Source organism: Zootermopsis nevadensis, unplaced genomic scaffold (genome assembly GCF_977971745.1).
Source record: "Zootermopsis nevadensis isolate Lab colony 2312 unplaced genomic scaffold, Znev_1.0 Znev_ptg000031l, whole genome shotgun sequence".
NCBI classification, from domain to species: Eukaryota; Metazoa; Arthropoda; class Insecta; order Blattodea; family Termopsidae; genus Zootermopsis; species Zootermopsis nevadensis.
The window spans coordinates 6,162,140-6,440,534 of record NW_028259163.1 but is presented as its reverse complement, the minus strand read 5'-3'; the positions used below and the strand labels follow the sequence as shown (position 1 = coordinate 6,440,534).

Here is a 278,395-nt window from a genome sequence, read left to right as displayed (position 1 = left end):
GAAAGGAGAAAATCATCATTTCAAATTGTGGTGTAATGACAATGTGGTAATTGTAGAGTATTATGGAGCCCTTCCCAAAAAGGAAATTATTGATAAGAAAAATCAAAAGGGTATATTAAATTTTTACAAAAATTTTCACTAAATTAACCTTTCATGGATAAGCTAAAAGTGAAGGACACCGATACTTTTACGTTTACTGACAATGCAATCTATTTACTTACATAATCTAACCACTGTAGTTTCTGTTAACACTGTTTAACTCAGTTGCAAGCACAGTACAGTACAACCCCTCTATAACGCGGTTCCAGATATAACGCGGGTACCTCATGTTCCCCATAGTGCAGCAAAAAAGAAAAAAAGTTCATCAATTATCCTCACACAGAACTCAAAATTATATTAAAATGCAAGCCAAATTAATTATTTATTACTTTTTCCGTAAAAATCAATCGTAGCATAGTCAAACAAGTATGTATATTCTTAAATGGCGATAGTCTATCAATACCGTACAGTACGTCCAGTACTTGTACCGATTTTTCTGATGCACTCCCGTAATAACGCGGGTTTACCCCTGTCCCTCACTACCCGCGTTACAGTGGGGTTGTACTGTACTGACAAAGTTAAAACTGTACCATCAATACGTACTGTAGTCCAGTGAAGGTTTCAATGAAAGAATAACTATACACTTTCACTGGATTCCAATGATGGGTTCGAAGTCTCACACCCTCAAGTAGAAGGTAATCCTGAGGTAGAAGGCATTCATCAGTCAGAAATTCAAAACAACAAAATACTAACTGTAAACATTTCCCATAAAAGCATTGAAGCTAAGTACATGCATGCACCTGTCCAACCTATAACAAAAGGGGTGACCAAGTTCCAGGACAAAGGGGTGTCCAAGATATAGGGTGTTGTGGACATGTAAAATTATAGGATGTCCGCCGGTTCCAATTAAAAGTGTCCAATATAGAGGGGTTTAACTGTATTACCACAAGTACACAAAACTAAGACCCTTAATTTATTTTTAATACAGGGTAATTTTAAAAGGACTTTACATCTTTGAAAGTGTATAGAAATTTAATCAGAAAGCTTACAGAATCGGTCGAGGTGTCATTTTGTAGCAAACCAAATCAAGTTTGACTCACGTTGTGCCATCTTGCAAACAATTAGGCCGATCTTGACCTTGACCAATATATGTCTTCATTTTGACATGAGTATGGTTAACCAGTTATTTACCGTTTGCAGATACAAGCATTATAATATATGACCTTGAGAATTTTCAAGACCCGTATCTGGCAAACTATTGGGTCGATCTTGTCGTGAACTTGACATGACGTTACACACGAAAATACCAAACCTAATCCAACACATACTGATCTGACTTGACATAAACTAAAGTAATCTAAATTAATCTAACTTAACTCAAAGCACCCTATTATAACGTAACTTAACCCTACCTAACCAAACCAAACCTAACCTAGACCAACTTATCCTAACCTAACCTAACCCCAAAATAACTCAAACTAACCAAACCTAATCGAAACCAAACTAACCTAACGTAATATATCCCAACACAATTTAGGCCTTGAGTATACATTGTGACCTATACATGACCTTGACATATCCATGACCTCTAAATGATGCGTGCAATGTCACTCAGATCCATACAGTTCTCTATGCACGAGGGTCGCTCATTAAATAATTTCTCACATTCTTTTCTCAGCCAATAATGAAGATAGGAAAGTGTACTTTTACATGCTTAAAATTTTATGTTTCCCGCGTTCGTGTACGGAGTTTCAAATGATTCCAACCGATGGCGGAGGTGTAATGAATTGTTAAAATGGCGTCTGTGAACGACTCTCGTTACAAGCAACGAGCTGTAATTGAATTCTTTGTTGCTGAAAAAGAAACGGTGGTGAACATTCATAAACGTTTGTGTGCTGTGTATGGAAGCTGTGCAGTCGATAGGAGCACCGTTGGTCGCTGGGCTAAGAGAGTTAAAGCTTCAGGAAGTGAAGAAACCGAGCTCCGTCATCTGCGGCGCTCTGGACGTCCTGCCACAGCCACCACTCCAGACATGTTGAACCGCGCGGATGCCACTATTCGTGAGGATCGGCGCATCACAACTCGACAATTGGCCCAACAGCTTTCAGTCAGCAATGGAAGTGTGATTGCAATTATCAGGGCTCTCGCATATTCGAAGGTGTGCGCAAGATGGGTTCCACGAAGTCTCACAGCAGACCACAGGATTCAAAGGAAAACGATTTCTTCTGAATTGTTGGAGCGTTTTGATGCTGAGGGATCATTACAGGTGACGAAACCTGGATACACCACTTTGAGAAGGAGACAAAATGGCAGTCAATGGAGTGGCATCACCCTCAATCACCGAGAAAGAAGAAATTCAAGACAACTCCCTCCGCCGGAAAAGTCATGATGACTGTCTTTTGGGACAGTGATGGGGTCATTCTTGTGGATGTGATACCAAGAGGTGCGACGCGTATATCAGGAGCCTGAAAACTCTCGAGAAGCGTTTCCGACGAGTTCGGCCTCACAAGCATCCGGCAGAAATTTTGCTCCTGCACGACAATGCACGCCCTCACACAAGTCTGAGAACCCAGGAAGAAATCTCCAAATTTGGTTGGACGGTGCTGCCCCATACACCCTCCGACTTCCATCTCTTTGGACCACTTAAAGATGCTGTCCGCGGAACAAGGTTTGAACATGACGAGAGCGTGATTCAAGCAGTGAGGACATGGCAACGTGCACAGGACAAGAGCTGGTACCGGCAAGGCATGCATGCACTTGTTCCACGCTCGCGTAAAACCGTACAAGTTGATGGGGACTATGTGGAAAAATAGTATGTGTAAAGGAAACATTGATTTATATTGTCACTAAATTTCAGCCATCTTGAATAAATATATTCTGAGAAAAAAATGTGGGGCGTTATTTAATGAACGATACATCTGTTAACTGCAAGCATCGTCTGTTCCTTCATGGCATTTGAAAAGGTTGGTACTTCCCGAGAGACATGGCACAATTACCCGGTAAATTGGGCAACTCAGCCAAACGTACTTTTGCAATTTCTTTAAAATATCACACGCAGATCAGAAATCAATACAAAATTCTCAGCGTGTTGTCTTCGTAATGACGTTTTTCTAAACGATGCTCATGAAGTAAGAACATTTAATCTTCCCCTGATGCCGTGAAGACGGTTTCGTAACTCGAAACATGTCGCCACAAGTGGATTTATGTAATACAAGACGCAAGGTGAAACTGCTCTGTGTTAATGGGGAGTAATAAAATTAAACGCCTGTAAAATAACTAATTTTAAGAAGACTTCTTGAGCAGAAAATAACGATATGAAATAATTTTTCCTTCTTTGCTGCAAACAATATTTCTTTATGTAGCTCCTACATCAATTCCTAGTTTTCTACATTATTTTCGTAAGGAAAGTAATTAAAATTTACGTGTTCGTCGTGGTTGTAATCAACTGCAAACTATTGATTTTCTAAATCCAACATTCTTTTACGTTTCGCCTCCCTCTTTTAGCGTTTCTCCTTCTCCTTCTTTTACGTTTCTCCTCCTTTATCTGCATTGCTTCTCCATCAGTTTGTCACTGTGTTTGTAGGCGTAATCTCTTGCATTCGGTAGGTTCCTGACGACACAAGTCGAAATCCCGTCTCTAAGAACATTCATGTCTGCCGCCTTTTGCCTGCAATTTGAAATATTGAAAGTGAAAACAAATTCTCTTTCATCGTCCATTAGTATTATCTACACTCAAGACAATTTTTATCACATTTCACTGACACAATTACAGAAAATATGTAGCTCTACATGCGATGATGTAACTCACGAAGGAATGCCTCTCCTACCATAAATAATTCATTTCATATAAACTTAATAGAAATCTAACTTGAATGTCAGTGCATTTATGTAAAGAAATTATTCATTTTTTAAAAGTATATATACTTTTATTTCTGGGGTTCTAAAATATCAGAGATTTCGGTGTCGAATAAGCATAAAAGAATTATCTTTGGGAGTCGTAAAATGTTTTGCCTAAAAATATCCATGTCTGATGGACTGGCTCTGTCTTTGGGTAGAATGGAAAACTGCTTGAAGCTAAGGGCACAGCTTCCACCGAAATGTCGTTGCTTGTATTTTGTTTCCTGGCAACCTTAAAAAAAATTCCCCCAATCGGAATTCGATATACGATTCCCTCACCATATTTCAGAACAGTTCCCACGTGATCTTTCTTTCAGTCCTGAACAAAGAAACAAAGAAACAAACAAACAAAGAAGCAAACCATCGACTTTCGTTGACATTGAAATATGCGACGTGGGGGAAGAAGTAGTTCATCTTAGAAGATCTATTGATGACGAAGATCGTGTCGTCGATCACTTCTGCTTTGAAGAAATATAAGGAGACGCTCATGTCGTGGACCACGGTCCACGTGTCTTCTGCAGGGTCATACTTTTCGGTCCACAGCTCGTCTGATGTCTTGTTGTGCCCTCCTGCACACACACATTCAGTAACAGGTCACAGAATATAAAAAAGCTGCCAAACGAAACTTATCTTAACCCATTCAGCGGGGACCTTCTTGATATTTATTACTATATCACCTGGTCTTGAAATGTCTAAAATTTATGGAACCACAAGATTCATGGCCTTATTTGCAAAAGTCGGCAGTTGAACCCTTTCTACATACTCTAGGTCCATAAAACATTTTAATATTATCCTTCCTTTTACGCCTATGTATCACAAGTGGTATCTTATCTTCAACATTACCAATTATAACTTTCTACATGTTTGTATTTCTCGTAACTTCAATGCTTCAGGCTCCGTCCGTCTTACCCAACTAAGCAACTAGGCAACATCAGTGCTGTGGGCCTGCACTAAAAGTGGTTAGGTGAATTTAATTGTGTACTTGTGTACCATGAAAGTGTGTGCGAAAGTAGCCTTAAATATCAACAATACAAGATGCACTGTTCAAAACGGCGTTACACAAACAAGTGACGAATATCAAAGACTGCGAAGGGGCTGCTTTAAACCATCGGCTTTTTGGGGGATAACATCAAGGCATACTGAAATCTCCTTGCTACAACAACAAAATATTTACCTTTCAAATTGGGACTGTGTAAAAAATGGGGCTTACGTTAGTTGAGATACCACAAGAGATTATGCGTTGTTTGTTAGTTAGTTAGTTAGTTAGTTAAGTGTTCTTTGTGGAGAATGTAATCTAAACCACGAATCGGGGTTGAAATCACAGACAAATTAACTCTGTATTGACAGAAAAAAAATGCTGTTGATAAATCTCAGTCACTCAAAGAAAACCAGGAAAACATTTCACAACAGCGATTTCTGTAAAAATGTCCAGAGTTCTCACCCAGGGCGTACAGACAGCCGTGGAACGCGACGCAAGAAAAAAAACGACGTCCAGAAAGCATTGGTGCAACGAACGTCCACTGGTCGGTGTCCGGGTCATAAACTTCCAACGAGTTTAGGACTGTATCAGCATCAAATCCACCAGCGACGTATATTTTGTCTGTAAAAACAAATTAGCTATATGACACGAACTGTACACGTATTTGGTGTAGGCAGAGGCGTTAAAACTGCTCCGTGCAGAGCACAGACATGGACAATCGCTACGTCACAGAAACTGCACAGACACGGCCGTCTCTGTTCATCTGTTTCTTTGTTTCGAATGCAGACAGTCAGCGTGTCAAAGGAAACGAGTTTAACTGATAAAATTTAACATAAACAGCATAAAGTGCTTACATTAATGCGTAATGGAAATCTTCTGTGAAAGGAATTTTATTAAATTTGGTACCGGAGATGTACGGTACGAGCTGCCAAAATTTGCTCTACATTTATAATATTATGCGCTATTAACACGAGATTATTAACTGTCTCAAAAACATATTAAATCTATATTATTTGAGAGCCAGTTTGATAGTTTGGTGGTTGTTTACACTTAATCCTAGTTTACACTAAAAAGGCAGAAGACCATGTCGAGGGACAGCTTACGAGAGCAGAAGAAACCATCACGCACTCGGAACTTCAAGCCGTTGCAGTCTGTGAAATAACGAAGTCCGTAGCACGGATAAAAGAAAGAGATAATAGAAGAATATTGGGCAATGGAGTGGGGGAAACTAAGATCAAGTTTAAGAGGAATGCCTTGATGATGAAGGCGTAAAGTTCGTCCGAAACGTCGGCTGAAGCGAAACGACAGCCATCTTTATACTCCCCGCCGTGAGAACCTCAAATCCCGCGATTCTTTCAACCGTCCTTGCGTTCTCACACACGGACAGACAGACAGACGCCTCGCCTTCTGCACTAAGTCACACGTTTCTGTTTCACAGCATTTACGTACCATTCAGTACAGCCGCACTTGCATCGCTTCGCCCTGTGTTCATGGGAGCGATCCACGACCACTGGTTTGTCTTGCAGTCGTATCTTTCCACCGTACTGGAATACTGGCTATAAGTATCACCGCCTATGGCGTACACTGCACCTCGCAGAACTGCCACCATTAAGTTGAATCTGAAACGAAAAAAAGTATACTCTCTGCTATGCTCATTTACTGCTGATGGAGATGCATTTCCTCTCGCAGAACGCAATTGTTCGTTCGTCATTGTTGAATCTTAACTCAAATGAATTAACAAGCAAATCGCATTCTTAAAACCAACATTGACGCAGAAGTCCTCCTACCTACTCACACTTTGCACGATGCTCCTGTATGTGAGTGGTACAATTTTACAGCCCCTGCCCAGATTTACATCTTGACTAAGACAGCGACTATCAGCTTTTTAAACAGACTCTGCTCCAAGGATTCCCTTAGTTAAAAAGCTGCATCTTACCTGCGTTCATACATAGGCGCCACTTCGCGGAATGTCTTCGTAGCAGCGTTGAAGCAGATACATGTGTTTAAGGATGCCATGTCTTCGAAACCACCGATGACGTAAATGTCGAAACCGACCACTGCCGTGCCATGGTTCCTTCGAGGACCGATCGAGTCGAACCCCTCCACCTGCACAGGAAGAACAGGTTATGGCTTTATGTTTCTTTGGGTCATTCGGTCTACTGAAGTGAAGTCCTTACATTAGAGTCGAAGCGACAAACCACCGGAGCAGAGGTGCAACCCCCAACAGTGGACCGAAATTGCTACACCGTGGAGGGAGGCACTCGACAAAGACCGTGAGAAATTACCTTGGAGCAATTGAGGAATTATAAGAGAGACGGAGGATCCAGGAAGACCCGAAGAGAAGCTCTCGTCAAGTTCGACAGACAAACGTAGAATTAATTTCTGATCAACAGCTGACATTTCAGGTTCGTAAGATAGTAAAGACAGATGTTGGTGTTTTGGGTTTTATCGACGCAGAGATGGAGGCAGTACGTCCCCCACCCCACCCCAAAGCCTTCTAATTCACGAGGCGTTACCACGCAGATGACCGACATCGACACTGATCAGTGCTTCATTTATTACGTTGAAATCCACTGACGATTAACGATGTCTAAAATCAGCAGACAGGTTGCCATGACAGTTGAAGTAGGCCTCTTATTATTGTTATTATTATTCAGTGTTCTGTCTAACGACAGGTTCATTGTTCTGCCCAAAAAGAGCTCTCCAGTTGTCCCTATTCTCGGCTTCTCGCTTTAATTCCTGGAACGTCATCTTCTTTCCTTGTTTAAGGTCGTCGGTTAGCTGTATCCGTCTTCTTCCCAGTCCTCGCTTTCCTTCAACCTGGCCTTCGATGATATCACTCATAATATGTCCCAGCCAGTTAGCTTTCCTTCGTGTAATCGCCTGCAGAATGTGTCTTTGCGCGTTGACTCTCCTCAATACTTCTTCGTTGTCACTCGATCCGTCCACCTGATCTTAACTATTCTTCTCCAACACCACATTTCAAAACTCTCCTTCTTTCTTTCTGAGTGTCCAAGTCTCTGCTCCATACGTAACACTTCAAAGGCTAAGAGGTCCTTGTGATTAAGATTAAATAAACAATTACTTAGTAGAAATAAGCAACAAACGAAAAGTTAGTTTTTCTCGGAGGCGTCATTTAACAAGGCGCGGTAAGAGTAGAAATGCGTGCAACTCACCACACTCCACCGATCTGCTCGTACGTCGTAGGCTTCGATCACATCTGACGTCCTACCGTCGCGATACCGGCCAACAGAAAACAGAATGTCATGTGGGATTCGCGGGCGAGCAATCCTTGGTGTCACGTGGTCCATGTCGTAATTCGACAACCTTTTCAGGAATTTGAGCGTCTCCGAGATCACGGGTCTGCACGCCTCGTTTTCCGACACGTACGGGTGCTTTGACACCTGTTGAACAGTTCAATGTGGACCTTATGAACTTTTAGGAAGGGATTCCATGTTCCATTGCAGAGGAGACAAGAAATTCACACATGCGAGATGCACATTCTTTTTGATTCGATAACTTTAATTAGTCGCCAAAATTACGTAACATCGAAAGAAAATTATGACAATTAGTTGCTTCGAGTGTCAAGGGAGGCAACCTTCTGCATGTTGATGGTTGGGTGGAAGGCCCATCAACACAACAGCGTATGGTTATGGGCTCGATGTCTATTAAGAGGCATTGCATGTTTCGACCTTAATTGGACATCTTCAGGTGGTTCTCTTTAAGTATTCGAAACTAGTAGATACGAATGATAAGTTGTAAAGACATTTGAAGCAGATAACATTTTCATGAATCCGTGCGATTGTTTCACAAATATTCGTGAGAGGTGAGTGTCTGAAATCACAGGGAATTTGACCTAGAGTAGAAACGTTTTTTCTCTGGGGTTAAAGCTCGTTATGAAATGGAAGAAAGAATACCATAAGTTGTAAGGTTGGTTCGTAAGATGACGTTTAAAATATTAGAATGTTCAAGCTGTCTATGAGTTTGAAGCCCCTCGGGTATTTTCCTCTTGGATGTAGAACGAGGCTATCTTGCTGAACATTTAGGATAACTGTTGTCCCTATGTGGTCAATCAGCTGAGGCTTATCGCGCTAAAGTGATCTCTGGTTGGCTATGCATATCGTCGGAGATGCGTGAAATTGTTAAGCAGCTAAGACACGCTTCTTATGGCAGTAGGATCTTTGGTTAAGTCGAACGCTGAGCCAGAAGACGTGATTATCTGTTGGGGGATTTTCCTATTCAAGCTGAGTGGACGATTGAATGTAGTTAACGGCGGAATGTTGTAGTTGAACTGAAACACGTAATGGATCTCAATGAACGCTGAGAATGCAAACAAATTTTGTAGCACAGACGGACTTTAAAAACTTACAAACGATGAATAAAAGGCGATTATTAACTCGAACTACTTTTCCGCATCAAAGGACGAATCGAATATTTGTTTTGCACATACACAGGCGTATGGGAGCGTGTTACCAGCGGCATTCCATAAGTAGTTACTGTAACCATGGAAACTAAGGGAATCTGGGGATTTCTTACGCAGGAAATTTTGCACAGAAGGAGGCATTAAAATCATTGTGTGGTTTTACAAGTTGTTATTGTAAGATTTTAAACAGAATTGGAATGTGTCAACAGATTCTGTTAAAGCTCATCAGTATTAAATCTAACGAACATCTGTTCAGACGTTCTCGAGCTGGAAATGTGGACGGACGGATAGACAGACAGACGGCCTTACACGTGACGATGAAAAAGGCTCACGATTTGCATTAATTAGTTAAGAACACGTGCGAATATGAAATTGAAAATGCGGGATTTACTTCCAATCAACATCCACGATTACAGGGGCATACTGACCGTCTCATTGAAAAACTTTGCGTCAAGTCGTCCCAGTCTGACGCCCTTCAAAAGGCCCGCGATGTGACCTTTCCTGTTGTCCGGGTCGTGGTTGATCCACCGGAGAATGCACTCCCACACAACTCTCTCGTCCTTCACGTTCAGTTCCTCGGCCTCGATTACCGCTTGCAGCTCCTCTGGAGGCAGTTCCGAAAGTTCTTCGCTCTGCTGAGACAATTCCACGAAGTGGCGCAGAACGAAGCGACGAGCGTGAGTCTCGAGGTCGGCGATGCAGTGTAACCTACGACAGCGAAGGTAAGAGCCGACTCAGATCCTAAGTCTGACACATTGAAATATTACAGCAACAACTGAATTCTGAAGTGTTACCACACCACAGTATTTCGCCTGCAGTTTTTGCCTTAGCCGTTTGAAGCCCAAATGAGCGAGACTGAGAGCAGACACGTGGAGAGGCTACGACGATGGATGCTTCGTTTAACCGGAGCAAAATAGAAAGTTTTCGACTCTGAAGTGTCCCAGGCAATGCCCGCTTGTCCTCGCGATAAGGTTATAGGTTGAAACAAGAGTACGCAAGTGAAGAAGGCAGTGAGATGAGGAGTGTAGAATTTTGAATTCTGGCATTAACCTTGGGGAAACGACGTTGTGTTAACTGTGTATCTTAATTTAGTGAAACCTCGTGTAACCGGACTAAATGGGGGAAACCACGGGTCGGATAAGCCGATAAGTCGGACGACCGTGGGAAAGGGGGACGTGGTCATGGAACTGAACAAATAAGTAGAGACTCAATACAGATTTTGCTCGACTGCGGTTCATGCGGGCGTGTCGCACGCACAAGCCGACGGCGATTGTCACTCGTGAGCGCTGTTCGAGGAAGTCCCTGTACTAAAATTATGAACTTATCAGTCATTCTGTCCATCGCATGAACTGGAGGTTCTGATGTGATTCTGTCGATGTCAGTTGATTTGCTTGCTGTGTTGTCCTCAACAAGAAGGAGTAAGGGTTCATCTTCTACGGGAACCAGCGGGTTGGTATTTGTCTTTGCCCTTAATAATAACCATTTCTCTAAATGTCTTGAAGTGTTCATAATAATCAGCAAAATCTGGGGTGAGGTTAGATCAATGAACTGTACCGCGTGGACATCGCTTTAAACACTTTCGCCGGTGGAATCCAATCTCAAACGATCTGGTTGAAATTCGGTCGCTTAATGCGGGAATCGAGTAATCGAGGCTCGGTTAACAGAGGTTTTGGTGGATACAGAAAGATGTCGGGCTGAATGTTGATTTTGATATTTGGGAGAATTATGTAATCAGCAAGGAATGTCGCAGAGAAAGAAAGAATGATTGAAATTAATTCGAGAAGAAGACAGATTTAATTATGACCTTGCAATAGGTCGTGATTAATGTTCTACATGGTGAAATTAGTCATCTGCTGGTCATAATGACGATCAAAACATAATTCAGAATATTTAAATTACATGGACGTTAATAATAACCCGCCAAACAGACCTGACCTACAACGCTTTTTAATTTGCCCATTCCTCAGTCAGAGGCTTTAATCTCCGACCCGGCTGCTCTCTTGAGTAAAGCTGATTCCCTCCAGCGACGAAGGCTGGCGTCACAGCAAATGACAAATGAACATCAATTACCTTGCGAACTGCAGGATGAATATACAGTTGACGACGTCCATTGCGTCCTTGAGGAAGTCGCAGCAGAGTTCAGTAGCTCCTGGTACACACAAGTACTCAGCCGTCTCGAGCAGCCGTAACGCGTTGTCGGAGCGGATGTCCACCTCGCGAAAATAAACATAATCCAGTATCTGGGTCATCATGTCCGAGCTGACTCCGCGGAGGAGAATATCTGTCTCCTCACTGGTGTGCAGTTTTGTCGTGAAGAGTGTCCTGAAACGTCGATTTTGAGAAACGGCGAGCAGAGAATTACAAGTCATGCGCATAAACTCTAAGTTTTTATGACTCACTTAGCCAAATAAAAGTATCATTTTGTCAATGTGGTGGATGAAATTTTGCTACCTTAATACTTAAAAGACTCCCAGAATAAGTACAAATGGGACCAGATTAACTGGGAGTGGGTGAAGAGCGGGCGAAGGCTTAACAAAATTTAACTTAAAAATCGGAAAGCAAGCAGCGAACATTTGTATTATAGAATGGCCACCTCGTTTCTTAAGTACCCTTGACTCCTTCAAGAGAAATCTCAGGTCATAACAACTACTACAGAAATTTTAAAGCCAACGCAAATATTTCAACATTTATCGCGGGCTGTACATTCCACTGATTGATTAGTTCGAAATATGAAATCTATTTGTTCTCTCAAAACATTTTCCCGACAGTAAACAACTTAAAAGAAAAGCCGATGATTCTACGCGGCCTTTAAGATGTGATCACCGACCAGCAAACATTTTCCCATTATAATTTAAGGGCTTTGCAATGCAAGACAAACAGAAAAATTTGATTGCCTTTAAACTGAAAAAGAGGCACAGCTCGCAAAAAGACGTGAGACACGTCTGTTGGAAGCAATGGTTTACGGTTAAAATTCATTTCTCATTTCAAGAACGCACCGCGATTTTATTTGAAACACAAACAAATTAACGTATGCACAAATTCTCCAACGATTCTCTCGTAATAATGAAACATTTCTCGCGAGGTTCTTGTTACATTTTGTTATATTTCAGACAGAGCAACACACAGCAGCTTTCAATGTTCCGGGCATTACCAACTTTCTTCTGGACTTTGTCGGTCGTCTTTAGGTATTAAAAGGAAGACGTTTTGGCAGGGGATTGATTATATTTCTCCCTCCAGATCGATTGAATGTCACCTTGGTACAACAGCTCTTAAAAATTAGTACAAAAACCACGTACGTCTTCTGGGATGTTGTCTCGTAGAAATTATCACGTGTTAATCAACCACGTCAATAAACAACTAACTTACTAACTAATTAAATGGCTTATAGAACCCGGAGGTTCATCACCGAATTAACCAAAGACCTCCACCAGACCCTGTCCTGGACCAACAAAATCCAGTCTCCTTCAACTCCTATCTCCCGTAGATCCCGCCTGAGATTATCCTCCCATCTAAGTATAGGTCTCCCCAGCGGTCTCTTCCCTTCAGGCTTCCCAACCAATAACCGGTGCACACTTCTTGTCTTATCCTTGCGCGCTACATGTCCCGCCAATCTCATTCTTCTCGACTTAATTTCCCTGACAATATTGGGGGAGGAGTACAGATTTTTCAAGATCGCCATTACGTAGTTTTCTCCACGCCTCATCGTCTTCTCTCCTAGGCCCAAATATCCTCCTCAACACCCTATTCTCAAACACCTGCAATCTGTGTTCCTCCCTCTGAGTGAGAGACCATGTTTCGAACCCATACAAAGCAACAGGCAGAATTATTGTTTTGCATACTTTAATTTTCAGTAAATAAACAAACCTGAAATATTCGCTGCGCATTGACAGAATCAATCTGTGGACTGGAAAGACGCCGCCGTCCTCCGACCTCAACACCGCGTCACAAAAGAGGTTCCTCTCTCTCAGCTCGTTCAGAGGGACCAATGTTTCGGTGCACTTGCACCTGCCGCCGACTTGAAAACAACTGCGACTTTGGTTTGACTCCATCTCCTGAAAAGACAGTCCATGGCTGTTACAGATTTTTCTTCATACTGAGAGTGACTGGGAGGGAACACGATACTGAGAAGAATATCTGGTTCCGCGAGAGAGTTACTGACAACGGAATGGCGAAAATTGCGTAACATGGAGCTTTATAGATCTCTTCACTAATTAATAAATTGTAGGCTGTCAGATCAAGGGTGATGAGATGGGCGGGGCATGTAGAACACATGGCAGAGACAAGAAGTGCAACTTTTTAATCGGAAGACCTGAAAAGAAAATGTCACTTTAAAGTCCTATACGTTGCTGGGATAATATTAAAATGTGCAATGTGCAGGATATTCTATGAAAAGACGATTGGAGCTCGGCTCGTCAAAGAATAGCCCACCTCCTTTACTGAACCAGAAGGTTCATCATCGTGTTCAGAAAGACCGCCACCAGGGTCTATCCTGAGTCAGTTCGCTACATCGAGTCCCATCTTCCTAAGATCCATCTTAATGTTATGCTCCCACTGACGCCGAGGTATTCCCAGAGGTCTCCTCCCTTCAGGCCTTGTAAACACTCAACTCACCCTAAAAACATCGGGTGAGGAGCTCGTCAAGCATTTTTCTCTATTATCTGTCCCACTGCCGTTTTGGGTCCAAACATCTTCCTCAACACTCTGCTCTGAGAGACCCTCAGTCTATGTTCCTCCCTCAAAGAGACAGACCACGTTTTGCACCCATAAATTCTTTGCACTGAATAATAGCAAACATTCCCCGGATTTAATCTGCTGTTGCAGGGAGATAATGAGATGGAGATTCGTCGATATTTATTCTTCTAAATCCGAAATAAAAATTCTTCACAGTTCCCCAAAACGCTTTAAAATTTCGATGTATCAAGAGATGTAAAGTTTTAGAATTATTGTTCAGAATACAAACCCCACTTCTTAAGATCCACATATTTTTATTAAGATTCTGAGCTACGAAACACATTTTATTCCTTTAAAATTGTAAAATGTTAATTGCCTACTGGAATATTATTTTACTATCGATGACGCCGTGAACAAACAGAAGTCAATCGAATGTTACTTGAAATTGTGTTAAAAAGAAGACAAGTCTAATTCTTTTACACGAGTTCACAAATGCAGACGAAAACATTAAATGTGATGAACAACAATAATAATAAATAGGAATCCCTTACCTCAAACTTCGTTCAAGTGTACGAGACCACGACGTCCACCGACAATGATCGATCTAATCTAAAATATAATGGAGAAAGTGGAGGGCGGTTTCACAGATTTCTCAATAATTCTTTTATAAGAAAAGTACTTCTGATATTCTAAAATGATTTAACACCACAAAATTATCTAATCTACGACGAACTTCTTCTACAAGCGATTCACAGCTAAGCTCTTTCAGCAATGACGAGAGCGGATTGTTGACGGCAATAATGAAACACAACAAATGCCGAGTTAACAGATGACGTAATAATTAGTTTCTTAGGTAAAGGAAACGAGTGCAATACGGTTCATTCGGGATATTATACTGCATGTATATTAAACGAGAAAAGAGACTTACGGCATGCTCAGCCAAGATTGTTGCAGGCGTGGGTTAGAAATTCCAATGATTTTTCTTGCATTGTTATGCACGCAGGAGTTCACGTAAAGGCTGACCATTGTCGGTCCATGTCTACACATTGTTGGCAGTTGAAAAAAATACAAAGAGAATCACTCTAACTTATAATTTGGTTACATTCAGTCATAAAGTTAAAGAGTCAATAATTAATATTGAATGTGTTCCTTATCAGAAGGAAATAAATTTAAAAATAATGGGAAGGTACATAAGGAGGAATTGCAATTTAATTGGTTTTATTTTACTTGATTAATTTTAAAAATAATTTTTCAAGGGCCCGAGGCTGTTGACCCCGTCACCTCTGCGCCAGGGAAAATGTTTCAGGGGGCCGCTCGCATTTTGCGGGACCCATGTTTCACAGTCATCGCCTGTGAAGTTGGCAGATCCCTCTATTCAAGGAGACTGAGATGGAAATCATAATTGTTATCTCTTTCTGGGTATAATCCATGTCACAATGGAGACTTATATCGCTCATCAACTGAACACGTGATTTCGTTCTGACTTGTTAGGTTCCTGTTTGATTCACTTACATTTCCATAAGACACACATTTTTAATATACAAGAAAGTGTTTCAAATTTTTGAAATTAAACTGAATAATTGTGAGCAGTGTAACTTTTTATTTTGCTGATAAATAATGCAGTAACTTAAAATGGATCTGGATCTCTGGAGTCCAGCGCACAGACGTGGAGACATGGCGGGCCGACGGATCTCCGCGTTGGTACTGGAGATGCTCTGCATATGTAGCAGCCTCGCGTCGGAGGAGCAGACCTCAAGAAAACCAATACTTAGAGTGCAACAAAGTTTTCTGAAAGGAAATGTTTTAGCATTTATCGGGAACAAGAAATATTAAGTGGCGTTTCTTGGAATTCCGTAGGCCAAACTTCCTGTCGGCGACCTCAAGTTCAAGGTAACGAGAAGATGATAAGTAACAACGCAAGTTTTACATTGCGGTCTGCATTTTGTGAAAAGTGCATAAGTCATTCGGAGCGTCGTATTCGCAAAATATCGCCGTGTCCAGAGGAAAAATTACGAAAAAACCTTAGAACCTAAAATGTCACATTGCGTGGGAGACGAATTGAATGATAAATATCGACGTTTTGCTTTTTACAAAACTTTCAATAAATTTGTTAAAGCCGGTCAAAACGGGAAATGTACCCGCGGTAAATTACGTAAATTGAATCCAACGTCTCTTGCTCAAAGAGTGCGAGGATGGGGAATCCATTTGTACGGGTTCAGATGACCACGGGCGATTTACTTCAAGCAGGATAGAATTCAAAAATAGACATTTACTAAGCGAAAGTACGCAATTATTTCTGATACCCTTTTAATGACCATTGCATGAATTCGAACGAGGTTATTAATTGGTGTCGCAGGTAGTCGATAGGCCAACCCGAGGGGATGCATTGCTGGATGTTTACCTGGTCCGGCCTGAAAGTTCGCTCACCTCTTGCAGCATTGTACAGGGGATCAGTGACCACAGTGGGGTATTATTAGAAGTGGAATGGGAAGAAAAAAGCTGTGAACCGCAGGTAGAAAGATTAGTCCCCATGTTCCATAAAACAAATGTTTTAGGATTACAAAACTTTCTTCGGGAAAAGTTTAAATTATGGGCTGGAAATGGTAGTAGCGTGGAAGAGATATGGGAAAGTTATAAGGATATAGTCTTCGAGGGTATCGATCGTTTTGTTCCTCAAAAAATCCTGAGTAAAAATCCGGATCCGGAATACTATACCAAGGTGAGGAGGGTGTATAATAAGAGAAAATCTGGAGGGCAGTACCAAGCGGAGCTGAAACGGTTATCCAAGGAGTTACTGATAGTAAAAAATAAGGCTCAGGAGACATTCTTAACTTTGGTCTTGCAAAGCGAAGGTAGAAGCTGGACAGAGTTTTACAAATATGTTAAAAGACGTAAGGGTAATAGAGAAACTATTCCTGCAATCAAGGGCGTTAAAGGAAACCTCATCACAGATCAAACAGAAAAGGCCAACTCCCTAAACGCTTATTATGCGTCGGTATTCAGTTGCGAACGGATAAATAACCAGCTAATCCAATCAACAGATTCAGATAAAACGTTTACCATTGGTATCAATATCATAAGGAAACGGATAGCAGCAATCGGGAGAAATAAATCCGTCGGACCAGATGGCATCCCCGGGGAAATTTTAAAGTTAGGTGGGGAAGCAATGATTCCATACCTTGCGCGTCTGCTGGAGGTAACGATGAACAACAATTCTATCCCAGGGGACTGGAAGAAGGCTATAGTGGTCCCTATTTATAAAGGGGGAGATCGATCGGTAGTTGGGAACTATAGACCGGTCAGTTTAACCTCGGTGGTTTGCAAGCAAATGGAGCACGTTATAGCAGGGTATCTAAGGCAAGTCTGGGAAAGGAGTGAGTGGTTATATGAGGGGCAACATGGGTTTAGACCAGGGCACTCATGCGAAAGTCAAGTAGTCACGGTTTGTCAAGATGTTGCTGATTTATTGGACGAGGGAATCAGGACTGATGCGGTTATAATAGATTTCTCAAAGGCATTCGATTTAGTCCCACACGATAGGCTGATTACAAAAATTGCTGCAACCGGTGTGGACTTGAGGGTAGTGGTATGGGTAAAGGAATTTCACTTAGGACGTTCGGAAAGAGTGAGAGTGGACGGGCAACTATCTCATGAAGTCAGGGTAACGTCAGGAGTGCCGCAAGGGAGCGTATTAGGTCCCTTGCTATTCCTAGCTTATGTTAATGATATTTGGAAAAACATTGATTCAAATATACGGCTTTTCGCTGATGATTGTATAATATACAGGAAAATAATGGACAGTAGTGACATTGATAAGTTACAGACAGATTTGAATAGCTTATGGGAAAATGAAATGAAGATAAATCCAGGTAAAAGTAAAGCAGTCAGCTTCAATAGAGCTAGGGTGAAGGATAGGCTGAGGTACTTTTTTGGGGATCAATTAATTCCAGAGGAAAATAACTTTAAGCACTTAGGAAAACTTATACGCGGCGATCTGAGCTGGGCAGATCATGTAAATTATACACTAATTAAAGCATGGAAGGCTCTCCATTTCGTAATTCGTATGCTAAAAAAGGGAAATAACAATACGAAACGTTTAGCTTATACGTCGCTAGTGAGACCGATACTTGAATATGGATCTGTGTGTTGGGACCCTTACAGGGAAGGGCAGGTAAGAGCCCTAAATCGGGTGCAGAAGAGAGTGGCTAAATTTGCAAATTTCACGAACGAAACTGGTTGGGAAACATTGGCACAGCGTAGATTGATAGCCCGAATGTGCGCCCTTTTCAAAGCATACACGGGGGGCCGGGCTTGGAAAACGATAGAGGATAGATTACTAAAGCCATGTTACCTGGGCAGGGACGATCATACTCGGAAAATTAGGACTAGGAAACAAAGAACGGATGTAGGCAAATATTCCTTTGTAAATAGGACCATAAGAAGCTGGAACCAATTACCTCCAGGCGTGTTAGAGTCTTTCCCCTGTAAATTAGGCACCTTTAGAAAGAGGGTCAGAAAAGTAGTTACAAGCTAAGGGTTATTAAGTTGGGAATAAATGGTGATAAGGGAAGTGAAGTGTCTTAGTCTCCAAGTGATGAAGGGCTGTAGTTCTTTGGGATAAAATTTTCATGTACTCTAAGTATTGTGATTAATTAGTGGATGTGTGTTTTGTATTGTGTGTCAGATGTTTTATTTTGAGTGTGGTATGTTGTATTGTTGTGTCTCATTGTATTGTTGTGTGAGTGCATCAGTTCATGACGTTTGTAATACATTACAGTTATTGTCTTATGTCTAGGTGATATTAATTTTTTTTTAAGTTAAGTACTTTAGGTTGGATGGTTTTGTAATTTATGAGTTGGTTGATTTTGAGTGGGATGTGTTGTTTTGTTGTGTCTTATTGTTTTTGTTGTGTCCTATTGTTTATTGTTTTGTTCTGTCTCATTGTGGTGATGTATCTCATTGTTTTGTTGTGTCTTATAGTTTTCTTTTCTTGTTGTGTTTTTTTATTGTTTTTGTTCTGTCTCATTGTGTTGATGTATCTCATTGTTCTGTTGTGTCTCATTGTTTTGTATCTTATTGTAGGTCACTGCCACCGGGTATAAACCCATTTGCAGTCAATAATAAATAATAATAAAACCCGGACGGAGTTCACGGACGGGATCTCCTACAACTTCAGTACCCTGAGGATGAAGATGGTTCTCAAAACGCTGGTAGTTTCTCCATTAAACCATCTTACACGGCTGGTAGCCCGAGAAGAATTCATTCTATGACAGACGATATTCCGACTGAACGAATACAGCATTTAAAATACGTTGGCTGTGATGTGAAATGAAAAGGATCAAGATATAACTCAGAGGGTTAAAAAATGTCTGGTCATTTGAGGCACATTTCGAAGAACACTAAAGGGTGGAGACAAAATAGACAGATAAGATTTTATTACGTTATAGTCTTCCCTGCCTTAATGCAAATTACAAGCAAAGAAATAAACATATTTCAAACAGCAGAAATGCGTTTTCTAAGGTCAATCTAAGGACGTACAAGACAAAAACGTTTCACAAATGATGAAGAATGTTCCAAATTAATAGATCGAAAGAAGCAAACAAAATTTCAATGTTTGCAGGACCCAAACAAAACAAATGCGGATAATCTATGTAACGTGAGACGTGAAGCTATTAGAACATTTAGGAATAAGAAAAGGGAATATCTGAAGGGCAAAATTGCTGAACTTGAGACAAATAATAAGGAGAAAAATATCAGAGACCTGTACAGAGGCATTAATAACTTTAAGAAAGGATACCAACCCCAGACCAATTTGGTAAAGGACGATAAAGGCAATTTGCTTGCAGATCCAATAAAAATTGAGAATAGGTGGAAACATTTCTTCAACCAGCTCTTAAATGTTCACGGGACTGCTGATGTAAGACAGATTAAAATACATACAGCTGAACTGTTAGTGCCAGAACCTAGTTTAGATGAAGCTGAACTAGCCATTACAGAAGTCTTAAGAGGCTAGTAGACAGGTAAAAGTAAATTCATAAAAAACTAAGTACATGTTAGTATCTCGTCATCAGAAGACAGGCGGGCAGAGTTGTGTCAGGGTGGCTAACAAATCCTTTAAAAGTGTGACAAAGTTCAAATATTTGGGAACAACAATAACAAATCAAAATGACACTAATGAGGAAGTTAGGAGGAGATTAAATTCTGGAAATGCTTGCTACTTCTCAGTTCAAAATATTTTGTCTTCCCGTCTAATTTCTAAGAACTTGGGGATTAAAATATACAAAACAATAATCTTGCCTGTTGTTTTTGTTTTGTATGGGTGCGAAACATGGTCTCTCACTCAGAGGGAGGAACACAGATTGCAGGTGTTTGAGGAGGATATTTGGGCCTAGGAGAGAAGACGATGGGACATGGAGGAAACTGCATAATGATGAGCTTAAAAATCTGTACTCCTCCCCTAATATTGTCAGGGTGATTAAGTCATGAAGAATGAGATCGACAGGGCATGTGGTAAGCCTTAAACCACTGGAAAAAATTAATCAGATTTCATTTAAGATATAGAATAACAATACGACGTCCTAAAAATAATTAAATTTGTAATATAAAGCCGATGACACATTGACCTGTTCTCTGTTTAAACATTTCAGTCTACAGGAACAGAGACTAAAAAGTTTTAAAAGCAGTAGAAATATTTTGTCACTTGTCTTAAAGGTTAATGCTTCTTCATATATAAAATCATCAGAACCAGTATTTAGAGAATGGGCTATTTTGATTAGAAATAAGATTCTTACTCATTCATTTCGAAAATTAGAGATAAAGTAAAGAAATAACGTTAAAACATGTAATTAAACTGTTGTGTGCGCCAGATATAACGTCACTCTTGCTAATATGTATACAAAACCACAATAGATTTATGTCTCGATATTGTGACTGAAATTTGCAGATAAATTACTCGTTACCCAAATAAATTACAAGATATATTACAATAGACCACGATAGATCAACTTTCCTTTCGTTTTATTCGTCACGACTATTATCATACTGACTCCATGATGAAGAGTCGTTATGAAGCTAAAGATTTCGCCCAGCTTGTCAAAAAGTTCCCCCGCTTTTTATGGAACTCGAAGGTTTGTTTCCGTGTCCAAAAGAGCCCGCCACCGGTCCCTCTACAGAGCCAAATCCAATCCACATCCCCCATTCTTAATTCCCAAAGACCTACTTTAATGTCATTTTCTCATCTAAGCCGATGTCCTTCGAGTGGTCTCTTTCTTTCAGGTTAACCAACCAAAATTCTGCATCTCCCCATGCGTGCTTCATGCCCCGCTCACCTCATTCTTTCCTGATTTGATAATTCTAATCATATTTGTTGAAGAGCAGATACAGATTAAGAAGCTCCTCACTTTGGAATCTCTTATAGCCTTCTGTCGCTTCATTCCTTTTAGAGCCCATTATTCTCCTCAATATCTTGCTAAATCCCAATATTTCCTTGTTGTCTTGGATTCCTGATTCGATATTCTAAAGCAAATTCCAAACAGCCAAATCTATAGAGATACCTGAATTTCCGAGTTTGTCATCTGATGTCCACTCACAACCTCCAAGCTGGAAGACCTCCCCTTGTCAGCTGCCCGCTAGTGCTTATTTAACGTATTTGTAACTACTCTCAATATTCTGGAGGGCTTCTCCACCATTTGGAACCTGAGGACGCGCCATAATATTCTCAAAGTTCCGTGATAAAAACTATGAAATATCTTTTCATTTTCTGGGTAAAAATAACGGCAATTTTAATTCCTGGTATAAATTCAAGGAACCAAGAAACATTTTCTCTTGTTTCAAGCTGCAAATTGTAATTAGGACTATAATTTCTCTTTCTGCATATTACAATACAATTTTTCGTTACCGAAAAGATTGTCGTTTTGGAATATAGTTCAACAGAAACATGTCGTAGGCGTGCTGATGCAGTAATCATAGCTCTTCCTTCATAGTCGAAAGGACCAAAAGTCGATTTTAAAACCAACTGCCCTTTCGTCGACTTAACTTCACAGTCGCTGTCTTACACATCGATATCAGTTATCTCGATGTCACTCATCAAAGTTACTGGTGCCTGCAGTACGATAAGTTTGACGTTTTTAAAACAAACTAAAGTTGGAGTAGAACTAATACTGTGTTAAAAGATGGTGATAGAGGTAGCTAACACCTCTGAAACGTCGGCATTTTATTTTATTTGTCACAACAATTGAAAAGAGCAATTTACTCCGGGGCCTGAGGGAGGTAACCACATGTATACTGATTTTAGTGATATAATCTTTAACAAGATACGAAACAGCTTAAAACTGTAAAAGCAGTAACAGATTGCACAGAAAATTTATAATATTAATACCATGACGTCACAAAATCGATCACACAAACAAAGCTCAAGGCCATTGGAAGGATATTCACTTTTATCCGGACTTGTTCTCGAGCATTCTACACGTGTTCATTACAGTGGATATTAGAATACTTCCCTCAGTTTTGTTACATTTATCACAGATATGCACACACCGCCTCGGTTATCAGTGTGTTCATGTCCGTCTGTACGTTACAGAAGATCTACATGAAAACAGATTCAGGATCGGTTTGTAGTTAAACATCTATGTAAATGTTTATATCTCGCTAACAAAGGAAATACCAGAATTCGCATAACTCAATCTTTTTGAAACTCATTTATTTATTTTTGTTTAAGGAACAGGAATAAATCCTAACAGCATAATGCGCAAAGACGCGAATTTAGCTGTTACGTATATTTTCTTGTTTTTGAACTGAAGGACGTACTTTCGATAATTTAAAATAATTCACTAACTTTCATGGCCCTTTCTTTGTATCAGTGAGAAATAGCTGGAATTTCGTTGCGGATTTAGCCAAGATGATGTTCTTTTCTTTGATCATTATTCTCCTTTGTACATAATCGAGTGTTCATTACGAAAAATCGTACATCTTTTGTCATCAGTTCTGCTTTTCTGCTTTGAGTTGGCTGTAAAAGCAATGGAAACAAGATTTCGAATTCTGTCTGCAGCCTTTTCCTTTACTTTCAAGTCCGGTGCAAGTAGATGTTTTGCAATGCGCAAAAATATCCTCTGTCCAACGATTTGTACGAAATTTAGTCGGTTTCAATGTTACAGAATGAATTCTGAATCTTGACTGTCAGAAGAAGGAAAAGTGTAATAAGAGGTCGTAATTGTTTTTTATACACATTAAAACTATTTTCACTCTCGATACAAATGAAATGATGAGCAGTTTGCCGTTCAGACACTTGGCTCATTCTGGTTCATCCGTGCGTTTTCTCTGCATCCTTTCCCGTCAAACTTCGACTCTTCCCACAATCACATCTGTGCCTGGGAAGCACATGTTAAGGTCCTATGGGGAATGCAGGAGATCGGATAGCGTGCTGTTGGTTCATGAATAACCTTCAGTGTGGCCACCTGCAGGCAGGTAGATACGTAGACAGGCTACCTCGTCTCACCTCCCGCATCCACGCTGTGTGACGCAAGAACCTCCAAAGCTAGACCTCGAAGAATACAAGGGTTGGGAGGGAGGGGCCTCGGTTTCTGTCTGAGCAAACTCATACACTAACCTCCCTATCGCCGGCTACATCCAGATGTCCGTACAGTTCATAATGCCATTCAAAATTCTTACAGACACGTGCAATTCTTCAGCAGTCGAACACAAAATACTGTTCGCTTGTTTTTTGTTTTGTCATAAACTGAAGACAAGTGCACTGGTGTTGAAAGTGTTGACCAATGGAACACTCAGATCAGTGGTAGTGCTGCAAAGAGATTTCATGTCACAGGAGAAAGTGTTAAAGTGTAACCATCACACATTCTGTATTATTCTGTTCTGGTCTTGTCACACCGTAAAGCGAGATGCTCGTACAACCAGATGTGTTCAAACGTCACTTAATGTGAGGTTGCCAAGAAATGTAGACACCGGAACGCTGATATCTGCAGGTTGGGAATCAATGAAGTGAACTATGAACTCGATATCCAATACAACGCCTCCCTAGAGCAGTGCCTCGGACTCCACATTTATGTACACAAAAAATATGCTCCCTTTATAGATGTTTCTTATTCAAGAGCCGAAGATGCAGAAGATATACAAGCTATCGCCACTACACACACACGCGAAGGCTTATTTGAACATATTTTTCTCGGCCTGGTGAAAATATTCGTTTGTCTGTCAAAGCGACGTCAGTTCGCAAGCCCTCACTGCGGTGCGAGAAACATGTTTCAGTTCATGTTTCTGATCATCCCCATCACAGCAGGGGTCCCACTGGTGCCAACAGCAAGCAGTGGCAGTGTCAGTGAAAATACAAACAATTTTGTCTTTGTGAGGAGTAGTGTTATGAGTGCAGTAAACATTACAGAACATGACCGTTTATGCTGGACTGACGTCAACTGCGCGGTTCTGTATCCGGTCTGCAACAGTCAGCCGACATCTTGCCGCTGCACGCCTCCAGGTATCTGCGTTACCCTCCGAAGATATGGCGACAGATGCAGCAGCCACGATGACTGCATAGGCGCCATGCAATGCGTTTTAAACCGAAACGAGTTCGTCAATGAAGGGAGAACAACAGCGACTGGAATCTGCCGCTGTGTGTCCCGTGGTTTCTATAACCCTTTCCTCAAACGATGCGTCAAACGTTCGGGAGAGGTCTCTAAACATCCTAATGTAGTTGCTGAAGATAATGGTGTCGCACAAGGCATGGTGACGAAAGAGACCTTCCTGTCGTTCCGGATTTTCCTGAACCAGGAATCGAAGATGTTGATGCTCCAGAAGATATTCCCGCTACTTACCACGGCGCACTTCTGGTTGGATTCCTCAGTCTTGGTTTAGTGATCGGATGCCTTGGGTTGGCAATGTCGTATCACTGCACAGATTCACGACTGAGAACACAGTTCCATCATCGACTGCCTTACTCGAACAAGTGTCTGAACTCTACGTCTACATCTCGTCGCCGTGCACCCGGATGTCCACCTAATCTACCTCCAGACGACAAACACGCCGAAATTATCCCATTAGATATATGCATACCTCCTCCTCAAATGTATCAAACGTCGGGAATTCAAAACTATTTGACTATCAATAATAGTGTCAGGAGAGCTTCTGGTACATAGGTCTCTCTTAACATGTTTTGATCCGGACTGTTTCACCTTGAGGTGAAATTTTGAACAAGGCCCGAAAACAGTTTCAGTTAAAGGTGTTTATTAGTGTAAGCCTTACACTAAGCACAATGGAAATTGTAACGATGATAATGCACCTATGAATCATTGCTGTTTCAATATATCTTATTGAATTTTATTTTTTATTTAACACGTTTGATTATAGTGTGAGTGACACAAGAGTTTCAGTCATCAAAACATATGTTTATACTTAAAGTTGAGACGTTAGTTATTACTCTTTTATATAATTAGCACAACTGCAGTAAATCAACATCTCAGCGTCACGAGGAACCCGAATAATTAAGTTCGGCGTAGTTCTTGCACGTGCCCTGATTTTATCTCAGGCTACAGCTGATATTATTAAAAAGTGAGTACATTCTGTAACAACAGCAGCAAGTGTGTTTGCAGTTAAATGTGAATCATGTTCAATGAGTGATACTTTACATATAACACTAAGAGGCAATGTTTATGAAGAATATCGTTGTTAAGTTCCGCAGAGAAAGTTCTTCTGATGTGATGTACCTGACAATACTCGTACGTAAAAGTTTTGGTTGGAAAACCTGAAAGGAATATACCACGTGGGAAATCTAGGTATGGATAGGAGGATAATATTAAAACGATTCATAAATAAACAGAGCGTGGAAACGATTCAACTACAGTCCAGGACTGTAATCTTGAGACTTGCAAGTCTCAATATTACAGTCGTGGACTGTAGCTGAGTATAGGGACCGGTGGTGCGGAGTTCTGAACACGGTCACAGATGTTAAATTTCCATAAAAGACTTGAAGTATCTTGAATAGCTGAGTGACTATGAACTTCTGAAGAACAACCCTGCTCGATCGTGAATGTGCTCGGAGATAATTTAAAAAATATGAAGAATTAGACCTCCATTTTATCACTTTTAATGTAACTGTTTTCACTTCAGTTTTGTATGAATATAAAGAAGGTAAAATGTAGGTTAATGAATTTTTTACTTAACATTTCCACTTTTCCTGCGACACGCGGTGTGTAACTTTTTGAACAAGTTTGTGTGTGTTTGAGGATACAGAAAAAGAAGAACTGTCATTTTACTATTTATTTCTGTGACTCGCCATTTAGGACAAACATGTCATTGCATATTTTTCGACACCTCTGTGACTAAGTTTAGAAGTAAAAAACCTGTAATTATTCCAGCGTCGTCTCTCCCGGAGGAACATCTTTTGTACTGACATTTATTCTATGAAGAGACGTATGGGAATATAATGAAATACAACTATTTAGACTATTTACCCTAATTTTCCAAAATATACGAAAGTTTATGATTTTCCCGCGGTTGCTTCTTTTTAAGGGAACATTTTCTTTGCCTGTTTTCTTTTCGCATGAATCACACCGATCAATAAGTTCTTTTATTCATCTGTGACAAAGTTTAAAGTTAGGAAGAAGACAATAATTTTGTCGGTCTTGTGTGTCCAAGAGGAACTATTTAGTCTGCCATTTCATTATTTTAGGAAGATGCGGTTTACGTAGACTCCTAGCGGTTAATTTTCAAAACTGTGAGAAGCGTGTAATTATCCGAAGGTTATCCCACCGAAGGAAACGGACAGTCAGATGGACCGACTATTGCCTGTTATATATTAATAGGTAATTTTTAAAACCGCTTGATTAAACGTCTTGAGATAACTGAGCAGTTGTATCATGCCAGTCGCCAGGGGTAAATGCAATATTCGCTGTACCAGTAAATGTCCATAATGCGCGCTCGCAGCCTTATTTATAATATATTTTTCAACAAAACGATGTGTCCTGAACTCTTGTTATTTTATTAGTGGCTTTTTGATCAGATTTTGACCACTAAGAAACCACTGAAAACCACGGAGACTTAAATAGTTTACCCCAAAAGTGAAAAGAGAAGAATAACCACACGAGTAAATATTATATGGGTACTTACAGAAACAACACAAGTCCAAAAAAAGTAACTTCAGCTATAAGAACAGATACAAAAGATGTTAGCGAATTATAGCCGTGTCAAAAACTGACTTTCTAGCCATTCTTGGGGCCAATAACAATTATTATTTGCCAAAAATGAAACAAGGGTGAAATAAAATATTTTCTGGCCTGATTCTTTTTCTACCTTAGGTTTCATGAAAGTGAATTTTGTGTCATAATTTGGCTTTGAAAATGGCCGATTCATATATGTAGATGCTTTATGTAATATCATTATTACACAACAATCCTGTTATAAACTCTGTGTAAGAACAATCCTATTTAAATCCCATTTTTCATAAGATCTTTCTGTAGTTGCTTTTATAGCTCTCTGTTACACAAGTCATAAAACAAAGAAAGGACGGAGAAATAATAAGAGCTACTAACATTCACATTCTAAATCTTCTACCAGATCTGAATCCAATGATAGGACCTGTAGCCCGTTAAATATGATTGACAGTTGGTCTGTGATGTGTTAAAATTATCAGAAGAAAAATATTTTATGATGCAGTCAATTAAGAGCAGTATGTGAATATTATTTCACAATCCTTCCATCAGAAATTAAATGAAGGTACATCCAGCAGACCTACTTGTGAGTAATAACACCTTTTCACTTGTCTCATATTCTGACTCCTCGCACATTTGACATTGTCATTACTTTGTGATTGATGAGAGTGTGATGTGTTGATGTGTTGCAAGGTCTGATCTAACATGTAAACGATCTGTTTTCATTTAAGATGTCAGCATCTTAGTGTAGAATACATTCACAAAGACGCCAGAGCTCGGATATTGTTAAAAACTTTTATGAAGTTAGGATGAGAGAAGCAGAAAGGGAAATTTTATTCAAAATCAAAACCCAAAGGAGAGGGAAATGTCCCTCTACCACTCATTTAATTATGAGAATAAAACAATATGGTGATGAAAACCAGCAAAGAAATGTACCCTATGCAAATTATATGATTATAATACCTATGGCATGCATTAGTTTTTGCTTTGATGTAGTGTGTCATAGACCACATCCATCTACCGGCATCTCTATGTCTTTGAGTTATTTGGAGATGGAAGGTCTAATAGCATTAACTGAATGAATGTGTACCTCGAGGATAATGACTAAAGAAGAACGATTTGAATTCAGCGCGCTCTGTTCGCACTGACATCTCTGGTGAGAGCATACAAACCGTCCAGAGCTATTATGGCGGTCTGTATGGAGTCGTTTGTGTATTGTGAAGGAAAATTTCGTTGTAGGCGCATGTCTTCTAAGTTTTAAAGTTAGAAGATTGCACGGTAAGTGTAACTGAGTGTTCGTTATTCAAAATACAAGTGATTAGATTTAAAAGTACAAATATATATGTCTATCGTGAATCTGCTGTCTTGTAACATATATTTTGTGGTTATGTTTTGTAATTACACATTAAAATACTTAAAATTAACATACAAAATACGGTGAATAAGTAAATTCACCAGTTAAGTAAAAGCGTTAACTTTATCTTGGGTTTTGTATAAGGTGGTGTTACCCCAGGCACATGGCAGAATTACTCTGTATGCCGGGGGAATTCCGTCAAATGTGTTTTCGCAAAATTCTGTCAAATAATCAAACGTATAGCAGAAATGATGCTGTCATATGCTGACCACTCACCCCCGTCTATTGCCGAGGTTAAGAATGAGTAGGAGTTATACCAACTCTCCTCCTCCTCCTCCTCCCCCCCCAAGCGCCTACATAGTGCATAGTGGGACTGCTTTAATTCTACATTTTAGAGCAGAAATTATTACAAAATTCTCTATGTGTTGTCTTCATGATGAATTACTCTCTAAGATTCAGCATTTAGCTATTGTAAACAATGTTCATAAAGAAAGTAAATTAAATTTTCCTTTAAGGTGATGTGATTCCCCCACTCTGACTAACCTTCTGCATGTAGGTGGTAAGTACAATTAGCATTTCCAGCTTATAAAACACCTGATTTCTGATCCGTTAAGCAGTGGCTGTTACTGAAGCAAGATGATAGCAGCCCAACACGAGTTCACTATCATTTTCTTTTTATTCTAATTCTTAACTGTGTACAAACCTTAATAATTATGAATAGCTGAATCTAACTATAAATTCATAAACCCAGCCAAGTCTTTGTTGAAGTTGCATAAGATTCTTTTATCAGAATTATTGGAGATCTTTTCTTTTTTTCAAGAATTCATAACAAGAAGAAGAAGAAAATTGTAAAAGGTACAGATTTTGTTATCCCTAAACTAAGGCAATCAAAAATGTTTTTTCCAACAGTATCGATCTTTCTGTGATGGTTCACTGCTTTCTTAAACGCCTTCTCAGAACAGTGGTCTGGCAAAAGCAAAGTGTTTCCGATGCTTAATCATTACCCTGTTGTTTTATCACAAATCCTGTGCATAACGTTATGAATGATTCATGACTAATTACAGGGGGCGTAGATCAAGATCCTGAGTGACACTCTTCAGCATCATGGATGTTTTCAAGGACATAATCACTAAGACCAAGAAGAAGACAGGAATACACATTAAGCTGGATGTTAGAGAAAGAGGTTGTGAGGGTAGGTGATGGACTGAACTGGCTCTGTGCTGCTTCCGTTGACAATCTTGAGTGCTAGCAATCCTCAGTGTTCTGCTTCTAGTACCACAGCTAGTGAGTAGCATCTCTGTGTCTCAAGCCCTGTCACACGTAACTCATGTAAAATGTTTTGTCAGCAGGATAAACTAACATATGTTGTATCTCGAAGGATGGTGATGGGATACGGGAGCGTAGACCGAGCGGAAGTCTGTTGATTGGGTGCGTTGGACACTTAAGAATTGAAATTCAAGCTTATTTGTAGCAACTCAGTAGATATATGTATATCTTGTTGTTTATTGAAACAAAGTTACACCAGTTTATAGCTCGGGTCAGTAAACTATTAGGCATGATGCAGAGTAGAACGCAACGTTCGGTGGTGAATTCCGGTGTAGTCCGCGTGGTGCTTACAGACAGTGGTTTATAAAGGGGATTAAAAGTGTGTCCTGTGCCGGAGGGGCAAATACTCATCAACAGGTGCGTGGGTTTACCGTAGGGTGACACACTTACTTAGAGACGCGTGGGGTATTAGTATAATCGGATTTTTGTATAGCAATCTTCTTATCATTTTTATGGTTCATTATCTCCACAGTCTGGCTTGTAGCATCTGTAGCTTACTGACCCTTACAATATGTTGACGATTACAGGTATCTATTAATAATAACTAGAAATAACAAACACTACATACAGTCATACCTAATTACATGTATGAAGGGTTGATATATGGCAAGAGGGTCCATATGCGACACATACTCCATCTGCGGTTTTCCACAGTACTTGGCCCCTGAAGCAATGAGGGGACAGGGCACAGCATGGTAATTATTTCATTCCATGAGGATGTAAAAATAATGATACAGTTTAATTTAACTGAACCACTAGTGGTTTCTGAATCTGGTGCAGTCGCCTGTTTGGTATCTGGTGGATTGGCTAATGCATATTTGTCTGTCCGTCCAGATTGAAGAACCTGAGCGGATTATCATTATATGTGTTAATAATGTGGACTCATTTGCTGAGGACATCAATGTCAAATGTAAATACAGAATGATTTTGTAATATCAATAGAAGAGTAAAGTTAGGAAAGTGACTTTTAACGTACGAATAAGAAATATACAAGAAAAACCAAGGAAAACTCAGCGTAGTTTATGTCTGGCTACAATTACTATGTCATCTTGATTTACAAAGAAAGCAACTGTTTGCTCTTAGAAATGTTCAAGGTAACATCGGATGCAAGAAATAAACAACTCTGCTTGATTTTATTCTTGATTTTTCTGTTTCCGGAGGTCGTTGTGAGCGACTGTGATGGAAGGTGTGAAGAAATGAAACTGGCTCATTTCAGCCGTTGTCCTAATTTGGATTAGTTTGCCCCGAACGAAGACCAGTTAATATACGAGGTGCGATCGGAAAGTATCAAGACTGTGTCAATAGAGGACGAACCGGATGTAGTACGAGCTTCTGCCGCTAGGGGGTGCGGCCTACATTCATAGTGAATTATTGTGCCAGCCGGCATCATCGAATTAGCATTTGTTTCTTAGTTACGGGCGTTTTGGTAGTGCATTACACCGACCCTCCTGCGATTTCGGAATGGCGTGTGCACAAAATTTTGCCAAAGACTCGCCAAAACGGCTACGGAAACCTATGAAATGCTAAAGCAAGCATTTGGGGAGTCCGCAATGGGTCGTGCTCAAATTTTTGTGTGGCATTCACGTTTTAAAAATGGCCGAACCTCTGTCGATGATGACGAGCGTTCTGGACGACCATCTTCGAGCACAACGCCCGAAAATGTTACGAAGATTCGGCAGGCCATTCACGAAGATCGACGTCGTACCATCAACGACTTGTGCGACATTGTTGGGATAGGCTATGGGACCTGTCAGCTGATTCTAAAGGAAGAACTCCACATGCGACGCATCACAGCCAAGTTTGTGCCAAGGCTCCTGTCTGAGGACCAGAAGCAGAATTGACTTCTCGTTTGTCAGGAGCTCAAAGATCTTGCCGGATCGCCGGATTTAGCTCCGTGTGACTTCTTCCTCTTCCCAAAGATGAAAATTCAGCTAAAGGGAAGGAGATTTGAGACGATAGAAGAGATTCAGGCAGAATCGCAGATGGTGCTTGACAGGCTGACAAAGAAAGATTTCCAGGCTTGGCAGCGGCGCTGGGATCGTTGTGTTCACTCCCAGGGGAACTACTTCGAGGGTGATGAATGAATTTAATACCTGAGATAAGTGTACAGGTTTTTATAGGCGCAGTCTTGAAACTTTCCGATCGCACCTCGTATGTTTTCTGTTTTAATGCCAGTGAAGTAGGTGCATTTACATGTGGAGAGTTAACTTTAGGAAAGAAAACAAAATGCAGGCAGAAAACTACCTGATAGCCAACAGGAAATAAGTAATTATGGTTATACAGGGAATAAACAATGTGTGGGACAGGGAAGGAAATGGTTCCCAAAGCGAAAAACACTAAAAACTGGAAACCTAAATTAATATAGCCAATTATCATGAAAGTGAGAAAACTGAGAAACACTCTTTGGAATGTAATTTGAGATGAGTCTTTCTAATGGGAGAGAAATGAATTAAGTCTTCTTTTGCAGTTGAAATCTGAAAACAGTTGTGATAATGCTCAAACACTTCCTACCAGGAGTGGCAAATCTCGTAGTGAGTGACACCAAATTATGTTCAGTCGAGGGAAGAACGAGTGCTGAGGAAAATGAAGAGGCATCCATTCTATGCTGTAAGTTTTTTTTCACACATCTGTTACCATAAAATATAGATGTTTCAGTTGTAAACTGCCTTCTTCATGGATCTAATACATTAGAGTCCTGATTATCAAATCTAAACAGGATGTAAGGATGATTATATAATTAAAAATGTCAAATAATCCAGAAGCCTGAAGAAAGAGACGAGGGTAGCGCTGCTAACGCCTATTCTTTTCAAATCCAATAATGAAGGCACTCTGAAGAAACTGATTTCACAAAATGTAGAACGGGCTTGGCCAGGAAGTGTGATTTATTCTGCTACGTACTGAGTTGGCAGCTGGTAAAATGAAACATTCTGAGATGGCACTTGGATAAAATGGAATGTCAGATAATTGGGACTCTACTGTATTAATAAGAAAACCCAGTGTGCAGTTTTAAGGCTTTTAGTAATGTTTCTACATATTATTTTTTTGAACTTCAGTAAATAAATAAAAAGTGTGGTTTGTGTTCCCAGCGGCGGACTATCCGTGTGGTGGGGTGAGTGATCAGAACCCCACATTTTGACATGAAGCATGATGTATTTCATGCTGAACTAATTAAGTACCCTGTAGATACAAAATAAACACAGGGCATATTAGTTTAATTGTAGTTATAGGATAGAGACAAGAGTACATGTACCGTTTAAGTTAAGCAAAATTTGCAGATGCCGATCCTATGGAATGGACCAACATAGACTGCTTTACCCATGCCCCCTTGCCCCTCTGGGAATGGCTCCTCCTAATGAAACATCTCATGTGCAATAATTCTGGAAATACTGGCATTAGTTACACAATAGAATTACATTAACAGGCTTAGGAAGAAACTGCAGTACTTGCTGGGAGGTCAGAGTTTCAGAAGAAACCTCTCAGTATGTGACCAGACAACTGTAAACTTCCATCCCACTAAATGTGACATTGCAAAGCACAGTTTATATTTACACAGAAGATTTCACTTCATGATCTTTGTACGAACTCTCTTGACAATTGAAGGGTGTTTTAAACTGAGGTGTTCTCATTTCTGCTTTGCCAGGCTTCAGTCTGCATTAAGCGCTCTGTTCCATACTATTAATGCTTGTGATTTTTACTACAGGACACCACGTGGGATAACATCAGGGCAAAGACGGTACTTCTGCCGTACTTCCTGCTTCTCGATGACAACATTGTCGATGATGATGAAGACCAGTTTGGCGTGGATCCTCACCCTCGGTTACCAGGCGCTCAGTCTCACTTTCAGGGTCAGCACAAGTATTTTGCAACATTTTAGTTTGTGTTGCATGAGAATAAAGTTTATTTCTGGTCCTTCTATTACTTTTAGAAAAGTTGCTGAACCTGAGGGCCATTTTGCCTTCAAGTTACGTAATAATATAAATGTTGCTGTTCTGCTTAGGCCTTGGCTGATATTTGTGCACTGTAACTCTGGTATGATTCAACATTCACACTGCCTTATTTATTAACTTGCTTAATGCATATAAATGGCAAGTATTAGAAAAATAATGGTCATGACTGTGAACTGTAGAGTGATATCAGTAATATAATGGGTTGTTAACACCTTGAAGTACAGTCTTTTCTAGAAGCTCAGAATTTACTCAAGTAGTCCAGACATTAGCCACGTCTAACATTTTGTAACATACCCGAACTTTTCCAGTGAGACGCTTCTAGCACCCCACCTGCCCTCCAATATATCTGGGCATCATCTCATTCCGCAGTGATGGACCACTTAACGTGTTGAAAATGTTTAAACGTACCTTTTAAGAAGGTAGCTGTCCTGTGGGTTTTAATGCTGTCATATGGTAGAAGATTACAGACGTTTCAGAGGTGAATGCTACTTCCAGGTTCCTTATACAAATCCCAAACACCAATCTCTTCAGCTTGGCTTGCAACCATTGCTACTCCCAGAGCTTCGATGCTGACGTATGCAGGTGTTTGTTCTAAGCAGAAGTCGTAACAAAATGAGGTAGGATTTGAGGTTTTCATGATGGTGAGTCTGAAGAAGACAGCCATCTTAATAACAAAACTAATTCTTTTTTATAACCTTTCTGAATTCAGTGTCACTTGAAAACCCATCAAAATATAAATCAGTTATTATTATTTACTAAATATTTCATAGCATGGTATGTTAGTTTTGGATTCATACATTTTAGTTAACTATTTTCTTTCATTAATGTTAAGCGTTTTACAATTTGTGTAGTTGTTTAAGCGGAAGGATTTGTCTTCATTAGGCAATATAACTTTGTGGCATTCTAAGTGATAATGGTATGGCATTCAATATCAATGATATAATAGCTGATCTAGCCCAACCCCCCCCCCACCTATACTTAGTTATATTTTGATGATTTTTCAAGTAACATTGTGTCTGAGTCAATGGTATTGCATCCAATATCAAATCTGATGATGTTATTATGGACTGTGACACCATGTACTCACATACAAATACCAACATTTCAGCGATATCACCATTACTGCCATATGTAGGGTACACTCTCTGTATTAACGTCTCTACTGGCCTATATCTGGTACGCACATTCTTGAACTGTGGGGATGAAACACCAATAACATGATTCCAAATACTTATCCCTTTACAGACATAAAGCACAATACTTACCAACAGGAATTCTGCAGAGTTCTGCCTGCAGTTGCATCAACAACTTATTTTCAGTCATCTTGCCATCCACTTGCAGTTTGGTCAAATGATGACCACAGTCCCTGGCAATTGCTTCTAGAATGTCTCTCGTTTGAAAGCATACTGCCTCCAGCGCAGCATGAATAATGTGATTCCCCGTTGTAAACTGGCTCAGACCACAGATAATGCTACAAACATAAAACGGTTATAAATTAAAAACATTGAAAAGTTTAAATTCTTCAGTTCATGAAGATGATCTTGATGCACACCAAATGAATACATAAAACTGCCGCTCCAAAATATAATACAAAATTAAGATTAAATTACTTGTCTGATACTAAACATGGGGTTCAATATGAATAACTTAAAGAAATTATAATATTATTTATCTCAACAAAATTAACAAGAAACGTATAAAACTTTGTTTTGTATCTAAAATTTCTGTTTTGAATGGATGAACACTTGTCTCTCTAAAAGGAAGCAAGGATAATGGAATTTAAGAACACAGTGCTGAGAAACATATTTGGAGCTAATAAGCTGAAAACAAAAGTTACGTAATAAGAAGCAGCAAATATTATCAGGATAATCAAAGAGAATCAGATTCAAAAGATATGTAGCATGAACAGAATTTTAGAATATCTTACTGGAAGAGACCATATAGAAGGCTAGGCAAAGGTCAGAGAATGGAGTGTGAGGGTGTGGCCTGAACGCAACTGGTTCAGAACACAATACTGTGACATGTTCCATGAACAGTTGGTTATTTGTTCACCAGCTGAGCAAAAAGACCCTTTTCTATGAATTCCTTCATATCATTTCTTCACAACAATCTTTCATTCTATGTATTCTTACGCTCGTGCATCCTTACGCCAGTATGGGGCATAGAGGCCAGAAAATGCTGGAACAAAATACACACCTCCTGTAGATGGCACGTCAGCTGCTGCACTTTCTGAATCACCGACTTCCCTCAAAATATTCACGTTCTTATGATTTTGTCTATTATATTTGAATATTTTATTTCAATACAATTCTGTTCGACACTGGTAACTTCTTTTCTTACCATTATATATTATGAGTAGGGCAAATAACTTGTACAGGGAAGATGTAAAATTCATATAAAATTTTATTCAGAAACTTGAAGAGAAGACTTTGTAGACCTAATTATAATAATCTGGCTTGACTTCAGGTCCACAAATGGGCTCTTGTGGTTCAGTTTCCAAAACAGGAACAGAAGTTCTTGAACAGCTGGGGGATTACTAGGTCCTCACAAAGGACACTACTCTGCAAGTTAGTTAACTGCACCTGAAATGGGAATGGGCGGATGAGGAAAAACCCTTCTTCCTCAGAACCTTCATAGAATCAGGCATTTAGGAAACCACATTAACTACAGTACATTTCCAGCATCCATCTTGGACTTGTTACCCTTGGTTTTGCACCTACCATGTTCTTTTCACAAGTACGGCCAATGCAAATTGAACAGGGCAAAAGAGAAAATGTCTTTACTTCAAATAAACACTCAATTATTTCTCACCAATCACAAAAAATTGTAAAACTCAAAAAAAAAATATTTATGTTCACAAACCTCAGTTCACTCCATTGATTCCTTTCTTCAGGGCTCCCACAAATGCCTTACATTTCTTACCACCAACTTGCGAGGCATTCATCGCCCAGATGATGGAGGCAGTATGACCTCTGAAACGTCGGTTAAAAACCCAGAAGACAGAAGTCTTCATACTCACCGCTGTGGAAACCTCAAATCTTACAATTTGTTCTGTTGAGAAATGTAACATTTACCGCAAGCCATTTCAGCAACGTCGGTGCGAGTAACTGAAGTTTAATATGGGAGTAACTTTGAGGGTGATGGCTCCTAAATCCTTTTTGACGTAAATACGTCTATACGGAAAGGAAGTTTATATATTGACTTTATTCTAAATATTTCCTTTATACTTTATTCCTACCAGATACGTAGATTGAATCAAGTTTCTCTTTATATGGACGTTGAAACTGTAATCATCGTCCAATTCTCTAGGTAGTAGCGTTGCCATATTATTAACATCTACTGGAACATTGATAACTTGTCCCAGTATCGAAAAATGCACCCAATTGATGTCTTAACCTCCCAATTTGCATAAATGGAAGTAATGTAATGTAATGTTATCTTCAATGTCATCCATCTTGTTACGAAAGAGGATTGCTGACGGCAATAATGTAACACAACAATGCCGAGTAAACTGACCATTGTTGTCGGTCCATGTTTACACATTGTTGATATGGATTGACAACAATGGTTATGTTAGCTAAGAAACTAATTGTTACGTCATCTGTTTACTCGGCATTGTTGCATTAGTATATATTGCCGTCAACCCCGCCACGACGAAACCCCGTTAGCGTTAGCAAAATTTCCGTTCTTATATTACGACCGTTTACCATTTCCAGCAATGCGTCTTGTGCGCAGGAATGGTTTCACCTAGGTAGGGACGATGCTTGCGCTTGCGCAGGCCTCTGCCCTCAGTTAGCTTCTTTGGTTGGTTTGGTTTTAGCGTTAGCAAAATTTCCGTTCTTATATTACGACCGTTTACCATTTCCAGCAATGCGTCTTGTGCGCAGGAATGGTTTCACCTAGGTAGGGACGATGCTTGCGCTTGCGCAGGCCTCTGCCCTCAGTTAGCTTCTTTGGTTGGTTGGCTTTCGTCATTGCGGAAAGAGTTGAGCTGTGAATCGCTTGTAGAAAAAGTGCGTTGTAGACTAAATAATTTTGACATTGTATTTCATTACATTACATTTCATTTCATTATATTACATTACATTTCATTGTATTACATTACATTCAGCTACCTTCTTTTCATTGTCTAAAACATCAGAACTATTTAAGAAATGAAGAAAGGTGAAAGAAAACGTTATCAAGTACTTGAAGTACCAACAGCAACAAGGTAAAGTGATACTAATAATACTACTCATTCGATATATTACGTTTACGATAACTCTTATGAAAACTGACTTTATGATCGATTTTAAGACGAAGATTAGCAAGGGTGGGGTTGAACGTAGAAAGTTGACTGACCAAGAACAGTTGGCCTCTGAACAGCGAAGTAAAGAACTAAAACATCAGACCTATTTAACAAATAAGACTTACATTGATAAACGAAATATTAAATATCAATAGAAACCGATAGACGAAAAACGCGAAATTATCGAGAAAGGAAGACTAGGACTCTAGAGAAAGTGCTCCAAAAAGAGCGCTTTGCTCTAATCTCTTATATAAAAGTCTGATTTCTAAGAACCTGAAAATTAAAGTACACAAAATAATAATTTTCCCCGTTGTCTTGTATGGGTGCGAAACATGATCTCTCACTCAGAGGGAGGAGCACAGATTGCAGGTGTTTGAGAATCGGGTGTTGAGGAGGATATTTGGGCCTAGGAGAGAAGACGATGGGACATGGCGGAAACTGCATAATGATGAGCTTAAAAATCTGTACTCCTCCCCTAATATTGTCGGGGTGATTAAGTCGAGAAGAATGAGATTGGCGGGGCATGTAGCGTGCATGGATGGGACAAGAGGTTTGCACCGGTTATTGGTTGGGAAGCCTGAGGGGAAGAGACCGCTGGGGAGACCTAGACGTAGATGGGAGGATAATGTCAGGCGGGATCTATGGGAGATAGGAGTTGAAGGAGACTGGATTTTGTTGGCCCAGGTCAGGGTCTGGTGGAGGGCTTTGGTTAATTCGGTGATGCACCTTCTTGTTCGGTAAGCAATCTAGTTAGTCATATATAAATATTTCAGATTTGAAATTGCTAATTTTGATAGTATCTAGCATGGGCTTATTAGTTGCCCATTTTTAAATACAATAAACACTTGCAGGTAAATTATATTTTACAACTCACTAATATTTCCAATTTTTAGAAGATTTATGTATGACTAACCTACCATTTGCTGAAGGCGCTGAGGAAACCCACAAAAGATGTTATAACAGTTAACCTGGTAAAAAAGTTGTCAGTGGAACCACGGTTCCTGAGATTTTGAAGTAAATACGTCTATACTGTAAGGAAGTTAATATATTGGCTTTATTCTAAATATTTCCTTTATTCTTTATTCCTACCAGATACGTAGATTTGTGAATCAAGTTTCTATTTATATGGACGTTGCTGTACGAACTCCTATGGGCATTGTTGTTTCATTACTGCCGTCAACAATCGGCTTTCGAGACCATTGGCATTGTTGTGTTACCTAAGAAACAGTTTAGTTATCTGTTTATTGACATTGTTGTGTTTGTTTACTGCCATGAACAATCGGCTTTCGAGTGAGTCTGAAAAGAGCTGAGCTGTGTATCACATGTAGGAGCAGAGAGAGTGGAGTGAGTGGAGCCAACGAGAGGTCTGGTCGGCTGCGTGTGAGAGCACCGGGTTCGTGTACCGTGGCGGCTGAGGGGTCAGCGTGTCCATTTGGGTGCTACGGGCCGATTTGTTTGCGTATGTGAAGAGCTCCCAGCTCGGGGGAACAGATGTGTGTGTGCGCGTTGAGACCAGAGAACAAAGACTCAGATACTGTTGTTCTAGTAGAGAGTTGACTGTAAGTGCAGACCCCTGTAACTGATTTAATTTAACGTGTTTAAAACAAGGGTTGACAATCAAGGTCGCAATACCAACCCACGTTTCTTTGGGAACTTTAGGTTCATTATTTGATAATAATTGCTTCTTGCGTTTTCTGTATTATCTTATACGTTCAGCAGAAGTTTTTGGTATTTCCTCGGGAACTTTAGGTTCATTATTTGATAATAATTGCTTCTTGCGATTTCTGTATTATCTTATACGTTGAGCAGTAGTTTTTGGTATTTCTTTGGGAACTTTAGGTTCATTATTTGATAATAATTGCTTCTTGCGATTTCTGTATTATCTTATACGTTCAGCAGTATTTTTTGGTATTTCCTTGGGAACTTTAGGTTCATTATTTGATAATAATTGCTTCTTGCGATTTCTGTATTATCTTATACGTTCAGCAGTATTTTTTGGTATTTTCTTGGGAACTTTAGGTTCTTTAATTGATAATAATTGCTTCTTGCGATTTCTTTATTCCCTTATACGTTCAGCAGTTGTTTTCGGTATTTTTTTGGAAACTTTAGGTTCGTTATTTAATTCTTCTATTTTTTTAATTTTTTCTGTACTGTCTCATTTATTCTGCGTTGTGGAGTCTTTTAGCTTCAATGTCATCCATCTTGTACAATGTATGACGCAACTTACTATCACAACGATAAATTTGTTAATAATTCTTATATAAGATAAGTACTTGTGATATTGTAAAACGTTTTTACCAGCACAAAATTACCTAGTCCACGACGGACTTCTACAAACAATTCGCAGCTCAGCTATTTCCGCAATAACGAAAGTAATGTAACACAGTGCCAAGTAACGTTTCCTAGGTAACACAATAATGCCGAGTAAACATGACGTTCCCTAGGTAACCATTGTTATCGTATCTTACACATTTTCCTGTCACTTTTTCGTTTTTCGTTACATTTCTTTTCCGAATGACCCTTCCTTATAGACGTGTTTACGTCAAAATTTGAACCAGAAACTTAAAATATAAAGGCGGGATGATAAGGACTTCGCCACATTTGGTTGGTGAATGGATTGAATGTTGTTGTTTTCTGGGTTCTGGTGCTGGCATTACGCTTGAGGGGCACAGTTGACATCTTTGTGGCAAGAGTATCAAATATCAATCGGTCTGTACTCACTTCCTGGTTAAGTGGTATTTTATTAATATTGTTGAAAGGTTTCCACATTAACATATTTATTTTTAGCAATGTAAAATTTGCTGCAGAGAATTGTGAAAAAAGTTAAATCTAAAAGCCATTTTATTGAGAAATCATTTTATTCTTGGCACTTAATAGTACGCAGTTGAGTAGGAACCTTAAGTCTAACCTACATAAAAGCATTTAAATTCAGATTTGTGAAATCCAGTAATCTTGCCTGCTCAGAAAGTAAGATCACTGAAGAAATGGTTTTGGGTGAAATTGTAAAATTTATGTCACAACCATTATTTGCTTGTGATTAATAATCTCTTTCATGATAAAAATTGACGTTTGAAACAATTTTAGAGTTAATTAATAAATATTTATGTTTTAATTTTTTATATTTTGTTGTAGATATTCTGATTCTGACATGGTGAGGAAGAAAGGTAAGCTGTGGCCACTTTGTGTCTTGTTTGATATAATATTAAGGAGACCCAGTTCTCTGTGATCTTTTACTTTTTGAGAACTTTCACAAGTAGCTGTATATCTTGTTACAGCCTATCCATTAGTTGGTAGAAAACAGTTTCTGTTCTTAATATATTTAGTTTAATTACACTGCCTACCGTTGCAATAGTGAAGGTGGCCATTTCTGAGATATGGCCCTATGAGGTGGACTGCTACCTCAGATTGTAGGTTAAAGAAACTAATTTTAAAGTTTCTGTTTTCATTAGTGCTGCAACTGCCCTTATAGCAAAACATGCCGAGCTCAGTTTAAGGATGATGTATTGCATATGTGTTTTCCAGTCTAAATTGTTATTAATTTGTAGGCCAAGAAATTTTATTTGAATCAATTTCCTCCATTATTTTATCTACTCGTCATACCATATATTTAGATTTACACAAGTTCTGCTGTTAGTACAAAATTTCATGAAATTTGTTTTGTCACAATTTAATGTGAGTTTACTGGCTTCAATTTATTTGTTTAATCTAGCAAGGACATCATTTATGTAATTTTGAAAACAGGCAATTTCTGGATGTGAAATAATAATATTAGTATCATCAGCAAAGAGTATAGGTTTAGACTGAGAGTTTATGGTTGGGGCTGATCATTGATAAATACAAGAAAAATCAGAGGATCAAATATTGAACTTTGAGGCACTTCATGTTTTACAACACCCCAATTTGTGTAGGCGCTATCATTTGAATCTGATGATTTTATTTCTACTTGTTGCTTTCTGTCATGAAGGTATGATTTAAACCACTGACCAGCTTTATATTTAATTCCGTAAAAATTTAGTTTTGATAGTAATAATTCATGATTTACACAATTGAATGCTTTAGGAAGATCACAAGGTATTCCACCAACATGCACTTTATTATTTAGTGCTCTTAAAATTTATTCTGTATGTTGAACAGGGCTTTATCAGTTGAGAGATTTTTTTTCAAAATCCAAATTCTTCACCTGCAAGGATGTTGTTCGAGTTTAAGAAATCACTTACTCTCTTATACATAACTTTTTTCAAATATTTTAGAGAATGTGCATGATGTTAATGATGATAGGCAAAATGAGATGCATACAGCTGAGTTATAACTTAGGAATAGTTTGTGAGAGGTTGGGATTTTTATTTAAAAGTTTAAAAGGCTTAACTCACCATCTACTGATCAGATTCTGGCACAGTTGATTCATGCAGTAGTTACAGCTGCAGTTGATATGTTTTGAGATCTGCAGACTTATTAGTTTTATTCTGAAGCAGAAAGAATTATCAGAGCAGTGGGAGGAATATGTTATTGTAGGTCGTGAAAATGTTTGTTTGTATTAGGAGCTAGCCCAGAAATTTTGGAGGAAGACATTAACTTTTCAGGAGCATGCAATCCAATGAAGCACCTATTAAAATCATGCTTGTCTGCCTGCCTGTCCATATGCGTTCATCTATTTTAATCTTTATTAGTTCAGACTGTTTTACCATTTACTTCTTTAAACTTGTTTTGTTAATTGAGAGATATATTCATAAGTAACATGGTGTTTAATTTTGCCATTGGCATCCTGTCAACCATTGTTGTAACATAAATATTTTAATTGTTTTAGTTTTTCCTGAATTATTAGACCCAGGGCATGGACTAGTACAGGCTCTTGTGAACATAACCTTGAGGTTTCGTAAATGGCATTGAATTCCTTGATAGGTCGAGTGACATAAAATTCTCAAGAAGGACTGTGTTCCATGGATTTAGTTAAGCAAAATCTTATTTTAATGTAAAATTTTTATTTAGGGAAGAAATCTAGTGGACAGAGAGAGGAGCAGGCAGTAGGAGGTCAGCCTCTGATGAGAACTGTTAGGCAGCAAGTGGGATCATCACAACATAAGGAGCTTCAAAAGCAACACGAGGCACCCCCAGTGTTGTCAGGTGGTTGCGTAGCTGGACCATCACAGCAGTCACAGGGACAAAGTTTTCAAGGTCCACAATATTGTTCACAACCTCAAAATCAACAGCCATTGAAACCTCCTACTTACGATGCTGGCAGAGGAAGAGCAGGTACTTGAAACAAGGTCTTGGGTTAATACATTCTGTATTTGGCTGATGGAGAATGCCTTCTGAATATGTAATGTTTGTCTGCATTTTTTATTGAATCCTATATTAATGCTGCAGATAAATTCTTGTCAACAGTATCACCCCATCACATCTTCCTGTGTTCTGCCTTTCATAAGTCATACAAAACCACTTCAAAATTGTTACTGAAATGTAAACAATTTTTTCTTAATTGTTATTAACTCAGATATTTGCCATATTTTCATACCGTTCTCAATTATCTTCTTCTATGATGGCCCACAATTTGTCAAAGATTGTGCAGTATTTGATGATACAGCTGTGTTTATTTAACAACACTTTTTCAGTTGCTCATATTCAGACTATATAGCATCAAATGAGAGGATGATGGTAAATAATGAATTGGAAAGGATGTGGAAAGAAGTGGTCATGGCCTAATTCTTGCATATTGTATGTTCTATCAATGCAAATAATTAATAAGTGTTTAACTATTATTAGAATGAAGAATTTTTCTAGTGAGGCTCTTCTGCCTCTGGAGTGTGAGTAAAAATAATTGTTTACCCACACTCTAAGACACTTCTTATTACAAAGTCTAAAAATATCAGTGCACATTTCTATTTTCATTACAAAAATGCTCATATTGTGCTGAGGAAGGTGTTTGATTGATAAGTTTAAAATTAAAGTTTTGTGTTGGAAATTTAATTTTAAAATAATTTTTAACTTAACAACATTAGGGCATAAACAAAAAGTTATGTGGTAGGAGCAACACTAGTATCACTTTTTGGAGATTCCTGAAATACATCTATGGATATTCTGTATAGAATGTGAAACAACGTAGTGAGTGTGTGAACATTTTATTTTGGCTTTCAGTTTTGCAGTGATAGCAGCTGAAGCATTGGGACTAGGAATAATAGTATTAGTGTGAAAGTACCTACAAATTTGTGCAAAATGTTTGCATATCAACACGTGCAAATGTAGTAATAGTATTAATCTTCAAGGTTATATTTGACGAACGTAACATTAGTCTCGTTCTTTTATAATGCTGACAGAAGCATAGACTGATCTTTATTAATTCTGTAAACTACTAAAATAACCTTTATGAGTTCAGCCTGGAACTCCATCCTTGTGTTGAACTGATCTCAGTTTTATATTCTTGAATAAAGAATATTTATAAATTTTAAATATATTTTGTTGTTCATTGATGAACTTGCAGGCACTGTAAAGCAACAGACTGGAGATGCTGATGTTGCAGCTATAACTAAAAGAATTCAGACATTAACGATCCCAAATAGGACAGGTTGTGGGACTAAAGGAAGAAAAACTGTTGTAGAAACCAACTATTTATCACTGGACTTGTCAAAGCTTCGGAACAAAATTGCAATTCATTATGATGTGGAATTTAAACCGTCACCATTTCCAAAAAGACTTTTGAGGTATGTAAAGCCCCATTATATTTTGCATATGATATGTACAGGTAAACTTTGTATGATTTTTATGAGATAATGAATAATAATTATGTTAACATTAGCTTCAAAATGGTTATATTTAGTTTTACAATAATTCACTCTGATTTGCATTATTTGGTAACTGGTAAGATTTTAATTGTACATTTTTCAATGCATTGTTGTTTTTTAAATTATTTTACCCACAAATCTAGGAACTAAATCAGTTTTTATGATGTTTTGAAGATATGTTGCATGTGAAAATGTGTTTGCTATAGTACCAATACATTTAAATCTAACAAATACTGAACTTTTCTGCCTTCAAAGACTTTGGACATCCATGGATATTTGTGTAGCTAGCAGCAAAAATGAATTTCTTACCTGTTGTCTATCTTGTTTAGGTCAGTTTGAACAATATTAAAACTTTTAATGACTTGCATGTAATAAAGACCTTTTGCTTCTCTGATAACTCAGAATACTATGATGTTAATTTTCTCACAGTAATTTGTGTGTTGTTGTTAATAAGTAGGAGGCTAAATGTAATGTTTTGTATTTATACAATTTGGTAGAATCAATGCATTGCTTATATACTTACAGTTTGTTATTGTCAACATTGTCAGTGTTGGTAAAATTCATTACAAGTTTAGGAGCTAGCCAAAACTTTAGGGACCAAACGTAATGTGGTTTGCCAGTTGTTGCTTCATTTAACAGTACATTGCAAGCAGGTCCTTTCTCATTGTGATTTTGAATTAATGACTGCTGCCTCCATTATAGCATTATTTGTAGATGCATGTTAACTTCGAGGATGTATTGATTTGTACAGCTCTTCTCTGGTTGAAGAGTATTACTGTATGTAATTGCACATTATGTATGAAGCTTAAAGAATATTGCCTTCGGTGTTTAGGTTTCAAAATCCTAAATTTTTGTTTTTGTAACAATACATGCTCTGGTCCAGTGGTTTTGAACTTGTGGGTCAGAATGAATTGTGAGGGTGCCTTGAAAGGGTGACAAGCTTAACCTTTTCCTCACTGATTGTTGCATTTGTAACCACACTTGGAGGATACAATGAGGATCTTTGGTTAGTTTATGAACTGTAGTGATCTGATAAGAACAGTTCCATTATTTAATAAAACTATTAATGATAAACTGTTTGCACAGCTTTATTCAGTCAGACTTTCATGAAATTTTTCTGTTTTAACATGTTTCTACTATACCAGGTGATCTTAGGGCAGTAAATACTAAATGTATAATACAGTGAAACCTCGATGCATCGTTTTCGGCGGGGGTGGGAAATAAAAACGATGAATGCGGGAAAACGATAGATGCGGGAAAGCATTAAATTTTTTAAAAAAAACAATGTTTCTCTTTCAAAGTTACTTCTTTTTACCAAAAAAGTCTTTAATGGACAACTGGTTTGTCGAAACTTTACGTTTTAGGCCAAACAGGGCCCTTTCCACGTTCAAAATGTTTTCCTCGTCACGTTCACTAATATTAAGCGCATAAAAGAACGACTTCACTTTTGCCAATGCAGCGTGTGCTTCGGCAAAACTCGGCAAAGTTCGGGCTCGCATTCGTCGTTTCTCCCTCTTCCTCACCGCTCCCTCAACCATCGCGGACTATAACAGGAAAAATGGAAGTACTATTACTGCCGAACTCAACGAAACGTAGCTGTAGAAGACACGATATGAACCAGAAGAATGAAAAAGTTTCGCTCGCCTTTCCTTTGTACTTATAATAAAAGCATTTGTGAAGAAATTCACACTGCACATGCCATCTGGCATCGCTGGAAAGAAATATGAGTGCACCCAAATTAAAATCGTAAAATTTCTGACAATGGGCACCGCCATTCACTCCAACTATCACCCCTGCACCGCTGACCCCTCATTCCAAAAGAATCTGTGCTGGTTGGGCGACATAACAGGTTACCGCTACTGTGTATTCCAAAAACATTGTGCGTCTTTCGGTATTAATTTATCTCAAAAATCAGCATTTTAATTTCTCAGAAACGATCATTGCGGGAAAATTGTGGGACGGGACTAAGATTTTTGAACGATCGATGCGATAAAACGATAGTTCGAGGAACGATAGAAGCGGGAAAACGTAACATTATTTTATATGGGATGTATTCGGGACCGAACAAAACGGACGATGCATCCGGGAAAACGATAGTTCCGGGAACGATGGATAGAGGTTTCACTGTAATTGTTACAAAAAAGATAGGATTGACCGGTTATGGGTATATATTAATTCATTTACAGGTGTGGGTCCATTGCATGCGCTTTATATAAACTATGTTTATTTGTCATAAGAGATATTTTGATTTGAGGTTATGTACATTGTTTTGTATAACAATAAAGATTCAAATTATATAAGTTGATATATAAACTTATAGTATGTAGCATGTAGTTTTCTTGAAGTTAATGACACTTCCAGGTACTAGCATTGTTAAGACCAAAGTAGTTAGGTCTGTAATGTAAAAAAATCTTGCTGTTTTATTATGCCTCAGTAGAAACTTGGTAGATTAAAGGTCTTAAAATGTTATTGCACAGTGTAGAAGACTAGGTTGCTTCTATTATAAACATGTATGTTATGCAGATTGTGTATGTTGTATTGAATTTTTATGCTTATAAATATATCATGTTTCTGTATGTTTCTAGTTTTGTTAGAATTACTGTTGAAACTGTATAACATTTTGTGTAATTATACATAATCTCTTATTTCAGACGTGCAATGGAAGAATTCAGGCGGAGAAACTTTCCTGATCGATATCCAGCTTTTGATGGGAGGAAAAACTTGTACAGTACTCGAGAGCTGCCAGAGGTATGTTTGGTTTAATTTAACAACAGTAAGCTGTTGCTGCTGGTAATGTTGATGTGGATGAAAAGACATAAACCTTATAATGGAGGCAGTACGGCCCTTTGAAACATTGATCATTTTTCTACCAGACTACACAGTGCGACATCCCAGATGACAGCCTTCTTCATACTTATCATTATGAAAGTCTCAAATTTTGCCATATCAGAGTTAATTAAAAAAGTTGGTTTTTCCTTTGTACCACTGTAAATTTGTTTTCCTGTGAATTTGTTGTAAGATTTATAAGTCTTCAGTTCTGAACATTGTGGTACATACAACTATTGAAATAGGTACTGTGATACTCTGTAGCAAAGTACTGAAGTGTTTTTTTTGTTTTTCAGATAACTGATCATTTCATGGTGCAAGATGATGAATCTGTTAGGGTTAAAGAGTGTGAGATTACCATCAAATACACATCTCAAGTTAATTTGGAATCCCTCTCTACATATATGAGCAGTGACCGTACACTGGAAATCCCACAGAAAGCTATTCAGGCTGTGGATGTTGTGCTGCGCAATGCACCATCTTTGCATGGGTAAGTAGTTAATTAGCTGTTTTGTGACTCTTGGTGTACCAGAAACATCTGATTGGTCTGTAAGGTATTCATCAATACTGTGTCAGTTACAGAGATTGTGTAGTGTCAAATGAAGTGAATGAAAGTATGTAAACACTTGAAAGATGTCTACTTCAAGATACTCACTGGTATTGCCTGCAGGGCCAAGGAAGAGCTAGAAAGCACTGAATCATGGTAACCAGAAAACCTGGCTGAGATTTGATCATGATCTTGAGGAGGATTGTGACATGATAATTGTTCGTTAATTTTAAAACTTGCAAAATAATTATGAATGTTGATTAAAATGGATATGAGTATTGTAAAAACTCTGCATGTATTTAGTTATTATTCGTAGAGAGATTTCTTGGTTTAACGGTCAATCTGCAGGATGATAAAACTGGAATTTTTCATCCCAAATTTTTATGACATTTTAGATAATAGTCTGTGATATAAAATTCCAATTGATTCTGTTCAAAGTATTTTTTTCTGTAATCAGTACATATTTATCAATCAGCGTTGAGTTGTCAATGATTTAACTTACAACAGTGCTGTTTGTGCAGGGCCGGATGGGTCTTTGGTAGGTATGTTTGGGTCTGTGTGGGTGAAAGGGGTTACTGGTGAGATCTCTTTCCTGTCAGGGTTAACATGGGGAATAAGGATGATCACCAGCTGGATTGTAGAAAATTGCTGTGAAGTGGTGAGGTTGCAGGAGTGTCAAGTTTTGCCACAGTTGTTAACACTGGTATATACTACATAGTATATGGTTTATTAATGTTGATGAAGATGATTCTCATACGTACAACACAATGTTTATCAGAAAGAACACAGGCAGCTTTACAAAGAGGATGAATCCACTCTAATTTCTCGGATTGCTGCCAACTAGGCCACTTTGCAACTCCGTTATTCTCAAGTGTTTGGGACTGTTTCTACCAGTTGCCACTTCCCTACCCTCTTTTTACTGAAAGATTCCTGGAAAATAACTGCTCAGTACTTAGGTTTTTCAAAGGAGTAGCAGGTATATGGTGTACAGAGTGCATGTGGATACCTGCGTTTTACAGCCTAGTTGTGTGTGCTTGCGCCCTGGGCTTGAACTCAGGGGTCCATGGCAGACTCATTGGCTAGACCAGTTATAAACTGTGTTTTATCTCTCCAAACCTTTTATGACTATACATTATTAGAATTCTGAAAGGATTTTCCCTTTTTGAAGTGTATTTACAAACTGCTAAATTTTCTGTTTATTTGTTCCTTGCTTCAGCTTTATGTCAGTTTTATCTTGGAGTATAATTTTGTTTGATTTTAGTTTTACCTTAAAACACTGTATCAGTAAATAAATTGACGTTCTAAAATTTAGCTCTGCTTTTTCAGATGTTAAACGAGAAACACGAATTGTATGAAGTACCAGAAATCAGCTCATTATTGGCATGTCATTCATATTTTTCTCCCATTTTCTCAACAAGATACTTAAAAATATGGCTTTGCTGCTTCCTATATATCAACTAGAATTCATGATGTAATCGCAGTATAATTCTGTAAATTGTGCAGTAGACATGAAGTGCTGAAACATGAGAAATAAATTAATCCATTAGAGTTTGACGTGAGTTCATAATGAGTCTTTAGCCTGGTTTCTGACTAAGTAATTTGTGGTTTTCCTGAGTTTCTCCACCAAAATTCTGATATAATGCATTAAAATATGTCAGAACTACTACTTCTCAATTTCATTAATTCTTTCACTGAACGCTGTATAACATGTGCAGTTCATGAGGCATTTAACAAGAAGATAATTCTGTGTTCTTCTTTGACAGTCGGATGCTATCTTTTCGCTATGGAGGCTTGGTCTGCACGGGATTTATGGTGGATAAAGTGTTACTGGAGTGGGTTTTTTCTGAGTTCTTTTGTTGTATCCTGTCAGTTATTGATTAAACAGTGTTCCATACTGTCAATGCAGTGTGTGACTATGCAGGACATTAACAGTCTCATACCTGTTGAGACTTCAACCCTGAAGTTCGCTTTAGTGATGATTGTATTTCATGTCGCTGTTTTGTTGAGGTGCATGAAGACTTTAATGTGAAACTGTTTGTCTGTGTTTAATAAGATAATGGTATTAATGTTTATCTTGTTAGGTTTGTGCAAGTTGGACGTTCATTCTATACTCCTCCAAGCGGTACAATTTTGAAACTCGGTGATGGACTAGAAATGTGGTATGGAGTGTTCCAAAGTGCCACTTTGGGCTGGAAGCCATTTGTGAACATTGATGGTCAGTATATTTAATGGTTGGTAATACTTGGTACTTGATACAGGGGCTTGTCTTAGTGTTAGCATTACCCTCTATGTTTTTAGGTACCTTGTTTAGTTGGACAACATTCCTCAACCCCCTGAAAAATTTATTGCAGATATTGTCAGTAGGCATATTTGCAAGTTAAATGTCAACTCTAAACAGAATCACATGTGCACCAAAATACATAACCAGGTACTGAAAAAGACAGTTTTCTGTTTGCCTAAGATGAGGTGTTTTTCTGAGCTGGTGTGCCAAGATTTATCGTAATGTTTATTATTAATGGGTCATGTGTACTACAGGCTGCTGAACATGTTCTGGGAAACAAAATACATCAGGCAATGACAACATAGAATACATATGAGCTTTTTATGAAAAACAAGCAATATTTTTTCCATTGTTATCAATTTTTGGTATTTGTTACCTTTTTCATTTTTGTTTGTTATTGTGAATAACATTTTATTTTATAAAGGTTAGTTGTGAAAAAGGTCTATCACTTCTTTTTTAAATAATGCAGGCCATAAAATTGTTTCCAATGAAATTCATTATCCAGAAGACAGAAATCTTCATACTCATCACTGTGAAAACCTCAAATCATTCTCATTATCATTAGTTTGTACAACTGCTTTAAAATAATTTGGCACCAAAGGGATTAAGCACATAAGTGGTGATAAATAAGGCATTTTTTTATCGAAAGCTTTGGGTTGGTGGTCCAGTTTTTAGCTCTGAATACAAAACTTGGCATGATTTTTTAATGACTTTACAGGTTTTCTGCATAAAGTTGTAAATTATTTTTCCTTGTATTGAATTAAAATTATATCATATTGAAAAAAGATTTGAAATAAAAGTTGTAGATGTGAATGGGATATATGTATTACTTGTAAATGTTTTTGTATGTGATGCTTATTTTGAGAAGATTTATAAAGTTTGCAGAGTTGTGTAAAATAAAATAATTTATAGTCATGTACATTTTTAAAAATTGGCCATCTGTTATGTAGAACCCTTCAGTGGAACTGTAAAATCGGTGGACGAATATGAATATTGAAGTAATCATACTGCAGCACTAAGTTTATTTGTTACATTTATTTCTGATTTAATTGTGATAATTATGTTTTACAGTGACACATAAAGGTTTTCCATCACCACAAAATGTTGTGGATGCCATTTATGAAATCTGCAGACCTCAAGATCACAGTGAGTTGAACTACAATCAGAAGGAGGATTTCAAGAACTATATCAGTGGTAAGGGTGAGAATAGTTACTGAAAAACTGCATTATCCCTTTTAGTACCAAGCCAGTACATTATGCCATAAGACTGTGAAGCAATTTTGTTTGAAAAGGAAGACCTGTAGTTAAGAGATATATTTTTCTTTGGAAATGTAGTTTACACATTCAACAGAACTGTGTTCATATATGAGCTGTTAAAAGCAAGTAAAACGTTCATTTTGCAAAATACTTTTTCAAATTAACATTGAATTTTCACATTTAAAATAATGTTCTCCAAAGATCAAAAAGTTATGAACACAATTAATACAAGTTGCTAGGAAACCACAACAAACTCATTGTCAGCATTGTTATTAACAGCAAAAGCATTACAGAGATCAGTTGGAAATAATTGCTGTTTATTCTGAGAATCATGAAAACCATAAATGCAAGAGATATTGATTGTTAAAATGGTGGAACATGTAGTTAACACTGAACTTCAAATACTTAAAGTTATGAAGAAAATAATATGGTTGAAAACTCTGTTGATCAGGGACCATTATATCCCTTTAAAATTCACTTCTTAAGGTTTTCAAATGTGGCCTTTTCAAGTAAGGTGTTTGAACTATAGGGTCTGTGGTAACCATATGCTGGTCTTTTAAATTGTGGGCATAAGAGGAGAAGTGACATTATATACTTTTCTCAGGAGGGACAAAGTTATTTTAAATACTCAGCAATGTGTGTAGGCCTATTGTTAATTTATTTATATACAGATTTTTGTCCTCACACTATAACATCTGACTGTTGGTTTAGCTATTTGAATAATGTAGATAACCAACAACATGAAGATGGCTGTTTTCTGGGAACTTCTGCCAGACTGCATGGCACTATAATCCAGAAGACAGTCATCTTCATGCTCATCACCTTGCAAATCTCAAGTCCTACTAAGCAGCAACATTATTTGGTACATAGGAGTTATCTCCTTTTTGCATGAAGGTTTTGAATTATAGTTTAAATAGCATTTCTGAAAGCTTAATGAAACTGCAGTCAGAGTCTTCTATTAAAACAAACTTCTTTTAGAAGTTAATATAGCCAGTTAGCTTAGTATGACTATGGACTGGATGACTAGTGTTTGATTCCCAGCAGAGGCAGAGGATTTTTCTTCAAGTCCTTGCATCCAGACCAGCTCTGCAGCCTACCCAGACTTCTTTCCCGTGGGTAGTAGATGGGCCTTTCTGCAGGGGTAAAGCTTGGATAGGGCATGCCGCTGAACGAATCATTCCCATGTAATGCAGAGGTCAAGAAAAAATGCCAGCTTTATGTCCTGTCCTGTCAAGTGCCTTCATTGTGTATGTAACAGTCTAAAAGTATACAGGTTGTTGGTCTTGAATTTTGTTTGTTTCAGACTTAAAGGTTGATTACATGATCCCTAACAACCCAACCAGCAAGCGAACATTCAGGGTAAACGCAATTGCTGAATGTCCAGCAAAATTACGGTATGTTCAATCTTTTGTGAGCTACAGTCATATCTTTATGTTCACATGTTTTTCATCAGTAGATAGCTGTGAATGTACAGGAATGTTTGTGACTTCACATGTGCAGTTATATGAAATGAGAAATATGATAGCTACAAGTTTGCCTTGATAATTTCTACCATCTGCTGAAATCTCTTAAATTATTTTTCCTGGAAATAAACAGAAATTTTTTTAAAATTGTAAAAATTCAGTTTCCCTGGGATTGCATTATGAGTATATTTTATGATGTTACAGGAATATTTTGATTTACATGTAATGTTTTTTTATTATAAAGATTTCAGTTGGATGATGGTCAAAGGATGTCAGTTCAAGAATATTTTGCCCATGTCAAGCGTATACAACTGAGATTTCCACATCTTCCATGCCTTCATGTTGGTTCACTTAAGAGAGAAAAGCCAATATATCTTCCACCAGAGGTATAGTACGCGACTTAAATCTTGAGACTTGCAAGGAATGCAGGAAGTCCGAAGTGTTAAAGGCTGATGTTATCTTTCCTCCTTCACCCCAATTCCTCACCCCGAAAGTCTCAAGATTACAGTCTTACACTGTAAGAAACCTTATTTTGAATTGATATATGATTCTTTATGCACTGTAAATCAGCCCCTATAGAACAGATTGGGACTGTTTACTCTCTGACTGTATTTGGACTGTTTCTTAATACAGCTGACATTATTGTCATTTTATGTAATAGAGGGGGATTTTCCTTTCCATAGAGATGGTAAATTTTGCTTTTCCATTTATTGTATTTGATTCTTCCTTGGATTTCCTCTCATTGGTGTGGACTGTCTTATAAGAAAACCTTCTCCATTCTTCACTCTCCTCTTGTATCTGTATGTCTTCTTTCACTTAGTCTGTCCTCATGCTTGGTCTCCCAGTCTGTTTTTCAAAACACTAGAAGGTGTTTGTGTTCTTTTACTCATATTTACAGTGCTTAATTTCAAATATTTAAAAAAAGAGTTCTAAGAGTACCAGATGTAAGAAAAATATATTTAGTGGTTTGTGAACTGAGTTAAACAATGATTTATACACTTTCTGTATTGCTAAGTTAGTTAAAACCAGGGCATATTTCTAGAAAGAACAGGCACAGCTTTTATGGCATGTCTGACAATTTTAACATGTTTTGACAATCTTTATTTTTTATATTTTAAAGCAAAATTGCAGGTATTCCTTACTGGTGCATGCTGCCACAAAGAAAGCTCTGGTTACAGGGGGCTGAAAAAGTAGATCAGGTGGGGAAGCAAGAAATACAAGCAGAATTTTATTTGGGATACTCTTGGAAAGCAGTATGTGTTTAAGATTTACATTTTGGGCATATTCCTGAATGATTTCACTTTGCTTGAAACCTGTAATTTACATGAACATGCATTGATAAATTTCATGATATTATGAATCTGCTGTGATCATACATTGAAATGCAGTTCTTTTTTACAGTTGTGCTCAATCTCAAAACATCAAGTGATTAATAAGAAAATGAGTAACAAAGAGACTTCTGCAATGATAAGGCATACTGCAACAAGCACTGATAAGAGAAAACAAAAAATAATGGACATGGTATGTTATCTTGGTTGTCTTTCTTACTGTAGCTGATATTGTTTTTTTATTTTGTTAAATTACCTCAAGTATGTCTTGCATTCTGAACTTTTGCTTTGTACATGACTTGAACACACATTTAGTTATCATGTTCATAAAGTGAAACACACGCACTTGAGTGATTAGTACTTCTGCTGAATATTTGGGAGGTTCTTGGTCCAAGGCCTAGGTATTGTGGCTTGAGATTTTAGTAATTCTCTTCAACTTCTCCAGGTAAGTGCTGGGATAGTGTTTTAAGACAAGGCCATGACTGGTTACTTCAACTTCCTTCACAATTCAAAATTCTGTATCTTCTCATTCAGCACTATATTCTCTATATAAACTGTGCAATTAAAAAAGTGTTGTTTAATGAGCAGCACTAAACACATTCATTGTGCCAGTATTTTCTTACCTACGTTGGACTATTTCAATGTTGGACAGCATTGCATAAATTTATTTGACAAATACTACAAGTGACAGTACAATGAAACGACATACAGATGAAAAATGTAACCTTCTAATTTGCATCAAGGTAGAGGTTTACGATATGGAAGCCATTTACCACATGGCAAACATAAAGGAACTATTTAAGTTCTTGCATCACTTTGTCCAAGGTGTCACAATTTCCACTGAATTTGGATATGTGTATTTAATTCATGAAGTATGTGTGGCAGAGGAGGTTAGTAAACTGCATCCTTTGCATAACCCCATTAGTGTCAGGTCAGGGGTTCTCGGAGGCCACGTGCAAGGCAGGTTTTCATAAAGGTAGTCACCGACTTCCAAATGCCAGAGTTGCAGTGCACAATCCTGCTTTAACTAGGAATCCTCGTGTGGAAAATCTTCTAACAGTTGTGGCATTAACCACTATTGCAATTTGATGAGATACATGATGCCTGTAATTGTGCTTTCTTCAAAAAAGGTCTGACCATAAACCATTGTTCTGGATAAATAGCGTGTGGCTTTTTGGTAACCCAGATCTGGACATTATGTGTGCTCACACATCTAATCAGCTGGAAAGGTGTGGAGAACCTGTGGGGTGTACTCCCCCTGAGGGTACCCTTGGGCTCTCTCACCAAGCTTCAGTCCATGGTCTAACTCAAACCCAATCTTGTCCTTGAAATTTAATTTGTAGGCATCTGTCTGTCATGTTTTTCAGCAAAGATCATGGTTCCGTGTATCTCTTATTGTATGAACTTTTATGTTCTGCCATATATGTTGAGAAGGGCAGATCATAATTTGTCATGGAGTGAATTATGATTAGAGGCCATTTCATATTCATACATCTCAAGTTCTCGTAATGAATATTACGAACGTTATGAATGTTTGAACTCAACCCAGCATAATGTATTAAGTTACTTTGTTGTTATAGTAACATCAGAAGAAAGTATGTTCTGTGGATGGAAGTGAATTAGTGAGCTCTCTAAAAATTAAGTATTGCATTTCTGTGGTGTAATCTGTAACTGTATCACTTTTGCAGATTAAGAGGATAAATATGTGAGTGTGTGAAAAGAATAGTGATAGCAAATGGAAGGATCAATTACTATTCCTATATATGATTAAGGGGATAATGTTAAGCAGTGTGTGGTGTAAAGTACACTTTTGTAACCTTTGTGTCTTCCAAAGAGTATTACTTTTCAATTTTGGTGTTGCTTTAACATAAAAATGAGAATGTGAATTATGTGATGAAGTACAATTTTAGTATTTTAACAACTTTATATTTTAAGATGGCTGTCTTCTGGGTTGTTCGACTGTGTAGTCTGGATGATGGAAGAAGCAAGGACCTCTGAAATGTCAGTAAACTTCTACCAGACTACATGGTGCAACAACCCAGAAGACAGCCATTTTCAGAATCACCGCCGTGAAAACCTCAAATGCTACTTAACTTTGTTGGTTTCACACACATATCGAATGAAGTGTAATATGTGGTTGTTGTGTTTTATATACAAAAGTATTGTGGGTTGCTTCGATTGAGTACATACTTAAGTAATGTATGTATCTTTGACATCCTCAAAATTTTACATAATTTGTTGTTGTTCAAGCTACATATTTTAGTGTGTTTTGGTTTTATTTCAGTTGAGGTCAGTGAGATTCAATGAAGACCCATGTGTCAGAGAATTTGGACTCTCTGTTGGAGGAAAGTTTGAAGAAGTAAGTGCTCGGATCCTGGATGCTCCGAAGTTGGAATATGAAGTGAGTACATTAATTGAAACTTCATATAGTGGGAGTCCTTGTAAACATTGTTCATTTTTCAAGGACATATTATATTCAAGCATTTTATTTTTGGGGTTTATTACACAAATATGTTTAATGTAACTTGTAGTCTTTCATCACATACAACAATAATTCAGTTATTATCACAGATGTATGTTTTTGAACATGTTTCAGTATAATAGACCATCTTCAGGCTTCTATTTTACAAAATATAAAATATGTGAAACAGAAGGTTACTGTGTAATTTTGATTATTATTGTAGAATAGTTTGCTATCAGTAGGTTATAATAAAATTTTAAAAATATACAGGCTAAAAATATTTTGTTGGATCCAGCATTACAAGTTTTCATTTTTAAATACATAGATGAGATACGTTACATATTTAAAAACATACATTGACAGTGTTTAAAATGAAAATCATTGCCAGGTGGTTAACAATCCTATTTTTTATTTGGGAGGCCCCATGTTAAAATCTTGGCCTGGGGACTGCCTATCCTGACTGGGTTTTTTGTAGTTTTCCTCAGTCCCTCCAGGCAGATACAGGGATAGTGCCTTAGATTAGGCCTTGACTATGTCATTTCAGATCTTTCCAGTTCAGTTTTGTACAGTTGTGTTTTTTAACATAGAGTACATAAAATTGACTTAAATAGAATTGTTATTTTCAGAATCAGAGATCTCCTACAATACCAAGGAGTGGTGTGTGGAGAGCATCAAATTTTGTTATCAGCGGTAATTTGAAATCTTGGATAATTCTCAACTTAGACAGTTATGTAAGAGAAGATGCACTCGGGTGAGTATTAACCAAATGTGATGGCAACTTTATTGCTTTGATTTTAGCAGAGAATTATGAAATATAATGTGATACATAAGATTGAGGTGAGAAAGCCTTGTTGTAAGACTGCAAGTACTTCTGAAATATCAGTAGATGAGTATGATGATAATAGTTTATAGACAAATCAATACTTTTCATCTAATGATTTTTTAAATTTTGTCTTAATACAGTACTTGAAGATCCATCTGACTCACCGTCAACTTATAATTCACATATTTTATTTTATTACAGAACTTACATGTATTAGGTAGAAGCCTGTTTAATAAGAATTTTTTGGAAGAATTTATGAAGCCTGATTTCCTTCAAAATTCTTGTTCTGTATCACGATTTTAGCATTACTGTAAATTAAAAATTGTAAAAGTAGCCCATTGCAAACAATGGGACATAAAAATATCAGTGTTGGTCTAATATAAGTTGTATCTCGTTCCAGAGAAAGTTACCACCCCTTGCTCTAAATAGGTTGAATGCAAATTAGAATGAAATCATATAGTTCTCAGCTTGCAGCCTACTGATATGTATTATATATCACACATTCATTTTTGGTATTATTGTATCACCCTGCATGATGATAAAATAGTTACCATGTAATATTTATGTACTTTTTAAGTGAGTGGATAATAACAATGTCAAATCAACTAATTTTATAAGGAAAATAATTTAGTAAAATGTTTATCTGTTTTCTAATTGGAACTCCTCACAGCACAAAGCATCATTAAATAAGTAACAAATGAGTAAAACATCCTCATGCTCATCTCCATTAGTTAATCAACTGATAGCCATCAAAACAAATATATATATATTGCGAAACTTACCTGGTATTGTTGAACATTAAAGAAACATGCCTTAATGGAAGTAATACTTTTTAAAAATTAAATGGTACACAATATTTGAAGTGCCTGCATATGAGATGTTTGTGTCACCCCAGCTTCAGACGTTGTTGCACCACAGCAGCGTTACTGATAGTAGGAAATTAAAAAGTAGGTGGGGTGTCCTTTAATGGCATGCACTTCATTTTAGTTTCATGAAAATCTTTCCAGAGAGGGAAGTAGACTAAAATAGCACAGATGATGTTAAATCAGATGACTTGAAATACACTGTTCTAAGAATAGAATGATTAATAATTATCATTAAAGAGTGACTATTCAGTTGGAAAACTAGTTATTGTCTTCTGTTTATGTAATACTACCACTGAGTCTACAGTCATTTATCCTATTCTTTCCATTTCATTAATGGTTTTGTATATTTCAAATTAAAATTTGCAGGCGTTTTCGAGAATTAATGCAGAAAACAGGGAAGAATTTGAAGATGAATATTGAACCTCCATTGCCATCACAAAATTTGCGGTTTCTACCAAATGATACATCTGAATTGCAGGCATTCTTCACTTCAATGAAACAGAGAGTTGATCTGATTGTTGTTGTGATTCCAAATGTGAAAAACAGTTATGGTAAGAGGTCTATTGTATGAATAAAGCACTTTTCCACCCTTGTTTAAATAAGAGGTTCTTTGATTAACTTTTGTCTGTTCAAATGTTTTGGTCTGTATGGTGAGGCTAGCAGGAACTAAATTAATAATTATACACTTTAGTGTTCCATGTATGTATATAATTTTGGCTGGTACACATTTTGAATATTTTAATTTTGCCTGATATAACCTCAAAGTTTGGAATTGTTGACATATAAACATAAAGATTACTGTCGTACAGGATGTTGTGCTGTATAGTCTGGTAGAACTTTACTGACATTGCAGAAAACTTGCCATGTAAATAACTTTCACCTAGGAAGTTCTAATTAAGAAATGTGTTCTCTATTTTATTATAATTTTTGTGGTCTTCTTGTTTTGTTGTAAGAATTAACATTTGTTTTCATTTGTGTTGTAGCCAAGGTTAAGCAAACTGCAGAACTGAATGTTGGCGTCTTAACTCAATGTATAAAGTCAACAACAATGCAACGTATGAATGAAGCTACGTGTTCCAATATTCTTCTGAAAGTCAATTCAAAACTGAATGGAGTGAATCACACACTTTCATCTGTGTCAAGGTAAGTCTCATTTATGAAGTAACTTTTAGCATATTATTACATATTTACATAATATTTAACCTAAGGGATCCATAACTACAACCATAAGATTTAGTTCTTCCTCTCTGTTTGTTTATCTGTTATTCTTGCTCAAAAACGTCCAGTTAATTTTCCTTTCTGACTGAAGTAAATATCTGAAACTGAACATTAACTACATTCTGAGTAATGTTTTGAAATTACACTGTATTTACCACAGGAAAAGATATTGTACTGTTTATTTCCAATTTCCAATTAAATACTTGAGTCAACTTTCCCTTTTTGATACTTTTGCAACTGCATAGATTATGTAGTGTCAAGTGGTGGGATAATTGTGGGTTGGAAAACGATTTGGAAGTGTTCTGTAGGCTATTTTTAAGGTAAAATACAAAGTGAGCCACCTGCTATGCTGCAAATGTGAGTAAAACTTTTTAAGGAAACTGGGACATGAGCTCTTGTATTTCTTTTCTGGAGAGATGTAGTAATATTTTTGGGCATAAATAGTTGATTTTAATTAAATTTTAAAATGATTTCTACCTTGTGAACAGAAGGCTTTTTAACATGAAAGTCCAGTTTCAATCCCAAGACAGTCCATATGTGGTAGTATTACAAATTTTGCACTGAGTACTTTGTCTTCTTTCTGCCACTCATTATTTGATCAATGCTCATCTGTTCTGTTGCCGTCTCTGAGGTGTGTATCAGACCCTGGGGTGTTCATTTAATTTGTGCACAATACCTCTCATCACTTTGTTAGTCATTACTGCTTTCCAGTGCCACTTTATTGCCTTTGAGTACCCTCTTTCAGTGCCATAACTTCCCTTCAAGTACTTTATATAAGTGGTAAGTACCTGTTTATAGCCTCAACTTATTACATTCTGAAGTGCTGCTCTTATATGTGAAGATCGTCATCCAAATACATGTCATACCCTTGAAAGCTTTCGAAACAAATGAGAATCATGTAGTGCCACATTAAGTGTAATAATTTTCATTGTTAGAAGTGTGTGGCCGAACATTATTGTCTTAATACATGACTCAGGTCTTCTTTCACAGGTAGCACATTGAAGTTTTTAAATACAAGATTTTAACTTAGGCTTTCCAATTTGATAACCTTGATTCATTATTTATTCTGGATGAACAGTCTGATTTGAGGTGGTTGTGCTTTGTGCTGCCTTTACCACACAGTGTGCCATGAATTGCCATCCCTTTTACAACCACCTGTGTAAGTGGCAACAGCATTTAAATATCTGCAACATAATATTTATTTGGAGTCTTGTATTTTTAAACTCAGCGCATGAAGTAACAGAGCCTCCCCAGTAATGTGTGTTAACATGTGTCCATATAATAGTATTGAGATTACCTTTGTTTATGTAACAAAAATTAAGTGTGCTGTAGTGGCAGCGTACAGCCAGCTTTATGATTAAAACTAATATTTTGTTTTGATAAGAAATGAAAGAGTTTTCCTTTGTTCTCAGGCCGCCATTCTTTGAATCTCCTGTAATGATAGTTGGAGCTGATGTGACTCATCCTTCACCTGATCAAAAAGATATACCCTCTGTCGTTGCTGTAAGTATGTGCATACACGGTCTGCATTCTTTTCTTGAATTGAATTCATCAGATTTATATGGGCATTAACCTTTTGATTGGTTATCAAAAATAAAGAGTTTTCCCTGTGAATAAAACTCTGGCTCATTTTTGTGGATAAAATTTTTAAGTTGTTAGGGAAGTCACTGCGAAAGAAATGTAAGCAAGCAGACAAGCATAAAATTCCCTTTCCTTCTACACAGATTCTTATATGCAACACTTAGTTCAGCAGAATTATGAGTATCTTCTTGGAAACAGAGTTAGTGAACCTCTTAAAGAACTAGGACAGAAATATATCAAATGCTGCTTCAATGCATTTTAAAATATTTGAATATAATATGCATTGATGTGTTTATCATTACACATTTTATCTTTTAACACCATGTGTTGGCATTTAAATGGTTACTTGGCCACTTAATTTGCAGTAATGTTATTTTTCTATGTTAATGTTGATGTTTACTTGTGTTTATTATCCAAAAATAAAGTTACAAGATTATTTTCATATGCTCCTTGTTGGTGCAAACTTGAACTTGAAGGCTAGGTTATTTAAAAATGATCATAAATATTCCTTAATGTTGCACAGAATGTGTGCTGTCTTGTCTCATGTGACACTTGATATTCAAGTGAAGTGGATTAGAAATGAAACTGATGTTCAGCCATGCTACACATGTAGACTCATTGTGATGATAATGCACTGCATGCAATTTTATGGATGTTTTGTATGTGTACACTATACGGGGAATATGTTGGCAGGGTAAAATTGATAAATTACAAGAAGATTTAAAACCAAATACTGATAAATGGTTTTGCAGTATAGTGAATGAAGATAGGTTATCCAAAATAGAATTGAAATTGATACCAAAAGGTCACTATGATAGGCTTTCCTCCAAGTTCTTGATTTTTCTCTTGCTGATGGCCATTGCACCATTGCTCCTTTCATAATTCCTGACGAGGTAGGCCAAACTAGCCAGGATGTAAACATAACCTTGGTTATGAGATGGAACTTCATTTCAGGCCCAAACCTTTCTTTTTAATTTGATGATGCATTGTTAAATAAAGCAAGAAACAAGTGTGCAGTAGATGTTATACTTTGTTAGATCATCAGGGGTCTTGCTGTGATATCTGTAGAGATTCCTTTATTTTAATCTAATCAACTTTTCTGTACCTTTTGCAGGTGTGTGCCAGTCATGATCCAAAAGCATTATTCAAATACAACATTCAGATTCGACTGCAGCCTCCGAAAGTTGAGATCATTCAAGACTTGGAAGCTATTATTAGGGACCAGCTGTTGTACTTCCGTGACGTCACACGTTATTTGCCAAACAGGATAATATTTTATAGAGATGGTGTCAGTGAGGGAGAGTTTGCAAAGGTATGTTTCAGAGTTACAGGATTGAGGGGAATTAAATAATGAATTTATAAGACTCCTCAGGTTTGGTGACAATATACTGTGTTTACCTGATGTTATGCTGAGTAGCGAGATTGCTGATAATTTACAGCACAAATAGTTTCTGTGATCTCTGATAAGTGACAACACGAGTGATAATGTTATCAGTCTTCTGATAGTTATGGCATAAAAAATACAGAAATTCATTAACTTGTTAGCTAGTTTGTATGGCAGTAAGAGGAACCAGAATGTAATGATTTCTGTATCTGAAATAGCCTTATTGATAAAGTATTCTGTTTTTGAGTTTTTGTATTATGTCTTGTTTTCCCAGATATCACTGAATCAGTCTTTTGCACATTTTTCTTTATGGTTATAATATACCCCTATTTTTAATGAGAATAAAGTAAGAAAACTTTGTCTTATAATTGGGTAAATATGGTATATCGTCTGTTGTATTGTTGTTCCTATTGAGGGGTTGATGTGAGTTTGAGAGAACACGGGAGGGAATTTTGCAGTTGCTACTTTACTTGAAGGTTTAAATCTTTTCTCTTTATATTGTAACCAAACATACAATGTAGAATTAAATGAAATAAGTATTGTTGTATGATTGGTGTGGTCTGTTTTTGATTGCCACCGTGAATTGAATCCCAGTCATTGAGCTTGAATCCAGCCATTTTACTGAGCTATCCTGTCTTATTCTTAATATGGAGTTTGGTTAAACAACTTTTTTCTCTATAATACTGCTGTCTATGTTGTTCGGCCAAGAAGAAATTTTTATTGAAAAAGCTTATCTGTTTCACATTATTATTTTACAGGTTTTGAATAGTGAGGTGACTGCTGTTAGACGTGCCTGTTCTTCAGTGGAGCAAGGATACAAACCAATGGTGACATTTCTTGTTGTTCAGAAACGACATCGTACTAGATTTTTTCCCACACGTAGGGAGGATGAAGATGGGAAGAACCGTAATGTACCCCCAGGTACTCTGGTTGACTCTGAGATCACACACCCTGTTGAGTTGGACTTTTTCTTAGTGAGCCATGCCAGCATACAGGTAATATATTTTAGTATTAGTTTCCATTACCAGTATACTTCAGTATAATTATTAATTACTTCAGTAACATCAAATTGAACATATTTTAAACAGCAGCCAACTGGTTTTGGCTATTCTTTAGTGATCATTAGGGACTTGTACGCTTTAAGAAGTTATTAACCTTTATTGCATAGAATTTAAATACTTTGTTCATAATCTTACCACTGGTTTAAATTACCATTTAAAGGTGTCAAAGTGCAGAATACCATAAAATATATTGTATTATTATATTTTAAGCCAGAACCTCCAAATAAAAACTCAGTTATTAAGAATGATTTTATTTGCCTGTATATGAAGATATAAAGTAACTAAGTCTTTTTTTATATCACATAAAATTGTGTTTTATTTGTTGCATACTCCTCTCCCTATGTTACATATATTAGCAGGAAGAAATTCCTAGATTGGGATTTTGGGTGTCAAACTCATTAACTTTACTGTATTCTTTTAAATATCCTGTGTACAATTCAATTAGACCAAGTTTTAGTAAGGGATGCCTAAGCTTTCACATACGGCGGCCAGTATTCTGGCAACAAGTATTTAAAAGGTTAATGCCAAGCTCAAAGGAAAATTGCAGACATATGGTCATCCACAAAGACTGACTAATGATAATTGAAATAAATTATTAAAACTAATGTTTTTATAATATTCTCACTGGTATTGGAATAGATTGTCAATTACAGTCTATCTTACTTTAACTGTTAATGTGTTTTTGCAGGGTGTGAGTCGACCAACCAAATATCATTTGTTGTGGAATGATGATAATGATATGACAACTGATGATCTTGAACAGCTTACATATTACTTATGTCATATGTTCTCACGATGCACACGCAGTGTGTCCTATCCAGCTCCCACATACAATGCACATTTGGCTGCATCTCGTGCTCGTGTGTACCTCGATGGGTGAGTATAGAATTGCTGTTATGAAATTAAAAGAAATGAGTAGCTTGAAAAATCTATACATCCTTGGTATAGTTATTATCCACTTTGATTATCAAGGTTAAGTGGGAAAGTGAATGAAAATGGCACGTGATGCTTTATTAACAAATTATTGACATATATAGGATCAAGGTCCTAATATTTATCAGAAATGATTTCCAATAATTTTATTAACAGAGCTCTTATAGGCTCAGTGGTCTGATATTTTCATGTAGGTGGTGTGTAATTGTGGAAATGCCAAAATTAAAGTTTAACCAAGTCAAAATGGACCATTAAATGATATTGCATATGAGGGAAGTTAATAAGAAACACTCCCTCATTCATCATCCTTATGATGGAGGCACCAAACACCTCTGAAACAGTAGTGAACTTCTAAAAGACTACATGGTGTAGCAATCCAGATGACAGCCATCTTCATATTTGCTGCTGTGAGAACATTTAAATCTTACTACGAATAATTTATTTACATTCCATGGATCCATAAGACAGTCAGATGACAATAGGATGTGGAAAAAGTCATAATAATAAAAATAATAATAATACAATACATATTATAAAGTACAATTTGTACTTTTATATAAATTTCACATAATACAAAACAAAGTATTCACCTAGAGAAATGATAAGCTACAAATAGATCTACCCATTACACACAAGAAAAATTTATCACTTATTGATACAATATTTTTATTTTCCGTCTATACACAAACTTAAAATAATGTTGTTTAAAATTACTTAAAATTATAACATTCTCAGTAGATACTGCATCTGTTACATTTTTTGTATCGACGACATGTTTCAATGTGTATTACATCATCATCAGGTCTATCAATTTTAATATATTTTAAAAACTGTTGTACATTTTGCGTTGCGTTTATTGATTATTTTAATTTGTTTAATTTTAAGTTTTTTGTCTCTTCCTTTTGATTTGGAGGTTGTACTTGCATGTTTTATATCTGTAAAATTAATTTTCAAGTCGTGATTTTGGATATTGACATAGGAAATATAATAATTTAAAGAGTTAATACGTAATAGAACGTAATAAAATGTAAATGAATCATAATAAAATGTAGTAAAAGGTAATAAAACATACCGGGATAGACCTGGTGATGATGTAATACACATTGAAATATGTCGTCGATACAAAAAATGTAACAAGATGCAGTATCTACTGAGAATGTTATAATTTTAAGTAATTTTAAACAACATTATTTTAAGTTTGTGTATAGATGGAAAATAAAAATATTGTATCAATAAAACACAAACATGACGCAATTAAGATATAAATTATCACTTATTGTAAACAACATAAATTCATCGACAGAGTAAAAGGAGTGTGTAATTAAGTATCTTTTTAGTGCTAGTTTAAATTGTGCCTTTTTATTTACAAGACTTGTGAGATTTGATGGTAGACTGTTGAAAATTTTGATCCCTGCATAATATGCACTCTTCTGAAAGAACGAGAGTTTGGCAACTGGTCTATGAAGCTGATTTCTATTCCTTGTGTTGACACTGTGTACAGCAGAATTAGTTTGAAATAGTTCTTGGTTATTTACAATAAAGTTCATTAATGAGAATACGTATTCACAAAGTAGAGCTAAGATCTCTAATGTCTTAAATAGACTTCTACATGAATTTCTAGGTTTTACACCAGCCAATAATCTAATAATTTTCTTTTGTAAAGTGAATATTGTTTTACTGTTTGATGAATTACCCCCAAAAATTATTCCATACTTCATCAAAGAGTGAAAATGGCAAAATATACTGATCTGAGTGTGTCGGTGTTTCTCACATGCAACAGAGATCTAACTGCGTAACATGCGCCACTTAACTTAGGTATCAGTTTATCAATATGATTTGTTCAATTTAGGTGATTTGCAAACCCAAGAATTTTGTGTTTATTGACTCTTGTATATACTAAGAAACACAGTGACTGATCTGAGTGGAAATAACTATGCTAACGATGATGATGACAGTACTAGTGAATCTGCTAGTTACAGTGATAGAAACAGTAAGAATATTTTATTAGGAAGAGTATATCTGTTAGAAACCTATGTATTGAATGTGCTGAGAAAAAATTAGTTATATTCTAGTAATGATGGTAACATGAAGGTGATTTTGTAATTAGTACTAAATATTCCATTGGAATTCCTGCACAGTCTTTAAATCATTCGGGTATAAGGATGTATTCAGGAGTTATGGTTTTATGAAATATTGCTTAAAATTACAGTCATGAGCAAACAAGTGGAATGGCTGAGCTCTCATTGTGTTATTTAGTATCATCAATGATATTATGAACTTTAAGACTGTGGGTCTTATATTACCTATAGTCTGTTTTCTATAGAACATTTTCTTTTGATGTAAGTGACCAAAAACAGAATTATTTACTTTATTTTCATAATGCTTCTCTCAATCTGAAGGACCTTGAGTTCATGATAGTCACACTGTTTACAGCAGTTAAGTAGTCAAGATATCAGACCTATGCCATTTGATTAATTGACTCTGACTCCACGGCCCTGGTTATGTGACTCAGTGAAGATCCCTTCAGAAGAATATTTAGAAAATGTGCCCTAAAAAATTAACCTAAACACCGATCTGCTGTCCTGTTACCATTAAACCTTGGAATTCCCCATTGTGTTATGTCCTGGGACTGGAATATTGGTGGCAGATCACTTAGTACAGGCTATCTTTATTCTACAAAATTTGAAAGTAATTATCTTGTTTTCTCTTTTCAGGAGAAAGATAACATTGACAAATCTTGCAAACGAACAGCGGAAGTACTTTGAAAGTTCTGTTTTGAAAGCGATTATAAAGGACTTTCCTATGTATTTTGTATAGAAAGGTAAGTAATATAAATTCTAGATCTAGATTTAAAGTATGTAAGTTATTCCTATAAGAAAGACATTTGAAAACTAAGATTTTATTCTGGTCATTGATTTTCTTCACATAAGTTCCCAAGTTTTTTCCTTCCTCGAGACTGGTGGAGATATCGTGAAGTGTCCAAGACCTAGTTTAATTCCTACTACTGTTCTTGGGTGTTTATTATTGGCAGTAATTGAACAAATTGTGGAAACTCGGTGCATGTGAAGACATTATTTCTATAATTGGCACATAATGGAAATTTGCATCAGATTTAATATGAAGGTTCTCATTATGTTAAAGATAGTTCAGTTGTTTCAGTTACAATGGTTTAGCTACAGTTTATACGCTTTTGTGGTTATCATTTAATGAACTGAGAGGACTGTGTAAGGTGAACTGGAAAGGAATGGATGGAAGCCATTCATAGCTTATTTCCGGGTATCATTTGTCTGCAGTGGACTAAGGAAAACCATTGCCGAGAATGTCGGATGTGCAAGACTAGTCAGAAGTACTTCGTGAATACTTCAGACACAGGACTGCTACAGTCATCAGTCTTTGTAATTAAAGTTAGAGGTAACTGCATAGGTTTGACTTCGCTTTATATGTTGTATTTCATTGAAGGGGAGGATGACTGTGACAAACCAATTTATGAAGATTTGGAGGAAATAGTCACTGCTATTTTAAGACATTATCTTAACATTTGCCTGGAGAGACTGAGAGGACCTCAGGATAAGCAGACTCTGGTCTAAGAATTGAACCAAAGATGAAGCTGGAATGCTAACTACGTACATAACACCAATGTTTAGAAACTGTCAAGTGCATTACTGTCCTACATGTCCTTATTGTGAAAATCAGTTTGAAGCTTTTTTAACTGCGATGTTTTGATTTTAGTTTCAGATCTGTATCACGTTTGAACATCAACTGTGTATTTCGAAGAAAGTGTTTCTCGTGTATTTTGTTATGTGCCAGATTGATAGAATTCCATTAATTCCGAATGTGAAAGGTGCATAGACTAAAATAAAGTCATAGTTATATGTGTTTGTGTAAAAAATGATGTAGAATGAACTTGTTATGCAAATAAAATAAACATAATATATTGTTATCAATTTCTTTAATATTTTATACATAACTAACTAGATGGGTTATAAAACCCGATAGTTCATCACCGAATTAACCAAATCCCTCCACCAGACCCTGTCCTGGGCCAACAAAATCCAGTCTCCTTCAACTCCTATCTCCCATAGATTTTATAAGAATGTTGGCAGCTTTGTCTGTTGGCAAAATGTTTTGGGAGGAATTTACTTAAGTACTTTACTGGAAGAGAGAATGTACAAATTTGTCAATTAATGTCATAATTTCTAGTATGTACACCTAATTGACTGTATTAGAAAGAAATTACAAACTATGTACGAGGGTGAGTCAAATGAAAACCGTAAAACTGAGATAAAAATTCGAAATATCACACCATTGTCCTATAAGTAGACAGACATGTTACCAATGCTATAACGAGTATCCTATAGGTGACAGTATAATGCAGACAAACAAAATGCCATCACAGTGCCAGTTTGAAGATGGCTGCTCCACTAGTTACATGCACGAAAGAAGAACAACGTTCTGTAATTCGTTTTTTGATCAGTGAAGAATCTTGAAGAATCATCTTCGACCTGCAGTCAGATCAAAGCGACGTGGACTTTGGACTAGAGGTGTCCTTTTGCAACATGACAATGCTCGGCAACAATCCAAGACTTGCACTTTGAGTGTCTTCCACATCCGCCATACTCACCAGACCTAGCCCCAAGTGATTACCACATGTTTGGGCCACTCAAAGAGGCGATGGGAGGAAAGAAGTTCCGTTCTGATGAAGAGATACAGCAGGCGGTGCATGAGTGGTTGCGCAGACAACCACAAGAATTTTTTTCTAGAGGAATCCATACACTTCGTAAACGCTGGAGGGGCTGTATTGAACGAAATGTAGACTATGTAGAAAAATGATATAGTTGTGTACCGCTTTCACTCAATAAATTAAATTTAAAAAAAAAATTACGGTTTTCATTTGACTCACCCTCGTATAAAGCATGTATGTGAATTCAGAAAATATGGCAGGGAACACAAAACTTTTGTAAAGAAAGAAAGAGTATCATAAAAATGAACTGTAGAATTGAGATTTATTCTGTTGTAAATAACGGAAAAAAATGGAATAAAATTGTAGAGAATTTAATTATGTTAAGGAAAGTGAGGACACTTTCCATTTTAAAAATGGGGAAATTGTAGTGAATTAATTTTAGTTAACATCTTGTGAATTAGGAATATAGAGAATTGAAGTTACATAGAATTAAGTATAGTAGAGATTTGAATGTAGGAAAGTGATGATGTCATTTCCTGGCATCGAGTAAAGCAGCAAGGCTAGCTCACCTTACTCTCAGGGGATGAGAAAGGAAACGTAGCCATTAGGCAGTCAGCAGAAGTACGGGAAAGTTGAAGTGGGAGACAGATCGCGGTCAGAACGGCCGGAACTTTGAAGATAGAAGGAGGTCACCGAAGCCACGGGCAAGGGACAGCTGTTCGGGCTACTGATAACAGGTAAGCGCTGAGGCGAGGACTCCGAGTATAGTACGGGTAGATTATTAAATATTCAAATTTTACGTAACCAGAGTGTTGTTGAGAAAAAGTGAACTAACCTCAATTAGGAAGGTAATGTGTAACAGAAATGTAAAATTTCTGTAGTACTTAGGGTTAGAAATAAATGGTGTACGAGGTGCGATCGGAAAGTTTCAAGACTGTGTCAATAGAGGGCGAACCGGATGTAGTACGAGCTTCTGCCGCTAGGGGGTGCGGCCTACATTCATAGTGAATCAGTGTGCCAGCCGGCATCTTCGAATTAGCATTTGTTTCTTAGTTACGGGCGATTTGGTAGTGCATTACATCGACCCTCCTGCGATTTCGGAATGGCGTGTGCATCAAATTTTGCCAAAGACTCGCCAAAACGGCTACGGAAACCTATGAAATACTAAAGCATGCATTTGGGGAGTCCGCAATGGGTCGTGCACAAACTTTTGTGTGGCATTCACGTTTTAAAAATGGCCGAACCTCTGTCGATGATGACGAGCGTTCTGGACGACCATCTTCGAGCACAACGCCCGAAAATGTTACGAAGATTCGGCAGGCCATTCACGAAGATCGACGTCGTACCATCAACGACTTGTGCGACATTGTTGGGATAGGCTATGGGACCTGTCAGCTGATTCTAAAGGAAGAACTCCACATGCGACGCATCCTGTCTGAGGACCAGAAGCAGAATCGACTTCTCGTTAGTCAGGAGCTCAAAGATCTTGCAAGAACCGAACCCAACTACCTTTCTAAGCTCCGTGTGACTTCTTCCTCTTCCCAAAGATGAAAATTCAGCTAAAGGGAAGGAGATTTGAGACGATAGAAGAGATTCAGGCAGAATCGCAGATGGTGCTTGACAGGCTGACAAAGAAAGATTTCCAGGGATGCTTCCAGGCTTGGCAGCGGCGCTGGGATCGTTGTGTTCACTCCCAGGGGAACTACTTCGAGGGTGATTGATGAATTTAATACCTGAGATAAGTGTACGGGTTTTTATAGGCACAGCCTGGAAACTTTCCGATCGCACCTCGTATGCAAGGATAAATAATAATTTTTATTTTATATGTATTGTTACACTGTTAAATAAAATGTTTCCTCTTTAAGTGCAGTTTTCTAGTTTTTATATTGTGAAGTACATACGAGTAAGTAAAGGAAAATGTGAACGAAGCCAGCTCAAAGGCGGCTTCTGGTTACTTAATTCTCTGTTTCAGGAACCTCGCCATTTTTAAGACGAACCCTTAGTAATTCTGCCTCATCCACATTCAGATATGAAGGTGGCTTTTCGGATGCTTCATTACGATAAAACTTACATTACCGGGCTGTAGATTACCTCGCTATCTCGGGCAAAATTACATCAACAGCAGTAATTTAGAGGAAGTTTCCTGGAAAGGTGATGTATCATATCTTCATGCAGATAATGGCGGAATTAAATTAACGTAAATATAAAATTAGATGATTTGTACTTGGACGTGACTTAACACTTAAAAATTAACGGTACAGGTGTGACGCACATTCTACCACCGCGCGGTGAAAGAATTATGTGAATTATCTCCATTACTTCTGTTTCCTTCTTCGTTGTCTGGAATTACCAACATGTATATGAACACTCTAGAAATCACGAAGGATGTCATTCATGCTATACAGCCTAATAGAGGCGAATAAATATGTAAGAAGTGTAATGGAATAAACTGTATGTACGAAGTATAGGTGTGCCCAGCCTTAAACCCCATGAAGCAGGAGATTATTTTGGAAGCTTTACTATAATAATGCTCCTGAAACATATTTGAATCCGACAACCAGAAAGCCGTTTTCACAATTTCTGGGTTAGTAGTTCAAATATTATATATTTAAATATACACCAAATTAAGGTCTACTAGCTAACCATGATTTCATTAGGAGTTAAATATGACAAGACAATACATGAATAATCGCAAAAAAAATGTTGTTTTTCGAGAGAGAGAGATAGCCAATGTCGATGCACATAACAGAGCCTCTGCTTAAAATGACGAACCAAAGATCAGAACGCAGAAGCTTATGGAATACGTAAAGACGTTAGGCTGACAAGCAACCCATGAGACAACTGTTTGCGAAGACACGCTTTGATTCGCATTATTAACTCTACCACAGCAAAGGATCCAAGGGGACGGATTACAGAGACGTTACGTGTCAGGAAGGAAGGCGAATAACATTTGTATGATTTAAAAATAGTATTAAAATATATTAAAATTGTCCGTCAATCACAATAAAGTAATATAAGATAATTAGATGGTTAAAATATTATCCTTTGTTCCGTATCGAGTACTCGATTTACATATGGAACATTCTCGACATGTTTCGGCTTTCATAGAGCCGTCAATATGAGCCGGGATAGCTCAGTCAGTATAGTGACTAGCTACGGGCTGGACGGCCGGGGTTCGATCCCCGACGGGGCAGAGGATTTTTCCTCTAGCCTTTGCGTCCAGACCGGCTCTGGGGCCCACCCAGCCTCCTCTACAATGGGTACCGGGGTCCTTTCCCGGGGGTAAAGCCGGCCGGGGCGTGATGCTGACCACTCACTCCCATCTAGTGCCGAGGTCAAGGAAGAGAGGAGCTATACCTCCACTCCCCCCAAACGCCTACATGGCGTATAGAGGGACAGACTTTACTTACTTTACTTTACGTCATCAGGTGTATGTTATAAGAAAATTATATGATAAGAAAATTAAAAATTAGTAATTGAGTTAAGAGTGTATAACATACACCTGATGACGGCTCTATGAAAACCGAAACATGTCGAGAATGTTCCATATGTAAATCGAGTACTCGATACGGAACAAAGGATAATATTTTAACCATCTAATTATCTTATATTACTTTATTGTGATTGACGGACAATTTTAATATATTTTAATACTATTTTTAAATAAAATCACAATATGACGCACCTACAATATCTTATTTGTATGATTCTGAATCTCTTCAATTCAAAGCTCCGCGGTGGTCGGGCTACAACGGAAGGAACAGCTCAATAGGGATTAGACTCTTGATGTAATTAACAACGTTCTTCCTTCTGCATAACGCTGTAATGTACACATATTTATGTAAACAATAAAGGATTGGAAAGACTCATTTATGGCCTGTTTTAAGTTAGTATTCCGGTAACCACGTAATCTCAGCCGGGAAAACGACCTCAGGGCGGAAGGACTCGTTTCCGAGGACCCTCGATGTGACGCAGGTGCGCCAACCACCACCAGACGGCGAAACTGGCAGTCGTAATGCACGGCTTAAGGAACTGTGGAATACGTTTGGTGTGGCGGCGAAGGCTCAGATTTCATTCCTGGTTAAAATTCCGTTTCTTCATTAATACAATGGCGTAGAAAGCAAGACATACGGGGTTATCACAGCGGCGAAGATGTCGATGTTGGGCTCCTGAGTTGTGACGCCACGTGGACTTGTAGAAGGATACCAACCTTTTGGACAACACTGCCTCATATTCCTCTGCAACGTTGGTATCTACCTACAAGTCCACGTGGCGTCACAAATCAGAAAACGAACATCAACACACTAAAACACGCCAGTTCCTCAAAAACACTAAAAACGTTACCATTCACATTAGACGCCACACTACAAAATGGTTAGCACAGAGGTAATTCGCCTGTCCTCTATTAAAATAACGTCCTACATCTGACAATTGTGAGGGTTTTAATTGTTTCCTTAGTACACCCAGACTAAGTGCAGTCTGGTTACTAGGTTCGAACACCGGCTGGAGCTGTCTCTACTGCAAACGACAATCATCAATGAATACACTAAAGGGAAGTTAAAGAAATGAGATTAAAAAGTTTATGGAATACATCAGACGACTACCACAGCATTGCCATTACGGCTCGAACTAATATGTTATGTAAGAATCGATAATAACTCGCAAGACAAAATTAGAGTTTTTCGTGACAGTCGAAATGACACATCCGCTCACTTCGTGGAAGAACGGTTATTCCAATCACTGCGCTGGATTATTATTTCAAGGAGCCGACGAAACGTCTAACAGAATCACAAAATAAAAAACCATTCGTTGGTCAAGACGCGCGGAATGAGTTCTAATTTAATTTTAAGAAGTTCTAAAGGGAACAAGATTAGATGAAATGAAGTTCCGTGTGATTCAATCGCTTTCGGTGTGAAGCACCGTGTAGAGTATCAGACGTCACGGAGGAGATCGACAGAAGAGTGCCTGAAACCTCCTGGATCGCTGGATCCAATGACATGACGACCCCATCTTGTCTTCGCAGGCGATTATGGGATCTATTGTGAAAATCGTCACACGTGTATTTTCTACACACTCCTTAACAAGTCATTAGATGTATTATTATTGTCTCCATTGAAAATAGTCCTAGCTGTGAAATTCTTTCTCGCTCAACCGATACACAAATTCCCAGCTGTATGTAATCTGAAGGTTCATTAAGGTGTTTAATGCGAGCCTACAACTGAACTCAGCAGTTAAAATTGATTTATATACACAATTAATTTAACATTACATCTAGTCGTATATATCCCGAGTGGCTTATGTCCTTAATTTTTTCTGACTGTAATGAAGCATTTCTTATTTCTAAAGGTCTATTTGGGACAACAAATCCCGCCCAATTGATCCTTGACGTGTACTTCGAAAGCAGAACTTTGGAGTATTGCGCCTGCTGTATAGATTTTACGTTATACTACACTGTCGGAGAAGTTGCCGTCAAGGCAAGGCGAAGTGTTTCGGGATATGGAAGAATAAAGGTACTAAATTATAATTATTTATTAAAATAATAAATTCGAAAGAATATAAAGTGTTGATTTAAAAATTCACTCTGGCCCCATCACGATGAATCATCGACTTGCTTAGTAAAGGGAACTTTTACTTAATACACTCTTATATCTTTCTCGTGCATTCCTTTATTAACGGCCAATAATTAGAGAACTTTTTATGTAGAACTGGTTCCAAACTTCCAAACTGGAGCTCCAGAGCTACGTGTTAGTTTTCATTCCTCAGACGAGCAGATGTCGACATGACACGAAGCCCTCTCTGCATTCTGAACTTTCGTCAGTGTTTGTCTCGTTAACTGAGCAGCACCTGAAGGTTCCGACACAGTCAATTCCTCAAACTATATAAACGAAACACGAACAGCTTTCCTTAGTTTTACTTTTGATGATTCTGTCAAAGACCTCGTCCATCTATCGGTATCTCTGCATCATTATGTTGTTTCTACATTATTCATAGATGGCACAATGAGCACTTCGCAATTTATATACGAACTGTGGTTTGGTAATCCATCTTCTGTTGTCAATCATTGACCGGTGTTTGCTGTAATCTGATAATTTCTTTTAGACGAGAGCTGCTGGCATAAATGTTCATAAGGTAAGTCATTTGTGTTTAAATGCCCTCCGAAATTAACTGTTCGTGTGTCATTGGCCTGATTCTTTTAACCTTCCTTGTTTTAGTTCATATGTGCTACAATTAATTGCTTCAAGCTAGATTATTATAGGTTCTAATTTAATTTGAATTCTTACTGCAATTTCTTGTTCATCTGATAAAGATAATTTGGTGAAGTTTGTTTGTTACTGATTGATACGTTTCTTCGGTACATGTGGATGAAGTGCCCTACTTTTGGGTCATCACTTGTGGTTATGCCCTCTCCATTTGAACTCTGATTAATCAGAGCCAATTTATAGCAGTTATGTTGGTGCAGTTTTATTCATTGCTCTGTACTATATTCCATTATTTCCAGTTGTATGTATTTATCAGTATGACCCAATAGAGGTATTAAAGTTAAGATGTTATGCTATGTACCGTGGGTGCAGTTGGGGGGGAAGGGGAGCTAAAGCAACAGATCTGTATGCCTTTATTTCCCATACAGAGTAAATTCTAAACCAGTGTTTTATTACTTATAGTACTTGCTTCTTGAGGAACCTTTGCCACCTCCTTATGTTAGGTTTCAGAATTGTTTCCCATAATTTGATGGGACTCCTTGGATGAGTGGTAGGTCAGCAGTTCAGAGGAAAAACTCCCTTCCGTCCGGTAGGATTCGAACTATTGATCCCAATTTCCATGTGGCCAAGACCCATGCCTCAGACTGCATGGCCACTGCCGTCAGCACACAGAAGACATAGTCTGGTAATTTACAGAAATCATATGATGCCATTTTTTAGACAACTGAAGTAGAAAATTATTACTTTTTCACAATCTTGAATTTCAGATTTGGGTAGTTGGAGCACTAGAACTTGCTTGAATGTACTGTACGTACGGTTAGATAACCTGGTAATAAGACACTTAACAGTTACCTGAGAATTGAGAATTGCTTCATTGGAACAGGAAGTAGTTTCTGTTACTAGTGCAGTGAGACCAGCTGCCTAAAGATAAGTTCTTAGGGTGGGACTTTCACAATCTGTATTGAAACCATCACCATTTCTTATAAGAAAGACAATTTTTCCCTCAATCCATGTGACACTTTTAGTTACATTTAACAGATTATTTTCAGTGTCTGTGCCAGTAAGTAAAAATAGACACACACAAACTTCAAACAGGAGCAATTTTAAATTTGTCACCATTTGAAAGCAAGAAAAGTCAATTTGAATTATGGTTTAAAGATACTGTTCTTTAGTTACATGTGATTTGAATTGTCCTGTAGGTTTACTTATAAATGTTCTTCTTCTACAAGGGCTGTCCGCTAAATTGTCAGGGCATCCAGCACCCAAGGAATCATATCCATGGCTGAATTGGAAAAATGTATTATGTATTTTTAAATTTAATTTTGACATTTTTAAGCTGTGTCTGGGTCATCTGTGCAGTGTTCAATCTTTTCATATTTTCATACAATTTATAAATGTTAATATTGACTCATATTTGGGTGTTTGTACTCTGGTTGATTTATTTTCAATTGATTGCTTTATGAAATTGCTGAGAGCACTATTTCTGTACACAGGAGAGAGACAGACTGTAATGAAAGATGCTGACCTAGTTATGCAAACATTTGCCTGGTTTTTTCACAGACTTGTGCACATATGACATAACAATTAGTTTCTTAGGTAACATAACAATGCACGCAGGAGTTCATATAAAAGCTGACCATTGTCAGTCCATATTTACACATTGTTGATATGGATATTACACATCTTCGTAAAGCTGTTTATTCCAAACGACCCTTCTGTATAGACGTATTTACGTCAAAATTTGTGTTGAATTTAATGGAAGCTTACAAAAGAGACAAAAAAATTTATGCAGTATTGAGGAATAATATGAATAAAAATCTGAATTAAAATGCCCATTAGACAAAGAAAATTTGGCCAGGATAGAAAGATGCGTATCTTTAGATGTGGAAAGAATACTTTGGGGAATTATTAAACTTACAAGGTATTGTTGAGGACAGTACAGAAAATTGTAGTACATCAGACAATGTTATATCTGTAAACAGCAATAACACAAACGAAAAATAATATAGCACTACGATATGACAAAATATCTGTCAATATGATTAATGCTGTTGCAAGAGTCAGGACCACAATACTCAAACTTCTGATATCACTTTCCATTTTGACCTCTCATTGTAACTTTCTTGTCACAGTGAATGAGGTGGACTGCAGGTTGACAGATGATGCTTTGTTAGTGAAAGAGAAGAAAAATCTCATCCATGACAGTGATGGACCGAGGGAGCAAAAGATGTTACCAGATGTCATTGTGAGATCACTGCAGATTGTCATCCACTCACTTTGTGTCCAAGGCGTCTTGTGCTGATTAACTCGATGCGTGTTCAAAAATCTCTTAAAACTCCATGTCAATTCTCATGTGTTTGAAGATCCTGTACTTTTGTCAACATTCATGCAGCAGTTCTGACACATGAATTGTCCACCTGGTTATTTTTTTTTGCAGTTAAATGACTTTCACATTTTCCCTAAACATTTTCTTCCATCTTTGGATCTTGGATGCCATTTAAACATGGTAATACAATGTGAGGAATCTTCTCTGTGAACCTTATGCATCATTTCTAGTGTTTCAGAAGCAACTTTAATGAAGTGTTGACAGAATTTTATTGTAAAGTAAACTTCAGTCTTGTGGACAGCGTCATTTGGCACGAACACTGTTTTCTAACTGAATATGCGACAGAGAACTAAGTTTTGTTTCTATTGTTCCAGAGCATTATGCAGATGGAGACCTGTCCCAACTGTTGGAGTCGGGAGGAGCGTTTTCAGTTGATGAAACGAGATTGTACTGGCAGAAATCATCGACGCTGTGGAGTATCTGCAGAAAGTAGGCAAACAGTTCACCTGCAGTTCTGTGCAATAAAATGTATAACAAGGCAGTTTAAAGCCTTAAGGTACTTCATTGTTTGTGTGGCTACAGAATTTTTTGATTTCATTCAATACGTCATTTATTCACTACAAACCAATCATTGTATTCTTGTCTCTTATTATGTAAAAAAAATCTCAAATAAAAATGTACAAACGTTACTCAGACTAGTGTACAATATTAATGTTTAAAGTAGATTAAATTGTGCAGGGGCTGGTGGTAAAGCAGAAGTATTTCCTAGCGTCTCAGACACCTTCATGCCAGCCCTCTGCACATAAGCAACATGGTAGATCCTCACTCTTAATCACGACTGAAGCCACAGCTACAGTTTAGATTGGTTAGGGTTAGTGGTATTTAATTTAATCAGTTACAATGACAGCTTAGTTTGGGTGGTATATAGCCGAAAAACAAAATACTGAAACTGGATCTCGTTACCACAGTAAGACCGCAAGATATACCATATTTTATCCCCTCAGTACAAGAAATTTATTTGTTAATCTGTTTCTTTCAGCTAAGCGTCATACACCAAGACCTAAATCCAGACAATATATTGGTAGATCTTCAGGGCCACATTGCTGTCGCAGATTATGGTTTATGCAAAGAGTTTGTCAGCTCTGAAGAGGTAGATATTATATCCACCTTATCTTTTGTTCAGTGTGCATACAAGGACACATAGGCTGTAAATGTAAGCGCTATGTGGACCGCTGTCCATCAGCGGTGCCCTTTATTTGAGGGGTGTCAAAGTATGAGACTTGACAAGCTTCAGGTGCCTGAAATTTGACCACACATTTTCACAGTTTGTGTAACTAAAAGATGTCACAAGGCCTGTGAATTTGTGGAGGTAAACATGAAGTGTAATACTGGATACTGAAAGGGATAATCCAAGGGCCTAGTTTAAATGTTATCTTCTTCTTCTTCAGTTGGCACTGCAGGCCTTGGTGGACCGTGGCCTCCCTAGTTTAAATATTATATGAAGATAAAATTTGTGGTACATGCAGCCTACTGAGTATGGTCACAGTTAATGATCTTACTTACAATGGCTGGGACGGGTAGGGAGAGAAGAAATGCTACAGAGTATCGGTGGGAAAAACTCTTGGAAAATGGCAGCATCAGAAATCATTAAGGAAAAGAATTGTAGCATTAAGACGGGTGTTAGAGAAATGGATTCTGAAGGCAGGAGGTGAATAGAAGTTGCTCAGGACTTTTCCCGCTGGTGGCCTTCGCTTTTGACGTGATCAGTTTTCTTTTCTGTTACCAGACACTTTCTAGGTGTTTTGTGCCCCAAATTCCTGTGACAGTTACTCAAAAGTGTTGTTTCCATCTTCAGGGTGATCGTGAGTATTCACGATGTGGCACAAGTCAGTACATGGCCCCACAGATATTCATCGGCGAAGGCTACGGCTATGTAAGTTTCTTATCCGTTAACGGTATGATAATAACGAGCTCTTGGTTTTATGTAACTCAGCCAGACATGTGATTAATGCTAACTAACAAGAAAAGACATTGTAATAATATGAGGGTTTGGAGCCACAAGCAATAACTTCATGGAGTTTGTAACGACACATGCATAAACTAGTCGGTATACACGAGAGGAGGCCAAACATTCGAGTGAATGTGGCGCAGTCAGCTGCCTTGCATCTGGCATGATGACATGCGTTTTTGTCATGTAACAGAATTTGAAAGCGAAGTACTAGCCAGGTAGTAAAATTCGAAATAAGTGTTGCTCAGATTTTGTTTCTTATGTGACTCAGCATGCAAGTAGCTTTAAGTGTCTACTTGTGGCGCATTACACCCAAAGTCAGAAAGAAAAATTAAGTAGCTATCACCAAACTTCATGCTTCAAGGCCATGGCAATACTTCGTATCCCTTACCACGCTCACCAACTAAAAGGCATGGGAATTAGAACTGAATGGATTTGAGTAGTTTATGTGATCAAGTGTTCACGACCCACATTTCAGATGTTCAATGAGGGCGCTGTGAGTGGCCTGGCAGATAACATAATTATTTTTAGTTTCAGTTCACTCTATAAGGAAGTCGAGGGTGACTGGCAAAGTGGACGCCACTGTTAGTACATGGATAGCATCCTCATGTACCCCCAAAAGAATGCTTTAAGGGGAGGAAGGCCATGCATACAGCGTGGTCAAGCCATAGGCCCATCCTTGCCAATAAAATTCTCTTAAAACTTGTGATTTAAGAGTCTATCAGTTCCTTGTGAAAATGTGGAGGCATTCTGTCTTGTTCCAACAGCCTTTCAATAGGACACTCTTCTTCAAAACAGGCGTGAGGAATTCCTGTGCTTAAGATGCCATTTTAACAGCTGTGAGTGTAGTGCGTCATGTGGAAAGATATGGAAACTAAAGCAGCACGAGTTATAAACTTGATCATATAACCTTCTAAAATTAATTTAGTTCAAATTCCTTTGCATCACGGTTCACAAGTTTTGAAGTGGCATACATTTCATGTGCACACTCTGTGTATAAGCGATTCTTGAACTGAAATAAACGTAAATATTCGCGAAAACTTGTTGCAGTAAATGGTATTGATGGAGCCACAGCAGTTGGGAAGATGTGAAACAAACGTAGAACATTTGTTGTTGCTTTCACCACAGAAAAGTATAAAAATGCTCGTGTTTGCTTTGTCGTGTTTGTCTGTCCACCTGTGTACCATTTCGATAATCGCTGAATGGGCTTTAATGGCATTTGATAATTTTCCTCACTTGCCTTCTAATATCATTTGTGTGAAATAAATGTTAGTATAACTGTATAATGTCAATTGTAAATGGTGTTTAGTAAAGTTTTTTTTCAAGGTTCTGACTGAGCACTCGAAGAAAACCATAAGAAAATTCACCACAATCTCTGGCTGGCTTAGAATCAGACAGAAAGCTATTGAAATAGATAAAAGAAGAAAAAGCATCATCAAACATAGGAATGATCCATATTAACCTGGAGGCAAGAAACGAACAATTAGTTCGTTCTAACCACAAACTTTCTAGTTGTGTAGAGCCTTGTGGAAAATGTACAAGTGCGCGATGAAATGAAAGTGTCAGATTGCGGTTCTTATCCGTAATTTTAATCGTTGTAGGAAGCGTACTGGTGGAGTGTTGGCGTAATGGCATTTGAAATGATGATCGGTCACAAGCCCTTTCCATATAACGAACATAGAAACGAAGAAGAACTTTGTAGGTAAGAATTTTGCATTCGGGAAGAGATCTGATGTATGTGTTTGGTGTGAACATCATTTTCTTTTGAACACATTTCTGTTGAAATTAGTTCACGGTTAACAGATGACTGTCTGTTTTAACGGGAATAAATTTGGTGTACGTGCTTGATACCTTTGGAGAATTAACCTTAGGCAGAGAAACAAAACACAGATTCAACCATGATTATAATCTTTAACAAATAAGTTTGCGCTAGACAGCAACTGAATGTAAGGAACAGAGAAGGGTTCCAAAAGCTGAAGGCATACAACGTTTAACATTGACCATCCTCCTTATCTCTTGCATGACCTATGTCAGAGATGTCCATGCAAATCAGACATTGACCACGCCACTTATGGCAACTTTGAGAAGCATTATAGACATTAATTGTGAATGCAAGTTTATCAAGTACATTTTTTAATGGCAAATACAAGAATGAAACTTTCTCTCGCAGCAAAATATTGCATCACCTACCAGACATTCCGTTGTCGTTCATGGACATTGAAGTTGGTTTTATGAGAAAAATGTTGCAGAATTCGCTTAGGTGGGGGGGAAACATGGAGCTCACGAAATCAAAGAATATCCATTTTTTGACATGAGTTCTTTTATCCTATCTGTTATCATATCGTAATATCAGTTCTAAACTGTGCCTAAGAAAATCAACTACAGTGGGAAGGTCCACACTGTTTGGGATTATTGATTCTGTTTCTAGACAATTTGATTCTTAAAGAATCTTGAGTTAGCAAAAATTCTGATGCACATCCCGAGCAGAACAACTTGCGTGTAACAGATGCCACATGCCTAGGACTGAGTGGAAGGCAACATCACAGTAAAAGGTTTACTAACACCCTCTTAGTACATTCCATAAAATTGCCAACAACTTACTTCAAACCTTGACTCTCCCAATAAGTGCAGTATTTTTAAATAAATTAAAGTATGGAACAAAATTTGTAGCCAAACTCAAGCATATATTTCAAGATCTTTGTATTTTCTGCACGACTGAAGAGTCTTTTAAATTGAGGTGCTCTCTCTTCTGCTTTATCACAGTTTACTCTTCAATCAATATTCTAGTACGTGCTTCTAATGTTTGTGCTTCATCCTCAGGGCATAAACTGGGATGGCATGTCCAGTAAACAGTTAGTGATGCCATGTGCACAGGATCTTGAGTGTGAGGACCTCACTGCCCCTGAAGAACATTTTGCAGAGAACGATCTTTCCTTTCTGTCACCAGCCAGTACGTGTGGCAACGAGAGTGAGGTGAGGGAAGGTGCTTTGTCTTATGTTTTATTATGTGGTGCAAAGCAACAGAGTTTATTTGCAGCACCAAGTGTTGGAGGCTGAGGGTTATAAAACTTAATAATGCTGTGGTTGGCCTTGCACCTCAGCTGGTATTTGCGTGTATGAATGTCTGCTGTTTCATTGGAACTGGCATCTTCACATTTTGAAAGATCATTACCGGGGGGTGGGGGGTGGGGGTGAATTTATTTTCTAAGGATAGGTTCCAGCGGCTGAATTAGGAGCTTATATTAGTTTCTCAGGAAGGAGACTGTTCCATGGAGTTAGTTATATATAGCCCAAATTAGAAACAAACATAAGTGCATGAATTATTAGCCATTCACATGGCAAAAATTCATTAATAAACCAAAATGTTTCAGTGTTTCTTTCTTGTTTCCTTCATCCCATGCCTCATTCCGGACCTTGATATTTGAACGGGGCAGCCTTGTTGCAGTGTTATTAGAAAGGCTCTTAGTGTGTTAATGCACCAAATATACAGTGGCAGCACTGTATCTACGTACTAAGCACTTGAAAGAAGAGCATCCCACGAGAATTTAACAGGGTGTGGGGCACTGTGTGCCATTAAATTTGAAGGCACAGAACATTTTTCCTGTGTTTGCAGTAGATGAAAGAAAGATTCACTTCACATATGTGTTTTACGTCCACAGATCCCATGGCTACTTAAACTGATTATAATCTTTGAGAGGCTGACAGCACGCTCAGCTAGTTAAAAAATTAGATCCATATAAATATGTTAGTCCTCTTATGGCGAGGAGTTGTTAGCATCCCACTTGATTTTCAGCTGTCCTCCATTTCTGGATGCCTTCTCCTCCTGCAACCAGAGGAAGTGCCGTGCAGTGGTAAAAGATGACTTAATAAATTGGTATTGGTAATGTAAATTGCATTGAGCTAATTCAGGTTCAGGTTCACTGTTGGACTTTACACATAATGAAGACATTTGTTTAATTGTCATGGACCCAATATACTCCCTTGCGGTACACCTGACGTTATTCTGACTTCCTTTGATAATTGCTCTCCTACTCTAACTCTCTGCGTTTGGCCTAAAAGGAATTCCCTTATCCATGCGACTACCCTCGAGTCCATGCCCGAGGCCGCAATTTTCGTAAGCAGCCGATCGTGAGGAACTAAATCGAAGGCCTTCGAAAAATCGATTATAATCGCGTCTACCCTTCCTCCGTTATCCATTGTGTCTGCAATGTCCTGGCAAACCGTGATTACTTGACTTTCAGATGAATATCCCGGCCTGAACCCATGTTGTCTGAGACAAGCAAAGGAATAGATATATTCAATATTTTTTCCTCATATCTGGAAAGAAAAGGTCTCTCCTGGAAGAATTGTGTTGGCATCTGTACTGATGGTGCCCCATCCATGCTTGACTCCATAAGAGGTTTTATTTCTCACGTAAAACAAGAAAATGCTGATGTTTTCTCAACACACTGCTTTCTTCACAGAGAGGTGCTGATTTCAATATCTCTTGGAGATGAATTGAAAAAAGTTTTTGATGATGCTACAAAAATGGTTAACTTTATTAAACAAAGCCCAGTTCACTCCATAATGTTTAAAAAACTGTGTGAAAACCTGGACAAAGAGCCCATAAATTTCTTCCTAAGTACAGAAATCCGGTTTCTGAGTAGATTAAGAGTTATATATAGGTTGTTTGAGCTAAAAGATAAATTGCAGGAATACTTTCAAGAAAACAATAAGCAAGATTTTGCCGAGTTCATTGAAGATGAAAAATGGTTGCAGAGGCTAGCCTACTTAGCAGACAATTTTAATTACTTGAATCAGCTGAACAACTTACTGCAATGCCCTGGAGAAAATATATTGACTTAAAGTGACAAGATTCTTGGATTTAAAAGAAGACTGAATCTTTGGAAAAATCATGTTGCAAAAGGGAATCTTGAGATGTTTCAATTACTAGTGTATGAAAACCTCCGTATGAGGTCTCTTGAGCAGGCAGTTTGATTTCATCTTTTTTTTTGTATTGTCAATAAACGTGAGAAAAACGTAAGTTTATTTTTTGCTTAAACCAACTATCAGAAAAAAATATATTATGTTTTCATTATGAACTTTAAGTTTACAAAAGAGACAGAAAGATATTAATCATGATAATAATTTTTATGAGACATGAATATTATTTCAAGGGTTCCGCAGGGGTAAAAAGGTTGAGAAACGCTGTTGTAACCTATCGAAGCAGAATTACCTGCTTCGCGGGTCATCATGCCGACTGAGCGTTAGAGGAATGTAAGGACCTTCTAAAATGATAGGCAGGGGAGAGGCGAAATGCGAAATGAAGAAGGCAGTTCTGGGTGCTGGGCAGGGACGCAGCAGAAGCAATGAATCTCACGAAATGAGCCAGAGATTTTAAACTAAATGGACGAACTGACCTGTTGAATTCGAAGCTCTTCTAAATAATATTGAAGGATTCAGCCCGTACCGCGAAGAAAACACCACACTTGACCGAAGCGAAGATCAACTGGTTGACGCTGTTTAAGGAAATAATCGCTGTTTATTCTGAGAAACATACGAAGCATACAAATGCGAAATGAAGAGTTACTGATTATTAAGTTAGATGGTACATATAATTATCACTGAGTAGGGTTTACACACAACATTCATGGAATTTACAAAAAATTGGAGATAAACCAAAAGAAATAATTTTCCTCAGATGCTCAGTTAAGAAATCCCATATCAAACTGTGAGTTACCAACCAAATGGTGTCTGGGGAGACCCTACAAATGGTGCCATGGACTGGGGTATGGAAGGCTGCTGACGATGAGTGTGTTGAAGTCTTTGACGGCGGTGCATGTAGCAGTGAGGGGAGTGTGAGAACTAAGGGCACAGTTTGGGTCGTAAAAAATGTGGAAGAGAGATGGCTTGCGCACGTAGGGAAGAATCCCCTTACTCAAATTTAATCTGAATGGTTTACCCATGATTCAAAGACTCTAATTAATTCTATATCATATTTTAAAGCCATGCTCTGTGACTTAGATGAACTATAAAAGAGTCATTTCGCCACCAGATTAGTATATTTAAACACTTTCCAACTTCTTTCGAATAGTTTCTTTCTCCAGGGGTGCTTTAAAGTTGATTAATTTCTTTCATCAAGATTAAAAGTATTTAATCACATTTCATTGCATAAAGAATTAACAGGGTTTTGAAGAGGAGAAATAAGAACGTTTGAAAATAATTTCGCCCCATTTTGATTTGTAGTAAGCTCCCTAAACAATTTCATTATTCCCCTTTGTCATATTTCTCCCTCTTAATTTTCAGCGCTCCCTCACGGTCTTCGGTGTTCTGTCATTTTGAATCGCGTGCCCTTTTTCCCCTCCCAGCTTCGAATCATTACCCAGAACTCAGGGAACAAAAGAGAGGCATTCTTAAAAAATCAATACTTCTCCAAATTGGATTTGTCCCTATAAAACTTCTTTCACAGCCAAACCTAAGTCAGTAATTTAACAGCCTGGATCTCGCAATGTGATCACAGCCCTTGACAACGCAAGAGCGTCTGCTGGTCTTGATGATGATACATCACCTCTTCTTCAGAGCAACAACGTAAAAAACCAGCAAAAACGGAAGGTATTTTTATAAAGCTGTTCACAAATTTGCTGGTATAAAATGAAAGATCACAAATTATAAATTTACATTCTGCCATATGGCATTTTTTCAGGTTTTAAAGTGGAAATTCACAACTCCAAGAGAAGAATTTGTGGATTTACTGAAAGATCAAATGACAGATGCAAATGTAAATCGGACACTATTGGCAAATATGTTCGATTCAGACTTTCAATTCCATCTTAAAGCCATTGATGCACTAAGCGAGGTAAGTAAGGCTTCATCATAAGTGTGAAATTTGACATTGCAGTATTTGAGGAACTTAAAGGTGTTATCATCCAGTTCTGGCTATAAAATATGAGATTGCTTGTTTATTATTGACTGATGAGTCATAAAATGTGGTCACCTGTGTTACATATTGAATGATATGTAAAATTGTGTGGTCTGTAAATGTTATGGAAGATCTTATATTAAACAATTTTGATTAAATGAATGATGATGACCTCTTGAGATTGAAACGCGTATGGCACTAGTGTCTTTTTTATAGTGTTTAATAGTTTTGTTTCTTTGCTTATTTTATATTCTAATACACTACACACTATGCAAAGTTTTAACATGAAAATTAGATTTGCTATTAGAATGAACAACAGCGAGCCCAGTGCAAAGAAGGAACGGGGACAATGGACAGAAGATCAAATGAAACTTGCTATAGATAAGGTTAGGAATAAGAAGATTTCAGTAAGGGAAGGAGCAGATAATTTTTCAGTCCCTAAAATCTCTCTTCGAGACAGACTAACAACATTGCAAGAAAGGGGAATGGTGAAAGTGACACTCAACATTGTTTGGTTTCGGAGAAATTTCACCGATGAGTTGGAGGAAAAACTACTCAGGCAAATAGAAGACCTACAACAGCGAGCATTATCTGTTCAAAAAGTTTTGACTAGGACTGGTCACATTCTCTTCCTTGTGGTGGTTTGGGCGCATGAAGACTGCGCCGATACTGAGGGAAATATTCAATATTACAAATGTGATTCCTGCAAAAGACGTTAAGGTTCATAAAGACTGAAATTTTCCATCAAAATTGAGGAAAACATTGTAAGTACTTTAGTGACCGATACTAGACGCCAATTTTTGTCATCATCATCATCATCATGATGTAGCTTTCGTGGAGTTAGGCCATTTGTGGCCTGTTCCGGCTTCACTTTTCCAAAAACCTCTTCTTCTTCCTTTTGGTACATAATTTCTTATAATTTTGGTTAGCCTGCTTCTTGCCATTCTGTCTACATGTTCAAACCATTTTGTTTTATAAACTTATGTTTTTTGTAATACTGGAACTATTTTCAACTCCTCTACAATTTCTGTATTAGTTTTGTAATCCTGCTGTCTTCCTCGTGTATTTCATTTCTGCTGCTCTGATCGTCCAATTTTCACTACCGTATAAAAGAGTAGGGAGAGTTAGTGCGTTGTATAATTTTAATCTGGCTTTATTTAAAGTTTTCTGCGGTTTAAACACATTGTTTATTATGCCTGTTCTTTTCAATTAATTGTTTAATTTGTGACTGATACCTTTTTCTCTCTCATATGAAATCAAATTTCCTAAATAGTTGAAAGTGTTCACGTGTTCTATTGTTTGGTTGTTGATTGCTATTTTACTTCTTAATGGAATCGGTCCTTTAAATTTCATTGATTTTGTTTTCTTTACTGAGATTGTTAATCCATATTCTGTTATACACCGCCACGGTGGTCTAGCGGTTAGAACGCTGGCCTTGTAATCCTGGGGTCTCGGGTTCGATTCCCGGCGGTGCCCGAATTTATAACTTGTGTTGGGCAAGGCCGTGGTCTAGGCAACACGGAGTTTTCCTCCGTGGCATCCCAACAATTACTCCATTCACACACAGAAGAAGGCAATGGCAAACCACTTCTGGATCATCTGCCAAGAACGTATATGAACAGGTCCCAGTCCGAGAAAAGGATGGAAGGATCCTGTTCATATGGACCTGTCCTCAGACAGAACACTAAATAAATAATTCTGTTATAACTTTATTTAATCGAAATGTAGCTTTCTGTGAATTATCCTCTGTATCTGACATTATCTTCTCGTCATCTGCAAATAATAAAGTATGAAGTTCTATGCTTCTAGATAGTGGAATACCTGATATTTCTTCGTTTTGCCACTTTGTTGTTATTTCATTCACGTAAATGTTGAAGAACGTTGGCGCACTCCTCTGTTAATCTCTGCTGGACTCGGTAATTTGGAATTGTATTTTCATGTAGATATCCATTATTAATTTTATTAAGTGATCTGGAATCGCTCTCTTTTTCATTATTCCGAATAGTTGTCCTCTTTGTATGCAGTCAAAGGCCTTTTCATAATAAATATGTGTTTAAATTGTATTATCCTCTCTTTTCTGTCAGCAATTTAAGGCATAATGTAGGGTCTGTACATGAGCGGGCTTCCCCGAATCCATTTTGTGTTTCTGTCATAAAATTCTCTGAATGAGCTTGAAGTTTTATGTTAAGGATTTTTGAATATATTTTATAGCATGTGTTCAGAATTCTTATTCCTCTGTAATTCTGTGGGTCTCTTCTGTCTTCTTTCTTGTATATTAGTATTACTATTGCATTTTTACATTCTTCTGGAATATTTTTTCCTTTATATACTTGATTCAAATAGTTCAGCGTTCGTAATTTAAATTCACTTGGTGAATATTTGTAAAGTTCTGAATTAATACGATCTTCGCCAGAGCTTTTACCATTTTTCATTAGCCTTAATCCCGTGTTTCTTCCTCAAGGTTCATTGTTGTTTTCCATAATTTTTTGTAATATTCTAAAAATGTGTTTTCATTTATTGACGTAATTACGTCTATACGGAAGGGTAATTCGGCAAACAAGGAAAACGTGTAAGATCCATATCAACAATGTGTGAATATGGACCGACAATGGTCAGCTTGCGTGCATTGTTATGTTACCTAGGAAACGTTATCTGTTTACTCGGCATTGTTGTAATTAAAGCCAATATATAAACTTCCTTTCCGTGTAGACGTATTTACGCCAGATTCTCCGGAACCGTGGTTCCACTGTCAATATTTCTCTTTGAATTTTTACCATTTCTTTTACATCTTTACTTATTAACTTTAATATTTTATAAAATTTGGTTTAGTTTGTGATCGATGGGTGGGGATGGACTCTTATTCTCCACTCTGAATGTACAGTTTCTCATGAGAAATGGACAGAGTATGTTTGTTAACACGTGCAAACTACATGTAACAGAGACTCTTGAATTACGAATCAATACAATTCAAAGTTCCTTTCAAGAATTAATGGCGTGGCCTTGGATTTATTCGGATTTCTGGAATGTTCTGGTATCACTCGCGTGTTAAGCAGTGAAAATGCATCGGTGCGAGAAATGGCTATTGTACACCCCTGAAACAGAAAGGAATTGAGAGAGTCGCGTTTTTCAGGAAGTCGAACTAAAACCCATCTGTTCACGTCGCTTATAAAAGCCATGCAGTTGATATGTTCGGACACAGTTTTAATGCCTAAAAAGACACTACATCAAAATACAAATGGAAGCCATGCATTTGCATCTTCGCATGCAACACGATTTGCAGCTGAAGTTAGGACTCAGACAGGAAAACCCTGCTCCAGACTCCAAAACATCGCTCGAAGGAAACTTTAATCGTCTTCTGCAAATTTTTGTCTTGAAGTCGGTGCTGACACACAGACCGCTGGATTTTAAATTCGGCAATGCTTCTGGACGTGGCCGATTTAAACCTGTCGCCTACTCTAAACGACGGGTTTCATAGTGGGTCTACCTGGCAGTACGTAGCCCGCCTTGAAACAGTCAGCGAAGGAACGATTTAAGTCGAAGCCTTTCAATTTCACCGAAAGAGATAATGTTCTCATATTATACGATGTTAAGTAACTGATGCAGTTGGTACAGGATCGTTATACCCCTACGACAATACATAACTTGGCGAGCAAACTGATTATTGGAAGAGTAAACTGCGAGACATGACGTCAGTGCATTGTTGTACTACGTTGACTGTTTGTCTCATTGTCGACTGTCTCTTAGTAACGGCCAGTTGACGTCTTGTGTGGCGAGAAAGGTGAACAAGCGCTTAATCGTGAATCGTAAATATTTTACTCAGATAATATAATTTAACCATAGGAATAATTTTATCATAAAATCTTCGTCGGGATGAAAAAGTTTATTCGTCGTATCAAGTCAAAAATTGAACGTGACAACGAAGGAGCTGGTAAAGTTGAAGCCTGCAGTGAACAGGAACAGGAACCCTCTGGACTGCACATCACGGACTTGCCGCCAGAGGTGCTGGCTCTCATTTTCGAAAACTGCTCTTACGATTTCTTGGCTAGACAAGTGAGGCCCATGTGCAGACGATTTCGCGACGCCGCCGCCTTAGTTCTCAATTGCGGGTTCTCGACCTTGGGGCCCAAGATAGATCGAGCTATGGTGGAAGCCGTGTCTGATTTTGAAGAAGGTCGAACATTGGGAGAACTTCTGGTATCGACTTTTCCTTTCACTTCAGCTACGGTGAATGTCTTGCCTCGTATAGGACGAGGTCGACCAACTGAACAACAACTGCTAACGGATCAACATTACATTGCACTGATGATGATGAAGTGTCAGGTAAGAGAGCGTTGAAGGACCGAATTTTTACAACAACTCGCAGGAAATTGAAGGGCGCTGTGTCACGAACAAACCCTTTTTAGTATTGACGAGGGTTTAACATTTCTGCTTCTAAAACAAGCGCGTGACTCCTGCTGTTTGACGCGGGCTGAGACGGGGCAGATTCAGACGCGTTCCTGAAAACTGCTCAAGGCCGAGGACTGCTCGTCACATCAACAACACGAAGCTAAGGGTGAAAGTGGTTTACGACAGCAATGGACGCGACGTCGAGCGTTTAGTCGACCAGAGTAAATTGTCAGCGACCTCAGAAACTGATCGACAATCAGGTTACAGTTCTGATACTCGTACTATGTACGCGTCTTTACGGAACAGTGAAAAATCAATAACTAATCAAAATGATATTCAAGAGGAAGTTAGGAGGAGACTAAATTCCGGAAATGCATGCTACTTCTCAGTTCAAAATATTTTGTCTTCCCGTCTGATTTCTAAGAACCTGAAAATTAAAGTATACAAAACAATAATCTTGCCTGTTGTTTTGTATGGGTGCGAAACATGGTCTCTCACTCAGAGGGAGGAACACAGATTGCAGGTGTTTGAGAATCGGGTGTTGAGGAGGATATTTGGGCCTAAGAGGGAAGACGATGGGGCGTGGAGAAAACTGCATAATGATGAACTTTAAAATCTGTACTCCTCTAATATTGTCAGGGTCATTAAGTCGAGAAGAATGAGATGGGCTGGGCATGTAGCGCGCATGGATGGGACAAGAGGTGTGCACCGGGTACTGGTTGGGAAGCCTGAGGAGAAGAAACCTCTGGGGAGACCTAGACGTAGATGGGAGGATAATGTCAGGCGGGATCTATGGGAGATAGGAGTTGAAGGAGACTGGATGTCGTTGGCCCAGGACAGGGTCCGGTGGAGGGATTTGGTTTGTTCGGTGATGAACCTTCGGGTTCCGTTAGCCATCTAGTTAGTTACTTACAAGGGAATGGTTAGGTTGGTCATGCCGAAACCTCACCTGAAATTTTGCTCATCTACAAAGCCCATCTAGTAATGATTGTACACAAAATTTCAGCTGCTGATGCGCTGTGCAAGGCTGCGAAAAAATTGCTCAAAGTTGGTACGTATATTTAAAATTCGCTCCGCCGCGCATGCGCGTGACAGCAGCGCGCCATTCACGGGTACATTGCAGCGGAGGGCGTGGGCTAGGCGCTGGTGAGAGGGCAGCGAAAGACTTGAGAAATGTCTCTGTCTCTCACACACACAAGCGCGCGTAGTTTATTGAATAAGTACACAGGAACCATCTACATGTACGTATCTACTACAAAAATTCGTGATTTGTCGTCTATCAAAAAAAAATGACGTCATCAACAACGTCACCTTATATTTGTTTACTCGGCATTGTTGTGGAACACAACAATGCCGAGTAAACAAATAACGCTTCACTACCAAGCCAGTCGCATGATCACTGCTCCAGAAGTAATGAAGAAAGTTGAAGGAAGACGTTACCAACACCAACAAGTTTAAACTGATACTAATAATAATAATAATCATTGAAGTCATACTACTCAAACAACCCCTCCGAAAGGGGGGGTTGGTTTAATTTTTTACTCAAGGGTTAAAACACTTGAATGAGACACTAAACTAATCCCCCGAAGGGGTGGTTAGGTTAGTGTTTTACTCAAGATTTTAAAACGCAGCCAACCCCCCGATGGGGGGGGGGGTTGGCTGCGTTTTAAAAAATTGCCCAACTTCCATGAGAAGCTCCGAAAGGAGCGCTTTGCTCTAGTATGTATATAATACGCAGGTATTTTATATGCTGCTTTGTGGAAACAATGCACCGAAACAAAAGACTGTTCATTCACCAATGGCTACTTGTACATGTACTAATATACAGCAAAACCTCTCAAGTTGGACATCCCTATATATATTGGACACTTTTAATTGGAACCGGCGAATATCCTATAATTTTACATGTCCACAATACCCTATATCTTGGACACCCCTTTTGTTGTTGTAAGAACTTAAGCTTCAATACTTTTCAGGGAAACGTTTACAGTTACATATTTTGTTGTTTCGAATTATTGACTGATGAATGTCTTCTGTCTGGAGGATTAGCCTATGGTTCAGGGGGTAAGAGACATGAACCCATCGTTGAAATGCAATGAAGGTGTTTCGTTATTCTTTCTTTGAACCCTCCACAGAACTACGAAATTGCAGATACATTTTTAACTCCACCAGCACTGCGCTTGCAATTGAGTTCAATCTTTGTTAACAGAAACTGGATTTTCTTTTTGCGACGGGGAAGGGAAATTTGATGGAATTAACTTTATAAAATTTCACTGAGTCTGGGGTGTAGTGTGCAATGAATGGGAATGGATTTCAAAAGATTGTTGCTATTGCTACTTTTGACGGGTATTTCACCAGTATATTTTATATTAGCTCGCAGAATGCGTACAAAAAAATAATGTACAAAATTATGCACTATAATTGTGACAGAAATGTGAAGCATCAATGGAATGTTTGAAACAAATATTCAGTTTGGCTGTAATATTGCGTCCTTCATAGACCTGCATTGCAAGTCGCAAAACGTTGACAGCCTTCCACATTGCAGTGAAATATCTGGTAATCACAATGTCACTAAATCACCTCCTCTACTACGCGCAAACAACAATAGTTAAGCTTCTAGCTCCGCGGAGACTAATCTTTCAATGCCCTCTCAGCGTCAATCCCACGCCCTCCGTTGTAATGTACCGGTGAATGCCGCGCTGTTGTCACGCGCATGCGTGGTGGCGCGAATTTTAAATATATACAAACCAACTTTGAGCAATTTTTTCGCACCCTTGCACAGCGCATCAGCAGCTGAAATTTTGTGTACTAGCATTACTGGATGGACTCTGTAGATGAGCAAAATTTCAGGCGAGGTTTCGGTATGACCAACCTAACCATTCCTTTGTTAGCTGTTGTCCGCGAGGTACGAGAGTAGACGTGGCCTTGTCAGCCGTTGCTTGTGTGGAAGGAGGGAAAGTGGGTTCTGCGCATGCGCTGGTGATGTATTCCTTACCTAAGAACGTTATGCTATCAGTGAGTCAGTACATTAGCTCACGACGTACGGCCTGTTTAAGCTGCAGGTGTTTTTCGGTCCGCTAGTAGCACAGAATTCTACCCCACCTCCCTAAAAGATGTCAGGTCTACTCTCGTGGCTCGCGGACAATAGTTAGAAACAGTTACTTCTCTTGTAAAGAATAGTTGGATACGAATAGCGTGAACAGCCAAAACTACCCAAAACAAAATCGACTGTTTATTCGTCAATGATTTAACCGACGACATACCAACTACAGAGTTCGTAAACAGCCGCTCATAACTTGAATAACGTTATCAGAATTTCATATTTGTGAACTGAAGGAAACGAGAGACATCGTTAGGTAAGTTGACAGCCCGTCTGACAGTTTCCCTGTTTGTTTGCAGTACCGCGCGTTGAAATCCGTCACCTGGAGACACATTTACAGCCCCTACTCCGTCTCTGGACATCTGGCGTGCTTCTACGCCGGCAGTTTGCTGGACGAGTTCCTCAGTTTCCTGCGACTGGGCCGCGATTCTCCAACCGACTTGGGGTTAGCCATGCTTAACCCAGATAATGAAAACAAAGTCTCCAAACTCTTTTACCAGTGCTTGTTATTCATGGACCACTTCAAGAAAATAACTAAGAAATTCAAACTCGATTGTTCCACCTCTGGGGCAAAGCTTATTGACCTTTGCCATCGCATGACAAAGAAACAAGTCGGGACGACCCCACATAAGCAGGCGGTGACAGTCAATGGAACGGAATGCCACGTCAAGGCTCATAATAGGTAAGGAAGGGCACATTAACTTGGGGCCCCGCGACAGGGAAATCCTTTTATCAATAAATAACACGCCATCTCCAGTTTCTACTGCGAATTAACAACACTGTCGGTCTCCAGACACGCATGGGGTGCATACGGAATTTTGGTAGGGAATCCTTCTGGAAGAAGACCACTGGGCTGACCAGGAAGGCGATGGGAGAATTATATTAAGATGGATCGGAGGGAGGTGGGCTGTGAGGATGGCAAATGGACAAAGTCGGCGCAGGATCGTGGCCGGTGGCGGGCTTCGGTGGACCTGCGCGTTCTGCGACCAGGGAGTTAGTCTGTCGGTCTCCAGAGAGCGCAGCGGTGGTACGTTCTTCATGCGTGGCTGATCTGACAGCCCTCGCTAGGTCGCGATTGTATTCGTGCACTTTCAGTTTGGAATGATTTTGCAAAATACTTTTGAGAAGGCCTCGTTTATAGTAAAAATGCGTCTGTCTCGCCGTGGTATAAATTATTGTTCAACTTGAAACTGATGCCGTCAGTCACAGCGACTTGTTTGGTTAAAGTAATCCGGAAACTTGGCAAGGAGGCTTGATCACAAATTACGTAAACGCACGTTACTAAAACCTACGTTTGTCTCAGTCTGTTCACTTCTGTGGATCGAGCAATTGCTGTTTGTTCTGAATCCCCGTCCTCGTTGCTGAGCGTGAATTTGCGTAAGCAAGAAGAAATATCAAATCTGAAGTCGGAGACGGTCACCTTGATCGAGATTTTCCTCTTTGACTTTCTCGTGAGACTCCGTAAGAGCGAAACCTCCATGAACGACTGTCCACTGTTTTTGACTTTTGTTTCTTTGTTCGAAGAATCCCAGCCGATTGCTGACGGGCATTAAGAATAGCGCTTCAACGTGAAAACAGGATAAGTTATTGGCAGCGCGTTCCTTTACGTACGTCTGTCTGTCTGTCGTGGGAGATGTTCCGGAAAAAAAGAAAAGCGATGTTGCCTTGTCGAAAACCGTGTGAGGTAAACGGTTGTCAAAATGGGCCGCTGTCCGGCCCTCCCCCCAATTTAAGCCCCCCCCCCCCCCCCACTGGACGATAATTTCGAAAGTCTTTAACGGCTACTTCATTTTGTAAATCTGATTCCCTGAAAGGACTTTGGTACATTTGCCATATTAAGAATCTGTTGGAGTGGAAATCGTTTTCCATGCGAGGTCCGCCGGACGTTCTTCGGGTATTTTGCAACGCTTTATCAGGTTATGAGGTTATGTAATCTTGAATAACATACGGTGATTGTCTGGGCTTGACAAGATACGATAACCCACTGGTCTCATGGGTGCAGATTCTGCTAGGTGGGAGCCTCCCGATGTCAGAGTGTGGTTACATACAATCACAACATTTGTCGTTTTAAAATTCATTGAGCACAAGTTAGACCACGGACCTCTGACTCATGCATGGCCTGAGCTTGATTTCCGCAAAATATCTCCGAGCTTTGTTGCAGTTACAAACAGACAAAGAAATTTCGTTGGAATCCCGAAATCTGGGTAGGGGAGTCGGAGGGAAAGTAACAGAGCACATGGCGCCTTCGCCCCCCTTTGACCTCTTCGTGTGACATAGACGAAGGTCGCTGGAATTTTGCACCCAGTTCAATTCCCTGCACTGAACACGGCACAATCGTTTAATCTGTGTTTGTGTTTCTTACAGGACGCCTTACACGTGGTTCAATCGCCTGCCTTCATCTCATGCTCAACCTAATCAGTGGAGCGAAGAGCCGAGTTCGATATATCTGCGCATGAGCCAACCAATCAATGGCAGGAACCATTTCTTCCTCGAGAAGATTCACCATGAAAAAGAACTGCTAATTCGGAAAGACCCCTCTGCATTAATATTAAAATACGTTGTACCTTCTCTTTACAACGAGTTTCACAAGAATTATGGCTATTTATTTTTTTATGGAATCTTGGATCTGTCGGAAGGCGACTTCAATTTCAACGAAGAAAGATCTCCAACCATTCAGCTTTTCAATTATTTTAATCTTGATTCCTTTACTTCACATAACGAAACTGATTCTTCTGACAGAGTAATTAATGTTCCAGAATCCCCTAACATGGACCTCAATATTGACATAGAACATCAATCACCGTTAAGACTGGCCCCAATAAAATTTTCTGATAACTCTCTAGCATACATTTCGGACTCCGATGTAATCGTGATCGGTTATCGCCGGATCCGCTTCAGGTGAACCATGGAACTAAATTCGTTTTTAAAATTAGTATAAATTGCTCTGCGTCTCTTGCAAAAGGCCTAACTTCTACGTTTCAACAAGTGGTGGCTCGTTCATCAGACCTGCAGCAACCCCTACATTTTTTCAAAAATTGAAAAATTTATTTTTTGTTTTTATATAATTTGTAACACTAATTGTAATTTATTCTAAGCGCGACTGGCTGTGCAGTTTGGTTCAAATCTGATCTGGGTCTCTCATTCTTACGTACTTTGTTTTTCAGCCATGTGACAAAGAAACAAGACATCTTCATGTACATTGGAGTTAAGTTACTTGATTAAATGTTTGATGCTATTTGAAATGAATGTGATAAATCAGGAAGTGTGTTCAGACTTTCTGCAACATTCTGGATAAAATGGTAGCTGAACACGTTGCAGCACATTTATTCTGGAGTCATCATAATGAACTCTGTACTTGCTAAAAGAGAAACAGGAATACAATCATAACTTTCTTGACAACATAAATATTAAATACATTTATTTCCATGACCATAAGAAAATAACATCTATAAAATATTTACAAGGTACATCTCTAAACCACAGGAAAATAAAAACTGAGCTACTACAAACAAAACATGTTACTTAAAACATTAATTTTTTTATATAAAATTGTAATGTTATATTATTATTTTTCTTGTTGCTGTGGTGGGTGTTCTGTTGTACTCTTACAATCAAATGTTTCCATGCTCTCTCCATCAGATCACCCAATTTTCTTCCGTTTTCATATTTTCAAGTTTACTTTCTTATCTTCTTATGTCTTGTACAGCTTTTTTTTTTTTTTGCTTTCTTCGAGCTTTTAAACTTTTTCTGAATGACTTCTGTATGATCAGAATCTAAAAGACAAAGTTTTCATAAACATACACAAACAATAACATGGTTGTTTAAGCTACCATGGGCTATCATCATGAATATGATCATAATCACGATAAAATGCTAGGGAAACATATAAAGATTACACGTGTATCAGTAATACTGTTTTTACCAGAACCTAAGACCCACATTAAAAAATATGGGCTTAAAAAAGGAATAAAAATTAAAAATATTAAAAAAGAATAATTCTGCCAACAAACAATTACAATATTATAAAGCTTAGCAAAGCTATGGCTAGAAGTGTCTGCGCACAGAGATGGCAATCACCCTGACAACGGAGGCATCGAGGACCTCTGAAATACAAGACTACGTGGAACATATTAATTAAAAATACAATTTTTAAGAAAAGGTCCTGATCCTACCAAAAACTACTCTACAGGGTTCTGTTGAATTTAATTTATAAAATTCATTACATGTTACACACGTACACTCCATAACTGACGAACTGAGAATATAAATACATATATCATTGTAAAGATATGTAAAGCTCTAATGTCCTCTCCAAACTATTACAAAACATAAAATACGATTTTCAAAATCCCACACAACAAAGATTAAAGAGTACACATACCTGAACTACTGTCAGAAGAAGAAGAAGAAGAAGAAGCAGCAGCAGCATATGAACTGGAGTCAGAGTCACTAGAGTCATCACTGGAATCTCTAACGAGATTTACGATTAACTTTGGCACAAATCGAACTTTTGTCTGTGCCTTCAAATGATGTCTTAATTCATCACTATAAATTACAAATCAATCCGTTAGTATACATTGTAAGAATCACCTTACATGAAGAAATATGATAAGCACAATATTGGATGTTTAACTTCAAGCATCATCACCAAATATACTGGTCGTGCTGGCTTCAAATGCCCAGGGACTCAGTTTCAAGACCAGTTACAAGTACAGATTTTCTGCATTTCATCTCAGTCACTCATTTCTGACAATGAATACAAAGAAAACCAGAGCCTTTATGTTAGACAACATTATAATAAGAAATTCTTGACTTTTGTCAAATTGGCAGAGGCCAATAAACAAGCTAACGCATTTTAATTCAAGTCAATAAAATTTAAATTTAATTTAAATTCAAGCACGTTTGAAATTTGTTTTGTGTGGGTTTATTTTACAGCATAATATTTTGCTGGAACCAGTATCTGGTTCGTTATATGGATAGCCTTGCTATAAAAGAAAGGTTCTTCAGGTGAAGGTTTTATTTTACATAAATTAAGATATTGCATAGGATGGAACTGTCTGAAAAAAAACCTATGTGACAGAACTTTTATCAACTTACGTCAGTTCTCCCAAGCCTATAGATGTAAAGAAATTGATGGCAAATTGTGTATTCTTGGGATCGTCTAGTGGAAACAGACCCTCATATGCAACTTGCATAGTTCTGCAAATAAAAAATAAAAATGTAACAAAATGTCTGTTCTGAAAACAGCATTAGATTTCCCACATAAGGTTACTTTAATGTGTAAATATAAACAGGATGTCCAGCAAATAATAAAATAAAATACAAACTGAATTGTATATTATTATTTTAAGCTCAATCACACAATTCACTAATAAATCTCTCTATACCTTTTTCTGTATGAATGCAGTGCTTTTTAGCTTCACTGATATCTGGGAGAAAACCTTACCTACCTGTCAGATGTTTTTGATAACTAAGCAGAACTGCGCTGCTTATCTTTGGAATTACGATGCTCTTATATGACATAATTTAAAATTAAGTTTCTTCCTGAATTCTAGGTAATCATCAGCTCCCGCCGATCCACCCACTCAGGAACAGACAAATGCAGTTGCGTGCTTGCTCCATCATGCAGCTTTCAAACAAATGTTTCTCAGATGCACCAAAAACACTGGTATTCCCACATATTACATATCCAGCATGTCATTTAGCCAGTATATTCCAATCCATCGTTGTTTGTATCCATAACAGGAGCACTGAAATGGGTGGTTATTTAAACTGTAGGTGAGCTACATACATGTTTGTATCTTTAGCTTTGAATAGTGAATGTTTGCTGTATAATTAGCTATATTAAAACAGAAGTGAAATAAAATTGCTTTTGATAGAAAGTCAAATAGAAAATCTTTAAAAAAAAAACTCATATAAAATTATATTTTTTGCTTTTCTAAATGTACTCATTTCACACTTCTAATTCTTTTTAGACAACTTTAAACAGTTTTACAGCTCTAAGATATATTTCGAGACAAAAGTTCAAGTCTTAGCTTGAACTTTGCCAAGCTGCATAACTTAAATGATATGTTTACTTACGGATCCTTCATTCTTCCATTCAGCTTATTAAGTCCCATGCACTCTGATAATTCAAGGAATAGAATTTTAATGAAGATTCGACTGGAACTAGTAGTTTCTTTCTCATTCAGGTGGATGAAGGACAACACCTCCCATGAAATGGCATCAGTGAAGAGGAGATGTGCAAAAAATTTAGCCACATTTCGTAACTTGATTATGTCCAAGCGATGGATCGTGTCGTACGTATCTCTGAAGATTTGTTGAAATGGAGGGATAAATATTTTATTCATCTGGCAGAACCTCTGAAAAGAAGAAGGAAGTTAAAATAATATGAGAACAAGACAAGATCAGGACTGGCACATGTTACAAAAGATGACACAGAAGGATGAGCATGTGAAGAACTTATGGAGGAGCTGTGGGTTTGTTTCTTGGGGTAAAGGCCCATAAGTTTCTCTTGTTATATGGACCTGTATCCAAAACAAATTTAACCCTGGAATGCTATGGTGAGGTACTGGATCTCCCAACCGATTTCTTTCAGGTGCTGTCAAGAGATGGCAGCACTGCCAACGTTTTCCTTCCCTGTATTCTCATATCAGACCAATATCTCTGCAGCGGCAGGTTTTAACTTGTTTGAAGTGATTGTGTTCTTGTTCAGTAGCATTGTTGGGGAACTGTACACCCCAGTGTAGTATTTACGTAAGTAAAACTGTGAATGATATTTTAATTTTATTTCATTATTATAATCACAATTGACTAAGGATATATATGAAACAACATGGAAACATGTACACAAATATAAAAGAATGGTTATGTGTTCATTACAGAGTAAATAAGAAATTGCTCATGAGAAGGAAAACTACGCCAGCATCCAGTCATATACAGAGGATACTTGCGAAGAAGAAATACAAGCATTTGTTGGACTGCATTATGTAAGTGCTGCACTAAAAGATAATCATCTCTCATTGGATGATATGTGGGGAACACATTATGGAAAGCCTTTGTATCGTGCGACAATGAGCAAAGAGCGATTCCGATTTCTTGCTAACTGCCTTCGTTTCGATTACAAAAGTACACGAAGCACTAGAAAAGAAGCTGATTCATTTACTGTAATTCGAGAATTTTTCAATCATTTCACACGTAAATGTGAAAATTGTTACAATCCTTCAACGTGCTGTACAATTGATGAGCAACTGATTGCATTTCTTGGGAGATGCCATTTTAGGATGTATATTCCTAACAAACCAGCCAAGTATGGGATTAAACTTGTCATGATGTGTGATAGTAAGACATTTTACACAGTATCTGCATTGTCATATGTAGGAAAAGGCACACACGATGACCAAATTCCTCTTGCTGATTACTTTGTAAAGGAACTTGCGAAACCGATCTATGGAACAAACAGAAATATAACCACAGACAACTGGTTTACTTCTGTGCCACTTGTATCATCTATGCTTCATGACCATAAGTTGGAACTTTGAGAAGAAATAAGCGAGAAATTCCAGCAGAAATGATAGATATCAAAGGAAAACCTGTGGGTATTTCTTTATTTCTTTTTGACAAGGAGGTGACGATGACATCATTTTGTCCAAAGAAGAATAAAGTTGTTCTTCTACTCTCCACTATGCACCAAGGAAAGGAAGTTGATAACCATTCCCAAAAACCAGAAATAGTGGAATTTTACAACAAAACTAAAGGCGGTGTAGACACCTTGGACCAACTCTGTAACACGTACAGCTGCTCAAGAAATACAAGTTGATGGCCACTTTGTGTGTTTTATGCACTACTGAATATGGCAGGAGTGAATTCAATAGTGTTATTGAATAGTGTGATGGTAGTAAAAGGGCAAAAGGCAATTCCAAGAAGAAAGTTTCTCCTCAGCCTTGGTCAGCAGATAGTCATTCCTTGGATTAAAAGGTGGTCAACAGTATGAACTTTACATGCTGGTGTAAAGAACCTCATCCTAGAAGTTCTAGGAGGCAGAGCACAACGTGAAGCCCAAGAAGCTTCTCACACTACCAACACTGATATTTCGGGCTGATGTTGTGTTTGGCCCAGGAAAAATGACAGAAAAACAACAGTCAAATGTCAAAAGTGTTGTCGATTTGTCTGCAATGCCCACAAAGTGTGATTGTGCCCTAACTGCTAATAAATTATGAATTTTGTTAAAGAAATACTAAAATATCATTAATTATTACGTATAAGAAAGTTCCTGATTCAATAAAAGTTGTCTGTTCAAACTATAAATCTCCTTGTCATTGAAATATCGCTTGGGGTATACAGTTTCCCAGTATAGGATTATAAGGACTATTTATAAGTGTAGTATTCCAGAGTTAATAAATAAACTGTGTCCCAACACAGTAAGATTCATCCTTATGATTCCCAGATGGTAAGTTAAATTACAATAGCACCAACAAGAAAGAGTGTCCTTTGAAGTGACATTAAATATACAAAGTCAACAAGTACAAATGATGATGTAGACGTGTTCTGACACTAAGTAAATATAATGGATTCTAAGAACTTCAACCCCCACTTAATTTTTTACTGTACTTATATTTGTACAGTGCTGGAAATGGCCATTACCTGAGCCAAGAGTCCATAGAACTTTTCATATGTCCTTTGTTGTGCACAGCAATCTAGAAACATATAACACAGCTTTGTCTCCTCTCCAGGCTTTAACTTCATCCTCATCAGCCTGTGGGCACATACTTCAAAATCCAAACTTGAACGAATCATCAGATAGATCGTTTTTCGCAGAGCCATGAGGTTGGTCTCGGTCTTATCAATAATGGCATCATCCCTGCTCTCCTCTGAAACAATGACAAAATTTATATCAGACACAAGTGAGTAAGTAGGTACTCTGCCACATTTTCATCAGAGGATGGAAACAGATCAGTTTCTGAAACTTTGTATTCTGTTTGGAATAGTATATAATAGACAAGGCCAGAAAACTATTAATACTAATTGTAATACACCATAGTCTGAACCCTTCAAAATTTATCATGGATATACTATACACCAACTGTGGTTGTTCACTTGATGTTTTATATACTCGAAACAAGATTGCTGGATGCTTGGGAGATGATGAACTGCTAATTTAGAAATTGTGAAGGACCAGTCATGGTACTAAACCATGTGTTTTTGTTTTTCGAAGCCCTGCCAAAACACTCACAACCATTCCATACAAGAATCGATATTATGTGATGTAAAGTAAGTGTAGTATATAACATTTGTTTCGGTTAGTTAGTTCACTGAGGTAGATTTAAGAAGTTTATAATTGGTGAGAGAAAGTGTCAGCATATATTGTGTTATAGTGGTGTTATAATGTGGTAAAACAAAATATGACTGACTTTCCAATTAAGTTTAAAGCATTGACAGCCAAAAAACTTGATGTAACAGGGAAATTGGAGGCAAACTAGAGGAACCACATAGTTTCAACAATATTAAGCCATTTCCATGCAGGCATAAAAAAACAACATGGATGAACTGCACTGTTCCAGCAAACATTGAATGCTAAATGGTAGTGAAGAAGAAGAAGAAGAAGATTTGTTGTTCACTGACAACTTTGCTGCCCAGCAAAGAATGTTGCACACTTGTCAAATGTTTTTTCTTCCAAACATGATCTCAGCTGTGCAATGCAGTCAATGGACCAGGTGTGATCGAGGTTTAGAAGCACCACTTCTGGAAGCGGCTTATTGGAAGGTGTTGCAGCTAATCAGAGTCAAACCTGATACCAAGAATTTCAACAACTTTGGATAGTTAGTGCTGAATGCTATGGATATCCCAACTCTTATGTGTTTTACAAAATTAGAGAAAATTAACGATTGGAGTGAAGTATGCATAACTATTATGACTATTATGCTGTGGGACCAGTAGGTCAGCCTCCTATTGCCTGTTTGCATCTATTGCAAAATGGCCACCATTATTTGTGTGCCCCATGTTTCTGTTATAGAATTATCATGTAAATGTGAGGTACTTTCAAGAGAAGATATTTCTTGGGATGAAAAGCAAACAATTTAAACATATGAACAGAATTTAAAATATAAGAGCCTGTAAAAAAGTGGCATAAAGAAAGAGTGGAATTTGTTGTCAATGCAATTAAATTTATATGTGCCTAAACAATTAATACAGAGTGAGAATTTACTGGAACAAATTTTCTTAGATGTAATAATGGATGTCATAATTGGGCCAATTCTGAGTATGGCATGGCATGTTCTCAGGTTGCTGATGGATGAAACTACAGCCACAATCCAATTACTTCTGGGAAAATAGACACGTGACAATTGTGCACCTCAAAAATCACAAATTCATTGCGTATATTTCCAAAGAAATCATTGTGGTTACTGGCATACTCACATACAATTTATCTGGTTCCTAATCTTGGAGACATTAGTGTATAATAATCAGTGACTCTAATTTTGAAATAAATGTCATAATAATGCAACACCTGAGGGATATGTCTCTGTACATCCAATGCCCCTTCTTCATTGACAAAGGTTTCTTTGAATGGGATTGAAAAGAACTGAGGACAGGCCATCATTTACTTTTTTCTTTCTTTCTTTTAGTCTAGCTTCCTTTCATTCAAGCATGCATGCGTCATTTCATATTCTTTACTGACAAAATGCTTACCACTTTCACTTTCTTCTTCTGATCCTGAGCCACTTTCTGAATTGCTACTACCTTCATCAAGAATCTCTTTCCTGAGAGAACTATACTTATCCTCATTGGCCTCATACTCTGCATCAAACTTGAATACATCTGAAATATTAATTGAGTATCATTTAATTTTATAATTTAAGTCACATCCTTTGTTAATAAGAATTAATAAACAATGCACAAATACATATCTTGTATTTCTAGTATATTAATCCATCTGTTTAAAGATATAGCAATTAAGCCGATTAGCGACATTTCTGGGTCCTTCCTCAACAAGTAGATCAGCCATATCCCATTAAAAGGTAATAAACTCCGAGCTCTCCAACAGTGTTCAACAGAAATATTTACTCTATTAGTATGAAAATGATCACAATGAAACATAAAAGCTGTGGAAAAGTTTATTAAAATAAACCAAGATGGGTCAGTATTATCTCAGTAAATTCACACGCATCTCTTATTTTGCACATTATAAATTTTATACTAATTTAGTAAATACTTATACCAAACAAAACTAGAAATCACGACATTACTGCTTTCAAAACATGTACAGCTTTTTCTACCATACAATGGGATAAGGCTAAACTACTTGGTAAAAAATTAAACCAGCAAATTGCTGTTGGTTTACTAAGTGGCATACAATATTTTTCCTGAATGTCAGTTGTTTAATAATGTCAATTCTGTCAAGGAGCTATTGATGGTAATTTGGAACACCTAAATTAGATTCACTAATTCACTTTGTGCCAGTGCTGACATATAACAATTTAGTTTAATTAAAATATCTTTAATTAATTCACCATATGTACACATCCTTTTGGGACACTGCACATTAAAATGTTACACCACATTTCTTTTAACTGTATTCCAAAAGTGGTTCAACAAACACAAAATTAATAACGAATGGTTTAAGCCTTAATGACCCACTCTGGTCTAGGAATCAAGGTCATGCACAAATTCCACATTATTAATTAAATCCCCCAGCAATCACACCACAAAGCTATGGTATTTTAACAATAGCAAATCTTTCATATTACCCAGTTTTAGTAGTCTGACAGCAAATTACCAGCCAGACAACAGCATTCATCACTGAATGATACGTGCAGTTCTGTCTGCTAGGCAAGGCTTCCATAATGACATCTCTATGCTATTATAAACAGTAATGAAAAGAATTGTCTGCTAAAAGAAATAATAATCAGAAACTATTACATGTCTGAATATACCACATTCGTAAATGCATTCATTCCTTGACAGTAAAAATGTCTGTAGGTGAATGTATTGTGAATGCCCTTACCAGATTCAAAATCTGTATGTACCTTCAAGCAAGCTGAAGTCAAAAATAAAGTGAATGCAGACATGCCAATATTGCTCATTAAGCGGAAATATCATAGCCGAGAGCCAATGCTATTACGGCGAATCTGGTACTTCAACGTTCCATTGACCCTGTCTCCATCTCGTACTTCTTCAACCTTGAGGTTATATTTTAGTAATTTTGCTTAAACATCGGAATAGCAGAACATATTGACAATGTTATGAGTTCACAGATCAATTCTATCACACAAAAAAGAAAATGTTATATTTAAGCATCATGTAAATGTACGACGACACGTAAGGAATCAGAAGCCAGGGAAACTTACTGAGGATGTCTTCTGAATCTTTAGCATCATCTAATGTGATGAGATGAGTAAACTGATCCTGCTCTTCAACAAGGTCCAGTTCTTTCATAACTGCTTCATGACCTCGAAATTTATCTTTTCTCACTTGGAATATCACTTCAGTCATGTATTGTACCTAACACACATACACAGTAAAAGTAAATAAAATTATAAAATACACCGTAACAATGTTGAAATAAGGAGCCAAGCACTCGCTGTTTAGTTTCATGTTCTCCTAGTTACTAGGACCTAGTATATACTGATAGGAAACTGAGTGTGCTAAAGAAATGTTGTGTGATATAATGGCGAAAAAATTCTGATATCTCAGAAGGGAAATGAAGTTCAATTGTCTAGCCCAGTGGGATTCAACCATTTTTTGTTCGCATACCCCCAGATATAATTTCTCTTCCAACTTTGTACCCCCAAAGTTGTTGGTGTATAATTCAAGTTATTCATAGTATATAATCCACATCTAAAATAAATTAAATAAATTACATCACTGATTATTCAGTGTTTATCATAAAATAATATTTTTTTTCAAATTTCACGTACCCCCTAAGATGTCTTCGCGTACCCCCTAAGATGTCTTCGCGTACCCCCAGATATAATTTATCTTCAACTTTGTACCCCCAAAGTTGTTGGTGTATAATTCAAGTTATACATATTATATAATCTACATCTAAAATAAATTAAATAAATTACATCACTGATTATTCAGTGTTTATCATAAAATAATATTTTTTTTCAAATTTCACGTACCCCCCTAAGATGTCTTCGCGTACCCCCAGATATAATTTATCTTCAACTTTGTACCCCCAAAGTTGTTGGTGTATAATTCAAGTTATACATATTATATAATCTACATCTAAAATAAATTAAATAAATTACATCACTGATTATTCAGTGTTTATCATAAAATAATATTTTTTTTCAAATTTCACGTACCCCCTAAGATGTCTTCGCGTACCCCCAGATATAATTTATCTTCAACTTTGTACCCCCAAAGTTGTTGGTGTATAATTCAAGTTATACATATTATATAATCCACATCTAAAATAAATTAAATAAATTACATCACTGATTATTCAGTGTTTATCATAAAATAATATTTTTTTTCAAATTTCACGTACCCCCTAAGATGTCTTCGCGTACCCCCAGATATAATTTATCTTCAACTTTGTACCCCCAAAGTTGTTGGTGTATAATTAAAGTTATACATATTATATAATCTACATCTAAAATAAATTAAATAAATTACATCACTGATTATTCAGTGTTTATCATAAAATAATATTTTTTTTCAAATTTCACGTACCCCCTAAGATGTCTTCGCGTACCCCCAGATATAATTTATCTTCAACTTTGTACCCCCAAAGTTGTTGGTGTATAATTCAAGTTATACATATTATATAATCCACATCTAAAATAAATTAAATAAATTACATCACTGATTATTCAGTGTTTATCATAAAATAATATTTTTTTTCAAATTTCACGTACCCCCTAAGATGTCTTCGCGTACCCCCAGATATAATTTCTCTTCCAACTTTGTACCCCCAAAGTTGTTGGTGTATAATTCAAGTTATTCATAGTATATAATCCACATCTAAAATAAATTAAATAAATTACATCACTGATTATTCAGTGTTTATCATAAAATAATATTTTTTTTCAAATTTCACGTACCCCCTAAGATGTCTTCGCGTACCCCCAGATATAATTTATCTTCAACTTTGTACCCCCAAAGTTGTTGGTGTATAATTCAAGTTATACATATTATATAATCTACATCTAAAATAAATTAAATAAATTACATCACTGATTATTCAGTGTTTATCATAAAATAATATTTTTTTTCAAATTTCACGTACCCCCTAAGATGTCTTCGCGTACCCCCAGATATAATTTATCTTCAACTTTGTACCCCCAAAGTTGTTGGTGTATAATTCAAGTTATACATATTATATAATCTACATCTAAAACAAATTAAATAAATTACATTACTGATTATTCAGTGTTTATCATAAAATAATATTTTTTTAAAATTTCACGTACCCCCTAAGATGTCTTCGCGTACCCCAGGTTGAATACCACTGGTCTAGCCCATACTAATGTAACAGAGAAAGAAACCTGTTGTAAACTGGTCAGATGGCAGAAATCATTACGTCTGAGCAAAACATCGTGTGACATTCTGTGTCAAATTTAATTCAAAGTCTTCTCATATTGGAATGAAAAGTGTTCTTTAGTCCACCTTAATCATGGACTCCAAAGTGTTATTTCATGTCTACATTTAAAACAAGTAAAAATGCCTTGGATGTAAAATGTCCATGACAAGGGCTATGAAATATATGAAAACTGTTTAATATTGGAAATGTAAAATTAAAGTATGTCTGAGACTTTTAGCTGAATACACAAGTTGAAGAAAACTTACCCTTTTATCCAGCTGTCCTTCATTTAAAATATGTCGAACTATCTCAAACATAGCGTCCATTCCTTTCTTTGATACCTCGATTAGTTTCATGCCACATTCCTTTAGAAATGCTATGGCTATTTCCACAGAATCATCTGTTGGACTTTCTACAAGAAGAGTTAGAATCTCCAGGGCCACAATTTCATGAGCCTGAAACAGAACCATACTCATACATACACTTGATTTAATGTTGTTATTTCTGATTCAGATCTCTGCTTAATTATCTACTTTCTCAAGACAGACTCTGCTTCATATAGTTAACGACTTGAACGAGTGATTCCCAAACCTGCTCCGAGAAATCTTGAGGCAATATGAATAATTTTCTTTAATGGAAAAGATTTCAAAATAAATCCTACCAAAAATTAACTGTTCAAAAATTACAAAAACCAAAAGTTGATTCTTTCCCCAAGTAAATCCTTCTCTCTGGAATGCATTAATTATGAATCACACTCATTCAAGTTCATATTTTAACAATGAAATAAGTGGATCACTGATCACCTGATTTTTAAATGACCATATGTTTGGACTATGTACCTCCTTTGAAATACATGCAAAATCCTTTCTCAGTAATGGTGAGGACTGGCAAAACACGTGAATGATTACTGCTGTGAAAATGGAATCAATGAAAAAGGGCTTTGTAAATATATTTCATTTCAGCCTGGCATTCTCTATTAAATCTGTAATTAACCCAATGAAGCTGAAGATTGTCTAAATAATATTTAAAAATTCAGTCTCTATCACAAAAAAATACAACACTACTTCACCATTACAAAGAACAATTGATTAACACTGTTTAAGGAAATAACCACTGTTTACGATGAGAACCATATGATATGCATAAATACAAAATTAAGAGTTATTTATTTTTGAAGTAGGACACATAGAATTGAAGAAAAACACACAGAACTGCATGATTTATTAAAATCCAGAAAATACTGACTTACAAATGACAAAACTTAATTGGAATACTGATCTGAAACTTTGATGATAATGGTTACATCATATGGAATAGTCTGTCCAATTCATTGGATTCATTGGATGTATAAATGGATTCTGTAGGGTTCTGACGATGTAGGTGCCCCTTGCCCCATATACATGAAGATGAAAACAGATCCTGTTTTCGAAACGTCATGAATATTTTAACCTTGGACGATGGACAAAGTCCAAAAACGAAATAAACCTGAACATAAATATAATGCAAGTTAATTAATGTGACTAAAGTATTTTTTAAAACTACTTACCACTCTCTGATTTACAAGGTGAGCAACAAATGTTGCAGCAGAAATGCAAATGGTCTTATCATCGCGCTTCAAGCCGCGTCTGAATTGAATGACAAGTCGTCTTAGCAGCAAGTCTCCAATAATTGGAAACTGTTGACATGAAACAACTGCATTAAAGTATAGCACCTACATATTAAACATAAACTGAATTACCAAACTATGGCCTGCAAATTCACATCACAACACCTTAATGGTGGAACAATGGTGCACGCATACTGAACGAATGTATGAGGGAATATTTCATTTTTATACACACTTAAGTTTCTCATGAGTTCTTCTCATTAGATGGTTCATTACAGTGAATAGAACTAGAATACATATTCATGTTTAAACATGGTCAACACTTTGCTGAACTTACAGCATGAAAAATATATAAATACAAATCTTTTTTTACTATAAAAATTTGTGATTTGTCGTCGTCGTCAAAAATGACGTCATCAAACAATGTTACGTTATATTTGTTTACTCGGCATTATTGTACCAACACAACAATGCCGAGTAAATAAATGACTTGAAAAATGACTTGAGTAAGACACTAAACTAACCCCCCCGAAGGGGGATTTAGTTTAGTGTCTAAATCAAGATTTTAAAACGAAACAAACCCCCCCTTCGGGGGGGGGGTTAATTTCGTTTTAAACACTTTACCAACCCCCGAGGGGGCGTTGGTCAAGTGTTCGGGGGGGTTGGTTTAGTTTCATACTCAAGATTTTAAAACGCAAGCAACCCCCCCCGTCGGGGGGGTTGATTTCGTTTTAAACACTCGATCAACCCCCCGAGGGGGCGTTGGTCAAGTGTTTTAACCTCCCATTCGGGGGGTGGTGGTTTAGTTTCTTACTCAAGATTTTAAAACGCAACCAACCCCCCCGAATGGGGGTTGGTCAAGTGTTTTAACTCCCCATTCGTGGTGCTGGTTTAGTCTCTTACACAAGATTTTAAAACGCAACCCTTCGGGAGGGGGGGGGGGGGTTGCGTTTTAAAAACATGACCAAACCCCCGAGGAGCTCCAAAAGGAGCGGTCTGCTCGAGTATAAACAAAAAGTGGGACCTTTAGAAATGTGTGTATATATGTGAAGATAATTTGGATTTTGCAAAAAAAAAGTTTAAAATCCTGCTCATATTGCATAAAGAAACTGTTACGCACACCTTACCTTGGAGTTAATAACTGCTACCAAAGCTGCATATACGTGGGTAAAAGCTGGTGAAGCTGCTTGAGCCTCGATTGTTGAACGACAAAGTAGGCCTCGTCCTCTCACAATATTTTCTTTCAGCAACTCTCGCACAATAATGGCAATATTTCCACTATTCACTTTATTGATGTGCCCGTGTATAGATTTCCTCAGTGCTTCCCATGCTATTCTTTGATAAGCAGCGCTTGATTTATCTGTAATTTGGGCTTGCATCATTCTTAACTTAGCAGGAGGCAAGTATGCACCACCTGTCCTGGACGTCAACAAGTCAACAGGTTCCTTCTGTACACAGACAACATCACTTTGCCGAGTGTGGAATTCACTGTCATTCCTACTCAAATATCGATCACACTCACTCGCGTTCTCACTTTGATTGTATGAATTCTTTTCATACTCATCTCTGCCGTCCTTTCTTTTGAAATAAGCAGCCTGATTTTCATTTTTCTCACATAAGTTTCTTGAAAACTTATTGCTTTCTCTTTTCCCAAACCTTTCTTCTTCTCCATTTCTGTCTTCATTTAAATTCTTATTCCTATTACTTCTCTGATTTCTGCTTCTGTTATAATCTCTATTACTCTGACTTATTCCATATTCTTCCTTCCTTTTGCCTGCTTGATTACGAGGCGAAGAGGAATATTTTATCTTTCTTTTCCTGCAACCTGTATCTGGTGACTTCCTGTCAAGGTTGGTATTATTGTTACTCATTTTAAACTCTGAGTGATTACTAATAAAATTAAAAGTACTTAAACACTCACAGTGAAAACTTCTCTACACAACAACCACAGGTACCAACACAGATATTACCAATTACAACAAATGAAATGCACCGATAATAGCGTTAGTCGTAGATAAGTAAAACACATTAAAATATCACAGATACTTTAGATGCTTGATGCTTGATTATACTGCGTGAAAGGTTTTTAACATCACAAAATTATCTAATTCACGAAGCACTTCATCTACAACCGATTCACAGGACAATTCTTTCCATACTGACGAAATACGATTGTAGACTGATGTATATACAAATACAACAATGCCTACGTAACCTAAGATTCAACAGTGAGTAAAGGAATGGAGTGCAATTCAGTTCATTCAGGCGTGCATAAGAAATGAACCTTATGGCATGCCAGCCGAGATTGTTGGTGGTGTGCTTAAGAAATTCCAATCCTTTGTTTACATTGCTGAACGAGCAAGTGTTCGTATTTTATATGAACACCTGAGTTTCATATTTCACATCCTTTTAGTTAGAAAATACAAAGAGAATTAACCCAAATTATAATTTTCTTGCATTCTATCATAAATATAAGAAAATAATTAATATTAAATATTTTATCTGTAAAGGAAATCAGTTTAAAAGTAATGAAAAGAGATTTGCAATTTAATTTGCCCATGTTTAAAAATAACGTCGTGTTTTATTATACTTGTTTAATTATAAAGACGGTTTTTGAGGAGCCCGGGCGCTGTTGGACCCTGGGCCAGAGAAAATGTTTCCTTCCTTCGAATTCCGGCTGAGATGTTTTCTGTTGTTCGGATAGTAGACACTGGGGACGAATGGCGCTAAGACAAATTTTGTTTGTTCCTGGGAAGGCATCTGATTAACTAAAGTCACAGACCCGAATGCAGACCTCGGTTCGAGTCTCTCTTAAGATTTTGGTTTCTGGGGCAATTTTTACGGGCGTATTAAACGATACACATTTAATGATTAGACCTATAAGCTACCGGGTGTTTCCGAATTAATCTGCTGATTTTGTGTGGTTATAGTAGACCATGATTTTTTTATTTATTCATAGTTTATTTAACGACGCACTTTCAGTAGTTCAGGTTAGCACACGAGCATTAAATCCCTTGATAAATCCTTGTACGTAAATAATTTTATTATTTGAACACACAAAACTAGCTTCATGTCGTGTTCCTGTTGATTTACACGTATGCTACCAGATGTCTCCAGAGTAAATCCCCTTACAATATGTATTGTAACCCAAATATAAGAAAAGGTTTTATGGTAATATACGCGTAATTTACCGCATTCGACCGACGGCTAAATAAAACACGTAGTTTGGTTGATAATAATAAATAGTGATAAGTACTTGTGCACACGAATGTTTCTAAAGCACTTCACTGACTACCAACTCCCAATAACTGGTTTTTCACCGCAAACGTGAACTATACATGCAAAACCGAGAAATTAGGCTGTCAGGGGGCCTTGTTCTCTGGGGTGACGTCAGAGCCTTGACACATGAGGCCAGGTGCTGGTCCACGCAGAGATAAGGCCTTCAGATGGAGGACTTCGAAGTTTCTACCCCCACGGCCTCCTTCACTGTTTTGAGGGCTGAGATACACGTAATTTGATGGGTAAACCCGTTAGAAGGCGTTTACAATGACCTATAAGGTAGTGTTTTGTTTTGTTTCTACAACACTCTGTCAACTGATAATGTTGCATATCCATTAATTAAATATGACGGGATGGTTATGAATGATAAATAGCGAGAGAATATTCTTGGCTTGCTTTGAAGTAACTGAGGAGAACCAGGAAACTGGGGTAGCCGATGCCAACATGTTAGTCTACTGCGATTGGATGAAGCCGATATTTCGGGCGTGTTTTAAGAGGGGACAGGAATTGGATTGAATCTTTTTTTTGGATTATGGTGCCACAGAGTTTCATTAATCTCACAGGCGGCTTCGAATGGCTGATGCTAAGTTTGTTATGAATTGTTGATGGGACAGGGTGAATGTGTAAACGGATTTGAGGAACTGCTGACGAATTTGCCTTCGACAAGGTGGGGATTGTGTCGTTGTACGAGATTCGAACTGAATATCGCTTGGATAAAATGTCAGCTTTGTCTTGAGTACTTCGAGGTTTTACTTTCGTTAAGTTAGAGAATTTTCTGGAGTTGATTCCGATTCTGCGTCAGATAATTCGTTGATGCGATAATTGTTCCTGTGCTCAGGCGTCATCTTCACGCTGCGGCCTGCTTTACCCTCGGTGGTCAGGGAATACGAGGCTAGCTGAGCCCCAGAAACAGACTGGCCGCAGAGAGGGAGGGAACTTCGCCCTGTAGTCCACAGAAAACCAGAATCACGATCGACTATGGCCGCCAGATACGGAGTGTTTCGAACAAGAATTCGCGGGCAGCCGACAAGGGGTGATACTCCGACATGTGGGTTGTCGCGGGGCTAACAATTCCTGACTGTGAGAATAATAAATTGTTCCGAAATGTTGGGCGTGTCCTCTGACTGGGACGGAATATTTGCAACGACCTAAGATGGACTAAGCGTAGTCAAAAATAAAAGACAAATGACTTGTCATTATTCTCATTTGCTCTTTAACGTGATGCATGCGATATCATCATTTGTGTATGTTGGCTAATATGATCCGTGAGAATTATTATATTTCTCCTACATGCCCACAGTTGTAGAGTTTCTCAACCAGTGTTCCGCGAAGCGATCGTAATTATGCCACGATATTTTAAATTCAGTTGCATTTGGGTTCGCAAGTGCGTTAATAATAGTGGGATTTTTTTATCTCAAATTCGTCGTCTCACTGGCCCCTTGTCTTCTTATCCGAAGGCTACAAATATTTAAAAACTTAACGACGTATGAATGATATGGACATTGTTCTGCGTACACACACAAACACACACGCAACTGGAAAATAACATTTCGTTTGGGATACCATGAGATTTTGAACCGGACACAAAACAGTAAAAGAAATGTCCGTGGCGGAACGAGTGAGACGGCTTCGGAAACGTCGGAAAGTCGACGCGGCAAACGACGGCCGCTATCGCTGAGCCGATGGAGGTGCAGTGCTCAGACGAGGCTCCCGCATCTACCGAAGACGACTGCGAGCCCATGGAAGTATCCATTTCGTTTCTTTCGTTTAATTCCCATATCCCAAAGAAATTATTCACGTAAAACCCACGGCCGTGTCCCCGACACAGCCACACCTCGAGTTTTTTTTTGGTTTATGTAACGACGCTCTTAATAAATGCACAGGTTGTTGAGAGAAGCGAAGTCAAGGTTAAATCAATCTTAGAGGAAACTATTGAAATGTGTTTCAACCGAAAGTTAAATACTTCAGTAAGGGTTGCATTTTGAGTTACATTCAAAAATTGTAATTTATTTCTCGTCTCTCCCGTACGAGATGCACATTCTTTTTGATTCGATAACTTTAATTAGTCGTCAAAATTACGTAGCATCGAAAGAAAATTATGACAATTAGTTGATTCGAGTTTCAAGGGAGGCAACCTGATGCATGTAGATGTTTGGGTGGAAGGCCCGTCAACACAACAGCGTGTGATTATGGGATCAATGTCTATTAAGAGCCATTGCATGTTTCGACCTTAATTGGTCATCATCAGGTGTTCGAAACTGGTAGATATGAATGATAAGGTGTAAAGACATTTGACTAAGATAACATTTTCATGAATTCGTGCGATTGTTTCAAAATATTAGTAAGAGGTGAGAGGCTGAAAGCACAGGGCATTTGACCCAGAGTAGAAACATTTTTCTCTCGGGTTAAAGCGCATTCTGAAATGGAAGTAATAATATCATAAGTTGTAAGGTTGGTTTGTGAGAGTACGTTTAACATATTAGAATGTTAAAGCTGTCTGTGAATTTGAAGCCCCTTGGGTATTTTCCTCTTGGATATAGTAGAAAGCTATCTTGCTGCACTTTTCGGATATCTGTTGTCCCTATGTGGTCAATCAGCTGATTCTTATCAAACTGAAGTGATCTCGGGTTGACTACATGTATCGTCGCAGATGCGTGAAATTATTAGAGCAGCTAAGACACGCTTCTTAAGGCAGTAGGATCTTTGGTTCGGTAGAACGCTGAGCCAGAAGACGTGATTTATCTGTTGATGCGTCTCGCTATTTCACCTGAAGAAAGACTGGCAGTGACACTAAGGTAAGTTAATAAATAAAATCAACTTTACATTAATTATTTTTATTATTCTTATTTTCCTTATTTTTAAAGAAAGGAACTTAGATACAATGTGAAGTTATGCCTTGCTGCAGACAAATAACCTAGGCAGACAGCCTAGTATCTAAAGGTCTAATATGTCAGAATCACAAGAGAAATTGGAATAATATGTTTGGACTGTGTCATTTGAATTTGGAGAACTGAAATCAGGATGCACTAGAGTAGATGAGCAACGTCGTTGTATTTCTTCGCAGTTGACTGAGGTTGTTTCCGCAGCTTGCGGCCAAATAAAGGCATTCCTTTAACCCAGATGGCCCAGCTGCATTCAACGTGAAAGGGGGGATTGTTCTGCCCTTAAGTCTTTAATCACGCTCAAAATTCTTATCTTCGCCTCTAATTTGTTCTCTTCGCTTAGGTTTTTGAGCGAAGGAACTAAGGAAAGTGCGAAGTGGACGTCTTCGTCGTCGGTATTTCTTGAACTCAAATTGTTGAGTAAAGATTCCTCGAAAGGCTGCTGCTTGTTCCTTGTTTCTTCCCTGGAAGATTGTGCTCTGTTTTCAGCCTCGTTTACGTGGTCGATTCCCTCTTCTTTATCGCCATCGTCATCTGATATTACATTTGTTTCCGTTGACTTAGATTCCATTGTGGGAAGTAAAAATAACAATTTTTCAAAATACATGTATTTCCTCCTCTTCGATGCTGATTGGCCGGACTTGGTCTGTTTCTGGGCGCGAAGCTCTCTGCTAAAACCTGATCTTAAGGTCTGCCACCTCTTTTGTATGTCTCGACCTAGAAATAATGACAATATTTAATATAATACAAGTTTATAATACGACCCTACTATTTTATGTTACGTTGTACGTGTAGGTCTATTATGTTCTGTGATGTGATAGTATTTGTATTGTATTATGACCATATTCTAGACTTGTCCCATTTTTTTCCTTCAGATATTTGGCAAACCGTCGCAAGCTTCAATTCGCTGTCCTTTGAGTTCTTAATTGCAACCTTCAACGTTAAGGTTGATAATCAAATGCGCCCGCGCCAACATTTGGAGTATTTTACAACCGCTCTATATACCAGTAAAACATAAAAGAAGAAGATTGGATTAAAATAGCTGATCAATTCTAGCAAAGAACCAGGTTTCCCAATGTAATAGGTGCCATTGATGGAAAGCATAATCGCATTATCAAACCTCCTGCAAGTGGATCAACATTTTACAATTATAAAAAGTATTTTTCGCAGGTGTTAATGACATGGACTGATGCAGATTACAAAGCTTTTGGGTTATCAAAACACGTCCTGAGGCGATATGCAAAGAAAAAGTTGACAGTGCTCAAAAGAATATATAATTATCGACATACAAAGGCTCGCCGAATGCTGGAGTGCACTTTTGGAATTTTAGCTAACAAATGGAGGGTTTTGCACAGACCATTAGATGTCAGCATCGGCTTCTGCGACTGCATAATTAAGGCATGTTGTGTACTTCATAATTTTGTTCGCTGTAAGGATGGCATACGTTTTGTTGATACTTTACGTATATGAGTGTCCTCTTGAAAGTACCGTTGTTAATAACGTACGAAATTGTGGAACCAATGTTAGGAGTTTCTTGTCGAAGTTTTTCATTTCACTTCAAGGATCAATACCAAAGCAATACGAAAAAATGTAATAGGCAGGTCGTGTGAAGACAATAAACATTTTACCAAGAATGACAGATTTGGTACCATATAAGATGAAACAACATTTAATTTGGAATAAAATAAAAATTATCAAGCAAATCGGTCTACACTATAAGTTAAAATTTAAATTGTTAAAATGTAATTGTTGAAATTAAATAAAAACAAATAAACTAACCTGTTTCAGTCTTTTTTTCGGATGACAATTCGCTCCAACCTGGTACCACAACTGAACAAATCTCTTGCCAAAGTTCTCTTTTAACATTGATGTTTGCATAATCTTTAAATTTTTTGTCATAAAGAGCAGGGCGTCTTTCGACCTCTTCAATTAATCGTTCGATATTATCTTCTTGCGACATTCCTGACTTCTGTACCCGGCGAGGATAGAGCGAAGAACGTGGAACAAAAGAGAACAAGAGAACGACTGTTTAGACGTACGTGTGCGCATGCTCGTGGACTGAACTGTCGTGTCGTTTATGGGTCGTATGCTTCAGCCGACAACGACAGAACAGTCAACCGACGGTTAAGTCTTCGGCCTTGTTCACATTACGCGGTTTGCGCCGCGTAATGTGAACAACTGTGACTGTAATCAAATATTGTAGCGCAGGTGGAATGTCAAACTTACAAACAATGCATAAAAGAACGAATCGAATATTTGTTTTGCACATACACAGGCGTATGGGAGCGTGTTACCAGCGGCATTCCACAAGTAGTTACTGTAACCATGGAAAATAAGGGAATCTGGGGATTTCTTACTCAGGAAATTTTGCACAGAAGGAGGCATTCAAATCATTGTGTAATTTTCACGTTGTTATTGTAAGATTTTAACCAGAATTGAAATGTGTCAACAGATTACGCTAAAGCTCATCAGTATCAAATCTAATGATCTTCCGTTTAGACGTTCTCGAGCTGGATCTGCGGACAGACAGACAGACGGACTTACACGTGACAAAGAAAATGGCTCAGGATTTACATTAATACATACGAAAACGAGTGAAAATGGAATTTAAAATGCGGGCTTCACTTTCTATAAACATCCACGGTTTCAGGGACATACTGACCATCTCCTTTAAAAATTTTGCAAGTGGTCGCAGTCTGACGCCCTTCAAAAGGTCCGCGATGTGTCCTTTCCTGTTGTCCGGGTCGTGGTTGATCCACCGGAGAATGCACTCCCACACAACTTTCTCGTCCTTCACGTTCAGTTCCTCGGTCCCGATTATCGCTTGCAGCTCCTCTAGAGTCAGTTCCAGCAGTTCTTCGCTCTTCTGAGACACTTCCACGAAGTTAAGCAGAACGAAGCGGCGAGCGCGAGTCTCAAGGTCGGCGCGGAAGTGTAACCTGCAACAGCGAGGGTAAGAATCGATCTCCTTCGAACTCCGACACATTGAAACACTGCAGAAATAACTGGATTCTCAAGCATTTGCACACCACAGTATTTCGCCTTCAGTTTTTTGAGTGAGACTAAGAGCAGACACGTGGAGAGGCAACGATGAGATACGCTCCGTTTAACCGGGGCAAAATAGAAAGTTTTCGGCTCTGAAGGTTCCCAGGCAATGCCCGCTTGTCCTCGTGATAAAGTTACAGGTTGAAATAAGGGCATGGCGTACGCAAGTGAAGAAGGCAGTGAGATGAGGAGTATAGAATTTAGAATTCTGGCATTAACCTTGGCGAAACGACATTGTTTTACCTGCTTGTGTTAATCCAGTGAAACCTCGTGTAACCGACCTTTACAGGGGGAACCACGGATCGGATGAGCGAGGGAAAAGGGAACGTGGTCATGGAATTTAACTAATAATTACAGACTCAATACAGATTTTCCTCGCCGGCAAATGATGCGGGCGTTTCGCACGCACAAGCCTACGGCAAAATTCACTCGTGAGCGCTGTTCGAGGGAGTCCCTGTATTAAAATAGTGAATTTATCAGTCATTCTGTCCATCGCATGAATTGGAGGTTCTGGTGTGATTCTGCCGATGTCACTTGATTTGCTTGCTATGTTGTCCTGAACAACAAAGGAGTAGGGGGTTCCGCTTCAACAGGCCCAGCGAGTTGTTTTTCGTCTTTGACCGATAAAAACCAATTCTCTAAATGTCCTGAAATGTTCATAATACTCAGCAAAATCTGGATGTGAGGTTACATCAATGAACTGTACCTCGTGGTCATCACTTTAACGCATCTTGTCGGTGGAAACCAATCGCAAGCGATCTGGTTGAAATTCGGTCGCTTAATGTGGGAATCGGATAATCGACGCTCTGTTGACAGAGGTTTTGCTGTATGCAGAAAATGTGGGGCTGAATGTTGATTCTGATATTGGGAGGATTATGTAAGAAGTAAGGAATTCCGAATAGAAAGAAAGAAAGAACGAAGCAAAGGAATTCGAGAGGAAGACAGATTTAATTATGACCCTGAAATTAGTCACCTGCTCGTCATAATGACGATGGAAATATATGTAGTTAAACAGAACATTTAAATTACAGGCACATTAATAACAACCTGCCAAACATTATAATTTGCCGAGTCCTCAGTCAGAGGTTTTAATCTCCGACCCGGAACTCGACAGCTCTCTTGAGTAAATGTGATTCGCTCCAGCGACGAAGACTGGCGTCACAGCAAATGACAAATGAACAGCAATTACCTTGCAAAATGCATGATGCCGATACAGTTCTCGACGTCCATCGCGTCCTTAAGGAAGTCGCAGTATTGTTCAGCAAAGCCTGGTATACACAAGTACTCAGCCGCTACGAAAAGCTGACGCACTTTGTCGGAGCGGATGTCCACCTCGCGAAAATAAATATAATCCAGTATCTGGGTCATCGTGTCTGAGCTGACTCCATGGAGGAGAATCTCAGTCTCCTCACTGGAGTGCAGTGTTGTCGTGAAGAGTGTCCTGAAACGTCACGAAACATTCGTTAATTTAAACTGATTTCGAGAAATGGCGAGCAGGAAATTGCAAGACAAGCGCATAAAGTTTAAGTTTTTATGACTCACGTAGCCAAATAAAAGTATCCATTTGTGGTGGATGAATTTTTGTTATTTGAAGACTTCAAAAACTCCCAGAATGTGTACTAATGGGACCAGATTTACTGTGAGATTGTGAAGAATATTACTTACAAATCGGATAGCAAACAGCGAACATTTGTACTATAGAATGGTAACCTCGGTTATTACAGACCCTTGAATCCTCCAAGAGATATCAGAGGTTATAGCAACTTTTACAGAAATTTTAAAGCCAATCAGCAAATGAACACAAATATTTCAACATACATTGCGGGCTGTACATTCCACTGATTGATCAGTTCGTAATATGAAATCTATTTGCTCTGTGAAAACATTTTCCCGACAATAAACAGCTTAAAAGAAAAACATATTTTTCTACGCGGCTTTTACAAAGTGATCGCCAACCAGCAAACAATTTAATATTACAATTTAAGGGTTTTGCAGTGTAAGTCAAACAGAAAGATTTGATTGTCGGAAAACTGAAAGAGGGGTACAGCTCGCAAAAAGACGTGAGACACGTCTGTTGGAAAACAGAAACAATTATTCACGGTTATAATTCACTTCTCATTTCAAGAACGCACCAAATCTTTATTTAAAACTCAAGCAGATTTACGAATGCACAAGTTCTCGAACGATTCTCTCCTGCCAATGAAACATTTCTCGCGAAGTACTTTGTTACAGTTAATTATATTTCAGACAGAGCAACTCACAGCAGCTTTCAGTGTTCCGGACAATGGCGTGACGAAGGTGCATTACCAAATTACTTTGTCGGTCGTCTCTATGTATTAAAACCAAGACGATTTTGGAAATGGATTCTATTTCTCCCTCCAGATCGATTGACTGTCACCTTGGTACAACCGCACTTAAAAAATTAGTACAAAAAACCACGTACGTCGTCTGGGATGTTGTCTCGTAGAAATTATCGGACGTTTCAGAGGTGCTTACTGCCTCCATCATCAAGGAAGAAGGCAGTAAGTACGTCTGAAATGCCACTCGTTTCTACGGCGCAACGTCCAGAAGACATTCTTCTTCTTCTTCTTCCTCACCGCCGTGAGATTTCATGACAATGAACAAATAACAAAAGACAAATAGCAAAGGGGATAAAACATTTCACATACGAATTGAGGTCTGTTAAGTCCTTATTTCACGTATTAATCAACCACGTCAGTAAATAAACAAACCTGAAATATGCGCTACGCATCGACAGAAACTCTTTGTGGACTGGAAAGACTCCGCCGTCATCTAACCTCAACACCGCGTCACACAAGAGGTTCTTGTCTCTCAGCTCATTGAGGGGCGCCAATGCTTCGGTGCACGTGCTCCTGTCGTCATCTTGAGAACGGCAGAGACTTTGGTTTGACTCCATCTCCTGAAAAACAGTCGATCGCTGTTACGGGTTTTTCTTCATACTGACCGGTGTGCACATCAAATGAGAGAGAATGAGAGGGAACACGGTATTGAGAAGAATATCTGGTCCTGCGAGAGAGTTACTGACAAGGGAATGGCGAAAATTTCGTAAAATGGAGCTTTATAGTTCTCCTCACTAATTAATAAATTGTAGGCTGTCAGATGAAGGATGATGAGATTGGCGGGGCATGTAGAACACATGGAAGAGGCAAGAATTGCAACTTTTTAATCGTAAGACCTGAAACGAAAAGTTAACTCGAGAGTCCTCTGAGTTGTTGGGATAATATTAAAATGGATCTTAGAGAAGTGGGGAATGAAGGTGTGGCTTGTGGATGTGGCTTAGAGGCGGGATCTTGGAAAGACGAACATGAAACTTCATGTTTCATAAAAGACGAGATATTTAATCACCTGGGCTACTGTTAGATTCTTAAGCAGGACTTCGGCTCCATCAACTCAGTTTTTTCTTTGGTAAAAAAAAATCTGTTGAGACCCAACACAAAGTGACAAAGCTCTAAATGTGACATATAACTATCTAGAAGGCTTTCGGAACCCGAAGGTTCATCACCGAATTAACCAAAGCCCTCCACCAGACCCTGCTCTGGGCCAACAAAATCCAGTCCCCCTTCAACTCCTATGTCCCATAGATCCCGCCTGAGATTATCCTCCCATCTACGTCTAGGTCTCCCCAGCTGCCTCTTCTCCTCAGGCTTTCCAAAAAAACCCGGTGCAAACCTCTCGCCCCATCCATGCACTCCATATGCCCCGCCCATTTCACTCTTCTTGGTTTAAAAACCCTGAAGATGTGACTGATTTAGGCAATATTAAGTCATGCCGCGTGTTTGTCATTACTCGAATAATTTAAATCTTCTTTTATATAAACTACGTAGACATTACTTATAAAATATCAAGTAATCTATAAAGTCTTAGGTGCTTCTGCACTAGTGAACCGATTTTAAAAAATTACGACAAAAATTTGCCATTGAAATTGCGTGACCTTTGATGCAGAACCAGACAGTTAAGACATAAATTTTGGAAAAAGAAAGTTACGCCTTTTCATAGAAATAAAATTTTCGAGTTCTTCTCTCTCTGTAGAATTAGAAGTGCTTAAGAGCTTACATGATTAAGGACTTTCCTGCCTAAGTTACACATTTATATACACTACAAGCACAACGTCATTTATATTTACCAAAGGAACGCGAGAATTACAGTTGGGAACAGTCAAAAAAGCTGATCGTTGCTCTACCGCATGCGTGGGTGAGGCCTACCCACACACTGCAATGTGCAGGATATTCTGTGAAGAGTCGACTGGTACTCAGCTCGTAAAAAATAGCTCACTTTGTTTACTGAACCAGAAGGTTCAACATCGTGTTCACAAAAGCCCGCCACCGGGGTCCATTCTGAGCCACTTCGCTCCATCGAGTCCCGTCTCCCTGAGATCCATCTTAATGTTATCCTCCCACCTACGCCAGAGGTCTCCTCCCTTCAGGCCTCCCAACCAAAAAATTGTGAACTTCTCTCCCCTGCCCATCGCCTCCTAACAGCATCCGGTGAGGACCACAGGCCCTGGAGCTCGTCGTGCATTTTTCTCTCTTATCTGTCCCACTCCCGTTTTGGGTCCAAACATCTTCCTCAGCACTCTGTTCTCCGAGACCCTCAGTCTATGTTCCTCCCTCAAAGTGAAAGACCACGTTTTGCACCCATAAATCCTTTGCACTCAATAATAGCAAGCATTCCCCGGATTTAACCTGCTGATTTAGGGAGATTCGTCGATAATTAGGCTTTTAAATCCGGAATAAATATTCTTCACAGTTTCCTAAAACGCTTTAATAATGTCGATGTATCAAGAGATGAGAAGTGTTGGAATTATTATTCAGAATATAAACCCCACTTCTTAAGATCCATATATTTTTATTAAGATTCTAGGATATGAAACACGTTTTATTGTTTTAAAATTTAAAATGTTAATTGCCTACCGTAATATTATTTTACTATCAATGATGCCGTGAACAAACAGAAGTCAATCGAATATTACTTGAAATTGTGTTAAAAAGAAGACAAGCCTAATTCTCTTACACGAGTTCACAAATGCAGATGAAAACATTAAATGTGATGAACAACAAAAATAATAAATAGGAATTTCTTACCTCAAACTTTGTTCAATTGTAAGAGACCACGATGTCCACCGGCAATTATCAATTTAATCCAAACTAAAATGGAGTATCACAGATTTCTTAATAATTATAAAAGATAAATAATTGTGATATTCTAAGAGGTTTTTAAGAGCACAAAATTTTCTACTCTACGACGCACTTCTTCTACAAGCGATTCACTGCTCAGCTCTTTCCGCAATAACGAAAGCGGATTGTTTACGGCAGTAATGTAACACAACAAAGCCGAGTAAACAGGTGACGTAACAATTAGTTTCTTAGGTAAAGGAGTAAAGCATTGTTATGCGCGCAGGAGTTCATATAAAAGCTGACCATTGTCGGTCCATAAGATTGTTGATATGGATCTTACACGTTTTCATAGGTAACAACAATGCCGAATAAATACGACGTTCCATAGGTAACCATTGTTGTCGATTTGTTTCCTAAATCTTTACCGAATGACCCTTCCGTATAGACGCTGAAATTTCACAAAACATTTTTAGTGGTTTATCGTCTTTTGACTAAGCAAATAAACCGTAAACAGGGCGACGCTACGTTTTAGATTTTATTTGTGGTCTCTTTGCCCTCCATTCCTGACATTTCACACGTCTGATACTTAATTTTGTCGTTAAAACTTTCGTCTGTTTTTCCACGCCGGGGGATCCTTACTGCGGGGCAGCAGCTCTAGGTCCCACACGTCGACAATGCGATGTATGGAAGACGTCCGAGGAGTAAAATCGTAACGCAAAACTACAGAAAGTGGTATATAAATCAAAATTTGCAGTCTGTACCCTGTGAATGCTCCCTTGTTAAAGAACAGATCCGAGCAAAGGTCTTTAACAAACAGACTGTTGTTTTTTCAGATATATTATGGATCTGGTACTGAAAGAACATACTTCAGAACCGAAGATGTAGAAAGTACGTTTCACCAAAACATTGACACCAGCACCAACACCCAGAAAAGCATCTACATCACTGTGATAACCTCATATTTATCAGCTGTAGACATAACATTTATTTTACACACAGAAGTGTCCTATTTTTAATACTTTCAGTTTCTATTTCAAGATTCAAGTTCCAAGTAGCATATTATTATGAAGACAAGTTCTGTAGGAAAATTGTGGTAAAATTGAATCACAATGGTAAGAACACGAGTCTTGACAAAAATTCTGATAAAAATTTGAGCCTTGAGTGTGTTAACACATTCAAAGTGAGTAAAGCAAAATTCCACCCAAAAGTCAGTTTTTAACATTTTGTAAGTTTCTATGCCATTTCGCCCCAGTTCCATCTGAACGTTTTAAACCTGTTTCTTCACAGTGCATGTGTCACTGAAACACGTCTGCACAAAATGATGTTTCTTGCGACTCGGACAAAACAGTCAACAAGTGCGTGCTTCAGTTCCCTATAACATACGTCCCTGTTCCACTGCGACCAGAATTCATGTTTTGTCAATTCGAAACGACACGTGCAATTTCTAAAACTTCCTTACCTGATTATCAACTCTGTTACCAGCAAAGCAAAAATGTACCAGAATTGAAGATTTCAATCAACATGTATAACGAGCTGTGTCACATTTATTTTAAATTTAAAAAAAAGTCAGCTTATGCATAATAGCACAAATTAAAGAAAACTTGTGATTAATATTTTAATAGGAATTACTTGTAAAGGTTAGGGGTGGAGGTAATGGAATGTCTTGACGATAATGCACAGATGCCGACATATAAAAATAGGAACTCATACATGAAATTAAAAGAAAATACCTGTTCTTAAACCAGTTTGAGTATTTTTGTGGGATAAATTCGCTGCATGCCACAGGTACATTAGGAAAACAGCAGAAAGAATGGCAACCACCGACGTTTTCAAAAACACATTTCCCTTGAATTTAATTGTACAGTCAGATCTTACACAGACAGCGTGACCAAACACCGTACCAACAACTTCAAATTGTTTTTTATAATTGGCAGTGACTTCTGAACTTCATACAGTAATCCTGGAACTTGAAATTGATGCACTGATAATCACAGGTCTAAAATAATAGCAAAGATTAACAAACATCCAACATGTCAAGTTCCAATTACATTACCCTACCTATGTGTGTCAGTCATCTAGTTTATAATACATTTAGTAATACATTCATTCCCATAAGAGTGAATACTTCACTTTTGTCATGTCACATTTCTTCAATGTTTCTAAAATGCAATGTCTTAGGTTTATACAATAAATTCAAGTAGTCTCGTAGAAGTTTACCAACATTTCATAGGTACTTGCTGCCTCCATCAACAGGGCGATAAGGCAGCATGCACGCAACTCTGGGTTTACGAACGAGTTTTGTTTCAAGACATTCTTTGTTCCACGTTTTTGTTCGTTATGTGTATTTTTCATTCCTGAGATTTACGACACGTATCGTATACGTTTAAAGTATTAAAACCATGTACTAAACATCTAATGGTCTATACAATACGTTTTATTGTATTGTATGTGTATCCTGGGGTCTCGGGTTCGAATTTATAACTTGTGTTGGGCAAGGCCGTGGTCTAGGCAACACGGAGTTTTCCTCCGGGGGCTTCCCCGGTTTCTCCGTGGCATCCCAACAATTACTCCATTCACACTCACACAGAAGAAGGCAATGGCAAACCACTTCTGGATCATCTGCCAAGAACGTATATGAACGGGTCCCAGTCCGAGAAAAGGATGTAAGGATCCTGTTCATATGGACCTGTCCTCAGACAGAATACTTAATAAATAAATGATGGCCACGGTGGTCTAGCGGTTAGAACGCTGGCCTTGTAATCCTGGGGTCTCGGGTTCGATTCCCGGCGGTGCCCGAATTTATAACTTGTGTTGGGCAAGGCCATGAGCCGGGATAGCTCAGTCAGTATAGTGACTAGCTACGGGCTGGACGACCGGGGTTCGATCCCCGACGGGGGCAGAGGATTTTTCCTCTAGCCTCTGCGTCCAGACCGGCTCTGGGGCCCACCCAGCCTCCTCTACAATGGGTACCGGGGGTCCTTTCCCGGGGGTAAAGCCGGCCGGGGCGTGATGCTGACCACTCACCCCCATCTAGTGCCGAGGTCAAGGAAGAGAGGAGCTATACCTCCACTCCCCCCAAACGCCTACATGGCGTATAGTGGGACAAACTTTTACTTTACTTTTACTGTTGGGCAAGGCCTTGGTCTATGCAACACTGAGTTTTCCTCCGGGGCTTCCCCGGTTTCTCCGTGGCACTCCATACACACTGAAGAAGGCAATGGCAAACCACTTCTGGATCATCTGCCAAGAACGTATATGAACAGGTCCCAGTCCGAGAAAAGGATGGAAGGATCCTGTTCATATGGACCTGTCGTCAGACAGAACACTTAATAAATAAAATGTGTGCGTTGTGGTTTATCGTACATAACCACTACAATCAACACCAACACTACTACTTCGCTTTGGACCCATGATCGCTTAAATTTTAAAAAATATATTTTTAAGTCACCAAATGCAGAACTACACTTGACCGCCTAAGATAACTTAGGCAAAGCAAGTGATGATCCTATTATATTATAATAGGGGGAATCACCGATTTCCTTCCCATGAGAAAACATTCTACGCGGCGTGGCACGTAAACCAACGTTCTTTTACCGGCTAGATTATTTTTATTAACCAAGAACAGTTCAATATAATTATCATATAATAATTTTCTGATAATTATTGCAATAAATACATTTTTTAAAAGTTTATTTATTTAGATCTTATAATTATGTTCACTATACGTTTGGCATTTCGTTTTTATAAGGAACTCTATCAATTGGCGACTTTAAGAAGTTTTGAATGAATTGTGACGTTCGTTATAGCGAATGTTCGTAAACCGAGAGTTGCCTGTACTTACCTATCTGGCATAGTTATGCAGTCATCAGAAACAGTGCCTTGGGGAGGGTTTCTATTGCCGAGGAATAATCTAGTGTTTATTCTCTCTGATACAACAACGAACGCCAACCTGAATGGCAGCCATACATCATGTTCAACCGCTCCTTCAAGAGTCCAAGCTCATGCTTGTACACATAAGGGATAAGTCCCTGTGTATCACAATTCGCTGTTATATTATATTCTTTGTCTCTGGAAAACAAGTCATTTCTTTATTTATTTAAGAGTATTTGGAAGTCAATCTGAAAGTAAAATGTCAACTTTTTTCTTCTTCGCGCTACAGTTCAAAGTTGAACCTTGGCCTCTTCAATCTTTCGCCTCCATCGAGGCTTAACTCGAAGTTTCGAAACAATTTTTTTTTTTACGGAGTGAAGTTGTCAGCCTCACGCCCAACCCCCAGAAATCCTGAGGGGTGATGCTTTTCTGTCGGGGTTGTCTCCCTTAGCTGGCCGGTCCCAATTTGAAAGCGGTTTGGGCCTCTGCGGTTTTTCTGCCGCATTGATGGAACGCAGTGTTTCAGTAGGAAGCGAGCGGTAGGTTTACCGCTGCGGTTTTTGTGCCGCAACATACTTCATTTTCGATGCGGTGCAGCCACCGCACAGCGGCTGGCGGTGGCAATAGAACACGAAGAACCCTATCTGTGTGGGTGCACGAGCGGTGAAACAGCCGCACGGCAGACAAGTGTTTGCCCGATATTGGTGGCGATTACACGCGTAATGGAACTTAACACCACAGTTTTTGATAGTGAGAGATTGATTGCCGAAGTGGAGTGTACAATAATAAACATATAACTTTTTCTTCTTACCGTAGAGTTACTGCCAATCGTTCTTCTGGCTGCACAGACCTCCTCATTACAGTATTTTGATAGGTAATAGACGGTCAAATCATGAAAAACAACTCGTGGAAACTGCTGCTGCTCATTCGAAAGTATCCGAAGAATTTCTTTGGATACATACGCAGATCTTCACATAACTTGTGAAATTGGCCTTTCAGCAATCTTTAACTTACAAGTGGATGTACCCAAAATTTCCTTCTATGCTTTGCCCTTTCTCTTAGCACCAAAGCGCACACATCGTCAGTCCCAACAAAATCCATTCATCGAATTAACAGCCTAGAGCACACGCCAACTGTCTCCAAAAAAATCCAAAAAAAAAAATGCGTTTATTTCACCGTCCGTGTGCACAGGAAACAAGAATACGCGGTTGCGGTAGTTTTACCGCTGCGGCAGAAAAACCGCTCGTGCGCGCTAACCCTTACTTTGGAACAGAAATAATTGAAATCTCTATATGTGTGCCAGTATTAACCTTCGTTCCGTAACCCGACAGTCTTGTACTTTTATTGCAAGCTTTGTTATTCCTGTGGACGTCATGATATGAATTGTGAAGTGATCTGAAACGAAATACATGAAGTTCTTTTCTGCAGATACGAAAGTCTCGTATACACGAGATCGGAAGCACCCATTAATAATCCCGGCTTAACATTTTATTGAAAACAAATCAATTCAAAACAGTGTAGGAAATACGTTTCATGGTAATCACATATCGAAAATTTGACCGAACATCCTGGTTGGATGGCGAGAGCTCCTGCTCTGTATTTCGGAAGCCCCGGATTCAAATATCCTGGCGTGGATTTTCGTGGCTTTCTTCAGTCCCTCCAGGCAAATCCTGGAATAGTACCTTAAGTTATTCCAAGACCGCTTCCTTCCATATTACATGTAATTCACTAGCATCCTTCCATTTCACGCTGAATAAGCGTCGTTAAATAAACTATAAATAAGAAATGCCATCACAAATTTCTCGTATTGAACTGACAAAATTTTACTAGACAGGAAATAAAGACTGTCCTATGGAGCGTAAGTGTATTGTATAAATTAAATCTATTATCACCTATAATTAACCACCGAAAATGGTTTAAATCGTGTTTTAAGAGTATTGCGCTCCTATTGAGGGTCTTTGAGAACAGAGAGTTAGGGAGGATGTTTACAGGGTCTCCCTCTCAGGAGAATAATTTTGAAAGAACACAAAACGAGAAAGAGTGTGAGTGAGAGAGAAAAGAGGGGCGAGGGAGGACAGAAAGAGGTGGGAAAATGTAGTTTTTCTTGTTCTCTAGGGTTAGGTTTCGCACTGGGATCGTGGCATGCTCGTCCAAGGGCTGCATTTCAGACAGAACAAAATGGGCCTGCGTGAAAGAACGCTGTATGGAACACAGAGTTCAAGACCACGAATGAAATGAGGCAGTGAATTTACATCTGGTAAATATAATTTTACGTATTACTTTTACAAGCGGCATACGGACCTGTCTCTCTGATCCAGTAACCAAATCAGCCAACATTTCTTCATTAAATCTGGCGTGAACAAAGTGCACTGCAAGCCTTTTTAAGGAGTAGTTAGATTTGTGTCAGCCCAGCGGAATTCGGCATACTAATTCACACAGAATTCAAAATTTTCATTATTAGAATTGCCAAAAAAAGAGCTTCTCTTCTCATTTTAGTCAGCCGTTCATCGGAGGACGCTGCAGCGGAACCCCTGCGATGGACCAGACCACGAAGCCAGCAGCTGAAGAAGACCATGGAAACACGGATGATCTGCATCCATCATATTATATTGTGTTATTGCACCACATGTATTATAATTTATCAATAAAGCCCATGGCACAAGTTAGGGAAACCTTGGGGTCGTATAAATTCCTCTTTTGTCTGCTAATAGTCCGGCGAACGGCCATCTCGGCACAGGTTTTCCTGGGGTTTCCTCTGTCTTCAAGCAAATGCTGATGGTTCCCACTGCATGCTTCTCTTGCAGCCCTCCCGATTTAGATTCAACAAAATTTACCCCCCCCCCTCTCCACGGCTGGTCCAGCAGAAGCCGCTAAATTATACTAAACTTCAAAAATTAACAAATTCAGCATTTTTTAATATGCGACTCAAAATTTCCGTCGTTTCTGCTAATTATCGCCCTAACGTATTCACTCTTACTTCACTTTGTCCTAACCAGAAGGACGAGCGGGCATTGCCTGGGGACCTTTAACTATAAGATGCTCTTTCTCCCTCCAACCAGCAGCATTACGAACTTGGCTTTGTGAAGCAAATACGACGCTGGTCCATGAAATTGTTTCAACATATGCGCACTGGACGTGCTAGATTTTTCTCTCGTACCAGAAGAATTCTGTTTCCAATAATCACAGACGACAATCTGGTTTGCAAACATTTGTAACAGATTCGGCGTCATTTCATTCAAGTCTGTCTCTGTCAAAGTTTTCTGAAACAACAGTCTGTTTGTTAAAGACCTTTGCTCGGATCTGTTCTTTAACAAGGGAGCATTCACAGGGTACAGACTGCAAATTTTGATTTATATACCACTTTCTGTAGTTTTGCGTTACGATATTACTCCTCGGACGTCTTCCATACATCGCATTGTCGACGTGTGGGACCTAGAGCTGCTGCCCCGCAGTAAGGATCCCCCGGCGTGGAAAAACAGACGAAAGTTTTAACGACAAAGTTAAGTATCAGACGTGTGAAATGTCAGGAATGGAGGGCAAAGAGACCACAAATAAAATCTAAAACGTAGCGTCGCCCTGTTTACGGTTTATTTGCTTAGTCAAAAGACGATAAACCACTAAAAATGTTTTGTGAAATTCCAGCGTCTATACGGAAGGGTCATTCGGTAAAGATTTAGGAAACAAATCGACAACAATGGTTACCTATGGAACGTCGTATTTATTCGGCATTGTTGTTACCTATGAAAACGTGTAAGATCCATATCAACAATGTGTAAATATGGACCAACCAACCAAAGAAGCTAACTGAGGGCAGAGGCTTGCGCAAGCGCAAGCATCGTCCCTACCTAGGTGAAACCATTCCTGCGCACAAGACGCATTGCTGGAAATGGTAAACGGTCGTAATATAAGAACGGAAATTTTGCTAACGCTAACGGGGTTTCGTCGTGGCGGGAGCCTCGACCATTCACACTGGGATTTGTTGCTGCTGATGGGAGGTTATCCTGTCAGGCAAGTTGTCGAAGGAATTTGGTTGGTTGGGTCTCTGGGGTATGAACCCAGAGGGGGGAGTGTAAATATGGAACCAACCAACCAAAGAAGCTAACTGAGGGCAGAGGCCTGCGCAAGCGCAAGCATCGTCCCTACCTAGGTGAAACCATTCCTGCGCACAAGACGCATTGCTGGAAATGGTAAACGGTCGTAATATAAGAACGGAAATTTTGCTAACGCTAACGGGGTTTCGTCGTGGCGGGAGCCTCGACCATTCAAACTGGGATTTGTTGCTGCTGATGGGAGGTTATCCTGTCAGGCAAGTTGTCGAAGGAATTTGGTTGGTTGGGTCTCTGGGGTATGAACCCAGAGGGGGAGGGGCCGTTTCGGCTGAAGGCCTCTGCGGCATGGGGGGAAGATCACTTCAGCTGATGGCCTCCATGATCGGGGGGAAGGGTGGCGGGCCGTGCCCCTATTAAGTTATACCCTGGCATTCGCCTTACAACTGAGGAAAGCACGGAAAACCTCAGTCAGGGTAGCCGAGTAGTCTAACCACTCGTTGTGCTGACTTGGCCGTCTTTTGGGGATGGCTTCGGCTGGCCTGCTGAACATCAGTCGCCCTCGGTTGCCCTTGGGTGAACTCTGGCAGCCCTCATTCGGCACGAGTGTCTTCCGAGTTGCCGAACTAAGGGGTTCCCCACACCAGCTAACCTCGAGTCAAACCTCTCAGTTAGTGCTCTGATGTGGTCGGCAAAGAAAGGGACCCCCAGATCCTCATGTATTTGCCTGTTACTAACGTACCAGGGCGCGTTAGTAACAATTCGAAGACACTTGGATTGCAGAACTTGCAGCTTCTGGACGTGGCTGTGGGCAGCTGACCTCCAGATCGGGCATGCGTAATCCATTATGGGACGGATGAGCTGCTTATAGAGTAGTACACCGTTCCTGATTGACAGGCCACTTCTCCTATTGATAAGCGGGCCTAGCACACCTAATCGTTGCGCTGCCTTCTTTCCCACTTGGTTGACGTGCGCCGACCAAGTAAGCCCGGCGTCAAGGGTGACCCCCAGATACTGCGCTGTTTTGACCCATTGGATCGGCTGTCCGAGGAACTGCACTGCTCGGGGCTGTTGGATGTGTCTTCTCGCGGAGATGAAGAGAACCGCGGTGCTCTTCGAGACGTTGATAGCAATCCTCCAGGCCCTGAGCCAGAGCTCAAGTCTACTGAGGTAGGTCTCCAGATACCTGACGAGAAGCGTTGGGCTACGGGACGTGGCTACTAGAGCCGTGTCGTCCGCGTATTGTGCTAACTCGACGTGGCGGGACGGTGTGGGTATGTCGTTGACATACAGACTGAAGAGCACAGGGGAGAGAATTCCGCCCTGCACAACTCCAGCCCGCATGGTACGACGTGTGGACGTGGCCGACTGGAAGGATGTCTGGAATGTCCGGTCAGCGAGGTAGGAAGAGATGGTTTTTACCAAGTACGACGGGAAGTTGAGGACGGTCAGTTTGTATAGGAGGCCTTGGACCCAGACTGTGTCGAAGGCTTTGGCCACGTCCAGGAAAACCGCGCCGGTTAGCCGCTTCTCATCAAGGTTTCTGTTGACCCTTTCGACGAGGCGAGCCAGCTGTAACGATGTGCTGTGTCTGGGTCGAAACCCAAACTGCTCGTCGCGCAGCAGCCCGCGTTCACTGACCTCGTGTAGGACCCTCGTTAGTAGGATTTTCTCGCAGAGTTTGCCGACCGTGTCGAGAAGACTGATGGGTCTATAGGAAGAAGGTAGCGTGGGGTCCTTCCCCGGCTTCAGTATGGACACCACTCGAGCGTGTTTCCATGCCGAGGGGAAGTGTTGCCTGCGAAGGACCGCGTTGAACACTTTCGTGAGAAAGGTTACCGCGCGTCGTGGAAGATGTTTCAGGACCCTGTTCGGTATACCGTTGGGGCCCGGAGCCTTGCCAAGCTTGAGTCCCTTGATGGCCTGGGCGACCTCCAAGGGACTGGTTAATTTTGGTTCATTTACAGGGGTATACTCGTATGCTCGCATCGCCTCGTTAACCATGTCAATTGTAGTCAGGTCCGACGGGTAGTCTACCGGCTGGAACTGGACCTCAAGGCTGTCGGCTAGGGCTTCTGCCTTCTCGAGGTTCGAGAGAGCCAGTCCTCCCATCACTAAGAAGGGGGGCGACGGAGTGGGGACTCGCATCACACGCTTGGTCATTTTCCAAAGCGACTGGTCCTCGCAGTCCAAGGATTCGAGCGTGTCGCTCCACTGTTCGTTCCGCCACTCGTTGAGACGATAGGTCACCGATCTCTGGAGTCGATTGACCTGGGTCTTAAGAGCGGGGTCTCTTGTGACCTGCCATCGCCTCCTCAGCCGGTTCTTCAGGCGTATTTCATCTCGAATACTAGCGGGTAGAAGCGGTCGCCTGTCAATGCGGGGTCGAAGCTTGGGAGCGGACGCTGCTGTGGCTTCCAGGATAGCACTGGTCAGCTCCTCGACGCACTTGTCAATTTCTTCCTCGTCGTTTACCACGGGGTTCCCCGGTAGTCTGCTTTCGAGGCAAGCCTGGAATGCAGACCAGTCCATTCTCGCGAAGTCCGGGCGATCAGGCAGGTTTTGAAAGGACGATCGGCACGTGGTGTCGACGAGGACGGGCAGGTGATCTGAGCTGAGTGCGGGGCAGACAGTCAGGTGCACCGGTAGGACGAAGTCCTTGATGAGGACAATATCAAGGACGTCAGGTGTGGCGTTGTGTGTGTAGGGAGCCGTGGTTGGAGAATCCGGCCCGTAGATGAAGCAGGAATTTCTGTTGGCGTAATCACGCAGGAGCGAGCCCCTAGTAGAGATAAGGCTAGAATTCCAGTCCGTGTGTTTCGCGTTGAGGTCACCAGCCAAGAGGACCGGGAAACCCCCGCTCAAGCACTCGGTCAGGTCCGACTCTATCCATGGCCGGGTGGGTGCGAGGTATGCCGCCACTAGCTTGACTTTCCTGGTTGCCAGTACCAGGTGAATGGCGGTTGCTTCTAGTTGTTGTAGACCCGATACCGGCACAGGGTAATGATCAATGCCCCTGCGGACAAGGATCGCTGTGCCACCCCCTAGCGTCGGGCGGTCCGTACGGTGGCAAACGTAGTTCGCGAACCTCAAGGCCCGACCCGACGTGAGGTGCGTCTCGTTCAGGAGGCAAACATCGACTCCGTAGTCACCGAGGAACTGCTCCAGCTCCAGCTTCCTGTCGCGGACACCGTCGGCGTTCCAGTAAGCCAGCCGCAAGGCCTTGCTACCGTGTCCTCTAGGCCGTGCAGTCATTGTCGGCCATGAAGAGGAGAACGGTTTTGAGGAGGGCTCGCGGACGAGACCCCCCGGGGGGGAGTGAATGGATCGCGGCGAGGAGACGTCGTGTCAACTCAATGCAGACCCGTGGTGAGAGGGTTTCCAGGATATCTGAGATGTCCTGGAGCGGTGATTGACCCTTGGGTGGGGTGGGGTCAGTCTTCTTGAGAGCAGGTGCTGTGGGATTTGCCACCGGCGCCACAGGACGAGCGGGCTTGGCACGGCCGCCCTTGGGGATAGTCTGCCGCTCAGTCTGTACAATGGCTCCAGTTGGCGTTGGGGCGGGGTTCTTCATAGCCGCAGCCTTGACGACGCGGCCACCACGGACCACGTGGTTCCACCCAGGGCCCAAGTTCTCCTGCTCGAGGGAAGGCTTAGCTAGCGCCGATTTGGGCGCTGGCAGGCGCGTGGAGACGTCGTCCTTTCGGCCGCGATCCCCTTTCGCACGCTGTGCAGCGGCCGTCTTGGCTTCCTTCCACTTACTGCAACCTCTATAGTTCGCAGTGTGGTTGCCTCCGCAGCTGCAGCACTTAAGTTGTTGCTTGGGGGTGGCACACGACCCGGATGGGTGAGCGTCCCCGCAGGCCACGCACCTGGGTGCATAACCGCAATTCCGCTGCGTGTGTCCGAAGCGTTGGCACCGTTTACACTGCATGGGCCCCTTCGGTGCAACATATGTTTCTACCTTGACCCGCAGACCGCAGATCTCAGTAAGGGAACGCACTTTCGCCACGTCGGGGCCTCGTGCTACCGACACTATAAAGTGTGGCGTAAGGGGACGGTCACCGTCCTGGTCCATGGCCCGGCGCCTCGATCGCAGTTGCATGACCCCCTGCACAGCAATGTGCATGGCGGCCAGCTCCTCGCGTACCTCGGCCTCGGGCATGCGCACGCCCAGGTTTTTAATCAGCAGGCGCACGCACCGATCCTCAGGGAGGGAGAATGTGTGAAAACTCACACCCTCGCCCTCATCGAGGGACCGTAGGACCCTGACGGTGGCCCGGAACCCGTCGGCGGTCTCAGGCACAAGAGCCAGAAGGTCTCCCTTCATCTGCGCCACGATCCCGCAGGCCAACTCCGCGCGAATCCTATGCAGGAAGCTGCGTACGTCCTTCACCCCAGAGACGTACACCGGGGTTTTGTTACGGCGCTCCCCCGGAGCCGTTTTTTCCACTTGAGCGTTGGAAGAAGAAGCGGCGTCAGATGACACACCAGTGAGCGGCCCGGACAGGTCCCCAGTCACCTCCATCGAGGAAGAGGGTCCTGGCTGGGAGCCGGGTCCCTTGGCTGAGGGCTGCACTGTCCTGCTCATGGAAGCGGTGGATGATGTTGCTGCTACCGACGGGCCATCGGGCCGATGAACTTTTGCCGGTGCCGGCAGAGAAGGTGACTGGGCTCCGGACAGTGGCCCGGGCGCCGGGCGCCTGGATGCGGGTTCCAACGAACCGCTCGAATTGGACAAGTCCAACTCTTTGGCTTTCCTCTTGCCAGTGTTGGCTCGAGTAGGCCCTCCGACCACGGTCGTAGCTGCTGTATTTAATGCTGCTGCCACTGCTGCCCGCTGTCTTTGCTTTTCCGCCGCGATGGCGTCCAGGATCTGCTTCTGGACCTGTTGGAACACTTCAGGGAGGTGGGCCTTCAGAAAGGCCAGCTCACCTCCTTCCATGTCTCTCAAACTTTGTTCAATTGTAAGAGACCACGACGTCCACGTCACAGATTTCTCAAACTTTGTTCAATTGTAAGAGACCACGACGTCCACGTCACAGATTTCTTAATAATTCTTATATAAGATAAGCACTTGCTATTTTCTAAAACGTTTTACAAGCACAAAAGCTTTCTCACTCGCCTGTAAATATGGACCGACAATCGAGTCATTCTCTCTGTAAATATGGAACCAAACCAAAACCAACCAAAGAAGCTAACTGAGGGCAGAGGCCTGCGCAAGCGCAAGCATCGTCCCTACCTAGGTGAAACCATTCCTGCGCACAAGACGCATTGCTGGAAATGGTAAACGGTCGTAATATAAGAACGGAAATTTTGCTAACGCTAACGGGGTTTCGTCGTGGCGGGAGCCTCGACCATTCAAACTGGGATTTGTTGCTGCTGATGGGAGGTTATCCTGTCAGGCAAGTTGTCGAAGGAATTTGGTTGGTTGGGTCTCTGGGGTATGAACCCAGAGAGGGAGGGGCCGTTTCGGCTGAAGGCCTCTGCGGCATGGGGGGAAGATCACTTCAGCTGATGGCCTCCATGATCGGGGGGAAGGGTGGCGGGCCGTGCCCCTATTAAGTTATACCCTGGCATTCGCCTTACAACTGAGGAAAGCACGGAAAACCTCAGTCAGGGTAGCCGAGTAGTCTAACCACTCGTTGTGCTGACTTGGCCGTCTTTTGGGGATGGCTTCGGCTGGCCTGCTGAACATCAGTCGCCCTCGGTTGCCCTTGGGTGAACTCTGGCAGCCCTCATTCGGCACGAGTGTCTTCCGAGTTGCCGAACTAAGGGGTTCCCCACACCAGCTAACCTCGAGTCAAACCTCTCAGTTAGTGCTCTGATGTGGTCGGCAAAGAAAGGGACCCCCAGATCCTCATGTATTTGCCTGTTACTAACGTACCAGGGCGCGTTAGTAACAATTCGAAGACACTTGGATTGCAGAACTTGCAGCTTCTGGACGTGGCTGTGGGCAGCTGACCTCCAGATCGGGCATGCGTAATCCATTATGGGACGGATGAGCTGCTTATAGAGTAGTACACCGTTCCTGATTGACAGGCCACTTCTCCTATTGATAAGCGGGCCTAGCACACCTAATCGTTGCGCTGCCTTCTTTCCCACTTGGTTGACGTGCGCCGACCAAGTAAGCCCGGCGTCAAGGGTGACCCCCAGATACTGTGCTGTTTTGACCCATTGGATCGGCTGTCCGAGGAACTGCACTGCTCGGGGCTGTTGGATGTGTCTTCTCGCGGAAATGAAGAGAACCGCGGTGCTCTTCGAGACGTTGATAGCAATCCTCCAGGCCCTGAGCCAGAGCTCAAGTCTACTGAGGTAGGTCTCCAGATACCTGACGAGAAGCGTTGGGCTACGGGACGTGACTACTAGAGCCGTGTCGTCCGCGTATTGTGCTAACTCGACGTGGCGGGACGGTGTGGGTATGTCGTTGACATACAGACTGAAGAGCACAGGGGAGAGAATTCCGCCCTGCACAACTCCAGCCCGCATGGTACGACGTGTGGACATGGCCGACTGGAAGGATGTCTGGAATGTCCGGTCAGCAAGGTAGGAAGAGATGGTTTTTACCAAGTACGACGGGAAGTTGAGGACGGTCAGTTTGTATAGGAGGCCTTGGACCCAGACTGTGTCGAAGGCTTTGGCCACGTCCAGGAAAACCGCGCCGGTTAGCCGCTTCTCATCAAGGTTTCTGTTGACCCTTTCGACGAGGCGAGCCAGCTGTAACGATGTGCTGTGTCTGGGTCGAAACCCAAACTGCTCGTCGCGCAGCAGCCCGCGTTCACTGACCTCGTGTAGGACCCTCGTTAGTAGGATTTTCTCGCAGAGTTTGCCGACCGTGTCGAGAAGACTGATGGGTCTATAGGAAGAAGGTAGCGTGGGGTCCTTCCCCGGCTTCAGTATGGACACCACTCGAGCGTGTTTCCATGCCGAGGGGAAGTGTTGCCTGCGAAGGACCGCGTTGAACACTTTCGTGAGAAAGGTTACCGCGCGTCGTGGGAGATGTTTCAGGACCCTGTTCGGTATACCGTTGGGGCCCGGAGCCTTGCCAAGCTTGAGTCCCTTGATGGCCTGGGCGACCTCCGATGGACTGGTTAATTTTGGTTCATTTACAGGGGCATACTCGTATGCTCGCATCGCCTCGTTAACCATGTCAATTGTAGTCAGGTCCGACGGGTAGTCTACCGGCTGGAACTGGACCTCAAGGCTGTCGGCTAGGGCTTCTGCCTTCTCGGGGTTCGAGAGAGCCAGTCCTCCCATCACTAAGAAGGGGGGCGACGGAGTGGGGACTCGCATCACACGCTTGGTCATTTTCCAAAGCGACTGGTCCTCGCAGTCCAAGGATTCGAGCGTGTCGCTCCACTGTTCGTTCCGCCACTCGTTGAGACGATAGGTCACCGACCTCTGGAGTCGATTGACCTGGGTCTTAAGAGCGGGGTCTCTTGTGACCTGCCATCGCCTCCTCAGCCGGTTCTTCAGGCGTATTTCATCTCGAATACTAGCGGGTAGAAGCGGTCGCCTGTCAATGCGGGGTCGAAGCTTGGGAGCGGACGCTGCTGTGGCTTCCAGGATAGCACTGGTCAGCTCCTCGACGCACTTGTCAATTTCTTCCTCGTCGTTTACCACGGGGTTCCCCGGTAGTCTGCTTTCGAGGCAAGCCTGGAATGCAGCCCAGTCCATTCTCGCGAAGTCCGGGCGATCAGGCAGGTTTTGAAAGGACGATCGGCACGTGGTGTCGACGAGGACGGGCAGGTGATCTGAGCTGAGTGCGGGGCAGACAGTCAGGTGCACCGGTAGGACGAAGTCCTTGATGAGGACAATATCAAGGACGTCAGGTGTGGCGTTGTGTGTGTAGGGAGCCGTGGTTGGAGAATCCGGCCCGTAGATGAAGCAGGAATTTCTGTTGGCGTAATCACGCAGGAGCGAGCCCCTAGTAGAGATAAGGCTAGAATTCCAGTCCGTGTGTTTCGCGTTGAGGTCACCAGCCAAGAGGACCGGGAAACCCCCGCTCAAGCACTCGGTCAGGTCCGACTCTATCCATGGCCGGGTGGGTGCGAGGTATGCCGCCACTAGCTTGACTTTCCTGGTTGCCAGTACCAGGTGAATGGCGGTTGCTTCTAGTTGTTGTAGACCCGATACCGGCACAGGGTAATGATCAATGCCCCTGCGGACAAGGATCGCTGTGCCACCCCCTAGCGCCGGGCGGTCCGTACGGTGGCAAACGTAGTTCGCGAACCTCAAGGCCCGACCCGACGTGAGGTGCGTCTCGTTCAGGAGGCAAACATCGACTCCGTAGTCACCGAGGAACTGCTCCAGCTCCAGCTTCCTGTCGCGGACACCGTCGGCGTTCCAGTAAGCCAGCCGCAAGGCCTTGCTACCGTGTCCTCTAGGCCGTGCAGTCATTGTCGGCCATGAAGAGGAGAACGGTTTTGAGGAGGGCTCGCGGACGAGACCCCCCGGGGGGGAGTGAATGGATCGCGGCGAGGAGACGTCGTGTCAACTCAATGCAGACCCGTGGTGAGAGGGTTTCCAGGATATCTGAGATGTCCTGGAGCGGTGATTGACCCTTGGGTAGGGTGGGGTCAGTCTTCTTGAGAGCAGGTGCTGTGGGATTTGCCACCGGCGCCACAGGACGAGCGGGCTTGGCACGGCCGCCCTTGGGGATAGTCTGCCGCTCAGTCTGTACAATGGCTCCAGTTGGCGTTGGGGCGGGGTTCTTCATAGCCGCAGCCTTGACGACGCGGCCACCACGGACCACGTGGTTCCACCCAGGGCCCAAGTTCTCCTGCTCGAGGGAAGGCTTAGCTAGCGCCGATTTGGGCGCTGGCAGGCGCGTGGAGACGTCGTCCTTTCGGCCGCGATCCCCTTTCGCACGCTGTGCAGCGGCCGTCTTGGCTTCCTTCCACTTACTGCAACCTCTATAGTTCGCAGTGTGGTTGCCTCCGCAGCTGCAGCACTTAAGTTGTTGCTTGGGGGTGGCACACGACCCGGATGGGTGAGCGTCCCCGCAGGCCACGCACCTGGGTGCATAACCGCAGTTCCGCTGCGTGTGCCCGAAGCGTTGGCACCGTTTACACTGCATGGGCCCCTTTGGTGCAACATATGTTTCTACCTTGACCCGCAGACCGCAGATCTCAGTAAGGGAACGCACTTTCGCCACGTCGGGGCCTCGTGCTATCGACACTATAAAGTGTGGCGTAAGGGGACGGTCACCGTCCTGGTCCATGGCCCGGCGCCTCGATCGCAGTTGCATGACCCCCTGCACAGCAATGTGCATGGCGGCCAGCTCCTCGCGTACCTCGGCCTCAGGCATGCGCACTCCCAGGTTTTTAATCAGCAGGCGCACGCACCGATCCTCAGGGAGGGAGAATGTGTGAAAACTCACACCCTCGCCCTCATCGAGGGACCGCAGGACCCTGACGGTGGCCCGGAACCCGTCGGCGGTCTCAGGCACAAGAGCCAGAAGGTCTCCCTTCATCTGCGCCACGATCCCGCAGGCCAACTCCGCGCGAATCCTATGCAGGAAGCTGCGTACGTCCTTCACCCCAGAGACGTACACCGGGGTTTTGTTACGGCGCTCCCCCGGAGCCGTTTTGTCCACTTGAGCGTTGGAAGAAGAAGCGGCGTCAGATGACACACCAGTGAGCGGCCCGGACAGGTCCCCGGTCACCTCCATCGAGGAAGAGGGTCCCGGCTGGGAGCCGGGTCCCTTGGCTGAGGGCTGCACTGTCCTGCTCATGGAAGCGGTGGATGATGTTGCTGCTACCGACGGTCCATCGGGCCGATGAACTTTTGCCGGTGCCGGCAGAGAAGGTGACTGGGCTCCGGACAGTGGCCCGGGCGTCGGGCGCCTGGATGCGGGTTCCAACGAACCGCTCGAATTGGACAAGTCCAACTCTTTGGCTTTCCTCTTGCCAGTGTTGGCTCGAGTAGGCCCTCCGACCACGGTCGTAGCTGCTGTATTTAATGCTGCTGCCACTGCTGCCCGCTGTCTTTGCTTTTCCGCCGCGATGGCGTCCAGGATCTGCTTCTGGACCTGTTGGAACACTTCAGGGAGGTGGGCCTTCAGAAAGGCCAGCTCACCTCCTTCCATGTCTCTCAAACTTTGTTCAATTGTAAGAGACCACGACGTCCACGTCACAGATTTCTCAAACTTTGTTCAATTGTAAGAGACCACGACGTCCACGTCACAGATTTCTTAATAATTCTTATATAAGATAAGCACTTTCTATTTTCTAAAACGTTTTACCAGCACAAAAGCTCAACTCACCCTCCAACACACTCCTGAACCGTCTGCTCCTGTAAATATGGACCAAAACCAAACCAAAGAAGCTAACTGAGGGCAGAGGCCTGCGCAAGCGCAAGCATCGTCCCTACCTAGGTGAAACCATTCCTGCGCACAAGACGCATTGCTGGAAATGGTAAACGGTCGTAATATAAGAACGGAAATTTTGCTAACGCTAACGGGGTTTCGTCGTGGCGGGAGCCTCGACCATTCAAACTGGGATTTGTTGCTGCTGATGGGAGGTTATCCTGTCAGGCAAGTTGTCGAAGGAATTTGGTTGGTTGGGTCTCTGGGGTATGAACCCAGAGAGGGAGGGGCCGTTTCGGCTGAAGGCCTCTGCGGCATGGGGGGAAGATCACTTCAGCTGATGGCCTCCATGATCGGGGGGAAGGGTGGCGGTCCGTGCCCCTATTAAGTTATACCCTGGCATTCGCCTTACAACTGAGGAAAGCACGGAAAACCTCAGTCAGGGTAGCCGAGTAGTCTAACCACTCGTTGTGCTGACTTGGCCGTCTTTTGGGGATGGCTTCGGCTGGCCTGCTGAACATCAGTCGCCCTCGGTTGCCCTTGGGTGAACTCTGGCAGCCCTCATTCGGCACGAGTGTCTTCCGAGTTGCCGAACTAAGGGGTTCCCCACACCAGCTAACCTCGAGTCAAACCTCTCAGTTAGTGCTCTGATGTGGTCGGCAAAGAAAGGGACCCCCAGATCCTCATGTATTTGCCTGTTACTAACGTACCAGGGCGCGTTAGTAACAATTCGAAGACACTTGGATTGCAGAACTTGCAGCTTCTGGACGTGGCTGTGGGCAGCTGACCTCCAGATCGGGCATGCGTAATCCATTATGGGACGGATGAGCTGCTTATAGAGTAGTACACCGTTCCTGATTGACAGGCCACTTCTCCTATTGATAAGCGGGCCTAGCACACCTAATCGTTGCGCTGCCTTATTTCCCACTTGGTTGACGTGCGCCGACCAAGTAAGCCCGGCGTCAAGGGTGACCCCCAGATACTGCGCTGTTTTGACCCATTGGATCGGCTGTCCGAGGAACTGCACTGCTCGGGGCTGTTGGATGTGTCTTCTCGCGGAGATGAAGAGAACCGCGGTGCTCTTCGAGACGTTGATAGCAATCCTCCAGGCCCTGAGCCAGAGCTCAAGTCTACTGAGGTAGGTCTCCAGATACCTGACGAGAAGCGTTGGGCTACGGGACGTGGCTACTAGAGCCGTGTCGTCCGCGTATTGTGCTAACTCGACGTGGCGGGACGGTGTGGGTATGTCGTTGACATACAGACTGAAGAGCACAGGGGAGAGAATTCCGCCCTGCACAACTCCAGCCCGCATGGTACGACGTGTGGACGTGGCCGACTGGAAGGATGTCTGGAATGTCCGGTCAGCGAGGTAGGAAGAGATGGTTTTTACCAAGTACGACGGGAAGTTGAGGACGGTCAGTTTGTATAGGAGGCCTTGGACCCAGACTGTGTCGAAGGCTTTGGCCACGTCCAGGAAAACCGCGCCGGTTAGCCGCTTCTCATCAAGGTTTCTGTTGACCCTTTCGACGAGGCGAGCCAGCTGTAACGATGTGCTGTGTCTGGGTCGAAACCCAAACTGCTCGTCGCGCAGCAGCCCGCGTTCACTGACCTCGTGTAGGACCCTCGTTAGTAGGATTTTCTCGCAGAGTTTGCCGACCGTGTCGAGAAGACTGATGGGTCTATAGGAAGAAGGTAGCGTGGGGTCCTTCCCCGGCTTCAGTATGGACACCACTCGAGCGTGTTTCCATGCCGAGGGGAAGTGTTGCCTGCGGAGGACCGCGTTGAACACTTTCGTGAGAAAGGTTACCGCGCGTCGTGGAAGATGTTTCAGGACCCTGTTCGGTATACCGTTGGGGCCCGGAGCCTTGCCAAGCTTGAGTCCCTTGATGGCCTGGGCGACCTCCGATGGACTGGTTAATTTTGGTTCATTTACAGGGGTATACTCGTATGCTCGCATCGCCTCGTTAACCATGTCAATTGTAGTCAGGTCCGACGGGTAGTCTACCGGCTGGAACTGGACCTCAAGGCTGTCGGCTAGGGCTTCTGCCTTCTCGAGGTTCGAGAGAGCCAGTCCTCCCATCACTAAGAAGGGGGGCGACGGAGTGGGGACTCGCATCACACGCTTGGTCATTTTCCAAAGCGACTGGTCCTCGCAGTCCAAGGATTCGAGCGTGTCGCTCCACTGTTCGTTCCGCCACTCGTTGAGACGATAGGTCACCGATCTCTGGAGTCGATTGACCTGGGTCTTAAGAGCGGGGTCTCTTGTGACCTGCCATCGCCTCCTCAGCCGGTTCTTCAGGCGTATTTCATCTCGAATACTAGCGGGTAGAAGCGGTCGCCTGTCAATGCGGGGTCGAAGCTTGGGAGCGGACGCTGCTGTGGCTTCCAGGATAGCACTGGTCAGCTCCTCGACGCACTTGTCAATTTCTTCCTCGTCGTTTACCACAGGGTTCCCCGGTAGTCTGCTTTCGAGGCAAGCCTGGAATGCAGACCAGTCCATTCTCGCGAAGTCCGGGCGATCAGGCAGGTTTTGAAAGGACGATCGGCACGTGGTGTCGACGAGGACGGGCAGGTGATCTGAGCTGAGTGCGGGGCAGACAGTCAGGTGCACCGGTAGGACGAAGTCCTTGATGAGGACAATATCAAGGACGTCAGGTGTGGCGTTGTGTGTGTAGGGAGCCGTGGTTGGAGAATCCGGCCCGTAGATGAAGCAGGAATTTCTGTTGGCGTAATCACGCAGGAGCGAGCCCCTAGTAGAGATAAGGCTAGAATTCCAGTCCGTGTGTTTCGCGTTGAGGTCACCAGCCAAGAGGACCGGGAAACCCCCGCTCAAGCACTCGGTCAGGTCCGACTCTATCCATGGCCGGGTGGGTGCGAGGTATGCCGCCACTAGCTTGACTTTCCTGGTTGCCAGTACCAGGTGAATGGCGGTTGCTTCTAGTTGTTGTAGACCCGATACCGGCACAGGGTAATGATCAATGCCCCTGCGGACAAGGATCGCTGTGCCACCCCCTAGCGTCGGGCGGTCCGTACGGTGGCAAACGTAGTTCGCGAACCTCAAGGCCCGACCCGACGTGAGGTGCGTCTCGTTCAGGAGGCAAACATCGACTCCGTAGTCACCGAGGAACTGCTCCAGCTCCAGCTTCCTGTCGCGGACACCGTCGGCGTTCCAGTAAGCCAGCCGCAAGGCCTTGCTACCGTGTCCTCTAGGCCGTGCAGTCATTGTCGGCCATGAAGAGGAGAACGGTTTTGAGGAGGGCTCGCGGACGAGACCCCCCGGGGGGGAGTGAATGGATCGCGGCGAGGAGACGTCGTGTCAACTCAATGCAGACCCGTGGTGAGAGGGTTTCCAGGATATCTGAGATGTCCTGGAGCGGTGATTGACCCTTGGGTGGGGTGGGGTCAGTCTTCTTGAGAGCAGGTGCTGTGGGATTTGCCACCGGCGCCACAGGACGAGCGGGCTTGGCACGGCCGCCCTTGGGGATAGTCTGCCGCTCAGTCTGTACAATGGCTCCAGTTGGCGTTGGGGCGGGGTTCTTCATAGCCGCAGCCTTGACGACGCGGCCACCACGGACCACGTGGTTCCACCCAGGGCCCAAGTTCTCCTGCTCGAGGGAAGGCTTAGCTAGCGCCGATTTGGGCGCTGGCAGGCGCGTGGAGACGCCGTCCTTTCGGCCGCGATCCCCTTTCGCACGCTGTGCAGCGGCCGTCTTGGCTTCCTTCCACTTACTGCAACCTCTATAGTTCGCAGTGTGGTTGCCTCCGCAGCTGCAGCACTTAAGTTGTTGCTTGGGGGTGGCACACGACCCGGATGGGTGAGCGTCCCCGCAGGCCACGCACCTGGGTGCATAACCGCAATTCCGCTGCGTGTGTCCGAAGCGTTGGCACCGTTTACACTGCATGGGCCCCTTCGGTGCAACATATGTTTCTACCTTGACCCGCAGACCGCAGATCTCAGTAAGGGAACGCACTTTCGCCACGTCGGGGCCTCGTGCTACCGACACTATAAAGTGTGGCGTAAGGGGACGGTCACCGTCCTGGTCCATGGCCCGGCGCCTCGATCGCAGTTGCATGACCCCCTGCACAGCAATGTGCATGGCGGCCAGCTCCTCGCGTACCTCGGCCTCGGGCATGCGCACGCCCAGGTTTTTAATCAGCAGGCGCACGCACCGATCCTCAGGGAGGGAGAATGTGTGAAAACTCACACCCTCGCCCTCATCGAGGGACCGTAGGACCCTGACGGTGGCCCGGAACCCGTCGGCGGTCTCAGGCACAAGAGCCAGAAGGTCTCCCTTCATCTGCGCCACGATCCCGCAGGCCAACTCCGCGCGAATCCTATGCAGGAAGCTGCGTACGTCCTTCACCCCAGAGACGTACACCGGGGTTTTGTTACGGCGCTCCCCCGGAGCCGTTTTTTCCACTTGAGCGTTGGAAGAAGAAGCGGCGTCAGATGACACACCAGTGAGCGGCCCGGACAGGTCCCCAGTCACCTCCATCGAGGAAGAGGGTCCCGGCTGGGAGCCGGGTCCCTTGGCTGAGGGCTGCACTGTCCTGCTCATGGAAGCGGTGGATGATGTTGCTGCTACCGACGGGCCATCGGGCCGATGAACTTTTGCCGGTGCCGGCAGAGAAGGTGACTGGGCTCCGGACAGTGGCCCGGGCGTCGGGCGCCTGGATGCGGGTTCCAACGAACCGCTCGAATTGGACAAGTCCAACTCTTTGGCTTTCCTCTTGCCAGTGTTGGCTCGAGTAGGCCCTCCGACCACGGTCGTAGCTGCTGTATTTAATGCTGCTGCCACTGCTGCCCGCTGTCTTTGCTTTTCCGCCGCGATGGCGTCCAGGATCTGCTTCTGGACCTGTTGGAACACTTCAGGGAGGTGGGCCTTCAGAAAGGCCAGCTCACCTCCTTCCATGTCTCTCAAACTTTGTTCAATTGTAAGAGACCACGACGTCCTCGTCACAGATTTCTCAAACTTTGTTCAATTGTAAGAGACCACGACGTCCACGTCACAGATTTCTTAATAATTCTTATATAAGATAAGCACTTTCTATTTTCTAAAACGTTTTACCAGCACAAAAGCTTTCTCACTCTCTAACCGACAATGGTGATCAATGAGTCACTCTTCAAAGGCGCTTGTCAATCGGCATTTAAACAAATGCAACAACCAACTACCACTGTACCACTCTTCTCCTCTGCAAATAAGGACTCTGTAAATATGGACCGACAATGGTCAGCTTTTATATGAACTCCTGCGCGCATAACAATGCTTTACACCTTTACCTAAGAAACTAATTGTTACGTCACCTGTTTACTCGGCATTGTTGTGTTACATTACTGCCGTCAACAATCCGCTTTCGTTATTGTGGAAAGAGCTGAGCTGTGAATCGCTTGTAGAAGAAGTGCGTCGTAGAGTAGAAAATTTTGTGCTCTTAAAAACCTCTTAGAATATCACAATTATTTATCTTTTATAATTATTAAGAAATTTGTGATACTCCATTTTAGTTTGGATTAAATTGGTAATTGCCGGTGGACATCGTGGACTCTTACTATTGGACAATGTTTGAGGTAAGGGATTCCTATTTATTATTATTTTTCATCACATTTAATGTTTTCATCTGCATTTGTGAACTCGTGTAAGAGAATTAGGCTTGTCTTCTTCTTAACACAATTTCAAGTAACATTAGATTGACTTCTGTTTGTTCACGGCATCATTGATAGTAAAATAATATTCCGGTAGGCAATTAACATTTTAAATTTTAAAAGAATAAAACGTTTTTCGTAACCAGAATCTTTATAAATATATTGATATTAAGAAGTGGGGTTTATATTCTGAATAATAATTCTAAAACCTTTCATCTCTTGATACATCGACATTATTAAAGCGTTTTAGGGAACTGTGAAGAATATTTATTCCGGATTTAAAAGCCTAATTATCGACGAATCTCCCAACAAAAGCAGATTAAATCCGGGGAATGCTTGCTGTTATTGAGTGCAATGTATTTATGGGTGCAAAACGTGGTCTTTCACTTTGAGGGAGGAACATAGACTGAGGGTCTCGGAGAACAGAGTGCTGAGGAAGATGTTTGGACCCAAAACGGGAGTGGGACAGATAAGAGAGAAAAATGCACGACGAGCTCCAGGGCCTGTGGTCCTCACCCGATGTTGTTAGAGTGAGTTTACAATTTATTGGTTGGGAAGCCTGAAGGGAGGAGACCTCTGGCGTAGGTGGGAGGATAACATTAAGATGGATCTCAGGGAGACGGGACTCGATGGAGCGAAGTGGCTCAGGATGGACCCCGGTGGCGGGCTTTTGTGAACACGATGATGAACCTTCTTGTTCAGTAAAGAAAGTGAGCTATTTTTTTACGAGCTGAGTACCAGTCGACTCTTCACAGAATATCCTGCACATTGCAGTGTGTGAGTAGGCCTCACCCACGCATGCGGTAGAGCAACGATCAGCTTTTTTGACTGTTCCCAACTGTAATTCTCGCGTTCCTTTGGTAAATATAAATGACGTTGTGCTTGTAGTGTATATAAATGTGTAACTTAGGCAGAAAGACTTAATCATGTAAGCTCTTAAGCACTTCTAATTCTACAGAGAGAGAAGAACTCGAAAATTTTATTTCTATGAAAAGGCGTAACTTTCTTTTCCCAAAATTTATTTCTTAACTGTCTGGTTCTGCATCAAAGGACACGCAATTTCTATGGCAAATTTTTGTCGTAATTTTTTAAAATCGGTTCACTAGTGCAGAAGCACCTAAGACTTTATAGATTACTTGATATTTTATAAGTAATGTCTACGTAGTTTACATAAAAGAAGATTTAAGTTCATGCGAGTAATGACAAACACGCGGCATGACTTAATATTGCCTAAATCAGTCACATCTTCAGGGTGTTTAAGCCAAGAAGAGTGAGATGGGCGGGGCATGTGGAGTGCATGGATGGGGCGAGAGGTGTGCACCGGGTATTTTTTGAAAGCCTGAGGGAAAGAGACCGCTGGGGAGACCTAGACGTAGATGGGAGGATAATCTCAGGCGGGATCTATGGGACATAGGAGTTGAAGGAGACTGGATTTTGTTGGCCCAGGACATTGTCTGGTGGAGGGCTTTCGTTAATTCGGTGATGAACCTTCGTGTTCCGAAAGCCGTCTAAGTAGGTAGTTAGATTAGTCACATTTAGAGCTTTGTCATTTTGTGTTGGGTCTCAACAGGCAATTCTATACCAAAGAAAGGGTAAGGCCGCACTGCACGCGTTTCGCCTGAGGTTCGTGGGTAGCGATTGTAACCAACAACAGACTTAAGTAACTTGAGTCAGGTCCCTCATGTTCCGGAACAAAACTATGAAGAATAAATACAGCTTCCACAATTGAAGTTGCCTTATGTTCATCTGTCTCAATACGTTTAAGCAAAATTCGCCAATTAGTACACATTATTCCAAAAGCACATTCTACACTTCTTCGAGGCCTAGACAACCGGTAATTAAAGACACGTTTCTGGTCGTCCAAGTTTCTTGCTGAATATGGTCTCACTAAATGCCCTTCCTGCTTGCACGCTGCCTACGAGGTGCAGTGCGGACAGTCACCCGCATCCCACCGCCCTCTATGCATTCCGCTAACCTCGAAGTCTTACCCTAAAAGTGGGGGAAATATGTGAGACAAACGTAGGCCAGAATTTCGGTATCTTCTCGGTAACGCCAATAGAAAAATAAATTAGTAAAATCAGTTCTCTAAAAGTCGTACCACCGCGTATTCTCGTGTGCTGAACATCGAATTCCTTATTTAGACGATGTCAAAAGAGGGAAAGTGTATAGAGCAGGCCTACACATAACTACTACACTTTACAAGTTAATCGGTAAAATATGTCCCAGTTTAGCAGACCGCACTAATATGATTCACATGGCTACTGTACGTTAGTGACTAGCAATTGCATTAATGTATTTAGATAATACTCACCGCATCTAATAACCCTTTCGTTATTATTCGGAAATATTACAAACGACGAATACCACTTTCCTGTCTGCTAACAATTCGTACACGCTGTCGGTATATTCATCTATGGCCATTGATAACATTCCTCAGAAGATGGCTGTCTTCTGCGCTGATGCGCCGTGTAGTATGTTAGAAGTTTGCCAACGTTTCAGAGGTCCCTGGTGCATCCATCATCAGGACGATCTCTATTATGTGAAACAACAGAGGTAGGGCGGGGAACCTGAGCGTATCGTGAGCTCGGTCAACAAGTATAATGCCACAGGTACAGATTATCATGAACAGACTATCCTCAATAATCGGGGCAATGACTGATGCAGTATGGTGCTCCTAAACGTCGGTTCACTTACACCTTACCACGCTGCTCTGCAGCACAGAAGGCAGCCATCGTAATCGCCGCCTCAAAAACAACAAATCCTAATCATTGTTACTTACAAGTATTTATAATATTTGAGAATTTTTGGTTATGGTAGATCCTTTTACGGAATTGAAGGGGGGAGATAGTAATACTATTTCTGTGCTGTTTTATACTTTTTTATCATAATTCAGAATTTTGATAGTAGATCGAAGGTAAATTATTACACAGTTTAATTCCTCTTCAACAAACTCCTGTTTGATGTTAGTTGAGGTTATCGTTTCATACACAAAGGCTATATCTGCATCATACACTCATATTTCGGATATCAAACTTTTAAACTGTAAGCAGAGCATGAATTCTCAGGCTAGTGGACAAATAACTATTTCCCTACAAGAGCCTCTCCTTTTAGTGCCTAATAATATTCTGATGATTTTCTTTCGAAAATACAATACTTTTTGCTAGCCGTTGAAATTCCACGTGAAGTGACCACGGATAAGAAGAAAACTTGAGCGAATTCGATCATCTATTCGTAACTCGTAGCAAAATTAAGGATTTGGGAAAAAGGTCAGCGGTCTTATGAAGCAATTGAGCAGCGATGTTGGTAATCTGTGCTAGCAACTATTGGTATTAGTTTGTATTAGTATTCACGTGTGCATTGCGGTAATCGGAAGAGTGTGTTATTGCAGTTTGTCTGGAATGATTGAGTTTCACTGATCATGTAAACAATACAATACAGTAAAACCCCTCTACATTTGACACTTTTAATTGGAACCGGCGAATATCCCATAATTTTACATGTCCACAATACCCTATATCTTGGGCACCACTTTATCCTGGAACTTGGTCAACTCTTTTGTTGTAAGTTGGACAGGTGCACGCATGCACTTAGCTACAATGTTTTTATGGGAAACGTTTACAGTTAGTATTTTGTTATTTTGAATTTCTGATTGATGAATGCCTTCTACCTGAGGATTACCTTATGGTTGGAAAAAAAACAACTAAGTACATGTTAGTATCTCGTCATCAGAAGACAGGCGGGCAAAATTATCTTAGGGTGGCTATTAAATCCTTTGAAAGGGTTACAAAGTTCAAATATTTGGGAACAACAATAACAAATCAAAATGATACTTGTGAGGAAGTTAGGAGGAGACTAAATTCCGGAAATGCTTGCTACTTCTTAGTTCAAAATATTTTGTCTGATTTCTAAGAACCTGAAAATTAAAGTATACAAAACAATAATCTTGCCTGTTGTTTTGTATGGGTGCGAAACATGGTCTCTCACTCAGAGGGAGGAACACAGATTGCAGGTGTTTGAGAATCGGGTGTTGAGGAGGATATTTGGGCCTAAGAGGGAAGACGATGGGGCGTGGAGAAAACTGCATAATGACGAGCTTAAAAATCTGTACTCCTCTCCCAGTATTGTGAGGGTGATTAAGTCGAGAAGAATGAGATGGGCGGGACATGTAGCGCGCATGGATGGGACAAGAGGTGTGCACCGGGTACTGGTTGGGAAACTTGAAGGGAAGAGACCGCTGGGGAGACCTAGACGTAGATGGGAGGATAATGTCAGGCGGGATCTATGGGAGATAGGAGTTGAAGGAAACTGGATTCTGTTGGCCCTGGACAGGGTCCGGTGGAGGGCTTTGGTTAAGTCGGTGATGAACCTCCGGGTTCTGTAAGCCATCTAGTTAGTTAGTTAGATTGATGAATGCCTTCTACCTGAGGATTGCCTTATGGTTGAGGGTGTGAGACTTTAAACACATCATTGGAATGCAGTCAAAATGTATAGTGTCTTGTGACGGACTTTTTTACAAGAATTATGTGGCATCATACGTTGAGCTAATGCCATAATTACAATTAAAAAAATACATTCTGAACATTTAAAATTTCAATGAGGCTGGGATGTAATGTGCAACCATGAGAGTGGGTTTCAAAAGATTATTATTATTGTCATTAATTCTTAATTCGAGCAAGTCTACAGTAGTTAGATTATGTAAGTAAATAGATTACATTGTCGGTAAACGTAAAGTATTGGTGCCCTTCCCTTTCAGCTTATCCATGCAAGTTTAATTTAGTGAAAACAAAATTTGCAAAAATTTATTTTAATCTTTTGATTTTTCTTATCAATAATTTCCTTTTTGGGAAGGGCTCCATAATACTCAACAATTACCACATTGTCATTACACCACAATTTGAAAGGATGATTTTCCCCTTCCCCTCTATCCTGGACACCTCCGTATGTTGGACGCATTATCGTGGAACCGCAAGTGTCCAAGTTAGAGAGGTTTTACTGTATTAACTTTCAAAATATGAAACGTCCGATAAAGATATTAGCATCTAATGCAATTACTTTTGTGTGGGGTGTACACCCTTCAACGTTTTGTCAAATGAGTTCTCGCAGCAGCCAGGGAAATGTTTTTATTCTAAGTTTATAGTGCACTGTGCACATTATTGATCTTTTGAATTTGTTGTTTGTTTAAATATTTCTATTAACCATTTTATTATTACAGCGTATGAAAGCATCCCGTTGCCCTACAGATGAGCTGTCACTCACAAACTGCGCTGTTGTGAATCAAGTCGACTTTCCTGATGATGTAAAGTAAGTTTAAAAGAAACTGTTCTGTGCTGTACATATTTAACATTGCACTGGCATATCTGTCAAAATGTGTGATTTCTGTTTCATAGACACGTTGAAGTGAGTACGGGGCCATCACAGCACTATGTATTCAGAGTTCGGTTTCATTCTGAAGTCCCGCGTGGTACTGTAGGCTTCAGCTTACCTCAGAGAAAATGGGCAACTCTTTCCCTTAATCAAGATATTGAAGTAAAGCCTTACCATTTTGATCCAACTTCCAGTTCAGAATGTCTTTGTACTATTGTCTTGGAAGCTGATTTCTTGCAGAAGAAAAGGTAAGTAGATCACATATACAGAATTTATATCACATCTAAGTAATAAAAACTGGGACTAAGTATTAAACAGCCATGATGTGGATTCAACACATTCCTAAATGTCTTCTTAAAAAGTTTTGAAGCAAGTTGCCTTACCAAAACAGTGAAAAAGTTATCTGAAAATAATGAGTGGATTACTAAAGGCATAAAAACCTCTTGCTGACATAAACAGGATATTTACCTGATGTGTCAGTCTAGTCAGAACCAAGTAATGAAAATTCACTACAGGAAGTTTTGCAAGATACTCAAATCATTCAAGAGTCTAAATGTATACATTACAGTAAACAGATAGTAGAGTCTAATAATAAAATATTACATTCTGAATAAACCACAACACGCATTAAATAATGATGTTAGTTACTATCCTGAACAGAAGCCATTAAAGATTTGTAAAGCAACAGTTACATATTTGAGGACTGCATTATGCCCTTGTCTGCTGCAGTGGTTAGCATCCTGAAGTAGGAGTACGATGGACAGTTCTCCAATTTGTGCATGTGCAGAAGAGGGTTCAGTACTAAGTTGTTGCGCTATACTAAGAGTTTTGTAGGCGCTGTTTCTTCGGTTTATTCATCAATGTCTTGGTCACTGTCTTCTTTCTGTAATACTGTAGTTACTCTAGATGTTGGAAAATTGTCATCAGCGTAAATGAGGTCTTTGTTTTTGGGAACATGTCGGAAGGTTTTTTATTTTGCTAAGTTCTAGCCACTCGGTAAAAAGCAGGTTCACCTTTCATGTTTTTGTAGTTTGTGACCAGATCTTCAAAATGGAACTGTTGATTGGGAAACCAGAATCCCATGCGCCTTAATCCATTCCAATAATGGTTCGTCAATGTCATCAAACCCACATTTTATCATATTTTTGTGTTGAGATTGTTCTTGAATGCAGATAACATTTGCTTTTTATTCTTCCACAAATTTGTTACTGTAGACAATAAGTTGCATTTTTTTACACAGTTTATCCTCCATATTCTAAGTCATGAATAATTTCAACTTTTGCACAAGCACTTTCTCGTGTTTGCAGATATGTTAATCATTCAAGGGTAGAATCTGTACTGATTGTGGGTTACCAACTAGGTTATTTACAGCAGGCTAGCCACAACAAAACCCATCCTTAATGGCACAGGCGTAGGTCAGAACCAATCTTAACTGTACCATTAAAAATATGAATAGTTGAAAAGTTTTCATAATGCAAAGAGCTCAAAAAATGTTCTTCCAGAGAAAGGAGTTGTACTCATTTGATATGAGAAATTTTGTGCATAAATTTAGGTAAATTAAATGTGAAGTGAAATTTCTTTGCTGGAGCCATGAACTTGTTATAATTGAGTTTTACTGTTTTTATTACTTTCTGAAACGAACAGGTAGATCACATCCAAGAAGAATAGAAAAGAGACTAATCACTGTAGAATCTTTGTTCATATGTTCAATCCATTCAAAGCTCCAGTGAAAGGATGATTACTGCTGGAATTCTATAGATATTGATGCTGTGACCAAAATTTATATTGGCTTCCATTCACAATAATATAATCATCTCCGACTTCCATAGTGTCTACAGCCTACTTCACTGCTTCATTTCAAACAGTTGGCACAATTAGCTCCTACTGAGTTTCTGTTCTCTTCATCAAAGTTCATACCATTATTATAGAAAATTATATTCTATTGATTCTGTTGAGAGAAATGCAGTTTTCTGCATATTTTCACTATCATAACTGAAATGTAAATGTCAGTTTCTGCTTCCAAACTTCAAACTTCCTTTCCCCCATCCTCTTACCCCAAGAAAAGTAAAAACACGTGACATTGTTCTGCAGGTAAAATTTCGGGTTCTCACAGTGATGAATTTGAAGAAGACTGCCTTCTGGTTGTTGTGTTGTGTAGTCTGGTATAAATTCCCTGGCTCTGAAATGTTGATAAACTTCTACCAGACCTCACAGTACGACATCTTTGAAGGTGGTCTGTTATCTTCATGATGTAAGTCTACTTCTGTATTCAAAAGTCTGAGTATTGCTCTGGAATACTCCCACTGCATCATCCCACTCTTTGCCAGCTACAAACACATCTTGTTGCAAATTATAAATATAAAGAAGTCTGGCGTAATGCCGCTGGACGTCACAGCAGTATAAATCAGATGACAGTCATCTTTGTACTCACTGCCATGAGAACCTCAAATCCTGCTATAAATGACACGATGTAGACCAGAACATCTAAGGAGCCTGTAGTCTGTTCCCTCTGTAAACGCATGCATGCATGCATGATGTATAACTTGTTCTACATTCAAATCTTGCAACAGTGATGTAGTCAAAGGTTCCCCCCTAATCTAAAATCCATGCACCCTCCCCTTCATCACCTTACTGCTGGCACATTCGAGAAGCTATCAGTTGTTCAGCTAGTTGAGTAATGCCCTGCCATTTATTGTCGCTGAATGTTTATTACTGTTTCCTGAAGAACCTGCCACTGGACCTTACCAGTCCATACACCCACTGGGATACTGGGAACGACCCATTCTTCAAGTGCCTCGGCACTGTGGCTCCGAACTTTTCGTTGGCTTGATCTATAGACATTTGGTAGGACTCCTTGGACGAGGGATCGGCCCGTCGCAAGGCCTCTACCTGTACACAAGACAGCACAACATAGGAAAATGCGGACAGACATCCATGGCTTGAGTGGGATTTGAACCGACGGTCTCAGCGAACAAGCGGCACAACACCCATGCCTCAGACTGCACAGCCACTGTGGACCCCCACACTCCCACATCCTAGTTTTATTAATTCATCTTAATAATGTCCTCCAAAATGAGTCTAGATCTCCATGTGGTTTCTCCCTCTCATATTTATGACGTACTTTCTGTATGCATTTGTTCAAGTTGTGTGCCCCACCAAATTTATCCTCTCTGATTTAATCAATCCACAAAGACATGGAAGAAGGTTCAAACATTCTGAGCCTCTCCACTCGGTGGTAGTGATCAGTTACATTGAGCCAAGAGAAGAACTTGCATTAGCTACTGGATATGTGTTTTTATTGCTGTTCTGGAAATGACTGGAAAAGTAACAGTTCTCACTACCTTTGTCAGGGAAACTGTAATATAGGACATGTTATTAGCCGCACAAAGATTAAATTTAATTGTTGCATTATTCTAAGCTGTTCCTGCATTTACAAGGTTTTGCCCAGAAAACAGTTTTCCTGGTACCTTAACCTTGTCACAAAATTCCGTTTTATGGTAATAATTTTTAAGCATTTAAGACTGAGGAGTATCTTCTAATCTTGAAGACTAGGCATTTTAACTTTGCTGACTTCCTGGAGTGAATGTATTTATGAATTTTCAATTAGTTTACAAACTAGACAAAGTAAAAATCTTGTAACATTTACATTATATTTGCTTCTTACTGACTTAGTTTCTGATATGTAGTGATGTCTTTCAGACTTAGTGAGTTACATCAGATATGACCATGTTTGTGAGTAGAAGGGCCAATAACAGAAGTTGCCATTGCCAATGTTTTATTCTTATTGCTAACATTTTAAATATTGGAAGGTAGGTGTAGTTTCCATTAACACAATGAGGCTAAATGAACTGCAAGAGACTGACAAATTTTCCCAGTTGGTTTACTGTTTAAAAATTTGTTTACAAGAATATTTCAGAATGCATAATTTGCGATACAGGAGGGCCAGTGCATTCTCAGTACATCCTTTTTGTGAGAATTCTGAATTGTGCATACGTATATCTATGCTAGTTGTGTGTTTGTAGTGTTTTAATAATGAAAGAGTTGTGTTTTATTATTTGTCTTCTGTGTTTTGTAGCACTACTTTAGAGCCTTATGATACAGATCAGATGGCAAAGGAATTTCTGCTGCAGTTCTCAGGTCAAGCTTTTACAGTTGGCCAACAGTTAGCATTTAACTTTGTTGACAAGAAACTGCTGGGTTTGGTTGTCAAGAGTCTCGAAGGTAAGTCTTCACGGAGGGCTGTGATGATAAACAAAGTTGTAAAAGGAGACAGTGTGCACTTGTCAGGCATGTTTAGCAGAAGGAATTAAATGATTTGTATGAACAAAAATAAACTGACGTGAAACTGGCTCACTTTAAGATGATCCGTGGAAGTAATACTCTTTATTGAATTGCAATGAACTCTTACCTTGTATGTGTAATAAGCAAGCAATAAATTTACATTCAGCTGTTCACCATTAGTTGAAATTTATCGAATTTGATGAGAAATTAGAACTGTATAATGCATGAAAATTAAATGTAGATATTTTTTTAATATGTGCGTCAAGTCATATTGTAATAGAATGTATAACAAATCTGTTTTCAGTGCAGTCTAAACTCAGTCATGATTTTATTTTGCTTTTCCCATAATTGTTTCTTGTGTCATTCTGCTGAAAGAACTCTAGCATTGGTTTTAGTGTACAATGATCTATTGTGATAAGATTACATGAATAAAATGCTGTACTGTTTATGAATCTCAGTCATTAAAGTTGTGTCCTCAAAAAGAAAATTGAAATTTTGTTAACAGTTTTTCATAAAACTGTCCAGAATGATATTTATTCAGATTTGGTTTCTCCATTCTCAAGTTTTTTCATGCGTATGGTCAGATGGATGAGGCGACTGTAATAGGTTCTTTATGAGTTCTGTATGTGCCTAAAAGGTAGAGTCAGTTGAAGTGTGTGCCCTGTCTCCATAAATATAAGGGCTACCATCTGGTGGAAGAACTTACAAAAGTAACTTTTATTTTGATGATGTTCTGGGTTTTTGTGCTATATAGACGAGTCTGCATAGCGCTAAACCCAGAACATCATTCTCACTGCTGTGGAAGTAATTTCTGCTTTCGATATTTTTAGTCGTGTACCACTCTGAATAAAATACTGATATTGATCCCCAAAGGAAAATTGAAATAATCTCTATTTTAATTTAAGAAATAATATGTGTGCTGAAGATGTCTTCTGGGTTGTTGTGCCGTGTAGTCTGTTAGTAGTTTACCAATCCATCATCAGGGCGGTTGCCCTGATAATGGACGCTTCTAGGACCTCTGAAATGTTAGTAAACTTATACCAGAATATACAGTGCAACGAACCAGAAGACAGCCATCTTCAGTTTCACCGCTGTGAGAACCTCAAATCTTGCTTAATATGTGTGCTGACTAATTTTCAGCTGTTGATCTGAGTGCTATCAAAGCTGGTCAGGATGCAAAACCTAAGAAAACTAAAATGGGACATTGCCTGGGAGATACAATGGTGCAGTTTGAGAAAGCTGAAAATTCATCATTAAATCTTGTTGGAAAAGCGAAAGGGTAAGATTTCTTTTATACTTTGAATCTTACATAATTGTTTCATGGAACATTGCTGGACGAACGAAGAATGAAGTGGTTTTAGAAATTATGCTTTTCTTTGTGAGACATTAAAAAGAATAAATTTGGCAAAGACTCTTATTGATTTTTAAAAGGCATGTGGTAGTATAAATTGACAGGAGATTTAGAAAATATTACCCATGGCAAATGTATCCAAAGGACTAATGGGCGTGACAGATATGGAAACAGCATGTTCATAGATGGTAAAAAGTCTGAAAGTTTCCAAACATTTAGAGGGGATAGGCATAGAAGTGTTTTATATCCTGTGCTGTTCAGCAAGTTGACAGACGAGGCAACAAGGAGAATAAGAGGAGGAAAAGAGAGTGGATTGGCAAAATGTGAGTTATACACAGACAGTAATTAACATTTGTTATTGATATTTTGTTACGACTACTTTGCATGAAGTGCATGCACTGCTTGTGTCCTTCCATGTAGTTGATTCCACTTCAGAATCACAGGATAGATTGGGATGAAATTTGGTATGGAGGTTGTACCATTCTGCACAACCTCAAAATCATACTCCTGAATATTCTATGAGCAGCGATAACAAAATGAAAGTTGAGAAGTCTTGAAGTGGACATCAACGTGCTGTGATCTGGTGGCCATAGTGAGGACTAGCAACATCTGAATTTATTTGTTTGCCATGGATACCATTGCTGACAATTGTTATGCATTCTTTGAATATTTACTATGGTTTGATCAGGTTAGGACAGAGTAGTTTAGTTTTTCTTCCTGTGAGATTTAGTATAATGTTGTGACAGCAATGTCTTATATTATGAATTCTTTTTCTATGTATTTACAGAAAACTGCCTCGGGAATCCATTATGAATCAAGACTGGGATTTTCTGAATATGGGAATTGGTGGTTTGGACAAAGAATTCAGTGACATCTTTAGTCTGGCTTTTCAATCGCGTGTTCTTCCTCCTGAAACTGTTGAGCACTTAGGTGTGTAGAAGGATTCTTCTTGCAAGTTTTAAATTTACGTATATTTTATCGAGATATTTAAATCATAGCATTTTAGAGGAGATAATTATATTATTATTATTATTATTTAGTGTTCTGTCTGATGACAGGTCCATATGGACAGGATCCTTCCATCCTTTTCTCGGACTGGGATCTGTTCATATACGTTCTTGGTAGATGATCCAGAAGTGGTTTGCCATTGCCTTCTTCTGTGTGTGAATGGAGTAATTGTTGGGGTGCTACGGAGAAACCGTGGAAGCCCCCGGAGGAAAACTCCGTGTTGCCTAGACCACGGCCTTACCCAACACAAGTTATAAATTCGGGCACCGCCGGGAATCGAACCCGAAACCCAGGATTACAAGGCCAGCGTTCTAACCGTTAGTCTTGTAATCCTGGGTTCCGGGAGATAATAGGAAACATAAATGAAAGATGTGCCTTTGTGTCTAAAAGTTCACTCATAGGTGCGGATAGCCTTACAAGCTGATGCACCTCTGAACATAAGTACACACACACACACACTTATCTTTGTAAGACTTGAGGTTCTCACAGCGGTGAATATGAAGATTTCTGTCTTCTGGGTTATTGCGCTGTGTAGTCTGGTCGATGTTAACCAACGTTTCAGAGGTCATACTGCCTCCGTCATCAGGGCGATGAATATGCCAATAGGCCAACCAACCAACCAACCAAAAAGCTAACCGAGGGCGGAGGCCTGCGCAAGCGCAAGCATCGTCCCTACCTAGGTGACACCATTCCTGCACTCAAGGCGCATTGCTGGAAATGGTAAACGGTCTTAATATAAAAAAAAAAAAACGAAAATTTTGCTGACGCTAACAGGGTTACGCCGTGGCTGGAGCCTCGACCATTCAAACTGGGATCTGTTGCTGCTGATGGGAGGTTATCCCGTCAGGCAAGTTGTCCAAAGGAATTTGGTTGGTTGGATCTCTGGGGTTTGACCCAGAGAGGGAGGGGCCGTTTCGGCTGAAGGCCTCTGCGGCGTGGGGGGAAGATCATTTCAGCTGATGGCCTCCACGATCGGGGGGGGAGGGTGGCGGGCCGTGCCCCTATTAAGTTATACCCTGGCATTCGCCTTACAACTGAGGAAAAGCACGGAAAACCTCAGTCAGGGTAGCCGAGTAGTCTAACCACTCGTTGTGCCGACTTGGCCGTCGTTTGGGGACGGCCTCGGCTGGCCTGCTGGACATCGGTCGCCCTCGGTTGCCCTTGGGCGACCTCTGGCAGCCCTCGTTCGGCACGAGTGCCTCCCGAGTTGCCGAACTAAGGGGTTCCCCACACCAGCTAACCTCGAGTCAAATCTCTCAGTCAGTGCTCTGGTGTGGTCGGCAAAGAAAGGGACCCCCAGATCCTCATGTATTTGCCTGTTACTAACGTACCAGGGCGCGTTAGTAACAATGCGGAGACACTTGGATTGCAGAACTTGCAGCTTCCGGACGTGGGTGCGGGCTATGCCAATAGGGTGTGAGGAGTTGGATTTTATAGGCAGGGAAGTGAAAGGTGTAGCCTGCCCCGAGCCAATGGGAGCAGGTATGGGAGTGGACCAATGGTAGCACGTGGGCGAGGGTGGGAGAGGGAGAGAAAGTAGAGAGAGAAAGGTGAGTGTAGTTGTATGGATAAAGGCCCTGAAAGGGGCCGAGTTAGTGGTCTGGTTGTTTCTGGCGGCGCACTCTTGCTCGTTCTCGGAGTCCTCGGAGTGTGTGGATCAGAGGCTTCCAGGACCGGCTCAGGTGAAGTCCATCTTCCCTGTTAAAGTTATCAGGATGAAGTTCGATCTCGGGGTCCCTTTCTTTGCCGACCACACCAGAGCACTGACTGAGAGATTTGACTCGAGGTTAGCTGGTGTGGGGAACCCCTTAGTTCGGCAACTCGGGAGGCACTCGTGCCGAACGAGGGCTGCCAGAGGTCGCCCAAGGGCAACCGAGGGCGACCGATGTCCAGCAGGCCAGCCGAGGCCGTCCCCAAACGACGGCCAAGTCGGCACAACGAGTGATTAGACTACTCGGCTACCCTGACTGAGGTTTTCTGTGCTTTTCCTCAGTTGTGAGGCGAATGCCAGGGTATAACTTAATAGGGGCACGGCCCGCCACCCTCCCCCCCCGATCGTGGAGGCCATCAGCTGAAATGATCTTCCCCCCACGCCGCAGAGGCCTTCAGCCGAAACGGCCCCCCCCTCTCTGGGTTCAAACCCCAGAGATCCAACCAACCAAATTCCTTTGGACAACTTGCCTGACGGGATAACCTCCCATCAGCAGCAACAGATCCCAGTTTGAATGGTCGAGGCTCCAGCCACGGCGTAACCCTGTTAGCGTCAGCAAAATTTTCGTTTTTTTTTTTTTATATTAAGACCGTTTACCATTTCCAGCAATGCGCCTTGAGTGCAGGAATGGTGTCACCTAGGTAGGGACGATGCTTGCGCTTGCGCAGGCCTCCGCCCTCGGTTAGCTTTTTGGTTGGTTGGTTGGTGGTTGGCCTATTGGCATAGTGCTCTTCAGCCTGTATGTCAACGACATACCCACTCCGTCCCGACACGTCGAGTTAGCTGAGTACGCGGACGACACGGCTCTAGTAGTCACGTCCCGTAGCCCAACGCTTCTCGTCAGGTATCTGGAGACCTACCTCAGTAGACTTGAGCTCTGGCTCAGGGCCTGGAGGATTGCTATCAACGTCTCGAAGAGCACCGCGGTTCTCTTCGTTTCGGCGAGAAGACGCATCCAACAGCCCAGAGCGGTGCAGTTTCTCGGACAGCCGATCGAATGGGTCAAAACAGCGCGGTATCTGGGGGTCACCCTTGACGCCGGGCTTACCTGGTCGGCGCACGTCAACCAGGTGGGAAAGAAGGCGGCGCAACGATTAGGTGTGCTAGGCCCGCTCATCAATAGGAGAAGTGGCCTGTCCATCAGGAACGGTGTGCTGCTCTATAAGCAGCTCATCCGTCCCATGATGGATTACGCATGCCCGATCTGGAGGTCAACTGCCCGCACCCACGTCCGGAAGCTGCAAGTTCTGCAATCCAAGTGTCTTCGCATTGTTGCTAACGCGCCCTGGTACGTTAGTAACAGGCAAATACATGAGGATCTGGGGGTCCCTTTCTTTGCCGACCACACCAGAGCACTGACTGAGAGATTTGACTCGAGGTTAGCTGGTGTGGGGAACCCCTTAGTCCGGCAACTCGGGAGGCACTCGTGCCGAACGAGGGCTGCCAGAGGTCGCCCAAGGGCAACCAAGGGCGACCGATGTTCAGCAGGCCAGCCGAGGCCGTCCCCAAAAGACGGCCAAGTCGGCACAACGAGTGGTTAGACTACTCGGCTACCCTGACTGAGGTTTTCCGTGCTTTTCCTCAGTTGTAAGGCGAATGCCAGGGTATAACTTAATAGGGGCACGGCCCGCCACCCCTCCGATCATGGAGGCCATCAGCTGAAGTGATCTACCCCCCATGCCGCAGACGCCTTCAGCCGAAACGGCCCCTCCCTCTCTGGGTTCAAACCCCAGAGATCCAACCAACCAAATTCCTTTGGACAACTTGCCTGACGGGATAACCTCCCATCAGCAGCAACAGATCCCAGTTTGAATGGTCGAGGCTCCAGCCACGGCGTAACCCAGTTTCCGTTTTTTACATTAAGACCGTTTACCATTTCCAGCAATGCGCCTTGAGTGCAGGAATGGTGTCACCTAGGTAGGGACGAGGCTTGCGCTTGCGCAGACCTCCGCCCTCAGTTAGCTTTTTGGTTGGTTGGGTTGGTTGGCCTATTGGCATATTCATCGCCCTGATGACGGAGGCAGTATGACCTCTGAAACGTTGGTTAACATCGACCAGACTACACAGCGCAATAACCCAGAAGACAGAAATCTTCACACTTATCTTTATTGTAGAAGCAACTTTTTGTCCCGAAGATTAACTCTTCTTCCTTGTAGACAGCACAAGTTGAAATATTTTATTTTTTAATTTAGGATATAATGTATGTGCTGAAGATGGCCGTCTTCTCGGTTGTTGTGCCATGTAGTCTGTTAGAAGTTTACCTCCATCACCAGGACCTCTGAAACGTCGGTGAACTTATACCAGAGTATATGGTGCAACAACCCAGAAGACAGATGTCTTCAGATTAACCGCTGTGAGAACCTCAAATCTTGCTTAATATGTGTGCTGACAGATCTTCAGCTGCTGATTTGATTGCTAGAATCTGGGGCGTGACAAACACTGATTGATTGATGGAATTTCGGATAACAATAAGAGTGAAATCGTTTCATCTAATAAAAATCAGGATTTGACACTAGATTTATTAACAAAGTTGATCCAAAATGTTTTAACCAAAACAGTTATATTATCACATAATATCTTATATAGGGATTCTATACACTAACAATCAATTCCTAAATGTTAATATTGTCTTCCAAGGCATAGATATGTTCCTATGTTTCTGCTAAGCAAGACTGTTCTCTCTTGGTTCTTCCCAACTACTCCCTCTGCTTTAGAATTCTGGGACTCTGTTACATCCGCGTTCAGACTTCCCCTTCTCTACAGATGCAACACGTAACCTAACTCGCTTCTGTCATTGGTGGTTTATCCTTCAATCAGAAAATTGTGCAACCCTAAAGAATTGACACCAGTCTTGTGTCATTTGCAGTTGACTTTCAGAATTTTATTTGGTGTTGTTATGCGGGTGTGTATTTCCCGTAAGTGTTGGATATATAGTCAAATGTCCTCAAACATTCCAATTTTTTGAGAAATTTAATCACACATTGATGTTCAGTTTTCCTTGAATCTATCACACAGACCTAACATTGTGGCCACATGTTAGCGTTGCATTACTTCTCGTTCATATTTGGAGACAATGGATTTAAATCTTGGACCATTTGCTACTCGTCACTTTCATATTCACACAAGGAATTTACTTAATGGATCATTTACGACTGTTCAGTTCATATTATGTTTCTAGTTTTGTGCATGTTTTAGGTTGTAAGCATGTAAAAGGAATTCTGCTCTATGGGCCACCGGGAACAGGGAAGACTCTAATCGCTCGTAAAATTGGGACCATGTGGAATGGTCGTGAACCTAAAATAGTTAATGGACCTGAGATTTTGGATAAGTATGTTGGTGAATCTGAGGCTAATGTTCGGCGGCTTTTTGCAGACGCAGAGGAAGAGGAAAAAAGGGTGAGAACTGCATTTTACATTTTATAAATATAAACTTTTGTAGATAATATAACAAAGACTTCATAAAGTAGTCAAAGTACAATGGCATAATAACAGCGTTACTTTGCTGATTTTTAAGAAACCGCGAATTTTCCTAAAACAGACAGTGGATTAGAAATAAAGTACAGTACAATAAATCCCTATTTCTGTGAATTGCAGAATGTTATAAATGTGTCTACGTAAAACAACATTTTGTAGTAATGAACGTTAGTGGAACCATGTTACACATTGTATATCATATAATATGTGTTTATAATTAAAAACTGTGAGAAGCATTGTTCTGATATGTCATGTGACATCCCATTTGTAAAATGTTGAATGGGAATTTAACCACACATGTAATCTTGTGAGGTAATTGTAAATTACTTTGAAAATCAATGTGTAAAATTTGGCATGTAAATTATAAACGTGCAAACGTGCTATACACTCCCAAATGTAGGTTGCTCTTATTTATGATAAAATTTTCAGTATTTTTAATTTTCACAAACATTTTTCTGTGCTTCCAGTAAGTTACAGAAAGATGTTTCTCATTAAGTCAGGTATACTTTTCAGTTGCCATGTAATAAACTAGTTACTTGTAATGCAGTTATAACCTTATATCTCTTACGTATGGTAATGTTGTAAGGTCACTTTATTCGATACGGATAGCAGGAAGAAAATGATGTTAATTTATTTGCTATACAGTACTTTTATTGTTGGCATTCTTTATGGGGTGAATGTTTAATAGCTTCAACTTTTGTTGCTGTGCAGTTCTACACAATGACCATTAGATATTCTTACTTGAAAATATCAGTCTTTTATTGCATACTAAATCAGGTGCTCACACTAGTGACCTTTATTTTTTTTCCTATTAATCTTATTCCATACCTTCATTTCTGAATATAACTACTCCATTACAGTGTTTTTACAATGACTGTATACAGTCAATCCAGCTGATACGGCTGAGTGGTTGGCATTTGTGCTTTGTATTTGGGAGGTCTCAGGGGCTTCAAGTCTTGTCCCATATATCAGCTATCCTGGCTGAAGTTTGTGTGGTTTTCCTCTGTCTGTCTAGGCAGAGGCCAGAATAGGTTCTTAAATTAGGCCATGACTGCTTCCTACCATGTCCTTTCCAATATATTATTTATTGAATGCTGTATCATTTCTTATTACATAAAGTGAGCTAATGGCATTATTGTTAAATAAACTGCAAACAAATTTTAAATCTACAGGTTCATTTACGTCATCAGAGAAATCTATTATTATACACTGTCCTTATCTTTTTCAATCCATTTCTCATAATTTAATTTTCTTTTCTTATGAAACAAGCTTAATACTTTCTTACCATTGAAACCTTATTCTTTCAAGTGGTCGCAGACCATCCATGGAAACGGAAGTTTAATACAGAACAGGAGGCTGTTTGGATGTGTTTAGAAATTGTGATACATTTACATGTTGAATTAAGGATATTAAGTAATTTTAAATGTCATGGAGTAAAAAATTTAAGTAAGAATGATTTATATCCTAATTTGTTCTGTTGTTATTATTTTCAGCTTGGCCCTAACAGTGGCCTTCATGTTATCATATTTGATGAAATTGATGCAATTTGTAAGTCTCGAAGCTCAGTGGCTGGTACTACCGGAGTGCATGACACAGTTGTAACTCAGTTACTTGCCAAAATGGATGGTGTTAAACAACTCAATAACATTCTAATCATTGGAATGACTAATCGCAGAGACTTGATTGATGAGGCTTTGCTTCGACCAGGAAGATTTGAGGTAAGGTTTTATAACCTTTTACAGTTAAATGACAATCTGAAGGATCATTAATTGGAATTTTTTAATGTTGTGTTTCATAATTTATATTAACTGGTCTTTTATAGGTACAAATGAAAATTGGATTACCAAATGAACAAGGACGATTCCAAATTCTTAATATCCATACAAGTAGGATGAAGGAGCACAACAAAATCAGTCCAGACGTTGACATCAAGGTGAGTTAGAATGATTTTATGTTGCTTGTTGGAAAATTTCATCAATTGTTATATGTGGATTCTGAGGACCCATGTTATTGGACAGCTTGATGAAATATTGAGATCATATATAAATTGGTTCCATGACAAAAGCCCACATGAAAATTATGCACAGAATAAACCCATCATAAATTCTCACATGAAAAATGCTTATAGACACGTGCAATGTTGTGTACAGTTGAGTGAGATAGGTCTAATTATGAACTTCCTCTGGGAACAAACTTTTGAGGGTTCCTCTTACATCTTATACTATGTTCTGCATTATCTTCGGACACTGTCCAGCATGGGTGACCGTGTTGTTGCAAGACACCTCATGTCTTTTCCAGACATCACCTTATTACTAATCATGGATACACAATTTGAGTTGTGTCAACTACAGAACACAGTCCGCTTTCTGATGCATTTATCCTTCGTCCGAGGTTAAAGTGAAGTAATCTGCTTGGCTGTTTTGGTACAGCATGTATGAGCCAAAATGTGGCCTTGACCTCCCGGAAAGATGAAGAATTATACTAAAAGGATAGTGTGTAGTTCAGTACCTGCTTCCATTTCAGTGCAGTGTACATTCGTTTTTTATCTCTGAGTACTGAGGTGCAGGTACTGTTGGGCAGGTTTTTGAGACTTTTGATATGGGTAAGTGACTACTGGACTTTAATTGGTATGTAATGTTGTAGGAATTGGCAGCTCTAACAAAGAACTTTACTGGAGCTGAGTTGGAAAGTTTGGTGCGTGCTGCATTGTCCATGGCACTGAAGCGTCTCATCAAGGTTGATAGCAAAGTGGAAGTTGATCCTGAAGCCTGGGAGAAGCTGATGGTGAATCGATCAGACTTTCTTTATGCTCTCGAAAATTACATCAAACCCGTAAGTTAAATGTTATTGCTCTGAAAAATCTAACAGTGTTTTTGACAGATCTTTTATAGACTTTTAGTTCTACAAATAATTGTTGAATGCTCTGGTCTGGTTACTAGTACACTAGCAGACCAAAAAAATTAAAAGAATATAAAAGAAATGCTTTACTACAAACACAACAATGTATTATTATTGTTGTTGTTGCTGCTGTTAAAATACCATTGCATCATGTTAGTTGGGGGGAGGGGGTTAGTATTATAGCATTCCACACGACCTGGCTTCTTGACCACAATCAGCCACTGCTAAAAATCTTGTGTTTTTATGTTTTGTTTTGGTACTGAGATTTTGTAAACCAACAGTGAAATCTGATGTAGTTCATAGGTTATCATGCTCTTCGCTTGTATGTGGTCACAGAATTGTAACCTATTCAAGTCAAAATTATTTTATTGCTTGCAATTTTAAATATCTTATAACTAACTAAGTAGATGGCTTACCAAACCCGAAGGTTCATCACCGAATTAACCAAAGCCCTCCACCGGACCCTGTCCTGGTCCAACAAAATCCCGTCTCCTTCAACTCCTACCTCCCATAGATCTCGCCTGATATTATCCTCCCATCTACGTCTAGGTCTCCCCAGCGGTCTCTTCCCTTCAGGTTTCCCAACCAGTATCCGGTGCACATCTCTTGTCCCATCCATGCGCGCTACAAGCAATTGTTCATAATTTATCTTCATACAAAATTTTAATATTTTTGGCTTAGGTGATCCGTTAGCTATTGCAAATTGGAAGCTAAGAAAAAGGTTTACACAGTTACAAATATATATTACTGTACATTATTTCAGGACCCTATGTTATGTTGTATGAAAGTGTGAAGACAGTTGTCTTCTGGGTTATAGCACCATATAGTCTTGTAGAAGTTTACCAATGTTTCAGACATCTTTGCTGCTTCCATCATCAGTGAGATGAGGGTGATGTGTTATTACCATGATGATGGAGGCAGCAATGATGTCTGAAACATTGGTAAACTTCTACAAGACTATATGGTGCTATAACCCAGAAGACAGCAATCTTTGTACTTACTGCTGTGAGGACTTGAAATCCTACTTGGTACTATAGTGTTTTTCACTTTACGTGGCAGCTGAGTCAAGTTCTGCTCTTTGTGAGTGATCAGCCAGAGCGTAGGTTGACATTCAGTATGAGCTCTGTGTAGTTTATTCAGAAGGCATGTTGTGGAAGCAATGGCAGCCAAATTGCAAATTTCCATCTATTCCTTCCGTATTGTTGTAACCTTGTTTTCTGGTGGAGAATAAAAGGTGTGGATTTGCATAACCAAGCTTGCAGATTAATATACAGTGTCTGATATTTGTGTGAAAATATAACGAACAAAGAAATTCACATTTATCGAATAACACGGTTTTATAATACTATATTTGGCACCACTACGTGTTTAATGTTCTCTTGCTTTGTTCCACCAAACCAACCTCCAACATCTAATACTTTCCAAGTGACTACATGTGATAGGTTCAAGTCTCGGCTGCCAATTCTAGGTACAGGCATACCTTGATTTATTACAAATTTGTTGCAACCCTGCATCTAGCAAGTCTATCGGCACCATTTTCCAACAGCACGTACTCACTTCGTGGCTCTGTGTCACATTTTGGTAATTCTCAAAATGTTCTCGCATTGTTTTTTAGACATAATGCTATTGCACACTTAATAGACTACAGTATCGTGCAAACATAACTTTTATATGCATTGGGAAACCGAAACATTTGTGTGACTCGCTTTATTTCAGAGCAATATCTCCGAGGTATGCCTGTACAGACATTATGGTGTTGCCTCCACGTCACAGGTTTGTGCATCCGCTGTGTAGTTACCGACTACAGGAAATAAAATATATAAGGATTTGCTGGTCTGTAGTGGCACACCATTTTCTGTGAAAATCAATTACTTTTTTGAAAAGTTGAATGGGGGGACACAAAGTGTTCTGATCACATAAGCTTACTCTTTTACCCATAAGGAAGGAAAATAGGTTAAGAATTTATTTGTGAAACTGTTACATACTCCTTATTGGTTTCTTCTAAGGTGTGTGTTCTGAAGAAGCCACATGTTTCTGTAAAGAATAGGAAGAAATTATAAAGCAACTCAAATCAATTTGAATCGTAATACTTTTGTGTGTTGATAAATACTGATATTTTTTTTCTAGGCCTTTGGAACAAGTGGTGAAGTGCTGGAACATTTCCTTGATAGTGGAATTATTAACTGGGGTACTCCTGTAAGCAGTATCCTAGACAAAGGAATGTTGTTCATAAAGCGGGCCAGGGCTTCACACAAAACGGTTTTAGTTTCCGTTCTTCTTGAAGGCCCACCAAATTCTGGAAAGACAGCTCTTGCTGCGCAACTCGCAAAAAACTCTGACTTTCCTTTTGTGAAAGTTTGTACACCAGAAGAAATGGTTGGCTTCACTGAATCTGAAAAATGCTTGCAAATAAGAAAGGTAGGTGCTGTTTTATTTTTGTTTCTTTTGGTTCGGGCGAAGGGGGAGGGAGTAGAGGACATTTAAAATCAGTGCATTTCTTTCTTTTAAATTTCTGTTGTGTTTATTAATAGTAATCAAAGTTTAAATGTAAATATTCTCTTTTGTCTCAGTAAGTGAAGTTTTTTTTCAATATATGGACTCTACCTATGATGACCATGCTTGTCTTAATACAGTTATAGTCTTTTCAAATGTATTTTTTATTTTCTTCAAAAGATCTTCCATTCTTGTGTTATCAAATGTTTCTGTTTCTTCTCAGTCAGCTGTCTTATCCCAGAAATGTGGTTTGTATTTGTCCTTGTTTTCTAAATGCATTTATTTCTGCCAGGTCTAATTTTATTTCCATTGTCATTGTGTTTATTAGTGTCCTTTAATATATTTTTAATGTATGGCACAACATTGTAAGTCCTGTGTAGTTTCCACACTTGTCTCTTTTCTTCTAAATATATACAGCGATTACTTTGTACCCGTCTTCTGATATTCTTTTTTAAACCCAAATTTTTCTCACGATAAGACTCAGTATAGCCAGCATGTCCCAATTGATCCCACTGCTGTGATAATGTCAACAGATCCATCATCATATCCTGGTGATTTGTAATTTTTCATTTCTTTCCAAATCTGACATCCGTTTCTGCGAGTTTTCTGGACTTTGTTGTTTTCTGAACTGTCCTCACCTTCATTTTGTGTATTTAATAAATTGTTTTGTGCCACGGTGATCTAGCGGTTAGAACGCTGGCCTTGTAATCCTGGAGTCTCGGGTTCGATTCCCGGCGGTGCCCGAATTTATAACTTGTGTTGGGCAAGGCCGTGGTCTAGGCAACACAGATTTTTCCTCCGGGGGCTTCCCCGGTTTCTCCGTGGCATCCCAACAATTACTCCATTCACACACAGAAGAAGGCAATGGCAAACCACTTCTGGATCATCTGCCAAGAACGTATATGAACAGGTGCCAGTCCGAGAAAAGGATGGCAGGATCCTGTCCATATGGACCTGTCGGCAGACAGAACACTACAAAAATAAATAAATTGTTTATGCATCTTTCCATGTTTCATGTGCCTTTTGCCCGGAGTTTCTTTCCAATTTGACAACTTTTCTGAAAGATTAACTGTAAAGTCACACCAACTTGAAGACCAGCAAGGAAAAAAATACCTACTCACTTTATAGCTGAGAAGGTATCTGCGGCCATGACGATGGTTAACAGAGGAATAGAAGTGAAATGACACAAAAATCTGTCCATGAAACTGTTTTTATTTGGTTTTACCCACTCATTGGTTTACTCCTACATGTTTTGATCCAGGATGAACCATCTTCAGGTGGACTTATCTAAGGATTTTATTGACTGACAGAATTGTGTGAATGTCAAAATCACAATAAGAATAGTGAAATGATAAAATTGATTGGCATTGATTAAGTTTTTATCATAATATTCCTTGTTTATGTTGGTTTTTATATTTAATTAGCTGATGTATGTATAAATATAACTCATCTTCTTGCTCAAGAAAGGGATGTTGAGTAATGGGGTCATCTGTGGAGCTTTTTGGACCGGTATTCTAGATGTTTAAAATTCACTATTTAGACTGAGTCACATGTCATACAAAGTGACAGAAATTGAGGGTTTAAAACTAGATCTTCGCCCCCATAGGAGAATGATGGGAAGCGAGACGTGCCAGTTACATGTGTCTGATCACAGGAAATATTAACACCAGCAATTAATTACTTTAATTTCATCCAAGAGGTTGGATCTGCTTTTAACATGGGATCAAGTTTGCAAGTAGGTCTTGGTGTGCATTCTAGAATATGTAGAGCCTGAGTTGGTACTTCTAGGCTGAATAAGATGGAGATTTATAAAGAAGGAGTTGAGTTGTGATAAGTAAGAGGTTTTTAAGACATGAGGTTCACCACATATGAAAATGTTCATGCAGATTTTAAACTGAATGTGAATTTGTAGCAGATTGGAGCCATGAGAAAATATGCCCTGGGCTACTACATCTAGACAGCTTGCTGTAAGACACCATTGTTAATACTGTCAAAGATTGTTACCCAACTCCTTTATTTAAATAATGCATGTCAATTTGGTGAGTATTTGAGCTTCCATCTTCCTTATCATATAGTATTCCATAGTGTTGACGTAAATACGTCTATAAAGAAGGGTCATTCGTCAAAAAAGTAACGAAAAAGATCCGATAACAATGGTTAACTAGGGAACGTCGTGTTTACTCAGCATTGTTGTTACCTAGGAAACGTCATCTGTTTATTCAGCATTGTTCGTACCAAGGAAACGTTACATCTCAAAACGTTACAGAAAATCTGTAAGATTAGATGATAATGAACAGGGAACGTCATCTTTAATCTGTATTATTGTTATCTAGGAAACGTCATCAATTTACTCGTCATTATTGTTACCTACGAAACGTCAAATTCTCCGGAACCGTGATTCCACTGTCATTTTTTTATTTCTGACGTAAATACGTCTATACGGAAGGGTCATTCCGCAAAAAAGTGTAACGAAAAGTGATAGGAAAATGTGTAAGATCCGATAAAAATTGTTACCTAGGGAACGTCGTTTTTACTCCACATTGTTGTTACCTAGGAAACGTTACATTATATTACATTCATCTACCACAGACCCATTTTAAGCGTAACTAGTTCAAGTTAAATAAGCAATGTCTTAATCAAACTTTACGCAATTGTAAAGCATGTATAAAGGAAATATTTAGAATAAAGCTAATATATAAACTTCCTTTCCATAAAGACGTATTTACGTCAAATTCTCCGGAACCGTGGTTCCACTATCACTTTTTTGTGAGGTCTCTATGAAATTTTGCGCTAATATTTCGTGGTTGTCATTCTCTAATGGTACTAGGCATTCTCTATACATTAATAATGAAGATAATTCATAAAGTAATTTGGCCTACAGTTGTTTCAGTTCTAAAGCCCAGTTCTGTTTTGCATTCAGGTATTTGATGAGGCTTACCGCTCGCAGATGAGCTGTATATTGGTGGACGACATTGATTGTCTTCTTGGTCCTCATAATTCTAACCTTATGCTGCAGACACTCTGCGTTCTTTTGAGAAAGAAACCCCCGAAAGGACAGAAACTATTAATTTTTTGTACAAGCAGCAGGAGGTAAGTTTTAGTGAATATACATCGATATATTTAATTCTTCAAGTCGGTATTTAAATGCCCCCTAAGATCACACTGGCAGTATTTAAATGGCCTGTCAGTAAGAAATTTGCAACATACTCAATTATAAATTTTTTCTCCCTTCCTTTCTGCAAGTGTGGTCATTTCAATAGCAGATTGCTTAGTAACTTTATTTTCCATCACTCAAAATATCTGTTTCATTGTCCTCACTATTTAATGGTTTCTCAACCTCAAGACTTTTCGCCTTTATCACTGTTGAATTCACTCTGACTATCGCAGATTATTATGTTTCTGTTTCCAAATTCAGACCATCCAAAAGGCTAGGATACACCATGTTATGTACTGGTTGATACAATGTCAGTATAAAAAAATCAAGGAAATAACTTGTGTGCAGTCATGTGGGAAGTACAGTGTTTCAAGGTCGTGTGGTTCAATATAACGAAAATACAATGGTTTGTGCATCAATGACAATTTGTCTTGATGCCTTCAAGCAGCAGCTTTACGCCCTGGCCATGCTTTAACCCCCGGGGAAGGGAATCCCGGTACCCTTTGGACAGGAGGTTGGGTGGGCCCCAGAGATAGTCTGGATGCAGAGCCTACAGGAAAATCCTCTGCCCTTGTTGGGGATTGAATCCTGGTTGTCCAGTACATAGACTGTCACTAAACTGACTGAGCTACCCTGGCTCCATCCAACTGAAATAACAAATGTAACCCACAATGAAATTAATAAAATTTTGAAGCATATAGTTGATTAATATGCAGGTACTCTGTTTTAATTAGTATTTGTGTGAATACAAAATAATAATTAACAGAAAAAAATATCCAGATATCAAAATTCAAACTCTCAGACATAATCTTCATTTAAGTTATGGTATTCTACTGCAGTGAAGTCTAGTGTTCAGTTGGAATTTTTACATCAGAATTCATGAAGGGACTCAGAAAAAGCATTAACATAAATTCATATTTTTCTTCAAATTAGGCAGACGCATTGATGTCTTTGCTTAATAGACATCTGGAATAAATCACTATAGTTATTGAAGGCAGAGAAAAGCCACTTGTAGACAAGATTATGAATGACTGGAATTATGACACCATCTCATAGGCTTACATCACTTCCGGTTTGATACTTAGGCTGTTGTATTGAATTGTACTTGCAGGATTATTGCAGTTTTTGGTGTGTTGCCAGCATTGTTAAGCTAATTTATCTGCTAATATGTTTAGGGAAATGTTAGAAGATTTGAAGATTTTGTCAGCATTTACAGATGTTCTTCATGTTCCAAACCTGTCACAACCAGATCAAGTAATGGCTGTTCTTGAAGAATCAGATGTTTTCACCAAGAAGGATTTGTCAGCGTTATCTCAGAAGATTCTTGGGCACAGGTATGGTAAAGTGAAAAGTTAACCAAAACACAATATTAAGCCAAATTCAAAGTTAGATTGATGCTAAATAAAATTATTAATTTGTTTAGAACATACTGAATACTTTTTTTAGAGTGTTCATTGGCATCAAGACATTGCTCAATTTGATTGACACGGCTTGTGGGATAGAGGAGCCGTGCAGAGTTATGGAATTCCTTTCTGAACTTGAAGAGAAAGGAGGTTTGGAAATGCGCTGCTCAATACAGTAAACACACATTTCATGGGTAAGTAGAAAGTTGTATTTGTGTTCAGTTACTTTCTTCAGTATCCGTTGTGAGGGAGATAGAACTGTTAGGAAAATCAGCATTGATTAAAAAAGGAGAATAATTCCAGATATAAGTAAATATTCCATTCAATTCTATATCGTTGTTGATGTATAGTTAAATAAAAATATGTTATTGATGTAAAAGTCATGATGGGGGTAATGTGGAGATAAATCGCTATGCAAACTTTTGCTGTAGGCAAATGTGAGAACCATAAATGTAAATGTTTCAGTTTTCATAGTGTGGAAATTTTTATGAAATGTTAAAAGAGTTTTTGTCACTGTAGCTGTAGTAGGAAAAATGCACTTTCACGTAACCCCCATCATAGATGATGTTATTTATGATGATTGCTGTCTTCTGGGTTATTGCGCCATGTACGAGGCTTGTCCACAAAGTAAGTTTCCCTGGGGCCGTTTACAGAAACAAAACACAATTTCATGGAAATATTTATTGCAACAGATACAGCAGGTGTCCAGCTATTTTTCAACATATTCGCCACCGGAATTGAGACATTTGTCATACCGTGGGACCAACTTTTGAATACCTGTGTCGTAGAAGTCTGCCGCCTGGGATTGGAACCACTGTGTGACAACCATCGCCGCCTCTCTGTCATTCTCAAAACGCTGACGCTGACCGGACAGGAATTTCTTGAGGTGTAGGAAAAGATGGAAATCACTGGGAGTGAGGTCCGGGCTGTAGGGTGAATGATTAAACACCTCCCAGCTTAACTCCTGCAGGAGACTTGCTGTCCGTCGAGCCGTGTGCGGCCTAGCGTTATCGCGCAGGAAGACAATACCGGCACTAAGCATCCCGCGCCGCTTGTTCTGAATGGCCCGTCGCAAATTCTGCAGTGTTTCGCAGTAACGCTCAGCATTCACCGTCTCACCTCTGGTCAGGAAGTCGACGTGGAGAACGCCCCATCTGTCCCAGAACACCGTGCACATCACTTTCCACGCCGACAACGTCTGCTTGAATTTCGTCTTACAGGGAGATCCACTGTGACACCAATGCATTGACTGCTGCTTGGTTTCTGGGGTAATGTGTGCAATCCACGTTTAATCACCTGTGATGATCCGGTCCAGAAACTCGTCGCCGTCATCATGGTACCGCTGCAGAAATGTCAATGCTGACTCCATGCGCTTTGTTTTGTGTTCTGGTGTCAGTTGCTTCGGCACCCACCTGGCGCACAATTTCCTGAACAACAGGTGCTCCGTGACAATTTCGTGCAACAAGGAGCGGGAAATCTGCGGGAAATGACTGCTGAGTTCCGTAATTGTGAAGCGACGATTATCCATAATGCGTTCCCGCACAAGCTCCACAAGGTCGTCTGTAATGATGGATGGCCTCCCACTGCGCTTCTCATTATGCACGTGTTTCATCTTGAGAATTAAATTACGTTTTTAAATTGAATAATTTTGTTGACTTTGATTTGACCTTACTCTTTTATATACCCCATCATAGTTGCATTGGAGAAGTACAGTTGAATTTGAAATGATCCAGTTAAGTTATCGTCGGTCATTGTTTTGTCAGTTTTGCCATATCCACTATTAAATGTTTAGATGTCACCAGACACGGGACAGAATGGTAGTAGCGCGTATCCTTGGGCTGTTCTGTAGAATTTATTAGCTAGTCATTTGTTTTATCATTACTGCATTACAACAGTTTACACAGTGATGTATGTTACCACTTTATTTACCATACCCCTATATATAGAATGATTTTATTAACGTGCTACCAGTTTATTAAATGAAAATGTAACATATGGATCACAAATAACAGTACTGATTTATGTTCATGTGGTGCAGAACTGATATTAAAAATAAGAAGAAGAAGCAGACAACTGACAAATTTACTTTCACTGCTCAGAATATTTATTATGGCTCCAAAACTGGCAAAATGTAGTTTGCCTTAAGCTAGAAATTAGGACAGGAAAGTCTTACACATACAATATTACATGTGGTTTAACTGTGCATATTTTGTCATTTCAGATCCACAAAAGTAAGTCATTTAGTAAGTCCATGCACAGTGAAATTTTGAAATTAATACTGGAGAATGAATGTGAGAACAATCCATTAGAATATTATATTTTATCATATATTCAGTAATATTACTCACAGTTGCTTTGTAGCATACACTTAAATGTAGGTACAACTTGCAACTGGTAGTGATTTCAGTGTTTGGATTTGATACTGGCAAGGCACAAGAGATAACTGAAAAGGGGTGGACCTAGTAGTTTTCAAATATCCTAATTAATGGAACCCTTTCATTCCATGTTTTCAATTACACGACCCTTTCCTTAACATACTAAAAGCTCCCAATGTGTCAGATAAATGTTATGTGAAATTTAAGGTTCTCACAACTGTAAAGATGATACTATTCTGGAGGAATATAGTGTCTGTCTTCATCCCACAAGATAAATGTGACATGTTAAATATTCGCGGAAGAATCATATTACATATATATTGGCTTATACCAATATTATTATGTTGGGATTTTTTATTGTCTATTTGTATTTAATGGTTCCATTACAAAACCACACACAAAAATTGCTCACAGAAGAAAGCCCACTGTCATAAATGCTCACACGTACGAATGCCCACATTCACAATAACATAAAGTAATCAGCCGCTTTAACTGGTTACCATAGTAAACCGAAGTTACAGGAACAAAATGGGCCAGAGGGTATAAAATGTAAAAAGGGCCTAAGTACCCCAGAGGGCATAACTGACTGAAATGGGCTAAATGACAAAAAGGGCCTAAGTGGCGCAATGGACCTAAATATTCCAAAGGGCCTATATGGTCAAAAGGATCTGAATCGTCAAATGGGCATACATGGTAAAAAGGGCCAAAATTGTCCAGAGGGCCAAAATGGGCTAGAGGTCCTAAAATGTCCACAGTTCCTAAATGGTCAAAACGGCCTAAATGGCACGGAGGAACTAACTGGCTGAAATGGCCAAAAGGGCCTAAATTTCCCAGAAGGCCTAAATGTCCCATTGGGCCCTAAATCGCACACAGGGCCTAAAGTGTCCAGAGGACCTAACTTGCCTAGTGGGGCTATATAACCAAAAGGGCCGAAATAACCCAAAGGCCAGTTTTGTAAATGTACGTTAGGTTAGGTTAAATGGTTAGGTTGGTTTAGGATAGTTTACATGTTTGCATATTGATATTTTGTGCTGTTTGTTTCCAAGTCCTGGGTGGGCTTAAGTTGCCTAAAGGGCCTAAAATAACCAATGGGCCGATTGGGCTAGAGGTCCTATATTGATCATATTTTTAGTATCTGGTTCCAAGTTCTGTCGAAGGGGCCACTGTTTAGTTTCATAATGTATATTCCTTGCACGACTGTCCCACTCACGAGGATTTTTCCTCTAGCCTCTGCGTCCAGACCGGCTCTGGGGCCCACCCAGCCTCTGCTACAATGGGTACCGGGGTCCTTTCCCGGGGGTAAAGCCGGCCGGGGCGTGATGCTGACCACTCACCCCCATCTAGTGCCGAGGTCAAGGAAGAGAGGAGCTATACCTCCACTCCCCCCAAACGCCTACATGGCGTATAGTGGGACAAACTTTACTTTACTTTTACTGTCCCACTCACACAGGAAGCAGCAATATTTTGTGTAATCCTGCTGAAGGCCTAGTGTGACAGCCACCACTTTTAAATCTGCACATATACACCACTTATATTTGTCATAATTCACCCTGTTAATTGTTTAATGCTATCGTATGTCTCTTTCATATGAACCGCATGAGCTATAGGAATACTGGGTAATTTATTGCCATTGTGCAATAATACTGCTTCCAAGCTGACTTTTGAGGAATCTATTTAGGTTATGTTCTATATGCAGGGCATCCATGAGACCAACTACGTCATCACAAAATACGAGATCATCTTGCATGGAAAAAATATTTTGTAAAGGAATCTGACGAACGCGATAACAGGATATTTTAACATTTTCTTCAAGTACATTCCATTGCCTAAGTCGCGATCCTAGCAACTCTGCCTTATACTTAGGCGAGTCTAAATCTCTCGCTGGATCATTCAGTTTACTTTGAGTTACTCTGTGAGATGTAGAAGACAACGTTTCTGGCACAAACTCTTTATCTTCAGATGCCGATGATCTTGTAATGGCGTCATCTGACGGTGGTGATGGTGAGCATTCTTCAGGTGTGCAGGAGATACGAGGGTTAGGTACAGGTAGTTCATGATTGTGGGGTATAGGACGGATGGCTGAGAGGATGTTTGGATAGATTAAAGTATGTTTTGACGTAAATACGTCAATATTTTAGGGTCAGTGTCATTCGGCAAAAAAGTGTTACGAAATAGTGTAACTTCATTGTTATGTTACCTTGGAAACGTCATCTGTTTATCAACAAATAAACAACAATGGTTACCTACAAAGTTACCTTATATTACCTTACCTTACATTATATTACATTACATTACCTTACATTACATTACCTTACATTACATTACATTACCTTACCTTACATTACATTACCTTACATTACATTACTTTACATTACATTCAGCTACCACAGACCCATCTTAAGCGTAACTAATTCAAGTTAAATAAGCAATGTCTTAATCAAACTTATCTCAAATGTAAAGCATGTATAAAGGAAATATTTAGAATAAAGCCAATATATAAACTTCCTTTCCGTATAGACGTATTTACGTCAAATTCTCCGGAACCGTAGTTCCACTGTCACTTTTTTTATTCTTGTTAGCAGTAATAGTATTTTTGTTTTTGGTAAAATTGCGTATGTACAGATCCTGGGTAAAATTTGTTGGATATAAGCTCAAAGTTTTGCAATGTGACTTTGTGTTTGTAATTGTTGAATTATTAACACTTTATACAAAATTTGTGTAATTGTTTATAATTTATCTTCATACAAAATTTTAATATTTTGGCTTAGGTGATCTGTTAGTTATTGCAAACTGGAGCTAACGAAAAGGTTTACACAGTTACAAATGTTTAATATTCAACAAAACTTTACCTTAACAAAAACTGTATACTTTTCAAAGATTTATTATTCTACATTATTTCTGGACCCATGTTAAGTTGTATGAAAGTATGAAGACAGTTGTCTTCTGGGTTACAGTACCATATAGTCTTGTAGAAGTTTACCAATGTTTCAGACATCTTTGCTGCTTCCATCATCAGTGAGATGAGGGTGATGTGTTATTACCATGATGATGGAGGCAGCAGTGAAACATTTTTTAAACTTCTACAAGACTATATGGTGCTATAACCCAGAAGACAGCAATTTTTGTACTTACTGCTGTGACGACTTCAAATCCTACTTGGTACTATAGTGTTTTTCACTTTACATGGCAGCTGAGTCAAGTTCTGCTCTTTGTGAGTGATCACCCAGAGCGTAGGTTGACATTCAGTATGAGCTCTGTGTAGTTTATTCAGAAGGCATGTTGTGGAAGCAATGGCAGCCAAATTGCAAATTTCCATCTATTCCTTCCGTATTGTTGTAACCTTGTTTTGTGGTGGAGAATAAAAGGTGTGGATTTGCATAACCAAGCTTGCAGATTAATATACAGTGTCTGATATTTGTGTGAAAATATATTGAACAAAGAAATTCACATTTATCGAATAACACGGTTTTATAATACTATATTTGGCACCACTACGTGTTTAATGTTCTCTTGCTGTGTTCCACCAAACCAACCTCCAACATCTAATACTTTCCAAGTGACTACATGTGATAGGTTCAAGCCTCAGCTGCCAATTCTAGGTACAGGCATACCTTGATTTATTGCGCTTCACAGATATTGCGTTTTTTACAAATTGGTTTTGTTGCAACCCTGCGTCTAGCAAGTCTATCGGCACCATTTTCCCAACAGCACGTACTCACTTCGTGGCTCTGTGTCACATTTTGGTAATTCTCAAAATGTTCTCGCATTGTTTTTTAGATATAATGCTATTGCACACTTAATAGACTACAGTATCGTGTAAACATAACTTTTATATGCACTGGGAAACCAAAACATTTGTGTGACTCGCTTTATTGCGGAACAATATCTCTGAGGTATGCCTGTACAGACATTATGGTGTTGCCTCCACGTCACAGGTTTGTGCATCTGCCGTGTTGTTACTGACTACAGGAAATAAAATATGTAAGGATTTGCTGGTCTGTAGTGGAACACCATTTTCTGTGAAAATCAGTTACTTGATTGAAAAGTTGAATGGGGGGACACAAAGTGTTCTGATCACATAAGCTTACTTTTTTACCCATAAGGAAGGAAAATAGGTTAAGAATTTATTTGTGAAACTGTTACATATTCCTTATTGGTTTCTTCTAAGGTGTGTGTTCTGAAGAAGCCACATGTTTCTGTAAAGAATATGAAGAAATTATAAAGCAACTCAAATCAATCTGAATCGTAATACTTTTGTGTGGTGATAATACTGATTTCTTTTCTACTAGGCCTTTGGAAGAAGTGGTGAAGTGCTAGAACATTTCCTTGCTCATGGAATAATTAACTGGGGTACTCCTGTAAGCAGGATCCTAGAAGAGGGAATGTTGTTCATACAGCAGGCCAGGGCTACAGAAACGTCAGGTTTAGTTTCTGTTCTTCTTGAAGGCCCAGCAAACGCTGGAAAGACAGCTCTTGCTGCGCAACTCGCAAAAAACTCAGACTTTCCTTTTGTGAAAGTTTGTACACCAGAAGAAATGGTTGGCTTCACTGAATCTGAAAAATGTTTGCTTATAAGAAAGGTAGGTGCTGTTTTATTTTTTCTTTCTTTTGGTTCGGGGGAAGGGGCAAGGGAGTAGAGGACATTTAAAATCAGTGCATTTCTTTCTTTTAAATTTCTGTTGTGTTTATTAATAGTAATCAAAGTTTAAATGTATGTATTCTCTTTTGTCTCAGTATGCGAAGTGTGTTTTCTGTATATGGTATCAACCTATGATAATCATTCTTGCCTTAATACAGTTATAGTCATTTCAAATGTATTCTTTACTTTCTTCAAAAGATCTTCCATTCTTGTGTTATCAAATGTTTCTGTTTCTTCTCAGTCAGCTGTCTTATCCCAGAAATGTGGTTTGTATTTGTCCTTGTTTTCTAAATGCATTTATTTCTGCCAGTTCTAATTTTATTTCCATTGTCATTGTGTTTATTAGTGTCCTTTAATAAATTTTTAGTTTCTGGCACAACATTGTAAGTCCTGTGTAGTTTCCACACTTGTCTCTTTTCTTGTAATTATAAACAGCGATTACTTTGTACCCGTCTTCTGATATTCTTTTTTAAACCCAAATTTTTCTCACAATAAGACTCAGTATAGCCAGCATGACCCAATTGATCCCATTGCTGCGATTATGTCAACAGATCCATCGTCATATCCTGGTGATTTGTAATTTTTCATTTCTTTCCAAATCTGACATCCGTTTCTGCGAGTTTTCTGGGACTTTGTTGTTTTCTGTACTGTCCTCACCTTCATTTTGTGTATGTAATAAATTGTTTAAGCATCTCTCCATGTTTTATGTGCCTTTTGCCCAGGCTTTCTTTCCAATTTGACAACTTTTCTGAAGGATTAACTGTAAAGTCACACCAACATGTAGACCTCCACTTACTACCTACTCACTTTATAGCTGAGAAGGTATCTGCGGCCATGACGATGGTTAACAGAAGAATAGAAGTGAAATGACACAAGAATCTGTCCATGAATTTTTTTTTTATTTGGTTTTACCCACTCATTGGTTTACTCCACTACATGTTTTGATCCAGGATGAACCACCTTCAGGTGGACTTATCGAAGGATTCTATTGACTGACAGAATTGTGTGAATGTCGAAATCACAGTAAGAATAGTGAAATGATAAAATTGATTGACATTGATTAATATTTTTAAAACTGAAATCTTTCAGTGAGCTGCGTATGTTGAAATTTGTCAAGTTTTTATCACAAAAATCCTTGTTTATGTTGGTTTTTTATATTCAATTAGCTGATGTTCGTATAAATATAACTCATCTTCTTGCTCAAGAAAGGGATGTTGAGTAATGGGGTCATCTGTGGAGCTTTTTGGACCAGTATTCTAGATGTTTAAAATTCACTATTTAGACTGAGTCACATGTCATACAAAGTGACAGAAATTGAGGGTTTAAAACTAGATCTTCGCCCCCATAGGAGAATGATGGGAAGCGAGACGTGCCAGTTACATGTGTCTGATCACAGGAAATATTAACACCAGCAATTAATTACTTTAATTTCATCCAAGAGGTTGGATCTGCTTTTAACATGGGATCAAGTTTGCAAGTAGGTCTTGGTGTGCATTCTAGAATATGTAGAGCCTGAGTTGGTACTTCTAGGCTGAATAAGATGGAGATTTATAAAGAAGGTGTTGAGTTGTGATAAGTAAGAGGTTTTTAAGACATGAGGTTCACCACATATGAAAATGTTCATGCAGATTTTAAACTGAATGTGAATTTGTAGCAGATTGGAGCCATAAGAAAATATGCCCTGGGCTACTACATCTAGACAGCTTGCTGTAAGACACCATTGTTAATACTGTCAAAGATTGTTACCGAACTCCTTTATTTAAATAATGCATGTCAATTTGGTGAGTATTTGAGCTTCCATCTACCTTATCATATAGTGTTCCATAAATCTTCTTTTGTGAGGTCTCTATGAAATTTTGCGCTAATATTTCGTGGTTGTCATTCTCTAATGGTACTAGGCATTCTCTATACATTAATAATGAAGATAATTCATAAAGTAATTTGGCCTACAGTTGTTTCAGTTCTTAGCCCAGTTCTGTTTTGCATTCAGGTATTTGATGAAGCTTACCGCTCGCAGTTGAGCTGTATATTGGTGGACGACATTGAAGGTCTTCTTGATTATGGTCCACTTGATTACGGTCCACTTGGTCCACGTTATTCTAACCTTATGCTGCAGACACTCCTCGATCTGTTGAAAAGAGAACCCCCAAATGGACGGAAACTATTAATTCTTTGTACAAGCAGCAGCAGGTAAGTTTTAGTGCTAATGTAAGTAGCGAATATACATCGATATATTTAATTCTTCATGTCGGCATTTAAATGCCCCCTAAGATCACACTGGCAGTATTTAAATGGCCTGTCAGTAAGAAATTTGCAACATACTCAATTATAAATTTTTTCTCCCTTCCTTTCTGCAAGTGTGGTCATTTCAATAGCAGATTGATTAGTAACTTTATTTTCCATCACTCAAAATATCTGTTTCATTGTCCTCACTATTTAATGGTTTCTCAACCTGAAGACTTTTCGCCTTTATCACTGTTGAATTCACTCTGACTATCGCAGATTATTATGTTTCTGTTTCCAAATTCAGACCATCCAAAAGGCTAGGATACACCATGTTAGTGTCAGTATAAAAAAATCAAGGAAATAACTCGTGTGCAGTCATATGGTAAGTACAGTGTTTCAAGGTCGTGTGGTTCAGTATAATGAAAATACAATGGCTTGTGCATCAATGACAATTTGTCTTGATGCCTTCAGGCAGCAACTTCGTACTCAGGATACCGCTGATAAAGGAGCATTCTATCTGTGAGTGCTCGTGGGCAAGTGGCTGGAAGGGTTAAATTAGGATTATTTGAAATTCTAGTGTCCTAGTAACACATGATAATTTGTCCAATATTTCTATAGCCATGCTCTTCTTGCGAACTCTGGGAAAATGATACCCACCCTCTTCAACAAAAACAGTGACCTGCTTGCTAACAGATCTTTTGTGATGAGCCATTGTGATGAAAATGGAGGTCAGAGGGCTTGAGCCTCATATGTCATACATATTAACTGGCCAGTGGTATGCAGCTGTGTTTAACAACCCCCGTCCTTCATACTAATTGGTATAACTTTCCTCTGCACTTTCAAACATAAAAGAATAAGATACACTGGATGACTATCAAAATAGGCTATACAAAGCCCTCTCCAATGTCAGTTACATGAATTAGCCATAGGCCTGCTTATATCCAACTGAAATAAGTAAAGTAAAAGTAAATCTGTCCTACTGTACACCATGTAGACACTTGGGGGGGGAGAAGGTTTTAGCTTCTATTCATTCTTAACCTCGGCACTAGATAGGGGTGAGCGGTCAGCATTACGCCCTGGCCTTTCTTTACCCCTCGGGGAAGGGAATCCCGGTACCCTTTGGACAGGAGGCTGGGTGGGCCCCAGAGATAGTCTAGATGCAGAGGCTAGAGGAAAATCCTCTGCCCCTGTTGGGGATTGAATCCTGGTTGTCCAGTACATAGACTGTCACTAAACTGACTGAGCTACCCTGGCTCCATCCAACTGAAATAACAAATGTAACCCACAATGAAATTAATAAAATTTTGAAGCATATAGTTGATTAATATGCAGGTACTCAGTTTTAATTAGTATTTGTGTTAATACAAAATAATAATTAAAAGAAATAATATCAAAATTCAAACTCTCAGACATAATCTTCATTTCAGTTATGGTATTCTACTGCAGTGAAGTCTAGCGTTCAGTTGGAATTTTTACATCAGAATTCATGAAGGGACTCAGAAAAAGCATATTTCATATTTTTCTTCAAATTAGGCATACGCATTGATGTCTTTGCTTAATAGACATCTGGAATAAATCGCTATAGTTATTGAAGGCAGAGAAAAGCCACGTGTAGACAAGATTATGAATGACTGGAATTATGACACCATCTCATAGACTTACATCACTGCCGATTTAATACATAGGCTGTTGTATTAAATTGTACTTGCAGGATTTTTGCAGTTTTTGGTGTGTTGCCAGCATTGTTAATCTAATTTATCTTCTAATATGTTTAGGGAAATGTTAGAAGATGTGGAGATGTTGTCAGTATTTACAGCTGTTCTTCATGTTCCAAACCTTTCAAAAAAAGTTCATTTAATGGCTGTTCTTGAACAATCAGATGTTTTCACCAAGAAGGATTTGTCAGCGTTATCTCGGAAATTTCGTCGGCACAGGTATGTAAAAGTGAAAACTTAACCGAAACACAATATTAAGCCAAATTCAAAGTTAGATTCATGCTAAATAAAATTATTAATTTGTTTAGAACATACTGAATTCTTTTGTTTAGGGTGTTCATTGGCGTCAAGAAATTGCTCGCTTTGATTGACATGGCTCGTCAGACAGAGGAGCCATACAGAGTTATGAAATTCCTTTCTGAACTCGAAGAGGAAGGAGGTTTGAAAATGTGCTGCTCAATACAGTAAACACACATTTCATGGGTAAGGAGAAAGTTGTATTTGTGTTCAGTTACTTTCTTCAGTATCCGTTGTGAGGGAGACAGAACTGTTAGGAAAATCAGCATTGATTAAAAAAGGAGAATAATTCCAGATATAAGTAAATATTCCATTCAGTTCTATATCGTTGTTGATGTATAGTTAAATATAAATATGAAATTGATGTAAAAGTCATGATGGGTGTAATGTCGAGATAAATCGCTATGCAAACTTTTGCTGTAGGCAAATGTGAGAACCATAAATGTAATGTGTTCCAGTTTTCATAGTGTGGAAATTTTTATGAAATGTTAAAAGAGTTTTTGTCACTGTAGCTGTAGTAAGAAGAATGCACTCTTGCACTTTCACGCAACCCCCATCATATATAGATGATGTTATTTATGAAGATTGCTGTCTTCTGGGTTATTGCGCCCTGTAGTCTGGTAGATTTCCACCAACGTTTCAGAGGTCATACTGTGTCCATCATCAGGGCTACAAATTCATCGCCTTGAAGACGGAGGCGTTATGACCTCTGATATTTTGGTGGAAATCTACCAGACTACACGGCGCAATAACCCAGAAGACGGCAATCTTCAGACTCACGGCTGTGAAAACCTCAGGTCCTACAATGTTATTTATAACTTTTAATTACATTCCGCATTCTGTAGTTGACCAAGAGTGTAATCAGCTCTAAGTTACTGTGTGTTTCATCTTGAGAATTAAATTACGTTTTTAAATTGAATAATTTTGTTGACTTTGATTTGACCTTACTCTTTTATATACCCCATCATAGTTACATTGGAGAAGTACAGTAGAATTTGAAATGATCCAGTTAAGTTATTGTCAGTCATTGTTTTGTCAGTTTCACCATACCCACTATTAAAACTAAAATGGGAATTTGCTTATGCTAACGGGGTTTAGTCGTGGCAGGAGCCTTGATCATTCAAACTAGGGTTTGTTGCTGCTGATGGGAGGTTATCCCGTCAGGCAACTTGTCCAGAAAATGTTAAAAGTTTTGAAATTTTGTAAATAAAATCAATTTTTTTAAAAAATGTAGAAAGGTCAAAAACACTAAAAATTGTCTAAAAAGCGCATAAAGCAAAATATTTTCGAAATATTTGAAAAGTTTTTTGAACTTAATTTTTTAAAAAAATTAGTTTTGTGCGCCTTTTGGAAAATTCCCAGCATTTTTATAATATTTCGAAAATATTAAGAATTTTCAATTCTTTTTTAAATACTCGCCACCCGATCCCTGCCAGAACCGGTCACTGTCGTACCGTCTCTGAAAGGCTCTTTCACTGCCGGGGAGTGTGCAAAGACCGGGTGAGAAAGAGACCGGTTAAAGCAAGTACCGTCAGTAATAGTGGGTGCCAGAGATCGGGTTTGGAAGTTCGTGTAAGACCGTGTATTACACACACGTAGTCCAGTAGAGACCGGTTCTGGTAGTGATCGGGTAGAGAAAATTTTGAAAAAAGTTTCAAATTTGAAAAAAATTCAAAAAATACTGAAAATTGTCTAAAACCGCACGAAACAAAAAGTATCGAAATATTTGGAAAAAAATTGAAGTTGAAATTTCTCAATTTTTTTAGTTTTGTGCGTTTTTTGGACAATTTGCAGCATCTTTTATTTTTCGAAAATTTGCATGCCGCGATACCATTGCGAAACCTAACCTTAGAGGAAAGGAACAACTAAAATCAATATTATTGTGCGGTAGCGGATGCACTCTATGGAGTACCCTTGGTACTACGAGCAGAGGAGCGTTCTTGCTCTTTGAGCCATCTTTCGGGAATTGAGAAAGGTTCAACCGGTTTTGGTAGCTCTATCAATAAAGTGAACTGGCACTATGATCTACTTTACTCCCAGTTTCCGAAATTTGACATTTTAGGCTCCCAGATTCCTGTGGCCGTATAATCAGTGCAGTTATGCCTAGAATTAGGATATTTAATCTTGAACAGTATTTAGGGATAGAATGTGCACGCTGATACTCCAGAGACCAAAGCAAGTTGCTTGTGCTTCTAAATGTCGTACAAGGGAATGGTCTAGTTGGTCAAGTCAAAAGGCATTGTAAGGCTGTGAAAGACTTGATAAATCACACACGCAGTAAATACTATATAAGAACCAAGAAGCATAGGACTTAGATCAACCTAAGAAGACAAACTTTGTAATGACGTTTCACACTTCTGTGACAGTTATAGTGCACAGATTTGTAGATAGTTTTATCATATGCATTTTGTGAGCTCTGTTTTGATTTCTGATATATTTATGAGCCTGTGTGTGTCAGACATTTCTTAAGTCTTTCACAGTCTTACCAATGTCTGGCCCACATACAATATTTTAAGTACTGAACAATATGGATTTAGGAAAGGATTAAAAACAGATAATGCAATCTATAAATTGACTACAGAGATTTTAAATGCCATGAATAACAAACAAATAGTGGGAGGCATCTTCTGTGATTTGGAAAAAGCTTTTGATTGTGTTGATCATGAAATTTTGTTATTTAAGCTTAAATTTTATGGTATCAATGGGAAAGATCACGCACTTTATGAATCTTACTTAAATAACAGATACATTAGAACAGTATTACATACTAATGACAGTAACAGTACAGCCTCAGATTGGCTTAAAGTTAGATATGGAGTTCACAAGGGTCTATATTGGGACCTTTGTTGTTTCTTTTATACATAAATGATTTACCCAGTATAATAACTAAATTTGCTACACCTATAATTTTTGCTGATGATACTAGCATCCTATTTTCTCATTCTAATACAAACGACTTTAATAAACACATTCATGCAACATTTGAAAATATAAATAGATGGTTTAGAATGAACAGATTATCACTAAACTTTAATAAGACACATTATATTAATTTTAAAATTAAGAGAAAAATGTCAGATACTGTCACAATAAGTTATAATAATAAATTCATTAATAATATCTTCTGTACTAAATTCTTGGGAATTATGATTGATGGTGCATTAACTTGGAAGAATCATATTGATCTACTTATTAAAAAATTGATCAAGGCTTGCTATGTAATTAGAAATATGAAACCATATATGTCTATTTCAGTACTAAAGACAATTTATTATGCTTTCTTTCATTCCTTGATGAGCTATGGCATCATTTTCTGGGGAAATTCATCTAGTAGTTACACTATTTTTCTCCTTCAGAAAAAGGCAATTAGAACAATGATGGGATGTAGCAATAGAGTATCGTGTAGAAATATATTCAAAGAATTAGATATCTTACCGTTGGCATCACAATATATATTTTCTTTATTATTGTTTGTATTACAAAACAAAACTCTTTTTCCATCAAACATTGACTCTCATACTATTGATACTAGACAGAGACAAAAATTTGTATCTACCCCAAGCCAATTTAACTATTTATCAGAAAGGAGTTCACTATGCGGGTATAAAGATATTTAATAAATTACCCACAGAGGTTAAGAATACCTCAAATAATTTTAAAAAGTTCAAGGTTGCATTAAGGCATTTCTTAATTACTCGTTTTACACTGTGGATGAGTACTTAATTGGATAACTATTGTAATAAAAATATTAATTATATTGTCTTGAATTTAGTACGCTGCTTGTCTAGATGTAATTTTTTAATGTATGTATTTTATGTTTTTATACTTGAGTTTGTGACATGTTCTATATCCACTATTGGATTCTTGGAACTTGTAAATAAATAAATACTTCATTGGAATCCACCAGGAAATGCCACAGTGCTGCTAGACATGCTGTCATGTGGTATAAATTTGAACTGCACATTCCAATTTTGGACACATTTTGTTAAACCTTGTACAGTGTGTTTGCAGCTCATATTTTGTGGGCAATTAACACTAGATAGTGTGGGCTCTGTAAATGATAAAAATTTCATGTGAGGTTATGATCTGACCAAGTGGACTATTCCCTTTTAAGGAAAATAATGTGTATGTATATACTTCTAAATTTTGAGCTTTTGCCAGTTAGAGTACAAATAGAAGTGTAAATATCATTGTCCCATTTTTATAAATAAATTAGTAAAATGTAAGTTTGCACCAGAGAAGATTCAAATATCCATGTTTTGCAACCTGTTGTTATGCTGTTAAGTATAAGGGAACAAACTTTGTCACATACAATACACCATCTTCATCATCCTCATCAGTGTAAAATTAAATTCTGGGCATCAAGTTTCAGCCACTCTGGACCGTCTTTGGTCCATCATGGATACATTTCTTATTCTGAACCAGAGTTATATTTGACTTGCCATTGTTTGAAATTATGTATTATAAAAAATAATATTAAGTTTAGAATTAGTAATTAAAAACTATAAGTTGTGGTCTCACAGTAATATAAGTGCAAATGAAAACAATAACTCACAGTCATCTAATTAAACATATCAATATGTAATAACAAGTTTAGTTATTCAAAATAATTAACCTTAGACCATATTAAAGCTACTTTGTACATGCTATAATCTTCCACCAAAATATGAGTGTATCCATTTCCTGGATGGCAGGCATGTGTGTTTAACTTTCAATTGGGTCAATGTTTTCTTTTATCTGTATTAAATTTTATATTATTTAATATAACTCTGCAAGAACCATTTTTCTTGTGAATTCACACTGCTTTACAGGACTCTGAATACAAAACACAAAATCTAAACAGAGTCTGAAGTATTCTGGTGATGGTGCATTATAATGTGCAGAATTGCCCTTTCGCACATTGTTCATCTTCTGAATTAATATATACTAAGACCACAGTGTCTGGAAGCTGAATTTTGCTCACATTTTCCTGTAAAGAAGAGGGAGGATATAATTTCTTTGTGCTAGTCTGGAGCAGGTCTTAGGCAGGAGGGCCAACAGATACGATTTCTGATGAAAGACACTTGGGTTACAAGCCACGTTATGTGGCTGATTGGTGAGTAAACCGTATCTTCAGTCAATGTTTCGACAGCAATCTCTGCTCTCATCCTCGGGGCTGCTGTGTAACAAAATTCAGTTCGTACAGCAAAGAAACCAATTTATTATTATTAAAAAGATCTCTTGGTTGTTGTTATTGTGTAAGGAAATAAACACTGTGTAATTTTAAGCCTTTGCAATTCCGGTGTAAAAAAATTTATTTGTATTATTTTTTATAACCATATTTTCCTTCTAAAGTTCCACCTTCATACTTATCTGAAAATATAAATCGTATATTGTATATTCATGCACTTTTCATTTTGACAAAAAGCATTTCTGCTATCAACTTTTTTAATGTTTTGTATTCTGTATATCTGTGATTATAGGGATAAAGGGACAGTAGCAAAATTAAATTTCAGGTTTATCTTCTGTAAATGTTAACTAGTTTTCATTAAAATTGTATACTGCAAATACATCGATTATTGGGTGTATTCTCTTATTTATAAAGTTGTAACTGTCAATATTTGGTTCTATGAAGTATGTGGACAGCAACAGAGACAGTGACATCTTAGAACTTGAAATGTTGCTGCATTAGGTACTTTTGTGTGTCTTCCATGACAAAATCAACAAATGTATCTGACAGAAATAGCCTTGAATGGCTGAGGTAGTCAGTAAATAACAATGTTAAATAATTAGTGCCAGAACTTTATTTCAGGACAGTTGTAACAAATACAATATTTACAATTTTTAATAATGTAATTTTATTTAAAATAAATCATTACCTTTGTTGCCATAAGAACAAAAGTGTGTGCTTACGAATGAACACACTCACACACACAGGGACACATCCAGTTGAGGATTATAAATATTTCTTCTTATTGGACTTTGAACTTTTAAATTTTGCAATTCACTACTATATGTTATTCCTAAGTTCAGTTAACTGTTTATCAACATTCAAAATATTTTCAGACTTAAAATAACTACTTAGTAAGTGGGATAGCTCAGTCTGCAAAGTGACTAGCTATGGGCTTCCCAGCCAGGGTTCAGTTTCAGCCAGGGCATTAATTTTTTGTCATCATCTTATCTAGCTTTCCATTCATGGTGTAATGAGTTCTTTCCTCAGAGGAGAAAGAGCCAGAGAGTAAAACTGACAACTCATCTCCTAGTGGTGAGGTTAAGAACATGTGGTTCCTTAACCTTACTCTCTATGTGTGTTCACTTGCTTTTTAAGTGCACTGACTTGTTTGCTTTTTTCCGGGCCTAATAGCAGCTGCAGTTCCACAGAGGCATAGTGTCCCCCATTCACAAAAATACCAATGATATTAACAACCCCATCTTACAACTGTCCTGGTGTTATAAATGCTGAAGAGGCAAAAAGACGAATTCTACACTGAACCTTTGTAACACGATTATTTATTTCCAAGACATTTTATTCGTAGTTGTGGTACTCCATTTTGGTGTAATGATTTTAATTTTTGGCATTATGATGTTGGTGTATATCCACGTAACTGTTTAACAGGTCCCACATCTTGTTTCTCAGATGCAATGAAGCTTTTTTATCTCGTATAAATATTTGGGTGATCTAAAAGGTGGATTCTGCAGAGTTGGTTAAACTGAAAATAATAAAAGAAACCAGACTTGTCTCATGATACTAATAGTAATGTGACATAAAAGTTGTTGATTTGAAGTTTATTGCATTTATTTAAATGCAAGATTTCTGGGACCTGTTAATTCCTGCACGTACAAATCGATAGAAACTTTCAAGAAATTTCTTAATAGGTTATGTACTGCTGTATGCCAGTATAATTTTCAGGGATAATTAAATTCTTGGTCTTTGTCCATCAATCTGTCCTCAGGTGAAGAGGGAAGAGGCACCGACTCAGTTGGGTCTGTTAGAACGAGCTGACCTCAGTCCCTGACAAAGTCCAAGAGTTTACCAATCCCGAGTGTAACGCACAATCATTGGTACCCTTTAAAGTTGACCAGTATATTTTTCTTTCAAATACTGCAGTTGCTAATTCTTACATGTCTATGTAATATATAACAAATTTTCAACATATTTCTGATTAATGATCATTACCAATTGATTTAATTTAATGGCTACATTCATCAACATCTGTGAACGTGCATTTTATATGAGTCCAAATTTTGATCTTTATATAAAATGACAAAAATAATTCTCTCTGATTCATATTTGAATGGATTAGGCATCTTAATGCTTAAACTCGATCTAAATATTATAGATATAAATTAGGATGGTTTAATTATGGGTTGTAGCACTGTACTGTCTTGGTAGAATTTTACTGATGTTTCAGAGGTCCTTGCTGCCTCCAGATGGAAGCAGCAAGCACTTCAGACTGAAATCTCACACATGTGAATTAAGTTTCTAGAGTAAATTTTAGTAAAGCTCATCAGTATTAATCTTCCCCAAGTGAAGTTTTTCTTGCTATCGAATGAAAATGAACAAATGTGAAGTTCATAAATAGTTTGGTATTTTAACTGTTTCCACATCCATTTTTATAATTGTTTAATTTATTTTCTTTCCATCCTTTCTCAATCATTTAACTTGAAATAATCTTACTTGTAAACACCGTCTTTAAATTGTAGTTTATTTTACTGCAATGTCTGAATTTACTAGAATTAAGAATTGAATTTTAGATCAGTTTCTAAAATGACCAATACAAATTAACATCCTATATACAATGCATACATATTTTAATATACATCTCATATGAGTAAAGGTGTGCTTTGTGATTCAGTAAAATGTTTATATTTATCAGTAAAAAAATATGATTATAAATTCGAGCTAGTTTCAATTGGTACACTGACATAAAATCACAAATCACTGTTGTACCTTGTGGTGTGTGCATTATTTTATGGATGTATCATTCTACAAGTATTTCTCTACAGTAGCCGCCACGGTGGTCTAGTGGTCAGAACGCTAGCCTTGTAATCTTGGGGTCAGATTTATAACTTGTGTTGGGCAAGGCAGTGGTCTAGGCATCACGGAGTTTTCCTCCAGGGGCTTCCCTGGTTTCTCCACGGCATCCCAAAAATTACTCCACTCACACTCACACAGAAGAAGGCAATGGGAAACCACTTCTGGATCATCTGCCAAGAATGTATATATGTGTGAACAGGTCCTTGACAGCCTGAAGAGGATGGAAGGATCCTGTTCATAATATATGGACCTGTCGCAAGACAGAACACTAATATTAAAAAAAAATTCTACAGTAATATATATATCCCTCCCCCCCAATGCATGGTGGAAACATGATTGAGTAAGATGAATTAATTATGTTTGTAGCTACCATATGATAGTCCATAAACTCGTATATTATAAAACACCTACTTGTTACAAAGTGATAAATTATTTAACATGTTGCCAAACTGTAATCATACTGAAATGGGACAGGGAAATTTGGAACTTCAGCCATTGCTGAAGAGGAATAGTAAAGAACGTTTCTGACAGAGACCGTGTGAGGCAAGACCCTTGTCCGGCAGACGGTGAGGCAGGGTACGGGTCCAGCAGAGACCCAGTGAGAAAGAGACTGAGTAAGGCAGAAAGCTCGAAAAGCCATGACAGAGTCATATGGAAACCTGGTGTGGCAGGTACGAGTTCTAATAGAGAGCTGTTCGGGTGGTGCAAATTTTGAAAATTTTCAAAACATCAAAAATTGCTAGACATTGTATAAAAATCGCACAAAACCATATATTTCGAAATTATTGGGGAAAAAATTTATATAAAAATTGTTCCAATTTTTTAGTGTAGTGCACCATTTGGAAGTTTTCCATCATTTTTATTTTTTTAAAAAAATTGAAATATTTGATTTTTTTTCCAAAATTCTCTCCACCCGGTAACTGCCAGGGCCTGTCTCTGACGAACCCTCTCACTCATGGACCCAGAATTTGCTGTCAGTCTCTGAACGATCCGTTCACTGTATGACCAGGTTACTTGCGGGCCGTTGTCGTAAAGAACATTTCCGACTAAAATGTATGTTTCTCTCGTGTCCTATAATTTGCCCGATACAATTTAAAAGTGAGGTACAAAATCACAGGAAGCTTAACGAAAAACATGACACAACATGTGTGCCCCCATATTTAACTTAAAAGATACATTTAACAAGATAATATTCAAAGGTGAATCTCAGTTTGGATTTTCTTAACATTCCATGCTACATACAAGATGTATCACTCTGAATTATGTCCTTCACAGAATCACTTTAAAACACTGGGCTTATACATAAACTGCCAACATATGATCTCATAATAAATGGTGAATGTGGCCAGATGTATTAACATTTTGAGAAAGTTTCATCTATCACAACCTCAAATTTGGCAATTATTTATTTAAGACTTGAGGTTCTCACAGCGGTGAGTATGAAGATATCCGTCTTCTGGGTTATTGCGCTGTGTAGTCTGGTCGATGTTAACCAACGTTTCAGAGGTCATACTGCCTCCGTCATCAGGGCGATGAATATCCCATTAATTTATCTGCCCTCGTATTTCTTTAAAAATAAACTGGCTGTTGAAAGCAAAGATATTTTACAAATAGTTTATATTTATAAGGACATTAAATATTCACACGTCGCCATTTTTCTTGACCTACGAGAATTACGTAATTTCCTACTTGAGCACTGAAATCTCCTGTAATAAAACGTTTATTCCTGTTAACCATTTCCGTTGCGTTTATGTCAAAATCCTCTGTCACATTTTCATCAGATCCCATTTGGAAAGCGTGCATCTGCTTAATATCCACCAGTTAATTTCCATCATACTATTATATTGCACGTTGTATCAATACTATAAGAAGTTTGTTTCATTCAATTACGGGCTCACTGAGCTTCATTTGTGACGTCACCATAGGTGCAGAAGACGCAAATGTTCCTATTCCAGCATTTGAGACAGATTTTGGTTCGGCAGAAATTGGCTATTATTCTAACGAAAGATTTCTGGACGCCACTCAAGAAGTCGACATTCAGCAGTTTATTAACAATGAGGTTAGTGTGAACTCTCCTTTGGATTTCAACAATTATGTGGGCCCAACGCCGATTCGTGAAAACATTTGAACTATTTCCAGCCTTCCATCCGACTCGTACGTTACATGCAGTTCAAAATCGCACAACATAAAAGTTACAACACCAGGTCAGGTTATGACAGGTAGATGAAACAGAGGGTCAAACAGAGGTCACCCCAGAAACTGCTGAATCAGGTTGAAGCTTGTAATTTATACAAGAGACAGAATAAGTCCAGTGTCTTTCACCTTGAGTTTCGTCACAAATTCCTTCAAAACCTGCATCCTTAGAGATCGCCTACGAGATATTCGCTGCATGTGTTTTCATACTTGTTACCCATAATTCTAGTTCCTAGTCTGATCCAAATGTTTATTTACTTTTCAGATTCCAGAAATGGACGTTATTCAGTTTGCATCTACTTTGGGAAATATCATGACAATTCCAATTTAGAATAGTTAAGAACTTAATAGTTAAATTGTTTTCAGTTAATTTGTTTTAGTTAAATAGTTTAATCGTTTTTGTCAAATAGTTTATCAACTTTAAAAAGTTAAATTGTTTAGTTTTTTGTTAAATAGTTCAGTTTTTTAAATTGGTAAATTGATTAGTTTTTGTTAAATAGTTTCTAATTAAATATGAATTATATATTTAAGAATATTAAATAAAAAACATGTTCATAAACTTTCCTCTTGTTAATTTGGCAAAGTAATATTTGAATGAACTTGTCGCCCTCAGTGCACTTGTGGTTAATGTGGTCGCCACTGGACCCAAGGTATGTGGGTTCAAAACCGGCCGAGGTCGATGGATTTTCAAGGGGTGACAAAAATCCGTAGCACAAATTCCTTCGAGCGGAAGTAAAGCCGGCGGTTCCATGCCTAAGATTTACGGCACGAAAAAGCATGAACGAGATGTTTCGTACGGAAAACTCGCCGGCCATTTCTCACACAAGTCTCTCCTGATTCCTACTAGATGGCTCTAGCAGACGAAAATAAGGACAGAGTAGAAATTGTGCGGAGGCAGTGGGCATTTGGACATTTTATGCCCTCTGGAAAATTTAGGCTCAGTGGGACATTTAGGCCCTTTGGACATTTCAGGGCATCTGGTCCATTTATGCTCTCTGGACAACTTAGGTCCTTTTGACCACTTAGGAACTTTGGACATTTTAGGCAGTCTGGCCCATATAGGCACTCTGGAGCTTTTAGGCTCAGTGGGAAATTTTGGCCCTTTGGAAAATTTAGGCCCTCTGACCCATTTGACCAATTGGTAATATTAGGCCATTTAGGCTACTGAAACCCACCCTGGTCTTGGAAACAAACAGCCCAACATATGAATCCGCCTCCCCCCGTAAACTATCCTAGCCTAGCCTAACCTAATCCAACCTAACCTAACAAAACAACCCAACATTATAACATAACATAACTTAACCTAACATAACGTAACCTAACCTAACTCAACCTAACACAGCATAACCAAACTTAACAACCTAACCTAACGTAAATATACAAAACTGGACTTTGGGTCATTTAGGCCCTTTTGGCTATATAGGCACAGTTAGCAAGTCAGGTCCTTTGGTTATTTTAGGCCGTATTGGCGATTTAGGCCTAAATGGGACAGTTAGGCCCTTTTGGTCATTTGAGCAAGTTAGGCCCTCTGGCAATTTAGGCCGTATGGGCCAATTATGCCCTCTGAGCAATTCAGGCCCCCTTGGACATTTAGGACCTTTTGGCCATTTAGCCGGGTAGGCCCTCTAGACAATTTAGGCACTTTTGACCATTTAGGCCCTTTCGAACATTTCGGCCATTTTTACATTTTATGCCCTCTGGCCGATGTAGGCGCTTTTGTCCATGTAGACCCTTTCTGACCATTTAGGCCCTTCTTACAGTTTATGCCCTCTGACCCATTTAGGCCCTTGGACAATTTAGGACATTTTGACAATTTCGGCCTTTTGGAAATTTTACGCCCTCTAGCCCATTGGTTATTTTAGGCAACTTAAGCCCACCCAGGACTTGGAAAGAAACAGCCCAACCTATCAATCAGCCAACTAACGAAGCTTAACCTAACCCAAAGTAACCTAACGTATATTTACCAAACTGGCCTTTGGGTTATTTAGGCTCTTTTGACTAATTAGGCTTTGTTGGTAAGTTAGGTCCTTTGGACAATTTATGCCCTATGGGCGATTTAGGACCCAATGGGACATTTAGGCCTTCCGGGCTATTTAGCTCATTTGAGGCAGTTAGGACCTCTGGACAATTTAGGCTCTATGGGCCATTTAGGCCCTTTTGACCATTTAGGTTATTTGGATAAATTACGCCCCAATGGGACATTTAGACCCTCAGGGTGATTTAGGCTCTTTTAGCCCAATTGAGCCAGTTAAACACTCTGGCCCATTTAGGCCATCTGTAAAATCTAGGCCCTTTTGACCATTTTTACCATTTAGGCCCTTTGGAAATTTTAGGCCTTCTGGCCCATTGGTGATTTTAGTTCCTTTAACCACCACGGTGGTCTAGCAGTCAGAACACTAGACTTGTAAGCCTGGGGTCCCGGGTTCAATTCCCGGTGGTGCTCAAATTTATAACTTGTGTTGGGCAAGGCCGTGGTCTAGGCATCACGGAGTTTTCCTCCGGGGGCTTCCCCGGTTTCTCCGTGGCATCCCAACAATTACTCCACTCACACACAGAAGAAGGCAATGGCAAACCACTTCTGATCATCTCTGCCAAGAATGTATATATGTATGAGCAGGTCCCTGACAAAATGAAGAGGTTGGAAGGATCCTGTTCATAATATATGGACCTGTCGTCAGACAGAACACTACAAAACAAACAAAAGGCCAAAGAAGCCCACCATGGACTTGGAAACAAACAGCCCAAAATATCCTAGCCTAACCAAACCCAACCTAACCTAACCACAAAAACTGACCAAACTCAACCTAACCAAACTGAATGTAACATACATTTACAAAACTGGCCTTTGGGTCACTTAAGCCCTTTTGGCCATACTAGAGTAACGTGCTCCTTTCGCAGCGCTTTCTATGGTCTGATGTTTTAGTTCTTTACATCGCTCTACAGAGGCCAACTGAATTAGGTCAAATCAAAGTCAACAAAATTATTCAATTTAAAAATGTAATTTAATTCTCAAGATGAAACACAGTAATTTAGAGAGCAGATGACACTCTTGGTCAACTACAGAAAGAGGAATGTAATTAACAGTTATAAATAACATCGTAGGATCTGAGGTTTTCACAGCAGTGAGTCTGTAGATTGCTGTCTTCTATGTTATTGCGCCGTGTAGTCTGGTCAATGTTAACCAACGTTTCAGAGGCATACTGCCTCCAGCATCAGGACAATGAATATTCATCTTCAAGTGGTGAAGTGCTGGAAGATTTCCTTGCTCGTGGAATCATTAATTGGGGTACTCCTGTAAGCAGGATCCTAGACAAAGGAATGTTGTTCATACAGCAGGCCAGGACTACAGAGACGTCAGGTTTAGTTTCTGTACTTCTTGAAGGCCCACCAAATTCTGGAAAGACAGCTCTTGCTGCGCAGATTGCAAAAAACTCGGACTTTCCTTTTGTGAAAGTTTGTACACCAGAATAAATGGTTGGCTTCACTGAATCTGAAAAATGTTTGCAAATAAGACAGGTAGGTGCTGTTTAATTTTTGTTTCTTTTGGTTTGGGGGAAGAGGAAAGCGAGTAGAGGACATTTAATATCAGTGCATTTCTATCTTTTGAATTTCAGTTGTGTTTATTAATGGTAATTAAAGTTTAAATGTAAATATTATCTTCCCAGTATCCCAGTCTAAATGTATGTATTCCCTTTTGTCTCAGTATGTGAAGTGTGTTTTCTGTGTATGGTATCAACCTATGATAACCATGCTTGCCTTAATACAGTTATACTCTTTTAAAATGTATTTTTTTACTTTCTTCAAAAGATCTTCCATTCTTGTCTTATCAAATGTTTCTGTTTTTTCTCAGTCAGCTGTCTTATCCCAGAAAAGTGATTTCTATTTGCCCTTGTTTTTTGAATGCATTTAGTTCTGCCAGTTTTAATTTTATTTCCATTGCCATTATATTTATTAGTGTCCTTTAATATATTTTTAATGTATGGCACATCATCGCAATTCCCGTGTAGTTTCCACCCACAGTGCTAGGTAGCACTTACCCCACCCTCTTCAACAAGTGCAGTGACCAGCTTGCTAACAGATCTTTTGTCATCAGGGTGATGAATTCATCGCATTGATGATGGAGGCAGTATGACCTCTAAAAATGTGGAATCTACCAGACTACACAACGCAATTACAGAGAAGACAGCAATCTTCATAAATAACATCATCTATATATGATGGGGGTTGCGTGAAAGTGCAAGAGTGCATTCTTCTTACCACAGCTACAGTGACAAAAACTCTTTAACATTTCATAAAAATTTCCACACTATGAAAACTGGAACACATTACATTTATGGTTCTCACATTTGCCTATAGCAAAAGTTTGCATAGCGATTTATCTCCACATTACCCCCATCATGACTTTTACATCAATGACATATTTTCATTTAACTATACATCAACGATATAGAATTGAATGGAATATTTACTTATATCTGGAATTATTCTCCTTTTTTAATCAATGCTGATTTTCCTAACAGTTCTATCTCCCTCACAACGGATACTGAAGAAAGTAACTGAACACAAATACAACTTTCTCCTTACCCATGAAATGTGTGTTTACTGTATTGAGCAGCGCATTTTCAAACCTCCTTCCTCTTCAAGTTCAGAAAGGAATTTCATAACTCTGTATGGCTCCTCTGTCTGACGAGTCATGTCAATCAAAGCGAGCAATTTCTTGACGCCAATGAACACCCTAAACAAAAGAATTCAGTATGTTCTAAACAAATTAATAATTTTATTTAGCATGAATCTAACTTTGAATTTGGCTTAATATTGTGTTTCGGTTAACTTTTCACTTTTACATACCTGTGTCGACGAAATCTCCGAGATAACGCTAACAAATCCTCCTCTGTGAAAACACGTGATTGTTGAAGAACAGCCTTTAAATGAACTTTTTGTGAAAGGTTTGGAACATGAAGAACAGCTGTAAATGCTGACAACATCTTCAAATCTTCTAACATTTCCCTAAACACATAAGTAAGAAGATAAATTAGATTAACAATGCTGGCAACACACCAAAAACTGCAAAAATCCTGCAAGCACAATTCAATTCAACAGCCTAAGTATCAAACCGGAAGTGATGTAAGTCTATGAGATGGTGTCATAATTCCAGTCATTCATAATCCTGTCTACACGTGGCTTTTCTCTGCCTTCAATAACTATAGTGATTTATTCCAGATGTCTATTAAGCAAAGACATCAATGCGTCTGCCTAATTTGAAGAAACATATGAATTTATGTTAATGCTTTTTCTGAGTCCCTTCATGAATTCTGATGTAAAAATCCAGCTGAACGCTAGACTTCACTGCAGTAGAATACTATAACTGAAGCGAAGATTATGTTTGAGAGTTTGAATTTTGATATCTGGATATTTTTTTCTGTTAATTATTATTTTGTGTTCACACAAATACTAATTAAAACTGAGTACCTGCATATTAATCAACTATATGTTTCAAAACTTTACTAATTTCATTGTGGGTTACATTTGTTATTTCAGTTGGATGGAGCCAGGGTAGCTCAGTCAGTTTAGTGACAGTCTATGTACTGGACAACCAGGATTCAATCCCCAACAGGGAAGAGGATTTTCCTCTAGCTTCTGCTTCCAGACTATCTCTGGGGCCCACCCAGCCTCCTGTCCATAGGGTGTAAAGCTGACCACTTACCCCTATTTAGTGTAACTCAGTCTAAATAGTGAATTTTAAACATCTAGAATACTGGTCCAAAAAGCTCCACAGATGACCCCATTACTCAACATCCCTTTCTTGAGCAAGAAGATGAGTTATATTTATACGAACATCAGCTAATTGAATATAAAAAACCAACATAAACAAGGATTTTTGAGATAAAAACTTTACAACTTTAAACATACGCAGCTTGCTGAAAGACTTCAATTTTAACAATTTTAATCAATGTCAATCTATTTTATCATTTCACTATTCTTAATGTGATTTCGACTTTCACACAATTCTGTCAGTCAATAGAATCCTTAGATAAGTCCACCTGAAGATGGTTCATCCTGGATCAAAACATGTAGTGGAGTAAACTAATGAGTGAGTAAAACCAAATAAAAAAAAATTCATGGACAGATTTTTGTGTCATTTCACTTCTATTCCTCTGTTAACCATCGTCATGGCCGCGGATACCTTCTCAGCTATAAAGTGAGTAGGTATTTTTTTCCTTGGTGGTCTACATGTTGGTGTGACTTTACAGTTAATCCTTCAGAAAAGTTGTCAAATTGGAAAGAAACTCCGAGCAAAAGGCACATGAAACATGGAAAGATGCTTAAACAATTTATTACATACACAAAATGAAGGTGAGGACAGTTCAGAAAACAACAAAGTCCCAGAAAACTCGCAGAAACGGATGTCAGATTTGGAAAGAAATGAAAAATTACAAATCACCAGGATATGACGATGGATCTGTTGACATTATCACAGCAGTGGGATCAATTGGGACATGCCGGCTATACTGAGTCTTATTGTGAGAAAAATTTGGGTTTAAAAAAGAATATCAGAAGACTGGTACAAAGTAATCGCTGTATATATTTACAAGAAAAGAGACAAGTGTGGAAACTACACAGGACTTACAATGTTGTGCCAGAAACTAAAAATTTATTAAAGGACACTAGTAAACACAATGACAATGGAAATAAAATTAGAACTGGCAGAACTAAATGCATTTAGAAAACAAGGACAAATACAAACCACATTTCTGGGATAAGACAGCTGACTGAGAAGAAACAGGAATATAGAAAGAGTTGATGATATTCAAAGATTAGAAGAAACATTTAATAACACAAGAAGGGAAGTAATATGGAAATGTATGAATTTCAACAGATCTTTTGAAGAAAGTAAAAAATACATTTGAAAAGACTATAACTGTATTAAGGCAAGAATGGTCATCATACGTTGATACCATATACAGAAAACACACTTCGCATACTGAGACAAAAGAGAATACATACATTTAAACTTTGATTACTATTAATAAACACAACTGAAATTTAAAAGAAAAAAATGCACTGATTTTAAATGTCCTCTACTCCCTCTCCCCTTCGCCCGAACCAAAAGAAACAAAAATAAAACATCACCTACCTTTCTTATTTGCAAACATTTTTCAGATTCAGTGAAGCCAACCATTTCTTCTGGTGTACAAACTTTCACAAAAGGAAAGTCCGAGTTTTTTGCGAGTTGCGCAGCAAGCGCTGTCTTTCCAGAGTTTGCTGAGCCTTCAAGAAGAACAGAAACTAAACCTGACGTGTCTGTAGCCCTGGCTTGCTGTATGAACAACATTCCATCTTCTAGGATCCTGCTTACAGGAGTACCCCAGTTAATAATTCCACTATCAAGGAAATGTTCTAGCACATCACCACTTCTTCCATAGGCCTAGACAAAAGAAATCAGTATTTATCACCACAGAAAAGTATTACAAATCAACTTGTTTTGAGTTGCTTTATAATTTCTTCCTATTCTTAACAGAAACATGTGGCTTCTTCAGAAAACACACCTTAGAAAAAACCATTAAGGAATATGTAACAGTTTCATAAATAAATTCTTAACCTATTTATCTTCCTTATGGGTAAAAAGCAAGGTTATGTGTCCCCATTCAACTTTTCAATCAAGTATACTTGATTTCCACAAAAAATTGTATGCCACTACAGACCAGCAAATCCTTATATATTTTATTTCCTATAGTCAGTAACAACACAGCGGATGCACAAACCTGTAACGTGGAGGCAACACCATAATGTCTGTACCTAGAATTAGCAGCTGAGGTTTGCACCTATCACATGCAGTCACTTGGAAAGTATTAAATCTGGGAGGGAGGAGAACGAAGGAAGCAACAGAACATTAAACACATAGTGGTTCCAAATATAACATCGTGAAACAGTGTTATTCGACGAATGTGAATTGCTTTGTTCAATGTATTTTCAAACAAATATCAGACACTCATAAATACTGTATATTAATCTGAAAGCTTGGTTATGCAAATCCACACCTTTTATTCTCCACCAGAAAACAAGGTTACAACAATACGGAAGGAATAGATGGAAATTTGCAATTTGGCTGCCATTGCTTCCACAACATGCCTTCTGAATAAACTACACAGAGCTCATACTGAATGTCAACCTACGCTCTGGGTGATCACTCACAAAGAGCAGAACTTGACTCAGCTGCCACGTAAAGTGAAAAACACTATAGTACCAAGTAGGATTTCAAGTCCTCACAGCAGTAAGTACAAAGATTGCTGTCTTCTGGGTTATAGCACCATATAGTCTTGTAGAAGTTTAAAAAATGTTTCACTGCTGCCTCCATCATCATGGTAATAACTCATCACCCTCATCTCACTGATGATGGAAGCAGCAATGCTGTCTGAAACATTGGTAAACTTCTACAAGACTATATGGTACTGTAACCCAGAAAACAATTGTCTTCATACTTTCATACAACTTAACATAAGGTCCTGAAATAATGTACAGTAATAAATCTTTGAAAATTATACAGTTTTTGTTAAGGTCAACTTTTGTAGAATATGAACAAATAAAACTATTTCACTTAATGTCACTACAGCACACAGTTACACCACCAATAAACAAAAGTAACCTAAATACACACGCACTTCACTCACGTATTTCCAAAAAGAAAAGGGAAAGGATAAATTCACTAAACTTAATCTACAAAACAGATCTATTAACAAAAAAATATTGTATGGGTTTGTTAGCAAATAATATAAAACTAGGTCAACAAGCAAGTAGGAAAATAGTCACGTGGAAATCAATTTACTGTACTTACATTTAAAATCACAGAGCACTTAAATGGAATATGCCGTTTTACTGAACATCACTTCGATTTACTTACTTTAATATTCAGCACTTCATATAATTTTACTTCACTTCACTTGAAATCCTTATCTTAATTTTTAGGTTAGGTCTAATTTAGTTAGATTTATCCGTAGCTTAAAGATATGTAATACAATAAATACAGTAAATAATGCATAAAACCTAAATAATCAAATATAATTTATACACAGTTATATACAAATATGTTACAGTAAATTGCAAAATCCACGAACCTGTGTACAACTGTTTCCAAGCCAATATGGCGAATCGGCTACGAGCCGTATAAGATATTTAAAATTGCCAGCAATAAAATAATTTTGACTTGAATAGGATACAATTCTTTGACCTCATACAGGTGAAGAGCATGGTAATCTATGAACTACATTGCATTTCACTGTTGGATTACAAAATTTCATTACCAAAACAAAACATTAAAAACACAAGATTTGTAGCAGTTGCTGATCCTGGTCAAGAAGCCAGGTTATGTGGAATGCAATAATATTATCCGCCCCTCACTAACAACTGTATCATAATGCTACGGTATTTTAACAGTAGCAGCAACAAAAACAATGACAACAACAATAATAATACATTACAGTGTTTATAGTAAAACATTTCTTTTATATTCTTCCAATTTTTGTTGTCTGGTAGTGTACTAAAGTCTATAAAAGATCTGCCAAAAACACCTTGATAGATTTTTCAGAACAATAATATTTAACTTACGGGTTTGATGTCATTTTTAAGAGCTTGAAGGAAGTCTGATCCATTCACCAACTTCCACTTTCCTAGCAGCCTTGATAAGACGGTTCATTGCCGCGGACTGTGCAGCACGCACCAAATCTTGCAACTCAGCTCCACTAAAGTTTTTTGTTAGAACTGCCAATTCCTACAACATTACATACCAATTAAAGTCCTGTAGTCATTTTCCCATATCAAAAGTCTCAAAAATCTGCCCAACAGTACCTGTACCTCAGTACCCAGAGATAATAAACAAATGTACACCGCAATATTTTATAATGTATTAACTCTACTAAGTAGCTTTTAAAACTGGCACAACAAAAAACTTTTACAAAAAGAATGTTTCAGTGATTAATCTACATATAAGCGTCCAGCCCTAGATGAACACGTGTGAAATGAAAGCAGGTACTGAACTACACACTATCCTTTTAGTATAATTCTTCATCTTTCCGGGAGGTCAAGGCCACATTTTGGCTCATCCATGCTGTACCACCACAGCCAAGCAGATTAATTCACTTTAACCTCGGACGATAGATGCATCAGAATGCGGACTGTGTTCTGTAGTTGACATAACTCAAATTGTATATCCATGATTAGTAATAAGGTGATGTCTGGAAAAGACATGAGGTGTCTTGCAACAACACGGTTACCCATGCTGGACAGTGTCCGAAGATAATGCGGAACCCTCAAAAGTCTGGTCACAGAGGAATTTCATAATTAGACCTACCTCACTCAACTATACACAACATTGCACGTGTCTATAAGCTTCAGCTGGTCTGGAAGATAACATACAGATCATGAATCAAAAATACAGATTGCCTTACAAATGTTTACCTGCACTGAAATAACATACTTTTCTGATAAAGCAACATTTTTACATGTGTGCAACAGTCAACAGACACAATGGCCATATATGGTGGAATTAAAATCATCATGAAGTTACTTAACAAAAGTGTGATTCACCAAAGGTAGATAAATGTGCATTGCACTTTGATTATGCTTTTTCACACAAATTGTTTATAGAATATGATACTAGATAAAGCTATAAACTGTCACAAGAAAATGTAACATTCTGCAATAACAAAACATGATTATTCATATGTAAAATATAGAAAGAAAAAGGATTCTTACAATTTAACACAAACTAGAGTTTTCTTACCTATTTAATTTATACAGAATTTCATCCATGAAGTTGGATCTGCTTTTAACATGGGATCAAGGTTGCAAGTAGCTGTTGGTGTGCATATTAGAATATGTAGAGCCTGAGTTGGTACTTCTAGGCTGAATAAGATGGAGATTTATAAAGAAGGAGTTGAGTTGTGATAAGTAAGAGGTTTTTAAGACATGAGGTTCACCACATATTAAAATGTTCTTGCAGATTTGAAACTGAACAGGTTTTAAATATTTGAGTGTGAATTTGTAGCAAAATGGAGCCATAAGAAAATATGCCCTGGGCTACTACATCTAGACAGCTTCCTGTAAGACACCATTGTTAATACTGTCAAAGATTGTTACCCAACTCCTTTATTTAAATAATGCATGTCAATGTGGTTAGTATTTGAGCTTCCATCTTCCTTATCATATAGTGTTCCATAAATCTTTTTTTGTGAGGTCTTTATGAAATTTTGTCCTAATATTTCCTGGTTGTCATTCTCTAATGGTACTAGGCATTCTCTTTACATTAATAATAATTCAGATATTTCATAAAGTAATTTGGCGGACAGTTGGTTCTTGGCTCAGTTCTGTTTTGGATTCAGGTATTTGATGATGCTTACCGCTCGCAGTTGAGCTGTATATTGGTGGACAATGATGACTAAGTTATTTGGTAATCAAATTTTGCAAACAATCTACTAAATAAAAGAAAGTTAACATTTATTTTCAATAATTTTGATATCTAAGACATGAACCTAGAATTTAATAAGTAAATAATACACAAAATTACACTATAAGTATGCATCTTTCCATTATCATTTTATAATAATCAAATATAACCAATGGAACCTACAATATGGCACTTAGTGCCACTGTTACAGATAATACAATTTATAAGATAAAGCTGTTCATGTACGACTGCAAAGTGCTACCAACATCATGTAAATAAGTACTGAAAAATGAGGCCAGACAGAAGTAAAAACAATGGTATGAGACTGAAAATTATCTCCATTCTTTAACATTAGGCAGAGAATTATTTGATTTTCATCCACTTTGTTCCAACAAAACTATAAATTGTTCTAAAAATAATAAAAAATTTGGAAATACAAATATTCATTCAAAATAACATACCATACCAATGAAAAAGTATGCATACGTAGTGATGAAAAGGAACATACCTGAAAGCACTGAGTAACATGTGCACAAACGCGGGGTTATCGTCTATAAATATAATGAAAATACTTTACAACATAGCAGAAGAAACTAGTCACAGTTTAAAGAAGTAAATACGAGAAGATGAATACAGTAAATAATCTAAGTTATTTAATATATTGTGCTACTGACAATGTACAAATTCACTGTGTATTCTATTTTAATGTAAGCAATAACAAAGAACACCCTGCCAAGCAAAAATCCAATTTTAATTCCACTTTGTATTAAATCATGTGACTGAAAGAAAAGCATAATAAATATGACTAATGAAAACATTTCAGACTGACCGCTTCTGGGTTGTGATACTGTATACTTTTCTAGGTGAGAATTGGTGTTTGGAGGAACACACTTCTACCCTGAAGATGGAGGACGTATGTAATGTTGGTAACCATCAACAAGAAGACTACATGGCGTCACAACCCAGATGATCACATCCTGAAATCTCGCTACCATAAACATTTCAAGTCTCGCATAGGAAACATTTATTTTGGAATATGTGAACACTATCCCCACATACCCAAGCATGATGTTGGCTGAACACCAAAACGAATATTACATGCAGAGGAAAAGTTTATATAGTTTGATTTTACAATTCCAAAACATCCCACATCACACCACTGTGTAACAACACAAAATATCCTGAGATGTGAAAAGGAGATCCAATTAAGCAAGCACTGTTCCTGAATTATGTGTATACACATTCAGGAATGATTTTTAAAAAAGAAATACATCACAAACTACTAAGTTAGTGGCTCATAGATATTTTTGGTTGACCACATGTTTTGTAGACAATGTAAAATCACACATTTTTTACAGGTGCATGGATGAAGATACAATATTATTTATTTACAAAACAAATTAATTGCTGCCTAGATATGCCAAGTTATGAAATTATATGCCAGCATGTCAAAATGAAGAAAGTAATTTTATTATTACAGGCATAGCAAGAGCTGAGCCATAAAAGCAAATGTCTATCAAGTGGTAGGCAAAATATCATGAATAAGTACTTCTTGAGGATTAGGCAACATATGAAATTAAACAAAGCCAAAAACATCACCACCAAAATAATGTATAAAGTTTATATTTATCAGAACTTCAGTCTTTCTTTCTTGTTATTTTTAGCATACACAGTGTTTTATCATATGTCCAGGTCCCTTACAGTTTTACAGCAAGCTTCCCACAGAGCAGAGCAGGCTGGTTGTTTGCTGCCCATTTCCCCCCTACAGCATGACATACCTTGGTTCCATGTAGTCTCTAAAAATGCTGAACTTCTGCTGCTATGCAGGCTTCACATCTTAAGAAAATGTCTCTAGACACATGGAAAAATTGTCGTCTTTGAATAACATAAATTCACTGCCAAATAATTTTTTAGTTATTGTAGTGAAAGAGAATTATTTACATGCACTTTTGCTTTTAGCATGCCCCATAACTAAAAATCATAAGAACTTTAATCAGGAGAGTAGGAAACCACAATCCTCGACTTATCACTCAATCACCAAAAGCTTCAACTAATGCATTCACAGACGCATTAGCTATGTGGGCTGTAGCATTGTTCTGCGTGAAACACCCATATGTTATTTTATCTTCAGTAAAGTGACCATAGAAGTGTGTCAGAATTGATGTAACAAAATATTCAAAATTTGTTTTATACAAAAATGGCCCCATTATTCTCTTAGCATTAATTGTGGTCCAAACTATGACTTTCACAGCGCACAGGCACTTCATAAACAGAATGACGATTTTCTGTTTTGACTGTTTACATACCTGCTTAATGCAAAATGTGCTTCATCTGACTAAATCTAAGTTCAGAGTCAAGAAATGGGACTTACACACAGATCCATCCACTCTTTGAAGAATGCCAGTGCACTTGTCTAATCCTGCGTGGGATTTATGGTTAGTTTCCTGGGAAGAAGCTGCTTGCCTGCAGTCCTTAGATTTCAAAGCCATCAGTGTCATGATAAACTGGAGTCTCTGTACTTACACATTAATAAGTTATAACCAATAAAAGTATGTATCTGAGCATGTTCTCACGACTGTTCCTAAACAATGTTTGTCTATGTTTATAGGAAACAGAAACTGAAAATGTTGTAGCTAACTGATATCTTTGTAATTCGAACATCCAGCATTTGGTTCTTGGTCTAGAAGCTGGTGATTTTGATTGAGTTGTTTATTATCTGGCTCCAGATCGTTTGAAGCAAATGCCAATATAGTCCAGTAAAATATGCCATGTCTCTTCCTTACATCTTACCTAATTCATCATTTATAATCTCATTTCCAATCAAAACTACATAAAAACTAAACAACCAATTCCTCTACTCCAAGTTGCAGGTGACAGGCAGCCCCTCTGAAGGTATGAAGGGTACAGTCAACTCTCGATTTACGAACCAGTTCCGTTTCAAGAAATTGTTTGTTGTACGTTTTTGTTCATTATGTGTATTTTTCATTCCTGAACTTTTACGACACGTATCATATACGTTAGCAGCCATTTTAAAGCATTAAACCCATGTACTAAACATCGAATGGTGTGTACAATATGTTCTATTATAATGTATGTATGCGTTACGCAAGAATACATTCTACGTGGTGTGGCATGTAAACCAACGTTTTTTTACTGGCTAGATTAGTTTTATTAACCAACAACAGTCCAGTATAATTATCATATAATAATTTTCTGATAATTATTGTAATAAATAATTTTTTAAAAGTTTATTTATTTAAATATTAAAATTATGTTGACTATACGTTTGCCATTTAATTTTATAAGGAACTCTACCTATTGGCGACCTTAAGAAATTTTGGATAAATCGTGACGTTCGTTATAGGGAATGTTCATAAACCGAGAGTTTTCTGTATTATAAACTGCTGCTTGGTCAGGGCTATCACACGCCTCGTGAGACGGTGACAGATGAGTATGAAGCAATGGTACAATGATGATTAGCAGCAGAAAACCAAATCACAGAGAAACCTGCTCCATTGCCAGTTCATCCAACGTAAATCTCACACGAGGTCACTTGAGCTTAAACGTGGGTCTCTACGGTGAGAAGCCAGCATCTTACCACCAGACTTGTGGCACAGCCCATGTTACATTACCTAAGCAGCTAAAGTGTTGCTAAATACATTAAGAAACCAACCAAACCACTATTTTAAGGCAAGGTTGCCACTCTACACCTATTATTTTTAATCATGTAACATATGATGTAAAATGTACCTGCTCACCAATATAATTGTCACAGAGGCAACCAGCAAACAATTTAAATTGTGAATCCAGTTATTTACTATCAAGACGTTTTCAATTAGTTCTTGCACCAGAAAGTTATGCACATGTTAATCTGTTATTTTATAAATTAAACATATATTTCAATTCCTTGCTAAGTTTCATTAGAAGTTTAAATTATTTTAACACAAATAAATTAAGATATTGCAAATGATTAATCTATATGCTAACATATTTATTTTATTAATACACTAGCCTGAGATTTTGAAACTGTTCTATAGAAGAGTACTGATTATGGTGGACACTTTTAAAATCACAGCATGAAGTTAAAATTTACTACAACTTTAAATTTTATTATGTGTTACTTAAACCACATTTGTAACACTTTATCACCTTATTTATAAACTAATAATTTTGCATATCAATTAAATACTGTACATTTTCACATATTAATTTAGAGCTGTCTGAATAGAAGCATCATAAATAATGCTACAGAACCTAGTAACGTTTGTGTATAGAGATTAAGAATACACTAATTTTAACTTCTATAATAAGTATATACTTTATCTAACAAATCAAGTACATGGCAAGATGGTGGGTATGAGAGGAGCAGATATAGTTCAAGCTCCAATTCTGAACCATAAAATAAATTTAAAAAGTAAAAATAATTGTAAGGACTGTGTAAAGCTAGAAATGGAACTTGGTAAGACCATATCAGAATACATCTCAAAATAAAAAGATTAAGTTCCTTCCTACATGAGCTGGCTCTATTCCAGTCTTCAGGCGACTGGTTTTCATTATATTGACTGATTTTTCAAGACTATTTAAATACTAGACCAGATACATTAGAATAGCTGTGTATATTAAATACACATCAGACAATAAAAAAGCCCAACAAAATAATGTTGGTATAAGCCATTATATATATAATATGATACTTCTGTGAATATTCAACACATCACATTATCTTGTGGGATGAAGACAGACACTATATTCCTCCAGAATAGTATCATCTTTACAGTTGTGAGAACCTTAAATTTCACATAACATTTATCTGACACAGTGGGAGCTTTTAGTATGTTAAGGAAAGGGTCGTGTAATTGAAAACATGGAATGAAAGGGTTCCATAAATTAGGATATTTGGAAACTACTAGGTCCACCCCTTTTCAGTTATCTCTTGTGCTTTGCCAGTATCAAATCCAAACTCTCAAATCACTACCAGTTGCAAGTTGTACCTACATTTAAGTGTATGCTACAAAGCAACTGTGAGTAACATTACTGAATATATGATAAAATATAATATTCTAATGGATTGTTCTCACATTCATTCTCCAGTATTAATTTCAAAATTTCACTGTGCATGGACTTACTAAATGACTTACTTTTGTGGATCTGAAATGACAAAATATGCACAGTTAAACCACATGTAATATTGTATGTGTAAGACTTTCCTGTCCTAATTTCTAGCTTAAGGCAAACTACATTTTGTCAGTTTTGGAGCCATAATAAATATTCTGAGCAGTGAAAGTAAATTAGTCAGTTGTCTGCCTTCTTTTTAGGGAATATCAGTTCTGCACCACATGAACATAAATCAATACTGTTATTTGTGATACATATGTTACATTTTCATTTAATAAACTGGTAGCACTTAAATAAAATCATGCTATATATAGGGGTTTGGTAAATAATAGGGTTTATACAAAAACCGACTTTTGAAAAAACCAGTTTTCGAATCCCAGTATTTCCAAAAAACCGGTTTTCGATTTTTTACAAAAACAAAATATAATTAAAACAGTAAAAAATATTTATAGTTATTTTAAAAATTTTCAGTTTACTTAATAGTTATGGAACTACAAAAATAGAACGAAATAAAATATACCACATACAAAACCAAAAAAACCTAAAATCCGTACAAAATATATATTATAAATTTTTATTTCATTTAGCATTTTTCTTCAGGAAATATGATTTCAAAAAACATAAAATGTCCATTGAACGATTACTTAATCTTGTTCTTATTCTAGATACAAAATTGCATGAAATATAAAATACTCTCTCACTGGCTACTGAACTTCGTTTTATCGTTTTCAGGGCATCAAATAATAAATCCAAATTCTTTGTTCTTTTATTGGTTGTCTCAAATACTGATAATTCGGCCTTCAGTATCTTCGGATTCGATATTATTTTTTCAGGTTCCTCAAGAAACCTATGAATTGATTTTTCCATGGCTCCTTTTAGAGCTTTGCCCTGATTAATGGTTTCTCCGTCTCCAATATATTCATCTTCGGAATCAGTTTCCATACAAGAATTTGAATATATTCTAGACAATATTTTTCCAGATAACTTAACAATATCGAATTTTGAAGCTAGTGGAAATACACTAGATTTCTTTGTTGAAATGTTTTGTGGATTTTGCAACTATAGCAAAAGGGTTACCAATCCAACTTGTATTCTTTCTTGAATTCATATTTCTAAAGCATTTAATAATTTGGAACTAATTTCAGCCTGACTCACGAAGATTAATTTTACTACAATATGCTTGCGCCCGAGGCAATTTCAAGTCAAAATGTTAACGTTTTTAATTAATTAATTTTTACATATTAATTCTAGTATCTAAAACCGGTTTTTTAAATGTTAAAAACCTGTTTTAGAATTTTACAAATTTATCCAAAAAAACGGTTTTTAAAAACCGACAAACCCTAGTAAATAAAGTGGTAATATACCTCCCTGTGTAAAATGTTGCAATGCAGTAATGCTAAAATAAATGACTAGCCAATAGATTGTACAGAACAGCCCAAGGATATGCACTACTACGATTCTGTCCCGTGTCTGGTGACATCTAAACATTTAATACTGGATATGGCAAAACTGACAAAACAATGACCGACGATAACTTAACTGGATCATTTCAAATTCTACTGTACTTCTCCAATGCAACTATGATGGGGTATATAAAAGAGTAAGGTCAAATCAAAGTCAACAAAATTAATCAATTTAAAAACATAATTTAATTCTCAAGATGAAACACAGTAATTTAGAGCTGATTACACTCTTGGTCAACTACAGAATGAGGAATGTAATTAACAGTTATAAATAACATCGTAGGATCTGAGGTTTTCACAGCGGTAAGTCTGAAGATTGCTGTCTTCTGGGCTGTTGTGCCATGTAATCTGGTAGATTTCCACCAAAATTTCAGAGGTCATACTGCCTCCATCATCAAGGCGATGAGTTCATTGCCCTGATGACGGAGGCAGTATGACCTCTGAAACGTTTGTGGAAATCTACCAGACTACAGGGCGCAATAACCCAGAAGACAGCAATCTTCATAAATAACATCATCTATATATGATGGGGGTGAAAGTGAAAGAGTGCATTCTTCTTACTACAGCTACAGTGACGAAAACTCTTTAACATTTCATAAAAATTTGCACACTATGAAAACTGGAACATTTACATTTATGGTTCTCACATTTGCCTACAGCAAAAGTTTGCATAGCAATTTATCTCCACATTACCCCCATCATGAATTTTACATCAATAACATATTTAACTATACATCAACAACGATATAGAATTGAAGTCTTTCAAGACTAAACAGAGTCTAAATAAATACAATTATCACAAAACAGTGTTTATATTCTGGGATAAATCTAAAAGGAAATGTACTATTAATGGAATCTAATTTACCATGAAATGGCAAATATCAAGACTGATGTTAACATCTTGCTGTATCTATGTGTTATCTTTTCACAGAATTACACTCGACTAATGAAAAGTTTTACACCTTCATTATTTAAAGATAACCTTCAACAGGACAGAAATTCATTACATACAAAAATTCCAATTAATTAAACTTCTAGTCAATATTTCTAACGACTTTACCAAGACGCATTAAGATTTAAACCACAAGAATGAACAAAAATACATTTTTTTACTGATCATAGTTTCTTCCTGTTTTTAGATATGCAGAACTGGAATAACCATGGAATATGTACTTATATCTGGAGTTATTCTCCTTTTTAAATCAATGTTGATTTTCCTAATAGTTCTGTCTCCCTCACAACGGATACTGAAGAAAGTAACTGAACACAAATACAACTTTCTCCTTACCCACAAAATGTGTGCTTACTGTATTGAGGAGCCCATATCCAAACCTCCTTCCTCTTCAAGTTTAGAAAGGAATTTTATAACTCTGTACGGCTCCTCTGTCTGACGAGCCATGTCAATCAAAGCAAGTAATTTCTTGATGCCAATGAACACCCTAAACAAAAGAATTAAGTATGTTCTAAACAAATTAATAATTTTATTTAGCATCAATCTAACTTTGAATTTGGCTTAATACTGTGTTTTGGTTAAGTTTTCACTTTTACATACCTGTGCCCATGAATCTTCCGAGATAACGCTGACAAATCCTTCTTGGTGAAAACATCTGATTCTTCAAGAACAGCCATTAAATGATCTGGTTGTGAAAGGTTTGGAACATGAACAACAGCTGTAAATGCTGACAACATCTCCATATCTTCTAACACTTGCCTAAACACATAAATAAGAAGATAAATTAGCTTAACAATGCTGGCAACACACCAAAAACTGCAATAATCCTGCAAGCACAATTCAATACAACAGCCTAAGTATCAAACCGGAAGTGATGTAAGCCTATGAGATGGTGTCATAATTCCAGTCATTCATAATCTTGTCTACATGTGGCTTTTCTCTACCTTCAATAGCTATAGTGATTTATTCTAGATGTCCATTAAACAAAGACATCAATACGTCTGCCTAATTTGAAGAAAAATATGAATTTATGTTAATGCTTTTTCTGAGTCCCTTCATGAATTCTGATGTAAAAATCCAGCTGAACGCTAGACTTCACTGCAGTAGAATACCATAACTGAAGCGAAGATTATGTTTGAGAGTTTGAATTTTGATATTTGGATATTATTTCTTTTAATTATTATTTTGTATTCACACAAATAATAATTAAAACTGAGTACATGCATATTAATCAACTATATGTTTCAAAACTTTACTAATTTCATTGCGGGTTACATTTATTATTTCTGACTTATTATTTTAGTTGGATGGAGCCAGGGTAGCTCAGTCAGTTTAGTGACAGTCTATGTACAAGACAACCAGGATTCAATCCCCAACAAGGGCAGAGGATTTTCCTCTAGGCTCTGCATCCAGACTATCTCTGGGGCCCACCCAGCCTCCTGTCCAAAGGGTACCGGGATTCCCTTCCCCGGGGGGTAAAGCATGGCCAGGGCGTAAAGCTGCTGCTTGAAGGCATCAAGACAAATTGTCATTGATGCACAAGCCATTGTATTTTCGTTATAATGGACCACACGACCTTGAAACATTGTACTTCCCATATGACTGCACACAAGTTATTTCCTTGATTTTTTTATACTGACATTGTATCAACCAGTACATAACATGGTGTATCCTAGCATTTTGGATGGTCTGAATTTGGAAACAGAAACATTTTAATCTGCGATAGTCAGAGTGAATTCAACAGTGATAAAGGCGAAAAGTCTTGAGGTTGAGAAACCATTAAATAGTGTGGACAATGAAACCGATATTGTGAGTGATGGAAAATAAAGTTACTAAGCAATCTGCTATTGAAATGACCACACTTACAGACTGGAAGTGGGAAAAAATTTATAATTCGTATGTTGCAAATTTCTTACTGACATTCCATTTAAATACTGCCAGTGTGATCTTAGGGGGCATTTAAATACCGACTTGAAGAATTAAATATATCGATGTATATTCACTACTTACATTAGCACCAAAACTTACCTCCTGCTGCTTGTACAAAGAATTAATAGTTTCCGTCCTTTTGGGGGTTCTTTTTTCAAAAGAACAAGGAGTGCCTGCAGCGTAAGGTTAGAGTAACGAGGACCAATTGAACCGTAATCAAGAAGACGTTCAATGTTGTCCACCAATATACAGCTCAACTGCGAGCGGTAAGCATCATCAAATACCTGAATCCAAAACAGAACTGAGCTAAGAACTGAAACAACTGTAGGCCAAATTACTATATAAATTATCCTTATTATTAATGTAAAGAGCCATCACAGTGGCCGCGTGGTCTGAGGAGTGGGCCTTGTGCCACTTGGTCACTGGGACCGTGGGTTCGAATCCCACTCATGGCATGGATGTAGAGGCCTTGTGATGGGCTGATCACTCGTCCAAGGAGTCCTACCAACTGTATAATAGATCAAAGCCAACGAAAGTTGGGACCTGCAGATGCTCAAGGCACTGAAGAAGAGGTCGTCTAAGTATCCTAAGTAAGTATTAATGTAAAGTGCCATTAGAGAATGGCAACCAGGAAATATTAGGGCAAAATGTCATAGAGAGACTTCACAAACAGAGATTTATGGAACACTATATGATAAGGAAGATGGGAGCTCAAATACCAAATTGACAAGCATTATTTAAATAAAGGAGTTGGGTAACAATCTTTGACAATATTAACAACGGTGTCTTACAGCAAGCTGTCTAGATGTAGTAGCCCAGGGCATATTTTCTCATGGCTCCATTTTGCTACAAATTCACACTCAAATACTTAAAACCTGTTCAGTTTCAAATCCGCAAGAACATTTTAATATGTGGTGAACCTCATGTCTTAAAAACCTCTTACTTATCATAACAATTTTTGTGTCATTTCACTTCTATTCCTCTGTTAACCATCGTCATGGCCGCGGATACCTTCTCAGCTATAAAGTGAGTAGGTAGTAAGTGGAGGTCTACATGTTGGTGTGACTTTACAGTTAACATTTCAGAAAAGTTGTCAAATTGGAAAGAAAGCCTGGGCAAAAGGCACATAAAACATGGAAAGATGCTTAAACAATTTATTATATACACAAAATGAAGGTGAGGACAGTACAGAAAACAACAAAGTCCCAGAAAACTCGCAGAAACGGATGTCAGATTTGGAAAGAAATGACAAATTACAAATCACCAGGATATGATGATGGATCTGTTGACATTATCACAGCAGTGGGATCAATTGGGACATGCTGGCTATACTGAGTCTTATTGTGAGAAAAATTTGGGTTTAAAAAAGAATATCAGAAGACTGGTACAAAGTAATCGCTGTATATAATTACAAGAAAAGAGACAGGTGTGAAAACTACACAGGACTTACAATGTTGTGCCAGAAACTAAAAATTTATTAAAGGACACTAATAAACACAATGACAATGGAAATAAAATTAGAACTGGCAGAAATAAATGCATTTAGAAAACAAGGACAAATACAAACCACATTTCTGGGATAAGACAGCTGACTGAGAAGAAACAGGAATATAAAAAGAGTTGATGATATTCATAGATAAGAAACTTGATAGCACAAGAAGGAAAGTGATACAGAAAAGTAGGAATTTCAACACATCTTTTGAAGAAAGTAAAAAATACATTTGAAAAGCCTATAACTGTATTAATGCAAGCATGGTTATCATAGGTTGGTACCAAACACAGAAAACACACTTCACATACTGAGACAAAAGAGAATACTTACATTTAAACTGGGATACTGGGAACGACCCGTTCTTCAAGTGCCTGAGCACTGCGGGTACAAAAATTTTTCGTTGGCTTGATCAATAGACATTCGGTAGGACTCCTTCGACGAGACATTTAAACTTTAATTACTATTAATAAACACAACTGAAATTCAAAAGAAACGAAATACACTGATTTTAAATGTCCTCTACTCCCTCTCCCCTTCCACCAAACCAAAAGAAAGAAAAAATAAAACAGCACCTACCTTTCTTATTTGCAAGCATTTGGCGGATTCAGTGAAGCCAACCATTTCTTCTGGTGTACAAACTTTCACAAAAGGAAAGTCCGAGTTTTTTGCGAGTTGCGCAGCAAGAGCTGTCTTTCCAGAATTTGGTGGGCCTTCAAGAAGAACAGAAACTAAACCTGACGTGTCTGTAGCCCTGGCCTGCTGTATGAACAACATTCCATCTTCTAGGATACTGCTTACAGGAGTACCCCAGTTAATTATTCCACGAGCAAGGAAATGTTCCAGCACTTCACCACTTGTTCCAAAGGCCTAGTAAAAAAAAACAGTATTTATCACCACACAAAAGTATTACGATTCAAATTGATTTGAGTTGCTTTATAATTTCTTCCTATTCTTTACAGAAACATGTGGCTTCTTCAGAACACACACCTTAGAAGAAACCAATAAGGCATATGTAACAGTTTCACAAATAAATTCTTAACCTATTTTCCTTCCTTATGGGTAAAAAAGTAAGCTTATGTGATCAGAACACTTTGTGTCCCCCCATTCAACTTTTCAACCAAGTAATTGATTTTCACAGAAAATGGTGTGCCACTACAGACCAGCAAATCCTTACATATTTTATTTCCTGTAATCAGTAACACAGCGGATGCACAAACCTGACGTGGAGGCAACACCATAATGTCTGTACCTAGAATTAGCAGATGAGGTTTGCAAGGTTGCTTGGTCAAGAATCCATATTGTGTGGAATGCAATAATACTACCCCCCCGCCCAAAAAAAAAAACACCAACTGTATCATGATGCTAAGATATTTTAACAGCAGCAGCAACAACAATAATAATACATTGTTGTGTTTATAATAAAGCACTTCTTTTATATTCCTCTAATTTTTGTGGTCTGGTAGTGTACTAGTAACCAGACCAGAGCATTCAACAATTATTTGTAGAACTAAAAGTCTATAAAAGATCTGCCAAAAACACCTTGATAGATTTTTCAGAGCAATAATATTTAACTTACGGGTTTGATATCATTTTCAAGAGCATGAAGGAAGTCTGATCGATTAACCAACAACTTCTCCATAGCTTCAGGATCGACTTCCACTTTGCTAGCAGCCTTAATAAGACGGTTCATTGCCGTGGACTGTGCAGCACGCACCAAACCTTCCAACTCTGCTCCACTAAAGTTCTTTGTTAGAACTGCCAATTCCTACAACATTACAGACCAATTAAAGTCCTGTAGTCACTTACCCATATCAAAAGTCTCAAAAATCTGCCCAACAGTACCCAGAGATAAGAAACAAATGTACACCACAATATTTTATAACATATTAACTCTAATAAGTAGCTTTTAAAACGGGCACAACAAAAAACTTCTATAAATAGAATGTTTCAGTAATTAATCTACAAATAAGCATTGAGCCATAGATGAATACGTGTGAAATGAAAGCAGGTACTGAACTACACACTATCCTTTTAGTATAATTCTTCATCTTTCCGGGAGGTCAAGGCCACAGTTTGGCTCATCCATGCCGTACCACCACAGCCAAGGAAATTACTTCACTTTAACCTCGGACGAAGGATAGATGCATCAGAAAGCGGACTGTGTTCAGTAGTTGACACAACTCAAATTGTATATCCATGATTAGTAATAAGGTGAGTCTGGAAAAGACATGAGGTGTCTTGCAACAACACGGTCACCCATGCTGGACAGTGTCCGAAGATAATGCAGAACATAGTATAATATGTAAGAGGAACCCTCAAAAGTCTGTTCACAGAGGAAGTTCATAATTAGACCTATCTCACTCAACTATACACAACATTGCACATGTCTATAAGCATTTTTCCGTGTGAGCATTTTTCATGTGGGAATTTATGACGGGTTTATTCTGTGCAGAATTTTCATGTGGGCTTTTGTCATGGAACCAATTTATATATGACTTCAATAACCTTTCATCAAGCTGTCCAATAACATGGGTCATCAGAATCCACGTATAAAAATTATGAAATTTACCAACAGGCAACATAAAATCATTCTAACGCACCTTGATGTCAACGTCTTGATTGATTTTCTTGTAATCTTTCATCCTACTTGTATGGATATTAAGAATTTGGAATCGTCCTTGTTCATTTGGTAATCCAATTTCCATTTGTACCTATGGAAGACCAGTTAATATAAATTATGAAACACAACAGTAAAAAATCCGAATTAACATTCCTTCAGAGTGTCATATAACTGCAAAAGGTTATAAAACGTTACCTCTAATCTTCCTGGTCGAAGCAAAGCTTCATCAATCATGTCTTTGCGATTAGTCATTCCAATGACTAGAATGTTATTGAGTTGTTCAACACCATCTATTTTGGCAAGTAACTGATTTACAACTGTGTCATGCACTCCGGTATTACCAGCCACTGAGCCTCGAGATTTACAAATTGCATCAATTTCATCAAATATGATAATATGAAGGCCACTGTTAGGGCCAAGCTGAAAACAATATCAACACAACAAATTAGGATATCAATCATTCTTACTTAAATTTACTACAATTTCTAAACCATCCAAACAGGCTCCAGTTCTGTATTAAACTTCTGTCTCCGTGGATGGTCTGCCATAGTTCTTCGATGTAATTCTGACTGCAAAGGGAATTCTGATTCAAAGAGACCACTTGAAAGAATAAGGTATCAATGGTAAGAAAATATTAAGCTTGTTTCTTAAGAGAAGAAAATTAAATTTATGAGAACTAGATTGAAAAAGATAAGGATAGTGTACGAGGTGCGATCGGAAAGTTTCAAAACTGCGCCTATAAAAACCCGTACACTTATATTAGGTATTAAATTCATCCATCACCCTCGAAGTAGTTCCCCTGGGAGTGAACACAACGATCCCAGCGGCGCTGCCAAGCCTGGAAGCATCCCTGGAAATCTTTCTTTGTCAGCCTGTCAAGCACCATCTGCAATTCTGCCTGAATCTCGTCTATCGTCTCAAATCTCCTTCCCTTTAGCTGAATTTTCATCTTTGGGAAGAGGAAGAAGTCACACGGAGCTAAATCCGGCGATCCGGCAAGATCTTTGAGCTCCTGACAAACGAGAAGTCGATTCTGCTTCTGGTCCTCAGACAAGAGCCTTGGCACAAATTTGGCTGCGATGCGTCGCATGTGGAGTTCTTCCTTTAGAATCAGCTGACAGGTCCCATAGCCTATCCCAACAATGTCGCACAAGTCGTTGATGGTACGATGTCGATCTTCGTGAATGGCCTGCCGAATCTTCGTAACATTTTCGGGCGTTGTGCTCGAAGATGGTCGTCCAGAACGCTCGTCATCATCGACAGAGGTTCGGCCATTTTTAAAACGTGAATGCAACACAAAATTTTGTGCACGACCCATTGTGGACTCCCCAAATGCTTGCTTTAGCATTTCATAGTTTCCGTAGCTGTTTTGGCGAGTCTTTGGCAAAATTTGATGCACACTCTTTGTTCATGAAAATCCGCAATCGGTGTAAAGCACTACCAAAACGCCCGTAACTAAGAAACAAATGCTAATTCGATGATGCCGGCTGGCACACTGATTCACTATATATGTAGGCCGCACCCCCTAGCGGCAGAAGCTCGTACTACATCCGGTTCGCCCTCTATTGACACAGTCTTGAAACTTTCCGATCGCACCTCGTATAATAATAGATTTCTCTGATGATGTAAATGAACCTGTAGATTTAAAATTTGTTTGCAGTTTATTTAACAATAATGTCATTAGCTCACTTTATGTAATAAGAAATGATACAGCATTCAATAAATAATATATTGGAAAGGACATGGTAGGAAGCAGTCATGGCCTAATTTAAGAACCTATTCTGGCCTCTGCCTAGACAGACAGAGGAAAACCACACAAACTTCAGCCAGGATAGCTGATATATGGGACAAGACTTGAAGCCCCTGAGACCTCCCAAATACAAAGCACAAATGCCAACCACTCAGCCCTATCATTAGGTATTTATAAGTATATACGTACATGAACATTATTTAAAAAGTTCTAAATACATGTATAGGTAGGCCCCGCTTTATGATGCATCATTTTATGCTGTTTCACATTAATGCCCTTTTAAAATAATAATGAAAAAATAAAAAAATATAAAAAGAAAATATGAAAACACAAGCATAAATGCAGCACAGGAAGTGGGTACCCAGGTGGCGCTAGTGTCAGCATCAGTTGCTTTCTCCTCGTACGCCAGTACAATAAATTATAATTCTTCCTGGATTTACGCCACTTCAGCTAACAGCCCTGTGGAGGTGGAACGTAACCCTGGCATAAATCGGGGCCTACCTGTATAATATTCTTCTCATATTCGGTACTATCCATTTTCTTCTAAAACAGAGTGAATGTTACGTGGCCTCAAACTTTTATGTTATGCAGTCCATCACAACTCATTAATTCGCCTGCACTGGTCTCTCTTGAAGCATCTTGTATGGAAATATAATGCTACCGTAATATATATTGTGCATCAACTGATTAAGAGCCAGTCGCTGGTCTGACTGTATACAGTCATTGTAAAAACACTGTAATGGAGTACAGTCATATTCAGAAAAGAAGATATGGAATAAGATTAATAGGAAAAAAAATTAAGGTCACTAGTGTGAGCACCTGATTTAGTATGCAATAAAAGACTGATAATTTCAAGTAAGAATATCTAATGGTCATTATGTAGAACTGCACAGCAACAAATGTTGAAGGTATTAAACATTCACCCCATAAAGAATGCCAACAATAAAGTACTGTATAGCAAATAAATTAACATCATTTTCTTCCTGCTATCCGTATCGAATAAAGTGACCTTACAACATTACCATACGTAAGAGATACAAGGTTATAACTGCATTACAAGTAACTAGTTTATTACATGTCAACTGAAAAGTATACCTGACTTAAAGAGAAACAATATTCTGTAACTTACCAGAAGCACAGAAAAATGTTTGTGAAAATTAAAAATACTGAAAATTTTATCATAAATAAGAGCAACCTACATTTGGGAGTGTATAGCACGTTTGCACATTTATAATTTACATGCCAAATTTTACACATTGATTTTCAAAGTAATTTACAATTACCTCACAAGTTTACAAGTGTGGTTAAATTCCCATTCAACATTTTACAAATGGGATGTCACATGACATATCAGAACAATGTTTCTCAGAATTTTTAATTATAAACACATATTATATAATATACAATGTGTAACATGGTTCCACTAATGTTTATTACTACAAAATGTTGTTTTACGTAGACATTTTTATAACTTTCTCCAATTCACAGCAACAGGGATTTATTGTACTGTACTTTATTTCTAATCCACTGTCTGTTTTAGGAATATTCATGGTTTCTTAAAAATCAGCAAAGTAACGCTGTTATTATGCCATTGTACTTTGACTACTTTATGAAGTCTTTGTTATATTATCTACAAAGGTTTATATTTATAACATGTAAAATGCAGTTCTCACCCTTTTTTCCTCTTCCTCTGCGTCTGCAAAAAGCCGCCGAACATTAGCCTCAGATTCACCAACATACTTATCCAAAATCTGAGGTCCATTAACTATTTTAGGTTCACGAGCATTCAACATGGTCCCAATTTGACGAGCCATTAGAGTCTTCCCTGTTCCCGGTGGCCCATAGAGCAGAATTCCTTTTACATGCTTACAACCTAAAACATGCACAAAATTAGAAACATAATATGAACTGAACAGTCGTAAAAGAGCCATTAAGTAAATTCCTTGTGTGAATATGAAAGTGACGAGTAGCAAATGTGTAAATGTGGCAACACGTCTAGAGAGCACACAACGTAATTGGCTCAACTACGGTTAATATGATGACACATTTATTTGGTCTCAGCATTAACTCAGTACTGAAGTTTGGAGGATAATTGAGGAATATAGTTTACACTTCTGCCGGTGACATGTTGGGAGGTGTCACGGGAATACCACATTGATGAAGGACGTACTCGTCCTACTGCGAAAAAAAACAGGATTCTTACTTGAGCAACAGAACAGTCATCCTGTAGCATCAAAAGAGTTCAGCTGGTCTCTAGCATTGCCAAGATACAGTTGCACTGTAACATTACTGGAGTGGGGCAATTCACAAGCAGTGAGGGAAAACACTGAGTTCTTCGCCAGTTACGAGTGACGAAGGCCAAGGGAGTTATGTGCCGCCCACGACAGAGAAAGACTGAGGTACAGAGACAGAGAAGCCAACATCCAATGCAGAATAATTCATAATGCAGTATGATTCCATAGGGCCATTATAACATAACAAGAAGGAAGCGTTTGATAGTAGCATTGTGTACTAACTATTTCAAAAGTAATGCCATGATATATTCTACATCATGATACACAATTCATTATGAGAGTAATCAGACGTAGGCTATGTAAACATAAAGTCACCTTAGAATCCATAACACTGAGATCATCAAAGGGAACAGTGGTTCCCAACTCAGGCAACGTGAGTCCACAACCACAGAACTACATCATTCTAACCAGTTTCTTCAATTCGAGTGCTTGCATTATTGCAACTTAATTCCAGTTAATTCTGAACATAATAATTTCAGTACAGTCATAAATAATTTCATATGAAGTCGGATCTGAATGTTATCACAATTTAAAGCAACACTGATTCCACACTTATTTTCTATTTATGTATGTTGTAAATAATTCAGCGTCATTAAATGTATGTAAATTCACTTTAGTGTGTGACTGTGGCTTCAGTACTAACACAACATATTAAAAACTGCATATGGCACTACATGCGTAATATACTACAAATTGCAAACAACATTATTTAGTTGCTGCATCAGTCTTTTGTATTTATATGTGGTTCTTTTAATAATGCTGTCAATGGCACAAATTACACAGTGTAAAATTATTAATAAATAATTCAAAAGCAAATAATGTATTTATGGCATAATCTAAAATCAACTACCTCAGCCTTTGCCTGGAGGGACTAAAGTAAACCATGAAAAACCAGCTCATGTTATCTAGACTCTGGTCCAAGATTTTAAATCCAGGGTCTCCAAATATGAACAAGAGGTAATGCAACGCTAACATGTGGCCACAATGTTTGGTCTGACAAATTCAGTGAAAACTGAACATCAATCTGTGATTAGATTTCTCAAAAAACAGATTAAATATCACATAAAAAAGCAAAATGTTTGAGGACATTTGACTATACATCCAACACTTATGGGACATCCACACCTACACAACACCAGCAAATAGAATTCTGAAAGTCAACTGCAAATGACACAGACTGGTATCAATTCTTTAGGGTTGCACAATTTTCTGATTGAAGGATATACCACCAATGACAGAGGCGAGTTAGGTTACATGTTGCAGCTGCAGAAAAGGGGAAGTCTGAATGCGGATGTAACGGAGTCCCAGAAGCCAAATTGAGAGGGAGTAGTTGGGAAGAACCAAGAGAGAACAGTCTTGCTTAGCAGAAACAAAGGAAAATACCTACGCCTTGGGAGACAAATATTAACATTTAGGAATTGATTGTTAGTGTATAGAATCCCTATATAAGATATTATGTGATAATATAACTGTTTTGGTTAAAACGCTTTGGATCAAGCTTGTTTATAAATAAAGTGTCAAGTCCTGATTTATTATTAGAAGAAATGATTTCACTTTTATTGTTATCCGAAATTCCATCAATCAATCAGTGTTTGTCATGCCCCTAATTTTAACACTCAGAACAGCTGCTGAAAATCAGTCAGCACAAATATTAAGAAAGATTTGAGGTTCTCACAGCGGTGAATCTGAAGACACCTGTCTTCTGGGTTGTTGCACCTTCTGCCAGACTACACGGCACAACAACCCTGAAGATGACCAACTTCAGCACATACATTATTTCCTAAATTAAAATAGAAAATATTTCAACTTGTGCTGTCTACAAGGAAGAAGACGAGTTAATCTTCGGGACAAAAAGTTGCTTCCACAATAACGATAAGTGGGTGTGTGTACATATGTTAAGAGGTGCATCAGCTTGTAAGGCTATCTGCACCTATGAGTGAACTTTAGACACAAAGGCACATCTTTCATTTATGTTTCCTATTATCTTCTCTAAAATACTATGTTTCAAATAACTTGATAAAATAAACGGAACTTTAAAACTTGTAATAAGAATCCTACATACCTAATTGCTCAACAATTTCAGGAGGAAAAACACGCGATGCAAAAGCTCGCCTAAAGATGGCATTGAATTCCTTGTCCAAACCACCAATTCCCATTTTCTGAAAATCCCATTCTGGATTGATAATGGATTGTCGAGGTACTTTTCTGAAAATACATACAAAAAGAATTCATAATAAAGGCATTGCTGTCACAACATTATACTAAATCTCACAGATAGAATGACTATACTACTGTGTCCTAACCTGATCAAACCATAGTAAATATTCAAAGAATGCATAACAATTGTCAGCAATGGTATCCATGGCAAACAAATAAATTCAGATGTTGCTAGTCCTCACTTTTGCCACCAGATTACAGCACGTAGATGTCCACTTCAAGACTTCTCATCTTTCATTTTGTTATCGCTGCTCATAGAATATTCAGGAGTATGATTTTGAGGTTGTGCAGATGGTACAACCTCCTTACCAAATTTCATCCCAATCTATCCTGTGATTCTCAAGTAGAATCAATTACATCTACAGACACAAGCAGCCCATGCACTTCATGCAAAGAAGTCGTAACAAAAGATCAATAACAAATGTTAATTACTGTCTGTGTATAACTCACATTTTGCCAATCCACTCTCTTTTCCTCCTCTTATTCTCCTTGTTGCCTCATCTGTCAACTTGCTGAACAGCACACGAGATAAAACACTTCTACGCCTAGCCCCTCTAAGAAACTTTCAGACTTTTTACCATCTATGAACATACTGTTTCCATATCTGTCACGCCCATTAGTCCTTTGGATACATTTGCCATGGGTAATATTTTCTAAATCTCCTGTCAATTTATACTACCACATGCCTTTTTCAAAATCAATAAGAGCCTTTGCCAAATTTATTCTTTTTAATGTCTCACAAAAAGAGCAAAATCAACCACCAACCTTTCATTTCTAAAACCACATCATTCTTCCTTCATCCAGCAATGTACCATGAAACAATTATGTAAGATTCAAAGTATAAAAGAAATCTTACCCTTTCGCTTTTCCAACAAGATTTAATGATGAATTTTCAGCTTTCTCAAACTGCACCATTGTATCTCCCAGGCAACGTCCCATTTTAGTTTTCTTAGGTTTTGCATCCTGACCAGCTTTGATAGCACTCAGATCAGCAGCTGAAAATCAGTCAGCACACATATTAAGCAAAATTTGAGGTTCTCACAGCGGTGAATCTGAAGATGGCTGTCTTCTGTGTCATTGCAATGTATATTCTGGTATAAGTTTACCAACATTTCAGAGGTCCTTGCTGTCTCCATCATCAGGGCAATCGCCCTGATGAAGGATTGGTAAACTTCTACCAGACCACACAGCACAACAACCCAGAAGACATCTTCAGCACACATATTATTTCTTAAATTAAGATAGAGAATATTTCAATTTTTCTTTTTTTGGGAATCAATATCAGTATTGTATTCAGAGTGGTACACGACTAAAAATATCGAAAGCAGAAATGACTTCCACAGCAGTGAGAATGATGTTCTGGGTTTAGCGCTATGCAGACTTGTCTATATAGCACAAAAACCCAGAACATCATCAAAATAAAAGTTACTTTTGTAAGTTCTTCCACCAGATGGTAGCCCTTATATTTATGCAGACAGGGCACACACTTCAACTGACTCTACCTTTTAGGCACATACAGAACCCACAAAGAACCTATTACAGTCGCTTCATCCATCTGACCATATGCATGAAAAAACTTGAGAATGGAGAAATCAAATCTAAATAAATATCATACTGGACAGTTTTATGAACAACTGTTAGAAAAATTTCAATTCTCATCTTAAGGAGACAATTTAAATGACTGAGATTCATAAACAGTACATGATTTTATTCATGTAACCTTATCACAATAGATCATTGTACACTAAAACAAATGCTAGAGTTCTTTCAGCAGAATGACACAAGAAACAATTATGGGAAAAGCAAAATAAAATCATGACTGAGTTTAGACTGCACTGAAAACAGATTTTTTATACATTCTATTACAATATGACTTGACGCACATATTAAAAAATTATCTACATTTAATTTTCATGCATTATACAGTTCTAATTTCTCATCAAATTCGATAAATTTCAACTAATGGTGAACAGCTGAATGTAAATTTATTGCTTGCTTATTACACATACAAGGTAAGAGTTCATTGCAATTCAATAAAGAGTATTACTTCCACGGATCATCTTAAAGTGAGCCAGTTTCAAGTCAGTTTATTTTTGTTCATACACATCATTTAATACCTTCTGCTAAACATGCCTGACAAGTGAACACTGTCTCCTTTTACAACTTTGTTTATCATCACGGCCCTCCGTGAAGACTTACCTTCGAGACTCTTGACAACCAAACCCAGCAGTTTCTTGTCAACAAAGTTAAATGCTAACTGTTGGCCTACTGTAAAAGCTTGACCTGAGAACTGCAGCAGAAATTCCTTTGCCATCTGATCTGTATCATAAGGCTCTAAAGTAGTGCTACAAAACACAGAAGACAAATAACAAAACACAACTCTTTCATTATTAAAACACTACAAACACACAACTAGCATAGATATACGTATGCACAATTCAGAATTCTCATAAAAAGGATGTAATGAGAATGCACTGGCCCTCCTGTATCGCAAATTATGCATTCTGAAATATTCTTGTAAACAAATTTTTAAACATTAAACCAACTGGGAAAATTTGTCAGTCTCTTGCAGTTCATTCAGCCTCATTGTGTTAATGGAAACTACACCTACCTTCCATTATTTAAAATGTTACCTATAAGAATGAAACATTAGCAATGGAAACTTGTGTTATTGGCTCTTCTACTCACAAACATGGTCATATCTGATGTAACTCACTAAGTCTGAAAGACATCACTACATATCAGAAAGTACAAACTTAAATAAAGTAGGTAACAAGCAAATTTAATATAAATGTTCCAAGATTTTTACCTTGTCTTGTTCATACACGTAGATGAAAGTTCATAAATACATTCACTCCAGGAAGTCAGCAAAGTTAAAATGTCTAGTCGTCAAGATTAGAAAATACTCCTCCTGTCTTCAATGCCTAAAAATTATTACCTTAAAATGGAATTTTCTGACAAGGTTAAGGCACCAGGAAAACTGTTTTCTGGGTCAGACCTTATAGCTGCAGGAACAGCTCAGAATAATGCAACAATTTAATTTAATCAGTGTGCGACTAATAACATTTCCTATATTACAGTTTCCCTGACAAAGGTAGTGAGAACTGTTACTTTTCCAGTCATTTCCAGAGCAGCACTAAAAATATAATCCAGTAGCTGATGCAAGTTCTTCTCTTGGCTCAATGTAACTGATCACTACCACCGAGTGGTGAGGCTCAGAATGTTTGATGCTTCTTCCATGTCTTTGGGGGTTGATCAAATCAGAGAAGATAAATTTGGTGGGGCACACAACTTGAACAAATGCATATAGAAATTACGTCATAAATATGAGATGAAGAAACCACATGGAGATCTAGACACAGTATGGAGGACATTATTAAGATGAATTAGAAAAACTAGGATGTGGGTGTGTGGGGGATCCACAGTGGCCGTGCAGTCTGAGGTGTGGGTCTTGTGCCGCTTGGTCGCTGGGACCGTGGGTTCGAATTCCACTCAAGCCATGGATGTCTGTCCGCATTTTTCTGTGTTGTGCTGTCCTGTATACAGGTAGAGGCCTTGCGACCAGCCGATCCCTCGTCGAAGGAGTCCTACTGAATGTCTATAGATCAAGCAAAGGAAAAAGTTGGGAGCCACAGTGTTCAAGCACTTGAAGAACGGGTCGTTCCCAGTATCCGAGTGGGTGAATGGACTGGATTAACCTGGGCCGTGGTAAGGTCCAGTGGCAGGCTCTTCAGGAAACAGTAGTAAACATTCTGGGACCATAAATGGCAGGGCATTACTCAACTAGCTGAAGAACTGTTAGCTTCCCGAATGTGCCAGCAGTAAGGTGATGAAGGGGAGGGTGTTTAGGTTTTGGATGGGGGGAAGCTGTGACCAGACCACTGTTGCAAGTTTTGAATGTAGAACCAGTTATACTACATCATGCATGCGTTTAGAGGAGGAAAAGACTACAAGATCCTTAGAAGTTCTGAATACAGAAACTGGTCTACATCGTGTCATTTATAGCAGGATTTGAGGTTCTCATGGCAGTGAGTACAAAGACGGCTGTCATCTGATTTGTACCGCTGTGTCGTCCAGTAGAAAGTAAACTACCAGACTTATTGCCATTTATGGTTTGCAACAAGATGTGTTTGTAGCTCGCAAACAGTGGGATGAGGCAGTGGGTTTATTCCAGGAGTGGTAGATCAGAGCAATACTCAAAGTTTTGAATACAGAAATAGGAGTACATCATGAACATAACTGACCACCTTCAAAGATGTACTGTGCAGTCTGGTAGAAGTTTACCAACATTTCAGAGGTGCTAACTGCCTACATCATCAGAGCCAAGGAAATTTCTACCAGACTACACAACACAACAACCAGAAGGCAGTCTTCTTCAAATTCATCACTGTGAGAACCCAAAATTTTACCTGCAGACCAATGTCACGTGCTTGTAGTTTTCTTGGGGTAAGAGGATGAGGGCAGGGAAGTAGAGAGGACAAGTGTTTGAAGTCTGAATACAGAAACTGACATTTACATTCCAGTTATGATAGTGAAAATATGTAAAAAAAACTGCATTTCTCTCAACAGAATCAATAGAATATAATTTTATTTAATAACAGTATGAATTTTGATGAAGAGAACAGAAACTCAGTAGGAGCTAATTGTGCCAACTGTTTGAGATGAAGCAGTGAAGTGAGCTGTAGACACTGTGGAAGTCGGAGATGTTATAATATTGTGAATGGAAGCCAATATAAATTTTGGTCACAGCATCAATATCTATAGAATTCCAGCAGTAATCATCCTTTCACTGGAGCTTTGAGTGGATTGAACATATGAACAAAGATTCTTCAGTGATTATTCTCTTTTCTATTCTTCATGAATGTGATCCACCTGTTCATGGCAGAAAATAATAAATACAGTAAAACTCAGTTATAACAGGTTCATGGCTCCAGCAAAGAAATTTCACTTCACATTTCATTTACCTAAATTTATGCACAAAATTTCTCATATAAAATGAGTAAAACTGCTTTCTCCGGAAGAACATTTTTTTCAGTTCTTTGCATTATGAAACCTTTTCAACTGTTCACATTCTTAATGGTACAGTTAAGATTGGTTCTGACCTACGGCTGTGCCATTAGGGATGGGTTTTGTTGTCTACAGTTTCAACTTTGTGGAAGAACAAAAAGCAAATGTTATCTGCATTCAAGAACAATCTCAACACAAAAATGTGATAAAATGTGGGTTTCATGACATTGACGAAGCATTATTGGAATGGATTAAGGCGCATGGGATTCTGGTTTCCCAATCAACAGTTCCATTTTGAAGATCTGGTCACAAACTACAAAAACATGAAAGGTGAACCTGCTTTTTACCGAGTGGCTAGAACTTAGCAAAATAAAAAACCTTCCGACATGTTCCCAAAAACAAAGACCTCATTTACGCTGATGACAATTTTCCAACATCTAGAGTACCTACAGTATTACGGAAAGAAGACAGTGACCAAGACATTGATGAATAAACCAAAGAAACAGCACCTACAAAAATCTTAGTATAGCGCAACAACTTAGTACTGAACCCTCTTCTGTACATGCGCAAATTGGAGAACTGTCCATCGTACTCCTACTTCAGGATGCACACCACTGCAGCAGACAAGGGCATAATGCAGTCCTCAAATATGTAACTATTGCTTTACAAATCTTTAATTGTGGAATCTGTGAGACTGTTACTCTGGCTTCTGTTCAGGATATTAAGTAATATTAGTTAATGTGTGTTGTGGCTTATTCGGATTGTAACAAAACATTTTACTTATACAAAATCATGCAGTTGACATCAAACAGCATAGCTGGCAGGCCAATTAAATGACAGGCAAGGTTTAGAGTTGTACAGCATTTTAAAACACACAATGAAAAATATAAGATAGACTATAATATCACTCAGTCGACCAGTGAAGTTAAAAGTGTATTCACCTCATCTACAAAAAAACATCTTGAAGGATTGCAAAACAAATTCTCAAGATCACGCATTTTCAACAACAAAAAGAAACCTCTAAGAAAGAAGTGAATAGAATTTGACAGCTTCGTGGAATCTGTGGTGCAAAGAAAAAGTCACAAATTGTATATCACTAAGGAACAACAGCCATGGCGATTAAGTCGAGAATGAGATGGGCAGGGCATGTAGCACGCATGGATGGGACTAGAGGTGTGCACTGGGTATTGATTGGGAAGCCTGAGGGGAAGACACCGCTGGGAAGACCTAGATGTAGAAGGGAGGATAATGTCAGGTGGGATCTTTGGGAGGTAGGAGTTGAAGGAGACTGAATTTTGTTGGCCCAGGACAGGGTCCGGTGGAGGGCTTTGGTTAATTCGGTGATGAACATTTGGGTTCTGTAAGCCACCTAGTTAGTCAGTTATTATTCCATGTCTCATCAGTTACGAATAGCAGTTGTGGATCAATGAGTCCACTGTATGCATTTTGCTATAACCAGTTGTAAAAATGAATTTTTTATGCATAATCTAGTTGTTTAATCCCATGCACAGCTTTTATTGTTTGGGTGAAATTGAATTAATATTAGTATGCTTTTTAATTGCAGATCTTGGTGAAACATCAGTTTCTTGTGCTAGAATTCTAAATTACTTGCGAGGACTAATCTCTAATTGTATCTGAATGTCTGGAACGTTTACTTCAGTTAGCAATTCACTTTTGGATTTTCTTTTATCACAAACCGAAGTTGTGGTAAGCAACTTTAACAATCTTAGATTCATGTGACTTTGTGGGAAGTAGCGATTCTAGGAATTTATGAATAAACCTTCTGTTCTTTTTTGTCTTTTGTTTTTGGAATCTGAACTATCCCCTAGGTGAACAATCATGATGTCAATTGTTGATTCGTAAATTGAGCCGTCTTGTTGCCAATATTCCTCTCTTATTTTCTTCATATGGGAGCAGCAGTTTTGCCACTTTTATTTTGTACATCCAACAAATACATTTTGGCAAAACATCCACTTTTGACAGTCATTCTTGTGCTACTTTATTTCTGATGTCTTCCCAAACCAATTTGATAGGTTTTAAATCAGGGTGGTATGGAGAAAAGTGAGTCCCGCGCCGTAGCCACGTGGTCTGAGGCATCATGCTTCGAACCGGCGATACGGAATGCGCGCTGGTTCGAGTCTCGGGGGAGAAGAAATTTTCTCATGAGCTTTCGACCAGTGTATGGGACTGGTGCCAACCCAGCATCGTGAGGAAATTGGGGAGCTACTATAAGTAGCGTAATCCGGTCAGGAGAGCTAGCAATGACTGGGGGTTCGTCATGCTGACCACACGTCACCCTATATCTGATGATCGTTCACCTCTGCTTAGGCATGAGAACGTGAGACCAGCAGTCAAGCTAGTCGGCTTTGGCTCTCTGGAGCTGTTACGCCACGGATTTAATTTTTCAATGGAGAAAGGTGCAATGTATCATGTCCATTCTTTTTAATTATGTCGTCTACTAAATACAGTGTTTCTGTTATCACTGATTTTATCAGCCCAAGGAGTTGTGGCTTTTTCATTGCAGGTTAGAATTTAATGTGTTATTTCTGTCCATGTCACAGTATATTTTTTTTTATAGAGTAGCAAAGTTGGTATTTTATTCTCTTGAGTGCAGTGGTATATTGCATTATCAAGAATAACTACTGAATTATGAGGCAGATTCAGTAATAGTTGCTGTTATAGTCATTGTAAAAATGCATTATCAAGAATAACTACTGAATTATGAGGCAGATTCAGTAATAGTTGCTGTTATAGTCATTGTAAAAAATTATCAAAACTCATTTCTCCATACTAATCCCCAGTTTTGTCTATGACTTAAAAATGAATAAAGCATTGGATACAAATCATAGCTCACTCCCTGCATGAGCTATGACTAGTCTGGGCCCTATTTACACCAAGGATGTAGTGCCCACCTCTTTCTCAAATGTGACATGACAGCATGACACAACAGTATCAGTTGAACGGAGGTAGCTCTCGTCTAGATGAATAATTTGTCTGCCTTCACTTCAAATTTTTTTTCAGTACTTGTAAATTACCAAGCGGCAATTTCCAACTTTTCGACAATAAGACTTGTATTTGACTGGCATTTCTTCCACTTGAAACCTATTTATCTTATTTTCTTCTAAAAAGAAAAACTTTGATTCAGTGCAGTATGTGATTTTTTTTCCAAATCTTACAATATTTTGTTGAGAGAGGACTGTTGTTCCTTAACTAGATGGCTTACAGAACAAGAATGTTCATCACTGAATTAACCAAAGCCCTCCACCGGACACTGTCCTGGGCCAACAAAATCCAGTCTCCTTCAACTCCTATCTCCCATACATCCCGCTGACATTATCCTCCCATCTACGTCTAGGTCTCCCCAGCGGTCTCTTCCCCTCAGGCTTCCCGACCAATACCTGGTGCACACCTCTTATCCCATCCATGCGCACTACATGCCCCGCCCATCTCATTCTTCTCGACTTAATCACCCTGACAATACTGGGGGAGGAGTACATATTTTTAAGCTCATCATTATGCAGTTTTCTCCACACCCCATCGTCTTCTCTCTTAGGCCCAAATATCCTCCTCAAACACCTGCAATCTGTGTTCCTCCCTCTGAGTGACAGATCAAGCATATCAAGTTACATAAAGTTTCTATGTATACTTGATTGTTTAAGAAGTATTGATATGATTTTCTAAGTGTTTTAGAATATTTATCGCATTATCATTAATCTTTATTAATGGGGTCACTTCTTCTCTAGAATATTTCCCTGTTTCCTCTTTCACAATTTTCCAGACTGCTTTTATTTTATTGTTAGACTCTACTATCTGTTTACTGTAATGTATACATTTAGACTCTTGAATGATTTGAGTATCTTGCAAAACTTCCTGTAGTGAATTTTCATTACTTGGTTCTTACTAGACTGACACATCAGGTAAATATCCTGTTTATGTTAGCAAGATGTTTTTATGCCTTTAGTAATCCACTCATTATTTTCAGATAACTTTTTCTCTGTTTTGGTAAGGCAACTTGCTTCAAAACCTTTTAAGAAGAAAGTTAGGAATGTGTTGAATCTATATCATGGCTGTTTAATATGTGATATAAATTCTGTATATGTGATCTACTTACCTTTTCTTCTGTAAGAAATCAGCTTCCAAGGTAATAGTACAAAGACATTCTGAACTAGAAGTTGGATCAAAATGGTAAGGCTTTACTTCAATATCTTGATTAAGGGAAAGAGTTGCCCATTTTCTCTGAGGTAAGCTGAAGCCCACAGTACCACGCGGGACTTCAGAATGAAACCGAACTGTGAATACATAGTGCTGTGATGGCCCCGTACTCACTTCAACATGTCTATGAAACAGAAATCACACATTTTGACAGATATGCCAGTGCAATGTTAAATATGTACAGCACAGCACAGTTTCTTTTAAACTTACTTCACATCATCGGGAAAGTCGCCTTGATTGACAACAGCGCAGTTTGTGAGTGACAGCTCATCTGTAGGGCAACGGGATGCTTTCATACGCTGTAATAATAAAATGGTTAATAGAAATATTTAAACAAACAACAAATTCAAAAGATCAATAATGTGCACACTGTCCTATAAACTTAGAATAAAAACATTTCTCTGGCTGCTGCGAGAACGCATTTGACAAAAAGGATGAAGGGTGTACACCCCACACAAAAGTAATTGCATTAGATTCTAATATATTTATCGGACGTTTCATATTTTAAAAGTTAATATTCTATTGTTTACATCATCAGTGAAACTCACCATCCCGGACATATCTTTATACACACTGCAATAACACACTCTACAGAATGCCGCAATGCAGACGTCAATACTAATACAATCTAATACCAACACCTGCTAGCACAGATTACTAATATCGCTGCTCAATCGCTTTAGCACAGAAATTGTATTTATTACCTTCCCCTTTCAATTCCGTAAAAGAATTTACCTTAACCTAAAATTCTCAAAGTAATAATGATTAGGATTTGAGGTTTTTGCGGCGGCGTTTACGATGGCTGTCTTCTGTGCTGCAGTGCAGTGTGGTATGGTACAAGTGAACGGACGTTTAGGAGAACCATACTGCCACCATCATTGCACTTTTGATTGAGGATAGTCTGTTCATGATAATCTGTACCCTGCGCCGTTATAATTGTTGACCGTGCTCACGATACGGTCTGGTTCCCCGCCCTACCTCTGTTGTTTCACATAATAGAGATCGTCCTGATGATGGATGCACCAGGGACCTCTGAAACGTTGGCAAACTTCTAACAGACTACACGGCGCATCAGCGCAGAAGACAGCCATCTTCTGAGGAATGTTATCAATGGCCATAGATGAATATACCGACAGCGTGTACGAATTGTTAGCAGACAGGAAAGTGGTATTCGTCGTTTGTAATATTTCCGAATAATAACGAAAGGGTTATTAGATGTGGTGAGTATTATCTAAATACATTAATGCAATTGCTAGTCACTAACGTACAGTAGCCATGTGAATCATATTAGTGCGGTCTCCTAAACTGGGACATTTTTTTACCGATGAACTTGTAAAGCAGTTATGTGTAGGCCTGCTCTATACACTTTCCCTCTTTTGACATCGTCTAAATAAGGAATTCGATGTTCAGCACACGAGAATACGCGGTGGTACGACTTTTAGAGAACTGATTTTACTAATTTATTTTTCTATAGGCGTTACCGAGAAGATACCGAAATTCTGGCCTACGTTTGTCACCCTTATTTCCCCCACTTTTGGACACTGATAGCTTCAACATCAATTTTCAAGGGCCATGCTCAGTTTTTCCGATAGTTAAATTTCTGTAGCCATCTGTTATTTCTTGAATTAGGGAATGACAGAAAGTTAAATCCTGTATTGTGGCAATGCCGTACTCAGCAACAGCTGGGCTTTTGAAACATATGGCTGATAAAGGTAATTTCTGGGAGCAACCAAAGGTCGCAGGTTCGATTCCATCTGTCACCGTTAATTCAAAGAAAATAATGATCAGTCAGTTATTGTAGTAGAAACCAGTCACCAGAGTACAGTAAAAACTCTGCTATCCGACTCCCGTATTAACCGGCCGAATTTCAATCAGATCGGTTGCGATCGGTTTCTACCGGCGAGCAATCAGATCTTCTGACATCAGCAGAATCACACCGGAACCTACACTTTATGTGATGGACAGCGACTCAGAATGACTGATAAATTATCTGTTTTAATACAAGGACTTACTCGAACAGCGCTCACGAGTGACTGTTTTTGCCGGCGGCTTGTCCGTGCGAAACGCCCGCATCATCTGCCGAGGAAAATCTATATTGAATATCAGTATATTTCACTATTTATAACAATGGCTTAAATGTTTTTGTTTCAACTTTTCTAATTATATCTTTGTCTTCAACATCTTTTTTTTTCATATCCATAACCACATTCCCCTAACCCTCGCTCATCCGACTTCGTCAGCATATCCAACGTATGGTTCCCCTCTTATAGGTCGGTTAAAAGAAATTCCACTGTACTATGTTTTGTGTGGCATTTTATTATGGGTGGAGACACAAAATGAAAAGTAGATACCTGGAATTTGATTCCAGGAAATCCTGAATGTGATTCACAAGCTGAGTCTTGGGGAAGACTAACTCAACATTTGCTTCATCCAAGATAGTAATGCTCACATTTCATCAACACTGTACCAATATTTGAAAGCCTGAGGTTCTTAGAACAGAGAATAAATACAACTTGCTTAAGGCCAAAATAATTTGTATTTGTATAAATAGATCTCACTTAATTTGAAATTTTAAGTGTTGTTTTAATGACAGTTTTTTGGTACAAAGTGTATATACATTTTTTACTATTACATAAAATTTACTGAACATCATGGCTAAGTGGTTAACACGTCTGCTTCATATTCGGGAGGCCCTGGGTTCAAATCTTGGCCCGGACACCAGCTATCCTGACTGGCTTTTCCTTAGTCCATCCAGCAAATGCCAGGATAGTGACTTAAATTAGGCTATGATCACTTCCTTTCACATCGTTTTCAATTCATTATTAACTGTAATCCTCTCATTTGATGCTGTATGGTCTGAGCTACTGAAAAGTATCATTAAATAAACTATAAATACATAAAACGCATAAATTCAGTTTGTCTCTTTTTATAATGAGGAATGAGTCATGTCTAAGTGCAGCACAAGATTGGAGGTATTTGTCAGCACATCTCAAGGCCAAGTATGTGATGATTTCCTGCATGATACAGTATTCTTTGTGAGCTATCAGTACCTCATTGGTAAGTGTGAAGTGTGTTGTACTTCAGACAGGCAGTTGAGATTTTTCAAAAGTGGTGTTAACATGTATAATATTTTAAGTCAATTTAATTTTAATGTGATGTAAATGTAATGTAAGTAACTCAGATTTTCATGTTGACAGAAAATATGCAACTAGTGATCTACTGTTACTTTCTGTGCAATCATTGCATGAAATGTATAAAATTAAAACATAATAAGGACATCATGATTCATCTCTGAAAATGCTTTACTTGAAATGCGTGTATAAATAAAGATTATTATAAAAGTGTATATATATAGAAAGTGATGAAACATTGTATAAATACTTCAGTTGATTTTTGAACTGTCAACAGATTAAATGCTTAGTAAAACTGCTGGTCATAGTTACCAGTTATATAAAATCCTTTGAGGTTTTAATAGGAACGCTTCAGATTTGTCTGACTACACGTATAAGAAGTGGAAGAAGTTGTGTCTTTGTGGTGAGGAACTGATACTATTACAGATTGTTTTTAAACTACTTAAATAATTTTTATAGAGGTAATTCAAGTTCTGTGATGGAGCTTAAGTGGTAAATATCTGTGATTAATATGAGAGGTGAATTTTATATTAACAATAAAAACACAGTAGGTACTACCGTAGCATGCCTCAGTTTATGCAGCTCTGAGAAAAGTTTTCGATTTGTTTAAAGGGAAGGGATAAAATCATCTTGAACAACTTCATATTTCTCATATTATTCATACTGAGAACTTGTCACAGTCCTTATTTATATTGCTCTTAATATTTTTTTTGCTAGATTTTGTTTCCTTTTATATTGTTGGTTAGCTTCATGGATCAGTCATGTATGGTCCTCTGAGATGACTTCTTTCACATGGGATGATCTCATTTCAAGCTGCTACTGGTGTTTCCTTCCTTGGGTCATCCACCAGTGACTGTCCGCCCTTCTTAATAATAATAATTTATTTACATTCCATGGATCCATAAGACAGTCAGATGACGATAGGATGTGGAAAAAGTCATAATAAAAATAATAATAATACAATACATATTATAAAGTACAATTTGTACTATTATATAAATTTCACATAATACAACACAAAGGGTTCACCTAGAGAAATGATAAGCTACAAATAGATCTACCCATTACACACAAGAAAAATTTATCATTTATTTGTAAGCAACATAAATTCATTGACAGAGTAAAAGGAGTGTGTAATTAAGTATCTTTTTAATGCTACCTTAAATTGCTCCTTCTTATTTACAAGATTTGTGTGATTTGATGGTACATTGTTGAAAATTTTGATCCCTACATAATATGCACTCTTCTGAAAGCATGAGAGGTTGGCAATTGGTGTATGAAGCTGATTTTTATTCCTTGTGTTGACACTGTGTACAGCAGAATTAGTTTGAAAGAGTTCTTGGTTATTTACAATAAAGTTCATTAATGAGAATATGTATTCACAAGGTAAAATACCAGAATCAGTTGTTCAATGCAGCACAATTCATTGCCTTGTCCTCTCAGCTTCACTGTTCATGTTTTAAGTCTGTGAAAATGTCTTATTCAGTTCTGCATAAATTTTAATATTCATTTGCTCTTCAACTTGTGACATTCTTATGTACTGAGTTCTGAAAATTTGCTGGCTGAACTGACTCTGGTACCTTTCACACACTCTGTTTACCAGCAAAGTGCACATGTCAGAATGAACTGTTAGTGCCTTCGCTGCATATTGTACAAGATCAGACATGAAGAGAGACAATAACCGTGTCATTCAGCAGCTGCTGAAAAATTTAACGTTTTCCATTCTTTCACATATTTGGTAACACACAAGTAAGTCTTCATTATCACATTTGTGAAAGTCTATAATTTATCAATTTGTATTATTTAATTGCCTAAATATAATTATTTGTGATGCTGGTGAATGTTCTTGCAGTCCACAAAATATATTTTTAAAATCTGAAGGGAATTTTTTGTTTCTTCCACGTGTCTATAATTAATTAGGTATGTTTTGTTACCACTTCTAACTAGATCATGTCTGAAGAAGGTTTCTTACAACAAGATCCAGGATTTGCAACAAAGGCAATCCATGTAGGTCAGGAACCTGAGAAATGGAACTCGGGTGCTGTTGTCCCACCCATCACTATGTCAACCACATTTAAACAAGAAGCACCAGCAAAGCATAAGGTTAGCACTACCATAAACATACTGGTTTGTAATTAGGTCATATTTTAACAAATAACAATGAAAACCTGACAGGCATAATGGTACTAAGCAAAAAAAGTATCCTGATACCAATACAAAGGCAAACTTGTCCCCATAGCCAAACACTACACCACAAGGACATATGGGCTACATATCGGAAGCAGTGGTGATGCATGACTTGTTCAAAAGTGTCGACCAAAGCCTGAGGCAGGGGTTTTGAAAAATTTGGCAGTTGAGTTATACATCATACTTCATCTTCCGTGATGCACAATCACAATTCAAACATGGCACACATATACAGGAAAGGTTATGCGATTAAAATCATGACATTTTTCAGAGTGTTAGCCAGGTTAACTTGGTTAACATGAACACTCCTCTCCTGGTTGTAAGTTGTTAGATTCATACTCTAGCCAATTTACCCCCATGTAAAAATCCCCTTGCATTAATCAAACAGACGTTTGTGAGGGCCTCTAGATTTGGTCTGGAGATGGTGCTAAAACAATAATCCATGATTCTGCTGGAATCTGAATCCCAAATTCCTACTCCATAGCCAGTCCCTTCATTCGGAATGCCTTCTTCTGCTTCATCTCCTAATGCCGTGTGTTTTCTATCGTGTAGGGCTATGAGTATGGCCGAAGTGGTAACCCGTCTAGAGAAGTACTGGAAAAATGTCTTGCTTCTCTGGATGGTGCGAAGTATGGAATGTGTTTTGCATCTGGATTGGGAGCAACTACAGCAGTAATTCATCTCCTAAATGCTGGTGATCATATGATCTCTGTTGATGATGTTTATGGAGGTACATATCGCTATTTTAGTAAGGTTAGTATCTGTGGCTTTTGTCCGATTTCTCAGATTAGTCCTGCTGTAATTTTTATAAAAGGGAGGAGTTAGCATTGCATTTCTCGTTCTATTTCGTTACCCTTTCTTGTTTGGTAGCAGACAGTTATACCCTCTTATAAAGGATTACTCAAGAAGTCTGGGTCACAATTTGGCTATTTAAAAAAAGTAAAGCTATCCTTCTGCACATCATGTATGGTCCATGACTGTAATCTTGAGACTTGTTTGGTGAGGAAAGATAGTGTCTGCCTTTAACGCTATGGACTTCCTGCATTCCTTGCAAGTCTCAAGATTACAGTCATGGACTATAGGTGCTTGGTGGGATGGGAGGTATAGCTCATGCTCATTCTTAACCTCAACACTAAAATTTAAACCCTGGCCACACTTTACCCCCAGCAAAGGACCCCGGTACCCATTGGACAGGAGCCTGTATGTGCCCCAGAGCTGGTCTGGATGCAGAGGCTACAGGAAAAATCCTCTGCTCTTGTTGGGGGTCAAACCCCTGATTGTCCAGTCCATAGTCAGTCACTATACTAGCTACCCTGGCTCCTCATTTTTCTACATGCCAAGAGCAATTGTGATGTTACAAAAATAATAACGTATTTTTTCATCATTATTTTATCAAATGTGGAATGTTAGGGGTATGTAGAAAACTGCATGATGATGAACATAATAATTTGTACTCCTCCCCCGATATTGTCAGGGTGATTAAGTCAGGAAGAATGAGTTGGGTGGGGCATGTGGCACGCATGGATGGGGCAAGAGGTGTGCACCGGGTATTGGTTGGGAAGCCTGAGAGGAAGAGATCACTGGGGAGACCTTAGACATAGATGGGAGGATTTGAAGGCAACTGGATTTTGTTGGCCCAGGACAGGGTCCAGTGGAGGGCTTTGATTAATTCAGTGATGATCCTTCGGGTTCCGTAAGCCATCTAGTTAGTTAATCATTGTGAGATCTGAGGTTACCATTACTGTAAAGTTGTCAAGTGTTGAAGATGTGACACTGTGTGGACTTGTAGATAGATACCCATGCTTCAGAGAAATTTATTATCTGTATCTTCACTGAAAATGGAAATTTTATGTTTCTCTAAAACATTAGAATCTTCCTATAAGTCCACATGATATCACTACCCAGAATGACATTGGCATTTGTATCACTGATAGGCAAAAGAATAAAATTGTCTGTTGTAATACAATGTATTGAAGAAATTATTTTAGTCAAAATTTGTCTGTGAATTGTTTGCTATACAGCAGACAGTGAAGTTTTTTGAATAATTTAGTAATATTAAAAGAGTTGTAAATCAAACTTAATCTTGTTTTGAATTATAGTTATACTACTAACTTTATTTCTGTGGAAATAGGTAGCAGCTCGTATGAATGTGGAAACTACGTATGTTGATGCTTCTGAGCCCAGCAATCTTGAAAAAGCCATCAGGTCCAATACAAAGTTGGTGTGGTTAGAAAGTCCAACAAACCCATTGCTGAAGGTTATGGACATCAAGACAATTGCTGAAATTGTTCATAAGAAGGATATTCTTCTGGCAGTGGATAATACATTCCTCACATCATATTTTCAAGTAATATTCCTTTTTCAGAAATGTAATATTAACTTTTACTATTTTTTATATGTGGATGGAGTGAAATTATATGTTTGTAAGGTCTATAATTGCTAATTACAAATGGCACTGGATAGTAAAGTTAAATAACTATCTTACATTTTCAGCGGCCACTGAGCTTAGGAGCTGATCTTGTCATTTATTCACTAACCAAATACATGAATGGGCACTCAGATGTTATAATGGGTGCTGTTACCACTAGCAATGAAGATATCCACACACGTCTTCGCTTCCTTCAGAATGGTAAGCAGCAACTCAGGAATGGGCACTTTGCAAGTGGTATAACCCTTTTCCTCTTCAGTATTTCTAATTTTGTTCGTTTTTATAAGTAGGGTATCAGTAATTTTCAATGTCAGTGTGTGTTTTGTTAGGAAATTGTAAGACTTATCTTCCTTGTACTCTTTAGAGTGAAAGGCTTCTGGGCAAGGAGTAGCACATAATTAGTGGTTTTTCAAAAGTGCATTTGCTATGTTGACCCAAAGAAGCTGAATGTTTAACCTCCTTCCTGCTTTCTTCAATAAATTTAAGCACTCTGTGCTAATTATGCAATTACATATATGCATTCTGCTGATCAAATTTTATTACTGCAGATATTTTTTAAAAAGATCCATTGCATAGAACAGAGAATGTTTATTTTGACCAAAGTTGTTAGCAGCTGACTGAAATACATACAACTGAGTCATTAGTACCTGAGCCTAGTTCTTATGTTGTGCGATCCATAAACTTATTAATTCTATTTGGGACAAGGGAGAAGTGTCAGAGCAGTGGAAATAATCATTTACTCTACCTATTTACAAGAAGGAGATAAAAACTTTGTGTAGTAATTATCGAGGAATATGACTGTTATCAGCTACATAAAAATGTTAGCAACCTTCTTCTGTCAGGTTAATTTCTTGTAAACGCAAAGTGGGATCATCAGTGGGTTTTGATTAACGACAGATCTCCACTTCTGAATTCTACAATTGTAAATTGCTGTAGAAGAACTGGGAGTACAATGGGACAGTACTTAAGCAGTTTACAGACTTCAAGAGAGCCTATGATTCAGTTAGGTGGGAAGTATTATACAGCATTATGATGAACCCCTAAATCCCATAGCAGTGGAATTTCATAATCACATCATCTCATGAAACACAGTGCTATGTCAAATAGTCATCTGGTAAAGAGAAATGAGCTGTATGGGGAAAATATATTTAAATAAAAGTACTAATCTGAATCACAAATTGTTGACACTGACATACCCAGTTCCTTCAGATGAAACTGTTCACTGTGCAGTACAAGATAATTTCAAAGAATTTACTTTTAGACACATTATCTCCTCTTCCATATGTTTGATGCTATGCAGTATTATTATAATTTAATATTTTGCAGCTTTGGGAATTGTGCCATCTCCATTTGATTGTTACTTGGTAAATCGAAGCGTGAAGACTTTGCATATCCGCATGCGTGAGCACATGAAGAATGGTCTAGAAGTGGCACGTTATTTGGAAAAACATCCATTGGTTGAGAAGGTGTTTCATCCAGGTACGTGTAATATGCTCATATAAATACAAACATTCAATTTAGAAACAGGATGATCATGATCACCAAAAATTACGTAACACATTCGAGTAAATGCTATAAAATACAACTGTGCAGATGAAGAGGAAATGATACTACGAGGGTCGCTCATTAAGTAATGCCCCACATTTTTTTTCTCAGCCAATAATGAAGATAGAAAAGTGTACTTTTACATGCTTGAGATTTGATGTTTCCCGCGTTCGTGTACGGAGTTTCAAATGATTCCAACCGATAGCGGAGCTGTAGTGAACTGTTAAAATGGCGTCTGTGAACGACTCTCGTTACAAGCAACGAGCTGTAATTGAATTCCTTGTTGCTGAAAAAGAAACGGTGGTGAACATTCATAAACGTTTGTGTGCTGTGTATGGAAGCTGTGCAGTCGATAGGAGCACCGTTGGTCGCTGGGCTAAGAGAGTTAAAGCTTCAGGAAGTGAAGAAACCGAGCTCCGTGATCTGCCGCGCTCTGGGCGTCCTGCCACAGCCACCACTCCAGACATGTTGAACCGCGCGGATGCCATTAGTCGTGAGGATCGGCGCATCACAACTCGACAATTGGCCCAACAGCTTTCAGTCAGCAATGGAAGTGTGATTGCAATTATCCAGGCTCTCGCATATTCGAAGGTGTGCGCAAGATGGGTTCCACGAAGTCTCACAGCAGACCACAGGATTCAAAGGAAAACGATTTCTTCTGAATTGTTGGAGCGTTTTGATGCTGAGGGAGAGGTCTTTCTGTCCCGGATCATTACAGGTGACGAAACCTGGATACACCACTTTGAGCCAGAGACAAAAAGGCAGTCAATGGAGTGGCATCATCCTCAATCACCGAGAAAGAAGAAATTCAAGACAACTCCCTCCGCCGGAAAAGTCATGATGACTGTCTTTTGGGACAGTGATGGGGTCATTCTTGTGGATGTGATGCCAAGAGGTGCGACCATCAATTCAGACGCGTACATCAGGACCCTGAAAACCCTCAAGAAGCGTTTTCGACGAGTTCGGCCTCACAAGCATCCAGCAGAAATTTTGCTCCTGCACGACAATGCACGCCCTCACACAAGTCTGAGAACCCGGGAAGAAATCACCAAATTGGGTTGGACGGTGCTACCCCATCCACCCTACAGTCCAGATCTGGCACCCTCCGACTTCCATCTCTTTGGGCCACTTAAAGATGCTATCCGCGGAACAAGATTTGAAGATGACGAGAGCGTGATTCAAGCAGTGAGGACATGGCTACGTGCACAGGACAAGAGCTGGTACCGGCAAGGCATGCATGCACTTGTTCCACGCTGGCGTAAAACCGTACAAGTTGATGGGGACTATGTGGAAAAATAGTATGTGTAAAGGAAACATTGATTTATATTGTCACTAAATTTGAGCCATCTTGAATAAATATGTTCTGAGGAAAAAAATGTGGGGCATTACTTAATGAGCGACCCTCGTATTAAAATTCTCAGTAGTAAATTACTTAAAAGGAGAAGAGTTCTTAAGAAGTTGGTAGTCACTTAGATTCCTCATCTTTTTATGAATCTGGGTTCAAGGTCATATTCACATGAGTCCTCTACTGGACCATAACCTGATCCATTTAAATCTAGTTCCTGTATTCGCAGCCTGTTTCCTTAAGATCCAAAGTTATTTTATAAAAGAAGTATGCATTATCTTAGAAAGTGCTGTAATGATCCTTGTTATTTGCAATTTTGCAAACCTCATTTGGCTTGAATTTTATTTGCACATGAAAATCCATTATCCTAAACCAATCACTACAGGTATCACATTGCACAATGTCAGTAATTATTTTTAACATTTCCTTAAATATTAACAACATAAAAATATAAAATTAAACTTGTGGACCTTAATGAGGTCTGTATCTTATATATGCTATATACCAAGCTTAAACAGTTCTTTTTAAAGAATTGATTGTTATTTAAGCATAATGTAATGTAGGAATTATATAATATCAATGTCTAGTGTAGACCCCCAAATATTATATTTCTTTTAAATCCATTTACTAGTATCAAAGATGAAACTGTAGAAGGATATGACCTAGTCATAATGCAGTCATTTTATGCACGTTATACAAAGTACACATCAATGTTGACAGGTGAATAGAATTTTTGTACATGGAGTGATATAAATATATACAGATTTGAAGATAACAATTTTTTAATTTAATCAGAATCATAAAATATTTGTCCTAAACGGTCATTAAATTTAATTGATATGATAGAGTAATAGCTGGCAGCATGGCAGCAATATTTTTTCATCAAGAAAAGTTATTACTAGTACGTGACTACAAATTGTTTGTATTTCTTGCAAGTTACAGATAACAATGATTCTCAGAACAGACTGTGGTACTGATGTATGGAATCAGAGTAGTTAAAATTCTCATGATTTTTAGTTTTATAAAAAACGTTCCACTTTCCTACATTTTATGTGTTTGTTACACTGTTGCTAGCAAAGAGCATCTTATGGGTCCATTCTGTCTATCTGTCAGACGTGTCTTTCGGCTGAGATTGTTCTGCCATCTATCAGTGGTCTTACAAATTACATGTTCTGTAACACAGGATGAGCACAAAAGAACTTTATGCTTTAAGATTTATACAGAAAACAAATGCTGTATGCTTAGAATTTCGCATCTGCAGCAGTCAGAGTTTTCTACCCATCTCAAAAGACTCATCCCAAACTTTGTGCAGATTGATGTAAGCTATGGCAGTTATGATTCACTGCCTCAACTTTGGCAGTGATTGTGGCAGAGGCTGGGTGGTTCCACGTGAAATTGTGTGTGAAATGCATGTTGCGTATCGACGCGCGGGTGTGAAGTTCTAAGTATGCCACATTCATTTTCTGTATAATTTTGGAAGTGTAAAGTTGTTTTGTCCTCATCCTGTATAATAAATCAAGAACAACTGATTGGACTTTCATAAAATTTGGTGCGAGGTTGTTTATCCTTTGGTCTCTGCAACGACTGATGTCTCTGCCCATACACATATAACTCGAGAATGGCAGCTGAATTTTTATGAAATTTGGTATGAACTGGAGGCTGCTCCAAGCTTGTAATTTTTAATTTCATAGAAACATGTGCATTAGTTTGTAAATGTATCAGTTGTACAAACCAAGATGATAAATATGTGATTATCTTAAGAGAGTTGTTTTATTATTAATTGTTATTCAGCAGTGTGTGGTTTAAAGAAAATCTTTGGAACTTGTGTTTACTCCAAAGAGTGTACCTTTTTAATCTACTCTACTTAGTATTCTAATATTATTCCTAGTTTAGTGTACCTTCTAAAATTATGTTACATGTCTTTAATAATGAATGTCATGATATATTTATAGGTTTGCCTTCTCACCCCCAGCATGGATTGACAAAGCATCAGTGTTATGGACATAGTGGGATATTTTCCTTTTACATCAAGGGCGGACTGCGTGAATCAACTATATTTCTGAAGGCACTCAAAGTTTTCACACTTGCCGAAAGTCTTGGAGGCTACGAGAGTCTTGCAGAACTTCCGTAAGCATTTAGAAAAAGTCACATAGTCGTATCCTATTTTTATTTTGAAGGGACTATGCCTTTTATTTATTGAAATGGAGAATTGTTACATGTGCATTATACTTAAACATTCCCATATCATTTAAATTAATTTATATATAATATAATAAATGGTGTAAAAATATTGCACCTATTCTTATGTCTATTCCTTGGTACTACTACATTTTTTGTAACATTATATATGCATTATTATCTGAGACCATTCTTTGAATTCAAAACAATTCCCTTTTTTCCTGATGTTCCTGTTAGGTAAGGTGAAGGAAATTGTTTGTGAGGACTTGCCCGTGAGGCAGATTCCAGTGCCTTCCATAACAAGAGAGAAATTATTGCCAATAAATTGATTTACTTATTTATGGTTCATTTAATGATGTTCTAATTAGCTCAGACTATATAGTATCGAATGATGGGACGATCCTGGCATTATCCTTGATATTGTATTTGTGATTCAGAAATAGAAATGGACATTTAAAGTTCCTGCTGGTGGCTTACAGGCTGTAAGAGAGTGATCTGGAAGCATTTTGGGTGTCACAGTTAGTTTACAATTGTGCCTGACGTATCCTCTCAGACAGACGACAGTGTGGCATGCGTAGAATGTGTTGTCCAAGAAGACAAGTGTGTGACTTCACTAGATTGCCAACATCACCTACATTTCCATCACGAGTTCTCACCATATCATTCATTATGTTCTGCAGTACTGCAGTGTTGTCATGATAAGTGCCTCATCAACTGACAACTGAAACGAAGATTTCTATCTTCTGGGATTCATCTCCCTGATGACGAAGGCAGTATGACCTCTGAAATGTTGGTAAACATCTACCATACTACACAGCGCAACAACCCAGAAGACAGAAATCTTCGTACTCACCGCTGTGAAAACCTCAAATCAGGGCTTTTCTTGTGGTCTGTGGACAGTAGACAAACATGATTTGTGGTGAATAGATGCAGGAAGTCGCAGCCCAACAGCCGCAGCTCTCTCAGATAAACAGGACATGGTAAACCGTGTAGTAGTAGCTCTGTTCTCTCAAAAGTGGATATGGTTTTGCAAATAACTGATTCTTTTGTTTTTCAGTGGTCTTATGTAGATCACGTATGCTGTAATTTTTGCTACAACTGTACTAAAAATATAATGTATTTTCTTTTCAGCTCCGTGATGACACATGCTTCCATTCCTATTGAAGAGAGGGAGAAGACTGGTATCACAGACAGTTTAGTAAGATTGTCAGTAGGACTGGAATCATCAGAAGATCTCGTAGAAGATTTGGATCAAGCTTTGAAGGCTGTTGTAAGTATAGATGTGGGACTTCTATTCAGATGAAACAAGATATGAAAGTTAATTGGGAAGTGTAACAACTGGTACTATGGAACCTGACAGTTCTTTAAATGCAGCATTAAAATGCTTCTGCTGTAATCTGCTATCTCAGCCCAATTTACGTCACAACAATTTAATCATAATGTATGGTCTTTAGACTAACTGAAAATAATATTAAACATTTTTTTGTTCTAGGCAAATACATAAAATTCTTCTGAATAACAAGAGCTTCAAGAATGACTGCTGGTTAATATGGTATTTTGAAGAATGATGATGAATTTGTAATTGTGTTTCCAGAGTTACAGGAATATACCAATTATGCATTTCCTATTAAATATATTATTTTGAAGAACATTAAGCGTGTTGTCAATTTAGCCGATTCTTGGATGGCTGTGCCATAAAATTAAGATTGGCTAGCAGTAAGAATTATATGAGGACTGTTACAGAAGTAATGCCTGCTATTTCTTTCTACTTCAACCCTGATTACAATGCTTATTTCAGGCAAGATGGTTATATAACACACAGAGGGCCGTTCACACTGTCGACCGGTCGCCGGCGACCCAGTCGCTGAGCGACCAAACGAGGAGACCAGCGCAGACAGAGGCCTCAGCCTCAGTACTTTGGAAGCAGTCAAGCAGTATGGATGTCGAGGAGATCACTATAATGATAAAAATTCGTCAAACAATTCCACAACCTCTTCCCACTGACTTTTTTCAAGTCCCTGTTTGCATAATCGGGACTTGCAAGGTCCGAAATGGCTCTTCGTGACTCTACGGCCGAAATAAATCTTTCAGTATCAAAACTCATGATATACTGATCACTTGAGTGACATGAACAAGACAGGAGAAAACAAGAAACAATGGATATGTCACCTCTCTGAGCTCTGGTTGCTGACTGAGTCGCCCACAATGTGAATATGTGATTGCCATCTATGTATCTCGTGGTCGTTGGTCTCCCGTGCGTCGCTCACTGCGTGTTGGTCGCGGTCGCCCTCGTGTGTAAGCTTGTACTTAGCTTTTCTACCTAGTAGCCGTTCAGCGACTGGTCGACTGTGAAACGGCCCTTACTTTTCTATGAAGACCCTGTCAAATGCAGATCATTTTTACTAATGTTAAACCAGTTGATGTACAAAAGTTCACAACCAGGAAACCCTCTTGACCCAAAACAGATGGCATGCCCTACCATCAAATAGATATTTTCTGAATTTCGTATTTCACGGTGGCAGTCTTATGGTGCTATTCCTCAAGACTGTCACTTGTGTTCAATCATAACCTGTGATAATTAACAGAAAATTCTCATCATCAGCTGTGCAGCAGTTGAACAGTTCCAGAGAAATTGACTATGGGCTGCTTTGTGCTCTTCCATCAGTATCCTTGCGACTCTTCACACACAAATCTTGGAATTGTAGCGTTTTGGCTTATTTTGGTAACAATGTATCACAATGTATTTGCCTCTTTACCATAACACCACAGAACTGCCCTCAGAATCTGAATTATACCTCTTCGAAGTTAACATGAGATGCATTATTCTCTAAAGCACTAATTTTTAAATGGGGTGCTATGCCACGCTAGTATGCCTTGAGGTACCTGCACACGTGCATGAGACAGAAACTATAATATTACTTGGATACTTGGACGACCCATTCTTCAAGTGTCTGAGCACTGTGGGTCCCAACTTTTTCGTTGGCTTTGATCTATTAGACAGTTGGTAGGACTCCTTGGACGAAGGAAACTATAACTGAATAAAAATAATCTTTGTCAGTCCCCACTTCAACATGCAAACATACTTTCAAAATCAGTGTCCAAACTAAGTGCAATGGAACTGAAAAAATCGTTTGAAGCCCCATATTCCCTATCCTCACTTGCATAGACTAGAAAAAGGCAAATAAAAGTTGGGATTAAATGGGGAAGCAACCTGGGTTACCACAGAGATGTGGACCAGGTAGAAGATAACTTACGAAGCATAATAATAGTAATAAAAATAATGGTGAAGACATATCAAAAGATTACTCACTAAAAGCACACAGAATGTAAGTCCAAAAGAAAGAACCGACCATGCCGGAAGCAGGAAGGCAAAAGTCGCGGGAAAAGCAGCTGCAGCACAGAAGAAACCAAGAGGAGATAAAAGAGAGAAAATTGTAAGGAGAGGGGAAGACAGAAAGAGGAAATGCCCAAATATGGCACGAGAGTTTGCAAATAAAGATAAATGCAGAGTATCACAAATTTACGTAAGCAACTTTAAGGAAGTCGGAACCGATCTATGCACTTGGGACAGTCAAGTACTTGGACCTAGCTAATGAAACAAGTGTTGGAAGACAAATTTGACATTTTACAGGAGAAAATCTGGTGTTCTGCATATAACAATAGACTCTCATTCAAATGGTTCCGGGTTCAATCCTCAGCCAGATCTATATGTGCAGTTTTTCTGCTCACAGACTGAAGCCTGTACCTTTGGGAATGTGAAGAATGCCAGGCCCCTCCACTGTGGTTCAGAGACCATGATAAACCGTAGGTCCTCTCCGCTGTCTATCATTCTCATCCTATCATTTGTGGGCAACAAAGCCCATCCTATGGGTGCTCCTACCTCAGAAATGGATCCTACACCCTTGCCTACATGGGCAGTACGGTTATAAAGGTCATCACAAACCATACAAGGACGTACCAAACAAACAATTTATAGGAATTACAATTTGCTTCTTACCATACCTTGAACAGGAATGTTGTCAACTTATACTTTCAGACAAGTTAATATAAAATTCTTATTATAGCAAAACGAGCTTCAGAAGATACAAATTGCAATTTAGGTCAATAATTTACAACACAGAAATGGAGTTAGTACCTGAACTTATAACTTGCCTCATAACAAGTTATCCATGTTTTTCCGCAATTAATTCACTCTTTGTCTGCTTTAACACGACCAAAGTATTGCAAACTTGTAACACACTTCTCAGTATCCACTCTTCAACTTCTTTTGGAAGGAATGGAATACAGGACTTCAGATGTTGTCTAGTACTTTCTACACACTGCAATCATACACAAAACAAAAATTACATCATCATCAACAAAAGCCACTTATTTTGTGTCACACAAATTAAATACATTAAAATGGTGCATACTGGACATTTCCCTGTCCTGCTCCATGTAGCCCAGTCAGCTGGGTCCACCGACAAGAGCTGATCTCAATCGATGGACCTCACTATTCAACAGACTCAACTAACCTGGAAGCAGTCAGCTTCTGAAATGCCATACATTTTTAAAATGTTTAAATACCTGAAGGAAACAATCTTAAGTCCCATCATATCAACGTAGTAACGCATAACAATAATCACAAAACCACCAACACTGGTTTATGCTGTGTTCATTTCACCATATGTCTTGGTCCTATCAGGGTAGATGACCTTCACAGTATCTGGTTCAGATGTAACATGGATTTTTTGTTAGAAACCTTAGAGTCACTAAAACAAACTTAATGTCAATACTGATAAAATCAGGTTAAAATCATAAAAACTTATTTTTTTTGTCCTGATAAAATTAAAATATACACTACAGAACGTTATGGTAACCATCTTTTCAGTACTGTAGTTTGTGAGCACCATAATGACGGCTATGTTGCGAAGTCTGACATTCAAAGCCTCGAGCCCTGATATCACTTGGCTCTTCACAGTTCAGTTGTCTTCGTAATGAGTCATGTCCTCAACATTTTGGAGTCTGGGCATGGTATAAACATATCGGGTGATGCAATGGCTTTGAAGTGTATGTATTAATAACATCGCTATTGAACAGTTAACACCAACATTCCTCCTAACCCATAAATCTTCAGCATCTAAGACAGGGCTACCCAATCTGTACCTCGCAAGCAATGTTGCCTGCAACACAGTGTTATGTTGCCCATGAAGACATTTGAAATAAAAAACCGTCTCTTAACACCAAAGCAACTGCATTCGTTTCCTGGCGAACTATGAAAGAGAACTTACCACCACTTTTATATTCCCAAGTGATCCTATCATAAATCCTTACTGTTAGCAGTAGCTTTTGCCGAGATTAAAAGAACATTGTCGACGACTGCCAATGTGTATTGTTATGGGGATTTTTCTGATGAATGGCTTGCAGATGTGCGGGCATCAGCAGTGGCTTCTTTCTGATATTTTCGTTGTCGGTCTTGTTGTGTGAAAGATCACACAAGTTAAAGTACTTAAGATTATGTCAAAAACCATATTAGAATCAGAAGCATACTGTTTATTTAATATAGGTTTGTCTTTAGCCTCCTTATATCTAAATTTTTATATTTATGGGATACTTTCAATAGTCACCGTGCTTTCAATTGGGCCATATTTGTGGTTATGGTCACAGATGGGTTGGGCATACCAACATTTGTCCTAATTACGTCTGATATCTCTTATATGTTCTTTATATCTAGTAATGAAGATCCTTCACATTTGGCCTATTTACCTGGGCACAGGTTAGGAATTTCAGATTATAAACACTACTATGTTACATTTGTTGAACTGTCTGTATACATTACAGTGATTCCTACTGGTATTATTGGCATCTTTAATCTAGTATTTATAAGATTTTTGTCAGGGTTCAAAGCCAAGTACATGAGGAAATAATCTAAATAAATTAAAATAAATATAAACTAAATGTGTATACATAAACTGATTTCTACTGAACTTCATACGCAGATAAATGGGTTCATTCTCAAAAATTGAGTTCTTATTTTGAGTTTCTAGGTTTAAAAATGCAATAAATACTCTGTATTTTGTAAAATCCAGCACTATGAGTCTGTTTAAATACCAATTAAATCTGTATGTGTGTAGACTTCGGGAATTTAAATGCTGAACGCTGAAGGTACGTACATTTTTTGGTTTTGTGATTATTGTTACATGAAGAAAACTGTCCAAGAATGTGCATCAATTTAATAACATAAATTTATCAAAAATCATGGGGCAAATTAAATTCCTGTTTTATTTAAAAATCACTTGCTCAATTTGGCCCATCTGTAATGTTGAGGTGCTTAAGGCTCCATAGAAATCAATATTAAATTATTTTTACAGATTCATCACTTCCACAAAAACAATCGACAGTCACAAAGAGAAGTAACCTTGTTAGTAGGTTTTGAGGTTTTCACGGCAGTGAGTCTGAAGATGGCTCTCTTATGAGTTGTTGTGCCATGTAGTCTGGTAGTAGTTTACCAATGTTTTAGGGGTCCATGCTACCTCAATCATCAGGGTGATGACTCATTGCCCTGATGATGGATGCAGCAAGGACCTCAGAAACGTTGGTAAACTTCTACCAGACTACACTGCGCAACAACCCAGAAGACAACCATCTTCAGAAGTAAATTTCACTATTAAAACTTATTAATAAAGATTTTATACTGCATCCTTCACCTTTTCCAGGTATGTGAGAGGCGGTTCAGAGCTGAACTCCGTGTTGAAATTTACTGTTGCTTCTGAACTCTCTTCATGCAATGCAATTATGGCATCCATTCTGCGCAGAAGCATACTGGTATTGAGTTCATCTGATATAACATTCACTGTTAACCGATATGGAATATTGGTGAGCTCATCATTTGGTTCAACTATGAGACACCTAAAGAAAATGTCAAAATGTACACAGTTAATTTTACTGTTTCACTGAAAACAACAAATAGTTTCCCTTTCTCTCACTTTAGTCCAATATACTCATATTTATCCAAACTATCTTTAATATCTGTTTTTCTTTCTGAGACTGTTTAGTCCAGTTTGCACCTTCATAATACATTTCTCTATGATCCATTTTAATACTATCCTGCAACTTCCAACTGGGTTCTGCTTCAGATTTTCAAATCAAAATATATTAATATCATGTTCTTCCTTTAATTTACACGTTTGTCACAGCGGCCTACTTGATTTAATCAAAGTATGAATAAGAACATTAGGTTAGAGGATTATGCAGTCTTCCATGCCCCATTTTGACTAAATTAAGATCCTCAGCACACTATCAAACACCTTGAATATCTGCTCTCTTCTCTGAGAAACAGGCCAAAGTCTCAATTTCATACAAAACAAGACACAGTTACCAGTACAAGTGTCCCATTACAAACCATGCTTTTTCATTTTTTCAGTGCATTAAATACACACCAAAATTCTACTTTCTTCCAGTTCTTGATCAGACTTTTATAAGCATACACAGACTTCAAAATATACAAAACTAAAATTTTGTGAGTATGAAACTTAGTCTCTCACATTAAGGGCAGAACAAGGACTGACAGTGTTTGAAAACGGTGAGCTTAGAACAATATCTGGATGAACAAGGGATGAAGTGATGGAAAGTTACATAATGAGGAGATCCAGAGTTTGTATTCTTTACCAAATATCATTAACATGAACAAATCAGAGGATAAAATGGGCAGGACACGCAGCATGGGAAGAGAAATGCATAAAAGAATTTTGTTGGAAATCCAGGAGGGAAGGGACTACTTCTAAGACAGGCATATGTCAGAGGATAAAATGAAAATGGATCTTCAGGAATCAGGTATCAGGGTGTATACTGGATTAATCTGGCTCAGGATAGGGATTGCTACTTGAAGCAAGTGTAGTAATAGCTTTTCAAGGACTCTATTCCATATAGTTAATTCCAAAGACAGTATAAAGCTGAAAAACTTGACGCTAAATAAAGCAGTATATTCTTTCTTCTTCTTTATTTATCTCTTTTCCAGAGCACAGGCCTCCTTTTGGAGGTTTCCTTTATCTTTTGATGTGTGCGTTTATGAGTAGTAGGTGGCCAACCCACTGCCTCTGTACAATTTCTACTCAATCCTCATTTGACTGCCAGAGCCATCTAGTAGCGAATCAGGAGAGACATGGGTGAGAAAATGGCTGATAAATTTTGCTTACAAAACATCTTGTTTCACGCTCGTAAGGTTCTTTTACATGCCGTAAATCTATGACACAGGACCGCCGGCTTTAATTCCCCTCCACAGGAAGTTGTGCTACGGATTTTTATCACCCCTTAAAAATCCATCGACCCTGGCCAGGTTTGAACCCACTAACCACTAGTCCACCGAGGGCAACTAAATAAAGTAGTATGGTACAGAGTAAAAAATCACTGACATATGCTGCATTATCTGGAAGATGGCCTACCTATATTCAGATGCCGATGTCCTATTTTCGGGGCAGTATGGAGACAGTATGAAGCCGACAAGAGGCGCTGAAGCTGTTTTAGCAAACCACTCCTGCATGTGACCTTGAGTGTCTAAGTCTTGAAGTGAAGGATTTGGAGAAAACGTAGGATGTGAATGATACCAGCCAACAACCTCTAAACCTTCATCATGGAGTCTCTCACTAGCTTCAGTCTGAGATACTGTAAAGATATTTAGTCTGAGTAAAGCATAATACAGTACACTCTGATCACATGGGGTATATTAATGGGTTGCAGATTAACTGGGGTCTATCTGGTTTATATGAAAATTGAAAATAATTTGGAAAACCTGCTGTAAGAGTTAGAATGTATAAAAACAAAGGAATAAATTCAACAATGACATATTATTTAATGTATTAACATTAATCAATTGTTGCTAAAACCAAAGTTTAGGATAATATAATATTATTATTATCCATTGAAATCCATCTTTAAAAAATTGTTGGTATGTACTATATTAAATTTGCCATAAAATCCTTTCTGTTATTAGTAAATCTCAAAAAATTTAAGTAACGTATATCTTTAAATTGCATGTTCTTTTTAATTTTTGTAAATTATCTGGGGTTTTGACTATCAGGGAAAATATATTTCCCAACCAATCCAGATAATCAGGATTCTACTTTACACCATTTCTACTAGAACAAATTAAGTACATGTTAGCAATTGAACATAAACTGGACAAATCAGTTGCTGAACTTATTTAATTCAGAGTTCACATTTAACAATGTACACACATATGCACGTGCACACATGGACAGACAAACCAACACACATACATAAACACACACTTATTATTACACTCCTTGGATCCATAAGTCAGTCAAAAATTGAATAAGTGAGAAAAATACACAGAAACAGAATGATTTAGCACTGCCTACATTAATTATATAAAAAACGTTCAGTCTAGCAGTTCCTTTTACTATATGATTAAAAGGGAATTTAAGCATATTTAAACCTTGTTCTCACACACACTGTAAATTCAATTAAAGTGTTTATAAAATAGTTATCTTACATTACTTCTTGTTAAAATATATACAAACTATCACTGGCTTTCTTGGCGATACTTAAGCTGTTAGTTTGAACACAATCCATTGCAATTTTATGAACAGAAGGTGTCAGTTATAACATCCCCCAAAATATTTGTTAAAGAATTGTTAAAATGTCTGTAATGCCAAAAACAGAATTTTTAATATATATAGCATTCCAATCCCCCCCCACCCCCACTGACACAACAATATGCACTGATCACATACAAATATAAGATGGCTAAATCACAGTTCTGACAGAATATACGGCTTTGCTCCCATTAAGCTGCAAGTCTCTACATAACAGAAATACCAGTCAATCTGGTGATGGAATACAAAATTATGAGCAAAACAATGGCAGAATATATTTCATACCAGTATAAGACTTTATGAAAAATAAAACAGAATTATCAGATTTTCATATTACAGGTATTACAGCTAATAATATCTTAATAGAAGATGCAACTTTTAAATCATGTCATCATTAACAAGTCAAAATGACTTGTTTTAAAACTGTGCAGTACTGAAGTTGTATTACCTGGGCACATATCACAATGAATACCACTGCTACTACTTCGACATGCCACGGCACGCCATATCTGAAGCACGAGGCGTTTGGGGTCATAACTGCCTCCCAGCAAACCAATAACTTCTGAGTGTGACGAATGAGCATGGATATCCATAATAAGCAGTGGCTCTATGTGAAGTTCTACTGAATATGGAGCCTTCAACAGTAACAGACAAAAAAAATTATTTGTTAAATCCACAAACATAAATGCACTGTCAGTGTTGGTCTTCCGAGTTCTTATGCTGCATGGGCTTGTAGGTACGTACCAACATTTTAGAGAAATTTTAAAACCTTGCATACCACGCAGTGTTGAATATTTATCTAAAATATATAAAATAATACCCATGCAACGTCAAAGTTCACAATCCAGGCACAAACAACGCAACCACGGCCACGGCTCACCGTAGACCAACAACGGAAACCTAAACTTAGGCCAGTGGACACTAAGCTAAGTAACTCAATTTAGATAATACACCAACTCTCGTGCAATTTAACATCCAGTGTGGTATTATATGAAGTATGGTTTTATAAAGTGCGACCCTTTTATGCTCAGTGCTTTATAACAAACCATCGTCTTATGAATTATCTGATTTTAATAGACAGACTAATGAATTAATGTTTTTTGCCACTGATGATGACCTCGTGAGGTCGAAACGCGTTTGGAACCAAGTGTTTTTCAAAGTGTAAACAGTTTTGTTAGTATATATGATTTTATATATTTTAGATAAATACTTTACAGAAACTTTGTCTGTATCTTTACAGATGAAGATACGAGACAGTACTCTAGGTGTAATCTGTGTTTAATACAGTCCACAACTCTGTAGCTGATCATTAATCAATATAGAAATTAGTTCAGGACTTCTTTACGGGATTAATGGTGAAACATGTTTATCATTTATTACGTTACAAATGACTCATTTATTTAAAGAAATGTTCAAAACAGTTATACAAATATTGGTTTCTATAAACATAGCTACAGTGAAACCTCGATGCATCGTTTTCGGCGGGGGTGGGAAATAAAAACGATGAATGCGGGAAAACGATAGATGCGGGAAAGCATTAAAAATTTAAAAAAAAACAATGTTTCTCTTTCAAAGTTACTTCTTTTTACCAAAAAAGTCTTTAATGGACAACTGGTTTGTTGAAACTTTACGTTTTAGACCAAACAGAGCACTTTCCACGTTCAAAATGTTTTCTTCGTCACGTTCACTAATATTAAGCGCATAAAAGAACGACTTCACTTTCGCCAATGCAGCGTGTGCTTCGGCAAAACTCGGCAAAGCTTCGGGCTCGCATTCGTCGTCTTCCTCTTCCTCACCACTCCAACCCCCTTTGCGGACAATAACAGGAAGAATGGAAATACTATTACTGCCGAACTCAACGAAACGTAGCTGTAGAAGACCCTGAACTGCTGGAAACGAGATGAACCAGAAGAATAAAAAGTGCCGCCAGCCTTTCCTTTGTACTTGTAATAAAAGCATTTGTGAAGAAATTCACACTGCACATGCCATCTGGCATCGCTGGAACGAAATATGAGTGCACCCTAATTAAAATCGTAAAATTTCTGAAAATGAGCACCGCCATTCACTCCAACTATCACCCCTGCACTGCTGACCCTCATTCCAAAAGAATGTGCTGGTTGGGCGACATAACAGGTTACCGCTACTGTGTATTCCAAAAACATTGTGCGTCTTTCGGTATTAATTTATCTCAAAACCCAGCATTTTAAATTCTCAGAAACGATCATTGCGGGAAAATTGTGGGACGGGACTAAGATTTTTGAACGATCGATGCGATAAAACGATAGTTCGAGGAACGATAGAAGCGGGAAAATGTAACATTATTTTATATGGGATGTATTCGGGACCGAACAAAACGGACGATGCATCCGGGAAAACGATAGTTCCGGGAACGATGGATAGAGGTTTCACTGTATTACTATTGTTTCTCACAGAAACCAGAGTCCCTCTATGATTACTGTTATGTCTTCGATATTCTCCCATAAGCCCAGAAGTAAAGATTGTGGAAACTTACTGGCTTAGACTCTGTGAACCTGTTGCAATAAATGAGTTTTATTGGTTTTGGTTTAGACATATGAACTTTGCTGGTATTTTTATGAGAGTCTGGCATAACAAAAGTTGTATGAATAGCCTCGCCATCTTCACTATGAGTTATTGTATAACCTCCTTCACCACTCACAGGAAACCAAGAATCCTGAAAAATAAATAACAAAAACACAGAAAATAATCCCATAAGTAGTCTACAGGGTATTTTTTGTAAAACTGAATGGATGCTTGTACTTATTCAGAATGTAAATGATTAGATTGTGAATCTTCATCACCATATCATAAATGGCAATAAAATGATTAATGATTATAGCAGTAACTGCATGTAGGAAAAAGACAAATTCACAGTTATAAACTAAATCTAAAGGTCTGTGATGATAGTGTGATTTTAAAACAACAAACTCTCTGGACATTATCCATAATTTTGTTTTTTCAATAAAAAGCAATGTGCAGAGATAGGGACTTGCTCTATCAATTAGGCCCAGCAGGGTAGGTTTTTATCTGGAGACAGATTCCAGTCTCTGAAAAGTCATGTTTTAATGTTAAAACAAGACGAGGACAACGTCCAGGAAGTTTTTTGTTTCCGGTTATAAATTTACCTGGATGTGTTTCTTTTTGCGTGGTCGCATAGCATCAATTCGGGCCTGATGCTGAGCTGCCAGCTGTTCCTTGCTCACTCTCTCTCTCCCACTGCCACCAGCGGAAGCCACTACACTCTCACAGCCCCCAGCATTAGACATCAGGTACAAAGGTCGTGTGTAGCGAGTTTGCTCTATAAATGGTTAAATTTTTATTAACATGTGGAATATAATAAAAATTGTGATATCTGACGTTCTCATTGGGGTGAAGATTTCAAAGTTGGTATACTAAGATCAATCCTAGTGGAGGACAGCAGTAACCACCAGTACTGGTTTAGGGCGGAGAAGGAAACATTGAGAATGGCCTAATTCCAGAATATCATAGGCGGCAACCATAGATGTGATACTGCGATGGGGAAGGCAACGAGAAACCAACCCATTATGTATTTCTCCAGGATAATCATGGATGATGGCTGACGAGTGGCCAACATGATCGCCAATCATCGATAACGGTCAAAGCACCAGAAGAAGAATCAAATTTAGCTCCATTCTGAATGAACAGACTTTCTATACATTTAAAACACATGCAAATACACTTATGCAAGTTTAGAGATACATGCACGACATTGTACTATATAGCTTACCACAACCAAAATTGATTGCTCCGATCTGTTCAAGGTAGGCATGGATACGACCAATACAATTGACATCACCACAGTTCTTCAATCCCGTTCTCACAGAAGTTTTAGTAACGTACGTAGGTCGGCTATGTTGCCAGCATTCCAGGATGTGGTTTCGTATCTGTATTCACATAGTTAAAGGAACCCGATTTTAAATGAACTTCAGAAAACCTGATAATTAATTTGCAACAGAATGTTGATGAAATAAGCACTCTATCTTGATCTCTTATTTTGATAACAGATAACAATCCCACCTTTAAAAGAAAAGGAAAGAAATTCAATGTCGGAATTCAAAGAAATCTCTGAAGCAAAATACTGCCAATATAAATGAACCAATTACATTTCACCTTTATTACACAACAGTTAACATTTTATTAGTATATTAATGATCACTCCGTAGATTTCATATTTTGAAACAAAATAAATTACAATACACTACCACATAATCCATGCCATTATGTACTTCAAAAACCCTTATTTTACATTGTGAACTTCTAACAAGTTCCCATATTTCATGTATTTAATTACTGTGAACAGTAAACTCCTGATAGACTGTGTGCTCATTTTTTCTTTTTTACATAAATGCAGACACATGCAAACTACATTTCTACACCTACTTCAGAGAATGGGATGGTTGGTTTTGGTAATGTCCAGAGATGATGTGGTCAAACAATACCTTTCTTAGTGATTTAGAGTCAGTATTGGTGATGGGGTGGGGAGGTTTGTTCTAATGGCCATCATGGGGGAAAGAGTAGATACTACAAGTGCATCTGGTCTTTTGGATCCCAAGCAAAATGGATGAAAATCATAATAAAACTGTACTGACAGTAAAACAACGGCTCAAGTTACTTGACAAATTTGAGGACGGAGACCTGGTAACAGAATTAGCCAAGGATTATGGGGTAAAGACTAAATTATTATGTCCATGAAATGACACTACCAAACTGACCTCAGACTCTTGTCAATCAAGACAGTAACATAACAAGATTATGAGGAAAAAGATGACAGTGTTGGATGCTACATATGGGCACAATCCTCTACGAATGCAACAGCACTGGTTCGATCGTGGCGGAAACTTCTTCCAGATCTAAAAAAAGGTAATTTGGAAGGTTCTCCTAATGAAGAAATCAGCAAGTCTCAAATTTTTTACAAGTTGTGTGCTTTTAAAACCTCAATTAAGAAACAAGAAAAGGGTATTTTTTAAATGTCATTAAATACTTCTGTCTGAGTTCAAAATTTTGTGGGACAACAAAGAAAGAACGACATCTTGGAAAGAAAGAAATTTTCTCATGAGCTTTCGACCAGTGTATGGGACCAGTGCCAACCCAGCAACGTGAGGAAATTGGGGAGCTACTATAAGTAGCATAATCCGGTCAGGAAAGCTAGTAATGGCTGGGGGTTCGTCGGGCTGACCACACGTCACCCTATATCTGGTTGGATGATCGTTCACCTCTGCTTAGACATGTGAACGTGAGGCCAGAATTCAAGCTAGTCGGCTTTGGCTCTCTGGAGCTGTTACGCCACAGATTACATTTCATATATTGTTTTAGAGTAATCACATTACAGCATAATGAGCCGGGATAGCTCAGTCAGTATAGTGACTAGCTACGGGCTGGACGACCGGGGTTCGATCCCCGACGGGGGCAGAGGATTTTTCCTCTAGCCTCTGCGTCCAGACCGGCTCTGGGGCCCACCCAGCCTCCTCTACAATGGGTACCGGGGTCCTTTCCCGGGGGTAAAGCCGGCCGGGGCGTGATGCTGACCACTCACCCCCATCTAGTGCCGAGGTCAAGGAAGAGAGGAGCTATACCTCCACTCACCCCAAACGCCTACATGGCGTATAGTGGGACAAACTTTACTTTACTTTACATTACAGCATAAGAAGATAAGCTCACACACTTACTTTCAGATACCGTTTTGGTGTTTTTGCCACTCTTCCTTCAAAGAACTCTGAATGTATAACTTTCTCCTCTTCTGTGATAGTTCCGACATCAAGTATTAATTCTTCATTTGGTGGTGGCAAATTGAATATACTTTCCAGGATATCCTGATGGCTCATGGCTAATGAATATGTAGTTCCCTTCTCAGTTTCTCTTTCCTCATTACTATCTTTGACAAAAGATAATTCACTCAACCCCTCTTTCAAATCTTCCTGTAAGTTCTTTGTATTAGACACTAATACAAGACCATGGGTATTTTCTTGCTGGTCTTCAGATACATCAATATCTTCACCATATAATCCTTCTTTTTTAGATTCAATTTTCATATTACAGGTGGAATCATCAGACAAACTGTTGTTAATATCCATTTTATGTGAATGGTCTTTCTGAATTTCAGATAAAGAGATTTTGTTTGCACTCAGTGAGGCCTGAGGAGTTCTACTGGCCACTATATCTATATTTTTAATTACTGCAGAATCATCATTCACTGGGCAAAGCACATTCACATCATTTGCACATTCTTCAATTTCAATCTCATCATCTTCATCTGAATCATGACTTCTCTCTTTTTGAATACGCACCTATAACAAAGAATTCAAAGTACAATTCAATTTTAAAACCTTGCATACCATGCAGCGTTGAATATTTATCTTAAATACAGGCAATTCTCGGTTTACGAACAAGTTTCGTTCCAAGACGTTCATTATCGTTTTTGTTCGTTGTGTGTATCTTGCATTCCTGAGCTTTTACGACATGTATCATATACGTTAGCAGCCATATTAAAGCATTAAACCCAAGTACTAAACAACGAATGGTCTATACAATACGTTTTATTAAAATGTATGTATGCATTATGCGAGAAACCATTCTACGAGGCGTGGCATGTAAACCAACGTTTTTTTTTTACTGGCTAGATTAGTTTTATTAACTGAGGACAGTCCAGTATAATTATCATATAATAATTTTCTGATAATTATTGTAATAAATACATTTCTTAAAAGTTTGTTTATTTAAATCTTATAATTATGTCCACCATATGTTTGGAATTTCGTTTTATAAGGAACCCTATCTACTGGCGACTTTAAGAAGTTTTGAATTGTGACGTTCATTATAGCGAATGTTCGTAGATCGAACGTTCGTAAACCGAGAGTTGCCTGTATATAAAATCATGCATACAAACAAAACTGTTTACATCATATCAATATTAAAAATCCAAATAACTAGCAGACATAAAAACAAAAATACAACCTAACAAATATATTTATACAAAATATATAGCAAATGATTCACCATCTGCAACAAATAGCATTACCATGTCATAAAAGAGTATGCCTTACCACCTCCTCTCCAGCTGATAATACTACGCTAACTTGGCAGTTGGAAGCGACACTTGAAGAATCCTCTTGGCCAAAGTCTCTCCCACCAACATCAATCTGTTGTTTCAACTTTCCCACATGGCAAATCTTGGTATTTGAGCTATGTACATTAGAATGAAATCCTTGTTTTCTACCTGAACGGTGATTCACTTTGGAAGACCTCTTAGTGACATGCAACTTAGAAAGGACTTGAGATCTGCCCCTTCGACTTTTTCCTCTGTTGTGATCAAAAGAAATGCAATACAATGAATTACTATAAATTAATATGTTCAATAAGATAACTTCAAAGCCTTACTCACAGTCTCCCTATACAAAATAAGTGATATGCACCTCACTAGAACAGAATAATGTTATTTATATTATTTAGACTGGGACAAACAATTTTATGCAAATATAAGTGTATCATGTTTTTTGACCCAAGAAGGACAAGTTTCTAAAAATTTACAAAATGCAAACAAGAGACAGCCTTTTCATTTTTACAATAAAATAAATAATTTAGAATTATCTACTACATACTGAAACCAAGAATTTACTTCTGATTTAACTACCAATCTCTTCACATTAAAAACAATGACAGATGAGATTTTATGACTGAAATTTACTAGAATACAGAAAATAAAGACACTGAAAATTCCATTCTTATAGCTGTTTTATATTTAGATACAGGTTTTATTTAATGCATAGTCAATGAATAGTCAAGGCGTTCCTGTAATGTTTATAATACATACGTACACCGGAGACGTTACCTTACTAAGGTCCTGAATCTGGTTACTTAATTTTCAATATACCTATTGACTTGGGACCTCTTGCTACTCTGCATATGTGGATAATTTGGTGGAGTAATTTAGTTTATGCGCTAGTTTCATTTAAGCTCTACAAACCAGATACCATCCCAAACCCAACATGGAGACATTACTGGCCTTCAAAATATAATATACCTTTTGCCACCAGATAATAAACAACGCCAAGAGAAAATACATTGATGGCGATACTGTTTACAGCAAATTTCTAGTCAATAAAATCTTAAGATCAAAATCTGCCGGCTACATGAAGAACAAAATTTTCACATCGGAGCAAAAAAAGCTCTAGACATTAGTTTTCTAAGATATTGTAGGTGCGTCATATTGTGATTTTATTTAAAAATAGTATTAAAATATATTAAAACAGTCCGTCAATCACAATAAAGTAATATAAGATAATTAAATGTATTAAATGTATCAATGATATATAATACAACAACAAATGTTGATACAATGTGAAAAACGAAGAAATGATAAGAAAATTAAAAATTAGTAATTGAATTAAGAGTTTATAACATACACCTGATGACGGCTCTATGAAAGCCGAAACACGTCGAGAATGTTCCATATGTAAATCGAGAACTCGATACGGAACAAAGGATAATATTTTAACCATTTAATTATCTTATATTACTTTATTGTGATTGACGGACAATTTTAATATATTTTAATACTATTAGTTTTCTAGATATTAGCAGACTCATGAACAGACCTTCACAGACCACTGAACATGTATATAAACACTAGAGTTCCTTTTAAAGATTCTCCTGGCTCTTGGACAAAGAACCTATTGCAAAGCTCATGAGTTGTATCAATAAATTACTGTATTCGTGCTTACTTAATTGAATCATTATGGACATTCAACCTCCTTCTGAATTCACCACTGTTCGCTGCAGTGCTACATTGTGATACTGTTGAATTAGTTACAACATTCCACCTGGGTACTGATGGCACAGTTGGTTGAGCAGTGCTCACAACTGCTATCACCTGTCGAAATTACAGAACATACAACTGAAAGTAAGCCATGCATTCAAATTATATTAACAATATCCACGTACAAATTTAAATAAAAACATGTATAAAGGACTGAAGATTTGGTCACAACCCAGAAGAATATGATCCACAGTTACAAAATGAGAATTAGAATATATTTACATCCATCCAATGGCACTACAGCCCAAGTTTAGGCCTTGGCCTCCTCCCATGCGGGAGATTTCCTTGTCTTTGAAGTGTGCATTTTTGAGTAGTGACTCACAAGCCCACTGCCTCCACACAATTTCTACTCAATCCTGATTTGTCTGCCAGAGCCATCTAGTAGAAAATCAGGAGAGACTTGAGTGAGAAATGGCCACTGGATTTTGCTTACAAAACATCTCATTCGTGCCCGTAAGGTTCTTTTACATGCCGTAAATCTACGACATGGGACCGCCAGCTTTACTTCCCCTCTGAAGAAAGTTGTGCTACAAATTTTTATTGCCTTTAAAAATCCATCGACTTCAGCTGTGTTTGAAACCGCAAACCTTGGGTCCAGTGGCTAGCACATTAATCACTAATCCACTGAGGGCAACGAATATAACATTTAGCACAATAAAATATCATTACAGGATTATAACTGCACACTTATTACAGCTATTTACATAAATATTTACAGCATTTTATAATTTTCAACTGAAGTAATGAATAATTTGATTCCTATACTTAACACCTTTATAAAAAGTAGTGAGGTTAGCACGTGGCTGATAAATGTCATGCTTATGCCTTCTATTCATACTATGTATGTCAAAGTTTGTTTGAAACTTCTCCATATGGTCCACAGTAAAACACAATAATGAGAGTAGGAATTCACTTGCAACGGAGAGTAAATTACATTCCTTAAACAGTTCTCACCAAGACACCATTCTTTTAATCTCTGCTATTATTATAATTATTTTCTGTAACTTTAAAACATTTTCACAATAAGTCTAAAAACTAAATTCTCGTATGGCCCCATACTTATACTACATCATGTATGCTACCACATTACAGGCATACATCAGAGATATTGCGGGTTCGGTACCAGACCGCTGCAATAAAGCGAGTCAGACAATTTTTTTGGTTTCCGAGTGCATGTAAAAGTTATGTTTACTCTATACTGTAGTCTATTAAGTGTGCAATAGCATTATGTCTAAAAAACAATGCAAGAACATTTTGAGAATTATCAAAATGTGACACAGACACGAAGTGAGCACATGCTGTTGGAAAAATGGTGCCGACACACTTGTTCGACGCAGGATTGCCACAAAACCAATTTGTAAAAAAACGCAATATATGCGAAGCGCAATAAAATGAGGTATGCCTGTATATGATAGAAGTACAATAAGAATAGCAGCATACAAACCTCCTCCATGGATGCTGGAATCTGCATATCATCGATCAATTCAGTAAAGCCTAATATACCAGTACTGCAATGGCCTGATTCACTTGAGAATGATGTCTGGGCATATTTATCATTTGCCAGACCACCAAAACGATGGAGGTGTGAACGTACGTAAGTTTTCACCTGATGTGATGATTTAGTGCCAATAAACTGTGACAGACGAACCCAGCTATGTCCAAATAAATCCTGTGTATTAATAAGAAAACTGTTAATAATTCCAACAATAAATATGTAAAATACAAAATTTCAACAAACAATGTTTGAAATGTACTCTGTTTTTAAGAGATATAAATGATATTATGAATTTTATGTCCCCAAACTTCAGGGTATCTAAAGAGAGTGCTGTTTTCCATATAAGAACACAACATGAGACATCACACTGTATTCCGATAGACCATAAATCAGAGAGTAAAAGTTTCTTCAACTTATTCCATCTTGGTACCAGTCATATATCTGACCGGGCTGTGCAAGTGTAAATCTGAATAACTACTTAATAGTTGTATACATTAAATTTAACTAATTTTCAGACTGTACTCATAATATAATAACAGCAGAATATATGAACTTCATCTCTCACATTAAGGGCAGAACATACATTAGGAAAAGATGATAGGAGATCAGGGTATATAGATGGAAAGATGCAAATATATACATCATAAATACACAGGATGTGAGGATGCAGATTAAATACATGAGGCTCAGTTGAAAGTACAGTGACAGGCTTTTGAGAAAAGAGTAACAAAATTTTGGGTTCCGTAAAAAAGGTGGGGTATTTCATGATTAGCTGACTACCAGGTTCTCAAAAATGACTGCATGAGAGTTGCTTTGCTTGAATTTAATAGAACCAAAATTAAAAGCAAATAAATTGGAGAAACATGATAATGAAAGAAAATATACTTTGTAGAACTTTATGTGTGACCACAAAAATTATTCCACACAACTGAAAACCTCCTTATAACAACTTCACTGTAATTACAAAATTCTGTACTTCTTTGTGAAGATGAAATTAATCATGCATTCACTTACTGCAATGAGTGTATATCTTCAGTTTATGTCACTTAGTAAAAAATCGACATTATCCATCGACATCAGCTTCTCTACATACTGATACATGATACAAATGGTATGAAAAGATTACTATATCTACATAAACATAACATACTTATAAAAACACTTGTTATGGAAAGATAATATTGAAACAGATTTTACGGAAACATGTTGGGGTGGAACATACTACCTCGGGGCAGGCAAACTATGGACTTGCACCATAATTTTTAATTGTGTCAGTTGTTCAAGTTGGAACAGAATAAGAGGATAGGCATAATAACAGAGACAACATTAAAAGTACAACAAGTACTTTTGCTACAGAAATAATAGTAGGAAGACTTCCTTAACACCACACCATCTTCTCATCCAAATTCTGAATTCTAAACTATTTCAACATTCACTCTCATCTGTAAATTACAAAGCAACAAGAATAATTAACAACATACCAATCCATTTTCTAATAATGACTTTTCTTTGTCACTCCAGCTGTCATGTGTCCAGTTTGAAGGAGTTGACGGATCTGTAGTTGAAAACCCGAACTGCTGCCTATCATCTGTATGCATCGTTTTTTTATCATCCGATCCTGAATCCCAACATGGTTGTGTTGCAGCTTCAAGTAACCAATGTTGGGTTATGCCATAATCACACTGAAGCAGCTCCGCCCCTTGGGAACCAAGAACACTTCCTTCGTAACAAGATGTTCTGTAAACATTAAAATGACGTGAAATTAGCCTAAATAGTAAATAATAAATGAGTTGGTAATGATGATTGACATGGCCAACAAACTGCGCATCAAATTTTCGCAGTCATCAATTGTACCTCAAAACATTTTTATACATGCTAAACCTAAAAAAGAGTCAATAAATAAGACACTTACAATCGACCATCGTCTTTCGAAAATAGATTTTCCAAATTAAAGTCCCCCAATACATCAACTTCATCTTCGTCCGCCATAACACAACCAGGATAGTCAGAAACAAAATTTACCTTTTAATCTGTGACCACAGGTACTTAAAATTAAGTTGTTTATGAATGGCAGTGAGGTAACCAGCAACAAATAAAAATATGGGAAAAAATCAAGGTTTGGCAGAACGAAGAAAATAAGTAATCCGCTAACGTCTACATCTTTCCACTCGTTATAAATTAAACTGATTCATTTTTCCCACTCCATTAAAACAAGACTGTAAGCATTTTAAACTTTGGTATTAGTTGGGCATTGGTGACCAAGTTGATATTTTAGTTGTATTATTCCCGCATAACGAAAGGCTTATTAAGGCAAACGTTACTGTAGTGCAATAATACTATTACCCCAATTTTTTTTCCTTCTTTATACTATTATTCATTTTAACAAAATCTATTAATGATACAGCACATCAGTAGAATATTTTATGATCTTGACATAGCATTTAAATGAATGACTGTTGAAACTAAATTTTTATTATGAGTTTCAAGGCAAAGCTAGACAGTTTCACCTGACATGTCATGAGCTTTAGATGTAAGATGAAGGAGTTTAATTAATTTTTAACTTGTTACAAAACTCAGTCTTGTTAATAATGGCAGTAATGTACTTCACATATTAATCTTTTGTAGGTTATGTAGTTTAGTTTCCAAATTGTACTAAGTCAAGTTTGCACAAAAATAGTGGAATAAATATGTTTTAATGGTGGAAAATGTAACTGGAAGTATAATAACAGAAAGACACTGCACAATCACAATATCTACTTGCCTCTTTATGGTGAGACCACCTACTTAATGCAAGATCTTTAGCAGTCCTGGATGAATAGTGCATTCATTTTCCTGATGTACATGGTTAATTTTACAATGATAATCAATATTTATTTCAGAACTATGCAATGTCAGATACTATTAAGGAGGAAAATAACAAGAAGATGCAAGAAGACGAACTTTCTGGCAGTGAGCCTGAAATTTTGAGTCACCAGGAACTGCTGGAAATAACACGAAAAACCCTGACTGATGTTTTGAAACGTGACCCATTGCTCTCTGACCTTCCAAGTGGTGTTACATTGGAAGAAGTACAAGCACAGATTGCTCTTGAACATGGCCAGTCAATGACAGTTTATGTTGTTCGTGATGATGGAGAAGAAATGCCAGTTGTGGTAATTGATGTTTAAACATGAATTGAAATAATGAAAAATGGTATTTACTTAAGCTTAAAGACAGGAAATAGGGTTAACAACCATTCACTGTCAGATTAACTGTATTACAGAGCTTTTGCAAAGGTTTCAGTATTGGCAGTGTCTGAAAGACATAGTTCATATAAGATTAGGGCCCTGGCTACGAAGGTAATAAAGTAATTTTTGGGTATAGCAGAAATACAAGAGATTAAGCTGTTGATTTGAAGTGTCAAACTGTATTTTAATATGGAAAAGAAACCAGGGTCATAGCTTAGAAAATGGCTGTTCAGGAAGCGGCATCCTGAAACAGCAGTTCAGAAAGTATAACTTGACAATAACAAAATATCATACTTCATCCTCATGGGTCAGTAGTGAAATTTTAATAATGTGAATGTGCCTGAACCAACTGAAGTAAAGGACAGTACTCTTGAGGGGCAAGAATTTGTATTTCTTCAGTTTCATGGATACACATGACAATTTTTTAGGAGATTCAGTCCTAATACTGTACAGGACATTTAAAGCTGACCATAGGGAAGAAGAAGCTATCAGCCATGTCATTTCATTAAAATTCAGCCTGCGAATGTGGCAGAGTCTATGTTGGACAGACTGGTAGATCCATCAAAATCAGATGTAAAAAATATGGGAGTCACGTATGTCTGGGCCAGCCAGAAAAATCTGCGACGGCAGAGCATAGATTTGATACAGGGCATAACATTCATTTCAAGAACATATCCGTCCTGGATATGGTGACAGGATACATAGACCATGTAACAAAAGAAACTGTTGAGATCAGGGTTCAATCCAAAAACTTTAACAGATAACAGAGACAGTTGATACTGGTACCCAGTGACTAAAATTATAGTGCACTGTTAATTGTTCTTTGTCTCTTGGCAGAAGTTCTCCTCATGACTAAAGTTGTCGGTAGCATAAAACTTTTCTAAAGGAAAAATTGAACCTTGTTTCAGGTGCAACAGCAGGGTGCTACTGTTATGGATCTAAAACGTGCCATCCGTCGCTATTTCACATTGAAGCTGACACGTTACCAACGATCATCAGTGAATATTAGCTGGCGATATGTCTGGCATGCCAACTGGCTTCTTCATGAAGGTTCCAAACTCAAAGATGATAATGCTCTCTTAGCAGATATTGGTATTCGAAATAAATCTCGTGTTTCTTTCATTAAAAAACTAGGAGAAAGGGGAGAATTAAGATAAATTAAAATTGAATATCTTTGTAACAAATTTGAGTGTTTGGAACCTATTTTTTGGGTTCTCATGGTGATGAACATGCCCATGGTGGCCTTCTGGGTTATGTCACCATGTAGACTTTTAGGTTGTACCAGTGTTTTGGAGAAACATTTTTATTGAATCCAGAAGATCAAAATGTCATTATGAAGTGTTTTTACTGTACATCTTTACGTGGTGAACAGCGGAAGAGGGTAAATTAACAGTCTCCTTTCTTCCAGCATGTCAATGAAATGTCTTACATATTAAACTCTTGTAGCTAATTCTTTCAACTTTAAATTGAATAAAAAAAAAGTTGTGTATACAGTTACGAGATTTAAGATTGTCACAGCAGTGAATATGACATGTTCTTCTGTGTTGTGATGCTGAATGGACTTGTAGTGTTTCAAAGAAACATATTTTCTTTGAAACGCTGGTATTTTTGCCCGAGTCCACAGTGTCATAACCCAGAAGCATAGAATTTGTGTATATACTTGTTTGTTCACTCGATGAGGTAATTACACTTTAGTGTTTTTCAGATTTATTCCAGCATACATGAGTTTAAGCTTGGAATTTCCAGAGTTATATTTTTCCCATCCATGCGTGCCACATGACCTGCCCATCTCATTCTTCCAGTCACCCTGCTCATCTTAATACATATCAAAATCAAAATCCTTCTGCCTGTAATGATCTCTAATGCTTTTTTCAAGCTTCCATATAATCCTGAGAATGTACACGTTACTTTTTGTTTAAAATGTAATCATGACAGCAGCACAAAACATTTTTTTCTTTTGCAAGTACTGAACAATATCTTAATATTAAATTTGGGAAACCATTATGTGTGAAAAATGTTATGACATGTAAATGTTGAAAATTGCTGAGGAACATAAACTAATATTATGGTTGTTGGCAGCATTGCTATGTGATCCTAAAAATTTGTATGATGCGAGATCTTGCAAATAAACAATCTACTAGCATAACTTTAATTTAAAAATTAGATAAGAGCAAAGCAACTATGTGAAATAATTTAGTTTTTTATAAAAAGTAACTAATGTAGTCATTTTGAATAGTGAAAATATTGTATGTAATTTATGTGCTGTGAATGGCAACATGGTTCTGACATAAACCTTTTTAAATAAGTTTTGCAAATACAGGAACTGGAAACAAACCTTCATTATATTCTGCTTTTCCTATCAATATTTTAGTTTCAGAGCATTATAAAATGAATGAATTTAATTACCTGTAACATGTCACTTAAGGTTATGTTGATAGGACAATAATGTTACTAAAATTCAGAGTTACACTCAAAGTTTATTTCTTAAAGTATACCAGTTGATGGGCATAAGATATGTAAATTTTATTTACTGTTATTAATCATAAGTTAGTAACATGATTTGCATGATCTCATACACATATCTCCGTCTTCAGTTCCTACACAGCTGGGCCCACTAGGTAGAGCTAATCCCTATCTCCGGACAAAGTAAAAAGTGAAAGGCCGGAATACAATAACATCACCACACCATCCATCCGTGGGACGTAAAAAACAGAAACAGTAGAAACAAATTAGTTAAATACGATAGAGCCCCATCTCCGAAACGTCGTTTTACGTTTTATAGTTTATTGACTAGACGATGGATAATATCCAAGAAGATTTTTATTCAAATAACTTCCTGTGTTGATGAAAGTTGAAGTACTTGACTAAGATCACAAAAGATTGCATTGCTAACAAACAGAGATTGTTCAAAGATTCATTTAGATCAGTTGACTTTGGATATTCTTCTCCTCTCATATGTTCCTTCCCTTTTCTCTTGTATTTATTATGCATTTTGTTTAGTCTGCACTGTATAGAGTCAGCTTACAACTTCCCTGCTTTGTGTTACCTTTGTTTAGGTTTCTAGCTGATCCCTACACATTCAGTAGACCCTATAGTCTTTGTGTATATTTACGTGCTCCGCCAAGTTTCAGTCATGGGAGTGAAAAAATTATGAGCATTGACAGAGGAGGAAACTGAATGAGAGTGTTTTTGATACTGACCTGAATTAAGTTCATCATAATCATCTGAAGGCAACTAAGAAGACATTTCAGAATGTTTTGATGACAAGTCAGGCAGGACTTTGTAAAAGCAGAGGTTATGTTTGTGGAAGCAGGGTCTACTTGTTCTCAGCATCAAAGATAAGCAACTGGTTGTAACAGTGTCAATTTTTTATACAACAGAAACTGCAGATGCCCTGAGCAGAAGATTAGCACATCAAAGGTAAAGGCAGAGTAGAATAGAATTTATTGGCATTGCATAAATCTCTCATTGTAGTACTTGCATGTGGCACCTTGTGTATAAACAATTAACTGTGGGCAGCCATCAAATTCCTTGATGATGAAGACGGAGTCTGAAATGCTGGACTTCTCTTCTGAGTTGATGCAGCTGGTTGGTCACCTTAGAGGATTATATCACAAGATTGGTTTTGTTGTTTAATGTATTCACAAACACTCTTTTCACTGTTACTGAATAAGTAATAGTGAATCTTGTAAGGACATGTTACAGATATATCTAATGTCAATATTAGTGTTATTAAAACTTTGAATACTTACATGCACAGTTTGCAGGTACTTGTAATACTTCTTGTCTCTTGTTAAACTACAATCAATGCGTAGTCGTCGGGTTCGACCCCAGTGTATAGCTCGGAGATGACGGTCACACCGCCTCTTAGCAAATACGTAGTGAGAGGAAATTATCTGGTCCCATGGCCATTCCCAATTGAGAATGTGTAGATCCAGTAGATATGCAGACGGGAGGTCCCTGTGCCGCGTGTTCTAACTAAAGTAAGACGCTCTTTGAAAGACCAAGTACACACAGACGAAACAAGTCCCCGTACGCCAATGTGCGGTGTCAGTGTGGGTTTCCAACAACAGGCTAGAGAAGATATTTACTATAGTGACTGAAACGAAGGCAAATTCAGGGCACTTATTGATGCAAGTAACAAATGCAAGTCGAGGGCCACTTGAAATTCAGAAGCACGTGAGATATCTGAATCTCTAATTAACGAAGTCAACGGAAACGGAAATTGCGAAGAAATTTCGAAACAGATTTACAGGAAAAATGAGGCCACTACTAAAGAGTAAAACGAAGCATTTAAGAGAGAGGGAGGGAGCAGTGATACTCGTAGATGCGGTTTTACAGAAGTACGTCCACGTGTTTTTTGAAGAGGGACACAGGGAGTTTGATTGTACTAAAGTGGCAACTCATACCATAGAAACAGCAAATGCAGTGCCAATAAGGAAACGTCCATATAGGATACCGTACGCTTTAAGAGATGTTATGAAAGAATAATTTCAGG

General features: G+C 38.7%; 13 protein-coding genes and 2 long non-coding RNA genes across 46 annotated transcripts; 8 read left to right on the top strand and 7 right to left on the bottom strand.

Annotated features, from left to right (window-relative positions):
- Positions 1 to 1,089: 1,089 nt before the first annotated feature.
- Positions 1,090 to 11,660, bottom strand: LOC147872033 (kelch-like protein 10). The gene is made up of 8 exons (XM_087359518.1): positions 11,409 to 11,660; positions 9,767 to 10,046; positions 8,092 to 8,319; positions 6,852 to 7,021; positions 6,365 to 6,534; positions 5,378 to 5,536; positions 4,298 to 4,505; positions 1,090 to 3,706 (listed from the first exon to the last, which is right to left on the bottom strand). The coding sequence occupies exons 1-8, from the start codon at positions 11,588 to 11,590 to the stop codon at positions 3,580 to 3,582; spliced, it is 1,524 nt and encodes a 507-aa protein (XP_087215644.1). The 5' UTR covers positions 11,591 to 11,660; the 3' UTR covers positions 1,090 to 3,579.
- On the top strand, positions 9,986 to 20,997 carry LOC147872032 (uncharacterized). The gene is made up of 2 exons (XR_015538072.1): positions 9,986 to 10,060; positions 19,092 to 20,997. It is a non-coding gene; the product is annotated as an uncharacterized LOC147872032 (long non-coding RNA).
- Positions 20,998 to 32,313: 11,316 nt separating this feature from the next.
- On the top strand, positions 32,314 to 68,826 carry LOC147872030 (protein argonaute-2-like). Of its 5 annotated transcripts, none has more exons than XM_087359514.1 (21): positions 32,314 to 32,453; positions 33,547 to 33,691; positions 43,068 to 43,331; positions 44,557 to 44,776; positions 47,509 to 47,605; positions 47,980 to 48,173; positions 50,312 to 50,445; positions 51,583 to 51,705; positions 53,072 to 53,162; positions 53,476 to 53,617; positions 54,633 to 54,752; positions 56,844 to 56,960; positions 57,647 to 57,771; positions 59,076 to 59,260; positions 59,693 to 59,852; positions 61,340 to 61,430; positions 62,623 to 62,820; positions 63,651 to 63,887; positions 64,642 to 64,829; positions 67,601 to 67,707; positions 68,622 to 68,826. In XM_087359514.1, the coding sequence occupies exons 1-20, from the start codon at positions 32,430 to 32,432 to the stop codon at positions 67,701 to 67,703; spliced, it is 2,958 nt and encodes a 985-aa protein (XP_087215640.1). In that variant the 5' UTR covers positions 32,314 to 32,429; the 3' UTR covers positions 67,704 to 67,707; positions 68,622 to 68,826. The 5 variants fall into 5 exon arrangements, with proteins under 5 accessions (XP_087215640.1, XP_087215639.1, XP_087215643.1 ...); XM_087359513.1 differs by having other exon boundaries at positions 68,616 to 68,826; XM_087359517.1 differs by lacking the exon at positions 32,314 to 32,453 and adding an exon at positions 41,214 to 41,245 and having other exon boundaries at positions 33,563 to 33,691; positions 68,616 to 68,826.
- Positions 32,448 to 35,149, bottom strand: LOC147872031 (glycerol kinase-like). The gene is made up of 3 exons (XM_087359519.1): positions 35,059 to 35,149; positions 34,202 to 34,384; positions 32,448 to 33,023 (listed from the first exon to the last, which is right to left on the bottom strand). Exons 1-2 carry the CDS (start codon positions 35,114 to 35,116, stop codon positions 34,266 to 34,268), a joined length of 177 nt encoding a protein of 58 aa, XP_087215645.1. The 5' UTR covers positions 35,117 to 35,149; the 3' UTR covers positions 32,448 to 33,023; positions 34,202 to 34,265.
- A 6,789-nt stretch (positions 68,827 to 75,615) lies between the features above and the next one.
- LOC110836822 (uncharacterized) lies at positions 75,616 to 99,816 on the top strand. Of its 7 annotated transcripts, none has more exons than XM_022078448.2 (9): positions 75,616 to 75,696; positions 78,468 to 78,582; positions 79,133 to 79,243; positions 79,949 to 80,026; positions 81,703 to 81,803; positions 82,922 to 83,074; positions 86,784 to 86,936; positions 94,785 to 95,167; positions 96,850 to 99,816. In XM_022078448.2, exons 6-9 carry the CDS (start codon positions 82,940 to 82,942, stop codon positions 97,385 to 97,387), a joined length of 1,209 nt encoding a protein of 402 aa, XP_021934140.2. In that variant the 5' UTR covers positions 75,616 to 75,696; positions 78,468 to 78,582; positions 79,133 to 79,243; positions 79,949 to 80,026; positions 81,703 to 81,803; positions 82,922 to 82,939; the 3' UTR covers positions 97,388 to 99,816. The 7 variants fall into 7 exon arrangements, with proteins under 7 accessions (XP_021934140.2, XP_087215677.1, XP_021934142.2 ...); XM_087359551.1 differs by having other exon boundaries at positions 82,922 to 86,692; XM_022078450.2 differs by lacking the exon at positions 79,949 to 80,026.
- A 194-nt stretch (positions 99,817 to 100,010) lies between these two features.
- Positions 100,011 to 112,760, bottom strand: LOC110836821 (pre-mRNA-splicing factor CWC22 homolog). Its single transcript, XM_022078442.2, has 8 exons — positions 111,749 to 112,760; positions 110,562 to 110,690; positions 109,282 to 109,470; positions 106,833 to 106,986; positions 105,175 to 105,303; positions 103,129 to 103,355; positions 100,567 to 100,847; positions 100,011 to 100,235 (listed from the first exon to the last, which is right to left on the bottom strand). The coding sequence occupies exons 1-8, from the start codon at positions 112,490 to 112,492 to the stop codon at positions 100,187 to 100,189; spliced, it is 1,902 nt and encodes a 633-aa protein (XP_021934134.1). The 5' UTR covers positions 112,493 to 112,760; the 3' UTR covers positions 100,011 to 100,186.
- Positions 112,761 to 116,718: 3,958 nt separating this feature from the next.
- Positions 116,719 to 125,118, bottom strand: LOC110836823 (kelch-like protein 10). Of its 2 annotated transcripts, XM_087359253.1 has the most exons (6): positions 124,930 to 125,118; positions 122,560 to 122,747; positions 121,017 to 121,268; positions 119,445 to 119,721; positions 118,562 to 118,751; positions 116,719 to 117,499 (listed from the first exon to the last, which is right to left on the bottom strand). In XM_087359253.1, the coding sequence occupies exons 2-6, from the start codon at positions 122,742 to 122,744 to the stop codon at positions 117,036 to 117,038; spliced, it is 1,368 nt and encodes a 455-aa protein (XP_087215379.1). In that variant the 5' UTR covers positions 122,745 to 122,747; positions 124,930 to 125,118; the 3' UTR covers positions 116,719 to 117,035. The 2 variants fall into 2 exon arrangements, with proteins under 2 accessions (XP_087215379.1, XP_087215380.1); XM_087359254.1 differs by lacking the exon at positions 118,562 to 118,751 and having other exon boundaries at positions 117,343 to 117,499.
- A 23,373-nt stretch (positions 125,119 to 148,491) lies between these two features.
- On the top strand, positions 148,492 to 177,610 carry LOC110837962 (vesicle-fusing ATPase 1). Of its 3 annotated transcripts, none has more exons than XM_087359201.1 (15): positions 148,492 to 148,753; positions 154,041 to 154,129; positions 154,216 to 154,440; positions 158,268 to 158,413; positions 159,614 to 159,752; positions 160,612 to 160,754; positions 165,739 to 165,938; positions 167,510 to 167,734; positions 167,839 to 167,949; positions 168,660 to 168,848; positions 171,042 to 171,332; positions 174,328 to 174,497; positions 175,737 to 175,895; positions 176,008 to 176,158; positions 176,753 to 177,610. In XM_087359201.1, the coding sequence occupies exons 1-14, from the start codon at positions 148,745 to 148,747 to the stop codon at positions 176,141 to 176,143; spliced, it is 2,232 nt and encodes a 743-aa protein (XP_087215327.1). In that variant the 5' UTR covers positions 148,492 to 148,744; the 3' UTR covers positions 176,144 to 176,158; positions 176,753 to 177,610. The 3 variants fall into 3 exon arrangements, with proteins under 3 accessions (XP_087215327.1, XP_087215326.1, XP_087215325.1); XM_087359200.1 differs by having other exon boundaries at positions 176,657 to 177,610; XM_087359199.1 differs by having other exon boundaries at positions 176,008 to 177,610.
- A 5,193-nt stretch (positions 177,611 to 182,803) lies between these two features.
- LOC110832525 (vesicle-fusing ATPase 1) lies at positions 182,804 to 207,437 on the bottom strand. Of its 7 annotated transcripts, none has more exons than XR_015537996.1 (5): positions 207,030 to 207,187; positions 204,562 to 204,852; positions 202,275 to 202,433; positions 202,011 to 202,161; positions 192,982 to 195,483 (listed from the first exon to the last, which is right to left on the bottom strand). XR_015537996.1 is itself a non-coding variant. In XM_087359221.1 (5 exons), the coding sequence occupies exons 3-5, from the start codon at positions 204,757 to 204,759 to the stop codon at positions 202,123 to 202,125; spliced, it is 396 nt and encodes a 131-aa protein (XP_087215347.1). In that variant the 5' UTR covers positions 204,760 to 204,852; positions 205,190 to 205,282; positions 207,030 to 207,160; the 3' UTR covers positions 200,407 to 202,122. The 7 variants fall into 7 exon arrangements, 5 of the variants coding, with proteins under 5 accessions (XP_087215350.1, XP_087215347.1, XP_087215351.1 ...); XR_002543936.2 differs by lacking the exon at positions 192,982 to 195,483 and adding an exon at positions 200,407 to 200,916; XM_087359221.1 differs by lacking the exon at positions 192,982 to 195,483 and adding an exon at positions 205,190 to 205,282 and having other exon boundaries at positions 200,407 to 202,161; positions 207,030 to 207,160.
- Positions 184,100 to 188,138, top strand: LOC147872029 (vesicle-fusing ATPase 1-like). The gene is made up of 3 exons (XM_087359220.1): positions 184,100 to 185,168; positions 186,980 to 187,138; positions 187,252 to 188,138. The coding sequence occupies exons 1-3, from the start codon at positions 184,867 to 184,869 to the stop codon at positions 187,385 to 187,387; spliced, it is 597 nt and encodes a 198-aa protein (XP_087215346.1). The 5' UTR covers positions 184,100 to 184,866; the 3' UTR covers positions 187,388 to 188,138.
- LOC110832526 (uncharacterized) lies at positions 207,310 to 211,631 on the top strand. Its single transcript, XR_015537997.1, has 2 exons — positions 207,310 to 207,449; positions 209,730 to 211,631. It is a non-coding gene; the product is annotated as an uncharacterized LOC110832526 (long non-coding RNA).
- Positions 211,632 to 215,611: 3,980 nt separating this feature from the next.
- Positions 215,612 to 238,886, bottom strand: LOC110832521 (vesicle-fusing ATPase 1-like). Its single transcript, XM_087359198.1, has 14 exons — positions 238,466 to 238,886; positions 238,128 to 238,216; positions 237,817 to 238,041; positions 230,898 to 231,043; positions 229,555 to 229,693; positions 228,544 to 228,686; positions 225,861 to 226,060; positions 222,633 to 222,857; positions 222,418 to 222,528; positions 221,394 to 221,582; positions 220,394 to 220,684; positions 218,425 to 218,609; positions 216,997 to 217,155; positions 215,612 to 216,883 (listed from the first exon to the last, which is right to left on the bottom strand). Exons 1-14 carry the CDS (start codon positions 238,475 to 238,477, stop codon positions 216,748 to 216,750), a joined length of 2,250 nt encoding a protein of 749 aa, XP_087215324.1. The 5' UTR covers positions 238,478 to 238,886; the 3' UTR covers positions 215,612 to 216,747.
- A 26-nt stretch (positions 238,887 to 238,912) lies between these two features.
- Positions 238,913 to 252,382, top strand: Cth (Cystathionine gamma-lyase). 8 transcript variants are annotated; one of them, XM_022069612.2, is made up of 9 exons: positions 238,916 to 239,137; positions 242,996 to 243,151; positions 243,788 to 243,988; positions 245,367 to 245,582; positions 245,729 to 245,864; positions 246,990 to 247,142; positions 250,506 to 250,680; positions 251,863 to 252,001; positions 252,224 to 252,382. In XM_022069612.2, exons 2-9 carry the CDS (start codon positions 242,999 to 243,001, stop codon positions 252,233 to 252,235), a joined length of 1,185 nt encoding a protein of 394 aa, XP_021925304.2. In that variant the 5' UTR covers positions 238,916 to 239,137; positions 242,996 to 242,998; the 3' UTR covers positions 252,236 to 252,382. The 8 variants fall into 8 exon arrangements, with proteins under 8 accessions (XP_087215328.1, XP_021925304.2, XP_087215331.1 ...); XM_087359204.1 differs by lacking the exons at positions 238,916 to 239,137; positions 252,224 to 252,382 and adding exons at positions 240,973 to 241,085; positions 241,326 to 241,451 and having other exon boundaries at positions 251,863 to 252,181; XM_087359202.1 differs by lacking the exon at positions 252,224 to 252,382 and having other exon boundaries at positions 238,913 to 239,137; positions 251,863 to 252,181.
- LOC110832518 (histone H2A deubiquitinase MYSM1) lies at positions 250,714 to 278,129 on the bottom strand. 4 transcript variants are annotated; one of them, XM_022069605.2, is made up of 14 exons: positions 272,583 to 272,692; positions 272,152 to 272,407; positions 270,620 to 270,844; positions 269,081 to 269,229; positions 267,404 to 267,659; positions 266,030 to 266,647; positions 264,091 to 264,247; positions 263,468 to 263,640; positions 262,837 to 263,016; positions 260,773 to 260,959; positions 259,152 to 259,371; positions 257,418 to 257,619; positions 254,867 to 255,050; positions 250,714 to 253,765 (listed from the first exon to the last, which is right to left on the bottom strand). In XM_022069605.2, exons 1-13 carry the CDS (start codon positions 272,657 to 272,659, stop codon positions 254,895 to 254,897), a joined length of 2,856 nt encoding a protein of 951 aa, XP_021925297.1. In that variant the 5' UTR covers positions 272,660 to 272,692; the 3' UTR covers positions 250,714 to 253,765; positions 254,867 to 254,894. The 4 variants fall into 4 exon arrangements, with proteins under 4 accessions (XP_021925297.1, XP_021925298.1, XP_021925299.1 ...); XM_022069606.2 differs by having other exon boundaries at positions 250,714 to 253,110; XM_022069607.2 differs by having other exon boundaries at positions 250,714 to 253,110; positions 254,884 to 255,050.
- Positions 272,706 to 276,043, top strand: LOC110832524 (U11/U12 small nuclear ribonucleoprotein 25 kDa protein). 3 transcript variants are annotated; one of them, XM_022069615.2, is made up of 3 exons: positions 272,706 to 272,888; positions 273,550 to 273,822; positions 274,806 to 276,043. In XM_022069615.2, the coding sequence occupies exons 2-3, from the start codon at positions 273,559 to 273,561 to the stop codon at positions 275,052 to 275,054; spliced, it is 513 nt and encodes a 170-aa protein (XP_021925307.1). In that variant the 5' UTR covers positions 272,706 to 272,888; positions 273,550 to 273,558; the 3' UTR covers positions 275,055 to 276,043. The 3 variants fall into 3 exon arrangements, with proteins under 3 accessions (XP_021925307.1, XP_087215345.1, XP_021925306.1); XM_087359219.1 differs by lacking the exon at positions 272,706 to 272,888 and adding an exon at positions 272,901 to 273,200; XM_022069614.2 differs by lacking the exon at positions 272,706 to 272,888 and adding an exon at positions 273,218 to 273,440.
- Positions 278,130 to 278,395: the final 266 nt, after the last annotated feature.

What these genes read in the sequence shown, in the direction of transcription:
- LOC147872033 (XM_087359518.1), bottom strand. Translation starts at nt 11,590, where the DNA reads ATGATGACCCAGATACTGGATTATGTTTATTTTCGCGAGGTGGACATC. An exon ending in CGGCTGTCTGTACGCCCTGG is followed by an intron (nt 4,506 to 5,377) that starts GTGAGAACTCTG and finishes GTGTGTGTGCAG; the next exon opens with GAGGGCACAACAAGACATCA. An exon ending in AATGTCAACGAAAGTCGATG is followed by an intron (nt 3,707 to 4,297) that starts GTTTGCTTCTTT and finishes TTCAAATTGCAG; the next exon opens with GCAAAAGGCGGCAGACATGA.
- LOC147872030 (XM_087359514.1), top strand. Translation starts at nt 32,430, where the DNA reads ATGAAGAGGCATCCATTCTATGCT. An exon ending in AACAAAAAATAATGGACATG is followed by an intron (nt 54,753 to 56,843) that starts GTATGTTATCTT and finishes GTTTTATTTCAG; the next exon opens with TTGAGGTCAGTGAGATTCAA. An exon ending in CTCCGAAGTTGGAATATGAA is followed by an intron (nt 56,961 to 57,646) that starts GTGAGTACATTA and finishes TGTTATTTTCAG; the next exon opens with AATCAGAGATCTCCTACAAT.
- LOC147872031 (XM_087359519.1), bottom strand. Translation starts at nt 35,116, where the DNA reads ATGACTGAAAATAAGTTGTTGATGCAACTGCAGGCAGAACTCTGCAGA. An exon ending in ACTCTGCAGAATTCCTGTTG is followed by an intron (nt 34,385 to 35,058) that starts GTAAGTATTGTG and finishes ACTTCTGCTTAG; the next exon opens with AACAAACACCTGCATACGTC.
- LOC110836822 (XM_022078443.2), top strand. Translation starts at nt 90,870, where the DNA reads ATGAAAAAGTTTATTCGTCGTATCAAGTCAAAAATTGAACGTGACAAC. An exon ending in TGATGATGATGAAGTGTCAG is followed by an intron (nt 91,320 to 94,784) that starts GTAAGAGAGCGT and finishes GTTTGTTTGCAG; the next exon opens with TACCGCGCGTTGAAATCCGT. An exon ending in CACGTCAAGGCTCATAATAG is followed by an intron (nt 95,168 to 96,849) that starts GTAAGGAAGGGC and finishes TGTTTCTTACAG; the next exon opens with GACGCCTTACACGTGGTTCA.
- LOC110836821 (XM_022078442.2), bottom strand. Translation starts at nt 112,492, where the DNA reads ATGAGTAACAATAATACCAACCTTGACAGGAAGTCACCAGATACAGGT. An exon ending in TAGCAGTTATTAACTCCAAG is followed by an intron (nt 110,691 to 111,748) that starts GTAAGGTGTGCG and finishes TCATGTCAACAG; the next exon opens with TTTCCAATTATTGGAGACTT. An exon ending in AGAAGAAGAAAGTGAAAGTG is followed by an intron (nt 103,356 to 105,174) that starts GTAAGCATTTTG and finishes TCATTGTTTCAG; the next exon opens with AGGAGAGCAGGGATGATGCC.
- LOC110836823 (XM_087359253.1), bottom strand. Translation starts at nt 122,744, where the DNA reads ATGGAGTCAAACCAAAGTCTCTGCCGTTCTCAAGATGACGACAGGAGC. An exon ending in GGCATCATGCATTTTGCAAG is followed by an intron (nt 119,722 to 121,016) that starts GTAATTGCTGTT and finishes TCGCTGTTGCAG; the next exon opens with GTTACACTTCCGCGCCGACC. An exon ending in CAAAATTTTTAAAGGAGATG is followed by an intron (nt 118,752 to 119,444) that starts GTCAGTATGTCC and finishes CGCCGGGTACAG; the next exon opens with AAGTCAGGAATGTCGCAAGA.
- LOC110837962 (XM_087359201.1), top strand. An exon ending in CTTGTTGGAAAAGCGAAAGG is followed by an intron (nt 159,753 to 160,611) that starts GTAAGATTTCTT and finishes ATGTATTTACAG; the next exon opens with AAAACTGCCTCGGGAATCCA. An exon ending in CAGAGGAAGAGGAAAAAAGG is followed by an intron (nt 165,939 to 167,509) that starts GTGAGAACTGCA and finishes TATTATTTTCAG; the next exon opens with CTTGGCCCTAACAGTGGCCT.
- LOC147872029 (XM_087359220.1), top strand. Translation starts at nt 184,867, where the DNA reads ATGGTACTAGGCATTCTCTATACATTAATAATGAAGATAATTCATAAA. An exon ending in CTTTGTACAAGCAGCAGCAG is followed by an intron (nt 185,169 to 186,979) that starts GTAAGTTTTAGT and finishes TAATATGTTTAG; the next exon opens with GGAAATGTTAGAAGATGTGG. An exon ending in CGGAAATTTCGTCGGCACAG is followed by an intron (nt 187,139 to 187,251) that starts GTATGTAAAAGT and finishes TCTTTTGTTTAG; the next exon opens with GGTGTTCATTGGCGTCAAGA.
- LOC110832525 (XM_087359221.1), bottom strand. Translation starts at nt 204,759, where the DNA reads ATGTTGTTCATACAGCAAGCCAGGGCTACAGACACGTCAGGTTTAGTT. An exon ending in AATGTTTGCAAATAAGAAAG is followed by an intron (nt 202,434 to 204,561) that starts GTAGGTGATGTT and finishes TTATGTGTTTAG; the next exon opens with GGAAATGTTAGAAGATTTGA. An exon ending in CGGAGATTTCGTCGACACAG is followed by an intron (nt 202,162 to 202,274) that starts GTATGTAAAAGT and finishes TCTTTTGTTTAG; the next exon opens with GGTGTTCATTGGCGTCAAGA.
- LOC110832521 (XM_087359198.1), bottom strand. An exon ending in TGAAATTGTTGAGCAATTAG is followed by an intron (nt 226,061 to 228,543) that starts GTATGTAGGATT and finishes TGCATGTTTTAG; the next exon opens with GTTGTAAGCATGTAAAAGGA. An exon ending in ATCAAGACGTTGACATCAAG is followed by an intron (nt 221,583 to 222,417) that starts GTGCGTTAGAAT and finishes GTAATGTTGTAG; the next exon opens with GAATTGGCAGTTCTAACAAA.
- Cth (XM_087359202.1), top strand. Translation starts at nt 242,999, where the DNA reads ATGTCTGAAGAAGGTTTCTTACAACAAGATCCAGGATTTGCAACAAAG. An exon ending in AAGCACCAGCAAAGCATAAG is followed by an intron (nt 243,152 to 243,787) that starts GTTAGCACTACC and finishes TCTATCGTGTAG; the next exon opens with GGCTATGAGTATGGCCGAAG. An exon ending in TCTTCGCTTCCTTCAGAATG is followed by an intron (nt 245,865 to 246,989) that starts GTAAGCAGCAAC and finishes AATATTTTGCAG; the next exon opens with CTTTGGGAATTGTGCCATCT.
- LOC110832518 (XM_022069605.2), bottom strand. Translation starts at nt 272,659, where the DNA reads ATGGCGGACGAAGATGAAGTTGATGTATTGGGGGACTTTAATTTGGAA. An exon ending in TATCAGCTGGAGAGGAGGTG is followed by an intron (nt 266,648 to 267,403) that starts GTAAGGCATACT and finishes TCTTTGTTATAG; the next exon opens with GTGCGTATTCAAAAAGAGAG. An exon ending in ACATCGGCATCTGAATATAG is followed by an intron (nt 257,620 to 259,151) that starts GTAGGCCATCTT and finishes CATTTTCTTTAG; the next exon opens with GTGTCTCATAGTTGAACCAA.
- LOC110832524 (XM_022069614.2), top strand. Translation starts at nt 273,366, where the DNA reads ATGGTGGAAAATGTAACTGGAAGTATAATAACAGAAAGACACTGCACA. An exon ending in TATCTACTTGCCTCTTTATG is followed by an intron (nt 273,441 to 273,549) that starts GTGAGACCACCT and finishes TATTTATTTCAG; the next exon opens with AACTATGCAATGTCAGATAC. An exon ending in GAGAAGAAATGCCAGTTGTG is followed by an intron (nt 273,823 to 274,805) that starts GTAATTGATGTT and finishes ACCTTGTTTCAG; the next exon opens with GTGCAACAGCAGGGTGCTAC.